Genomic DNA, 259637 nt, shown 5'->3' with positions numbered 1-259637 from the left:
TCACCATACACTCCCCTCACACCCTTCTTTCGACTTCACTGCTTCCATTTGTCACCTTTGCTTGCACAAGCATACTGCTTCTGCACCTGTGTCGTAAATACACATGATTTTATATATCTAAGTGAACCCTAGGAATCATATATGCGTGAGAACACAAGATATTTGTCTTTTTGTGTCTGGGTTAATGGATTTGATACCATTGTCTCTAGTCACACCCATTTCCCTATGAGTGACATCACATACCTCATACTTTTCTATAGATGAAAAGAATTCCATGGCATATTTATACCACAGTGTTTGTATCTATTTGTCTGTTGTTGGTTAACAAATTTGTAGATATTTACCATATATATATATGCTTCACACAAATCTAAAGTGTAATTGTTTCAATTCATTCAAGATCAATTTTTGCTGTATGTAATCTGCCAGGTAGAGAAAAATCCAAGAAAATTAATATATATTTATAGATAGACAGATAGATGATAGATTTTTAAGTAAATGTTTACGTACATATATTTCATTCATTCCCTAAATGTGTTCTTCTGATTAAATTATAACTTTACATCATGTAGAAGATGTAGAAGAATTTTGCATGTATTTTGGAGACAGAATTTATAGCTCAAGTGTTTGTTAACATAGATTAGTAAAGAATATGAGTTTTAGTCAATATAAAGGGCAGAAAGCTGAAGGTGTGAAAGTCCATACATTAGTCATTTGATATGCTTTACCCTTTAATTTTGTATTCCTTCTTCATAAACATCTAATTGTACTTTTAGAAAACGTTAAATTGGGCAATAAAAATGAATTATTCTTTTTTTCCCCCCAGTTCATGGTTTAAAACATAAATACCTGGGAACTGGGACACTACCAATAATTACATTCTTTAACAGGAGATGGTAGATGAATCTCTCTTAATTCCATTAGTGTACTTTATGGGTAATCTGTCAACTGGGCATCTTAGTATAGGTGACATTATGTACTTCTTAGACATCTCAGCACATGAGAATGTAAGTGCATCAATACTGCTACTTCAAGATTTATTTGTTGTTAGTTATTAAACAAAATGACGTTCTACCCTTGGCCTATTGCTTTGAAGAGTTCAGATTTTTTATATCCCCTACATCCAAAAAATATGAGAAAAATGCTTTGTAATCACAGCTAGGTTTTCTTTGGTCATGTTCACCTTCCAATATCGATTTCAAAGGGATTACTTAGCATCCACATTAAAGACAATGCAGATTTTTATGGTAATTCAGCCAATGGGGTCCAGACAATGGGTCCTAAGAACATCTCCCCACCATAGGCAGAGTTAGAAAACCATAAGCATTTGAGAACAAGAGAGTTTGGGATTCTAAAAATAATGTTGATAACTGATCAGGAAAACCTTGCAATAAGTAGGGCACCCATGTCCTGAGATGAAGGAGGCTGGGAATCCACTCATCTTACAGGGCAGCTTCTACAACTGTCTCAAAATCTGCACCAACAGGAATTTAGGATCACAGGACATATGTGGGATAAAATAAGAAATAGCAAAGGAACCTATTGATAAATAATATCCTGTATAAACAATATGCACATCCTATAAAAGATACTATAGAAGTCAAAGATTAGAAAGCATAGGAAGCATATGGAAAGAGACTGGCACAAAGGGGGGGGGGAGGAGAGAGAGGGGAAGGATTTAATATAAAAATGCCAGAACGGATATGTCATAGTGATTTATTGCCCCATTTTGGAAGTGCTAAAAGTGACTTTGCATACAGACAGACCCGTACTGTGATCATATTCCATGCAGAGCTGTTAGCTCTCTGATTCCCTGGAGCTGACTCATACTAGGCCATGGAGGCAGAGATGATTTAGAAACAGCTCCTTTTTGCCTCACCTGGCCTGAAGTGTAGACAGAAAAAAAAACCTTTTTTTTCCTTTTCCTTTTGCTTTGTTGTTGTTGTTGTTGTTGTTTGTTTTTTGTTTTATTTTCGATTCAGAGTGCAACTTGAGGGCAATTCAACGGAGACATCTCCAGGTTATTCATAAACACAGTGTCCAACTATTGATTTTTTTTCTCTCCGTGAATTAAGAGCTACAATGGCTTACATAGTAATTATTGAAAGGAACCAGCTCTCATCATTAACCTTCCAAGTAAAATTTACCTTTAAAATATTTTTCTTTAATTCTTTGAGACCTGCATACGTCTACTTACCTGATCATATATACTCACCTTTCCTTTCCTCCAGCCCCTGCCAAGGCCACTTTTTTCTGTTCTTTGTTTGTATTGTTTTATAGCTCACTGAATCCAGAGTTTGTGCTGCTCTGATGCTCATGGATGTGAAGCCAGTGGTCATGAGTAAACTATTCTCCCTTCCTTAGCAGTCATCAGACACCATACTTTCTCAGGCCAGGGATTAGGCTCCATGAGCACCTCTTGTACCCATGTTGTAGTGGTCATTGGCTTCATGTTGTGAATACGGCTGCTGTGAATTTATGCGTGGTGCAGCATGGTGGTATTGAGACACCGTTTTTTGCATAGTTCTCCTTAGCTTCCAGCTCTTAAAATCTTTCTGCCCCCTATCCTGCAATATTCCATGAGCCCTGGAGGCAGTGTGGATGTCTCAGTTAGGGCTGATCTCTCTATCCTGGGTTGAGTTACTATTGTGTCAGTAACTCCTCGCACAGCTGGCTGTATTACACAAATGTTTCTTGCAGATCATCAGCAAAAGCCATTAAAAAACTGAACTAGAAAACAACTGAAAACCAAAGATTAGTGCTGTTGATTGTTGAACAGAAGAAATCTAAGCTTTTGGTGGTTGTGGATGCATCAACGTCCACCTGAGAACAAGGACACTGTCTTGACTCAAGGAAGCCGATGTGCACAGCACAGATACTTGTAACAAATTAGATTTGAAAGCCTGATGCAATTTTTTTGTCAGCCCAAAACAGAATAAAAGTGTTAGGCAGGGCAGCATTTAGCAGATAGGTGTTGCAGTGGTATTTGGTACAGAAATTAGGAAAATTACTTAGCAGTATCTATTCAAATGATAGAGAAGCATTTGTGTGGTCTTGAGTGCCACTGTAGCTCTTCCTCACAGTTTTCACTTATCAAAAACAAGTAAAAACATCTTCATAACAACTCTTACCATCTGTTGTAGGCAGCACACATTGTGAGGTGTTAGGAAATAATCAATTATTCAGATGAGTCTGGTACCCCTCTCCTGTGTCTTGTATGATCCAACTTGAACAAAGAGAACATGGCAGTGCAGATAATGTGGAAGACAGTGAAAACGTCCCTTGGAAAGTGGTATTCAAATTGATATATTAGTAGAAAGAAGGGTGAGTTCTATGTAGATAACTTGAGAATACAGTTGTCTCCAGTGTTCTAAGGCTGGGCTCAAGCTTAGGGCATATAAGGGACTCACATGGAAGCTTACAGATGGGCAAGGACACACAGATATGGCCAGAGGATGGAAACAGCAGACCTAGCACAGATCCTTGCAAAGCCCATATTTATCATTTTTTTCTACTTTTGTGAACATCCATTGGGGGATTAAATGGTGACATGCTAGGATCAGGTTCACACAGACTTAAAATGTCTCAAATTCTTCAAGAAAACATGGAATGTGGAGTTCAAGGGATGGAAGATAGGGGATATGGAAGAATCTGGATTATGATGGAAGAGCTATCAACTACGATTCATCATGGGCAAACTAAAGGGGCAAAGGGCAAGAAAAAATAACAGCAAAGATAACCGTGATCACATTTGACCATGTCCCCTGGAGGGGGAGATCTGGTGGCACTCAGAGGAAGGACAGCAGGTTACCAAGAAAGACTTGATACCCTATGAGCATATACAGGGGGCGGTAATCCCCCTCAGGAACAGTCATAGGGGAGGGGAATAAGGGGAAAATGGGAGGGAGGGAAGAATAGGAGGATAAAAGGGATGGGATAACCATTGAGATGTAACAAGAATAAATTAATAAAAAAATAATAATTAAAAAAAAATATAACCGTGATCATGATTACACACAAGTGTAGACTTCAAAGCTGCCAAACTTCCTCATATCCAAAGTGGCCCAAGTGGATTTTGTTTCTGTCTTCCTTCTGGGGACCTGATTTCATTCTCCTTCTCATTGTTTTCTGAGTAGGTCTGGTCTTTTCTGTCTAAAATCACACCAAAACTCCATCCTGTCTTAGAGACTCTTTGAGGGTGCTTTTTTTCCAACAAAATGTCCTATGACATGAGATGTTCTCATTGCTGCTCCCCTCAACAGTCATGTAACAGCTCAAGTGCCCCACTCTCCGTAGGTCTTCCTCAACAACATTGCAGAAGCCTCTACTTGTGACCTAACATGTCACAATAAACACACAGAGAATAACCTTTGTTCCTTTCTCTTTGTTGTCACAGAGAAGATGGCCTCATATGCATTCTTCTACCCTCTGATGAACTACTTGAACACATGGTCTTTGAACAGAGCGAGCTAACAAATTAACAGCGAATCCATGACCAGAACTATAACAAGAATTATAATGAGTGTGTGATGGAGAGTGGAGGGAAAGACCCTGGGAAAGTATATGAAGGACAGAGAAAACTTTCCATGCAGAATGCTGCTCATACTAGAATTTAAGTGATAGGAAGGGATACTAGGTCTTAGCCTATTCTAAGGGATTTAGTTACAACTATCCAGTTACTCTAAGACAGAGTGAAGCACTTTGTCCTTCCTCTTTACCAGTCCAGTGGAAAATACTGCTTGCTAGTGAGGATCAAGTTAAGTATCGAGCTGCCTACTTTGTGACGTATGGCTCTGACCTGGACTAATTAACCAGGGATTGTGTAGACACAGGAGCCTTTTCCATGGACACTGGTTTATTCTGCTAGTAAAGTGACTGTCATAGGTGTTGAGTGTTCTACAGGGTGGAGAAAGTCAGACCTGTTAGTGCAGGATGGAGCTGGAGAGGAGTTCGCCGGAGGGAGACACAGGTGTTGGAAGTAGTTAGTTAAACTCTGGGGACAGGAGTGTCTGGAATTGGCACCTGTTTGTTCTGTGTTTTTTATCTCAGTGATATAGAGCAAGACTCTCAGTCTCAGAAGATTTGTATTTTCTGTGCGTGGTTAAGATGCTGAAGCCTACTCTCAGGGGCTGCTGAGAACCTTAAATGCTGAATCATGCATGCATGCACGTGGTTTCTCTCAGCTTCTGAAATGTGGTGGAAATGGATTACTTGTAGGTTCATCTCTCTCTTCATGGGGCAAACTCCTCCTTTCCCCCTGCAGTTCCTGAATGGCCCAGTTTGCTGATCGCTCACATCCAAGAAGATCCTGGGATGCAGGCTTTCCTTATTCATGTGAGCCCACAGTTATGCCTCAGAGTGAGCAAGAGCCTTGTTGTCACCATCACATAGCTGCCATTAATACAGGTATGTTATTACTGAGCATCTGTGAGTCCCTCTGCACCAGGGTTAGTGGGTTCTATGCAGTCTATGTGATCCTCAGTTGGAGATGAGTGTCTGCCCTCTTAAGAATGAGCACAGGCCTGGCCCTATGCCTTGAGAGAAATTCTAAGCCCAGAGAGAGGTATTTGAGTCCCACTGTCTTGGGGGACAGGCTGGCGCCAGGCCCCCTCCTCTGACACAAGCTATGCAGCTTTGACCTGGCCAGAGGGGGTTCGACTAACGCTTGGGTATCATCTGTGGCACAAGTGGATGGAACTAGAGGACTTTATATGAAGTGAAGTAAATCAGACCAGAAAGACAAGTGTTGGGTGTTTACTGTCATATGTGAGAGCTAAAAATGCTTGACGTGACTCTGAAGCAGTGAATACTAGAGGTAGTAAGGAATACAGGGAGTGTGGATAAATAAATGTTGGACTTGATTAATGTAAATTTCATGCATGTGTTAAAATGTACATGAACCCAATTATATGCACAATCATTACCTATCAATCAAAATTAAAACAAATCCTGACCCAGCTTGCCGGGGTTCGACTAACGCTCGGCAGGAGAATTCTCCTGTATAGGGAAAGAACACAAGACACGAAGAAGAGCAAGTCTTTGATCAAGCTCTCAAATTTTATTGTTCAGGTAGAAGGTTTTATAAGGTGGGGGCAGGGAAGCATATTGCTATGACAACCCAGCTGCAGGCTATCTCAAGACTCAGGAATTCCAAGCAGGTCACAACGTTCTGCCACACCGAATATTTTGCTATCTTTATCTAATCTAACTGCTAAACTACAACAGGGTTGCTCCATCTAAATCTTATCTTTAGTCTAACTGCTGAACCACGACAGGGTTCATGACAGACTGCTGGAGAGATAGAAACCTAGGCTCTGACAAGATGGCTGAACATTGGCCATATGGCTTACTGTCTCCAACACAGTTTGTTCTTCATAAAGTTGCACCTAGGTCTGGTTTCTAAGAACATTTTACCCATCAAGCCGTCACCATGATCTCAGCTCTACACAGCAGCTCCTGATGGAATACTCTTGGCTTTCTTTTTGTTCCTTGTTATCTTTCAATAGTTTCCAGTCAGGAGAAGTGGCAGTTTGCAGACTAAGTTTTAGATGCTTCAAACAGGGTTTCGGGGCATGAGATGCACTCTCACACTTCGTAGAATCCTCTGGTTTTTAAACCTTTGTGGATTAGCACCACCATCACATGAATCCCATAATACTGAAAACTTCTGGACTTGAGTGTCTATCACAACCACCAATTAACAGCACATTGAGGCGCTGCTCAGAAGTTGTAAATTTTGAGTCTCTGTAGACTCAACAAGCATAAGGCATTTCTCCCTTTGACTTTTTTTCTTAAAAAAAAAAATCATACATGAGAACTGTATTTACACCATTATTTCCCGTTTCTTTCACCCTCCTCTGTTCTCTCCAACTCCTTTCAAATTTATGGCCTTTTTACCTTTAATTATTATTCTCATATACAAATAAATGCAACCTACTGAGCCCCTTTAGTGCTGCTCAGATGTGTATGTTTTCAAGACTGACCATTTGGTGTCATTAACCAATTGGGGGAGGGGCTCATGAATTAGGGAGTGGCCATTGATTGCCTGTAGTTCTTCATTTAGGACTTGTGTCTCATGAAATTCCTCTCCTCCACCTTAGCATGTGAACTGATATGGTCATTTTGCAGATCTTGTTTGGATAGCTATTTCTTGGCGAGACCATGAGTATAGCTTTCCCTGTCATATACAGAAAGACACACTCTTCGCAACTTAAATCCTGGTTTTCTGGCTCTTATAATATTTTCATTCCATTTTCCATTTTGTTCCCCAAGTCTTAGTTTTAGGGTTTGCATTGTAGATGCATCAATTGAAGCTGCGCACCTGGTGAGTTGTTCTCTGCATTTTGACTAGTTACAGCTTTCTGTAATGGGATCTATTGGCTGCAAAAAGAAGGTGGTTTGAAGACTAAGCCCTGCACTTACCTGTGGGCAGAGGATACACATTTAGAATGCAGTCAGGGATTATAGTGCTCCATGGCCTCAGTGTTCACAGTAGTTGGCTAGGTTTACAGTACGAGGTACACATTTCATTCTATTGAGTGAGTCATAAGTCCAATAAGACAGCTTTAGGTTACTGATAAGACACAAGTCCCACTACTGTGCATTTAGAGATATCTTGCTCACAGTGGAGTGTCCCTGAATAGCAAGTAGGACTATTGATTGCTTTTTTTTCTTTCTTTCCTTGAGAGCGTGCACAGCATGTTCTGTTACTATGAGAGGTAGCCTCATAGAAGAGGCTTCCAAATCAGTTCCTGCACAATTCCTCCAAGTCCTTCATGAGGTCTTCAGCAACAGGGACTCACCTTCCAATTGTGGGTGGCAACTGAGAGCAAAAGCTAAAACCTATATTGTTTGGGATGTTCCTTGGACTAATCTGACCAACAACTCAAAAGCACCAGCATGCTTGGTACTGGAGTTTTTAAAAACAGTCTCTTGGTCTTTGGGGAAGAATTATCACTGCCGAGTGGCAAAACTTTGGATAAACTACACGTATCCACACACGTGCACACACATGCTCACACACAGACTTAACTAATTCATATGTAATTTTAAATAAACATAAAATAATGACTCCCATCGGCTTTTCCCAAACATCCTTGGTGTTATTATCCCTCTTCCCACCATTTCCCGCTGTCCTCCGCTCCCTCTGTCCCCCATCATTAGTTTCCTCATTTCCTCCTTCATAGTACATGCCATTGTCTTTTTCTTTCTGTTTCTAAGTTTTCCGCTGATGGACGCTCAGGCTGAAGTTGCTGAGGAGGCAGCTCCCTGGCTTCCCTTGGAGTCTAGAGAGGATCCATGCCCTCCTGCCAGGAGGCTCTGGGGGAGGTGAGGACTCCTCCGGGCTGTGAAACAGATGCTCCCTGTCAGAGAATGACGGAAGTGAAAGCGGGTGATGAATTAGAGAGAGGAACTCATGCTTCACAGCACTCTGATTTTAATGATCTGTACAGAACCACCACGGCATATGCAGTGTTTCCAAATTAAGCAAAAGGAAACTCCCTCATACACAGATGCAACTCTTTCTCCAGACTGTCTGAGTAAGGTCCAGGAGACATGAGCGCATCACTGGGGCTGGGGAGAGGGAGGGGTGGGGGTGATGCACCTTGGAGGCTCCTCTGTGTGCTTTCCTCTCCTCCTGCCTGAGTCACGACCCTAGACAGCCGAGGAGATTGTGGTGGCTTCACTGTTTCTTATAAGTGGACATATTTTATTTCTATTGCTTCCCAAACTAGATTGTTATAACAGAAAAGAGTGGCAATGATAGGTAATAAAAAATTTTAACTGTATTTCTTTCAAAAGTTCTAGCTGCAAAGATAATCCTTTTATGGAAAAATAGAAGATAATTGTGAGAGAAGCACCCGTAGAATGGATAAGAAGGGGATTTTGGAACCTCTCCAAAGCAACACTGTCAAGGTGACTTCAGAACAACATTGATCACATATTTAAGGTCAATAATTTTCTTTGCCTTCACAGCACTCGACTCTCACACAGATTGCTCACAGAGGAATAAAGAGCCCCACACTGAACCACTTTGCGAAGACATTTCCTGACATAATATTTACAACCACCTCACACCACTCTGTTCCAGTGATAACTTTTCTTTACTCAGATCCATCCAAGGAACTCGGTGTGACCCAAACAGAAGGCGGGAGAGTTCTAATCCTGTTTACTCTTCAAAAGCAAACTCCAGCTAACTCCCTGGTCCCCTAGTTGTCCACCCCTTGCTGCCTCACCCCCTATATCATGCCTCCAGCGAAGCAAGCCCAGGAGATAGTGAGTCAAACTCTCCATTGATTCTTCCTTCTTAAGCTTACACTTGGCACAGCCTTAGCACCTACCAGTGCTCTCACTGTATATCCCCTAGAAAGAAACCTAGAAATATGGGTCCTCAGTATTTGCATCAGGCAGGAACATTCACAGAACCGAAGAGGATGAGCAATTCCTTTCTTCACATAAGGAGCTACAGTGGTGGATGTAGACTTTGGTTCTGTAATAGAACACAGTCCTTCCCTTCTCTTTAAACTACACATTCACAACCTTCCTTCATACCACTCTCCCATCTCAGAAACCTACCCAGTCTTTCTTTTCCAATTTCATCTCACAGGAAGGACGCACATCCTTCCAGCCCAGCATCTTCAAGTGTTTCTCCCAATCGCTGCTCCCCCAGTTCCCCAGCACTGTGCTTAAACAGTCATTTCTCCCAGTTTCCCCAATACTAGCAGCTCCACGCTATAATAACTGTTCTAGCCTACCTCCTCAGCTCAGCTCCTCCTGGCTCAGCTGTCACCAGCTGTCTTTTCTTCTCACTCTGCTAGCCCAATTCACTTTCACCTCTCTCCTAATTCCACTGTGTTCAGTCTCTTTTCTTCTCTTCTCCGGCCCTACTCAATCTTGCTTCTTCCTACACCAACTGTCTTCTCTGGGCCTACTCTCGGACCCCACTCTTCTGCCACTGGACCCTTCAACTATTCTCTCAGCCTCTGCTGGCTTTTTATATCCTCTCCTGTCTAGGAGTCCAAGAGGCAATCAACACTGAAGGTCAATTGGGGACCCTTTAAAGGCCCAGCACACAAAACACATCACACACTACCGGAATTATTTGGGACATGTGTGTGATACGATTAGCAGGACGCCCTGGAAGTGGGAGAAATATTATAGTTAAGCGTCACTGGTTGGTTACAGCAGTTACGGAGTTTGATCCACCTTTCTGGATATATCTTAGTTTCAAGCATTGCCTAGAGTTGTGAAACCACCACTGAAATTGGTACTTGTACCCTCCCCCAAAGCAATTGTGAACTACAGGGTATATGCTCTTTGGCTTCTCTTCTCTCAACTTGAATATTTTAGTTTTTGTTTTGTTTTGTTTTGTTTTGTTTTTAAAGAAGGGAAACAAACTTGCTTGGGATGGTTTTTAAGAATGGTGAGCTAGGAGGAAGACGGGTATATTCCTGAGCCTTGAAGAGACCCTGTGACACTTGTGGCAAGTGCCGTATTTTCACATGAAATGAGCAAAGCAAATTAAATGCTCCAGATTCCCAGTTGGACCTCATCTCTGAGCAGAGTAAAGCACCGCTTCACAGAATGGGAGAAAGGCATGCTTGTGCAGGCATGAGAATGTATCTAGAACTTACAAAGAATGGCCAACCACATAAACAAGCTGATAGTCCACAGTGAACTAATGAAACAATACAGTCCACTGAACACATTTGCTACATTAATCCATTTAGAAGAAAGTAACGGTTAGGTTTTTGTTCAAAGAGAGTAGTTTTATAGCCCAATCCACGCCTCCTTTTCTTCCTATTAAAACTATAGCCAATCATTCCATTATAGTGTTATTTAATATGTATATATACTGCATTGCTATGAATAATTTTTTTTTATTCTTCAGAATTAGTAACTATAAGGTGGCCCTTTGCAGATCATTTGTCCAGTGACAACTGTGCTGAGATGCTGCATGGAGATTAATTTTAATTCAGCATTAGCCAATGCACTGGTAATGAAAATGTCCCAGGGCTGTGAAGTTTGCCTCCTTTTGGACTTGTCCAACCACTCCAGGGCTGTCTTTGAAATAATCTGTTGGCATTGATATGTGCTTAGCTGAATCTACCAGCTTTTTAAAAAATGCTGCTCTGTTTCCAGTTCATTTAACTGTTTCTTATTAAACATCTCAAGTATGTGTTGTTCACGTGCCATCAGGAGCCGTAAGGAAGGCCAGGTGGTGATGCCCACAGGTGCTGCAGAGCTGGCAGAGAAGAGAAACCTCAATTGAGGAGTCCAGGTCTTTCGTACTTGTCAGGAAGCACGCCTGGAGGGGAATACCACCTGTTTTGTGCTGGGGCAGAGCCACAGTCCAGCAACTTCTTTCAAAGGCGTGTGTGAGGTCTGCATTTCTAAGTGTGTCATGAAGAACAAACTCGGTCGCTCCCTCTGTCCCCAAGACTTGCAGAAACCTCGGGAATCTTGTGGAGTTTTGTCTTCTGTGAGCGGTTTAATTCTGACGCTGAAATGGTTTCTCATTAGGCAGCATATCAATTATGTTAACAGCCTCCGGCAGCTTGTTCTATGGTACATTCTCTCTGCCTTCTGTTCACACCAGTGAACACTGAGAATAAAAATGTGAAATATTTTCTGTGCATTAAAAGTGTAAAGATTGATATTTTCTCATGTGTAGGTAAATTTCATTCTTGAATGTTAATATTAACCTGAGAAACTAAAGAGAATAGATAACCCAAAACCTATTATGATACCCCATACACACACACACCAAGTAACCAAACAGGTTATTTTTACCACCAAATTTGGAGAACAAAGCATCTCCTAGGCAAATGCTGTGTAAAATTTCCCAAACTTGAGGAATAAGGTGCTTAAAAAGTTAAAGTAGCCAGGGGAAGAGATCTCGATTTTCAAAAGACTAAATTATGAACCTAGAGCCTTGTTCTACGAAAATGTATTTCCTGAACACTACTCATTTACAAAAGAAGACTTTCCTTAATATATAAAATGAACTAACACCCTCAGTGAGATCAAAACACATCATAAGTGTATGATAGAATTCCTGCACCTGAGGTGGTGCCTTGCACCCCAGACACTCGCCATACCACACTTCAGAAGTCTAGGGGGGGAATCATGAGGTTTTAAGTGTGATGTGAAATAGCCTGCCAATCAAAGTTAGTTTGTGAAAACGTTAGTAAACACCGGCAGTTTGGTGTGAAGTGTGATAGAAGGGAAGCTGGCAAATCCCATCTCTGTGTCCTTGGCTGCATCCAGTGGCACTCACGGCTCCAGGGTTACCATTCCTGTTTGCACATGACCAAATAGGATTTGACTTTTTAAAGAAATTCCATTTAGAAAGAAAGGAAAGAAGAAGAAAGAGAAGGAGAGAAGGTGGGAGAGAGGAAGGAATGGAGGGAGAGAGAGGGAGGGAGGGAATGAGGAAGGAAGGAAGGAAGGAAGGAAGGAAGGAAGGAAGGAAGGAAGGAAGGACCAAAGCATTAACTGCAGAGCCACCTTCAGCTTTCTCCCTCAGATTCTCTTATTGGTGAGGGATTAAAACCTTTAGAATTTCAAAGCTGTCAATCCCATGGTAGGAAATAGCTCACACATATGCAAATCATGAATCACCTGTTTTGTTTTCAGACAGGTTCATTTCATTTCCTGAGTTTTCACTTCACAGCATCAACTAGCAGAGAGGGTCAGCGCTGTTTTTCACAGACTGCCAATGAGAAGTTGCCAAATTCCACACAGCCAGAGCAGGCAGAGCTGTGTCCCAAAGCAGAGCCTTCCTTAAGGGTCTTGAGTGCCATGAACTCCCCACGTGACTGCAGAAGACCACCTTTAGTCTCTGTTCGCTGAGCTCACAGGTGTGAAGCTGATTTCGATCCCTTGAATCTGGGAAATGAGGGTTAATTCCAGCCATGGACAGGTTGTCATGGTGCCCAGAGTCACGTGGTATTTGGTTCTCTGTCTCCAACTGCTTCACTTTGGGCAAAACGACAGCTCACTTACTGATGGACACCTGGAGATTTTGTCATAACTCCACACCTTACCTGAGAACTCTGCACAACACAGGCAAGGTAGTATCTACTTTCACTCTTCAAATGACTCACTCTGGAGGGTTGCCAGGGTGACTTCAGGACCCTGTGGCTCATGCTATTACATGTTATTGTTCATTGAGACCCTTTGAACCCATAGTGTAGTGGAGATGTAAATTGTCCTCTCTGGAACACTAAATTCTCCCCCAAGGGTTATCTTAGCAATTCAGGAATCGGAGTATAGAGAAAAAGAAAGAGAAAAGAAAAGGAATCCCGTAGGGACGAAATTAATGCCATATCCTATATGTAATTTATATTCTGCAATTAATGATAATCTGTATGAGAGCTTGTCCTCTAGGTGCCCTTTCCCCTGCATTCTGGGAATGACACCTGCCAACACTCTCCAGAAAATGCACCGGAACAATGAAATACAATTAACACTCAGTGATCCCTGGAGATGCAGCCTCCACCCAACCTGCTTGAAGGTCTGCATTCCTGAGACTCACAACTTTCCCTGGAGATCCAACCTCCTGCACCCGGCCTGCCTGAAGGACTACATTCCTGAGACTCACAACCCCTCTTGCTTCCCTGTGACCCCCACCCCGAATTACAGTTTTTCCTTATAAACCCATTACCCTTGAAGCTCCGCTATCTCTCTCCTAACCTGCCTGCATCAGGAAGGATGATGATGTGAAGCTCTAAGCCCGTAATACAGGACCCTGTGTTTGTTGCATTGGTATCAAGTCCTGGTGATCTTTTTGGGGGGTCTCGAGATCTGGGTAATCTTGGCATAAGAATCCGATTTCATTCTGTATTTCTGTCTGCAGAATCCACCTCGCCAAGTATCTGCTGTGTGGTTGGCTCTAACAGAAAGAAGTCTGTAAGCACTAAGGATTCTCCAAGCATGCCAAGCATGCTAGGCAGAGAGATTAGTGTGTGAACAAATAGTTTTTTCAAAGATTATTCCGGGAAAGAAAACAACGTCATAATTTCCTCACATTAAACAACACATTTTACTTGATTTATGTTCATCACTAAGCAATAATACTATTTAAAGGAAAGGAAATTTTTTGAAACAGATTTTGTTTGTTTCTCAAGGTAACTAATAACTCAGAAACATGAGTGGCTGAATAAACGGCTGTCTTGGACCCAAGAGTTCAGAGGCCAACACCCTCCCCACAGCCCCAAGTGTCCCCTCACTCAGTCCTTGATAATTTATTTCACACAGTGAGACTCAAAGCGTCTGACTGGTTGTCTCTTAAGAGACGGAGATGTGCTGGCTACAGGGAGATGGCTACAGCACTCCCTCCACAGGCTTTTCAGAGGTGAAACTCAGGTTCTTATTTGGGTATAGATGTGCTGTGAGTTTACCCAAATTGTTGTGACCCTAATCCTGCCAGGTCAAGTTAAACCTGGTTCTCAGCCTGTCCTCTTGAAGAGACTTAAAGACAATAGGCTGGCATTGCCAGGAACATGGCCAGTAGTCGCACTGTGACACAGACTTGTCTTGACATGTAGTTAATTTGACACAATCAGTTTGAAGATCATCTATCTTTATGGAAATAGGGAGTTATCATTTTGAATTTATAAAACTAATTCATAAAACATTATTAATATTATTGTAAACTTTCTGATGGGAAGAGGGAGAAGGAAGCAGGGACAGGTTTACTCTGAAGGAATTAGTTCCCCAGTGCAACTTAACAACTATGTTCACCATGAGTGTTCCTAACTTCCCAGGTGCAAATGGGTTGATGCTCCATGTTCCTACTGCTTGCTTGCTAATCTGTGTTTTAATGTAGGATTATCTTTACACAAAATAAGATGGTGGTTGCTTCTCCTGGCAGAAGACACCTAAGTGTTGTTGAGTGAGTGAGCTATGGTAGCCAATTCCACTCAGTCCAGGGCACACACTAAGCCCTGGTACTCTTCTTAAAATACCCACAAACTTGCATGTTGTTACCAGTTACTCCAGTGAACCAGTCCTTTGTACCCTAGTCTAGGATGTACTACCTTCTGGACAGCAGGAAACACAAAATCCAAGTGCGTTAGCCCTGGAACATTCCACTGGTGGTGTAAGGACGGCTATTGTGTCTGTCCGTGGCCTCTCCTCTCCCACACATCTTCACGCTCTTACTCTGAAATGGGCCTGGTCTTCCAAGCCCTTTCACTTTCGCCTGTAGGGAGATTTTGATCTGTGTCAGAAGAGTGTCAGGTCACTGAATGACAAAGTGCAGACTAGGCTGTGGGGCCAAAGAGCCATGGTCACCTTCTATGAAGCTTGTAAACAGTCTTGGTCCATAGAAACCTGACCACCATGCTTAGCCAATCATCTGTGGGTCACTTTTGACTAGAGACTCCTTAGCTACTTTATAGCATCCAGAGGTCGAAAAACAACTTTCTCCAACAAAATCCTAGAATTGGGGGATGTAGCAAGAGTGCACTTGTCAGGCTAGACCAGGCTCGTGATCCCTTCTTGGTTGGGCAAAGCCTTGGCTAGTCTTTCCTCCTATGGATGGTGGGATTGTGTGTGCATATGCATATCTATGCTTTCTTTTCAAATGCTAAATGACTTCTGTTTCAAATATAGAAGCTAGGAGGAAAATATTCACATCCTCAGCTCACTTTCTGTTTTATAAATCCACCCTACAAAGATAGGCAGTGCTTATGATGTCAGGTAGAAAGTCTGAATTTGACCATGCTCTGCCTGGGGAGTTGCATCAAAATTCCATAGAATAGGCTGTTGGCTCAGTTTATTAACAATTAAACTTTATTATACAACCCAACTAGCATATACAAGAAGGAAAAAAAGGTTAAAGGGACAGAAGATTAAAACCTCCTGGAATCCGTTCGGCAGGATGGGTCCTTAGGTGTCTGGTCCGGTCCTTTTCTCTCTCTCCGTGCCTTCTTCCTCTTCCCTTCTACCTCTTCCCAGTCATATGCAAAGGGAGGTCCCTTCTCCCTTCGAGGGTCACTTAGGAAAACAATAGCCACGGTGGGGTTCCTAGGTAGGCTTCCTGAATTCCAAGCCCAGGAAGGCTCCAAACAGTCTCTCACAAGGTATTCATGGTGTGCCCCAAGGGTAAAGCCCGTCAAGACTGCTTCCACCTGCGACAAAGCTTAATCTATCCTACAATAGGCAGCCTGCACATGTGTTAATTTTCATAGTGTTAGATGTCACTGCAAAGTCAAGATGGCAGTAGATCGTGTGTGTTGCAGGTTTTGGTGAAATTTTTTTTAAAAATATGTTTTATTAATTTATTCATATTACATCTCAATTGTTATCCCATCCCTTGTATTCTCCCATTCCTCCCTCACTCCCATTTTCCCTTTATTCCCCTTCCCTATAACTGTGTATGAGGGGGACCTCTTCCCCCCTTTATATGCTCATAGGGTATCAAGTCTCTTCTTGGTAGCCTGCTATCCTTCTTCTGAGTGCCACCAGGTCTCCCCATCCAGGGGACGTGGTCAAATATGGGGCACCAGAATTCATGTGAAAGTCAGTCCCCACTCTCCACTCAACTGTGAAGAATGTCCTGTCCATTGGCTAGATCTGGGTAGGTGAACTTTTATGTGTCCCAAGAATGCATAGGTCAAATGTTGATGTTTCTCTCTTTTAAAGAGTTCCCAATCCCACTGCACTCACCATCCACATTCTCTAGTCCTAAGGACTCCACTTCCACATACCATCACCTTTGGGTCAACGGTTGAAAACATGGACTTGCAGGTAGTTTTCAGTATGTATGAGTAGGAGGCATCAATGTTTAATTCATGTCAGACATAAAGGCTTCCCAGAGTCAATCCCCAAGCTCCAGTTTGAAATGAAAACCATGGAAGGCTTCTAACCTGTCTTGGCTCATATAAAAGGAAAATTTATCTAGGGTGTTTGTTTTCAACACTTCATAATACTGAACTTCTACTTCTAATAAGCATAACATACTGTCCTTGGACATGAATCCCACCTTTAGGTTCTTCAGGACAAACACCTATGCACCTGCATCCCTCAGATGGGTAGAAAAATAATCTAAATTCCAGGCTTTACTAAAACTCTACAATAGAAACATGTTAAATGTGAGGTGGCAGATGCATAAAATTATGGGCTGCCTTTGGGGACTCCAAGAGTCCCACAGCTTCATGTCTTCTTTGGACCAAGGAATTCCTTTTATTATAATGCCACCAACTTCTGAAAAGCAAATGTCACCCAACACCAAGTAGAATGTCACATTTATGACACACTAGAAAAGGCTAACTCCTAAAATCATGTATAGTTTAAAAACACCAATTTGAACTTCAGAATTCCATGGGACATACTAAAGAATTCTTACAGTGAAAGTTTACACCTTAACAATTAACTTAAATTGCATTGACTTGCAAGACCCTTGGGTATGATCAGTTGGAGAGAGTGATACATAAGTAAGGCGAGAGCAGCCTGGGCATATGAAAAAAAAAAGCACAATATCTATACAGTGTATGTGTAACATGTATATTATGTATAAATGCCACAATTAGAACCACTCTTTGTGATAACTAAAAATATTAAAAAATAAAACTACCATACTATTTAATATGTCTTACCTGGGGAATAACTAGTAACATTTTATACATTATTTCACAACATTGAAATCTATATAAAAAAAATAGATATGCTATTAGATGTCACTGGAGTTTACAAGTTATAGACTGTAGAGTAGTGAGTTGTTACTACTGCATATAATTTGATGAATATTCAAAGAAGTTCTCACAAGTAGTAATTAATACTCTTTATTATGTCAGGATCCAAGAAACCCTAGACCACCTAGTGAGGATGGTGTGGAGTCAAAACAAAGGGAAGTTCATATTTAAAGAACTCACCTACATGTTTGTTGGTAGTTCTGGATTCTTCAGGAAGACCTGCTATAGCTATAGAGAGACATGTAGGAAGGTGTGCCGGTTTGAATGAGAACACCCCAAAGGAGCATCTAATTGAATGCTTGATCCCCAGCCAGTGAAAGTCTTATGGGGAAAGATTAGAAGGTTTCACCTTGGAGTAGGTGTGGCCCTGTTGCATGAGGTGGTCACTAGAGGTGGGATGTGGGATTTCAATAGCTCATTCCAGGACCAATATCTATCTGCCTCTAATTTGCCATTCAGACGTGAGCTTTCAGCTACTCCCAAATGCAGTACCTGTCTGCTTACTACTGTGTTCTCCAACATGATGTTCATGAACTCACCCTCTGAAACTGTAAGCAAGCCCCCAATTAAAGGCTTCCTTTTATAAGTTGTCTTCATCATGGTGTTTCATCACAGCAATAAAATAGTAACTGTGACACAGGAGTTTGTTTTATTTTTTTATTGATAGGCAATGATTGTGCATATAATTGGGTTCATGTACATTTTAACACATGCATGAAATGTACATTAATTAAATGCAACCTTTATTTATCCACACTCCCTGTATTCCTTACCACCTCCAGTATTCACTGTTTCAGAGTCACGTCCAGCATTTTTAGCTCTCACATATGAGGGTAAACACCCAGCACTTGTCTTTCTGGTCTGATTTAGTTCTTTTCATATAATGTCCTATAGTTCCATCCACTTGTGCCACAGATGACAAGATTCCATTCTTCCTGGCAGCTAAGTATTCTATTGTAACTACCTTGTTCCTTGGGACAAGTTTGATCATCATTGTCTGGATGTCTCCAACCAACAACCAGCAAACCAGCAAATAGAAACCACCAACAGCAGCAGGAGCAAACAGCAAACAACAAGAGGAGCAGCAGGGGGAACAACAGCTGCAGACTCCTTTGGGGCTCTGACATTTATATACCCTCTGAGGAGTTCCCAGAATTCCAAACATAAACTATGTTCAGCTGGCAAAATCATGCCCTTGCCAGAGCCAAAGGCAAATCATAATTAGCTACTGTGGACAATCTGAAACAGCCTCATATCCCACACCTGGGATTAAAACAAAAACATATCCATATAACAACGGATTCATATAAAATTCATATAAGTTCTAAAGAAACCAAAATTGTCACTACAAAGAAGTATTTTTCAGTTGTTTGAAGAATTTCCATACTATATACTGTTCTCCAGAAGAAGTATATTAGAACGTTTTTAGCATGTGCCACAATTCCCACTCTCCTCTCTTGCCCTTCCTCCCCTCTCCCCCTTCTGCTCCTCCATCTTTTTCCTTTTATTTCTTCTCCTCCTTCTTCGATTTTCTCTACTTTCTCAGCTTATTTGTCTACATACAGTGCACATGTGTGCGTGTGTGCATGCACACACACACACACACACACACACACACACACACACACACACACTATATCGTCATCCTCAGATATATCCATGGTGTTTCTGGCCACCAAGCAAGCTGCCTTGCAGGACCAGCTTCTTCCCTGTGACCCTCTTTCAGGTCACTTAGTTAAAACTGTACATGTTCCTTCTTGATCTGAACTATCAATTAATAAAGAGTTCCAAGTTCTGTAGTTTGAATATAGCTTTTAATATTTGATATGCACTCCCAGGGCTTCGATATGGGATCATAATCATACATAAATGTATATGGGTGAATCAAAAGCACCTGGGTTTGTAAATGATGAATATATCAAGTGGTAGATCTCTTAACTAGCCCAACTTTAAAACCTCACATTATAGAAACAATTATCAAAAGACTGTATTAGGCCTTGCAAATATATAATTACTGTCAATGAAAATAAATTAAAAAAATGTATGAAGTACAAAAATCAGTAAAGTAAATATAAAATCATGCTGGCATCTTTCCACTTCTGAAGGTCTCCACAGCATGAATTTTATCTTTCTGAGCTATGTTTTACTCTTCCCCTAAAATTTTTCTTCTCCAGCTTGCATCCTTTCCAGTCATTTGTAAATGATTTTCTTTTTCCATAGACCATTAGCAACTTCAGAGAGTTGTGTGAAATATACCTGAATATCCATCAAGGAGTTTCTCTTTCTCATCAGTTGTCTTTCAGACAGCTTGTACAGGGTATCTCCAAAGACTTCAACAGTCAGCCTTGTCAATTTCATTTTCACCACCTGTCGTCAAGGCCCTCATCTTATTGAATGTGGCAACCCACTGGTGAAATTCCTTCTCTCATTATCTAGGGGTGCTCCTGATTCTTAGTACAAGTTTCTCTTCATGCTTTCCACATAAACACACTAAATACTACTACAGTTCTCCCTCTGAGTAAACCATGTGCCATTGTAGCATTTCTAACAGGGATTGATTTTTTTTTTCTACATATTTCTCACTTACAAATAATACCCATCTACACTAGAGCATGCCTCGGTTCTCCCAGTTCACACTGTGGGTGTTGGTTTTTAGTAACTGTTCCTGAGGTCTGGAACATGCACCCTCATATATGACCACGTCTACATTCATTCCCATGGAAACAACTGCCCCTGGGAGAGTCTCCACTCAGCCTGCCCACCCTTCATTCCCATGAACTTTGTTTGTTCGTTTATTTGTTTGTTTGATATCACAGTAGAAATGTTGGGCCAAATATGGTAAATGCAGCTGGAATATTCAGGGTGGTCATGCACGATCTTTTGGCAGACTGTTTTGACAGAGAGACAACACTTGGCAGTGTAAGAACACCAAGGCAAAGCCAAGACAGGCACACATTACACCAACTCACAGCGTACAAGTACTAAACCTTCAGATCTCAGAAAAGCTGTTCTCCGTAGCTCTGTATTGTACACAGGAAAGGCAGTAGCTATGCGTTGTCACAGCATATGTGTGGTCAGAGAACAACTTGCTGGTGTTGGTTTTCTCCTCCCACCTAGAGACTGAACTCAGCTCATTAGGCCTTGTGGCAAGCATTTTTGCTCACTAAGGCATCTCACCAGCCCAAGACGATCTATTCAACAGCACTGTCGGCTGCTCTTCTTGCCCAGGTAGGGAAGGCACTAGCTTCAAGCCCTTCACTCCCACCTTGCTCTGAGTGAGCTATTCTTTAGCTTGTTAGGCTCTCTGAGGGATAACCCAGAGCAACTTCTGTCCTCTAGGAGTCTCCTTCCTCTTGTAAAACAGAAAAGCTATATATCTCAGCAACGGCTGTGAGAATTTAATGAGACCAAATACCAACTGGAATGCTAGATAGGGAATAAGAAACTCAGAACTTGTAGCTTTCTGCTCAGTTTCTTTGTCTGGTCATCACTCTGATCACCTGAGAAGCAGGGACAAGAATGGAAATGCAAATATTCTGCAGTGATAAAGTTAGGAACCTAAGTGACCTGTGGAAGAAACGGGAGAACTTCTGTGGCCATTCATGTTGGCCGCAGAGTTAGGCTCTAGAGTGAGAGATACACGCGATGGAGTTGAGTCCAGCTGCAGAGGTAACAGGGTGCAGTGGGGCCCAGAACAACAGTGGATAAGCAGCAATTCCAACAGGCCGGATTAACAACAGGGACAAACCCAAGATGAAGCCTCTGGATCAGCTGAGAGCTCCCTGACTGTCAGTCCTTGATGTATAAACTGGCAGTTGGATGGCCAGTAGAGGGGCAATCACCACCGTGGTACTCAGTGCCGTCCACTCTATGTCGCCTAGGAGAGAGAGCTGCATCCTCACCTTGGTCTGATGTGTTCATAAGTTATTGGGCCTGGTTTCCTTGACACAATATACTCATGTATTGCTAAGGTCTCAATTTACCTGGATAAATTTATAGCTGCTTTCTGCTCCCAGAAACAAACCATTTATCAATCTCTGCTGCACAGGTAGACAGATGTTGCCCATCACCTGTCTAGCAAGGTGAATAATCATCAACCCTCCTCAGAGAGAGGCTGAATGCTGCTTGTAAAACAGTCTCTCCTGGCAAGGCACATTCTGAAAATCCTCTTACGACACACACTAGCTTAGAGTGTGGCACAGGCAGAGAGCAACAGGAATATCGACTGAGATTTTGGTGCATTTTTACTTCTAATGCATGAATAGAATATTCCCAACTAAAGTTAGTGCATGCAATCGCTCTAATCTTTAAGTCTTCTTGTAGCTTTTATGTAAGGTAATATTCTGTCTCAGGATCATTCATCACTGTCCTGGTGTTTCAGTAGGCTGGGTACCTTCTCAGTACCTGTGTTTCTTATGACCTTGATGGTTTTGTGGAGTGCTGATTCAGTCATTTGGAAAGCACTGTGCAGTTTGGCTTTGACTGACACTTACCTCAAGGTTAGATGGGAGATATAAATTCTTGGGGTGAAGACTGTAGTGGTTAAATGACTTTGTCAGCATGCCTCATCTAGGGTAAAGGATACCACATGACTTAGCAATGCTCTTTTTCCTAGGGAGCTGGCTGAGATGGGGCTTGTCACTTTTCATCACTGTGAACTGGATCCTTCATCTTCCTTTTTTTTTTTCAATTTTGCACTATTCTGTAAGCAAGTTACTATGTGAGGCCCATACCCAAGACACAAGAGTTATGTTCATTCCATGCTCTACTTCCATGAGGACAAAGCTACAGCATAAATTATTTGACCATTTTCTGCCTGAGTACATCCTGGTCTGTGCTTATTTAATAATTTATTGACATTACTGTGTGTTCTTGGATATTTATTTGCATTTTTATTTATAAGCCAGTTGCCTTAGTCAGGGTTTCTATTGCTGTGATGAAACACCATGACCAAAGCAAGTCAGGGACATAAGGGTTTATTTGGCTTACACTTCCACAACACAATTCATCACTGAAGGAAGTTAGGGCAAGAACTCAAACAGAGCAGGAACCTGGAGGCAGAAGCTGATGTAGAGGCCATAGCTACCCACAGTGGGCTAGGCCTTTCCCCTTCAATCACAATGAAGAAAATTCCCTACCGGATTGCCTACAGACTGATGTCATAGAGGCATTTTCTCAGCTGAGGCTTCCTCCTCTCTGATGATGCTAGCTTGTGTCAAGTTGATATAAACTCGCCAGCACATGGATGGTGTGTTTTGGTAGTCTCATCATTTCAGCACATGTTGTTGGGGCCCTATTGGCCCCTCTGCTCTTTTGGCTTTTATGGTACTATTGCTGTTAACTGATATGCTTTGAGAATGGATTTTTTTTTCCCCTGGCTGCAGATGCGCTCTGATCTATGTCCTACTCGTATAGATGAGCTCTTCCTTCCTTACTTCTTGTACTTTTGGTTTAGTCCTATTGTTCCCAGCCAGCACAAGCACCATAAAACACTGAATTTTCTCTAATGTAGGAGGCACTCCTTGACATCAAGAAATAATACTCAGGGGTGGGAGATAAAGAAATTTACAAGGGTTAGCACAGTTTTGTGTGTTCGGAACGGTCCATTGGCCAGCCACTCTTGAGACTTTCCATCATGGAACTGTTAAATATATTATTTCTGTCTTGTCACTTCAGAGCCTTGATTTCCCTCAAATAAAAATTATTTGACATCACTACTATTTACATATGCATAGGATCATGTACAGAAAAAGAAAACTATTAGTTTTTTAAAATCTCTACTAGAAACTTAAAAAGAGAAACATTGCTTTGGGGGAATATTTTCCTCTTCATTAACTTCATTACATATTATAATGTTAAAATGTTACAAGGTCACAGGAAAATATCTGAAGTCTGTGACATTCTACATGAAGGTTGTTTTTGGATGGAACTATGAATACATATTCACTTCTCTGCCCATATTAGAACTTACCATACAGCACTTTTACTACATACAGTGATAGTAACACCAGAAAAAAGGAGAACCTGGAGAGTCTATTAAAAGTTCTGACATCCTGTCTGTGAGCTAAACATGTAGCAAAATGCAAAACTGAGGATTGCCGCATGAGATGGAGATGTGATTAGATGTGTGTGTGTGTGTGTGTGTGTGTGTGTGTGTGTGTGTGTGTGCATTGTGTGTATGTATGCATGTGTGTGCATGGTATGTATGTGTGTGTGCACCAGAGCAGTGTAGAATATCTGGTTACTAATGTTACTACTAATCACATTAGTTATTGCAGAAGTTATTTGGTTATTAATGTTTTACTAGTAATCACATTTAATTTTTGTGGCAGTTATTTTTTAACCCGCTACCATATCACCAAAAGACACGAACACCTGATAGATTTTTAATATGCCTTAAACCTGAGGCTGGGCAGAAACTAACCCCCAAGCTATCTTCTTTTTCCTCCCAGCTCCACATCACATGTCAATTGCTCTAATGATTCATAACTGGCACACTTCCCATCCAATAGCCCATAAATACACATGTTTCTCATCTGAGCTGCTTTCCTCCATCATGGATCCTCAGAGCAAGCTCCTCCCAGCTACTTGGTGTTTGTTCATGCTAATCCAAGGTGGCTCTGCCTTTTCTTCTCCTCTTCCCTCCCTCCCTCCCTCCCTCCCTCCCTCCCTCTCTCCCTCCCTCCCTCCCTCCCTCTATTCTTCCCTGTCTGCTATCTGTCTGTCTGTCTGTCTGTCTGTCTGTCTCTCTCTCTCTCTCTCTCTCTCTCTCTCTCTCTCCCTGCCTCCCCTACTTCTGCCCTGCCCAGGCCAGGTATAGGTATATATTCAGCCAATCAATGATAATTTGCAAGCAAGTTTACATAGTATCATTCTGGGTAAGTGACAAGTCTGCTCTTAAAAGACAGGAAGAAGACTTCTGGAAGCAAAATAATTAACAGTCAAATACCAAACACCAGACCATGCTGTTACACCAGGGTTTACCACATGTCTTCAATTTTGTGTAAAATGTTATAAACATAAAATTTCTCACGCTGTTAAATTTTTTGTTTTATTCCAATAAATTTTAAGTATATTCAAACTCTGACTCATACCCTGTACTTGTTAACTTTCTGTGTGTATTTCATATGCTTCTGATACTAAGCAATTGAGAATTAGGCTAATAACATTATTAAAGCTAATAGTCAAAAGGAAGTGTGAATAAAAATCTTTATACGAGAGGGAAAAAACTTCTTTGACTCTCCTTGCTTCTCACTAAACGAAGTATTTCTTTTCCTCTGTTTCACCTGTTTTTACCTTCTCCAGATTCAACAAGCGGTGCTTTGGCTTTGAAGGTCCTATGAGCTGAAGAAAAGCCAGGTGTCCCTGGCAGGTTCTGATCCGGCTCCACCCCTTCCCACCCAGCATTCTGTAGAGAATATGAGCTTTCAGTATTCCTGCCAACTGATGGCTAGGCTCCCTTTATTAAATTAAGCACTCAGTCTCTTTTTGAGTCAGTTCCAGGGCATTATTTCTTTCACAGGTTCCTGCTCATTCAGGTTGAAAGATTGATTTCCTTACGGCCAACCCAGGAGCATATCATTTCCAGAGCCACAGTACGAGAACTGCTGGCGTGGGAGCAGCATCAAAAGTCAGAGCTGGCAGAGAGACGAGGAGATGGACAGACAGAGAGACGGGGATGGTGAGACTTGTTTCAGACAGATGGGCAGCTCAGCAGAGAGACTGCTTGCCTGTGCTGTGAGTGTTTCCAGAATAAAACCCTGGGCCCTGGAGGCCCCAGTATACAAGGCTCCTTTTCTAAGCTATTTAAAGACAAGCACAGTAAAACGCAGAAGAGCAATTAATTAGGGTGGATATAAGAGGATCAAACAATGTTCTAGTGCCCCATGTCCACTTCTGAGGTAAGAACACCAGGCTTAGATTTAGAAGGCAAAAGTAATGTCATTTGCAATTGACTCAAATATTGGAATGAATCTAACCAAGGAAATCAAAGACATGTAGAAGAAAACCTTTCAGACACTGGAAACAGAAACTGAAGAAGATACCAGGATGGAAAGAGCACCCATGCTCATGGATTGGCAGGATTAATACATGGAAAATGACTACTTTACCAAAGCAATCTACAGATTCAGTGCAATCCCCATTAAAATTCCAATACAATTACCCACAGACATCTTTAGTTTCCTATGGGAATATAAAAGGCACAGTATAACTAATTATACCATACAACAATATAGCAACAACAAATAGCTATGGATTTCACCAACCTGAATCACATTTGACAGTGCTGAGTTATAGTCACACAACAGCATCGGATCAGCATAAAATCAGTCTCATTGATCAATGTGAGGAAATTGAGGGCACATGTATAAGTTTGTAGTCCTACTGCCACCTGATTTTTAACAAAGAAACCAACAAAAGACATTGGAGAAAAGACAGCATCTTTAACAGATGGTGCTGGCCTAACTGTATAGCTGTATGTAGGGAAATGAACCGTGATCCTTACCACCCACCCTGTACCACGCTGAACAGATACCCAAACGACTCCACATCCTATCTGTTCATCCATGAGCATCACCATTTTATTCACAGTCACCAGTAAGTAGAAACAGCCTACTTGTCTAGTTAATAAAAATGTGGTATATTTACATAGTAGAATATGGTTTGGTTATTAAGAAAAATGAAATTATGAAATTTGCAAGTAAATGTATTGAGCTGAAAAAAAATCATTTTGAGTGAAGTATACCAAGGCCAGAAATACAATGCCATGTTTTCTCTTTCATATGTAGATATTCGCTTTGAATCTTTGGATATATATTTCATTTAGAGTACCCGAAGAGCTCAGGAAATTAGTTAGTAGCCTCAGCGGGGAGGGGAGGATTCAAGAGAGGGAAGTTAGAACATACTGATATAAAGGATTAAAAAGGAATAATGGAAAAGGATGTGTTAAATTGGAGTGAGAAGGAGAGAGAAGGGAAAGGTAGAGAGGGAATATAGGAGAGATAATTAGCATTAACTATTTTAAAAATAAGTCACATGGACACAGACTAATGGAAGGGGAGCTAAGATGAGACAGAATGGAGTTCATCTACAATGTAGCGATCCCCCACTAAACAATACAGGATGACAAACAAAAAGCCCAGTGCCAGGATTAGGTCACTTTTGCAATTTTTTAGTTGGTGAGATCTCATAGACCTACAAATATCACACACCACTACCGGTGCTCTTGGTTACCCTCCAAAACTTGATGGTGAGGCTCTTTCTTATTGCTGAAGACACCATATACTTGAGTCATAGAACATAGATAAATCGAGCCTGTATTGATCTGGGAGCTTTATCTCTATTGGCTAGCCTTCATAGTTTTGTAGGATGCTACGTACACTACTAAAGAAGCAAAGTAATCATCACTCACACCCAGCTGTGAGCTATGAAAACTACAATGCTGATCTGGCAAGGCATTAGTGCTAGAGTGACATAAACATCAGGGGAGTAACACACCACTTTCTGATTGGACTTAAGTCCTGATCCATAATCAGGGCCCAAGTGGCTATGGATTCTTATATAACCACACCCACTCTTTCCAAGTCTCAGGGATCCCTGTGAAAGAGGAGTGGAAGAGTGAAAGACTTAGAGTTGACACAAGATAGTGTCTACACACATGCAAAGTACCTGTGAGAGCACACAGAAGACCTATGCAAGCCCAAGCCAGACCAGTTCCAGCATGGATGGGAGAGCTGGACACAAAGTCCCAAGCATGTGGCAAAAATGAAGAAAAACTACTGATTAATTTTCACACTTTTAAAATAAATTTTACTCAAGACACTAAGGAACTTTTAGGAGCCTTTGCATGCACTGGTGTTATAAAATTATTCCTGCAATAAAATTGCATTACAGAAAGCCATCTACATCAATGCCAGGCAACTTTTCAAACAACGAGGCTAATGTTAATGATTGAATACTTGAGTTTCTTGCTCTCCCAATATCCCATGCAGTTGTCACTATGAGGCTTTTCTAATTTAAACACTTGTGTAGCTAAAATAATGATGGCTTATTTTGAGCTGTTTCATACAGATATCATAGCTGAAATTTTGTCTTCTCTTGGGTGTCTATCCTTCCAAATACTCCACTAGCAAATAGCTGGTGTTGGTACCTGGGGTGCAAAATTGAGAGCACAGGTTGTGAGGGTGATCTGGCTGATGACATCTATCACCCCATTGATCGCCAGGGTTGATTCAGCTGACCTGGCTGGCTAGGTGGTGTTCCCTTCCTCCCTCACCGCTCCATGTGCATCCCTCCCAAAGCTGCATGTAATCCAAAGAAGGCGACCTTCCCCGAATAGAGGAGAACTAGTCTTCTGTCAAGGGTATATGAGTGGCTGCACTCCGCTGTTAGAACCTCCAAACAAGTGCAAAATTGAGAACATAAACAGTAACAAAGAAAGACCCCCCCACTACAGGCATCAAAACAACCTATAATTTGTATATGCTTCTTCACACCATTTTTATGAGCACCCATAGACGTTAATATAGAGTATTTCTTTCCTGTTTCTTTTGGTGCTTGATGTTGTTGGTTTTTAAATTTTTTATTTAAGTAATGCATTCAGATTACATCTAAATTGTTATCCCTCAGTTGTATCTACCCGTTCCTCCCTCCCACCCTCTTTCACCCAATTCCCCTCCCCCACACTTTCTCCAGCAGAGTCAAGGATCCCTGATGGATTGAAAACTGTAGTTCTTCACTTGTCTCTATTTCCTGTGCTTTGTAATGCACATTTTCATGGCCTCTCTCAGAGTTTAGAGTCCACTTCTCCACTTCATAAAGTTTGCCTGCTCTGTGACCCAAGCTAATGAAAAGGCAAGGGAGGCAAGTCCATTTTAGATCCAAGTTGTAAGAGCTTCCTGATTATACACAGACTTCCACTTCCAGATAGCCAGTCACGTCTGCACATTGGATGCAAACAACATCACCTTACTGCTCTTCCTGATGATCAAACCACTAAAAATTACATAAAACACATCTCATGGACCAGCCAATGCTACTCCCCTCTCCATCTGAGCATAGATGTGTCAATCAGTCCAGAAAAGATCAACAAAATACAAGACAACCAAGCCTGTTCCACCCACAAAAACAAGAGCCCCATCAACAGTTTTTAAAGTAGTTTGTCACCCAGTAGAAATCAACTGAGCACAGCTAAACTTTGACACAAGACACAAGATTAAAGTTTTTTTCCTCATATAAATAACAAATAAAATCATTTTGCTTCTACCATAAGCATTCTTTTTATAGTTGTAGAGGGTCAAAGACTCTGGATATACACTATTTTGTATATATCATAACACTGAATGAATAATTTAAGTATGATAATGTTATTAAAGGCTAGTTTTCTAGAAGGGAGAGTTTCAAGGTTGAGGAAATACTAAGATTAGAGTAGAAAAGGCTGGATAAAACTTCAACCAGACTGTGAAAATTCATAACAACAGATCTAGCCCATATGGAAAAGAACAAATTAAATCAGGATGTGAAAATACATCATAGAGACTGAAATAGAGAAAAAGTTTCAAAATACTTAGTCAATATTTATAAAGCAAGCAAGAAATCATTGCATTATGAAGAACGGAATGAAACTAACAGAGATGAAAAGGCAACAAATATTATTAAAATAGACATATATTAGAAAGAATAAGGAGCTAAAAAGTATCATTGGGCCAGATGAATTAGAATATGGAAGGCAGGTTAGGTCGAGACATAATATATGTTCTGAGTTTTACACAATATGTATTTACATTTTATCCATGCATATATGAAAACATTTTGTTTTAATGTACACATTTAAGCAGTTTGAGGGCAAGTTCTGTCATCAAAATAATAAGCCATGCTATGCAAAAGAATGAAATGGACCAGGAATGACCGACTGGGAAAAAGTGAGGAAACATGAAAGCTTTAATGGAATATTCCTCATGGCTACTCATGAGTATTTTAGCTATTTGTTAAATTTCTGACTAAAATTTTAATGAAATTTTTATAGAAATAGTATTTTATAGAAATAGTGTATAATCACATTGAGCAAGTTAGAAATGTTCTCATTCAAATAAAAATCAGCTGAGTCTTAACTGGGTGTCTTTAGTTTCTCAGAAACACTTTATATTCTTTTCGCTTCTCTTTATTCTGTGGCAGCTTTGCAAGTTGCCACATTGGACATGTTTCCAATGGGTCTGAATAACAACACTATTGCTGGGTTTTGTACCATCTTATTTTTCAACTAGTTCAAAAATATTTTCTGATATAACTATACGAGTACCTGGGTCATCAAAGAATTATGTAAAGATGGGATGATTAAGGAAGAAAAAAATGTACTATGTACAAGATAGTTATTTGTCACAGATTTTACCTGACAGCCTGGTTTAGGGAAAAATTATCACTCAAGACATTAAGGTTTTTTTTTTTTTTTAGAATTTGTGGGAAGTTTTTATTTTAATATAATAGGCACATTGAAATTGAAGCAAAAATCATGACTGTCAGAGGAATATTAAATGTTGCAATTTAAAAGTTTGAAGGAATGGTGCTTTGATGAATGGCTCCATCAACACTTTGTGCTCCATTGCCCTGTGGGATGTGTGCTTGGAGAGAGCAGTTGTGAGAATGTTCCTGAAGCCCTGCAGACATATTTAAAGCAGCAGAGCCTACACAGCCTGAGGTTTCAACAACGATAGGAGATCTTGGCAGAAGATGAGTGTGAAGTCATTGTAAGTGACTCCTCTGGCTTCTCCACTGAGTTGCAGAGTGAGTACAGTCTGAGAATTCTTTAGTATTCAGGGACCACAAGTTTTTACTAAGCTTCAAATGCTTCTATCCCACACAGATACTAAGAATTATGAAAAAGATTCCCTTTTCTATCTATATTTTAACACTGTAAATGTAATAAATTCCTTCTGATTTACATATTGCTAGGCTACGGGGAAAGATTGTGAAATTATGAAATAGAAGAAAGAATGTTTAACAGGGAAATTCGTGTGCCAAGTCATGTGAGTTGTTGCAAGTACTTAGCTGTGTTGCCCAGTTAAGACCTTTCTAGGTCTTGGACTCACCAGTATCATCTTCTCACCAACAGGAGATGAACCTATTAAAAAAGTCTACTTGGCACTGACCAAGTAGAGAAAAGTCATCCATTCTGGTTTAGACTGGGGACCACATAGATGTTACTAACTTCACAGCTTCCAAACAGCCCACCATTATTAAAAACTCACTGGGAACAGCAGCAAGGAAAGGAAGAAGAACAGGCAGAGAGTATTTTAAAGCTCATAAATACTATTCGTGACTTCTGGAAGAAAAGTGATGAAAGACACAGAGAACAGGCTTATCTCTTCTCAAAGCCAAACTGTGTGAGTGGAGCTTCAAGCTCTCTGTAGCATTATTCTCTGATAGATTCCATAGCAGTGAATTTATAGTGATTTCAACACAATGCTTAGAACCCATCAAGGAGAAGCCATTGGTCCATCTTGTCTTGTTAAGTTAAAAAGGATTCTCTGACAGTACATTTTCTCTGTTATTTACAGGAGAATTTTATTGTAAACACAACCACTCCTGCCGTTTTGTTCATCTTTATTTATTGCTCATGCTGATACAATGGACAATCCCTTTAGTGGTATAAATTCATTCTACTATGCAGTTTGGTAAGAAAGAACATTTATTAAATCTCTGTAAAGGATGGTTTAAGGGTATTTATCAAAAGATTTATTAGTGTTAAGACTGTTTACCTGCAGATTACTCTTGCAGGTTTTGCTGTGAAAGGAATAATTAGGAGAAAATGATACATTCTCCCCGTTGAGCTAAGTTACGAGAGGTGAGCTCTGCTTGGCTGCATGCCTCCTCTAAGAATCTGGTAACTTCACAGGGCAGACTTACGAGCCCTTGATATTAAGCTCGATATTAAGTTGTGATTTGGAGGCCTTCCCCTGTGGAGGTACAGAAATAAGAACTGAGAGCCTGAAGGCCTCCAAAGTCTGAGTAGACCATGAGCTTTAAGTTAGAAAGCTAAGACGAGGCTACTAAGGATAAAGGAGTTCAGAGAGGTTTCAAAGTCTCAACTCAAATTAGATCATTTCAAACCAAAGCCAGAATACACTGAGGTACATCACTATAGTTGTCTACCATATGACATGGTGAGCTTTTCTTGAAATAGCACAGTATTAGGAACTGCAAGACAATGGCATTGCCGGAGGCCGGCCTTAAACATACTAGAAATTTCATAAGACAGATGAGAAAGAAATCTCAGTTTCCAAAGACTGATAAGAAAATCTACTCCCAGACTCAAGACACTTATCAAATGTGAGAAGCATACATACAAATTAAGCCAAACCTAGACAAATCTCAATCTATTATAAATGACTGGCAAAGGGCACATCAAAAGGCAGCCAGGAAGAGCAATGCACAAACAGGAGCCAGAGTGACATGGACAGCTGGTATTGTTGGTAGCTGTAATGAAAGTCAAATGTCAAGAAATGATATTAAGTGGTTGAAGAACACTTTAAAGTTAGAATTAGACAATAAATAAAAATCTTCCAAATGTGAATATAAAATAACAAAGAATAAAACAAATGAAGTAAATTTATCACCCATGGACATGAACAACAAAAAAGTATTTTGTAGCAGTATCTTGTTCATCTTTGGACCATGCATGCTATAATACTAACCTGTCAAGTTAGAAGTGATTACTAATGCAATATTGCAATAGTAGCACAAGTCATTGGAGGATATCAAAATGATTCTGATTGGATCCCTGCTCCAAAGCAGGGAATTCATGCCCACTACTGTGTCAAAGGCCAGGATTCCAGAGGTTATAGGCAGTAAGGGTCAACCTGTTTTGTTAATGGACATGTTACCAAACTGCTCTAAATATTTATGTTTATATTCATGAACTAATGCTGTCTCCAATCTTGGTAAAAGAAGTTTCTCTTCACATGGAACAGTAATTAATTTATAGATAGTCACAATGCTGAGAACAAGGGCCTCTTTAGTGTTCAACTGTAAAGAAACTTATATCAACACCTGGATGGAACATCATGGAAGAGGGGACGGGAAGAATGTAAGCTCCAACCAATAGGGAAGAAGGCCATGAAACACTGTCATGGTGACATAATATACCCATGGCACTCATGAACTTTCAGTGGCTGTGGCCATCTGTATGGAGCCTGAACAACACTAACCCCAGTAAACATTCCATCATTGAAAAAGAGGCTATTGTACTCCCCTCTACCTAGGTGAGGTAATGGCGCTCAGGACTACTGTAGGAGAAGTCATTGTGTTCTACAATATAACCCCTGATGAGTTACCTCATCTCCATAGATAGCTTCAAGTCTCTCCACATACAACTGGTCCTAGTTGAACCCAATGGGTCACAAAGCAATAATATAAAAAAAATAAGACTTTAGGTGGAATTGGGACTTGATAAAAAGAGTGGATGTGTTGTCAGCATTGGGATGAGGATAAGCGAGAGAATAGTTATCAGTGTGATAAAAAATATGTACAAGTCTGAGTGTCAAAGACTAAACTAATAATAAAATGAAAGTTAAATTAGAATGAAATAAAAATTAACAGAAAAATAATTCCACTGCTAAGCTATTCTAGTTTCATTTCTGTTACAGTGATGAAATGCCTTGACAAAAGATAACTTTATGGAAGAATAGAGATTATTTCATGTTACAACTCCAGTTTACTCCACTGTGTAGAAGTCAAGGCAGGAACTTCAACAGCCATTCTCAGCACAACCACAGTCAAGAATGGAACAAAATGCATGTATACAGGCTTTTTCACTTGCTTGCTATGCTCAGCTCAATTTCACCACTCTCAGATAGCTCAGGGCACTCTGCCTAAAGAATGGTGCTGCCCATAGTGGCCTGAGTCTTCCACACTAATTAACTTAATTGAGACGACCCCATAGACATGCCCATGGGACAACCAGATCTAGACAACCCCTTATGAGACTATCTTCTTGGGTGATTCTAGGCTATGTCAAGTAGATAATTAAAACTATCACATAAATGTAGACTGAAAAGTAATCTTAGACAATAATACCATGTAGTTTACAAAATATAAGTAAAATAAAAATTGACAATAACATTTAAAAAGGTGTGAATGAAAGCACAAATCAAACACCCTCAAAATTGAAAACACTCAGAAATACACGAATGTTATTTTAGTTAAAAATAACACGCAGAGTATATAGAAAGCACCAACATAACTTCTACATGTATGCTTTAAGAATGTACAAACAGGGCAAAGGAAGACAGAAGAGAACATACCACACTGTCAAAAAGCAGGGTTACATAAGCAAGAGAGATGCAGAGAACATTTGTTTTGGGAGGTATATGACAAAAGCACCTGCTTCTGCAGCAAAGAAGAAAGGCAACCCTAGAAATCAGGACACAGAGGACAGCAGAGTCCACCTCAGGAATTGGCCTCACCAGAGAATCGTTTTGCTCCCTGCACAGAGTAAATATGACTTCAGAGAGTTAGCACCATGCATCAATACCAGAAGAGACTCTAAGAAATGTATAGTATACATTCAACATAAACTGTTTGAGAAAGAGATACAAAATCTGTGAGGCAGCTGTCAGCTGTGTTGAGAAAGGGAAGTGAGGCAGCCTAAGGAGAGAAAACAGGCTATACAACACAACATTGAATATATCATAAAGGAAAGTTTCAGACTAACCAGAGAGGAATCTCAAGATCCTACAGAAATTCCCTGAATGTAAGGAAAGAGATGGGCAGCCAGACACAGGAAACATTCAGAATGGGACATTTCTAAATGAAGTTTGGCTGATTCAAACTACATTTTCATTTCTCTAGCATAGCAAATGTGACGAGTAGTTGCTATGTTTGGTTAAATATGAATTAAGAAATGCTAGAGAACCAAAGACTGTTTTGGGGCCAAGTCTGTGTGCAGTAGGTGGTGGTGGGGTTCAGGAGAGTGGTCAACCTTATCCTAGGGATACTTGAGATGTCACAAAAAAGAGAGAGTTCTAGATTCTCAGGGATGATGTCATTATAATTCCTCAGTAGTGGAGGATAATCTTGGTAGAGAATGTCATCCGAAGGCACCTTTCTGACATGAATGACTCCCCAAATACCACAGACACGGCCATCCAATGCTTGCTAGTGTACAAACTAAATATGATGTACATCAAACCAACCCTACTTGAAATTATAACACTGGACATATAAGAAGGACATGCCAAGGTAGGATTCATCTGGGCTGAACATTTAAATGTTAGATATATTACCAAAATCCAAAATATCAAATTCAAAGAGAACAGAAAATCTTGTGTTTATTCATCAGTGTTATTTAATTGAAAAGAAATATGGATACCAACTATCCCATGGCAGCCATAGACCATCAAAAGCTTCCAATAATCTGAGGCGTGCCAAGTAATATGCAGATTTAATATCATAGTGTCTTTTAGCATAAGCAATAGAAATTAGCATGAACATTGGTTCTATGAGTTTTAGAGTGTTAACTTTAGGTTTTCCCCTTGGCACAAAGCACAAATGGGATGAGGAACTTGGATGAATATAGCATTTGGGTGTTTGACTTGCTCCATTTTAACAACACAGTTAGTACACTAGCAATGTGCTGTGGCAGGAACCCTTGGGGAGAAGCATGCTAGCAAATCACTAGTAATCTCCAATGCTGTTACACAGCTTGTTATCCCTCCCCAACCAGAACATTCGTTTTCAGTGCTTCATATTTCACTCAGATCATGAACTGCATCATGAGTCATTTAGTGAGAAGTCGCTGGCCATTAGAGAGCACTCATTTCTCGGTTGCAAAAATTTATAACCACTTACTGCTTCAATTATTATAACCTTTCTGCCTTGCATATAAATAAGCATGTATATTGTAACAAATCTTATAAATAGGCACGTAGCTTTAGGTATAAATCAGCTTACTAGGGTTGTGTTAACTTATTAATGTTATATATAAATTATAAATTGTCATTAAGTACTTACACCACACTAGATTGTCAATAAATTGATAACAGAAAGGCATACAAATAAAACTCATTGACATTGACTGACTGTCAGCTGTGCTTACCTTATTAACTTATTTTGTAATGTGGACAAATAAATCTTGTATTTGTAAACACTTAAAATTTTCCAATAAAATGGTTTAATTGTTAAACTATGGTTTTATATGTCCATGTTTGTAAACTCAATATCTGAAAACTTTTCCACATTCAACAAAATAATTGCATTGGGGGGGGAGAATATAATTAGTCTTCTTAATGAAACTTGTGAACAAAATCCGTGTTTTAACACTACACTCATTTCCACTATGAAAAGGCTGTTTTCATCTTATTAATTTCAGTGTCCCATGAAGGAATACATACTCCCTATGTTAGTTAATTAATTAATATTATTATTAAATTTGTAAGTTATAAATTTAATAATATTATTAATTAATTAATTTGTGTGTGCATATGTATGCATGCTTATGCAAGAGCATGCCATAGCATACCAGTGGAGGTCAGGGCATAATTAGAATAAATTGGTTCTCCCCTTCTGCTATATGGATAAAAAGGGATGGAACTCAGGTCATCATCATGCTTGCTGGCAAGTGCCTTTAACCACCAAGCCAGCTTTCTGGCCCATGAAGGAATTTATTGATTTTTTAGCACTCTTTCTGTAAGGAATATTGATACTGCAGACACAAAGTTGCCTTCTAGTTGACTTCCTTACCCATATGCTGTCCCTGTGGTCAGATACTTCATGTTAAAGGCAGCAACAGTGTGTGTAATGGGTGCCAGTACATAGCAGCTTTTTCTTCATTTATTTTTTTATTAATTTTTTCACATATTTTGATCACATTCTTTCCTCTGCCAATTCTTCTCATATACTTTCCACCCCTCCACCCACCCAACTTCATAATCCCCTCTCTTTTCTCTAAAAACAAGCAAGCAAAAAGGAAAAATCAAAAGTGTTCTGACTAGTGTTATATCAACTTAACACAAGGTAGAGTTATCTGAAAGGAGGGAAACTCAGTTGAGAAAATTCCTCCGTAAGATTCAGCTGTAGGGAATTTTCTTATTTAGTAATTGATGGGGAGGGCTCAGCCCACTGTAGGTGGTGCCATCCCTTGACTGGTGTACCGCATTCTATAAGAAAGCAGACCGAGCAAGACACAAAGGAGCAGGCCAGTGATCAGCACTCCTCCATGGCCTCTACAGCAGCTTAGGCCTCCAAGTTTCTGCCCTGTTTTAGTTCCTGTCCTGACTTCCTCCAATGGTGAACTATGACCTGGAAGTATAACCTGAAAAAAACCCTTTCCTTCCCAACTTGATTTTGGTCATGGTGTTTCACTGCAGCGAGCGAAGCCCTAGCTATGACAAAACCAAAACCCAATAAGAAAAAAAAACACCAACAATATTTTGTTTTTGCCAGCTGCTACTTGGCCTGGGGCTTGCCCTGGAGTGTTTCTGATATATCAATGACAATCCATTGGAGAATAGAATGGGTACCTTTTCTCAACAGGTATCAGCTGCAAATAGCTTTTTGGATAACAGTGATAATTCATGCCAATTTCTCATCTTGGTGCTGTCATGGTCTCTGTTAGTTTATTTGTCTATCAGTCCTCATCTCACTTAACAATCTGTACCCCTGTCTAACGTCTAGATCCCTGAGACTTGAGAGGAGGGGTTTGATGTAGACGTCCCATTTAGGTCCCCGTGATCTGACAGCCATCTTAACTCTACAGCTGCTGCAAAGTCTTAGCAGTAAGTGCCCATGCCTCCATGCTAAAGAAAAATCAATCCTTATGAAAATAGACATGTGCAGTCAGAGTGTTGTTGCAGAGACATGAAGGTTAAGTTTTAACTGATAAAGGTCATGCTGTACACAATAATTCATATGGAATGTGATCTCACTTGATGCAAATGTGTGTGTGTGTGTGTGTGTGTGTGTGTGTGTGTGTGTGAACAATTAGTGAAGAAAGACACCATGAATTTTGAAGAACAAGGAAAGGTAAATGGGAGAGATTCGAGGAAGAAAAGGGAAGGGGGAAAATGTAATGATACTTTAATCCTCCCAAATAATGAAATAACTAAAAAATAAAATACAATATTGAAAAAACTTCGACTTGAAAATAAAAATAGTGCAAGCTAATCAATCACACAAGACTATAAATCACTAGGATAATGGCACCATAGTACATTGACACTAGGCACCATAGTACACTGGCATTAACCAGCTAAACTGTCCTTGATGAACATGGAATGTCAGACAAGGGACCTTGAAGAAGTATTCATTTGCACACCAAATGAGCTCTGCCATCTCAATAGTATTAATTAGTACTTGGTGGTATTTAAAAACTGGTTTTACTCTTCTTCACTGGGTTTCCCAAGTAAACTACTTGTTGGGACTTGTTGGGACAACTAAGTTTACAAATTTTAACCTAAAAAGAAATATTGAAAAGAGCTAGAATGCAAAGTGTACACAAGACATGTGGAACATAAGAAAGCAAATAGAAAAATCTGGACTCACCATTGTATTTCAGGTTCAATCTAACCATCATTATGGTGGTCTGGAAATACGTTTACTTTGCTGCTATGGGGGAAGATTAATTTTTAAAAAGGAAAATTTTAGGAATAATTAACTTTTAGGAATTTGGAAAATATTATGGAATAAAAATCCATTTAGACAATACAGTTTGAAATAAATTCAAACACCTTCAAAAGAGGAAAGTATTGAACTTCCTTTACAGAAACTGTACATTCCACTGAGCTGGAATAGTCACTCAATTAAGCAGTACCTGAAAAAAAGCTAACTTACCCTTGAGAAACGTTATAATTTCATACAAGTATTATAAGGGAATTTGCTGCTCTCAGTTATCTAAAACAATATTCAAGAAAACAGTGTCCCATTAGCATTCAGCAGCTGTTTCTAAGGACTCTCTGACATCACTCTGATGTGAGTGGAGTACAAATATCTCACAGAGCTTTATCATTTTTGTTCTCAAAGCATCTTACAAAAATCTGTCACACACACACACACACACACACACACACACACACACACACACACACACACACAACATGCCTGCGCCTATGTCTGCTTCCCATTCCTTGTTTGTTTGGTTGCTTTGTTTTGTTTCATTTTTGGGACAAGTTCTCACTATTTCACCCTGGGCTTGCCTGGACTTCTCTCTGTAGACCATGTTGGCCTGAAACTTATAGAGATAGATTCAGCTACCTGACTTCCCTGTGCTGAGATTAAGTTGTGCAGCACCATAGTTGTCATAGAGCCTTGTATTTCAATTAGTGTGTTATTTGCCATGATGATTTCTTCTCTTGCACACTTTTAGGTCACACATTTAATGTTTTTGTTTGTTTGTTTTTTGTTAACCTCGGGCTCTAGGGGGATGAGGCATAAATATAGTCAAGCTGACAAAATCTCACGATCTCTGTGTTTGATTCAAGGATGGTCTGATTAGCGTGAACTCCAAATTGTCTTAAAGCTCCTAAGAAAACAGTCCTTTTCACTCAAGGCCTGAAAAAATGTGCCCTGAAGCTGCCAATGCTCTTTCCTGAGACTTGAGTCTCAACAGAGGATCCAGAAGAAAGACAACACTGACACTGTGGCAACAGGAGCTGAACCGAGGCTCATGTATAGCATCCCTATCAAATGAATTCTCCTGAAGCAAGGCTCATGTGCAGACATCCCTATCAAATGAATTCTCCTCCTCCTCTGATCTAAACAGGACATTTACAGTTTTCTTTTCGGGACAGGGTCTCTCCACATAGCCCTGGCCATCCTCAACTCACTATACAGACCAGGCTGGCCTGGAAATCACAGAGACCTGCCTGCCTCTGCCTCCTGAGTTCTGGGGTTAAATGTGTGCCAGCCTGTTGAGCCTAAACAGTGAGTTTTGAATGAGTTGTTATCTGACTAGTAAATCCCACATGGATCTTTCTTCCTGAATGTTTCCATTTCATGCCAGCACTATCGTAGGAGGCCTGGCCATTTCTACCTCTCCTGCTACATATTGGTGATTCTCAGAATCACAGTTCTGATCCACTTTCATTCTCTTTCTGTGTCTTGTTTGTGAAGTCATACTCATATTAATAATTTGATCTGTGTTCACTGATCACTCTCAAACTGATAATCGTATCCTACCACCACCACTTTGAGCTCCATAGTCATCTACTCTGTTTTCTGTAGGAGATAGTCACTGAATGTTTCATAAGTAGCTCAAACTCAATACAGAAAACAATACCTGTATCTAAGCCCTGTTTCCACTATCCAAATTAGGTTTCTGAAATCATCCAATTTGTTCATTCATAAAAATAAAAAGTTACATTATTAACACTGGATTTAATACGTTCTGAATCAATGATAAATACATTACAGTATCTTACTAAGAGGGACCTGTAAAGAAATATCCCTAAACAGAGAGACCACAAACTTCTGATCTCTTTCTAATGTCTTCACGGGGGTATTAACAAACTGCAAAGGTGAGTGGGTTCAGCAGATTAACTTCTATATAGAGGGGAGTTGAGTTTCATGTCACACTTTATAGGTTCTGTCAGTAGGTCCATAGCCAAATCCAGAGGAGAGAAAAGAAGAGTAATTTGCATGAGAGTGACTATTGCAGAAGGTCATTCCAGATCTGGGTCCTGACTAGACAGAAGTTATCAATCCTTTTCCATTCTTTTTTTTCCTCCTTTATTAATTTATTCTTGTTACATCTCAATGGTTATCCCCTCCCTTGTATCCTCCCATTCTTCCCTCCCTCCCAATTTCCCCTTATTCCCCTCCCCTATGACTGTTCCTGAGGGGGATTACCTCCCCCTCTATATGCTCATAGGGTATCAAGTCTCTTCTTGGTAACCTGCTGTCCTTCCTCTGATTGCCACCAGGTCTCCCCATCCAGGGGACATGGTCAAAGGTGAGGCACCAGAGTATGTGAGAAAGTAATATCCCACTTTCCACTCTACTGTGGAGAGTGTTCTGTCCATTGGCTAGATCTGGGTAGGGGCTTAAGGTTTACCACCTGTATTGTCCTTGGCTGGTGCCTTAGTTTGAGCGGGACCCATGTGCCCAAATCTGCCTATCATAATGGGGAGAGAGGAACACTCCTTTTCCATTCTTACAAGGCTCAAAATGACAAAATTTAAAATCCTGTGGCTTAGAGGAAGACAAAGCTTCAACAAGCACAAAGGATCCAGCTGTATGAACCACACTCTCAGTGAGTCCTGATGCTGCTGCTAGTGTGCAATGGACCATGAGGCCATAATCATACATTCCAGAAATAAAAGATACTGGATGAAAGAATGGGGAAATGGGAATTCACAAAGAAGGTATAAAGATGTAATGGTTGAAATGATAAATGAAGTAGATATCATCAGAACAAATAAGACTAATGGAAGTTAAATCGTTGATGTGGATGCTAAGGGAATTTAAGGTAATCAGAGCTATGCTACCGAGTAATGGAAATGTATGAGGTATATTTGAAATTTTTCTATGGCATTAAAATACGTGTTTACATATTATTTAATTTTGAAGGTAAAGAATGAGTGACAAGAGAAAAATATCATGATTAAAACTACCAACTTAAACTCAAAGGTTCTTAAAACTCCACCACCAACAAACACAACAAAGACAGCATGTAGAAACATCGACATAAGACTGTCCAACGATAGTAACCAGAGAACCAGAGATGTGTATTCCTCAAGGATACACAGCATGGAAAGAACCTTTTCTGCAGAAGGTATGGAAGACTGATGCAACAGACAGATGAGGCTGAAATGTGTTAAAAGTGTCCCCACCACAGAGCCGTGCTTGGGTCCACTGAGAGCTTGGGAGGCTGCGGGAGGGTGTGGGGAACTCACTCCCACAGTCCCTCGCTAAGCTTCCATGAGAATTAGCCATGTTCAGTAAAGCATCCATCACAGAGAGTATGTGCCATCGTAGTGATCACATAAATGATTACAATCCAATTTAAGGTCTCACGCACATTCACCTGACTTTCACTCCGCTGTCTTCTGGCTTGTGTTATCTTATGCTCTACCTCTTCCTCCCTACACCCTTTCTTCAGAAGCCACCCGCATCCTTGTTCCTGGCAAGGCAACTGACAAACCTGTGACAAACCTTCCACTGGGCTCCAGGAATCACATTCTGATGAGTGGAGCCCCTTCCGGGGTACGTCGTGAGGCATATATGCAATGGTTTGCTTGATAGACTCACACATAGAAGGGGTTTTGCAGAAATTAAATTACATCACTCTGATTATTTGATTATAGAGAGTTATGCTCTTTATTAGCATGTGGTTTTGTTCAACTTTAGGGCCACCTTTCCTAAAAATGGAGCTAACTCATTGGCTATGTGATTTCTTTTGTGTTTTTTCTTATATTTAAACAAGAAAATGGTTTGGAAATTTTTATGTAAACTATTTTTTCTCTCTCTGTCTCTGTCTCTGTCTCTGTCTCTCTGTCTCTCTTCCCCTCTCCCCCCTCTCTCTTGTGTATGTGTGAGTGTGTGTGTGTGTGTGTGTGTGTGTGTGTGTGTGTGTGTGTGTAAAACAATAACTAAAGAAGAAGTCATGAGCTTGAGAGGGAGTAAGAGGGATATAGGAGGAGCTGAAGAGAGAGAGAGAACACAGGAGGACATGGAGGAAGTTTTAAAATGGGCCAGAGAATATAAATAGATTTTGATTAATACTTTTTAAATTATTTAGAAAAAAAATCAATCAGGAGTGGGGAGGTGCTTTGAGCAAGCACTGGGCCTGAGTGTGAATCCCCATATAAAAACCAGGCATGTCAATGAGTGCCTATAACCCCACTGTTGAGAGGCCGGAACACAGATGCCTGGAGTGTGCTGACCAGCCAGCCTAGTCAAAATGGAGAGCCCTGCATCCAATGAAAGATGATGTACCCAGAGAACACAGCACAGACAGTGGAAAACACACCCACAGGCCTCTCCATGCAAATGCATGGGTGTGTACACTACATACACATGTCCAAGCACACATACATCCTCCATACACCAACACACTTCTCTCTATGTATAGAGATATAGATATCTTTGTCAAAACTATAACTACTTTTACAAAATATAACCCAGTTCAAAGTCCATGTGGGTTCCTTCTTTATTAGTGAAAGAGTTAAATTGAGGTACATAAATATGACAGTTAATCACCAAAATGTCTATTTTAAATTAGCTGTACAATAGTACTGAATGCCTGGCAGAATTGAGTCTGTGGCTTCTCCATATTCAATGTGCTGAAATGTGCTGATGCTGGCAGGGTTCTGAGGGAGTCTGACAGTCAACTCTGTCCATGAACAGGAATGGATTATTTCAGAATTATACTAAGGAACGGATCTAGCCAATGGACAGCACATTCTCCACAGTTGTGTGGAGAGCGGGGACTGACTCTGACATGAGCTCTGGTGCTCCATATTTGACTACTTCTCCTTGGTGGGGAGGCCTGGTGGTACTCAGAGGAAGGATAAACAGGTTACCAGGATGAGACTTGATAGGCTGTGACCGTATGGTGGGGAAGGAGGTCCCTCTCAGTCACAGACCTGGGGAAGGGGAATAGAGTGAAAGAGAGAGGGAGGGAGCAGGGAACAGGAGGATACAAGTGAGGGGATAGCAATTGAGAAGTAATGTGAATAAATCAGTTAAATAAAAAAAAATTTAAAAAGAATTCATAAAAATAAAATGGACACACAAGGAGAGGAGGGAGATAGGATTCAGCTTTTCATATGGCTTCTGCCTCCACAGAAGACACCTCGTTAAGTCCCACAGCTCAGTTAAATCTGAACTGTGCGTCTCTCTAGGACATTTGTAGACTCCCAATCATTTGAATCGATTTGGATGAAGTCAGCAGCTCCACTCCTGAGTGCGATGTGGGGGAGGGAGGGTGCATGCATGCATGCACATGCACAGTAGGAAATGGAAAACCACAATCAATGCTGTTATTTCATCAATCCAAAAATGTGTCGATGAACAGAAAGCTGGCATGCTGCTTTACCATGATGACAGAGCAGAGACTACATGGATATTTTAAGTAGCATCAAATGTAAGTAAAATGTTTGCCAATAATTCAAATTATAAAACCATCAGATTTCCCTCAGTTGTAAGGATAATACTAGTGTTTCAAGGTTTTACAAAGTTATATAAACCTAAACGACATCATTGCGAACTAAAATCTTAATTATCAGGTATGGTGATGCTGTAACATCCTCTCAATCACAGTGTATTTTCTTTATCAGTATGTAATTTAGTTTTCTAAACTTAACATTTTTTAAAACATGATAGGACTTAGGAGCTGGGGAAATGGCTTAGCAGTTCAAGAAGGCATACAGCTCTTGCAGAGGACCTAAGTTTCGTCCCTAGCTCACAACCTCATGAAACCTCAGCTCCAGGTATCCGATGCCCTTTTCTGGCCTCTATGGGCCATACAATAACATGAACATAGTCACAAAACATAATTTATATATTAATTTTTTTGAAAGACAAAAATGGCAAGACTTAATTATTAATCTATATCTTTCAAAAATAATTTATGCACTATTAATTAGGAAGAAAATTAAGTATTTCACTAACAGAATTTTACTCTTTTATATCTTTATATAGGTCCTTAATACCAAAGAAAAGTGTGTACCGATGACAGAAAATGCTGTAGTTTATGTTAAGATAACAATAGTGTTCTAAGTCAGTTATGATTTTACATACTTAATGTGTCTTACTCATTTTAATATTCATAATTTGCTTAAAGGCTACTGCTACCACAGGGCCATTGATGCATTGGTACCACCAGGGATGCATTGATACCAGAGGCAGCACTGCCAGAAATGAGAGCATGGCTCAGGGGAAGCTGCCTCTGTGGCTTTTGTTAATGATGAAAACTGTGCTAGTATCTTTGTGTTATTGCTACAAACTACCCAAGGGGGCACCTAAAAAGAGAAAGTGTTTATTTCAGTTTCAGGGTTTCAGGTGTCTCCATCCATGCTCACTTCACTGTCTTGCGTCTGAGCCCAAGCTGGGGCAGAGTATCAACAGGACTCAGGCATAGTTAAGCATAGTTCCTTACCTAAGAGTGGCCAAGAAACAGACTGGGAGTGGAGAACCAAAAACAAGAGTCTTTAGAGGGACAACGGAGGGCACGGTCCTAAGTGTCCACTTCTTCGATTGAGGTCTCCTCTTCCATGGTTTCCACAACCCCGAGTGTCCTCACAGCTTTGTGACCCTATGGATATATTGTTCCATCAGTTAGGTCAAAGCCCTTATTATCCAATTACCTATGTACACTGCAGCTTCAGTAGCCATGGCTACAGTACAGAACCTTTGATGGGACATTTTATATTCAAAGCATGGTGCTATGTATATGAGGGAATACACTCTTCCTGTGAGTGATGCTGCAGGACGCGTTTGTGCTCAGGATCTGTTCCAATCTCCAGACCCACATATATGCACACATTCTCTGTAAGATAGGGCCCACTTAATTTGTATTACTGCCTTTCCTTCCAGGTTTCCCCTCACAAGAAAAAAAATGGATAAGCACAGAGTACTTCCTATTTTCCCATAAATCACAAATTTCCCCAATGTAACCGATCACAAATTCTGCATGGGTCTTCCGTTTGGCTTGCGCGCTGTTTTAAAGCTATGCATGCTTAACAGATGCATGTATGAAAAGGTGCCTTATGAAAATTAAAGTATAACACCACTCTAAATCTTAGATTATGTGGATCTGTGTTTTATATTATCCCACCATTTATTTGACTTTGAAACCTACCTCACCTACATTTTGGATAATGCACCTACAAGGTGAGACCTTTTGTGCTAAGCTTGTTTTAGAGCAGGGAAATAGTTTGCAAATAAATGATTCCAAAACAGCTTTGTCAGGGCTAAAATTACTGCCCAGGACTAGGTAGCATTCTTCTTAGTGTCCCTTAGACATTAAACAAATCAGAGATAAGCCCTGAACACCATAATTCAGGCAACTGTTAATGGTTAAATCAATTTAGGTCATAATATAAATGACCTGGAGATATGCAATGAAACTCTTTTTTCATTAAAACAGTGATGTTTCTTTGGGGAAATACAGTTCATTTATCTATGTAACTTCATGTAGTCTGTGATGAGAAATGAATGCAATACTGAAACTAAGCATAGGGTAGGTAACTGGGTGTTAGCGTGTGAATGTCCTTAGACTTTGAGCAGCATTTGCTGGAGTGCAAAGAAATGTGTCGGTGTGTGAGACCAGGGAAATCTTGGTGCCTTAGTGTTTTTTTGTTTGTTTGTTTGTTTGTTTTTAGAGTCTCATTTTTTAAAAATTTTTATTATTAATTTATTCTTGTTATATCTCAATGGTTATCCCATCCCTTGTATCCTCCCATTCTTCCCTCCCTCCCATTTTCCCCTTATTCTCCTCCCCTATGACTGTGCCTGAGGGGGATTACCTCCCCCTGTATATGCTCATAGGGTGAGTGGAGAGTGGAATATGACTTTTTCACGTACTCTGGTGCCTCACATTTGACCATGTCCCCTGGAGGGGGAGACCTGGTGGCACTCAGAGGAAGGACAGCAGGTTACCGAGATGAGTCTTAGTGTTTTATTGCTGTGAAGAGATACCATGGCCATGGCTACTCTTCTAAAGGCTAACATTTAACTAGGGTGTGCTTACAGTTTCAGAGGTTTAGTCCATTATCAGCATGGTGGACAGCATGGCAGCATGCAAGCAGACATGGTGCTGGAGAAGGGACTGAGAATTCTGCATCCAGATCTGCCAGCAGCAGGAAGAGAGAGTCACTGGACAAGGCTTGGGTTTGGAATCCTCAAAGCCCAGCCAAGGGACACACCTCTTTCAACAAGACCCTAACCTTTTCAAACAGTATTAACCACTCCCTCAGCATTTAAATATATGTACCTATGGGGCCATTCCTAGTCAAACTACAGCACTTTGCATTTTCAAATGAGAAATCAGGGTCTGATCAAGTGTGTTTAACACTAACTTAGGCTTTTGTTCATTGACAAAAGTTAAAATGATAGACACTGATGTTTTGAGATCTGGGTGTAGAAACAAAGAAGTGAGTGCTTGACATAGTCAATTACCCCATTCATTCATTCATTCATTCATTCATTCATCCATTCATTCATTCAGTACAGCAGACACAGCGAGACTTGGTTAGGTGAAAATTGTCAGGCAGCATGTTCTCAATTTAAGAAAGTCCACCAAATCTCCTTCCAAACTGAATGTGGTGGATGTTCAGGAGACATATATTTATTTTCCTTTTGTACACTGAATGTTCCCAGTGAATGTTCAGGCGGCCTGCATAGTTTTTCACAATTAGTGAATAATAATAATAATCATAATAATTTCTTTTTTACATTTTTAAGATTTATTTATTTTACCATTTACATGCAAGAGTGATTTCCCTGTATATATATAAAAGTCTATGAGAATAAATATCATTCAAAATCAAGGAATAAACTGACAAGATTATTTTCTACATAACACAATGTTATCAACTACAGATATGTTTTAAACTCCAAATAAGTGTAGTATATGCTATTGAGCAACATTTAAAATGGTCTTTTCTGGATTTTTATTTAAATAAGGTGTTTTCCCAACAAGGCTCAGAACCTCTTCTGACAAGTTTTAGTGGTGGATGCTCTGCAATACAGGTCATGTGACAATTCCTTTAGTGCAAGAACATTCCAGTTATCCGCAGTTAAAACACTGCTTCAGCACTGAGAAACAGTGAAATCAGAGATTATCATAGCACTTGCATTCAGACTGTAGGATGTCAGACCCCTTCAAAGCATCGAAAATGAACACTGAAACCTCCTTAAAGGAAGCAACCCCAGAAGCTAACAGCATGATGTATGTCAGCAAGATATGCCATAGAGCATACTTGGCTGATTATTTTTTATTCAAAACTTATGATTTCTTATTCATTAGAGCACTTTCACAGGCATAATACTTTCTGCTTCCACCATTTGATATGGTCACTAGAAGTAGACTCCTGTAGTTGCTGTGGTGTCTACGTCAGGATAGGTTCTGTGGAGGTTTCTATCACTGAAGAGAGAAGACAGCCTCTTACAGCCTCCCCTTCCCCAACACCAAAGGAGGACATAGAATTGCTGATTCTCTCCATCTCTACAGTGGAAAATTCCACACCATCAATACCAAGAACACTGAGTCCACGGCCCATCCCCCACTCCATTTTATAGCATCTTACGTATCACTGAGGCAAAGAACACCTTCTTCATGTTTCCAGGCTAGACTTCAACAAAGAGAGCCTGGGAAGATGGTAGAGGATTCCCTCATCCTCAGAGCTGGGTCCTTGAGGACTCCAAGGCAGGCTGACTGCCCAGTGGACTCCAGAGAAAGCCCCTCCTCAGCCATCATGGCTGCTGATGACCATGGCCTACAGAGGCTTGTCAGCTTCCTAAGAACTGGGCTTCCTGTGAGCATGAGAGGCAGGCCTTGTGCGAATGCGTGGGACAAGTAGCCATTTCTTGCTGTGCAGGAAGCTCATAGCTGCCCTGCAGCTGTCACTGATGCTTCTCGCTGAGTTCACCATACCCCAGATGTCCCTGTGGCCTCAGTGTACACAACTATCCTGGCAAAGCATGGTTAAGTCTTTAGAGGAGAGCCTTCTGAAATTCTGGCTACAGTTAGAATCAACTACTTAGGATACCACAACACTTTCAAACTCCCAAGGGAGAACCTCGGAGCAAGTGAAGACTGCCCATCCTGGAAGTATTAATACCACATTTCCCTGATGCCTATGCCCACACTCTATTTTAGGCATTGGATGATTTACATTTCACTTTGAATATTTCTGTGAGCCATGTATTTAAACATAGTCTACTAATGGAAAAAGATTTGTGCTAAGCTCAGAGTCTTTAACATATGCACATGTAATTAAATTCTTAGCACATATAGCCTCTCACAAAGCTTATGTTCTGAACATTTTTGAATATTAATAAGAGAACAGTATGCTAAATCTTAATATGTATGCAAAATCTATCTTGGGCAATGTAGATTAAGAGAAATTGTTTTATACATTTTGTGAATTTTTTAAATTAAACTTTTAATTTTTTTTACATATAAATTTATATTATTTCATCTGTATAAAATAAACTACATACAGCAAGAAGAACCACAGAACATTCAGGAATTACATGCATGTTATAGTCACAGTGTTTTGCTGTTTGTATTTGGCAACCTTGAAGGAAACGTTTTCTTATCTCAGTGAGTCTAAAATTCTGAATGTAACTCAATATCTATCATATCTCATTATTATCAACATAAAACGTCTCTCTAGACCTAAAAATATCTTAACCCCTAAATAACTAGGCTTGATTGTGAAACTCAACTATTTGGTTTTCAACTCCATCAGAGACTTGAGAAGGAGTAAAATTAATTACTTGAGTAAACAGAAAGTGATGGTTAGCAGCTTCCAAATTTAATTAAAAAAAAAAAACCGACAGAGATAGTTTGCTACCTAAACAGTCACCCATAGCTCTCTAAAATGTTAGAACATCATCTTCAGCATTCTGGCCCAGTATATCTAACAGACATATTTGTGAGGGGGGAACTATTGAGGACTTGCTTACCCTGTCTTAGCAGAGTTTGGCCATCGACTCTGCTTGCATCCAAGCTTGCCAAGTTTCAGGCAGAATTCTGTCAATGGTTGAAATGAGTTGGATATTCTACTGGAGTGGTATGGGTACAATAGCTCATATTAGAGTACAAATATTTATAATGTGTGTGAAAAATAATCTTAAAATTTAATTCTAAACCAATGTATCGAAGTCAAACTTATTTTTCATGAATATATAAATTTCTATACCAATGAATTAAAAATAATCTCGTGAGTACAGTTAAGGCCTTAAGTTGAGCTGTCAACTCCACAATCCACTTTTTCTTGTATCTTCCCCAGATACCTTCACATTCCCCCTTCTCTCTTTTCAGCCCATCCCCAAATCCAAGAAAGAATGATGAAGGAAAAGAGAGTCATCCCTGAGTCCAACCTCGTTTTCTCTCTGAGTAAGACCAATAGCAACTTATAACCAACTGCCACTGAAAATAAACACCTAAATCCCAAGAAAGCAACCAAAAACCTACCCAACCCTCCTTAAGGGAAATGGAATGTCATTCTCTTAGGGTTTCTTCTGGTTGATTTGGGGTGAATAATACCTCTGTAGGGGCCCACATAAAATTGGGAAAAAATGGTTAAACAAGGTAGGAATATTACTGACCAGTCCGGCTGGTCAGTTATTGGAGGGCCGAGGAGGGTCGCAACCTGTGAATAAAGAATAGGTGAGAGAAAGGCAGGGCTCAGGGAAACCGTAGCTTGTCAAGAGCTGTTTATTGAAGGTGAGGGCAGGCTTTTTAAAACCTGCTTTAGGGAGGGCGGGGGTAGGCGAGGAGGGTAATGGAAAAGTACAGAATCTTCTGGGGTTGAGCCCCGGGAACATCTGCAGGGGGAGGGGTTTTCCTAGTTGGGGCAAAGCAGGATGTCTCTGTGGTTATCTCAGGATCGGATTGCTCTCTTCTCAGGGCTAATCCGGATGCCTTGCGTGCCTAGTGAGCGGCCAAGCAGAATGTTTGCTGCAGGTGCTGAATGTGTGGGGGTCGGCCTCGGGCCGTTTGGTTCCTGGCATATTACTTGTGGTCCAGTTCCTAAATGTTGAGAACTTCCAGGATTAATGAAAGTCCTGTGTGTGACAGTTTGAAATGCTGGACCAAATGGGTACAGAAGCTTTCTTTGAAGCCATCTTGGGAGCTATCCTGTTCTGATGGAGAACAGCAACTGAAGCACTTGGTGCTGGAACATGAAGGATGTAGGATGTCAACATCCAGCATGCTGAGAGGAATGAATTCTGTCAGGTCTGATGCAGCTTCAAAGTCTGGTTCTTTTGTTCTGAAAACATATAGTTTCTCCCAAGCATTATACCATCCTAAAATTATGCATGTATGAGGCGTGTATAGTGCACATATCAATTAAGGCTAGTTCTCTGCTCTTTGCATGAGTAGAAGAAAGACATCTGTAAATCATCATTCATGCCATAACAAAGAACGGCATCTAGTCCTAAGTTGCATGTATTCTGTAACCAATAAGAAGCATTTACTATGCATAGACATTCATGTCTCAGCCTGTCTGAGAGCTATTACCAAGTAGCAGGATTAGGAATATAAGCTACCTGTTTGTTCTGCAGTTTTAATTTTTTTTTACATCCTGATTGTAGTCTCCTCCCTTATCACCTCCTGATCCCACTCTCCCTCTCCCTCATCCCCTCTCCCTCCCTCCCCTAGCCCTCCACAAGAGAGCCCTCCTCCCCTAGTATCTGATTTCAGCTCCTCAAGTCTCATCTGTACTACCTGTATTCTCTTCCTCTGTGGTCTGGCAAGTCCACCCAGACAGGAAGAAGTGATCCACATTGGGGGACCAGAGTCCAAGTCAGAAGTAGTCCCTACGACCCATATTGTGGGACCCACAAGGAGACTGCACTGCCTATGTACTACTACTGAGCAGAGTGTCTAGGTCCTTGCCGTGCATGGTCCTTGGTTGGTGCATCAATTTCTGCAGCAACCTCCATCCAGACTTTCAAGTGTATATTTTACTTATTATAATTTATTCACTTTACCTCCTGATTGTGATCCCCTCCCTCTTGTCTTCCCTTTGCCACCCTCCCTTCCTCTTCTGCTTATTCTCCTCCACTAGCCCTCTGGGAATAGCCTATCATCAGGGTAGTCTGCATCCCTTTCCACTGTGTTCCCACTAGGCCATCTTGCCAAGGAGCGGTGATCAAGTATTGGGCCCCTGAGTGCATGTCAGGGGTTCAGCAGAAGTCTTCCCCTTCCCCCATGCAGAGAACCTGCAGTTCATTGGCTACATCTGAGAAAGAGGTCTTGGTTCTCTGCATGCGTTGTTATTGATGGAGCATCAGTGTGCACAAACTGCCCCCCTCCCTGCCCGGGCCTCAATCCACAGGCCTTGATGTCTCCAGTGGAACTCCTACTCCCTCCTGGACCTCCATCCCTCCGCTCTTACCTGTAACTCGCAGCACACTGTCCAGCTTCAAGTCTCAGTAACTGTCCCTAACCCCTGTTGTGTGGGGACTCTCAGAGGACATCTATATTGTGCTAAAATCCACTTATAAATGAGTAAATACCATGCATGTTTTTTTTTTTTTGGGTCTGGATTATCTCACTTAGCCTGATCATTTCTAATTCCCTCCATTTGCTTGCAAATTTTAAGATTTCCTTGTTTTTAATAGCTGAGTAGTACTCCATTGTGTAAATGTACGACAGTTTCTTTATCTGTTCTTTGCTTGAGGAATCTGATTGATAGCCAGAATCTGGCTATTATGAATATAATTGAACAAATGTCCTTGATGTATGATGGAGCATCTTTTGGGTATATGCCCATGAGTAGTATAGCTGGGTCTTGAGGAAGCCCTATTCCCAGTTTTCTGAGAAAGTGCCGGATTGATTTCCAAATTGGTTGTACAAGTTTGCACTCTACCAGCAATGAAAGAGTGTTCCCCTTTCTCCACATCCTTGCCAGCATGTGCTGTCACTTGAGTTATTGATCTTCATTATTCTGATAGGTGTAAGATGGACTCTCAAAGCCATTTTGATTTGCATTTCCCTGATGACTAGGGATGTCTACTTTGTGACTCTTTAAAAGTAAAGAGCCACCGCAGAAGAGAAAGTCCCTTGGTTTTCTTAGACTAACGGTTCTCAACATCCCTAATGCTCTAATGCAACACTGTAATATAGTTCCTCATGTTGCAGTGATCTCATCCATAAAATTATTCCATTGCTCCTTCACAACTGTAATTTTTCTGCCATTATAAATTATCATCTAAATATTTGATGTGCAGGATATCTGACATGTGACCCCTAAGGGGGTAGAGACCTACAGGTTGAGAACCTCTGTCTCAGAGGCAGAGCAGCCATTGCTCCTTTGTTACATGAAGTTTTTGGATCTGACACAATCCTACCTATCTCTTGAGTAGTCTTTCCCATGATTTGTAAATTTCAACAAATCATCAATTATTGCAAAAATCCGTTTCTTTGGTGCTTTAAGCTCTTTTTTCAAAAATCAGTTGCCTTGTACACGTGGCTTTATTTCTTTTACTTTCTCCAGCTACCTAGTTCTATATATCTGGTTTTTCGCAGTGCTATCCTGATTTAGGTAGTATGATTTTGTAGTATATTTTAAAGCCTGATGATCTAATAGCACTTGATTTTTTTCATAATCCATTCCATTCAAAAACTAATAAAGGTTTATAAAATAGGAATAAACGTCAAAAAGATGTACAAAATGGATAGAAACAAAAAGTGATTCTAAGGAATATCTGTAAATTTTAAGTAATAAAAATTTTTATATCACAAAAGTTTTATATTATAGAAGTCACTTCATAATACTGGTTCAGTAGAGCTGATGGGCAATCAGTAACATTACAAAGAATTGTCTAAATGTACAGTGTACAGAATCCACTTTCAAATAAAAAGTTATTAAATAACATGTTTTCAAAGCTTAAGACTGGGCCTGGGAAGATGAGGACATGAATTTGACCTCTAAAATCACGTTATTTTTTAAACTTTCATATATGTATACTGTATTCACATCATTTCTCACCATCCTTTATATGTCTATAATTCCTCCCACATCCTCTTCAACCCCTTTCAAATTCATAGCTTTTTCCTTTATTATTATTTTACACACACACACACACACACACACACAGACACACAGACACACACACCACACCACACCACACACCTAAAGAGAGAGAGATGCTAGATGATATATATATATATATATATATATATATATATATATATATATGATAGATAGAGAGATAGATATAGATAGATAAATAGATGATAGGTAGATAGAATAAATATAGAAAAGCAATCTGCTGTGTCCACCAAGCATTGCTCATTTGTAGGTGTTAGAGCTGACCACTTGGTATTATGTAAGCAATTGGAGAGTTTATCACTTCAGAAGACTGATTCTCTCCCCCCCTCTCTTGTTCTTTCTCTCCCTTCCCCTCCATTCCTCACTCCCTCCTTTCCTCCTTCGCTTCATCCCTATATCTACTAACAGCAGCTAGTCCAGAAGGAAAGAGTGTAGCAGCTCCTCTGTCAGTGGCTGACTACTGAGGAGCACTCTCATGCTAGCCCAGCACTGGCATCTACAGCTGCTGTGGCTTTGAGTCTCAACATCTGTATCTTACACAGATGACATTCCCAGTCATATTCACTTCTGCCCCTACATCATTTCTACTGTCTCTTCTGCAATGTTCCCCTAGCCTCTAGGAGAAGGCATGCATATAGCCCACCTTCTTTTCCCATCAATCTATTGATGCATGCCTAGGCTAATTCTATCCTTGCCATTGTGAGTAGTGCTGCAGTAAGTGTTATGTGCAAATGTCTCTATCACACCTTTTAAAGATAGACACAGCTGTTTAAAGAGCATAGTCAAAATTAAACACCTAGATAAATCTGTATAAATAGCAAACAAAGTGCCAACATTGTTAACATTTACTCATTCTCTCCTTTAAAGAGCAAACATACTCAGAGAAAGGAATGTACACCTTCAGACTCCAACATGGTGTCTCTGTGATGTCAGACTCCAACATGACCACAAAGGTGAGAGGCATGCTTGAGATAAGGCTAACAACTGTGGCTATCTTAGGCAAGATTGTCAGATCAAGCACAGTTGATTATTCCTAGCCAGAAACAACATTTAAAAACTGTTTTGAAGTAAAGAATTGTCTGGAAGGTAGGACCAAGCATTCAAAAATGTTTTCAGAGTAGCCTATGTAAATTGTGCTTGGACACGTGGGCATCCTAAGCAAGAGGGCTTGGTGGAACCCTTGCCTCCGCCTTCCCCAGACCTTCAGAAGCATCACACCATTGTCTCAGATGTTGGAACGACTTCGCTTCACCAAGATTTACAGAAGTATCCAGGTTACCAATTACTTCTTCCGACTGTGCATTTCTTCCCATTTCCTATCTACCAGCATTGCATCTAAAAACTACAAAGGGTTTCCTGAACTCAGTTATTAAGTTTAAGGAGGCTTTGTGATTCTTTGACAATATGGGAAATGAACTTTGATTACTTAAGTCGTTGTTTAAATAACAAGAACAATAGATGTTAATAAATGAAAATACATTGGATTTTCAGAAAAGTGGTGCGACATCCTATGCTAGTGAGAAATGTGAAGCTCAAGGCACTGGTACCCCATCTGGAAGAGCCTCAGGTTCACGCATAAACTGCACAGGTGAAGACAAACGGGAAGGCTCTAACTGTAGATTTTAAACTCTAGGTAGTAATAGCATAATGCGCTAAGATGGCATAACTCAATTTAACTGCAAATGTAAAAATTACAAAAGTCATTAGTTATAAAACTTATCCATATAGATTTTTACATGTATAATATTAACAACTACATTAGCATAACAGTATGCCATCCTTTATCCAACTGTAATAATTATACTGCTAATGCTAACTAATCATAATTTCATGGGCTCATAACAACTGAGGGCTATCTGAGAAATGTATTATAGAACAAATCACTTGATTCTTTATAGAGTTAATGTTGAAAAAAAGTTGGCACCGCATATTGAACCCAGGCACTTGCCCACACTCTGCAGGTGCCCTATGGAAGTATCTGTGTACAAAAGCTTGGTGAACTATTTCCATCAGTTACAATGACTTTTATCATTCATGTCAATTTAACTTTTGAAAGTGTTTTATTTCTCATGTCTAGTAAATCTTTTGTGGGGTTATTTTTATTATTATTTTTCCTTTTTACATATATATGTATATTATTATACATATATACAATAAACTACCTACAGCAAGAAGAACAATGAAATAATCAGGAATTATATAAATATTACATTTATAGTTTTTTGCCTATTTGCATTTGGCAACTTTAAGGAAAACATCTTTTCTATCTTGGTACATCTAAAATTATGAATGTAAATCAGTATTTATCATATCTCATCACAATCAACTTAAAACATCTATCTAGACCTAAAAGCATCTTAACCCCAAAATAACTAAGCTTAATCATAAAACTAAACTATCTGGTCTTCAACCCCATCAGAGACTTGAAAAGGAATAAAATTAATTATCTGAGAAGACAGGAAGTGCAGGTTAGCAGCTTCCAAAATGAGAATATGACAGAGACAGTTTGCTCCTAAACAGTCACCTTGAATTCTCTATAATGTTGGAGCATCATCTTCAGCCTTCTAGGCCAATATACCTGACAGACATATGTGTAAGGCAGGAACTATTGAGGACTTGCTTACTCTGTCTTGGCAGAGTTTGGCCATCGACTCTGCCTGTACCCAAGCTTGCTCACTTTTAGGCAGAATTAATAAATCTTTAGGTCTTATTTCAAAAGCTTATACTCTACAAAACTGGAAAATCTAAATGAAATGGATGATTTTCTTGATATATTCCATCTACCAAAGTTAGATCAAGATGGAGTTAAAAATCTAAATAGTTCTATAAGCCCTAAGAAAATAGAAGCAGTCATTAAAAGTCTCCCAACCAAAAACTCTCCCAGGGCCAGATGGTGTTAGCACAGAATTCTCCAAGACTTTCAAAGAAGAGCTAATATTAATATTCCTCAAAATATTCTACAAAATAGAAACTGAAGGATCATTGCCAAACCCATTCTCTAAAGCTATAGTCACCCTGATACCTAACCGACTCAAGGACTCAACCAAGAAAGAGAATTTCAGACCAATATAACTCATAAACCCTGATGCATAAACACTGATACATCAGTGTAATCTACTATATAAACACAATGAAAGAGAAAAAACACATGATTATCTCATTAGATGCTGAAAAAGCCTTTGAAAAAATACAAAGCTCCTTCATGATGAAAGTCTTGGAGAGAGCAAAGATACAAGGCCCATACCTAAACACAATAAATGCAATATACGACAAGCTGATAGCCAAAATAAAATTAAATGGAGTGAAACTTTATGCAATTCCACTAAAATCAAGGACAAGACAAGACTGTCCACTCTCTCTATATCTAGTCAACATATTCCTTGAAGTTCTAGCTAGAACAATAAACAACTAAAGGAGATCAGAGATATAAACTGAAAAGGAAGAAGTCAAAGGATCTCTATTTGCAGATGATATGATTGTGACTCCCAAAATTCTACCAGAGAGAAGCTGATAAAGACCTTCAGCAAAGTCAGTGGATACAAAATTAACTTAAAAAATCAGTAGCCCTCCTTTATACAAATAATACATGGGCTGAGAAAAAATTAGGAAAACAACACTCTTCACAATAGCTATAAATAATATGTAATATCTTGGTGTAACTCTAACCAAGCAATTGAAAGACCTATGTTACAAGAACTTTAATTCTCTGAAGAAAGCAATTGAAGAAGAGGACAGGCTGCTCTTCCAGAGCTCTTGAGTTCAATTCCCAGCAGCCACATGGTGGCTCACAACAGTCTGTAAGGGTATCTGATTCCCTTTTCTGGTGTGCATGAAAACAGAGTACCCATATACATAAAATAAATTAATTTATTAAAAAACAGACAAATACCCTTCTTGCAAAAGGCAATCTACAGATTCAATGCAATTCCTATCAAAGTTCCAACACAATTCTTTACAGACCTTGAAAGAGCAATTCTCAACCTCATATGGAAAAATAAAAATCCCAGGATAGAGAAAACAATCATACAAAATAAAAGAACTTCTGTAAAGGAATAGGTAATAATAGCCACATAGCATTGGCATAAAAACAGACAGATTGGTCAATGGAATCAAATGGAAGACTAGAAACAAAACCACACACCTATGGACCCTTGATTATTGACAAAGAAGCCAAAGCCACACAATGGAAGAAAAGGAAGGATCTTCAGCCAATGGTGCTGATCTAACTAGATGTTTACATGTAGAAAAATGCTAATAGATCCATATTTATCACCCTGCACAAAACTTAAGTCCAAGTGGATCAAAGATCTTAACAAAAAACTAGATACACTAAATCTAGTAAGAAATAAACTGGGGGAATAGCCTTGAAGTCAGCTTCCTAAGCAGAACACCAGTGGCTCAGGCTATAAAAATCAATAATTAATAAATGGGACCTCATGAAACTGAAAAGCTTCTGTAAGGCAAAGGACACTGTCAATAGAATTAAATGGCAGCCTAGAGATTGGGAGAAGATCTTCATCAACCCTACATCTGTCAAAGGGGTAATATCAAATATATGTATAAAGAACAAGAGAAATTTAACACCAGCAAGCCAAATAATTCAATTTAAAAATGGGGTACTGAGCTAATCCAAGAATTCTCAACATAGGAATCCTTAATGGCCTAGAAGCACTTAAGGAAATATTCAATGATATTAGACATCAGGAAAATGCAAATAAAAATTACTCTGAGAGTCCATCTTCCACCATTCAGAATGGCTAAGATCAAAAATTCAAGTGACAGCACATGCTTGCCAGAATGTGGAGAAAGGAGAACACTACTCCTTTGCTGGTGGGAGTGCCAACTTGTCCAACTACTCTACTACAGAAATCAATCTGGCACTTTCTCTGAAAATTTGAAATAGTTCTACCTCAAGGCCAAGGGATATCATTCCTCAGCATATACCCAAAAGAGGCTTCACCATACCATCATACCACAAAGGCATTTGCTCAACTATGTTCATAGCATCTTTATTCATAATAGCCAGAAACTGGGAACAACCCAAATGTCCCTCCGCCAAAGAATGGATAAAGAAAATGTGCACATTCACACAATGGAATACAGCTATCAAAAACAAGGAAATCATGAAATTTGCAGGGAAATGGATGGTACTAGAAAATATTATAATGAGGCAACTCAGATCCAAAGACATACATGGTATGTATTCACTTATAAGTGGATATTAGCCATATAATACAGGATAAGCATACTACAAAGCACAGACCCAGAGATGATAAGTTAAGATAAGGAAGGTAAGATAAGGAAGGCCCCAAGGAGGATACTTGAATCTCACTCAGAAGGGGAAATGAAATAGGCATCAAAAGTGGATGGAGAGGGAACTGAGTAGAAGAGTGAGGGAGGGAGGTGACGGAGCTGGGTGAGAGAAAGGAAATTTATGTAGGAGGGGATCTTTGGAACAAGCTGGAGGTCTGCAATGGGATAGGCTTCTGGGAGGACATAACAGAAAGTCTACCCGAGACTCCTAGCAGCAGGGAATATGTAGACAGAAGTGGCTACCTCCTATAGCCAGGCAGGACTTCCAGTGAAGGGAGGGGACACCAACCTACCCACAAAACCTTCTATCTAAAATTTACCCTGCCTGTAAGATGCACAGAGATAACGATGGAGCAGAGACTCAGGGAATGGGCAGCCAATGACTGGTCCCACTTAAAACTCACACCACGGAAGAGAGCCAACTCCTGACCCTATTAATGATACTCTGCTATGCTTGCAGGCAGAAGATAGTATAACTGTCCTCTGAGAGGCTCCACCCAGAAATGGATGGAAACTTGCTGAGACCCACGGCCAAGCATTAAACAGAGCTCAGGGAGTCTTGTGGGAGAGTTGGGGTAAGACTATAAAGACCCAGCGGGGACAAGAACTCCACAAGAAGACCAACAGAGTCAACTATCCTAAGCCCACTGGGCCTCATAGAGACTGAACCACGAATCAAGCAGCACATGTAGAGTGGACTTAGGTCCCCTACACATATGTAGCTGATAGGCTTGGTCTTCATGTGGGTCCCCTAGCAACTTGAGCAGGGGCTGCCTCTGACGTGGACACAGTTGCCTGCTTTTGGATCACTTTCTCCTGTGGGCTGCCTTGTCTGGCCTCAGTGGAAGAGAACGTGCTCAGTCCCGATGCTGCTTGATATGTTGGAATAGGTTGGTAGGTGTGGAGGGGTCCCCTTTTCTGGGCAGAAGGGGAGAAGGAGTGCAGGAAGATGGTGGGAGGCTGAGACTGTGAGGAGAGAAAGGAGGGGGCTGCAATCAAGATATAAAGTGAATTAATACATAAAAAAATGAGAAAAGAAAGAAAGCAGAAGACCTTCCTGCTATACAATTTTTACGGCTGTTCTAACTTCAGAGAAAGCATATACCTTATCCTGTTTAGCGACCTATTTAAGTATCAAACTGAAAATGGATGATTGTGCCTGGGCAGCAATGAATGCAAGAGAAATGCAGAAATTAAAGGGAAGTTTGCTCTCAAAACAAGAATCTTTATCCAACATACAGAGAATAACTGTGTAAGTTTTACTGGGCCATCATCCTAAAGTTGATGATGCAGACAGCTCTGTAGGTATGTCTTCTGAAAGAGAATCCCAACCATCCCTTGACTTGATTTCAGTGACACCCAGTGTATTGCCATGTGGGTAAAATGGAGGAAACATTGAAAAACAGCTTATGGACCTGGAAGTTTACTAAAAAGGTCTTCATTGTTGTCTTTTCTAACAATTACTTCGGTACTACGTCCTGGTTACTGTTTATGTGGTTGTGATGACACAGGAATAAAGAGAGACTTAAGGGGAGAGTTTGCTCCCTCTCATAATTAGAAGGGATACAGCCTGCCATGGTGAGGAATGTATGGAGACAGAAGTGTGAGGTGACTGGACACATCACACCCACAGTCAGGAACCAAAGTGAGGACAAGAAATGTGCCTAAATAAAACCACAGGACTCACCTCAGCAATCCACTTCCTTCAGGGAGCCCTACCTCAAAACCTGGCCGCAGCAGGGGTCTGAGTCTTCAGACACATAAGCATGTAGGGGGCACGTAATATACTTCGTAGATAAGTCACGTAAAATGTGTTATATTTTTGATAATTTGATCAAATAAGATTATGATAGGTTCTTATAAGAGCCATTTACTATAATATTCAGGTTTATAATTATACAGAAAAAGGAAGTTATATTTCCATTATTTTAAAGACCATAAAAGTTCCAGAATTGTCTCAAATAGTCCCAAAGTCCATTCCATCAACTTCCCCACCAGTTTAGAATACACACTACCTTACCTTGCTAAAGGATGGTCATGTGCCCTTCATTCTTGTGGCCCTGGGAACGTTTTAATGTAAAGACATTTTGTTGACATGGTAAAGAGTTAGCAAGGAGCCTTTGGCTAATAAGAATTATTTTGCTTTTAGAAGCTATATGTGCCCATATATTTCAGAGTTTCAAATGTCTTTAGTTCCTTTGTGGCCTCTCTTAGCAACTACCTGACAGTATTACTGGGATAAGTACATTTTGTAAATACTGGCAGACAGTTTTGGAACTTGGAAACATTTCTTTATTTTTGGTTTATTCCTAAAGACTTATTTCCACTAAATTTCCAGGAATGAAATAAGACAAGATACGATTCTAGCAAAGAGGAAAAACAGTGTTATGGCAGGTGCCATAATTCATAGCTCCATATAACTAGATATGATTGAGTGCAGTTAAAAAAAGCATGCATGTCTAGTGAGCTGCCAATCACAGTGTGTTTATAATGTCTCAGAAACTTTCCCAAAAGTTCATTTGGATGGATTCTTAACTAAGTCTTGTTCCATTTTCTATACAACTTTCACTTATAAAACCCAGATCACTTTTGATCCTACCAGACATTTTTCTTGAGGAGAAATGCTAGCCATGTTTTGTCTATGCCATGGACATCCCCTGAGGCAAGAAAGTTGGGGATGGCATTCATTCTGTCACATAAACTTCACAAACTTTGGCTTCCCCAGGCTATCTATGAACAGAAAGAACTCAGACCCGTGACTTGATAAAAGAGGAACACTTGGAAGACAAAGTCATGCGCTGAGATATGACTTCAGTGTCCCCTGTAGATACTTAGTCCCTTATGTAAAAGAGTGTAGTACTTGTGTATAGTCTGTCAACGCCTTCCTATATGCTTTTTAATAATCTCTAGATTACTTATATTCACCATAAAGTCAGTGCCTCTGAAACAGTTGTTAACTGTTGTGGCAATTACAGTCAGGGTCTGCACATGTTCAGGACAGATGCAATTCTTTTAAAATATTTTTTCCATGGTTGGTTTAATCAAAAGATAATCTCTTTTTGTGAAGAATCAACTTTATAAAAGAAGGAGCCACTATCTCATGACAGTAGGAACTGAAATGTCCAGGAAAGTCTTAGAAAAGGGAGTACACATGCACTTGCCTATCATCCCAGCACTTGGGGGACAAGCATCCAAGTCAGTGTGGATGGCATAGCATGACTCAGTCTAAAAACAAAAAATAAAAATAAATCATTAAAAAGGGGTAGCACAGCACTGTGTAAACATGAAGGATGAAGTTAAAGAGCACTTAGGTGACAGCACAGTTGAGACTAGCGAAGGGCAAGAACTCAGCAATGCACAAAGAGAGGAAATAGAATCTAGTGCTTTGCACACTTGCCCACATCTCTGCTGCATATGGAGGCAAATACTGTCTCCCCAGGGCTAAGGAGGAGTTAGCAATATGTTCACCACTCTGGCTTGATCTTTATACAAGGTGCATATCTACCAAGTTTTCTAAGTATAGACCATGATTCCATAGCCCAGACACAGAAAGACACACTTTGTATATACTCACTTATAAGTGGATATTAGCCTAACATAGATATCTTCTGAAAGACTCTACCCAGCGGGGAATCGGGACAGATACTGGAACTCACAGCCATACTCTAGGCTAAGAGCTGTGAGTTGTATGGAAGAGTTGGGGAATGGAAGTGTGTGTGTGTGTGTGTGTGTGTGTGTGTGTGTGTGTGTGTGTGTGTAGATCCACAAGGAGACTATCAAGGCTGGCAGGTCGGGACCCAGGCGGGCCTGCACAAACTCATGCACCAACCAAGGACATTGCAAGCAGAGAACCTAGACCCTGTTCAGATGTAGCTGATGGACAGCTCATTCTCCACATGGAGAACAGGGAGGGGAGAGCAGGAACTCTGACAGAAACTCTGGTGCCCAAGATATGATCACTGCCCCTTGATAGAAAGATCCTGTGGGAACACTGAGAAAGGGTTTGCAGGCTATCCAGGTGAGACCTGATAGGCTGTGGTCAGACAGTAGAGGAAGAGTACACCACCTGTCAGAGGTCTAGGGTATGGGAATAGGGCTGAAGAGGGAGGGATGGTGGGAACAGGAAGATAAGAGTGAGGGTATTACAATTGGGAAGTAATGTGAATAAATTAATATAATATAATATAATAAAAGCTTAAAGGACAGGGTTAGATGGCCACATTTTCCTGATACCACGTGTTTTGTAACTGAGCCAGATGCTAATTCTGTAGGAAGAGTGGCCATCTTCACAGCAATGTTCTCTACCATGCCAAGGTGAGCGAAGCCATAGGGTAACAGTAAGAAGGACAATGTCAGAGGGCACAGTCAGAGGAGCCCAGAGTGACAGACTTGTGACATAGCTCCATGAAGGCAGGAAAACAAAAGAAAAATGACCACGATCTGTGACAGCTGTGGGCATCCCACCTCAGTTTAATGAACTGTCTACTTTGCTGCCACCCGTTCCCTGCTGTCCTAGGACGTAACACTCCACTTGCATACACAGTGAGAACTCGGCAGCACACGGGACAATGTCATCTCAGGAAGACAGGAGTAAGATATAAGGGAAGTCAGTAGAGGAACACAGGGCCTGGCTGAGCAATCGCGGGTCAGTGATGAGGGAACACTGGGACAATAATACACTTGGTTAAGAGCTGTCCCTTGGCTCATACAGCAGATTGATCATCACTGCCATGAGCCAAGGATCCCATTAACTTTGTTTTGTATTAGAGAATTCCTCTTACATCTGGGATACAGAATCACCAGTGAGTGGTATCTCTAACCATTATTCTGCATTTGTGCTTTATTTATTTACCCCAGATGACTCTGCCTTGAGCTAAAACTCCAAGTTAGCAATGCATTTTAAGCAAAAAATTTTTTAGCAAAGTCGAAAGTATAGAAAAGATTTTAACACAAGTTTTATTTGGACTCATCACTCTTAGGTGGTTTTTTTTTTTTCAGATAATCATTCTAAATTTACATGATTTGATTCTCCCCAGTTAACGCATGTGCTTCCAGTATTTAAAAATACTTGTATTTATATATACCAAAATGTTCATATACAGCATCAGATTTATAGACTTAAAAATAAATGTATCTTTTTTGCTGTGCATGGCCTTGTATTTAGGTCTTATGTGTGCTAAACAAACATTTTCCTACTAAGATCCATTGCTAGTTGTCAAGAAAAATTAATTCACAAGTTCTTCTGAATTGGTTATAGATCTCTGATGTTAACACTCAGCATGTGATTAGTGATATGATTATTAATCTCATGTGCCTAAAAAAGTAAATCTTATACAACACTAATGGACATGCTAGTATGGAAGAGGAAAATATTGCAGCGTCCATATCATACAAAGAATTATGGACATTTAGCAACTGCTGAAGCAGGGAGAGTTGGTCTTCTTCAAGAATGAGCCCCCAAGTAGATATCAAATAGAAAGTGGTCAACCCTGAAATCATACACATACAAATAATACTAAAAGGGCATGTGTGTGTGCATTTGTTAAAAATAATAACTAAAGGAAAAGAGAATATGAATTTGAGAGGGAGTAAGAGGAAGAAGAGGAGTTGAAAGGAAAGGTCATGAGAAAGGTTGGAAGAATGAAAGAGAAATTAACTAATTATACTTTAATTAAAACAAGAATTAGGAAAAAATAAGTAAAAATGTAAATACCACAAAGGGTTTTATCATATAATTGAACTGTTACATTTAACACCACCAAGGGTTAAAAGGGACACTATAAAAATCACAGAACTACCAGCTTTGGGACAGTAGATTGTTTTCATTGTAATTAATAAATAATGTTTTTTTCTATTATTATAGTGATAAACATTCACCACTAATTTCTCCAGACTGATGTCCAAGTGTTTCACTATAAGAACTCAGCCCTAACCCCAAAGCTGTCCCTAAACTTAATTCCAACCCTAACCCAACCCAAACCTAACCCTAACCCCAACACTAACCCTAACCCAACTCTAACCCTAACCCAACCTTAACCTAACTCTAATCCCAATACTACCCCTAACCCTAACCCTAACCCTAACCCTAACCCTAACCCTAACCCTAACCCTAACCCTAACCCTAACCCTAATCCTAACCCAACCCTAACCCTAACCCTCCTGGTGGTAGCTAGGTTATGCTGGCTCTTTCTCTTCTGCTTCATGGCCATCAACCCAAACACAGAGGAACTTCAACTTTGCTTATGCATGATAGCCGAATTCTCACTAGGCTAAGAAATACTTGATGAACAAGCAAACCTTCCATTGGAATAACTTTCATTTCCCCAGTTCCTAGTCAGTTTTAGAAGTTCTTACAGAGCAGGAAGTGTTACACTATTTTTTATTACATCATTTATTTTTTGAGATTATAATATAATTACATCACTTATCCCTTTTCTTTGCTCCCTCAAACCTTATCATATACCCTCCTTGCTCTCTTTCAAATTCCAGGCCTCTTTTTTCATTAATTGTTGCTATGCTGTATTTTGCACAAGGCTGCAGAGCTAATCTTCTCAAGCATATAATTGATAACAGGATGTCATAAGTTATCAGCCATATTTCATTCAGTCCTGTAGTCTTGCCCTAAAAAGTAGACTGAAGTCAGAAGTCAAACAGAATTATTCCTTCCTCTATACACTATCTATAGATTATATTGAAGCATAGCGACAGAGTTGAGCGCTTCCAAGAAATGTATCATGTGTCCTCAACCCTTAAATGTTTGCTGTCCAGGCCTTTTGATACTTCAGACTAAAGTTATGCTATAACAATGGTGTGAATTATTGCCACCACCACATCAAGGTGAGGGACAGTCAAAGACACACATTCTTTTTATTTCATCATCTACAATATAAGTTTCATATTTGGAGGTCAGTAATTATTTTTTCTGATTTATTACCATACACATGTGCAGAGGATCTTAAATTACCTGATTTCCAAGGGAAAGAATTGATCTGTAAGCTTGCTAGATTCATAGGACATATGTGTAAACCACAAGATAAGACTAAATGAACACATCAGTAACAGAAGGTGAGTCAAAGATTAAATATAGAAACTCTGAACGTACTGGTATTTTAAAGTCATTGATTAGCCTAAGCTAACTGTTTCAAGAGCAGCAGACCCTTGGAGACATGAGCTGATTTCCCCACATATTTACAGCAATGATTTGAGTCAATGACAGAAAAATAATTTCTGATTATAATTAATGATCACTATAAAGTCATACATCTGTACGTGTTATAGTCATATTCATTGCCTAATTTTTATATTCACAAAATATTTTAAATTTATGTGTAGCTTTAAAAAAACTTTATGTGGTTTCCATTGTATAGAATTGACTTGAATTTGATGGTTCTGAACTAACAACAGTATTCAAAAGCAGTTAATTTTGTAAAACATACAGAAGAGAAAAGATTATAAGAAATATCTTCTTGCCATAAAAACAAAAAAAAAATGATCTTGTAGAAACCTTAAAAGATACTATAATTTTTTTCAGTAGCCATCCTGTATACAAAACACAAACAGGCTAAGAAAGAAATTAGGTAAACAACACCCTTCACAATAGCCACAAAACATAAAGTATCTTGGTGTAACTCTAACTTAAAAAGTGAAAGTTTTATATGAGAAAAGCCTTAAATTCTCTGAAGAAAAAAACTGAAGAAGATACTAGACGATTCAAATATTTCCCATGCTCATAGATCAGTAGAATTAACATGGTAAAAATGGCCATCTTACCAAAAGAAATCTACAGGTTCACTGTTATTCCTATCAAAATGCCAACATATTTTTTTACAGACCTTGAAAGAACAATTCTCAACTTAATATGGAAAGACAAAAGAACCCCAAATAGCTAAGACAATCCTGTACAATAAAAGATCTTCTAGAGGTATCTTCATCCCTGATCTTAATCTGTATTATAGAACAAAAACAATAAAAACAGCATGGTACTGGCATTGCAATAGGCTGGTAGATCAATGGGATCAAATCATAGATCCAGAAAAATACCCACACACTCATGGACACTTGGTTTTTGACAATGAAGCTAAAACTGTACACCAGAAAAAAGATAGCATCTTCAACAAATAGTGTTGGTCTAACTGGATTTCCACATGTAGAAAAATGAAAATAGATTCATGTTTATCATCCTGCACAAAACTCAAGTCCAAGTGGATCAAGGACCTTAACATAAAACCAGAAACATTAAATCTATTAGAAGAGAAAGTGTGGAAGAGCCTTGAACTCATTGGCACAGGAGACAACTTCCTGAACAGAAAGAACATCAACAGCTAAGGCTCTAAGTTCAACAATTAATAAACGGTACCTCATGAAATTTAAAAGCTTCTATAAAGCAAAGGACACTGTCATTAAAACAAAATAACATGCTATAGAATGGGAAAAGATCTTCTCCAACCCTACATCCAACAGAGGGCTATTATCCAATATATATAAAGAACTCAAGAAAGTAACCACCAACAAACCCATTAATATATGGGTTACAGAGCTAAACAAAGAGTTCTCAACAGAAGAATATCAAATGACTGAGAAGCACCTAAAGAAATGTTCAATGTTGGTCTACACAATGGACTACTATTCAGCTATCAAAAACAAGCAAGGCAAATGGGTGGAGCTGGAAAATATCACTGTGAGTGAAGTAACCCAGACCCAGAAAAACATGCATGGTATGTACTCACTTATAAGTGGATATTAGCCATATAGTACAGGAAAACCATATTACAGGCTACAGGCCTAAATAAGCTAAGTAACAAGGAAGACCCTAGGGAGGGTGCTTAATTCTCATTCAAAAGAGCAAATAGAATAGACACTGGAAATGGTTGAAGAGAGGGAACAGGACATGAGCCTACCATAGAGGTTCTCTGAAAGACTCTACCCAGCAAGGAAATCAAAGCAGAAGCTGAGTCTCATAGGCCAACCTTTGGGTAGAAGGCAGGGAGTCTTATGAAATAGTGGGGGGATAGAAGGACCCAGAGGGGACAATAGCTCCACAAGAAGACCAAAAGATCCAGCAAATCTGGGAAAGTTGAGTTTTAGTTGATAACAGATATAGTCAAATTGACAACTAAGTTTATCCATCACATATAGAAGGTGAGTTCCTAGGTAGACAGATGTCTCAGTGGTTAAGACCACTGGTTGCCCTTGTAGAAGACTAGAGTTTTGTTCCCTGAACCCATCTCAGGCAGCTCACAACTATCTATAACCCTAGATCCAAGGACTATGACACCCTTTCTTGTCTTCTCAAAGCACCTGCACACACCTTATATGTCTATGTATGTGTATAAATTAAAAATACTAATAAAAAGAAGGAAAGTTCTTCCCCAATTACATTTCTGTCAAGTTTATCCACATCTCACCCATTTATCATGGTTTCATTGTTAAATTCTCAAACTCTCATTGGTTCAAAGCCACTAAATGACCACTGTAATTTATTACACACTCATGGCCATCTCTTGTACTACCTTTAGGAAAATAGCTCATTATCTGTATCCTCAACAGAATACAAGACATTGTGAGGAAAAAAGTAAGCTTTGATGACTTGGTAAGTATGAAACTCTCCTATTGGCTGTCTTAATTCTACAGTGGAAAGAAAGATGAGGTAAATACAGACCCAAACAAGTCACTTGTATACATTTTGCATTTATTTGTTAAACTTTCTTACTTCCAAGAGCTTGAAATAAGGACAAGTTTTCAGAAGGTATTAACTATCCTATGGCTAGTCTAACTCTACATATTTCTTTTACTGTTGCATTCTGTACTATTAAATTTTCTTTTTATATAGGTAAATAACACATTCCATCTTATTGTCTCTTAACAAAACAAACTTTTGGATTAGAAGATCTACTAGTAACTTAAAACTTTTCCCAATTTCATTTCTAAAAATGCCCAATCCTTTTGAGTTATGTACATAGTCAGGTGTTTGCTTATATGCCTCCTGTCTTTAAACTCATTTAAACAGATAAAATGAGTCAGTTTACACTGAAGTTCCCTTAAAATTATGTCAAAGTAGTTCAATAAGTCCCAGTGAGTGCTGTTTATATTTGAGAGCAATTATGATGGTTCCAAACTCCTGAAGGTTCCATCCACAGAAAAGATAATACCAGTTGCTTGTGGGACATGATGGATCTGAGCTGTGCTTTAAAAGGAAAGAGGTAACGGACCAGTGCTCTTTCCAAGACACTGGTCTTGCTACCTATAGTCTGAAAGTTAACTGCCTCCCAGGCTCCATAGTCTAGCCCCTCAGACTCCCAATAAAAGCTATAGATGCCCACCTAGTTTTGGTGAGCTTGAGATGTTTGCCTGGCATTTCCTGATAGTGCAATGGAGTATGGATTGCAGGTACTTCTGCTGTGTCATGTAATTAGCATGGAGTGGGGGTGTGAGGAAGAGGAAGCTGTTTCAGTGCAACTTTGCAGACATAGAATTGCAGAAGTGTGGCCTGTCCACATGAAGAGAGACTCTTGGTCATGAACCTGTGTGTACTTCTTGAGATAGAGCATGGTGGTTACAATGGCGCCTTCTGGAAGTTTTATCAGGAAACCTCAGATGATGCAAAACCCAGGAGTTGTCTCTTCTAGACAAAGCTTCAGTTATTTCTGTCATCATTCTGTCATAGCCATGCATTCTCTGTGCCAATGCTGTACTCCTAAATATTATTTGAGGATGTAAAAGTGTGGTCTTCAGTCACCTCTTCTGAGCCTTATGAGACATCTTCTGGGCAAGTATGAAGACTTTGAGAGTGCTTTTGACTTCCTTAGTCAGTAATGAAAACTTTTCTACCTCGAATCCTTTGCCCTCTTCACTCTCTTCTACTTCAGAGTCTATAAAACTCTTGGAGTCTTTCGTTGGAATCTTTTACATGTGAAGTGAGTCTAATGTCTGCACTAGCACATGTAACTTATCATCCCTGGAGGGATGTACCTGGCTTTGAGGGAAAATGGAAAATGAAAGACATCTTCTTGATTTAGATTCCAGTTTGGATACCAGAAAAACAAGGAGGAACTCACTGCTTTGCTAGCCCATCCCTGCACCTGACAGCATGGCTCTCTCAAGTCAACAGAGCTGCACCCGTGTTGTACTCTGTTCTCCTCTCATGTCAGTATATCCTCTTCTTGTTTTATGGGCAAAACTCACCAAGTACCCCATGAGTTCCATGTAGTTTCACTTAAACAGAGAACCTTCCACTCCATTGACCCTGAGGGAGCCTGAATGTTGTCCTTAGAAGCTACTATCAAGGAATTTTCTCACAAATGCAGAGAAATTTTTTAAAAAATAAAAAGAAGAGACAGGAATATCAGGTAGCATCCACTCCCTTCAAAAATTAGAGGTGTGGCTATTTGACTTTCAAGTTGTAAAATTCTAATGAAGTTTCATGAGCAAATACCAGTGGAAGAGAAGACATTCAAAGGCAGAGAGGCATGTGAGCACTCCTAACACATCACTGTTAAACCATGGTGCTTGTGGAGGTTTTAGGACACCAGGTGCATCTCAGGTTTGGCAAGGGTGTCTCAGAGGTAGTACAAAGAATGATCCATGAGGAACACTGATTAGTTGGACTTTCTCAAACTGGGAGAAAATATTTCTAAATACATATCTGATAAAGAACTCATAGCCCTCAAATACTAAGCAGTGTGGCACCTCAATAATGCAAAAGGAAATTAAAAGCCCACCTCCTAGTGGCACACTCCTCCAACAAAGCTGTAGCTACTTCTACCTGGCCACACTTTCTAATAGTGCCAATCCCTGTGGACCTATGGGAAGCATTTCTATTTAACCCACCATACTTATATATTTTTATACAATGCTCTATGTAATTCTATATACTGAATCTCATTCATGGTCCATCTGAATTACATTTGTGGATTATTTTGTCTTCTATGAAAAATAAAATGCAGCAGATGTTGAAAAAAAATCTAAGAAGACATTTCACTATGGGTATGAGAATAACAGTAAGCTTAATGAAAGCACTGTGAGTCATTAGGAAATACACATTATATCTGCAACAAGGCACCACCACAAGTTTACCCCTTACAATACCATCATTAGTAATAAGAAGAAAATAAACTACCAAAAGTTAGCAATATTTCATAAAAGCTACATTTATGGTAGGTTTTTTTTTATCTTCATGGGGTCTAATATAGAAACATTTGAAATCCAAATAAAACTTTTTATATGCAGAAATGCACACTTCACTCCAAACTCTATTTTGTACCAGATGTATTTCCCTTTTCAGGCTTGCTGTTGCCAGTACAGAACAATACTTTGGAAAAGTTGAGCAGATTCTCAGAGTAGTAACATCTGAATATATATATATATATATATATATATATATATATATATATATATATAAATGTCTACAGCTCCTTTGTGATGCTCCAAGTTCAAATCCTCAGTACCACTGTAGAGGAATTTTAATGCAGCAACATGGCTGCTCTGATTACATCCAAAGATCTTCTAGGTCTGTGTGATCCAGATGGAAAGCAGACACATTCTTAGTACACACCTTTAATCCCAAACAATGAAGGTAAAGTTAGTTTGTGGAAGAAGCACTCATGTTTGAATGTGATGTCTAATTGAGAGGCAGGCAAAGTGACTATTCAGAGAAAGATTTGACAGATCAGGATATGCTCAACTCTCAAGAGGAGAGAGAGGAAAGAGGCAGCTTAAAGGAGCAGAGAGAGGGGCTAGGGGGAGGGAGAGGGAGATAGAGAGGGAGGGAGAAAGGGGGAGAGAGGAGGCAGTTTTACTGAGACAATTGTACAGAGGCACATTGCAGACAAAGAACAAGCTAGACACAGGTGAAGAAAGAACAAGCCAGAAAATAAGAAGGAGCCAGAAGATTAGAACAGATTGCCAGAGTCAGTTTGAGACCAAGCAGAGAAATTCAGCTAGAAGTTGAGAGAAGCCAGTTTGAATCAGTCAGCTTAAAGAGCAGTTTGAACCAGAACAGCTGACTTGAATCAGCCAGAGTTCAGAAAGAAATAGAAATGGTGAGCTAATTCAGCAGTAACTCTCAGAGGCTGAAAACATTCTGGGCCTGGATTAGGTTATACAGAAGCTGGAAGTTGCCAGGACTAGGCCTAACTTAGCAGACTGAGGCAGTAAGCATCCAAGACAACAATTACTTCTGGCAAATAAAATATATATTTTAAATACCACAGAAGCCAAAATAAAAACCAATATAAAGAACAGAGAAGCCAGAACGGTGTGGTCATTTGGATTGTCTTTGCAGTACAGATTGGTTCAGTCTGTTTGGTTCTCATGCATTGGGTCTCACTGTCGCTCGTACTTTCTGAGAGAATTAATGCAGGGACTGTTTCCCTGTGCTCACATAGAGTACAAACTGAGCTCCACATACCTGAGCATTTGGGTCCTTCCTTACAACCTAAAGGCAAACTTTATTTTATTAAAAGCCTGGTGTTCTTATTTATTTATTTATTTATTTATTTATTTATTTATTTATTTATTTATTATGAATACAGTGCTCTGTTTGCATGCACGCCTGCAGGTCTATGAGGGCACCAGACCTCATTACAGATGGTTGTGAGCCACCATATGGTTGCTGGGAATTGAACTCAGGACCTTTGGAAAAACAGCCAGTGCTCTTAACCTCTGAGCCATCTCTCCAGCCCAAGTGTGGTGTTCTTATATGAGCTCTGTCATGAAGATGCAGTCTTATAAATTAGAATATTTTTGATGTTATTAAGAATAATGGTAACTCACTCATTTGAATGTGATGTTCAGTGGGAATGAGTTGATTGAACATGCTTGCCTTTTCTTATGAATGCTCCATAAGATGCTTGCTCAGGGCTGAAGAGATGGATCTGGGTTTAAGAGATCCAAGATGTTGTTGCATCATACCTGTATTTGGTTCTTTGCACCCAAATAGTGGCTTTACAACCATCTGCAACTCCAATTCTAGGGGTTTGGACACCAGATGCTCTCTTTGGACCTCTGTGGGCACTAGGCTCACAAGTGGTGCACATGAATACACCAAGAAAAATACTCATACTTGTAAAATACATTATAAAAATTAATTTAGAATGTAGGTTACTGTTACAAAGCTCATCTTTCTCTTAGAATTACAAACCATGTCCTTATCTGCCTTTTGCTGATATTTAATAGTGATTCAAAGCTTTGTGCTGGATTCTCATGCATTTTATTTGCTTTAAGAGAACTCAAAAATCAATGAATTGTTTTTTACTGTATTTTATGATTCATAAACTTATTTATGGAGATCATTAAAATAAACATGCCAAGACATTGCATATGACACAGTTGGTATGAAAAGGATATAAATAGCTTCATTTAATAAGAAAATATTCTCACAATATATGCAAATGTTTGTGGACATTACGGTGCACACAGTAGCTTGTTTTGGTGTTTGTTTGTTTGGCATTTTTGTTGTTGTTTTGTTTTTTTGAGGCAGGGTTTGTCTGTGTACCCCTGGCTGTCTTGGACACACTTTGTAGACTAAGCTGGCTTCAAACTCACAGAGATCTGCCTGCCCCTGCTTCCCTGAGTGCTGGGATTACAGGTACAGACCTGGCTTGTTTGAGTATTTTTATGTGTGCATAATCTCGCAATATACTTCTGAAGAGGTACTATCAGCCTATCTTCCAGATGAAGAATCAATGCAGCCAAGTGAGGCCGGACTGAATATTGTGCCATCAGCACTCTCCGAAATCAACTTTTCCCATGATCATCTGACCTGCTTTTCAAATTCATTGTCATTTTAAACTCAGGAAGCTCACACTCCAGACCTCCAGTTTTGCAACTTCCTAACGGTTCCTTAGAAGAGCTAACAGTGTCATATGTTTTCGTCCGGTACCTGAGGTCACTTCATGCAATCGCCACTGCTTTCCACTTGGCCACGCCCAGAGCTGATGGATAGCTCTGAGACCGTGTAGCTCAGTGAATGCTGGCATGAGCTCTCAGAAACTGCCCATCTGTTCCTTAAATACAACCATTAAAGTACACTACACAGCACACTTTGTAGAAGGTATTCTTTAAATGACTAGTTCTCGTTTTAACTTTCTTCAAACATTTTTGAGCTGGTTCTTTACATGGAAGCAAATAAGAGTGATTACAGATGATTCTGTTGTCACTTATGTGATGGAGTGTTAGAGTCGGGGCCTATGGAAAGTTGTAAACAAGGCTCAAACCACTTGATCACAGGCTCTATAGCTGGTCTCATCCATCCTCTCAAAGTATCTTGCAGCTCATTTTAAGCGTATGTGGAAATTCTGTGTAAACCTACATGCGAGAACTCTCAGATCATGATCACACAGCAGCAGATGCTGCTGGCAATGGGCTAGCACAAGACGGTGCCTGTCAACAATGAATCATGGAGTATAAAGGACCCATGTAGCCTTACTGCTCACTGCTGAACTGTGAGCTACTGATGGATGCTCGGGGCACAGACACTGTCTTCAGTTGTCTACCCACTGATGAAGCCATCATGCTCCAATGTACTAAAATGTGCTACTGGAAACCCATAGTCACACTGATGGACCTGCTTAAACTCAGTAGGTCAGGAAACAAAAAGACACGAATGTGGGAAAGGGTCTTGGAGGGCAGTTAAAGAAACAAGAGAAGGCAAGGGTGGCAGTTTTCAGAACGTACTGACTACGGATAGAAGAACTTATCCAAAGAACTAATTTGATAAAGGAAAGCACCATGCCCTGAACAACCACTGACAACCCCCGCAGAGCTCCTAGCAGCACATCTCTCTGAGTCACGTCTCACATGAGTCAGGCAGCAGTACCTGGTGCCAGAGTTCTTCCCACTACATCCCTCTGGGAAAGCTGAGCCCAGTGACCTTACTAATGATCTTTTCCTTTTTTTGATTCTTTGTCTTCTATCAGAAAATAACATAAATCCTCGAGCTTCGAATTCCACAGTCTGGCAAAGCCCAAGAGTTTCCAAATGCCCTCAAATTCTGCAACAGCTATTTCAGCAATCAAAACCATGAGTTCTAGTGTTAATCCTGCCTCTGAGCCTCTAGACTCAAATTTCTTTCAAAATCTCAAAACTTCTCTGAATTGTACTTAAACAAAAAACATAGGTATAAAATCAGACTTAAAGAAATATCATAGGTCATTTATAGGAAAGAATCCTACTATCAGCCCCACTAAAAGAATGCAGCCTATGTTAAACAGATATTTCAGTTCTGCAAGGCAGGACTTCAGCCACCTGGATCCTGAGCATTTTCTTTCTAAAAGGAACCTTCCTCGTCCCCATCAGTAGGCCCACACTCCAATCTTCCTGCCAGGTTTCCTCCAGAATTTAATTAAGTTGCTTTTCTGTATTTCAAGCTCTCAGGCACCAATTTGTAGATACAAATCATCAAGATCTTGGGCCAATATAATAATGTTTTTATATTCAATTCTATTATGGGTGCATTGTAGTAACCAACTTTTCTGACTATCCTTGGATGTCAAATCCTTAAGACATTTCAACAATTTAATTACAGAGCTTTAAAAAGAAAAGAGAGAAAAAAATTTACAATCGCAGTCAGAGAACTCAACATTTTCCTCCCAATATTTAATGGGGCAGCTATACAGAAAGTCAGCAAAGAAAGAAAAGTTCTAAGTGAATCAAAAGCTATCAGGATTTTGATCCATTTGACATTTCCAGAATATTCCATGAATAACATATTACACAGACTCAGTGAACATACAAGGCTGACCAGTATAGGATATGCTACAAACCCATTATCAAGCCTCAGTAAATTTATAAGGATTTTTATATGAAAAAATATGACTTATCAGTCAAGGAGGTTAAATTGAAAATACTAATAGAAAGACGTCTTTAAAACATGTCTCAAATATTTGGATGATAAGTAATACATTGCTAATCTACTAAGTCAGAATATAAAATGACCTTGTGGATCCCTGTTCCATCTATACTGAACTTTTGGCTAGCCTGATCTTGTTCAGATAACCATAGGTACTGTTAATTGGGGTGAGAGGACAGCCAGATTGCTTCCAGAAAGTCACCATGTTGCATATCTCCTCACTGTCCAGCAGCCCATACACGCTTTTCACCTCTCTTCTTCAAAGTTCCCTGAGAACTGGGTTGTTAGAGATTGATATATATGAGGTTTGACTCATCCACAACTGAGTACTCAGTGTTTCACCACAACTGTTCAGCGTTTCGACCAGCTCTGAGTGTCTGATTTATGCACTACCCACATTCTTTTTTTTTTACTAATTCATTCATATCACATCTCAATTGTTATCCCATTCCTCCCTTCCTCTCATGTTCACCCTATTCTCCTCTCCTAAGACTGTGACTGAGGGAGACCTTCTCCCCCCTGTATATGATCATAGGGTATCAAGTCTCTTCTTGGTAGTCTGCTGTCCTTCCTCTGAGTGCCACCAGGCCTCCCCATCCAGGGGACGTGGTCAAATATGGGGCACCAGAGTTCGTGTGAAAGTCAGTCCCCACTCTCCACTCAATGGTGGAGAATGTCCTGTCCATTGGCTGGATCTGGGTAGGAATTCGATATTTACTGCATGTACTATCCCTGGTTGGTTCCAGTGTTTGAGCAGAATCCCTGGGTCCAGATCCATCCATCATAATGTTCTTCTTGTAGGTTTCTAGGACCCTCTGGATCTTTCTATTTCCCCATTCTCCCATGCTTCTCTCGCCTAGAATCTCAATAGCATGTCCTCACATCTATCCAACTTTCCTGGTAGGTGAAGACTTTCAAGGGACATGTCCCTTGGGCTAGTGTGCAGATATAAGTGAGTATATACCATTTGAGTCTTTCTGTTCTGGGTTAACTCACTAATTGTGATAATTTCTAGTTCAATCCATTTGTCCACAAATTTCGGGAATTCCTTGTTTTTAATAGCGGAGTGGTATTCCATAGTGTAAATGTACCACGGTTTCTTTATCCATTCTTCTACTGAGGGGCCTTTAGGCTGTTTCCAGGTTCTGGCTATTACAAATAAGGCCACTATGAACATGGCTGAGCATATGTCATTGTTGTGTGCTGGAGCATCTTCTGGGTATAGTCCAAGGAGTGGAATAGCTGGGTCTTGAGAAAGCTCTATTCCTAGTTTTCTGAGATAGCACCAGATAGATTTCCAAAGTGTACAAGTTTGCATTCCCACCAGCAATGAAGGAGTGTTCCTCTATCTCCACATCCTTGCCAGCATATGGTGTTGCTTGAATTTTTGACCTTAGCAATTATGATGGGTGTAAGACGAAATCTCAGAGCTGTTTTGATTACATTTCTCTAATGGCTAAGAACGTTGAGCATTTCTTTAAGTGTTTCTCAGTCATTCAATATTCCTCTGTTGAGAATTCTCTGTTTAGTTCTGAGTCACATTTCTTAATTGGGTTATTTGGTTTGGTGGTGTTTAATTTCTTGAGTTTTTTATATATTTTGGATATTTGACCTTTGTCAGATGTAGAGTTGGTGAAGATCTTTTCCCAGTCTGTAGGTTGTCACTTTGTTCTGTTGACAGTGTCTCCTGCCTTACAGAAGCTTCTCAGTCTCATGAGGTCCCATTTATTAATTGTTGACCTTAAGGCCTGGGCTGTTGGTGTTCTGTTCAGGAAGTTGTCTCCTGTGCCAATGTGTTCCAGGCTCTTCCTCACTTTTTCTTCTAACTGATTTAGTGTCTCTAGTTTTTTTTAATTAATTTATTTTTTTAATATATTTTTTCTTTTTTTTCTCCTTTATTAATTTATTCTTGTTACATCTCAATGGTTCAATGGTTATCCCATCCCTTGTATCCTCCCATTCTTCCCTCCCTCCCAATTTCCCCTTATTCCCCTCCCCTATGACTGTTCCTGAAGGGGATTACCTCCCCCTGTATATGTTCATAGGGTATCAAGTCTCTTCTTGGTAACCTGCTGTCCTTCCTCTGAGTGCCACCAGGTCTCCTCCTCCAGGGGACATGGTCAAAGGTGAGGCACCAGAGTATGTGAGAAAGTAATATCCCACTCTCCACTCTACTGTGGAGAGTGTTCTGTCCATTGGCTAGATCTGGGTAGGGGTTTAAGGTTTACCGCCGGTATTGTCCTTGGCTGGTGCCTTAGTTTGAGCGGGACCCCTGGGCCCAAATCTGCCTATCATAATGTTCTACTTGTAGGCTTCTAGGACCCTCTGTATCCTTCTACTTTGCCATTCTCCCATGCTTCTCTCATCTAGAGTCCCACTAGAATGTCCTCCCCTCTGTCTCAGTTTCCTGGTAAGTGAAGACTAAACAGAGAATTCTCAACAGAGGAATATCAAATGGCTGAGAAACACTTAAAGAAATGCTCAACCTCCTTAATCATCAGGGAAATGCAAATCAAAACAACTCTGAGATTCCATCTTATACCCATCAGAATGGCTAAGATCAAAAATTCAAGCGACACCACATGCTGGCGAGGATGTGGGGAGAGAGGAACACTCCTTCATTGCTGGTGGGAATGCAAACTAGTACAACCACTTTGGAAATCTATCTGGTGCTATCTCAGAAAAATGGGAATAGGGCTTCCTCAAGACCCGGCTATTCCACTCCTTGGAATATACCCAGAAGATGCTCCAGCACACAGCAAGAAAATTTGCTCAACCATGTTCATAGCAGCCTTATTCATAATAGCCAGAACATGGAAACAGCCTAAGTGTCCCTCAATAGAAGAATGGTTAAAGAAACTGTGGTACATATACACTATGGAATACTATTCAGCTATTAAAAACAAGGAATTCCCGAAATTTGTGGATAAATGGATTGAGCTAGAAATGATCATAATGAGTGAGTTAACCCAGAAGCAGTGTCTCTAGTTTTATGTTGAGGTCTTTAATCCACTTGTACTTGAGTTTTGTGCATGGTGACAAATATGGGTCCAATTACATTTTTCAGATGTAGACATCCAGTTAGACCAGCACCATTTGTTTAGGAGGCTTTCCTTTTTCCATTGAATAGATTTGGCTTCTTTGTCAAAAATCAAGTGACCATATGTGTGTGTGGATTCATCTCTGGATCTTCAATTCAATTCCATTGATCCACCAGCCTATTGCTATGCCAGTACCATGCTGATTTAATTACTCTTGCTCCATAGTATAGCTTGAGATTCGGTATGGAGATTCCTCCGGAGGATCTTTTATTGTATAGGACTGTTTTTGCTATTCTGGGTTTCTTGTTTCTCTATATGAAGTCCAGGCTCTTCTGGCTTTTACGGTCTCTGCTGAGAAATCAGGTATAATTCTGATAGGTTTGCCATTAAATGTCACTTAGCCCCTTTCTCTCACCACTTTAAAATTGTTTTCTTTGTTCTGTGTATTTTGTGTTTTGATTATTATGTGATGGGAGGTTTTTCTTCTCTGGTCTATTCTATTTGGTGTTCTGTAGACCTCTTGTATGTTTATAGACATCTCATTCTTTAAATTTGGGGAATTTTCTTCTTTGATTTTGGTGAAAATATTTTCTGGGTCTTGGAGTCAGGTGTCTACTCTTTCCTCAATGCCTGTTATCCTCAGGTTTCATCTTTTCATGGTGTTTTTGATTTCTTGGATGTTTTGTGTCAGGAATTTTTCAGATTTAGCATTTTCTTTGATGGTTGCTTCAAGACTTATGATTGTATCTTCTAGACCCAAGATTCGCTCCTCCATCTCTTGGATTCTATTAGAGAAACTTACTTCTGTGTTGTTTGCTTTCTTCTCTAAGCATTCTCTTTCCCATTTTTCTTCTTTCCAGGTCTTTACCATCGTTTCCATTTTCATCATCAGATCTTGAACTGTTTTATTGATTTCCTTCATCTGATTGGTCCAATTTCCCTGGATCCCTTCCAGTGACTCTCCAGAGGCCTCTTTTATGTCTTCTACCTATTTGGATGCCTCTTCGTTCATTTGTTTAAGGATTTTATTCTTTTTCTCCATTATCATATTCATTCCTAGAGATTTGAAGTTTTTTTTCTTGTCTTTCAATTGTGCTTGAGTTCTCCAGGTTGTTTTCTTTAGAATAGTTGGGATCTGGAGATGCCATATTGTTTTGGGTTTTGTTGTTCATGTTTCTATGCTGGCCTTTTGTATCTTGATGTGTCTGATGTTGGGAGGTATCTTCTGGGGTCCTTCACTGGTCATTGAGAGCAGTTTGTTGGTGAGTAATTTTAGGTCGAGATCTGAGAGAGGCAGACACCCTGGTTTTGGTGTCTGAAGACTTAACGTCACACCCTCGGTTCCCCACTAGGTCAGCTGAGGTAGGTGCTGGTGCTCTGCAGCTCCAGTATCAGTTTGAGGTAGAGGATGTAGAACCAGTTTTCCTATATTTGGCTGGGCTTTGAATATCCTGCCCTTGGGCCGTGGGGCTTTGGGTCCTAGGCTCAGGTCACCCTAGAGTGCCTAAACCCCTGTTGGCTTCTAGAAATTGTTTCGGCTTCTGCCTGTTCCCACCAGACACTACCCACTTTCAAAAAAAAAGCTTTTCTGATGAAAATTGCAAGCTTCATAAATATATGGAAATAAACATAAATATTTAGAATATAGTTTTGGAGCAAAGAAATAATAGAGTCTCCACCAGGGCTTATGATCTCTCTCATCTTGGACATTTACATTATGAGTTGTAAAAAGGAAAGATTCTGTGGAGAAGACCTCATGACTTCAGTCCAGAGTAGTTGGTTCTCTCCACAGCCTTCATCCCACTGTTGTACACCTTGCCAGCATGGCACCATTGTATCAGCAGTGGGTTACCCCATCAATGCTTTTCTCTCCCAGACATTATGAAAGTTACACAGCAGGGAAAGTTACTCTGAGGGTTCATGGTTCATTTCTCTATTTTCTGCATTCAAAGTGAGTAATTATTTTCAGTAATCAGTTTTTAGTGTCTAGTTATGGTGGACAACCAAGAACAGTGGCAATATGTGTGCTGGTTTGTATGCCTTGGGAGACTTCCCTGCCCAATAACTAGTAGGAAACTGTCCATTCCTGGATAGTTTATTTAACAGCCCTGGGTTTCTGTGAGCAGCATTGCATTCCCAGGGAAGGCACTTCTGCCAAGCTTTTTTCTTTAGATTCATATGCATCAATTTAGGATAGAAATTTTCAGATTCAATTAACGCACATCAGCTATATATTTTTTTCTGAATATTCACCAAGTTACATTTTATTTAGTGAGATATTTTACTCTAATGGAAAGCAAAGCTTAGGCCTTTGTTAAATGTCAGAAAAATGTGTTTTCACTTCACTCACAGAATTTTATCCACAGATGCTAAAAGCCTAATTAAGGGGATTTCACTTATTTCCAGTACAAACTATTTGATGATTAGAGAAGTGGATGAAATGTGAAAGGTGTCACAAACTACGTATTTGTTAGAGATGTATTTTAGCAGAGTTAAAGCCTTTCAGTTTAATCTCCTGAGATTCCCATTGACAAATGAAGCTCTTGTGTTATCAACTAAGGGGATTCAGTAAGCGCCTGCTTCATGTGATAGAAAAATGCCACTAGCCAGATTATTAGACAGTTACAATATATGGAAATTTCCTAATTAGCTTGTCAATCTTTTTTATAAGACTTGTCTAAGACAGACTCATTACTTCTTCTATGGTGCTTCAGGAAACTTCCCTTCAGCATATTTTATTTACACACTGAAATAAAAGAGTATGATTCCAATACTCTTATAAATTCTTCTAAATACAAGGGTCTGATTATGTAAGTCCACAGCCTCTGACTGCCACAAAGATAGACATCTCAACCCCATTCTTCTCACAGGAAAGGTGGTTGTTATATATATAACTGAGTAACCAGTAACTTACCTTCAGCTCTTAAGATTCTTTGGGTGTATTCATGTGTGTTTGAATGTGGGGGACCAAACTAAATTCATTTCCCAAGCTTGATACTTGACATTTTGTCACCTTTTATCCTTATTGTTGCTACAAAGCAAATCCCTCCAGTAGATGAAGGGAGAAAAGGACCCCAGGCCCAGCTTCTGGTAAGAAAATTCAGTTACAAAATATATGCACTCTAGGAAATAATGCATTCAACACAGCACAAGTTCCTTCCCAGCCTGCAGCCAAAGTTAGCTTATATTCGGGACAAAGTATGGCCTCCATGGGACAAGGTGAAAAGACCCTTGACCTCTTTCATGAAGGAGAAACAACTGGTGGTGCAGATCCACTGTAACATCAATTTTTTAGTCCTGGGGGGTGAAAATGATCTAATTGTAATGAAATATTTAAATGCTTGCAGCAGGAAAGTAAGAAAAAAAAAACTACAGAGCAGCACAGTAATAAGAATAAGAAGGGTGCTATAGTTTGAGCAGGACAATATGTGCAGTAAACTTTGAACCTCTACTCAGATCTAGCCAATGGATAGGACATTATCCACAGTTGAGTAGAGAGTGGGGTCTGACTTTCACACGAACTCTGGTGCCCTATATTTGACCACGTCTCCTGGATGGGGAGACCTGGTGGCACTCAGAGGAAGGATAGCAGGTTACCAAGAAGAGACTTGATACCCTATGAGCATATACAGGGGGAGGAGGTCCCCCTCAGCCACAGTCATAGGGGAGGGGAGTAGGGGGAAAGCGGGAGGGAGGGAGGAATGGGAGGATACAAGGGATAGGATAATAATTGAGATGTAATATGAATAAATTAATAAAATATATTTTTAAAAAAGACTAAGAAGGGTGTGTTGAAAGGCAGGAGGCAGAGCAACAGCCTGTGGAAAGATGACCTGGGAGGTTCTGCATGTGGATTGTATGTGTGCAAGAGGCGACATGTTACAGTGCACATGTGGAGGTCATAGGACAACTTTTAGGGAGTCTGTTTTCTCCTCCACTGTGGGTCTGAATTCAGGTTATCAGGACTGGAGGCACACCATGTCAGCCACTGAGCCGTCTCACTGTCCCTTGGTTTGTTTTAACATTACTGAAGGGAGTTGTATGCCTACAAAGTGCTCCCAATTACTTATGCAGTTCATTCATTTTCAGTACCTTTTCAGATTTGTGCAGCTTTACAGCAGCTTAGTTTTAGAAACTAAAACCCTTAGTTTGGGAAAGGTGCACATTCCTTGTTCACAGACAACTCCCATCTTTTTAGCTTTACAGCTTCTGTACAGATTTCACAATGTGCACACTCGAGTAAAGCATGTTTGCAGATAAAATATGATGTAGTGCATAGATGCATTGTGAACATATTAGCTCTCCAATAAATTAATCCCAACATGTATTAAAAATAGAGTCTAATTCACGTTCAGAGCAGTGGGGTGAAAAGCCCAAACAGGAGGGCAAATCAGCATACTTGGTAGTGCTCTGATCGTCATTTCACATTGAGTTTGATGAACTGAAGGTGCTGAAATCAGTAGATTTTTACATAAAAATTGTACTTTTATAAAATAAAATTTACTCTTATTTCATACATTCAGTTTATTGTGTGAAAGGAAAATAATGAACTCAATGGACATTTTATTTGTTATAAGAAATATCTAGTCATAACATATATGAAACATGATTTTTAGATATGGGATTTAGTTGTTTTATTGTATATTCCAAATGACCACTAATAGACAAGGTTTAAAGAAATTAGATGTGTCCAAAATCTCTTCTTATAGGATATTGATTACCTCATCATAGTTTATTCATGAAAGGACAAATCAAGTCTTCAATCTAAGAAAGGAGTTGAACTGTCTTCTTGAAATAGTGATTCCTCTAACATATTATAGCATGACTTGGTTTATATAATATTGTAGTGTTAATGATCAATTTTCTGGAACATAAATGTAAAGTCTCCTTACATACTAAATCTCAAGACATGCTTAAGTTCAGCACTAGCTAAGCTACTAAAAGATAATAAATTAAAGCTAATTCCACTGGGCATAGAAATCAGAGTCCCCTCTAAGAAATGAGATGCACATGTCATAAAACTGTTGGTTTTTTAAAAAGTGATTAATTAAACCATTGTTGAAAGAATGATTTGCATTCTAACAGAGTCTGATTTTAAAACAGTAATTCTAGAAATAGCAGTGGATCCCATGATTTCTCTGACAATGAGAGGAAGGCTGTACATCCAAGCATACTACAATAATTTTCTGTTTATCAGCAAAGCACACCTTGTGTAATCCGTCCTCTCTGTTAGTATCCCTGTAATGTCACTCTAATTCCCTGTAAAATATTAGTGGCAGTGCACAATAAATTTATACATACATAAACTTACACCTCACACTTCGTAGTTCCTGCTAGTAATTTCTCATTTGAAATCCCAGAGAAAGAGTTCGGTGCATACCACGGTGCAGATGGCTGGTATCCCATGACCGGTGATGTGAGAAGCACGAGTCCCTGCACCTAACACCAGAGTCCGTGTATTAAATGCCCCATAAAAGGCTCCTCTGAAGCCCTTCTGAAGCTTCTCCAAATGGATCTAAAATGTCAACACTACTGAAAAGCTCACTGGCCCATCTTATCTCTCTTTATACATCGATCTCAAAGGAGAATTTGCAGTTTTCAGGCTGAGGAGATGACTTGCATTTGAGAAGCAAACATGAGGACTTTCAGGCCAGGTACGACTGTCACCAAATGCTCTGGGTGGTGGAGGCAAGAGCATCCCCAGGGCTTGTTAACCAGCAAGACTAGCAGAACAGTTAATAAGGTAGAGTGAGGTAGAGCGTGACACCTGATGTCCTCCTTTGGTCTCCATGGTGTACAGCTATGTGTACATCCACATAAACCACAGAACACACACACACACACACACACACACACACACACACACACACACACACACACCCACAGCACAGCTAGGGAGAATTTGCAGTTTTCTAATGTGGTAGAACTTACCCTTTCTTAGTTACTTTAAAAATTAACTTCAATGGGCCATAGTGAAACACTATTGTAGAAAAAGGGCCAAACTTTACCTGTGAACTATGTGCTGGGATTAATGACACCACTAATATAAATTTATCTAGTATCTTGTCCCTCAGGAGGGAATTGATGCACTTTCTTGGGCTTGAGGAAATCATAGACTGAAGAAAGAAGAGGCCCTCAATTCCACTGTAAATGGTAACCACCTAGCACTCTTGACAACAGGGAAAAGGACACAATCCCAGTCACCACCACCACCAGAAGATGGGGGAAGGGCGGGCAGGTGGCTTACCAGTAGGTTTCCTTGCTCCATCACTGGGCAAAGAGCAGAACCTGGTTAATGGCCCTTATTTTCAGTACTGAGGTCCTGGAGTGTGGGGAGTAAACTGCTCCAGTACAAATGAGAGTCAGCCAAGGGCAGGCATCACCTCCACACACTGTACAGGAAAGCATGGCGAGGACATTAAAGAAAAAAACATCTACAAGAGGAGAACTTTCTAGCAATATTGTAATTAGTTAATATTTGGAAAACCATTGTATCAATGAGTCAAGCAGAAAAAAAAAGTCAGCTTTCTACAATATTCAAAAGGACAAATTCCATTTGTATAAAAGTTTAAATGTAAAATATAGCTTTACATCTGCCAGAATGAAGCATAGACACAGTATTAAACCCAATGTTCCTTATGGTTTACAATTTAAACATAATATATATATATATATATATATATATATATATATATATATACACACACATATATACATATGACTAAAAATCTTTTATGAGCAAATAAGCATGAAAAATCAGATTGAGAAAAAATTTACAATTTATGCAAGGAATTAGCACTGTGATGTCTGTGATCCACAAAATGACAAAATAACACTGCAAGATTTCCATCAGGGTAAACTAATCATGGCTCGGTAATAAGCAACAGCTGTCTGATTAGACTTAAGGTCCCGCAGCAGGAGGTAAATCCCGCCTGGTGATGGAAGCATACCAAACTTCCTAGGGGGAGAGAGGTCATGGGTCAGGGAGGAGAACCTCATCCTGCCACTTTACTAGCCTAGCATAATCCCTAACTGCACTCAAATACTGAAAGCCTGAATACTGAAAATATTATGACTGCATAACCAAGACCCAGATAAACACACTAATATGGAAGGGGAAGTCCCACAGGGTCCCGCCCCTAAACAAAGAGAGGAGCTGCAGGCAGGTAAGAAAGGCTGAGAAACTGAGAAGCAATCTTCTCTACAAATAAGACCCTAATTGGTTATCCGATACCAACCACTCAGCCCTGAAATCATACAAGTAATGCCTAAATGAACTCAGCAAACTGTATTCATGTATTTTTGCCTACAGATAACAATTGCAGTAGAAAAGGAAACCATGGATTGAGGGGCAGCAAAGTGGGGGAAGGAAGACTCCAGAGGGTCTGGAGGGAGGAAAGAGACAGGGAGAAAGTATGTAATTATGTATATGTATGTTTATTTTCATTCATTCATTTAAATATTTGGATATATTCGACTTATATATTTTTTACATACATTAAATTTACATTAACACTTGGTTAAATATTTCTCATAATTTAAGATTAGTGATATTAACCTATATGTGATACACCATTTAGATTTTTAAAATTTTCTATACCCACCCACACACACACACACACAAATGTATCATGCCTTTAGGCCAAAAGAACTGTCTGCTTGTCATCTGTTTTTTCTGGCATCACGTATGTTTCCATAAGACACATGTTTGAGCCGGGTGTGGTGGCCCACACCTTCAGTCCCAGCACTCAGGGAGAATGAGGAAGCGTTTGCAGACTGTGTGTCTGATAAGGAATTAGTATTCAAAGTAAGGATCAAATTTACACAGCTGAGCAACAAAACGGCAACCTGTGAAGGCGGGGCAGCAGAACTGATGGGAAACGGCAGCCTGCTTCTGCACAAGCATCACTTTATTACTCTGGGTCCACCTACGGCTTTACCATCTCTAATAAGTGACAATTCAGTGCTCTTTCTCTTGTTACGCCTTAAGTAGGAATACCCAAGTCCTGTTTTAATGTTATATAGTAATCAAAGGAATATTTGCTAGTTGTAATGAACATAATTTAGAAAATGTTTTCTGAAAATTGATAACTGCATTCAGAGCTATAAGATTTGAATATAAATTCTTAGTTGGCAAAGTATTTCCTTTTAGTAAATACAGAGCATACAACACTATTTCCATATATTTTATATGTATTAAATATTTTATTTTAAAGCCCTAAGCAGTTAACTAAGGGATGGAATAAAGGATGCAGTCACTCTCAGCAGAAACACTATCTTGTGATCACCACACATTTATGGTGGTGTGGGCATCAAGAAAGTGATTTTTTCCAGCAGTTTGTTAACACTTTTTGAATAAATTGTTTTCTGATAAAACATTGGATCATAATGCGGATACAAGATAATATTGTGAAAGCTCCCTGCACTTGCCCCATTCAACCTTAGTATGTTAAAAAGCATTATCAGTCCATCTGCAGGATGTATAGAAGTGATGTTGCTCACATAGACTAAATCTAGTCTTCACCACCCACTCACCCAGTTTTCTTTTGCAGAAAGATGGCTGAACAAGTTTCAGCCTTTTATTGAACTTACTTAACAACATTCAAACGCCTCCAATTCCATTATTACTCCATTCTTCAGATCTATATGGCTAAAATGCCCCTTTTTCATTTCTGGTATAGTTTATGGACTAGCTCAAAATTATACTTTGATGCTTTTTAAATTTTAAAAATGTTATTTTGCTTTATGAAATGTGCATGAGAGCACACAGTGAAAATGTCAGGATTACTCAGGCCCCTGTGTTTTGACTCTGGAGTAACATATTGTAGATCCTTCCAAATCAAAGACAGAAATGAATTATTACAGATGTTTTGGCATCTGTTTCTGAACAATGGAATGTGATATTAAAAACATCATCAGCTAAATAAAATATGAATCACTTACCTTTCCTATTTATTTAGCTGCTGAAAAGTATGAAAATTGACTCTCTCTCTCTCTCTCTCTCTCTCTCTCTCTTTCTCTCTCTCTCTCTCTCTCTCTCCAGTGTATGTACATCAAAAAGAAATAAAAACAAAAACTGTCTATGCTACAATGCACATATTTTATTTCACAGGTTAATTTTATTTTGAATTTATGCTTGAGATGGCTACCTTGGTCCCTCTTTCCTAGGTACTAGTATATCTATAGAAGGAACAGAGCACGCATAGACAGCAGGACACTCGCAGTTAGGCAGGCATAGAGGGCCCTCAATGAACATGATCTGGGGGAATATGATATCCTCAGAAAGGAATGACTGTTTCCATACACAAATGCATGAAACTAGAACACGCATATACACCCTTGCTGTATAATGGCAGGATCCAGTGCTATATGCTGGATATACAAAGACACCAATGATAGTCTGTTGTTCCTGTGGAGAATGAGCAAGCAAAAAGGCCTCATGGAGAATGAAACTCGAACTGAGTGTTGAAAATCCAATTGCTGCTGTATGGTAAGTCTACTCCTGCCATAGGGTCCATTGTCCCCAGTGACTCAAAACACTAAAACTTTTGGGTGTGTGAAGAGAGAATAATGAGCACGTGGATGTGGTTGTTTTCTACAAATACTGACATATTTGTATATCATAAAAATGACATCAAGGTCAGTAAGAAATAAGGCTGGAGGGACGGATCCTCCTGTGACATATCAGGGGACATCACCATGAGAAATTGTTGACTGTAAGTGGTAGAAGCCCTATTCATATTTGTGTCCTACAAGGATAACATTAAAAACAATTATGAATCAACAAACAAAAGTTGTGTTTGACAAGTCCATAGTTTTGTTTGTTGACTCCATAGTGAACTAATATAATGTGTGCTAATTTAAATTTTAACATAATTATTTAAGCAACTACAAAGAAAATACTGTGAAGTATGGACTGGATTCAAGACTGGAGCCAGGTGGTTGCAGGTAGATATTCATATAATGATCCAGGTGAGACAATTTGAGGGCAAGCTGAAAACAAATGGAATGAAATGATGGAGAAACAAGTGAACTATACATTAGAAACAAAAAATATGTGGAGCAAAAAAAAAAAAAACATATGTGGAGCTGTTTTGAAAATGGAAATCTAATCAGGAAAACGTTGTCTATGGCTTTAGTTCTAATGTGAGACTTAAAATAAAGATACAGGATAGAAATATAGAATGAGTCAGACAAAATGTCAGAGTGAGTACGAATGTAGTCTTCCAGGGGATACCCAACTCATTAATTCTCTGGAAAATTCCTGGAGCTCAGCATGGAATTAGATGTAGCCACCAGAAAGATCTAGAATAATCAGAGGAATCAACGAAAAAAAAATCAACAAAAGAAGAAGGCTGGAGCTTTCAAGCTCCCAAGTTGAGAATGCCAATAGGACATGCTCAGCTCTTTCAGTAATGAGCCGGGAAGGCAGTGTGTGAAGAGCTTTGTCTCCCCAAGGGGTCATCAGAACTCAATGGCACAGTCTCCCCTAAAGCTTGTCATGTAGACCGACCTTCTAGCACAGACTCCACTCACAGAAGACTATTCAGTGTTCAGTTCATGGTTGGATCTGAAAAACACTGTTCCCTAAATTTGTATGTTGAAAGCTTGCTGCCCAGTGCGATAGCATTCCCCACGACCGTGACTGAATCAAGAAAGGCCCACCCAGCCTCGTCAGCGGGTTTATCTCCTCATGGAATCCTAACTCAATTCGCCATTAGAAGGTGGAGACTTAGGAGGCAAGGCATGACTGAAGTAGTTGAAGAAAATAAATCTTTTAGAGCTTGCCTTTAAACTCCTTCCCCCCCTCTCTCAGTCTCTGTCTGTCTGTCTCTCTCTCTCTCAATCTGTCTCTGTCTCTGTCTGTCTGCCTGTCTCTCTCTCTCTCTCTCTCTCTCTCTCTCTCTCTCTCTCTCTCTCTCTCTCTCTCTCTGTCTCTGTCTCTCCCTCTCTCTGTCTCTCTGTCTCTGTCTGTCTGTCTGCCTCTCTCTGTCTCTGTCTCTGTCTCTGTCTCTCTCTCTCTCCCTCTCTCTCTGTCTCTCTCTCTCTCTCTCTCTCTCTCTCTCTCTCTCTCTCTCTCTCTCTCTCTCTCTCTCTCTGTCTGTCTTAAAAGAATCATGATGAATCCTCAGCCTGGAATGAAAGACTGTAAAAGTTGCCACTGGGAACAGGATATAGGCAGAGGGTGGGATTAGAGGCTGACCATGGTCCTGAATGTAGTGATTCAGGGCAAGCAGGCACGTCTGGGTGCTAATTTGCACACTGAGGCATGAGAAGTGCCTATGCATGGGTTTGAGGAAGACCACCACAGAGGGAGCTGAGCAAATCCTTGCCTTCATGAAAGAAGCAGTTCCTCACAATTTTAATTAAATACAACGATGATGATTGCTCACTTATTTCATGATTTATCCAGAAAATACTTTGCATATTTATGGCCATGGTACAGGCTAAGAGGCTACAATCAGGAGCACACTTGTGCATCATATTTGTTCAGGTCCTTTTTATATATAAAGGAAGAGAATAAGCACTCTAGAATCCACAGAATAAAAAAGACATTTGAGTTTTTCATTCACCATTGAATTAGAATTATAAATCAAACAAGAAAGTTATTATAAGTGTATTACTATGTAAGACAGAAAGCAGAAAGTGTCTTATTCTTCCTTGGCATAATCAAAGCTCTTACTGGGAGTAAAAATCTGTTGTTTCAGAACAGATGTAACTCAAGGTTCATGGTAACTACAGCAAATACAGCTGAAGAAGCACCTTTCCCTGAGACAACCCAGCATCGGCCACTTCCCTCTCCCACCTGCTTTGTCTGTTGCAAGCCTACCTCAGGTCAGCTGATGATCTCCCTTAGTGCATTCTAGAGACCACAGTCATCACAGTGTGGTCAGCAGCGTCTCCATAGTCCAGTCTGTGTGACTGCTTTTCCAAGCCTGACTACTGCAGGCATAGAAAAGAGGAAGAGATGGCAGATTTGTGCCCCCAGAGGATGTCTGTGAGAAGCTACACCAGGAATTGTGTTCACCGTGGAGCCTCAGAGAGAATTCAGGTATTTTTTTTATAACTACATTCTTTATAATTTCTGCCTCCTTTTTTAGGGTTGGGGAAGGTGACATTGAGGACAAAGTTATACAAGTAGCATTGTATCCATGGTCCATATGCTTTCTGAGCCTACATATTTGAGAACTGCTAAGTATCAGGCTCTCTGTCTTCCCTCTCATGACAGAGCAACAGTTACATGTCGAGGAGACATTATAAAGTAGGATGCTCTCGGATCGTTAGGTCATAGCAGCCTTCAGTGTTGCTTGACCCATGGCTATCCTTAACTGTGTAAAACGTTGAGATTCATGTAAGTTTCTATAGCAAAACATGGACAGACATGACCCAAATATTTGTTTCTCTTTAGAGACTGTAGTCCTTCAATAGCCTTTCCAATGGGTCCTGTGAGGTGTTTCTTGGGTCTATGAGAGTATTAAGTTCCCATAAAGTCTCAGAAGGTATCAATAAAAAATGTGAAGGGTATCACTTTGAACTTAACAGACATTGAGACTGATGTTGAAAAAATGCATCTAGATAGAAGAGAAAGCTGATGGACAGAAAAGGAAGAGTGAGTGCATCTTCCAATAAAGGACATTTAAAAGAACAAGATACTTCTGAGAAGCCTGGCCAGAATGCATTAGAAGGCTGTCAGACATCATATCCCTTTGTGAAATAGTTTAAAACAACCAGGGTATCTACGTCTACTCTAAGTGCTAGATGCATAAATAATTATGTTCTTTAAAATGTCAAAAACCTCTAGTGTGAGGAATCAAATATTTCATATTTAACAGTCTGGGGAGATAAAATCTTGCAATTCTTTGCTAATTAGAAACAGTGGTTACGAGGAATTGAGCCATGAAATGAGTGAACAGTAAGTGCTTGGAGAGAAGCAGACTTACTGAAATGAAAAACGTTTATAATAGTTACGGTGACATTCCTCTATGTTGAGGAGGAGAAGTATAAAATTATAGAAATGTTGAAAAGAAAAAAAATCCACATTCAAATGACAATGACCCTCAGAATTAAACAACACTAAAGTCATCACCTCACCACTTACTCACAATTAGCTTTCCCAAACATGATTGTCTCTCACTGACTTCCTTCTTCAACTTGACAATTTAATGGACTAAAAAGGAGGACATGAAAAGAAAATGCCCTAGTTTCTGCAAAATAAAAGTAATTACCAGTTCACACGATGCCTCTGAAGGCTTGTAAGGGACACTTGGGTTCTACCATTCCAATGTGCATAAACTAGGGTGTTCCCTAAGAGTCTTTGAAATGAACTGAAGTTTTGCATCTCAAGAGCAGTCAATGAACTCATGTGGGTTAAGCATTGGGCTTTCCAACTTGTAGTCCATGGCGAACAGTTTGGACATCCTGCAGGGCCTCAGGTGTGAGGAAAAAGTGATCACTGAGTAGGTGGCTGCGTTTGTTCTTGCCTCCTCCTTGTGGCTGGGAGATGCCAGCCACACAGGTCAGATGGACAGAAAAGCTCTTCCGGTCTTGCTGGAAATTATGCTGCCAGTGGTTTTTGGCATAAATACGCACATCCAGGGCCTGCACCCCATCCTGCACCAGAAAAACCAGCCCTGCCATTTGCTGAGTCAACCACTCATTGTTATAGCACAATACTGACTGGCCAGAGGCTGGCCTCTCATGATGTGCTCACTGATAATAGATATTCCTAACCTTCTCACCTTGAAGAAAATACCTACTTCTAAAGAAAAGACAGAAAATATAACTCCAGTATACTTCAGTTATCCCCTATAGAGATAGGAATATCCTACACATGGCTGTGTGGAAAGTTAGCAGATGGGAAGACTGGGCAAATGCACATTTAAGGATAATTTATTAGTTAAGTAAGCACTAGGACTTAACTCCGTTATCACTTTTGGCCTTTTGTTTGCTTGTTTCTATTCTATATCTCTTTAAGAACCAGGTCAGCAAACCCCATGACTTTCTTCATTGGGTACTGCTCCTATATCAGTGTTTTGTATCAGTGTTTTGTGTGGAATGTATATTTGTTAAGCATTCCAAGCAGGACTCATTGACCTGAGATTAGAAGCATAGTGAGAATGACAGTATTTAAAACTAATTTACGGGAATTTATTTGCATTACAGAATTGCAGACTACTCTAAACAGTGATGTTTTTAAAATCTGGTTAAAAAAAAAAAAACAGAATATAGGATACTCCTGGATCCTGCCAGGATCCATGTGATGCAGCATACCCAGGTGAATCCCATTGGTTCCACATGGCAGCTCCATCACAAAGCTGACCAGCTGTGCCAGTACTAATGACAGTGAGACACCCTGGCATGAGCCTGACCAAAATGCAGATTATCTACACAGTCAGTAATTTATTAGACTCAAGCTGGAGACCAGAACAGGAACCCAGAGTAGATGAAATAAACTAGAATTTGTTTTCTCACAGTTCTAGGAGCTAGAACTCCTAGATCAAAGTGCTATGATTGGACTTCGGTGAGAAGTCTGTCTGTTTCTAACATGTAGGTGGCTTCTTTTTCATTGTGTTGTCAGCTGAGGCCAGGGAGAAAGGGGAGAATCCTCTCTCTAGTGTCTTCCTATAAGGACCCCAATGCCAACATGGGAGCCTCACCCTCATGATTTTGGCTAAACTATTTCACAAAGGTCTGGCTTCCAATTGCTATCCCCTTAGAGGTTAATGCTACACAAAGGTTGAGGGGACCCAATGTAGGTCATGTCAGAAATTTAGAATAATATTAAAACTAGTAATAACATACATTCAACAAAAACTGGCAAACTAACTTAATAAAATGTAAAAGCATTGTGAATGCTGTGTGTAATATGGGAATCTCAGTTTATTGATCTGGAGAAGTGACTTAGTAACAAAGAACACTCGCTGCTCTTTTAGAAGACCAGAGTTCAGTTCCCAGCACCCACACTGGGCAGATCACAGCCATATATAACTCCAGCCCCTCTTATGGCCTCCACAGGCACCACATGTGGCATGCCTATGTGCATGCACACACACACACACACACACACACACACACACACACGTGCACACACATGCTCACGCACATGCACACATGCATGTACATGCACACAATTTCTTTAAAATAGCAGAAAGCTGAATCTATCAATGAAACATGCCCCAGAAGTTTGTTAACATAAAGACTCTGATAAACTGGGATGTATTAATTATTTACATATTTCTATGTGATTCAAGGGATTTAAAATAAATCCCACACTTGAAGCTTCCTTACTCATAATTCTTCCAACTTAGGCTACTGCCTACCTTGCCATGGATGGTGGAGTCACCTAGTCTCCAGAATCTAGGACTACTGCTAAATTTGGTTTCCATCTCACTCTGACTTACTTGGGATGAGATCGATGTTCTCCTCAATATACATTGTCGCTACTTGACTTTCTTGTACCGTGAGCGTTGAAATTTTATAAGCCACCGAACAGGTAAATTGAAAGTGGAAGGAGGACCTGTAGGGAGAGTGATAAAGTAGTCATTGCAGTAGAGAACATATGAGATTTCAAGGTGGGGCCTGAAAATGTTTTCCCTGAACATTTTTTCTGTATCAGTTTATGTCTTTTGACTTAAGCTAGCTGAAGTGAAAGGAAAACGTATGGAAATCCAGGGTGGCCCTCTCACTCTAATGAATGGTATGTGCAGGCTTCTACAGGAAGATAATTGCTCCAACTTTGATTGCTTAATCTTCTAAAGCTACTGTGGCATTCTGTATCATTTTATCTCCTTGACTCTGCCACTGTCATCTTGCCCATCTCCTCAACCAAACCTCAAGCCCTCTATAGCTCCAGTCTCTGCTTCTGTATTTTCCACACTGTTCTCTTGCCATTATTATGTGGGTCTGTTCCTCTCCCCGGTGGAATTTTCTTCTAATTAAAGTCATCCATGTGTTAAGATGGCCTGTGGACACAGTCCGTTTGAAACAGTGACATCATTCTTCTCACTTTTTTTTCTCTCAGATCCAGTGTCACCTTCCTTCTCTGATCCGCAGTTACCACTCTACCTTGCCATCTTTGGTGTTTCTTCACCAATAAATGTCAACATCTTTTTTAATTTTTATTTTATTAATTTATTCATATTCATCTCAATGGTTATCCCCTCCCTTGTATCCTCCCATTCTTCCCTCCCTCCCATTTTCCCCTTACTCCCCTCCCCTATGACTGTTCCTGAGGGGGACTTCCTCCCCCTTTATATGCTCATAGGGTATCAAGTCTCTTCTTGGTAGCCTGCTATCCTTCCTCTGAGTGCCATCAGGTTTCCCCCTCCGGGGGACCTGGTCAAATATGAGGCACCAGATTTGGAATTGCCATCTTTTCTCAACTCCTGCATACTTGACTGTCGTAATCACACCTCTTTAACTATCCCTTGAACTTGAAGTGTCCCAAAACCTGCATTGTCATGACAACACCAAGTACCAGAAACATTTTCACTTCTCCCTTTCTTATTTCTACTTGAATTCAAGTTATTTTTTACTCATTTTTCCTAGCCACAGCTACCAAACCTTAGCAATCATGATCTCTGATTTTGCTTCTGTGTGTCAATAAATAGAATATATTTTCCCATTTTCTCAGGGTACAACCATTCTTTGATAGCAGGGCTATGGTATTCCATGATATTGCACAGCATCCTTAAGAGATTTTCTTGTAGGTGTCATAGCAATAGCACCATCAAGTTGGTCAGTGAACATCTTACACAGCTTTGTAGATTGTCAGCATCCTCTTCCTCCATTATCATGAGCATTCAGATGACCACCCAATACACTTAGTCTTGCCTATGGAATTCGTTTCCTGCACATACTCGTTTCCTCAGCCCATTCATGGCGGAGTCCATTATTATCCTTACATTAGACAAGAATCCATTCAGTTTTGTTTTTATTCTTTTTTCTCTAAGTCTAGGCTCCAGGCTGTCTAGTCAGTGTGATGCTTATAAAGATAGCCCAACTGCTAAAAAATCTGTGGTGGGCTCATGCTGTAGGTGAGGAACACAATACCTGCTTCCAAATCCTCAGATCTCTCCCCGTGGAACAACGATTTGCTGACTTTCTTCCTCTGCCCCACCTCCCTTCCTGCACCCAGGATAGTCTTGCTCCACCCTCATTCCTCACCCGTGGTCAAACCAGTGCTCCGTGGTATGTGTTCCCCCACTGTGACAGGAGTGAGCTGCACGGTGATTGTGGATTGCACTGGTTTGGATCTTGGAAGTCTTCTTAGTGCCCATGTGTTCAGCGCCTCATCACTGTTGGCAGGTGGCGACACTTGGGTCATGCAAAGCACTGTAGAAAGAAGTTAGGGCACTGGAAAGTTAGCCCTTGAAGGGAATGCTGGACCTCAGGCCTTCTAGTCTTTCTCTCTTTTATTGGCTCTGTGAGGGAGAGTGCCCTTCTGCTCTTCATTCTCACAGGGGTGTGCCAGGCCCAAAGCAACAGAGCCAGGGGAGCCTTGATGGGGAGGATGGAGCCTTGATGAACCAAGACAAACCTTTCTTCTTATGAGTCATTTCAAGGCCTTTGTCCAGTAGCGGAAAGCTAACAAACAGGAGCTGCTTCTTCAGAATCAAGAAATATCTTGTTCACTAGTCTATCCCAAGTAGCCGGAACAAAATTTAACACACAATAGATATTTTATAAACCACCACTGTTGATTATGCTGTGCCCTTTCTTTAGAATCCCAGACAAGCACTTCTGAATTAAACAGAGACAAAACTGTTAATGAGGTTATTTAAAAGTTGCAATTGTAATATAGTATTTATATGACTCAAAGAGCCTTCTCCTAAGGAAAAATGAATTGCCGAATATCTTTATAAATTAAAATGTATGTGTGTTGTACATGAGTCCCCATGTGTTTGTGTGCATGTCTATGTGGGCATGTGTGCCTCTCTGTGTGTGCAAGCCTTTGTGTGTATATATGTGTGTTTTGTTGGGTTTGTTTCAACATTTGAAACAGGCTTTCATGTAGGTTTGGCTGACTTCAAACTTACTATGAAACTGAGGATTGTCATCTTGAACTCCTAACACTTTGTCCGCTACCTCCCAGGTGCTGGAAGTACAGGCAATATCCCACCATGCCTCACTTTAGCCTACATTGCTGAAGTCAGTGCTTACAAACTCTTACATCAAATTCACAATTACTTGTTATTTTGCTCCTGCAGAGAATTGTTTGACAGCATTTCTGAAGAAGATAAAGTGATATTGTTTGTATTTCAAAATGTGTTTTCTTATTGAAATCTATGTGATTAAGTCTCCCTGAGGGAGGAATATCGAGATTGATCAGACTCACCATTTACAAATGCAGTGGATTTTAATATATGTCTATTGTAAACAGGGACACCTACCGTTACGATGGTGAAGAACCCAGGCTTCTTTGTTTTTTTCCCTGCCCTAGGAGAACTGTTTGCACACATTGATACTTCCTCCTTTTCACATCTCTCATAATCTATGCCTGTCATCTACAAATGACCAAATATAAAATTACAACTTTATCCAATAACCAAATTTAAACAAAGAAATAATGTTTCTAATTTCAAATGTAATAAAAACACTTGTGAACTCTAAATGCTTTCTTTATTCAGAGCCTTTGGATAATTGTTTTAGAACTGCTGGTTTGTAAAACAAAACTGGATCTTCTAATATGCTATATAAGAATGTATATTGTCATGTTTTTGTTTGACTTCTGACAGTATTTTATGTAATGAATCTAATGACTATCCATTGGGCATCTGAGCTTGCAATCACTCTGACTGTTGTGGTGTGCAGTGAAGACAAATCAGTACACAGTCTGCAACTCTGTGTTCAGGGATGCAGGTGACCTAGGGGCAGTTGTGACTATCCTTCACAACTCAGAGGAGTCACAGACTTCCATAGAAATAGTAGCTCCCAAAATATACCATGTAACCTGGCACTCAGTTACACTGGGATAACCACAAAGTTAACTAGAAATTTACAGAAGGTTGAGATGATAGGAGCAGCCATAAAAAGGAAAATTTTGATGCAATTCTCCAAGAACAATTAAAATGTCTGTTTCAGGCCACTATGTGGGGGCTATGATAGCAGCCGGAGCAAAAGCCAGGGATTCAAAGAATCATGAGAGGGAGTTGGGATACTAAAGAAGTAGTCTTCAGCCATAAAGGAATTGAAAACCTGCAGCTTGCAATAACATGGATGAACCTGAGATCATTACAGTAAGTGAAATTAGCCAGACACGTATGTAGACCCTGAAAACAATGACCTCATAATAGTGGATGGTGGCATTCTGGGATGGCTGCAAAGACAGAAGCACAACACAGCAGGGCTATCTTAGACCCGCCAGTGGTATAAATGGCGCCACAGAGGTTTATTTATGTGTTAAAGCTTAGGCCGTATCCATCCTAGCCTGGCACTACATTCCATCATGCGACCAGCTCTACCTCTCTGCTCCTATTCACAACCACCCACCTCTGTGTTCCACTAGCATATCCCCCCACTTCTGAATCTTCTCCCAGATTCCTTCTCTCTGACTGGAAGATCCATCTTGTACTTCTTGACCAATCATTGGTCATCATATCTTTATTGAGGTCAATCAGTCTAGACTGTCTTTGGCAGGTGAAGAAGGAACAAATATTTACAAAACATTGACTGGTCATGGGCCATAGTTCTCTGTCAGTACAAAATTAATAATTGAGTATGAGACACACTTCATACAGTACACCCTAGGAACACAATTATAATTAGAGATGAAAAGTGCATTTCAAGAAATCTATTTCATAAGAGCTAAACTCATTTTACATACATTTTATTTTCTTAAAACCCTAGGCTTCTGTTCACACACATTACAGATGTATATGCCATATGTCAGATATGACTTTTTTAACAAAAATTTGATTTTGAGATAAATGTACTTTGACATGTAGATAATTGTGCTGCCTTGGGCTACCTGCAATGCTTTATTGGTCTAATTTTTTCATTATTTATGTACAGTGATAAAATGAGCTTGGAAAACTGCCTCCTTGAACATGAATTATGTTTTAAATATCTAGGGTAGGGTGGAGCATATCTGGTTCCTGCCTATTAAAGATTGAATATTAATTTTAGCTCTCCTTATCTGTATACCATGCAGAAAAATTATTTACTCATCCATCTTCCTTTGGATATTTGGCCTGGTTGTAAAAGTAGCTATATATTTTGAAAATTAACTGTGAATAAGAAATATCTTCTCTTTTTAGAGCTGATATATGAAATATAAAAATTATCATATTAATGAGGTATGATATGACATGTGATACAATCATATATCATGAAATGCTTGTTTAGGTTAAACATAGATATTTATTCACACATTCATTATTGCTGATATTTTTACATTTTTTTATGTATTTAGTTTGGGAGTGGGTGGGTATGCACATGCCACAGCACATGTGCAGAGGTCAGAGGAAAACTTAGAAGAGTTGGTTCTTTTCTTCCACTATGTGGATCCTGTCAATTGTTGACAAAAAAAAAAAAAAGGACATTACTCTTATATAAAAGGGAACAACACAGTTTATTTTGAAGCCATTTCAAGTGCACACAACCTGGGAATACATATTTAGCTTACCCCAGATTCCATGCTCCATCACAGAAGCAGCTACATGACATTTTCATAATTTTTATAGAACAGGAAAGATCATTAATCAAGGTGGTGGGTAGACCAGACAGGTGGTTACAGCCAGACAGGAGAGCTTTTCTACAGGCCCAAGATGCTATCTGCTGATGCTCTTAGCTCTGGGTTTGGTGGGAGCTACTGCTCTGCTAAATTAATAGATCCCAAAGGGTTTTTATAAAATCTGTCAATGACAAGATGTTAGTTCTGACACAGAGTTGTCCAAGGAAGAGCTGTTGCAGAGGGCTAGAACTAGCTTGAGACAAGGTAATTAGCCTCTTGACCTGCAATAGTGCATTCTCTTCACACTACCCAAATTCTGATCAATCAATCAAACTCTGCAGACATAGCTTCTTTTCAGGAATCACAGAATCAAACTCAGGTCTTCAGGCTTAGCAGCAAGCCCCACTGTTAGTGAACCATCTCATCGGCCATTGTGTATTGTTTCTTTATACTGACAATCACTTCATCTTATAGTCACTACAGGGTCTTAGTGTAATTATGGTGAAGATATTTAGGAGCATAGCCACTGAGATTTGTTATGTATATGTGTCAATTTATTAGTTTCTCTTCAAAATTAATTTTGATTATTTCTTTAAAATTACTACCAAGACTCCTATTAAAGCTTTCTACTCCCACATTTTATCTATCAGTTTAAAATGTTAACAACTGGGAAATTGAAGGAGAATTTTTTTTTAAATCCAAGGCCCTCCCCTTATGTACAAGCATTTGCAATTACAGTTAAAGGTATTAGGCGGGGCTCTGAGTGTGGGCTGCCTTTTCAGATTACGGCCAATGATCCTACAGCATTGTGATCCTTATTTATTTTTATCATAATAGTTATTAATATTTTGACAAGAGCTATTGGGTGGTTAAATTTTTAAAAAGTTATTCTGGGATAAGCACTTTTCTTTTGGTATTCTTTTACCTTGTAATATATCTGAGTCTATGACGATTTCTGTTTGGGTATTTTTGTTAGTATACCTGCAAAATTAATTAAATTGAACAAAAATTGAGAGGTAAACATAGCGATACAATTTTCTGAAGAGAATGTTTAAATATACAAATAACACCTAGAAGAGTCAGCAGAAAGACAAACAAACAGACCATTGTTGGAGCTCGGTCTGGTCTGTCCAAATGAGCAGACTCACCTTCCCCAAAATGTTTATAACCTTGCCTAAGAGCTTATTCCTGTTTGACCAATAAAAAGCCATCACACCTGGGCAGGGTAGATGGGATAGGCGTGGCTAAGGTTTGTGTGGTTTTGGAAAAGAGACTGGAAAAGGAGTGCAAACTGGAGGAGGAGAAGAGCAGGAGGAAGGAGGCTTGTGTCATAGGTTAAGAGTACCTGGCTGGCATGGATGGAGACATGGCCCAGAGGATGATAATCAGCAAGTATTTGGGATTATGGATGGGAGGTAGTTCAATAGAAATTATTAGAAGCAGATGGCAGGAGATTGGGGCAGAGTTTGGGATACTTGCCTCACTGTGGGACGTAGTTTAGGGGATTAATATCTGCCCTGCCCTAGGTGAACCAAGAAATAGGGGAGGGGAATAGGGGGAAAACGGGAGGGAGGGGAGGAATGGGAGGATACAAGGGATGGGCTAACAATTGAGATGTAATATGAATAAATTAATAAAATATTTAAAAATGTAAATGGTATATATATTTATATAAAACAGGTGTCTGTGTCTTCACTGATTGCTATTGTATTAGGAAATGCCACAATTATAGGGCTGATTACTAGGCCACACTTACAAAATAAATACAACAGACCATGAGTACATTGTGGCTATAAAGATCAAAAATCAGAAGTCAAAGTAGAAGATGTATTAAGATGTAATCTATGCAAACATTTGCTGATCACACAGGCAGGAATTATCCCAGGTATTTCTGCTAATCAGAGCATTTTATAAATTTTGTTTTTATTTTAGCTTACTTTTAATTAGCATACAGAGTAATAGGTTTCATTATAAAATTTTCATGCATAATTGACTTTTGAGAGCATAATTTTAAATGTCAATGGAGGGAAGCAAAAGATTAAATACATGGTGCACCACTTCAGCTCGGCTATTAGATCCACCCTTTCTAAAGTGAAATATTTACTACACTTCAACAGACTGCAGAAACACTTTAGAGAATTAGAAAACTTACAAAATCTATATGATGGCATAAATGACATAGTTATAGGCTAACTATAAAAAAAAATCAAGGATTATTCTGTCATTTAAATATACTTTAAAAGTCAAAGGCCAGATAGAGAGAATGGGCCAAGAGCTTGTAACCAGCCTGGTAGACTCTTCCTAGACATTCCACGGTGAAAGAATGTAAGGGCAGCAGTCAGAAAGGGAACTTATCTCCCAGAAAGAGAATTCCAAACTGTTTTATCAGCCTGTCAGACCATCCTACAGCATGAGACTGAATTCCAGACAAAGATGGGTCAGTGGTGGGGCCAGGACCACATTGTGACAGTGACTATGCAGATGTGTATATCCTTGGTCATCTATTTAAACCATAGTCTCACTTCAGGGCTTTGTCTGTCTTTCCCAACATGGTTTCATTGCATAAATCTCTTTTTTCAGGCAGACATGGTAGCATTCACCTTTAGTGCCAGCACTTGGAAGGCAGAGACAGGCAGAGCTCTGTAAGTTCAAGGCCAGCCTGTTCTACAGAGTGAGTCTTTTGACAGCCAGGGTTACACAGGGAACCCCTATCTCAAAAAACAAATAAACAAACAAACAATCACACAACCTCCCTTTTCAGTTTTCCACTGATAATTTGAACCCTTAAATTTTTCTTATATTTATTTATTTTATTTTATGTGTGTTTGTCTATACAATGTCTGTGTACCACATTCATGCATGGTGCCTCATAGTACCTGTGGAGGCCAGAGAGGGCCTTGGATCCCCTAACATTAGAGTTAGAGATAGTTAGGAGCCACCACGTGTGTGCTGGGAACAGAACCCAGGTCCTCTCAAGTGTTCTTAACCACTGAGCCTAATTTGACCCTTTTAATTGATTGTAAAGGATAAATGACTGAGCCTGGTTTAGGGCACAGGCTGGTGACTTCCAAGTTTGGTATCAAGCTTATATTGCAAACCACTGTTCTCTAGTAACTAGACCCCCAAGAAATTTATACCACAGTTTGGCAAAACTCACTATACACCCAAAGTAAAATTGGGTCAGTGTCTCCATCTTAACTTGAAAGAAAAATCTATAGCTAGATTCTGCCGCATGATGTAAAAAGTTAAACTGTGAGACATTGTGCAATGTGTAGGATAACATCTTTAAAATCTTCCCACCCTGAAGTTGCAAGCAGCTTACAAGCCTCAGAACATATTACCTGTTGGGTATAAAAGTGGGCATTCATTGTGTCGCCAAGAGTATCATGTCAGAGGTATCTCATATCCTATTTTAGATTTCAAAACTTTAGCCTATTTCTATAGAATAATCTAAGATCAAAGCAAACCACTTTGGCATCTTTGCCCCTGCTGTGGAGTGACTGCTGATGCTGCCCTGCATCTCCCTGAGCATCCCAGCACTGCCCACATCACCTGTACTTTGAAGCTCCCTCTGTTGTTCTAATGTGATACTGTTTCTCACCAGGATCTTGTTTCCCACAAGACACTGAGCATACTTAGTGCGACTGCCATAAGTTAGAGACTCTAAGGACACTCATTAGAGGGGACCAGTCATGTTTCCAGACTATCTCCACTGTCACTATATTTTTTCATTTTAATTTATGTTTTGAATTTCATACATCAGTATTTTATTAAATTTTCACTCCTCCTCTCCACCATTCAACTCTTTTTTTTTTCAAAACAGAGTTTCTCTGTGTAGCCTTGGCTGTCCTGGACTTTCTTTGTAGGCCAGGCTGGCCTCGAACTCACAGAGATCTGCCTCCCTCTGCTTCCCTGAATACTGGGATCACAGATGTGCACCACTACCACTCCAGGCTCCCATATAATTCTTATTACCCCCTGTTATTGAGTTCTTGACATTTTATATAATCACACATATATGTATATATAGGCACACAGACATACTATATATATATACTATTTACTGAGTCCATTTAGTGTTTCTTATGTGTGCTTGTGTTTATAGATGCCCATTTAGGATTGAATAACTTTTCAGGGACTCATCCATGAGACAAGCTGATTCTCCACTTTTCAGCAGCCGTTAATTGTAAGTAACTCTTGTCATTATAATTATTGGGCCTACAATATCAATAATGTGGCAGGTCCAAGATCCCATTGTGGGCAGATTGTAACTTTAAAATTTTATCTCTAGTAGCAAGTGTAGGAGCCAAGACATAGTCATGACCTAGGAATAGTTGATTGAAGAAATAACCCACTCCATTAATTTATTACTGCCAATGGAAAATAACAATTGCTTCACGATCTTCTTACGTGCCCTATACAACCAGCTAATGTGATTACTTAAACAAACCTCAGCCTAGGATGGGCTGCATTCACTTCTACCACACATTTACCACTTTCTTTGAGTCCATTAATATCACCAGTCTAATAGATAACAAATCATGTTAAAGTGAAAGTAATTTGAGAATGTGACTTTAAGATAACTGTCTTAAAACCAAATAATACCAACACATCGTGCAGAGTAAAAACAAAAACCTATGCGAAAAATTAATCTGAGTTCCAGATATACCCCTAAAGAAAAGTAATCCAGCTATTGTATAGGTTTGCTTTCTTTACAATGATGTATAAATACTCTACAAGAAATTCTTTATTAAAATGTATTCTCATAACCTCACCTATGCTAAGTATCAAGTATACAAAGGCAAGTATTAAACTACCTTTACAGCGTGGATAGTGTATGCAAGTTAAAACTATATCACCATGTCTTGTCTCCCAAGTACATTTCAGAACTCTGAAATGTAGCCAATAGGGCAGCTCAGAATTGAGATCTGCCTGTCCTGCAATCGAAGTGTGTGTGGTCTTCAACAATAGTCTCTTCCCGCTGCTTAGTAACAGTGGGAACCCAGAACAATGGCTATCTCCTGTGGTGATTTGGGGGCCTCTCCAACCTCCTTAACCAATAAATTGTAGGTATGTGCCTTGTGCCTGGGAATGAGATTTTCACCTAATAACCCATGTCTTTGGGAGCAACACTGTTTACCTATGTGGGGTACCTCTGCCCAATCTCCTTTTTAAAAAATATGCTTTAATTAGCATATCAACTAATGAGGTTTCCTAAGGCTTCTTCAGTATCCTTACTTCTGGCTAGCCTATTTTCTGTCTCATTTCCCCACCTTCTGTCCCCATCCCTACCTAACCCCTTAGCTCCCAGCACTCTCATCACCACCGTTCTTTAATATCACATGTATTCTATCCCTTTTTTTGTATATTTTTTACTTGGGCCGTCAGGTCATGTGTTCACACATAATTTCTTCATGCCACGCTTCATTTTAGTGAACATTTGCCCTGCCCGGTCATTTTCCCGATCCCCACCATTCAGTACCTGCTTGGACCTTTCTGCCCCAGTATGTCTGCTCCCCATTTTCATCGCACCTCTCAGATATTATTCTCCCTCCCTTCAGGCAGCTCCCACCCGCGGGCTCTTTGCTAGTGTTTTGGTTTCCACATGTCCTCCAGCGTAAACATAGACACACGATCTGAAGCTAAAACACATATGTATGAGAGGGAATATAAAGCATTGTGATGATCCACAATGTTTCTGAAAACATACCTTGCCTTCAACAATGATGAACTTTCAACGAATCTTGCAACCACGAATAGTATGGCTGGAAACCGAGACTATCTACTCAATCTGCCGTCCCACTGTGCGCTCAGCCAGTTGAAGTTTAACTTGCCTTTCATAATGTAACCATCCTTACCATGCCTTGGATTTCCCACGTGATAAGCCTTTACATCCTAGACAAAATGCATAGCTTTAATCCTAATTAAGTATTCTTCCATACCCCAGAGCCAGAATAATGTATGTGTATATGTTGTGGTAATCATTTTCTGAAGGCACCCACCAGGTTGAAAGCACCCTAAACAAAACATACATCTCCAAAATGTTTGAGCAATGTGTGGGTATAGGTTGATAACATCTTTCTGTGGTCTTGGGGATTATTAAATGTCAACTGGGAGCAGTGATGCATCCTCTTCCCTTGTAAGTCTCTGTGGAAGACCTCCGTAAAGAATTCCTCATTTCTTTTCCATATCATGTTTTCTGTTCCATTAATGCAGAGCAAGGCCTTTTCATGGGATCTGCATAAGGGACAGGCACACTTTCTCTCTCTCTCTCTCTCTCTCTCTCACACACACACACACACACACACACAAACACACACACACACACAAACACACACACACAAACACAAACACACACACACACACACACACACACACACACACACACACCACAGACCAAAGACAAATGGAGGACATGGGGAGAGAAGCAGAGAATTCAAACTTGGGATTGCTTTTGGTCACACTAATCCAAGAAGAAGTGTCTGCATTCATTCCTTCCTCCGAGCTACATCCACATGCTTTGGTGCTGTTCTGAGGTTTCCTTTGTGTGTTAACTGGTGCATGGTATTTGTCTTTTTGTGTCTGGGTGGCATCACTAAGTATAATTTCTTTTAGTTCCATCCATTTCTTTCAAGTTTTATGATTTACTTTTTCTTTAGAGATTAGTAATCGTCCCTTGTGTCTCTCTACAAGGTTTGTGTTATTGGGATCCCAGGAACTGCAGGGCTGCTCTCCCAGCCGTCACTGTGCCCCTTTTACAAATGTGAGCTCTTTTGAGCAGCTGATGCTCTTGCTTGTGTCTTACTTGCAGCGCTGAAATGAGAAACACAACCAAGAACCCGATTTTTTTTTTTTTAGAGACTGCCTTCCTACAGACACCTGTGTTCATGCTTAGCTTCAGTGACCCTTACGAATTCTGTTAGATTCCCCCAGGATAACCTTCAGAGGACCAGTTAGCTGAACTACAAGGTCAGGATGGCAAGTTTGGTTGATGGAGATGTTGCCTGACAACTTGTGATGGACAGTTTGGCTGCAGCACAGACATAAAGTTGGCTCTGGGTACACAAGGGGGAAGCCTCACAGAGCAAGCTTTCAAGGGGAAGGTAGACTCCGCAGAGAGAGAAAAAAAATTCTCAAGGTGTACAGTTGGAGAACACTGCTGAGTCCACAGACACAAAAACATTTGCAAATACAAGGAAGTGTAAAATGCTGCCTCTCACCTGAGGATTGACCTGGACTTGGTACCAGCTGGTGTCAATGGTGAGGCATTTGGACCTGATGGGAACCTGCTGGAAGCCGAGGGCTCCTCTCATTGGCTTACAATTTCATATATAGAGACAAATAAAGAAGTTCAGAGGATATCCAAATATCTGTGTCTCCAGCTTCTGAGGAAGGCAGTGTTGAGGGTCCTTTGAGGCCCTAGTGCTGAGATTCCATAGGCCACATCCCTCTAAGAGGTGCAGAGAAGAGAAAGGCAGTTACCATAGGGACAAAAAGCTCTAGGTGTTAAACAAAATAGTTCTAGAAGTCTCAGAAGAGCAAGGGCATTGGAAGATACAAGTTGAGCAAGAGTGGGCCTCACTGCCTTCAGGAAGTGGCTTTGGAGAAGAGTGCCTTCAGGCCTGTGACCTGTGACTGCACTGAGGTGGTGCCTGATGCAGAGGTCAAGGTGGAGGATCATGGGCAGGCAGCCAGTGACATAAGGCTGGATCATGGTCAGGCAGCCACTGACATGAGGCTTAGGTGGAGCATAGATGTCCCATCTCTTCCACTGAGGGGCCTGTGAAGGTCTCTGTTTTGACTCTGCCCCCTCCAAGCTGAGCTCCTTGTTAAAGACTGGATTTTATTTTTTTTTAATTTTTTTTCTTTATTAATTTATTCTTGCTACATCTCAGTGGTTATCCCATCCCTTGTATCCTCCCATTCTTCCCTCCCTCCTCTTTTCCCCTTATTCCCCTCCCCTATGACTGTTCCTGAGGGGGATTACCTCCCCCTGTATATGCTCATAGGGTATCAAGTCTCTTTTTGGTAACCTGCTGGGAGACCTGGTGCCACTCAGAGGAAGGACAGCAGGTTACCAAGAAAAGACTGGATTTTAAATGCTTGGGGTGACACTAGACTACGCTTCTAGCAACTCTCAAATTTCTGCGTGCATTGAAACCACAAAGGCCTTACAGAGTTGAGTTGAGTCACTGACGGGAGCTTTCAAAGTCTTCTTTCTGCAGGTTACCACACAAATCCAAGCTTTATACACATACAACAATAAATACTGTGCACTCAAACTCAGAAAGAAAAAAATAACAGGTGTACCAAAAAAAAAAAAAAAGAAATTCAGACTTCACCAGAAGTCTGCAGCATCGCAGTAAATCAACTGTGCATGAAAATGAAGCCTAGCATCATGGGGCTAACCCATCCTCCACTTGGAACCTACACTTCCCAAAGGGCATGTAATTTCTCTCCTCAGAGAACATCAAACCACTAGATGACATCTTGCATAAAAGATGTGATTCTTTCAACTTCAGCTTGAACAGTGAGGAGAGGAAGAGGGTTGACTTCCTCCCCATCACACTCACCTGCACGAGTCCCAGAATCAGTCTGTTGATGGAGAAATCCAGACATAGCTCAAAAAAACTGACCCTGATTACAAAGCATATGAGCTTACTGGGGTCAGGAAGCTTCAAACATAACAGCATCGTGTTCACATCAAGCCAAACAATTTTTTAATTCCCCAAGGTATATACACATCTCCTTGTTGAAGTATCCCAAGTGGCTGTCAAGAATAAAATTTGCTAAAATTGTGTATATTTTGCTTTCTACTTAGCTCAGAATTAGAAGCATATGTTTACCACCTCCACATGTGACTAGTTCGGCATGAACTGTTTTTCTCACTTTATTCAGACAATCTCTGTCAAAACAACATTTCAAAGTTGACCTGCCAAAAAATAAGACATGCATGACTTATTTTACTAATTGTGCTTCTTCACAAACTAGCAAATGGGCTCACTTAACTGAAGCATGGCCGTGCATCTTAATGACAAGCTAATGAGACCTTAAGGAAGACACTAAAGGCATCGCTGAACTTCTGAAGGCAACAGGAAGGGAACACCAGAGCCAGCAAGTACCAGAGTTTATAACGGAAATGGGGACTTGTAATGGGGTCTGGAACAGTTCATCTCTAGGGTTCTGTCTTTAATGGGGCCATGGCTATCATCAGGTATAATTACCTTCTGATGACAGCATCTAGGTTTGCCTGTGGAAATGTGGATGATATAAAAATCAGCCTTGTGTCAGCCAGCAGGTGTTAGGTACCAGGTTGTGGTGGGTATGGTGCCAGGTATTTCTCTGCAGGGGTGAGAGGCTGGGAGCAGTGAAAGCTGTCAGAAAACTCAGAGCTATTTAGGGGTATTCAAGAAGACAGATGCCAAAGTCTGGTCTGAAATTGATGCTGCTTCTTTGCAGTAGGTCAAAGAAAGTGTTATTCAGAGGGCCACAATGATAAGCAGTACATTCCCCCTGCCCATGAGCAAAGAAGAGAAAAAATGAATTAGCATAGACTAAGTGTTGTGATGGGTCAACACAGGGCAGAAGGTCCTCCATTTTGTCTTCTTGCTGAGGTCATTCCAGGTTTAACTAGAATCTGATCTCTTTGATGGAGAATCCCATGGAAAACCACCCAACTCTAATTTGAATCAGAGGTCAAGATTTCCTAATTAATGTATTGTAACTTCTGTTGAAACTACCTGTTGGTTCAGTGCATACAAACACAAGCTAATCACTTACCTTAGCTTCTGTTAAAACTGCTTACTTCGGCTGAGTGAGTTGCCAGAATGTGGTTTTCGCCTTTAAAAACTCTGCATTATGCATACCTGAGACTACACCTGTTCCTTGAATACTTATGTATGGTCCTAGCCAGCTGTAATAAAGATTTTCACTTGGCTATAAACTATATGTGAGTGATATCTCTGTTGAGCTATATGCATCAACAGTGTTCTCTCTCTCTCTCTCTCTCTCTCTCTCTCTCTCTCTCTCTCTCTCTCTCTGTGTGTGTGTGTGTGTGTGTGTGTGTGTGTGTGTGTGTGTGTGTGATATGCTTATATATAATTTCTGAAACACCTATACAAGCTCTCTTTTTAATTGTTCTTCATATCATAATTTCAGATATAAATTGAGTTGTAGACAAAAAAATAGTATTTTCACATGAGCTTATGAATTGCCAGAGAAGTCAGTATTTAAAAGAAAGCAAACCAAAAAACGTCAGACAGGTAAGAAAGGTACGCTGACCATAGATCAGCACTAAAATAGAGAACAAGATTTCTGGTGCTATTAATTGAAAAGTCTTCATTAAAAAATCTGCGTTCTTACACCATGGCAGTGTGCCTCATCAGGAGTGTTGCTTTCTCTAGTTCTTCTTCAGCCACAGATATTGGATAGTTTCATTAACTTAGCACAAACCTAACCATATCTGGGAAATGAAAATCTTAGTTAAGGGATGCCCTCCATTTAATTGTCCTGTGGGCATGTCTGTAGTGTATTTTCTTTTTTTATTTAATATTTTTATTATGTTTCTTTTTTAACATATACATTTATATTATTACACATGAATAAAATAAGCTACATACAGCAGGAAGAACCACGAGACAATCAGGAATTATATAAATGTTACATTCATAGTGATTTGGCTATTTGTGTTTGGCAACCTTGAAGTAAACATGTTTCCTATCTTGTTGCATCTAAATTTCTGAATGGAGATTAATATCTATCATATCTCATCTCTGTTAACTTAAAACATCTATCTTGATCTAAAAACATCTTACCCCCTAACCTACTAAGCTTAATTGAAAGACTAAACTATCTGGTCTTCAAACCCATCAGAGACTTGAGAAGGGATACAATTTAAGTACTTGAGTGAACCGGGAGTGCAGGTTAGCAGCTTCCAAAATGAAAAAATGACTGAGACAGTTTACTGCCTGAACAGTCACCCAACACTCTGTATAACATTGGAGCATCATCTTCAGCTTTCTGGCCCAATATGTCTGGCAGACATATTTGCAAGGCAGGAGCTATTGAGGACTTCCTTACCCTGTCTTGAGAGTTTGGCCATCAACTTTGCCTGCATCTAAACTTGTCCATTTTTGTGCAGAATTCTTTCTGTGGCAGAAATAAGGACATTTTGCCCAGTGGCTTGTTTGCTACATTTGAGGGAGGTTCTTGGATGTTCGTCGTCTTCTTTGAGGCAGGCTGAGTGCTGCCAGGAGTTAACTTGTCTTGTCAAAGAATCTTTAAAATAAAAAAAAAATCTTAAAATGCCATATTCTGTAGTTCTCTGAGGTTTTTGAAGACCTTATTTAACCATTTTACCTCATATATCTATAAAATCATATCTATCTATTAGATCTAGAATATATATTCTTGTGATAAAATTAGACTAGTTTTGGACATGAGCATGATTTGCATCAACATACAAAATTCAATACCATTGAGTTAAAAAGGAACCTTATTTGTGAGTAACAATCAGGGCCATGAGATGAGGAGTAGATTCAATAATCTACCTTTTGTTCTATCCTCCCTCTATATCTCTATATCCCCCTCTTTCTTTCTTTTCAGCTGCTATCTCCTTACCTACAAAAGAAAGATAAAAGAAAAGAGATATGTCCCCGAGTAAAACCTCATTTCCTCTCTGTAAAAGACCAATAATACTTATAACCATCTCCCAATGAAAATAAGCATCTGTAGACCAAGAGAGTAAACAGAAACCTATCCAATGCCACTTAGAGGAAATGGGATGTCGTTCTCTTAATGTTTCTTCAGGCTGATTTAGGACAAATAATTCCTTTGAAGGCCACCCCTCAAAAGAAATTGTATAGTGTATTTTCTTTATTGATGATTGACATGGGTGGAAAGCCTAGCTCATGATAGCTAGTACTAGGCTCAGGCTGGTTGTCCTGTGGTGTATAAACAAGACACAAGTCAAACAAGCCATAGGAAGAAATCCAGCAAGCAAGAGAGGTTTCTGCTTCACTTTCTGTCTCTGAGTTTTTGCCATGCTTGAGTTCCTACCCTGAATTCTCTCATTGATGAACTGTTACTATCATGACATCTACACCAAATGAACTCTTTCCTATACACATTGCTTTTGGCCATGGTGTTTGTCCCAGCAATAGAAGGCAAATCAGGACACTACACACTTTAATGAAGGAGTCTTAGGGGCTTCTACAAAGATCAAATATCTGCATTAATTTACCACTGCTCGACTTGTACTGTGTCTACAGAAGCAGAATCAAGAAAGCAAGATGGACTTCAAATGTTTCTGACACATACTTTTGTTAGTACTTTTGTGACAGTGAGAATCACATGAAAGAAACAGCTTAAGCCAGACTATTTGGGCTCCTGGGTTTGTAGGTGTCAGTCCATGTTCAGCTCGCTCTGCTGTTAATAGATGTACAGTGAGCTGGAACATGAAGAACAGAATGGCTGAGTCTAGAGCACAGTTGCTTAGATCAAACAGCCAAGAAACAGAGAGAAATAGTGTTCTGGGGAGAACTATAACACCCAATAACACATTGCGACACTACAGGGTGCTAAGCAATTTGTCCAGTAAAGCCTCATCTACAAAATTTCCCCACACTTCTAATAATGCCATCAAATTATTAATCAATTAATATATTAAGCCACTCATTAAATTAGAACCTGAATGACACACTTATTTTTCAATGACTTCATAGACAGCTCTGGGCAAATGTTCAACACATGAACATTTGAGTGATATTTATGGCTCAATTCATGATGACATGCTGTCTTTGCTCATGAGGTGACCTTTCCTGGGCGCCTTCCTTGTGAATCACACAGAGTGCTGGCAACACAATGAAAGCCTTTCCATGTCCTCACATCCACTGATGTCTTCATTAAAACTCTTCTGCACAACTATCCCAGGAGCTACTTTTGATTAGACAGATAAAACCCAGCAGTTTCTAGTATGCTCAAGACTTGCACCCTGTTGGCTCTGGACCTGGGGCATTAACTGTAATGTTAATAATTGTAATCTTAATTTGCAATGCTTTCTCTTCATGTATCAAGACTCAAAAATAAACTTACTGCAGTACAGTGAACAAGAAGTGGGTATTTAGTTAAAGTGTCTAATGCAAATGCAGAGCAAAGCTAAACAACATAGGGACTGTGGATGGCTTACCTAAGGTTCAGCTCCTTACATGGACCCTTGGCAAGACAGTGAAGTGACCACACCACAAAGACTTACAACAAAGATCAGATTAGCTCTTTCTGTAAGTGCTTAAAACATTATCTAGCATACTATGCATAGAGAGAATTGGTTTTCAGTCCAGGTGATCAGAGACTCTGGCTTCTGACCAAAACTGTTTTAGATTAGAATGTTCAGATTCTCTAGGAAGTATGCAAGAGCCTACAAGGTCAAAAAAATCAAAATGATATGTATGGATTTTTCCATTATGGTGTTATGGTTACCTAAGGAAATCTCTGCCTAGAAATTATGGGATTATGTAGAAGTAGAATGAATTGGTTTTATTCAGATGTGCTGACTTCTGCCCATTTCTTAAAACCCTTTCCTCTTACCTTACAAACTCAAACTCTAGCAAGAAATCACCCTATGAAAAGATTACCATAGCTCTCTGGCCAAAGATCATACTGTAGACTGTGTCTGCAAAGAAAGGAATCATTTTATGGCTACTTCAAATGCATCAGCAAAACATCTACCTGCAAATATTTGTTCTGGCAATTTATAGTCTCACAAACATGGCTAACTATGAAGAGAATGCCTTTTGGTGGACAAAGGACTCAGAGCCTACCCTAAGGTGGCCACACTATTAGTTGAACTATAAGAGCTGTAAGAAATTGTAGGAGAATGGGGCATGGGTAATTCCAGGCATGTGGCTCAGGCAGTGCAGGACGTGGGACCTCTTAGGCATTACTCTGAGCAGGTATAAAGAAGTTCTTCCATATTTCTGAACACATGACTGAGTCTTTGCTGGTTGTAATATCTATGACAAAACAATCATCCCAAATTGAAGAAAGACCATGGTGTCTTCATGAAGTAAGTCTCGGGGGTGGGGGGAGGCGATAAGAAATGGATTTCATGATGCAGGTCAAGTTAGCCAGTCAGGCTGAAAGACATTAGTGATTCAAAAAACAAAAAAACAACAACAACAAAAAAACAAAAAACAAAAAAACAAGAAATGTTTCTTTCTCAAAGTAAAACCACAGTTAGGGTATAAGAACCTCTCCCAAGAAACACACACATTCAGAATTCAAGTGTCATAATTAAAATATTTTACAAAACAAAGCATAACAGACGTTTACCAATTATTACAAACTAAACACTGTTAACACCTTCCTATTTTAGGAGCCATATTGAAAGCTACTACTGTAGAAGATGAATATGTGTATGTATACGATATACATATATATATATATGTACATATAAAAGAAATATAAAGAGAGTCACTAAATAATGGGGGAGATGATACCCCAACTAGATATCTTTCACCACCAAGTGAAATCCCCAGCTTCAGGAATAGGCCACATGGAATCATTAGCCCAAAGGACCCCCATGGAAACATTCAAAGAACTCAAGTTATTGCCAAGGCTATAATTGCTCTCCGCAAACTAATAATAATGTTTTATGGCTGAAGAAAAGCATTTATATATCTCATTGAACATGGAGAAATTCAGCCAAGCTGGTGCTTAGTTAGAGCCTTTATATATACTAGCAAGTGTACATGGTACTGGAAGGTACTCTACCTGCTGCTGGAATAGAAAGATGATCACCAAAACAGCTACAAACCCTGTGCTCTATGACCAGGTCCTGTCTGCATTATATGCTGGTGCAATAGTGGCACACACATTGTGGGATCAACCAACCATTCTCTGATTAGACTAACATCCACTCCATAAGGCAGAACCCAGGCTTGACACTGTTCAGGTTGTTGGGAACCTGAGACTAGATAAACTATTGGCCTAGAGAAAAATCAAATACTATTGTTCTGCTAAAGAAACACAGCAATTAAATGAGATGACTCCTGGCAACATTCTGCCATATCCATAGTCCAGTGCCTCACTCATCCATCATCTGAGAAGCTTCCTCTTCTAGTAGATAGGAACGAACACAGAGACTTGCAAGTAGACAATGTTCAGGAAGTGAGAGTCAGTTTGGGTCAGTCCTAAATGGGACATCTTCATTACTGCCTTCCCACTTAAGGCACAGGGAATGTAGGCAGAAAGATTGTAAGATCCAGAGGGGATAAATGACACCAAGGAATCTGCCTTCAAGACACGACAGGACTCGAGCACATGTGAGCTCAGGTAGACTGTGACAGTGAGTAAAGATTCTGCACAGGTCAACTCAGACAGGGTTCTGGTGCTGAGAGGGAGAAGTGGACACAAGCTCCCGTCCTGCATCAAGAATCTATTTCTGAGTGACATCCACTCTCAAACAAAACATCAGTTCTCTGCAATGGAGTCTCACTAGGGATATTAACCACACTTAGGGGCATTTTCACAGACTTTTGTCTCACGTTGTCTTGCTTGGACATTTTTATTGCCTCGCTGGTATTTTATTTATATGTTAAATTATTTCTGATTTTGTGTTTTAACAGGTTTGTATATGTGCATGTGTGTGCAGTGTGTGTGTGTGTGTGTGTGTGTGTGTGTGTGTGTGTGTCTAGACATGAAGTTGGGTAATTGGAGGATGATGAGGATCTAGCAGGTGTTGAATAAGGAGAAACCATGATCAAAATATATTATATGAAAAAATATTTTAATAAAAAATGTTAAAGCCCTCAGGTAAGGTTTAAGATATTAGAAATTTAAAAAATCAGTGAAAAAAATTCCGTCCACCTAATGACTGTGGTTGACATTCTTCTTCAGGTATTAGTGATGATGTCAGATCTAGACAGGTCCCTAATAGGCAGCCGATACAGAAAAGAGACCACAAATAGATAAGTGAATATGCCAAGCTGACTTCCAGCTTCTTCCCCCACCCTATTGGCCTGAAGTGAAAGGCCACGGGCTAGTTCTCCCACCAGTATGGACCCTTTTTGAGGCTAACTGGTTCAGGCTGATCAAGTAGTTTCAAGGCCAGACCTGGATATGTTTACTCAAAGCTGTGGGCCTATCAGTATCTCTTTTTTTTTCTAAACTGTCCAATCTTCTTAGGGGAAAGGGACCCATCCCTGGCCACCAAAAATACTTAAAACTACTAGCACTCCAAGAGAGAATAGACTACAGCTTCTAAAGTCTCACCTACTTCCCTTCTGCTTTGCAAGTTTTTTTTCTCTGTGTGCCTCATGCGCACGTGCGCGTGTGTGTTTGCTTTTAATAATGGTCTTTTTGTTGTAATCTTTTACAACTGCCTTCTATACAGATTTCCCACACTGCCACCTGCTGTGCTTAAAATTTGTCCAGCTTTTTAATTCTTTAATTGGCAGATAAACTGAAGAAGATTCAGATTTCTTCACAAAAAAAAAAATTAGGATTAAACATACAGGAAAAATTGAAGACTCATTTATGGTATTAGCAACATTTACATTTTAGAGCTCTTTTTTATTGTACTGTCTATTTAGCATACAAAACAATATTTTCTTATAGAATTTTCTTATGCCACATCACCGCACTTCACTCATAACCACCTCTACTACCTGTTCTTACTGCTTTTCATGATGGTTCATTCCTCCCCCCTAAAGAGATTTCCTTTTGCATTATTCCAATTAACATGGGAAAGCATCCAATATACTGATCCATCTGCAAAATGCAAACCAACTATCTTGAGATGCTACCAATCAGAATGAATTTCAAAAAGAAAGTGAAATAAATGCACAGTGACAGACACCTAAATATAGCATAAAAGAAATGCTGAAAAGCTGGGAAAACTCATAGTATAACTGTAATTCTTGTCGGATTTGAGATGCTGCGTATGGCAGATAAAATGAGCAATCTTTAATTTGGGGAATATCTAGCAAATGGCTCAGGGAAACCAAAACTGAAACAACAAAACCATAAATTTCGAAGAAGGAGAGGAGAGGAGCGAGCTGAAGTTGGTTGTGGAGAATGACCGTGCACTGAAGCAGTCTGTCCACTGCAGACGACACATCTTTGTAAAGAGAAGTGACAGCAAAAAGAATAATGTAGTTCATGTGGACAACTCCCTGGATGAAACTAGGGAATTATGCTGCAGACAAGGAAAGTTTGTCACCAAAATCTATGCACTGGATGATTCCACTTCTCCAACATTCAGTAAAGAATAAAACTGGCAATAAAATAGAAAATAAGCCTGAAAACAGAGAGAGGTGGGAGGGCCGTGGGTGAGGCTATGTATGGGGCACCTTGGCAGGAACACTCACCAAAATATTATTCTGTGATAATGACAATATTGTTACTTTATTGAGTCACCAAAACTCAAAATAAGTGTGCCAGAAAAAATCACATCTTGGCATCTTGGAAAAACAGAGAGATGTAAATGAAGTTATCACTCCCAGTTCATATCATGTTTTGTTTTTGTCATCAAGGTTTACCAGCTGGCTCAACAAAAATAAATTTATTAAACTGTATATATTGTCCTATCCTTTCTGTTGGCTCCAGGTATATATAGAAAATCTTCATGAAAGTAACTTTATTAGCTCTTTGCAGAGATAAAACGAAGTGTCCAACAAAATCCTTACTAACTGATGACATACAAGCGTGAGCATCCTGTGATGGTAGTTTCTACTGCCTTCATACAGGGTGAGTTAGCTAATTAAGCCAGAGTCCCCAAACATCAAGGTCTTTTCCTCATTACCTGTTGTTTGTTCTCCCTGTTCACTTCTGTCACTGAAAGGACTTGAAACCTAAACCAGCTGCTGATCATTTCCAACCTTTACACTTTATGGTTCTGACTGTGAGGCCTCATTAATGCAGATCTTATTAAACTCACTCAGAATGAACAAAATTACAGAACAAAGATTCCCTGAATAGAGTTACGGATGAATAAATAACAGCTCTGCAAAAAAAAAAATGACTGTCAAAGGGCCAATATTGGAATAACTAGTAATGATGACATCTAATAAAGTTTAGTGTTACATAACAGGAAAGTGGCTTGACAAACAAGCATATGCAATATCAGGTAGGCAGAGCACAGTGTGTCACCCTGCAGAAAACACTAAAAGGTAAACTATAAGGTAGTGCTAATGTCATGAAAATCATGGCTGGAAAGAAAGGCTATAACTAAGTCCTCTTCTTGAATGTGAATAAGATTCAAAACAAAATATTAAACCAAATCAGGGAGCAAAAACAAAAGCAAATAAATTAAAATACACACTACCAGCTCCCCTTTTCCCTAGGAATTCAAGTTCAGCCTAGCAATTAATTTTCCCCAATACTAACACATATATATTCCTACACACAGTGTACATATGCATACAAGGTATTCATTTACAAGTATACACAAATGCACACATGTGCAGAAACACATAGCTGCACAGTGCATGCTCAAATGGCATTCCCAGGAATTTAATATAAATACATAGAAATAAATATATTTTATGAAAATGTCTCCCAAACCAATTCAAGATTCAAGACGGTGGCACCAATCGCACACTGCATCTGATTAGCAGGAAAACCAGGACTGCACGGCGACCTAAACACCAAATGGGGAGCTACAAAACACCTGTGCTGCTGATTCCTAGGTAAGAGGGATCCACATTGTGTGGAGCATGGGTGAGTCTGACCCCTGGCCACCCAGCTAACCCACAGAAAAATCTCTAGGGACAGCACACATTAGCCACCATCTTGGGAAGAACTGTGGGATATCCATGCAGCTCTAGGCTCTTGTTGGCTATGTAATATTTGCTGGATTGGATCCAGGATGGGAAGTGCACAGATAGAGCTGAATCCAGGCACCAGCCACAATCTGCATTATCCACCATCCTGTGAGCAACTTCAGGCCTGGGTCAATCACTGCCCACCCACCTGAAGCCTACTGCTCTGATACAGCTAAGACTCAAAGCAAACAGGCTAAGCAGAGATGTGCTGGGGCCACGATGTCATTAGCTGCTATCCTACTAGCAGCTTCTGGCTGTGATCTCATCCTGCCCACCTACAGCCTATTGGCCTGATCCACCTAGGTCACAGAGCAGAGACCTGTGTGGGCCACACCTCACATTAACTGCTGTTTTGTGAGCAGCTTTAAGGTCTAATCTCACTCTGCCTGACCAGAAAATTACTAGCCTAGCCCAACCAGGGCACAGAGAAGATAAGCAGAATTTCTGTCATATCAAGAAGGCCTGTACAACACACTAGCAGCTTTGAGCTCTAGTCCCCCTCAGCCCACCAGCTGTATAGCAGCCTGGCCCATCTGGGATACAGAGCAGATAGACAGAGCTGAGTAAAAAAAAAACACAGGCTGACAAAATGAATGAGAAAACAGGATCCATCATTCTGCTGTGTACAAGAAATACATCTCAGCACTAAAGATAAACATTATATCAGAGTAAATGGTTGGAAAACTGAATTCCAAGCAAATGGACCCAAGAAGCAAGCTGGAGTAGCCAGTATGCCAAAATGATGTCTCAATTCTGAACATCTATGCTCCAAATGCAGTAGCTCCCACATTCATAAAAGAAATATTACTAAAGCTTAAACCACACACTGAACCCCACACATTAATAGAGAGAGACTTCAACACCCTCTCTCCCCAATAGACAAATCATCAAGACAGAAACTAAATGGAGAAACAAGGAAATTAATAGACATCATGAAACAATTGGGCCTAACTGATATCTACAGAACATTTCATCCAAACACAAAAGATTACACCCTTTTTTCAGCACCTCACAGAACCCTCTCCAAAATTGACCACATACTTGGTCACAAGGCAAACCTCAACAGATACAAGAAAATCAAAATAATCCCTTACATCTTATAAAACCACCATGGATTAAAGCTGTAGCTCAACAACAAAAGAAACAACCAAAAGCTTACACTATCATGGAAACTGAACAACTCCCTACTCAATGACATCTGGGTAAGGGACAAAACAAAAAGAGAAATTAAAAATTCCTAGAATTCAATGAAACTAATGGCACAACACCCCAAACACAATGAAAGCAGGGCTAAGAGGAAAGTTCATAGCACTAGTTCCTTTATAAAGAAACTGGAGAGATCCCATACTAGCAAGTTAACAGTACACTTGAATTCTAGAACAAATTCTAGAACAAAAAGAAGCAGACATACCCAAGAGGAGTAGACCTCTGGAAATCATCAAACTCATGGCTGGAATCAATACAATTCAAAGAATCAATGAAACCAGGAGCTGGTTCTTTGAGAAAATCACCATGATTGGCAAACATTCAGCCAAACTAACTAAGAGGCAGAGGGAGAATATTCAAATCAAAAAAATTAGAAATGAAAAGGGAGACATAATGACAGACACTGAGGAAGTCCAAAGAATCATCAGGTCTTACTTCAAAAGCCTATATGCCACAAAATTTGAAAACCTAAATAAAATGAACAATTTTCTTGATAGCTACCAACTACCAAAATTGAACTAAGATCAGGTAAACAAACTGAATAGTCCTATCACACCTATGGAAATAGATGCAGTCATCAAAAGTCTCACAACAACAACAACAACAACAACAACAACAACAACAACAACAAAAAAGGACCAGATGGATTCAGTGCAGAATTCTACCAGACCTTTCAATATCAATTCTCTTCAAACTATTTCAAAAAATAGAAACAGAAGGAACATTACCAAATTTATTCTATGAGGCCACAGTCACATTGATACCTAAACATCACAAAGACGCAACAAAGAAAGAGAATTTCAGATCAATTTCTCTTATGAACATTGATGTCAAAATACTCAAAATACTCGCAAACCAAATTCAAGAACACATCAAAACTATCATTCACCATGACCAAGTAGTCATGCAGGGGTGGTTCAATATATAGAAATCTATCAGTGTAATTCATCATATAAACAAACTGAAAGAAAAAACCCCACAAGATCATCTCCTTAGATGCCAAAAAAGCATTTGACAATATCCAACACCAATTTGTGTTAAAAGTCCTGGAGAGCAGAGATATAAGGCACATACCTAAACATAATAAAGTCAATATGCAGCAAGCCTATAGCCAACATCAAACTAAATGGAGAAAAACTTAAATCAATTCTACTGAAATCAAGGACAAGACAAAGCTGTCCACTCTCTCTGTATCTCTTCAATATAGTACTTGAAGTCCTATCTAGAGCAATAAGAGCACTAAAAGAGATTAAGGGGATTCAAATTAGAAAAGGAGTCAAACTATCACTATTCACAGATGGTATGATAATATATATAAGTAACCCTCAAAATTCTATCAAGGAACTCCTACAGCCATAACCACCCTCAGCAAAGTGGCTGGATACAAAATCAACTCAAAAAAAAATTAGTAGCCCTCGTGTATACAAGTGACAAACAGGCTGAGAAAGAAGTTAGGGAAACTATACCCTTCACAATAGCCACAAATAATATAAATTATGTTGGTGTAACTCTAGCCAAGAAAGTGAAAGATTTTTTTATTTTTATTTTTATTTAATTAATTTATTCAGATTACAACTCAACTGTTATCCTATCACTTGTATCATCCCATTCCTCCTTCTCTCCCTCTTTCACCCTATTCCCCTCCCCTAGGTCTATGACCAAGAGGGACCTCCTTCTCCACTATATGGTCATAGGCTATTAAGTCTCATCTTGGTAGCCTGCTTATTCTTTCTTTGAGTGCCACGAGGCCTCCCCTCCAAGGGGAGGTGGTCAAATATGGGGCACCAGAGTTCATGTCAGAGTCAGTACCTGCTCTCCACATAACTGTGGAGAGTGTCCTGTCCATTGGCTAGATCAGAGTAGGATTCAATGTTTATTACTTTTATTGTCCTTGGTTAGTGTATTAGTCCCTCCTTGGCCCTAATCCAACTGTCACAATGTTCTTCTTGTAGGTTTCTAGGACCCTCTGGATCCTTCTATTTCCCCATCTACTATATTTCTCTCACCTAGAATCCCAGAGGGATGTCCTCACATCTATCCCAGTCCCCTGGTAAGTGAAGACTTTCATGGGACATGTCTTTTGGGCTAGTGCCCAATTATAAGTGAGTATATACCATGTGAGTCTTTCTGCTTCTGGGTTAACTCACTCAGTATGATCATTTCTAGTCCCATCCATTTGTCCACAAATCTCAGGATTTCCTTGTTTTTAATAGCTGAGTAGTATTCCATAGTGTAAATGTACCACAGTTTCTTTATCTATTCTTCAATCGAGGGACATTTAGGCTGTTTCCAGGTTCTGGCTATTATGACTAAGGCTGCTATGAACATGGTTAAGCATATGTCCTAACTGTGTGGTGGAGCATTTTTTGGGCATATTCCAAGGAGTGGAATACTTGTGTCTTACGGAAGCCCTATTCCCAGTTTTCTGAGAAAGTACCAGATAGATTTCCAAAGTGGTTATACAAGTTTGCATTCCCACCAGCAATGAAGGAGTGTTCCTCTTTCTCTGCATCCTTGTCTCATGAGGCTTAGAATCTTCTGTAAGGTAGGAGACACTGTCGCCAGAATAAAGCAACAGCCTAAAAGCTGGGAAAAGATCTTCACCAACCCTACATCTGACAAAAGGCTAATATCCAAAATATATAAAGAACTCAAGAAATTAACACCACCAAACCAAATAACCCAATTAAGAAATGGGACTCAGAACTAAACAGAGAATTCTCAACAAAGGAATATTGAATGGCTGAGAAACACTTAAAGAAATGCTCAATGTCTTTAGTCATCAGAGAAATGCAGATCAAAATGACTCTGAGAGTCCATCTTACACCTATCCGAATGGCTAAGATAAAAAAACTCAGGTGACAGTGCATGCTGGGAAGGATGTGGAGAAAAGGGAACACTCCTCCACTGCTGGTGGGAGTGCAAACTTGTACAACCACTTTGAAAATCTATCTGGTGATTTCTCGGGAAATTGAGAATAACTCTACCTCAGGACCCAGCCATACCACTCCTGGGGATATACCTGAAAGATGCTCTACCATACAGCAAGGACACTTGCTCAGCTATGTTCATAGCAGCTTTATTTGTAATAGCCAGAATCTGGAAACAACCTAGATGTCCCCCAGTAGAAGAATGGATAAAGAAAATGTGGTACATTTATACAATGGAATTCTACTCAGCTATTAAAAGCAAGGAAATCTTTAAATTTTCAGGCAAATGGATGGAACTAGAAATGATAATCCTGAGTGAGGGAACCCATACCCAGAAAGACACACATAGTATGTACTCACTCATAAGCAGATATTAACCACATAATACAGGATAACTACACTACAACACAGAGACTGGGACATCAACCAAGGGCCACATATAATATGGGCCTAGACTCACTGCTCATGTGTACCAGCACAATCTTCTTGTGGGTCCCACATGTGGAGAGTAGCAGGGACTACTCTGGACATGCACTCTGGCCACTGAACTTATATTACTTGCCCCTGGCAAGAAGCCCTTTCCAGGCTACAGAGGAAGAGGTTACAGACAGTACAGATGAGACTTGATAGTCTGATGTCAGATGTTAGGGGAAGAGGACTCCCTTTTCTGAGTACTAAGAGAGGGAGAGGGGGATGAGGGAGGGAAGGTGATGAGGGAGGGGGACTCAATTGGCATATGAAGAATCTAAACTGCAGAGCAATCAGGTAACTTACATTGCTAATCCCACTATATGGGAATAGCTCAGAGACTGGATGAGACATGAATGTCTAGACATAGACAATGCTTCTTGTTGGCTAAAGAATCCCAATGAATTATTATTAGTTGCCTTTCTTCGTATGACATAAATGAATATTTACAGATTTTTTTTCCTGCTCATACAAAGAGTAGCAAACCAATCTTAATTGTTCTGTGCATCATGCACACCTTATACACTTATAATTTTAGGATTTTATACTGCTTGTAAGAAATTATATGCTTTTAAAGTAAAAGAATTGGACATGGACATTGGATCGGACCTGACAGGATGCATTCCTCTCAGCATGTTGGACATTGGCATCTTGTATCCTTCATGTTCCAGCACCAAGTACTTCAACTGCTGTTCCTCATCAGAACAAGACAACTCCCAGAGTTGTCTTCAAAGAAAAGCTTCCAATCCTAATTGGTCCAGCATTTCAGACTCTCCCACACAGGAAATTGGACCACAAATGCTATTTCTAGCTGTTTAACCATTTCCCCAATTTTATTTGCCCCTACAGAGGTATTATTCATCCCAAATCAGCGAGAAAAAATTTTACACCCCATTTCTTTTAAGAGGGGTCAGGTAAGTTTTTGATTGCTTTCTTGAGCAATAGAAGGTTATTATCAACAGGAGTTGGTTACAAGTTATTATTGGTCTTATTTAGAGAGAAAACAAGATTAGACACAGAAAAAATATATTTATTTAGCAAAACACCTCACATTTACTTTTTAAAAAAGCATGAGCAATTGTTTTATTCACACATAAATTTGCATATATACTTATGTATATATCTGTTTATATGTATATAGGTGTGTGCATAATTTATGTATATAAAGACACTTGTACTTGCATGCTATTTTCATATTAATCAAAGAATACTTCCTTCAGGATTCTGGAAAGGCACACATCACGCTGGAGGACAGGGTGAGGACTTTCCAGTGTGATACGATGACAGGCTTATGCCACCTTTCTCGTAGATGATCAACAAGTTATTTTCCTGCTATGATTTAAATTTAAGTGCCAAGGTATAATAGAACATTTTGTGTCTTATTTTATCTGCATGTGTGTATATCTCAAGATTTGATAGTGAGACATGGAAAGCAGAGCCAAAAAGACCATCTCATCATCATGTCAGTAAATACTAAGAAGCAACCCGGCCAACCTCTCTGCCAGAGAATGACAGCCCCAATCCTGCATAGTGCCAATAAAATCAGCTGTGTTCTTCTTGTGTTTACAACTTCACAAATCTTCCCAGGGAGACGCCTGGCACTGTTGAGATATGTTTCCTACTCATCTGCCTTTTGTGGGAGGAATTGTGCCCAGTTTGTGTTTTTATTCAGGTCCTTTGTGTCTCAGCTGCCTATCCTTGCTACTCTGGCCCAGTAAATTCCTATGGTTTCTGTCATGTATTTATACTTTCATATATTTTAAAGAGTAGTAAGTTAGAGCAGAGAGAGAGGGAATGGCCAATCAATGCTTGGCCCAATCTGAGACCCACCCCATGGGAGAGGACCAACCCCTGACACTAGTAACAATCCTCTGTTATCCTCACAGACAGGCCCCTAGCATAGCTGTCCTCTGAGAGGCTACACCAGCAACAGACTGAAACAGATGCTGAGGTTCACAGCTAACCATCAGGTAAATCTAGGGGATCTTGAGGAGAAGGTGGAGGAAGGATAGGAGAACCTGGAGCTGACAGCAGCTCCACAAGAAGGCCAACAGAACCAACCAACCAGAGGCCAGAGGGGCCTGTGGAGTCTAAAGTACCAACCAAGAACCATCATGAACTGTACCTAGTCCCCCTTCACAGACATAGCACATGGGCAGCCCAGGCTTCATGTGGGTCCCCACAGGGGGACTCTGTCTCTGACTTGGACTCTGTTGCCTGATTTTCAATCACTTCCCCCATGATGAGACTGTCTTGCCAGGCCACAGGGGAGAAGGATGTGCTCACTCTGGTGCAACTTGAGGAGCTGGGGTGGGTTGTGGTAGGGAGAGGCTCCCCTTTTCTGATGAATAGTGGAGGTAGGATGTGGGAAGATGGAGAGAGGGTGGGACTGGGAGGGGGGAGTGTGCTAAAATTGGAACGTAACGTGAATAAACAGGTTAATTAACTAAAAATAAGTTATATGTAAACATGCTGGCAACTTAAAAGCTTTCAGTTATAGGTTAATTTTATAGTGACTTTTGCCACACTCAAGCATATTTTGTTTTGTCCCATTTGCCCTTGATTCCCTTATTATTTTCTTAGTAAAAGGAAAAAAAATTCTCATTTGTGATTTAACTACAAATGTCTTTTCTAGACCCATGTTAAAATTAACATTTTCTTTGTATTTTTAACATAGTTTTAAGATGTGATTATTTTAATTAAGGTAGAATTGTATCACCTCTTCCTTTCTTCCCCCTGACCCCTTCCATTTATCTTCCATTGAACCCCTCCTGCACCTCTCAACTCTCAAGTTGATAGCTCCTCGTTATTATTGTTACACACACACACACACACACACACACACACACACACACACACACACACACACGCATGCATGTGGTTCTCCTCTTCCCTGGGGGCTGATGGCCACCAGCCCACTGAGGCAAGAGAAGCAGAAGATGAGACACAGGGCTTGGAAGGCTGTAAGCAGGACAGAGATCAAACACTCCAGGAACCGCACTAGGAATTAGTTCAACTTTACTCAGGGAGAACAAAGGCTGTATAGCCCTCGGAGATTGGGTTCAGGGCTTCTAGGGTAGGTGTACATAATTGGTTGAAACCAGGCACTTTAATGATGCTTGATTTGCATTTGACAGCATGCTCCTATCGTATGAATGGGAACACAGTACCTAATTATCCTATAGGCACAGGAAGGGAGATCTATCAGGGAGCTGTGTCAAAGGCCATATAGCAAGTGTGGTTAGGGACATCTATGTCTAAAGACACTCCAGATGGAATGAGGCAGAGAGCCAGGGGCCATGCTTATAAAAGGGAGTCCTACACCTAACATAGAGCTTAGAATAGCTATCTCGACAGGGAAGATTGCAACCTCAAACAGCAGGGTCCTTCCAACATGTGTCTCTGTGTGTGTGTGTGTGTGTGTGTGTGTGTGTGTGTGTGTGTGTGTATGTGTGTGTGTATGTGTGTGTATTTTTTGTGTATGTATATGTATATGCCTGTGTATATATGTGGATGCTCAAATATATATAAATAAGACCTGCTGAGTCCATTTTTGCTAGTGGTATGTTTATGGCTTCAGGGCTGATCAGTCTACATGGAGCAACCAATATTTTATTTTAAAATAACATATTGTTATACTTCTTTATATTTGTAGCCCAGCTTTGTTTTATCTATGAATTTCAAGAACATATTTTTGTGATTCCTTTACTCATTACTGACTCAAAATAATGCCTTTATTATTTATTCAATTTCATGATAAAAATGATTTCCAAATTCTCTTTTTTTAAATATCTCTTATTTAAGTGGCTGGCAGTTCTCTGTATATCCACAACATAGCATTTTAATCAATCTTATCTTATAAATATGCCTTACTAGATATAGGAAAATTTAAGTCATATTTTGCATTTTATATGGATCATTACTCTTGTAGCTATTTTTGGAAATTTTTATAATTAAGTTATCAGGATAAATACAAGATGTTTTTAGAAAACCCACTGATTTTCATAATTATAACACATTTGTTCTTTTTACCACTGAGTCCACACACATGAGAAATTCTGGGTCATCTCTGTTTAAAATACAGAGAACATTTATATAGTTTAGGATTTTTAGCAAGAAGAAATATTCAACATTCTGTTATGGAGGTTCTTTTAGAGAATTTTTTTAGGAGTTTGGTCAGGTATTTTATATATAGGAACATTTTCCCTTATATCTGGATGGCTAGTGACTTATGAAACACGCATTTCGACTCATGAAGGTCTACCAGAGAAAGTTTCCGTCGGGATGCGGGGAACTTAGCAAACACACTGCTGTGAGCCACAGGGCCTGACTACAGGAGCTGCTGAGACCTTGTGGAAGGTCCCTATTCATGAGCCCCATACAGGAGGAGTCTGAATACAGATTTCCCATAGGCTAACGCTGGAAAAGCAGATGCATTATCTGACTAGCAGAAGCAGTTCATGTCTGCCAAGACCAAACTTCAAACTCTTTTGTGCTGTTTGAAGGTACATGTGTGTGCGCTGCAAAAGAGTATGATGTGCGTTTGCTGCAAGATGTCTGACTCCAGCGCAGTGTGGTCTCGTGCTGCGTGAAGTCTTCCTGTATGGGTTTGTACACTTATCTACAGTGTGGTCACAGCATGCAGTTCACACCACTCTCCGCAGCTGCGATGTGGTCTCAGCACCTAGCTCACACCATTCTGCACAGCTGTAGTGCAGTCCTCTTCACGATTATTTAATTGTGTGCACTCTGCCATCCTGCATCCTTGCACTCTTGCTCTCAGGAAGCATCACCTGAACATTTGAGGAAACACTGCAGTAGACATGAGCTTATTTGTTGCTTTATTAGTTTGCTTACCTGCGTCTGAGGTCCTTTTGAGAGAGAAGAGTGGTGGGAATCGGCCTTCATGAAAGTGATCAGAGGATGACAGAGGAGGGACCTTGGCAGTGGGATAAAGTTTCAAACAGCGACTCTCACTCTGCATGGGTGTCCTCTTCTGGCTGAGCAGCCACATATGTCTCACTCAGGTGGCCTTTCCTACCTTTTCCCAGTCTTCATTCGTGCATTTTGTTAGAGCCTCCAAACTATTTACCTAGCAACTCAGTCTCTGAAACAGTGGTACCCAGGCACACGCCCAGTTAGAGATGAAGGAGGTCACCTTCTCACAGTACCATGTACTTTACTGCTGGCAGGCGGAAGGCTGGCCATGTTTTCCAGCAGACACGCAACACCGATAGCATCTCCTGCTGAAACTTGCCAACTCTTACCTTAATTGTGGTTTGCCACACTGTCTGACACATAAAATGCCTCAAGCCCCATCACATGCTAACACTTAATGAGTGGCACAGTGACAGTTGGTGTCTTTGTTATTTCCACTGACACAGACATTAATCCACACGGCGCTGTGATGTCTTTGTCAGTCTATGTCACCTGCAGGCACAGTCCACTCAGACTGATAAATGAAGATCATTCTGTGCCCTCTTGACTGCAGCAATAAACCTCAGAAGGGTTATTGGGTGGGAGGGGCAGGGAGGGGGGAGCTCCAGACTGATGGGCTTAGGTTGTTAGAATAAGGGCTGCAATGTGCAGTAGGGATGCCCCGATGACTGTCCAGTGGAAGCAAACTTACACACTCTCCATCATACTTAAACCTGTTCCGAAATTAAGGATTCTCTTGCACTCTTCCTGTGCCATCGTGTCAGCAATGTAGCACTTTCCTGTCAACAGGAGGAGGCAGTGGGTGGAGACTCCTCTGGAACAACAAAGAGATGCTCTCGCAGAGAGGAGATTGCTAGAGTTAACTTCCCTCAGACCTCCTGGATGCTCAGCCGGCGGCCATCAGCTGTGTCTTAATGATTAGCCTTATCCTTCTTTGATCTGTCCATGACCAGACCCCCACTGCTCTGACACATTTCTCAATAAGAAAAAAAAAAACTTTGCTAAGGTAAAGGTCAGCCCTGTGCACATATCCAGAAGAGACACACAGAGCTAAGAAAGGAAAATTAATATTTAAGAGAGGCAATCCATCCTATGAATGCTGTTTTGCATTCTTTGGGAAAGCAGAAATTAACCTCTCCAGAGGAAACCCAGAGGAGGACTGACCTAAACACAGCAGACACTGCTATTTTTGACAGATGACTGTTAAGCTTGGACCAGCGCACAAGGTCTCTTGAAAAGGAACGACCGCCTCATGAAGCCAGCTTCCAGCTGACCATGCGGATCTGATTGCATACCCCACAGAGAAAGGCAGACCAGAATCAGCAAACAGCACTGTCCTCGGGACATCCAGACTTGACTCAGACAAATTTTCAAACACCAGGGTGGGATGAGATGGCCAGGATCTCACCTGGTGCTGGGGGGGCATGGCTGCCACAGGGCTGGCCTGTCTCTTCTGCTTCACATGACTTGTTAATGTGAAGCCTGAACACTTCACACTTCCCGCTGAAGCAGATAGCCCCGCGGCCAGCGGGCAGAGCACATACAGGTGGCCATAGCACACAAAGCCCCCAGCAAAACGCCAGAACCCCACTGAAGTCTGCCAAACAGCAAGGCATTTATCTGGTTATATCAGAGATATTTCATGTCTGTGATACAGGTAAAATTGAACCAAATTAGCTTAGTGGTTGGTAACCCCCACGCAATCGTCAACAATTGAATAGTTCTTTTAGTTCAACTTGCATATTTAAATTATTTTTACTTTATGTGTATCAGTGCTTGTGTGTGTGTGTGTGTGTGTGTGTGTGTGTGTGTGTGTGTGTGTGTGTGTACCACATGCATGCCTGATGTCTGTAGAGATCAGAAGAGGGTACTAGATCCATGTGAGTGGTGAGAATCAAACCTGTGTCCTGGAAAAGAGCAACAAATGCTCTTAAACACAGAGCCATTTCTCCAGACCCTAAATAAGATATTATAGAACTTCAGAAAAAGCATTATGTATATGTTCCAAATAGTTTATCCAGTGAATAAAGAGAATACAAGATACAATTTTCACTAAAAATTCAAGAAAAGTAATTTTAAAAACAGTTAATGAATTTTAAAATAAAGTCATACACAAACACTATATATATGTGTGTGTGTGCATATATATGGCTATTTCACTGAGTGTGTGTGTGTGTGTGTGTGTGTGTGTGTGTGTGTGTAAATATCTACTTCACTTAGGGAATTAGCTTTACATTTATGGTTACTTTTTGCCAGTGTTGACTCATTTTCTCCAAAGCACTTAGTCCACGGTAACAGCAACCTTTACTATAAAACCAAGAGGAGCTATGGGGATAGTCAAAAAACACAGCTACTGGACAAAACGGGGGCATATGGCAGCCTTCGTGGAGTAGAAGTCACAGGACCATCATAATGGGAGACAAGGTCTGCTCATTTGGCTGCCTGGCCCCCGGATTACTGCTCTTCCTAGGAACCATCCATCCTATCCATCCTTGGATGATGTGTGACAGCTAAGCGAGTCTCAGGATGGGAGCTGTTATACACTGAACAGCCATGTCATTGTCTTCTTCACTTCTAAGTAGGCATTGACTGCAAAGTAGTTGGGGAGAAGAGACTGTGACTCAGAGGTCATTGAGTTTGAAGAGTCAATAGCACATGTGCTTCGGCTTCCCTTCTCAGCCTGTGAGCAAATGTGCAATCTGCAGTTTACCTGCCCTCAGTGTGTCCTGCCGCCAGTCACTGTGTCCTGTCCTTAGTGTGTCCTGCCCACAGTCAGTGTATCCTGCCCTCAGTAGGTGTGTCCTGTTTCGGTGTGTCCTGTCCCCAGTCAGTGTGTCTCATCCTCAGTAGGTGTGTCCTGGCCCAGTCAGTGTGTCTTGCCCCAGTCAGTGTGTCCTGGCCCAGTCAGTGTGTCTTGCCCCAGTCAGTGTGTCCTGCCTCAGTCTGTGTGTCCTACCTCATTCAGTGTGTCCTGCCCTAATCAGTGTGTCCTGCACTCAGTCAGTGTGTCCTGCCCCAGTCAGTGTGTCCTGCCCTCAGTGTGTCCCGTCCTCAATCAGTGTGTCATTTTGGAACGTTTTCAGGTTATATTGCTTACAAATCAATACTCCATTTTATTTTTTGTTTTGTTTATCTGATTAATAATTAGTTATTACAGAATGTTACCTGCATGAAAAACCTTCCCAAATATGCTAAATTATATTTATGACACTATTGTTACCCAGGTTTAATAGCAAATGAATAAGTAAAAAGTTATCTCTGCTGATCATCCCACCCAGAGACAGAAAAGTCTTTCCAAAGGACTGACACCCCTGCTTCAGCCACTTTCCAGTGTCTTTTTATTTTAAACACTATTTTAATTTCCCACTGATACTGTTCTGTGTTATTGTTGTTTGGTGACTGATACAAACTTTCTAAATATAGACGATGTAGAAAAAAACAATCAGTATGATCATTCTTATCACCCATGTTTCTTTCCATTGAATGCAAACACACATTAAAAGCTAGTATATAGTCGATGTTGTGTGCTGGAGCATCTTAGTTGAGTGGAGAGTGGGATCTGATTTTTACATGAACTCTGGTGCCCCATATTTGACCATGTCCCCTGGATGGGGAGACCTGGTGGCACTCAGAGGAAGGATAGCAGGTTACCAAGAAGAGACTTGATACCCTATGAGTATATACAGGAGGAGGAAGTCCTCCTCAGTCACAGTCATAGGGGAGGGGAGTAAGGGGAAAATGGGAAGGAGGGAGGAATGGGAGGATACAATGGATGGGATAACAACTGAGATGTAATATGAATAAATTTTTAAAAATATATTTTTAAAAAACTAGTATGTAATGATGACAAAAGCACCCTCAGAAACTGTTATTCCCAGCATGTCCTCCTTCAATATTTATGAAATACAAGTAGAACAAAAAAAAAAGTGAGCTTGCAACCTAGAAAATACAGAACAGACAAAATTAGGAAGTTATAATTCAAGAATTAAAAGAACAAATTAGGAAAATAAATTCATTTTAAAATATGTAAATGTTTAAGGTTTTTAGTTCTGGATTAGTTCTGAATGCGTTGAAGCACTCAAAATCCTGAGATGGTCTTGTGTGACAAGACATAACATGAAAGTTATAATATCACTGTCGGCACCATCTGGGGATTGATGACCAGACCGTCTGAAGGTGGAGATGGTCTCAGGTCCCTGTGTTCTCTGAGGCAGTTCATGGATGCCTGCAGGAACAGGTTTCAGGACACACAGCTGCAGTGCCATCCACACATGTGGGATCCCTGTGTGTTACTTGGAGGTTTTTGCTCACATCTCCATAGACCACACCCTCCTTCTGTCTGCTCCCACAGGCTGTGGACTCTTTCGTGTGGAGCAGTAGTACCAGCTGGCTCTAGGACAAGATGGTGGTTTGCTGATGGTGGCCACCATTCCTGTGTCTTCAGCTTTTTCACTGGATTCCATCATAGGACTCTGCTGTAACAAGTCACGGCAAACTTGGGAACTTAAAACAATGTAAATGTATTTTCTTTCTCTTCTGGAGGGACAGGAAGTAACATAAATAAACAAATGAGGGGGTTTTCTGAATGTTTTTTTGTCAACTTGGTAGAAAGGGAGACATACGGTATAAGACATTCAGCTAAGAAACCCATGAAGAAAGAGCCAGTCCCCAGCACTCCCTCATGGTCTTTGCTTCAGTCCTGAACTCCCAGTTCCTGCATGAGTTCATGTTCTGACTCCTCCAGTATGGACTGAAAACTGTAAGATGAAAACCTTTCCTCCATAAGTTGCTTTTGGTCGTGGTCTTTATCACAACAATAAAAATAAATAAATAGATAAATAAATAAACCAAATAAGACATATATTTTCTGAAGCATTAAATACTTTACAAGTAATTAGTTGGATGTTAAATGTCAGCATCTGTGTCATATAATATTAAGAGAACAAAGCTATGGGAACTCTTATTCCTAATGCTCAGAGCTTATTTATAATAATATGTAAACTAGAGAATAATTGTGGGGTTCTGGGAATGTCTTTTTTCCTAAATGAATTAAACTGTCAAATGTAAATTTTAAATCTTTCTTTCAACCTAAAGACCTTCTAAATTTCTTTCTTTCTTTCTTTCTTTCTTTTTTTTTTGGTTATTTTATTTTATTTTTATTTTATTTTTAATTTTTTTATTTTTTAATTTTATTAATTTATTCATATTACATCTCAATGGTTATCCCCTCCCTTGTTTCCTCCCATTCTTCCCTCCCTCCCATTTTCCCCTCCCCTATGACTATGACTGAGGGGGACCTCCTCCCCCTGTATATGCTCATAGGGCCTCAAGTCTCTTCTCGGTAGCCTGCTATCCTTCCTCTGAGTGCCACCAGGTCTCCCCATTCAGGGCACTTGGTCAGATATGAGGCACCAGAGTACGTGTGAAAGTCAGACCCCACTCTCCACTCAACTGTGGAGAATGTCCTGTCCATTGGCTAGATCTGGGTAGGGGTTTGAAATTTACGGCCTGTATTGTCTTTGGCTGGTGCCATAGTTTGAGCCATGTTCATAGCAGCCTTATTCATAATAGCCAGAACCTGGAAACAGCCTAAGTGTCCCTCAGTAGAAGAATGGATAAAGAAACTGTGGTACATTTACACTATGGAATACTACTCAGCTATTAAAAAACAAGGAATTCCCGAAATTTGTGGACAAATGGATTGAGCTAGAAATGATCATAATGAGTGAGTTAACCCAGAAGCAGAAAGACTCAAATGGTATATACTCATTTATATCTGCATATAGCCCAAGGTGCATGTCCCATGAAAGCCTTCACTAACCAGGAAACTGGGACAGAGGGGAGGACATCCTATTGAGACTCTAGATGAGAGAAGCATGGGAGAATGGCAAAGTTGAAGGATCCAGAGGATCCTAGAAATCTACAAATATTTTTTCAATTTTTGGGTATACCTTTATTTGATTATCCATTCTCCTGTTTTTAAATATATTTTATTAATTTATTCATATTACATCTCAATTGTCATCCCATTCCTTGTATCCTCCCATTCCTCCCTCCCTCCTGCTTTCCCCCTACTCCCCGGACCTTCTAAATTTAATCTCCTTTCTCAGAGGGTGGATGGCTTAAGTAGGGAAAGTAAACCCTTCAACTGTCTCCTGTCTGTGTTTCTTTTTCACCAGGATTACCATTGGCCTATACTCTATTTACTAAACAATAGAATTCATTACTGTGACCCTGCCTCACAGGGCTGCATTCGTAAGTGGATCCACGGATGCTCACTATCTTCAACTCCCACAGTGCCTAGAGGTATACCATTCATTTATGTATTTTTAATATTTCTATTTATTCTTTGGTAATTTCACATATACATACAACTTCTATTGATAATATCCACTGCCTCTCTAACTCTCCCCAACTCTTAGCATCTGCCACTTCCACCTTTGTATCCTTCATGATTTTTTATTTATAACTATTGCTGTGAAGAGACAACATGACCAGGGCTATTTATAAAAATTTTTTTAAAAAGCATTTAATTGGCTTGCTTATAGCTTCAGAGTGTGAACCCATGAATATGTTGGTAGAAAGCATGGCAGCTGGCAGGCAGGCCCAGCGCTGGAACAGTAGCTGAGAGCTTACAACAGATCTGCAAGTTGGAGCACAGAGAGAGAGAGAGAGAGAGAGAGAGAGAGAGAGAGAGAGAGAGAGAGACTGGGATGGAACAACTAGGGACCAAGCATTCAAACATAGGAGCTCCTGGGGACCATTCTCACTTGGGCCACCACACCTGCTGAGCTGAGTTAGCATCAGTGACCTACCAGTGGCCAGGCCCCCAGAGGAAAGTGGCTCTCCTTCCCCTAGCAGCCATCAGTTGCAGTTAAGGATGGAGCCTCTTTCTCCTAGCAGCCATCTGCTGGCTGGATCTCAGGCAGGTCCTGAGCATCTATCTACACCTGCTCTGACTTTATGACTGCAACGACAGCGTCCAGTATCTCAGAACTCCTCCCCATCTGCCTGCTCTTACAGTCTTTCTGTCCCCTCTTTCACCATGTCCCCTGCCCTCTGCGGAGGTTGAAGTAGACGTCACATTTACTGTGGAATGCCCAGAACTCAGAAGCTCCTCTGATCCAAGTTGAGAGCAGCACTGATTTAAAAGGCAGTTGGACACTGAGTGTGTTTAGGGAGGTAACATTAGTACGTTCCCCTGGTCCCTGGGCTTGTAGCCTCTCCAGCCATGAGTTTCTGAACAGGCTTAAAGTCCCATCATGGATTTCCTTGAGTTAAGGAGGCCTCACATCCAATCATGAAACAGTTGGTGGCTTCCATCAATGTCCAGCTGCTATTCTGCCAATGGCTGTGTCTTGCCTGGCAGGTCCATTTGGCAGTATACGATATCCACTAGTATGTAAGTTGATTGATGCGTTTTCTCCCCCAGGACTTGCATAGCACCTTTGACACCAGGGAAGCTAGCCAGCAGAGGAGAATCTTCCAGATCATTTCCAGCTTGATTTTCCTATGCCCTGTGCACAGGCTTAGAGAAGTTTCACCATATTCTCTTGTGATCCACCTGGATGAAGCAAGCAAATACAAGCCATTGGTGAGCACGGTCAAGACTCACAACCCAGTGTGCGATCCAAACAGCTCACCATGAGCTGCAGAGTGCCAGGGACAAAGCACACTGTTGTGACAATGCCCAAGAGGAGAAGTGAACTATTTCTCTAGGCAGCGAAGAAGTGACTGTTATCTATAACAGGATCAGGAACTTCATGATGTGAGGAAGTATAAATCTGAACCTGACAAATCAATTTCACTTCTTTCGTTGTTGTTACGCTAGCAATGGGACAAGTCAGCTCCTCATTGACAAAAAGCAGATTTTTTTTTTCTGAGTGAAAGCCTTCTACTGCAGTCATCATGGTTTCAAAGGGAAGAGGAAGTATTTGTCGGCTGTGAGATGCTGTCTGTTAAGTTTTGACTTACTCAGTGAGAGGGGTAGTAAATGAGTTCTTGCCATTCCTGATTTTTCAGGACTCATAATTTACTACATTTTCCTCAAAATTAGGGAAGAAGCGCTGACAAGCTACTGTTTAGCTGATACTGCCACCAGGGAGACTGTTTAGGTTATAGGCCCCTGGGGCAGGTGTTAGCAGGACATATGGAGAACACGTGACAGGAAGACTGATTCGTTCTGATTTTCCTGTCACAACTCACTACGACGAAAAAAAAATGAATCCTTGCATGTTATTTAAACCAGTACTCACAATGGTGCCAGGAGCTCTACCACCTCGCTCTGGTCAGCTGCTTTTGAAATTATCTTTGTGATGATGGCTAGAAAAATAAACAAAGGCATTGGTTGGAGGCCAGTGCCCTTGCCGTTAGGGCAACTTTTAATACAGATGCCCCAGAATCGCTAATGCTTTCCTGAGATCAAACATACCATGTATTTGAAATGCATCTTATTTTCCACAAAGCTGTTATGCAAAACTCAAGCATGATTATCATCAAAATATACGGATTTTAAACTGTGCAGCAATTGGAAACCGCAGAAGCTACGGGAGATGGCAAAGCTGCACAAACACAAGTGGTTTATAGTTCCCAGGCTCTGCTGCCTGTAGAAATGCTGCCATAATAAATGCAGAAGCTGAAAACTGCGGTTTGCATAACTGCCGCTTGTCAGGTTTTTTGGTTCTAACTCTACCTCTTTTTAAACACCCTGCATCCCTGGAAAGAAACCTATAATTCAAACGTTATTTTAAAGTGTGCTACAAAACTGCAGGGAACCAGGCTGTCTTTTCAGCACTCCTCTTACTTTCAAGGCCAGCTCTGCCAAACCATCAAAATCCTGCACAGTGTCCCTCATCTCCGGGGAAGCAGTCACATTGCATTTGCAATGCATCCCTGGAAATAACGCGGTGTCTAGCAGGGAGCACAGTGGTGCTCAGTGAACCTCAGTGTGATGGTTGTGCTGGAAGAAAAGCTGCATTCATTTCCCATGTATCTGTCCTAACAGAGTGCCTCAAATTGAAAACCTGAAGACAGCAGGAGTTTATTGCCTTGCACTCTGGAGGTTTTAAGTCCAAAATCAAGGTGTCAGCAAGCCCATGCTCCCTCAGAAATCTGTAGGCAGGATTCTCTTTCTTGTTTCTTTCCTTACGTGGTATGGCTGCTGTCAGCTTTGGTATGCACCAAGTAGCAACTTTACAATTTCTGCCTCTATCATCACAAGTGTTCTCTCTCTCTCTCTGTCTCTCTCTCTCTCTCTCTCTCTCTCTCTCTCTCTCTCTCTCTCTCTCTCTCTGTGTGTGTGTGTGTGTGTCTGTCTGTCTGTCTGTCTGTCTGTCTGTGTGTCTGTCTGTCTGTCTCTCCCTCATCTCTCTATTTCCCTCTCTATCTATCTGTCGTGTCTCTGTCTCTGTCTGTGTCTCTCTGTCTCTGTGTCTCTTTCTACCTCCCCCTTCCCCCTCCCACCTCTTTCCCCCTATTCCTCTCCTCTCGCCACCGCCCCCCCAGGTGCTAATGTTCCTTCTCTTATAATGATGCTTATTTATGCTAGCCTTCATGCTCTCTCTAAGGACCTCAATGAAACTTGAATGCATTTTCAAAGACTCTGTTTCTAAACACAGTGTTTGATTTTTCACTATTTCTTTTTTTTTTTTAAATACAATTCAACCTATAACACCAGGCACTCTGTCTCATTATTTTTATAATTCCCTTTGCACCTAAGAATGTGCTCAGCATCTACTGTATACGGGAAATGTGATGACTAAATGCTGGATCCATAAATTATTTAAAGTTATAAATCTTTGATAACTAAAATGCAAAGGAAATTGTAGTCTGTGTTGTCCAAATTCCAGATTGCGTCATCCACATCCCAGTTGCACTAGGGTACCAGAGCAGGTCACTGAGAGATGCAACAAAGCATGAGGGGGCAGTGTGTGCAATATAACGTGTGGTGGAAACTTCTAAAGGGAGAGGCTAGCAGGGAGAACAAACTGAATCACAAGGGCAAATTCCAATGCCAGCTAGACAAGACAGGCAGCATCTTTCTCATAGAAAAACTGGGTCGGTAGGACTCCTCTCTCATGGTGTCTTTCTAGAACACTATAGGCAGTCGCCCCACACCCTCTCCCCTACGCCTCTCCCTACTCCTCTCCTCTTCTTCTCTCACAGTGAACTGGGCCATCCCACATCAATCAGGAACTAAGAAAATGGCAACGGCCAGGCTGGGGTGAAAACTGCTAGGTCAGAGAGGCAGAGAAAGCACCCAGCTGTCCTTCCAAATCAGTCTACATCCCAGAAAGAAAAAGGCCAAAGCCCCTTCATCTTCTCCATGCTATCTTATATATCCTTCAACTCAAAGTCCCTCCTTTCTGTTTAATTCCTGTCAGTTGGTTTCTTGCTCCATTTCTTAACGTAGGGTTAACTTTATTTAATCCTGTATTCAGAAAGTTCTTCGGTTAAAGGTGTATGCTAGGGCTGAGCCACACCAAAAAAGAAACAGGTTTTACAGTTCACAATCTCAGGGTTCACAATGAGATCAAATGTCCTGCAACAGTAGGCCGTTAAGCATTAGTAACTTACACACTTTAATCCTGGTAAGCCACACTTGAAGATTACCGATGGCCTGTCACCAAGAGAATGAGACAGTAATAAAAGTCTCAGGAGTGATAACTACTTCTCACGTTTTCACAGAATCTCCTTCCTCTGGATCCTGGAGATGGTAGAGTATGGTTTTCAGGTGAGGGGAAACAGGGTATGGCCATGAAACATATAGGACATCTGATCTCAAAGGGAACTGAGGCCATGATCTGGGCTAGTGATTGCCGCATTTCAGGGCTTCATACTGTGGAGTCTTTTGTGTCTACAGCTTTTGGTCAGGAAAATTCTGATAGTCAATCTGGACTGCCTCTCTGATTGGATTGAGAGGCACACAGATTAGAAAACCGTATAGTGCATGTGTCCATGAGACATGCTTCCAGAGACAGTCAGACCCTGAGGGCTATGACCCAAGTAATGCTGTTTGTTCATTTGGTTTGGTTTCGTTTTTGTTTAGGGCCATGTGTACCTTGTATACTGTGTGTGTGTGTGTGTGTGTGTGTGTGTGTGAGAGAGAGAGAGAGAGAGAGAGAGAGAGAGAGAGAGAGAGAGTGAGTGAGAGAGAGAGAAAGAGAGAGAGAGAGAGAGAGAGAGAGAGAAAGAGAGAGAGAGACTACATGTGCATACATGTATGTGTGTGTTTGTGTGTATGTTCACATATTTATACAGGAATTAGATCACTCTTGACATATCTTTGGGTTCATACCTTGCCCTGACACCTTCCTGTTCCCAGCTGCCGTAACATGACTTGTTCTGTCCACTATGCCCTCTCTGCCACGGTGGGCTGAAGTTTCTGAAATCATTTCCTTCCAGAAGTTGCTTCTGACAGGGGGTTGGCTACAGTGAAGAAAATCTGAATAACATAAATACCCAACCTGACTTTGTAAAGCCTGAATGTATGACAGTATGTTGCTGATAATGTGAGAAATATGCTTAGGGTTCTCAAAATCCATGCTTCTTCATGGAAATTGGCTTACAACCAGGGATGAGAGGTATAAGGAAAGACTGTCAAAACAGATTATTAGACATTGATGATGCTCCTAGGTAATTAAATAATACAGTTCTCTTAAGAGAAGCACAGGGCCCCTGAACAAAGATGGAAAACCAAGCCTACAGGTTGGACCTCCCATCTCTTTGTTCTTCCCACACTAATGTCCTAGTCAGTAGAATAAAGAAAACCATATGCAAGGATTGGAACAAATGATACTGATATCGAGATGGCCATTGCATTCAAAGGTTTTGTTTTTTGAACTGGGACTCACACACTATGCCTCCATGGCAGCTGAACGTTAGAGGACTTGAGGAAAACAAAAGCAAAGCATACATATATCAGTCAAGAATAAGGAAATAATTTTTCTAAGAAAGGAACCTTCTCCACATTCCCAGAGAGTACTAAAGAAGTTACTGAGACTGCAGTATTTAATTTCAGAGAGGCTGAACTCCCCATTCATAAACTAAATTTGTATACATTGATGCCTGAGATTGAGAAGTATCACTGAAGGAAGGGCTGGGATCTGAGCTCTGCCTGCATCTCTCTGTCTCAAGCCTTATCTGACAAATATAGATTCATACATTCCCAAGCCATGGATGCCACTTCTAGCAAACAACAGACTCTGTGGTTTCATTGGCTCTAGGCAGAGCACACAGTGTTTATTCAACTCAGCTTCATGGATGAGCTCATGTCCAGGGCTATTTTTAGAATGAATAATATCTTGATGTCATGCTAGGGACAATATTGTTTAGGAAATAGGAAGATTCCACTCAGTGGACAAGCCAGAACCTACACGAGAGCTGCCCTCAGACATCTGGGCTGGCTGTAGAAAAGGGCTGTGGCTATTTTAACCTCAGGGTGATCCTGAGGCTCCAAACCCAAGAGACAAGTTTCTAAGTGGAACTGTCTCAGTGGCAAAGCCTGTCATAGCAACTCCCCCAAATGTCCTTGGTGACGAGCAGGGAAATGTGTCCTGCTTTCAGCCATGTGGTACATAGACATTGCTCTGTTTTTTCACCAGCATCATGGTTTGTGTCTGCATCTTTCTCTTCCTTTTCCTAGTGACTGGGTCCATGATGTCCATGACCACTGGAGAAGACACTGTGGAAAGACACCAAGCACCTTCAGCAAAGTGTCAGCATTTGTTGAGCAACTGTGGTAGACACACAGTATTACTTGCTTTATTCTCTGATTGTACTTTTTCTATGTCTAGAAATAAGCCCTTTTAAGAACATTAATAGCCACTCGAAACAAAGATTACACTGGGAAAACTTAAGCAGCCAAGGAAGACGTTACCCATGCCTACTGTAGTAACAACCAACTGGAGTATGAAGATAAGTTCACTGAAACAAAATCAGCCTCATTTTTAGCAGCTGGGGTAAAGCATAGCATAGGCCATCCATGTTTTTCTAATTGGTTATCTTCAACAGAAAAGTAGCCTTTCCTGTGCAATGGTAACAATATATTATACTATCAATGTATCCATGAATGCATGCATCTACCTGTCATCATATCTCTTACCACCATCAATACATGAATTAAACAGGTAAGTATTAGAATAAGAATAAGCCAGGCATCTAGTGTTGGTCCTGTTTCCGCTTGCTCCTAATATGCTCCCTAAAAAGGCCAAAGAAGATGGTAGAAAAATCAGTATTTATTACTTCTAAGTTTTTCCTAATTGAATATGGCTATTTTCCTTGACTTTCTTTAAGCTTCTAGAGAGATTTAAAGTACTGCCTTAATGATAATATCTGGACATACATCAATGGCTCAGCAATTATAAAATGATACAAGATGACCACTGCTTATATGTGTGGATGATAATAAAAACTAAGAGATATCAAACAGCTAAGAGCCTACATGCATGAAAATTTTGCAAGGTCAAATGGAGAAAGTGGTGCCATGAATTTGTTGTACATAAGTATTCTGAAAGACTCACAAATATACTTCAAATGCATAGACTACTGAAATTTCTTGGATTGAGATAAAACATGGCCCTTTACTAATTCATCTTACAGGAAATTCTTAGCAACTGGGTCTTGTGTTCCAAGTTTTTGTAGTTTTCTTTAAGCATAAAATTTGCCCATATTTTGTATCCAATCACTTTGCTGAAGGTGTTTATCAGCTGTAGGAGATCTCTTCTGAAATTTTGGGGGTCAATTATGTACACTATCATATCATCTGCAAATGGGGATAATTTGACTTCCTTCTTTCTGGTGTGGATCCCCTTGATCTCCTTTTGTTGTCTTATTGGTCTAGCTAGAACTTCAAGAACTATATTGAAGAGATATGGAGACCGTGGGCAGCCTTGTCTAGTCCCTGCTTTTAGTGGAATTTCTTTGAGTTTCTGTCAATTTAATTTAATGTTGGCTATTGGCTTGCTGTATATAGCCTTTATTATGTTTAGGTATGTGCCTTGTATCCTTGATCTCTCCAAGACTTTAAACATGAATGGCTGTTGGATTTTGTCAAATGCTTTTTTGGCATCTAAGAAGCTGATCATGTAGTTTTTTTTCTTTCAGTTTGTTTATATGGTGGATTACATTGATAGATTCCCATATATTAAACCATCCCTGCATGCCTGGGGTGAGGCCTCCTTGGTCATGGTGAATAATAGCTTTGATGTGTTCTTATTTTCAGTTTAGGAATATTTTATTGAGTATTTGTGCATCAATGTTCATAAGAGAATTTTTTCTGAAATTCTCTTTCTTTGTTGGGTCTTTGCAAGGTTTAGGTATCAAGATTACTGTGGCCTCATAGAATGAGTTTGGTAATGTTTCATCTATTTCTATTTTTGTAGAGTACTTTGAAGAGTATCGATATTAGCTCTTCTTTGAAGGTCTGGTAGAATTCTGAGCTGAAACCATCTGGCCCTAGGCTTTTTTTTTTTTTTTTTTTTTTTTTTTTTTTTTTGGTTGGGAGACTATTGAGGACTGCTTTTTATTTCTGTAGAAGAAATGTGACCATTTAATTTGTTTATCTGATCTTGATTCAACTTTGGCAAGTGGAATCCATGGAAATTGTCCATTTCCTTTAGATTTTCAAAGTTTGTGGTGTATAGGTTTTTTAAGTAAGACCTAATGATTATTTGTATTTCTTTAGTGTCTGTGGTTATGTCACCTTTTTCATTTCTGACCTTGTTGATTTTGATGGTGTCTCTCTGTCTTTTAGTTAGTTTGGAAAGACACACATGGTTTTTATACTCACTTATAATTAGATACTAGCCCAACATGGATGTCCTCTGAGAGTTTTCATTCAGTGGGGAATCAGGACCAATGCTGGGACTTGCTATTGGGACTCCAGGTGAGAATGATATAGAAGAATGAGGAGATGGAAGGACCCAGAGGGTCCAGGAACCCTACAAGAAGACCATCAAGGCTGGAGGATCTGGACCCAGGGGATGCTGTACAAACTGTTGCACCAAGGGCAATGCATGCAATAAACCTAGACCGCTATTCAGATCTAGCCAATGGATAGCACATTCTCCACAATTGTGTGGAGAGTGGGGTCTGACTCTGAAATGAACTTTGGTGCCCCCTATTTGACCACTTCCCCTTGGTAGAGAAGCGTGGTAGCACTCAAAGGAGGGGGAAGTAGGCTATCCAAATGACATCTGATAGTCTGTGATCATATGGTAGGGGAGGAGGTCCTCTTATATCGCAGGTCTAGGGAAGGGAAATAGGGTGAAAGAGGGAGGGAGGGGGAACAGGAAGATTCAAGTGAGGTGATAACAATCAGGGTGTAACTTGAATAAATTATTTAAAAAATAAAAATGAAAAAATTGCCCATATTTGTGTTGATCCCTTATTCCAGATCCTTGAACTATTAGGTACAGAGACTCGGTAGGCTTTATGCCCACCTCTTCGGGGCATCAATCAAAGCTATAACCACTTGTATATAAAACACAAGGGACAATCCATTACATCGTTTTCAAATTTTGTCCCATAGGACATTCCATGCTCATTCTTAATTTCACAGGTCTATGAGAATGACTCAGACAGTTCCATGTGAAACTTAGAGCAGAGAGGGAAGGGCACCTGCATTCAGTCCAGGCTCTGCCCTGGGAGCTTAGACAGATGGTTTTCTACCTTGGGGCATGAGGTTCCCCCTTCTAAAAAATGAGAACGGCAACAGATATTGGACGTGGCTTAAATGAACATTTAGTTGTGTTATCAACAAATAGTTGTACTGGGATTTTTTGTTTCACATTTAGAAACTTGGACTAATAGGATTGAAATATTTTCAGGAAGCTTTGGGAGTAGAAGGAAATTACCTGGATCCAAATCTACCTATAGATGCCTTCTTCGTTACACTGATGCATCTGCACTCCAGTAGTTATGGACATGAGTACATTCAGTTACTTACAAATACCTCCAGGCCTCCCGTGTATGTGGCTGTGGAATTCTAAGTTGGCCTTCAAAATGATTGCCCCTCCTCCACCCTGCAGCCAAAGAGTGGGCATACTAGGTAGAAGCTGGGGAGGTCTCCTTAGCAGCGGACAGGGAAACTGGGAAGGTTCACTGACTTGATTTTCAGGGCCAGTCAGTGCACTTCAGCAGATCATGGAGGAGAACGGAGCCACAGTGAGGACAGTTTTCATCCTAGAAATCTTCAAAGCATGGCCTCAGTACCGTTTGGATCATCTTTGTGGTAACTTCAGAGTAACCTTCAGCTCAGCTGAAAATGTCCCCCTAGTCATGCCCCTGAATTCACCACCCAACACAAAGAGCAAATGTTACATCTGATGTCTGCACCACCCCCTCACTGATGTGCAGAAATTAGGAGGGTGAAACTGACTCATGGTATATTTTGAAACATAAGGCGGAGCAGTCACACAGAAGGAAAAAAATCTACACACCAGGTCCTGGACTGTGGGAAGCCGCGCCCACATTCGCCATTACAAGATGGCGCTGACACCGTGTCCCATGCTGACAAACAACTAATCTGCGCATGTGCGAAGGGATTTTCCACTCGTGCTCTGCCTCTCCCGTGGCGTCATCTCACCCAATGAGCAACAGCCAATCAGGGACTGACACATCCTAAGCGGAGGACAGTTTCCTATATAAGGGATGGGTTTCTGCTGTTTGGTCTCTCTGTCTCCGTTTTTCGTGTTGTAAGCTTATGCTCTTCCTCTCAAGAGGCAGTAAAGCTTTACTGCAGAAGGATCCTGTTTGTGTGTGCAGCGTCGTTCTTGCTGACGAGACGGTAACGCTAGCCACACTGGACTTTGCTAGAAACTCTGTGTCTTGATTAACTAAAGTGAGTGATGTGAACCCAGCATGAGTGCTGTGCAGCACCTCACACTGGGAGCGCTGCTGACCGTGATAGAAGGAGCAGGAGGGTTCTGTCATGCTTGGGTTTTTAAACAGTGCCTTGATGACCCTGGAAATCAAACTGCTTTACCTGAACATTAGAGTGGAACAAAAGCCCAAAATAAGATGAGGCGTGGAGCGCATTCCACAAGCCAGACACTGAGAAAATGATGGGTAAGAGCAGCCACCTGTTAGGGGTTTTCATCAAACAGTACTGCAGGTGGAGCTGGAAGAAATACACGCCAGCTCTAACTCCCAGACCTTCACCCTGTGAAGTGCTGCCTCAAGAGTATCCCACAGCATCATGAATGAAATTCTGTGTTTTCAAATCCAGTTAAGAACTGAAAGTGCCACTTGGAATAATTATTCTAATACCACTTAGCTTTTTATGCCTTAAATGGTAGAAATTTCTATGTGGCTTTTATAGAAAATGCACACAAAGAGCAAGTACAGTCTTCTGAGAAACAACTGGTTTCATCTAGTAGTAGAGAAAAAGCAATTTAATTGTATGAAATGAGTGATGCACAATATAGGAGAAAGCCTGTTGAAGACTGTAAGTACCATAATGACTGTTCAGACAATATATCTGGTCCTTCTCCTCAAAACCAAGTTTGGAACTAATGATACAGACACAAGAAACATTAGCTTTAAATCTAAGAACATTTGAAGGCAAAGCTTTGGGCAAGTCTCTCCATTTTGTACAGAAATATATGATGAGACATAATTAGAGGCATGCAGACACAAGTGTACAGTATATTATACCATACTATCTAAGCAGTGTAATATGCTATAGTTACTATGCTTACAACTTTAAACACACCATATACTTACACATGACATTTTTATCAACTCATATCCATAACTTATTTATCACTATCTGTCAATAATCTGTCTGCCATGTAGCTATAAATTATTTACCTACCATCTACCATCTGTCATTTAATAATCTGTTACCTGTCACCTTTTTATTTATCATCTACCTGTTGTCTCTCACCTGATATTCATCATCGGTCTACCACGCTATCATCTCATCTAACTAACTATCATCTATCTATATCTATATCTATATAGATATAGATAGGTAGATAAATAGATAGATATAACTTACCAATCTACCTCTCACCTGTATTTTTCTGTCTATCCTACCTATCAACAATCCATCTGTCTGTTTATCTAACCATCCATCTAAGAGTCTCTCTCTCTCTCTCTCCAATATAATTCAGGAAGTTTAACATCCAATCCATATTTAAATATCTTAATCTACTTGATATCTGTGAAGAATCGTTGCCATGAGCTACATGAGTTTCTTATGAACTTAAAAAAAATCTCTAGTGAGTTTTACAGACCTTTTAAATTACAGCCTACAAAAAAACTCAAATAATTCTCCCATTTAAAAAAAACCTAATGTCTTCATGCAGTAGATCCTGTTAATGTATTAAGTTCTAAGGGCTGTCATAATATAGTACCACAACTTAGGGTTTTAAACAATTCCATTCACTGCCCCTCAGTTATGGAGTTTGAAAGTCTGATACTGCCTGTGGGCAGGTTGACTTCAACAAAGAACTTTGAGGTGGGACTCTCACAGGCTTCCAACTGGGCTTACATTTAAGATAACGTATCTATACAGCAATGCAGCATCTCCTGTGTCTTTTAGTATCTTCTCTGCTTGTGTCTGGGCCTAAATTTCCACTTCCTGTAAGTTGGTCTTACTGTACATTCTAATGGATCCATTCTAACGACTTCACCTTAATTGGGTTCTTAGAAGACTCTCTCTCTAAACGAGGCTGCATTTCACTGCTTCGCCAGTCTCAGCCCTGTTTCTCATGGCCATGTTTAGTTACTCTGCTCACATTCCTTTAACATTACCAAATGTTACTTATGTCTAGTGTGGTCATGTGAATGAAAATTGTTCCTACAAGCTTATATAGCTGAAAACTTGCCCTCCAGTTGGTAGAGCTGTCAGGGAAGGATTTGGAGGTATGGCCTTGGCCTTGTTAGAGGAGGCACACCAGAGGGAAGGCTGTGAAGTTTCAAAAGCTCATGTCATTCCCAGGTGTGTGTGTGTGTGTGTGTGTGTGTGTGTGTGTGTGTGTGTGTGTCTGTGTGTGTCTGTGTGTGTCTGTGTGTGTCTGTGTGTCTGTCTGTCTGTCTGTCTGTCTGTCTCTCTCTCTCTCTCTCTCTCTCTCTCTCTCTCTCTCTTGCTTTTGGGTTGAAATGAGAGCCCTCAGCTATTGTTTAAGCATCATGCCTGCCTGCCTATTGCCATTCTCCCTGCCATGATGGTCATGGACTCTAATCCTCTGAAACTTTGAGCTGCTACCAAGCCCTTTCTTCTACTTTGGTCATGGTGTCTTATCACACCAACAGAAGAGTAACGAAGACAACTTGTCTTGTATGTTATCAGCAACTTTGCCTATTTCCCACAACCTGGCTTTCCTCAGAGACCAAAAACTGTAGCCAGTTAGCCAGTTTCATTGTCTGCCCACCAGCTGCTTTGTCATATGGAGCCCTTAGAACTCTTTGCCCTAACAGCTCAGCTGTGCAGAAATTGACTGAGTCCATCTTCAGTCCATTCACTTTATCTTTGATGGCTCAAAGCCCAGAGCAGTTGCTACTTCAGCCATGGCAACTCTTTCCATATGATCCAGCCAAAGCATTTCCACACAGCTACTAGGAATCATCCTGGTGCCCTTGATGGTAACACTCGAGTCTTCTCTACTGCACCAGCCGGTGGTGGCACATGCGTTTAATCCCAGCACTCGGGAGGCAGAGGCAGGCAGATTGCTGTGAGTTTGAGGCCAGCCTGGTCTACAAAGTGAGTCCAGGACAGCCAAAGCTACACATAGAAACCCTGTCTCAAAAATCCTAAATAAATAAATATATAACTACTGCTTCCTTCTCTCAATGCTCTCACATGTCATTCTTCCATATCTACACCTGAGGATAGGGGCAAAGCATCATGGTCTTCACTGAAATACAACAGAATTAGGTGACTTCTGTAGAAAGAAATATAAGTAAAAAGGTGAGGAAGTTGCAATGGGAAAGTGTGTCAATTTATTATTCAAGAACTCTAGGATCACTGCATCAAGGTCTTCAAAAAAGTAATGTTTGGTACTTAGCTCTTCCCCTCAGTACTGAATATTTACTTGATTCCAATGAACTAATCACGAGGAAAGACTGTTGCACCCAGGTACCTGCCTTCAGCAACTAGCGGCGTAGTTCAGAGCACATTCACCATAAAGGGCGTGTTCTCAACTCCTCTTCGTTTAATTCTGTAGGGGCATACTAGCATCGGGACAGAGTAGAATCATATAGACCACGGGAACAATTGTTCTTAAAGTAGACACACTTCCATTTCTCAAATTAATGAAAGTGTTAATATGGCAAAAGTATGATATACTTTGATAGAAGAGCTCCACTTGATGAGGAAGATTAGTTTCTGTATATTTAATGTAGTCTTACATTCTCTGAAAATGAACTTAAAATATGCATTAGACCAGGCTGAGAAAGGAAATCTACTTGGCTTTCAGTTATGTACATTCTTGGTATTTGCCAGACAGATTCTTGGGGACAAATGATAATACATTCAGGCAGGCGAAATCACATTAAATAATTCTACCAAATAATTGCAATGAATTTATAGCAGATTAGAACCAAAAATCACATTAGCCAAAACATTAAATTATGATGCAGGCTCCATTTTACTTAATACTTATTTGAACAGAAAAAGAATTCAGTTACTAGGATCTCAAAATAACATCAGCTTGTCTGGTTTGGAGATGCATAGAAATAATGAATGTGCCTGTTTTTATTCTTTCCACTTAAGTGTGTATTAGATTAAATTTCCATTTGACCCATTCCATCAGTAAATGCACAAATCCAGACATACTTCCCATGGACAACCATTAAGCTGGATTCCTTAATGCAAAATGCTGAGCAAGATAAGGAAAAAAGAAAGAAAAGAGGATATATATGATTCTCCCTCAAATGGGTCACAAAATGGAGAAAAGCTGGAATTTCCTAGGGGAAGACAGGGCCTAGTTGAGTGTCTACTCCACAGTCCAGAGCAGACTCAGGGGACACAGGATGTCCAACCAATATCCGTTTCACAGTGTTAATGATAGGATACTTAGGCTATGCCAGTCTTAATTTTGATCTATATTATTAATCTATATCTTACTTATAAGATCGTAATGTTTGTGTGCATGTGTTTACCTGTATATGTGCCAAAATAAATATGAGTGAATTTAATTCTAGGAGAGAGAGAGAGAGAGAGAGAGAGAGAGAGAGAGAGAGAGAGGAGACAGAGACAGAGAGAGACAGAGTCAGAGACAGAGACAGAGAGAGACAGAGATACTATAATGTATACATAGAATTATACACAGAATCCATGGCTGTGTGCATGGCCATGTGACCCTCAGAGTCTTAGTTAGGGTTTCTATTGCTGTCATTAAACCCCATAACCAAAAACCAAGTTGCAGAGTAAAGAGTTTACTTGCCTTACACTTCCAGATCCTAGTCCATCATTGGAGGAAGTCAATATAGGAGCTCAAGCAGGCCCGGAGCCTGGAGGCAGGAGCTAATGCAGAGGCCATGGAGAGGTGCTGCTTACTTCACATAGGTGCTTAGCCTGCTTTATTTATAGAACCCAGGACCATCAGCCCAGAGTTGGCACCACACACCATGGGCTAAGCCATTTCTCATTTATCACTAACTGAGAAAATGCCTTACAGCTGGATCTCATGAAGGCATTTCCTCAACTGAGGCTCCTTCAACCTTGTTGACTCTAACTTGTGTCAAGTTGACACACAAAGCAGCCAGGACACTCAGTATCTGGAAACCTAACATTTTTAAATGTATGCACTGGTAAACTTTTATTTTTACCTTTAAACTACCCTTCCAAAATCCTTTGTTTTAAACCTTTGGAATGGAAAACAAGTGAGAGTCAATGACTGGGGCTCTCAGGCAGCCCTTAGTTGATCTCTATCCACTTATAAATTATAGTAGTTAATTGATTATAAACATATTTTTTGAGTGTTATTTAAAATTATAATAGGTCCAATTCACTTTTCAATAGCAATTTAGTTTCAAATATTCCATTCGTTACTCTGATGGACACAGATATAAAGGCTTCTGGGGACCGGTGGTGTGAAGCCTTCCTACCCTGGGAGCAATTTAAAATATTCTCATTAATGTCAGTACAGTCATTTCTCACTCTGTACTAGAAATGTTGAAACAGTTATTATTCATGAAAAAAGTAGTCAATGTCATGCAACCAATCACCGTTACAAAACAGGACTCCTTGATTACAGTTTTGCTTATGGAAAATTTTTTTAAAAATCATTTGCTTGTAGAAACCAATATGAAAGTAACCAAGTCAAGACATCAAGGTACACTTTACTTAGATCACCAAGTCCCTTTTCGCCTCAGAACTTGCTGCTGATTTCAGAGATGTACTGAGGTGCTACAATGTAATTGTTCTCCCACAGTATTGCTCTTGCTGGAGCAGTTTGGTTCTTACTGTCGTAGAGATGCCATGGTTTGTGGTGGCCTAAGAATGTCTTAGGCCTTTGATTAGTTCCCAGAACAAACTGTCTTTTTTCTTTCTGTCTCCCCTTGATTCTCTATAGAATATGGAAAGCATTAATGAGGGTCTATGATATCCAGACATAGAGTGAGGTGTGCATATTGAAAGGAATCAAAGGCGAGTAAAACTGGGTTTGTGCCCTCCAGGAGACAACTAAAGCAGATAGACAAAGGGGCTGTCAACATAACTGGGACCAGATGATCACATCTGTGTCGTGGGTACTACTTGGTAATTGAGTGTGACCCCATCTCAAAATCACGAGATCCAGCTATGGCGTTGAACCTTTGAAAATGAGCAGTTGCCCACTTGACCAGAAAACAATAAGAATAGCTCTTGTTAGAAGAAACAGAAGGTGTTGCTAATCCTAGAAGCTAGTGACCCACACCTCTCTCTTCCGTCCCTCACTTATTCTATGCAGGAACCAAGAGAAATCTATCAACATGGAAATGTAGTGACCAGAAAAACATTCTCAGAGCTGTGTTGGCAAACTATCCCTTTAAGAAACGGCACTAATCAAAACTCATTTGTAGGTTTGCCACTTTCTGTTGTGTAAACTCTTTATGAATGATTTCAGTAGCCACTGGTTTATTAACTAATTATTAATATTGAAGAATTTCAACTCTTGTTAAATTGAAATTCACGTTGAGTATGCTCTGGCCAAGCCTGCCTCATCGCCACCCTAGGAGGGCAACCTCATAGTCATAGAGATAACAGCCCTCACCTCCAGTGTTAATGCTTTCCTCCAAAGCTTCTTCTAGTGGTCGAGAATCGGCTACTTTACAGCATCAGGATTTCTAGATGAGAACAGTGTAGTCTCCTGGGAAACTGAGTGGCATGGTGACAGCAAAGGGTTCGCAGCTCTGGCGTTAGATTCATAGAGAACAAAACCCCTTTTCCTGCTTTGATGAGTTCAGTGACATGTTGATTGGAATAATAAAGGGCAAGCTCACTCAAAAGAAGAGATTATTAGAGGAAGAGAAAAAGAAAGTGCACAGAGTGGACGGCAGAGGCCACCCTCTGCAGGTAGGACAGGAGGATGCAGGCAGAAAGGAAATCTTTCCCAGAGAAGACAAGCCTAGGAATCTGGCAGTGCAAACATTAAACAGCTTCCAAAAACCTGCTGCAGAGAAGCCAGAGAGGCTATTTGAGTAATTAATCCCTGAGAACATAATTACTCTAAATGTTATCCCTGAGAACAGGGTACCTGGACTGAGATTTGCATCTGCAAAGAAATCAATGCTAAGCCTGGAGCTTCTCAGATAATTAGGGACCAAAACTTAGTGCTGGTTTCATACCTCCACCCTAGGTACTCGCTCTCTTACCACAGAAGCCAACTGTGCATGAGATTTAAAGGGAGAGGAAATTATCTATCTTTAATCACAGTAGAATTAGGTCTATCACAGGGTTAAAGTGCTATTAGACCGAGAGGTATGGAAGTAACTTTTCTGTGTGCTTTTCTTGGAGGAACTAAGGTGAAGCATCAGAGATCTGATCTGTCAACACCGAGGACAAGCTGGACATACAGATTGGGAGAGATAAACAGAGCATGTGTGGGAAATCATGTACAGCAAAGCACATACCTGACTGGCTTAAAGCCAGCCCAACCTAGTAGCTCAATACAGCAGCAGGGCAGACTGTGTTCCCAGAAGTCAGGCAAGTGGGAATACAAAGAACTCATTCCAGGTAGGGGAAGAGGAGAGGAAGCAAAGAAGTAGAAGACACAGAGACGAGCAACAGTCAGGAGGAGGAGGAGGAGGCTTGGAGGAGGCAGGCTACTGGCAGGAGAAGCAGCTGAGCAGGCGAAAGGACATGTGGTCCATGGAGAAATGCGCTTCCTGGCCTCAGAGAGAAATAGGTGCCAAGTATATATTAAAGAAGACGGAGGGAAAAAAAGAGATAAAGAAAAGATGGAAGATAGATAATTGATGCATAGAAAACAGATACATAGATGATAGATAAATGCACACAATGCTCCCTGTATTTGAAAAGCTGACGTGTCATTTTTGAAGTCCTGGGGAGGCCAACTGGGGACCCAGGTATAAATCACAGTTGGATTACAGAAGCATCTAAAAACAGTCCCCTTGCTCGAGGAAAGTGAGTCTTTGCTCCATTGGTGCTTTTGCCTATTAGGATAAAGCCCACCCACATAACTCAAATACAACAAAACTCACATGTTAATCTCATCATGAATAAATGGATAGATAGATAAGTAAATAAATACAGTAACATGACTAAAAGTCCGGTAACACCCAAGCTGACGTGGGACATTAGTTATAATGGTGGTCCCTCACAGAACTTTAAGCATCAGAATGCAAAGGACAGAGACAGTTTGGGACTTAGTAAATATGAGAGAAGAAAGGAAAGGAAGCTATGTCATATCAAGGAAAAAGCAACGTATGGAAGCTGTAAGCAAATATATGAAAGAGTTTCAAAAAGACATTATTCTGCATATAGCACTATAGGAAATTATAGAACGTAAATTAAGAATGAGTACACAAGTGAATAGGAATAGATTTTATAAATTTTCAGGGTGAGATGACAAAGATCTTTAATCAATGTGTAAGTTTACTTGTATATTAAAGACCTATGAACACTGAGAAGGTTCAGTAAAGGGATTAGTCTGAGGTGGGCAGCTTTGGGAAACTTTCAGAAGGCCAATGGGTGCATTTTTCTTCCCCGTCTCAGCTTGAAATTGATGCTTTCCTTGTTTCTATCCTTCCTATTTATCATATATGCCCATCGTAATCTCCTTAGTAGTTCACAGAGAAAGAAATGTCAAATCACAGTCACAGCACAGCGATGGTAAACAAGTGCCCACCCGTGAGAAGCCAAACACACTAGGCAAAAGCTTCGAAAGATGGAGAATCTACAGGGACATGAAGATAAGAGAGGCAAATCAAGAATGTAGAGTCTGATGCTGAGAAAGTCTCATTCTTGGGAAGGAGTATGAGAGGGCCTGAAAAAAGCTGTAGAATGGCCCATCAACATTTCCCCTCTTAAGGGAAAAATAGTCCAGGCAAATTTCTGTGATGTTTCTTCCTACCATGCCCTTGAAAATTGGACAATGGGCCTGTGTGAGTGGTCCAAGCTGATCCCAACAGAACACAGGCAACAGAGCTTACTACGCCAAAGGCACCCTGAAACAGGCTCTAGAGGAAGACCTGAATTGATGGAGTAGCTCACAATAGAGAAAGCTGTATACACACACACAGGTCACGCCATATCCTCTTGGGATGCTAGTACTTTGTCCTTATAAGATACTGGTCCAAATAGTCCTTTGCCTTTTTAACAAGCACTACAGAAGCAATTTGACCACACCCTATATTGTTTTCACAGGAAATTCAGAGCAAATAATTATATTTCCCTTGTGCCTGGTTATTCAGACCACCTTTCTGTCTGATTCAGGTATCTTTCGTAGATTAGTATCCATGGAAACATGAAGTTTTACATTTGCAAACTGTCTCTTTAAGCAGCTAAAGTCAGAAAAGATAGTTGGAGCCTGTCTGATCCACTAATCATAAATACTTACAACTTGGTCATTGTGTTTGCTTTTTGAATATATGTGAGTTTAATTGCTCTTGGACTAAAACCAAATGTTACAGATTTTATCTAAAAAGATAAGGGTAGAGAAAGAAAAAAATAAAACTGGAACAAGAAATAAGAATGTAACTATAGCAGGTTTTAAAGTTAAGGTGTCAGTCATCCTGAAAATAACTGGTTTATTGCATTGCCTCTTTTGTACTTGCCCAGCTTCCTCATTGTGGGAGCTCAATAGAAAACTAATAGAGTGGTTTGGCTGACTTACTCAAGGCCCTTCCACACACAACCGTCAGCTTGCACACATGCAGATGCTGTCTCTCTACCTGCCTCCTGGATCACAGCACCTGTTGCAGAACACCCACATCTGGACTCCACCTGCACTATCTCAGTAGGCAATTCCAGATCAAAACCCACTTCCTATCCATCGTTATCCTAGGTAGATGGAGTCTCAGCTCTGCAAATCTGCCTTTTGCTGATACAGAATAAAACTACCAAGTGCCTCACTCTCCTGTGGCTGCGACTGCATGGGGGTGTGCACACTACATCATTTTCACAACCACCCGAGAAGTGTTACCAATCTCACGTTAGGGAATAGAAGTTCGCATAGAATTCCACAATTCTAGGAAACGGGGATTTTTTTTTTCTTCAGAAAACATTCTGTCTGATTTGGGGCTCTTTTTTACATCATGACTCCCCTTCAGTACACTCATTTCCATCAATCCTCGGGCACCTTATCGGACCTCCCTTCTCCCAGATCTCCTGCAAGATTCATCAATGTTCTTTGTCAGTTCTAATGCAAGGTACATGCACAGTTTCTCCCCTAGGGGGCGCTAGCCTCTGGCCAAGGTTCAGGGCTCTCCATTGCAAAAACCCTCAGGGTTGTCCTCTCTGTCTCCTTTGCAATAGCCACCTTCCTACTTGCCTTTGGCATATCAAGGCTTCAGAGAGACTCAGGCACAGTTGGCAGCCTTCTGACTTCTCATCGTCTTTCCTTAGCTTGGGCTGGGGATGTCTCCCCAGGTGCAAAGACTAAATCCTTGAAGATGTATTTTCTTTATCTTGACAGCAGTAGATTCTCCTGTGTTCCACAGCCCTTAGAAGTTAACCTGGCATCTTTTCTGGGATCCACCGCTCTCGAGTGGGGCATTCCGCCTCACCAGATGTCTTGAAGTGTGGTTCAACACAGGCTCCAACAGTTGGCAGCTGGCACGAGGCTTTGAACTTACCTAGTCAACACATAAACACCTTTTCCTATGAACTGATATTTTGTCTTTTGTTCTCTGAGATACATATTATTTAATCTCTTTCCCGGGGGTTCTCACTTGGTTCTGCCAACACTGAACGGCAGAGCAAGAAGAAACGAAAAGCCAGGACACGTCAGGTGTCCTCTCAAGTGGCCTTCTTTTCGCGCCTCCAGCTTCCCCCATTCAAGATTCTTTATTTTCAGCAATCGCTTTTCTACGCCAGGTTCTGAGCTTCAGAAATCCTTCGCCTGGTTCCTTCCACACTGCTGCTTCCTAAAATATCTACTACACACAACAACCACGTCTCTGCTTTTCAGTGCTGAGATTGTTCGTCTTCCTGTGGTTAGATTTTATTGATCTTGACTACAGTCTTGGAAACTCGAGGCCGGAAAGTAGAGAGGCCAATGGGAGAACAGTAGGGCCAGGGGGAAAGTGGCAGGGTCTTGATGGGTCCAGTCAGCCAACATAACAACATAACTTCCTGTGCTTAGGACAACGCGACCGAAGTTGTTTCCGCCCCTGCGGTTATTGAACGCCCACCTGTGATGAGAAACCACCCCTGCAGTTTAGTAGGGGCCACTTCTTCTGTCCCTCCTGTCTTTGGCAGAAAACCCTTCAGAGTTCAATTCACAGTACCTTTTCTCCAGACAACTCTGGCAAGGGCCTGGTCAGGAAAAACAAACAAACACAAACAAATAAACAAAAACACCATCCTTGCCTCTGTCCTCAAGATTTGTCTCTAGATCCTGCTAGGATTTGCTAAACGTGAGCACAGAGGCATTGAGAGTTTCTAATACAGAAACAAATAATTCCAGCTGGAGCTGCCTCTATCCCTCCCCCCATTTCCACTCTGTTTCTGAAAGCACTCCTCCTCCTCAGACCCTGGGTCACCCCAGGCTTCTGTGTTATACTGGCCCCAATGTGTCATGTCAGAAGCCTAACTGCCCATCAAAATGTTAGACAAGAAATAAGCCAAACCTAAGACAGAGTAGGCTATTTTACTTTAGGGAGCCTATGTAGTTGTCAATCAAAGTCATAAAATTAAATAAATGTCACTCAGCATACCATTGGGGTGCAGAAATCATGCTCTCCGTGGGCCTAGCATATTCCGTCATTGCTTGTGGATTGACATGCTTGACATGGCCACATGATGGGTTACTCAGTTGTGCACATTCCTGCCTTTGGAATTCAAGCCAGAACCCAACGTTTCATCCCTCTGAATGCTTAGTCACTTAGGAAGAGGAAAAATATTTTTGACCATGTAGCTTCAGACACTGATGTCTCTCTAGGGCCATCCATTCCAGCTTCCCTCCTGACCAGAGTTCAGGTCCACCAAGGAGGAAAGTAGAACTTCCGCCCTCTTCACCTCTGCCCCTCCCCAGTGGGAGAACGGCCATCTCCAACTTGCACTGCACTAACCTCTAACGGATTTACTGTTCTGAGTGTTCAGGGTGCTGAACACTTAAATAGAAGGTGCTTCTGTTTAGAGGGAGGATGAGCGATCCAAGCTTTGTTTTCTGCAATATTTCTAAGGGGAAGTTACGCAGGAATTTGGCAAAGCCTCTCTGAGAACGACACCTCACTGAGATACTGTCGCCTGCCTACACAGTTTGTAGATTGGGAGGAGAGAGGAGACACGAAGAGGAAAGAGGCCATGAAGGAAACCAGAAGACCAACAGTCAAGTTGCAAGTGAGTTTAAGAAACACTTTCGGTGATCCATGCATCCGGCAAGAAAAAACAAAAAAAGACACTAAATAAAGACAGGATGCAGACATTCTAAATGTGGAAATGGCAAGTGCAGAAAATAGTAAGTTAAAAGTGACTCCAAACCAAGGCCCAGTCGTGTGTGAAATCCAGTCCCCGGTGGAAGATACACTTGACTGAGAGCCCAGAGGTCAATGGAGATGCTGGCTTTAGCCTTAAACAGTGACCATGTGGGAAGGAAAAGGGGCCGTGGGTGATGGGGCTTGCAAGACTTCTGTTGGCAATAGGCTGGCACAAGTCGTGTTACAGTCATGAGCATCTTGTCTTCTGCCTACCATGAACATGTGCATCTCAAATGTTCAATAGTTGGAGTCAAATGATTGCATGAGTAAAATTATTTCTATGTTCAGAGAGTTTTTTTTTAACATATACATGTGTGGTGTGTGTGTGCATGTGGCATGTGTGTGTGCATGTGTGAGGATGTGTGTGTGAGTGTATACATGTTCCCATGTATGTGGGCACATTTTTGTATGCAGGTCCACATGCATATATGAGCACATGATTTGAAGGCTCAAGACTGCTATCAAGTGTCTTCTTCAATGCTTTTTCATGTAATATATTGAGGCAGGGACTCTCACTGAACCTATTGCTTGCAGTAACGCTGGTCTGGCTAGCCAGCTTGCTCTGGAGATTAACTATCTCTGCCTCCCATGTGCTAGGATTCCAGGTGGGTGGCAACACCCGCATAACTTTTGTATGCATTCTGAATATCTGAACTCTGCTCTTTCGTACTTACACATACATGCTTTACTTTTCTTATGTATGTCTAAGTAGACCCACACTTTTTGGTACTATCGAGGTTTTTCCATAAACATAGATATAAGAAACATGTTGCAAGTGCTCATGTTATTTATAATTTCTTGCACATGAATTTTCTCTGTGATGTAAAACAAATGTATGTAGTCACTACTCCTGTGCTAGTCAACCCAGAAGCTGAGAGAGTAAGGAGAGGGGTAGTTCTCTGGTCCCCAGAGCATGAGATGGAGAGCTCTTCCCCACAGTGCAGCTGACTTTCAATAGCACCATGTACTTAGAATTTTTCATATCCATGCAAGAAAACTTTTTCAAAAGAGAAAAGGAAGAAAACAACTACAAAGTCATTTTTTTAAAAAAAATTCTCTCATGCAAACTCAGTGCCATGATGGAATTTGACAGCTGAACTTTATAAATAAGAATGGGCTAACTTTACCTGGTGAAGTTATTGCCTGTAAAGGTTGATTCAGCTAAAAATCCTTTATCAAAATGGCAGTTGGTAAGGTTGCAATATCAAAATAGATTAAGAAATAATCTCTGTTCTTTAAAGGAAATGACTGAAACAGAGTCTAAGCCCGGCCCCCGCATGTGATTATTCCTCATGGGGAAGAGCTAGGCCTTTCCCCCATATTGCATTGCAACCTGAGGAGGCCCCTTCTTGCTGAAGTGATCATTCCATGCTGGTGGGGTAAGAGTGGCTGTCCATCTGAGGGCAATTCAGGGCCGAGTAGTCTCTCAAGGCACCAGAACAGAAGCTGAGAAGGAGCAGCCACTGCCTACAGAAATAGTCACACCCTGTCTAAACACTTCCCACAGCTCTCTCCACTCAGTTAAAAAAAAAGCATAAAAAAGCACAGGAGGCATTATTTCCATGTCCCAAGGCATCAGAGAAACACTATCCATTTTCCAGTTCTGAGCACTTCTTCATGAGGCAGGAACACATGTAGCTACAACAGATAGAAAACCCCAGCCTGTGCCCAGGTCGCTAGGGACCTGCTGAGTTTTACATCTTTACTGTAGACTCTTCCAGTGAGTACATACGTATTGCTGAATACATGACACACACTGGCTACAAGACAATGGCCAATCAAGTCGGTACCGACCAGGAAGTCCCCTCCCTCCTAACTAGCTCTCATAGGTCTTCTATGTTAAAATCATCAACAGTCTTAAAAGCTGTGAACACTGTGGACTGCAACAGTGACAAGAGTGGTTAGATGTGTTCATACGTACAACACTGGCATGACTGTTGTGGGGGCAGCAAACTGCTGTTTCGTTTATTGGATTTAAGGGCCATTCCACAGAGCAAAACACATGTCTCCTGCTGCAGTTCTAGCCAAGAACCCATAGCTGGGGAGTTCACAGAAACCGGGCATAAATTTACTACTATGATTTTGCTAATCAGACATAGTTTGACACTACGAGTTCTAAGTTAGGAACTCCTTACTCATAAATTAGTGCAGCTCTCCGACTTCATCAGACAGGTTTCTTGGTGTAGCAAGTGGTGCAGAGAGTTCACAACTAGTTAAAGTGTGGAGAATGGTGACCGTGGAGTGCTCAGCCACAAATGGGAAATCTATCTGACACCTCTTTCTAAGGCTCAGAGACACGGTGGGAGAGGGACGGAAGGATTGTAAGAGTCAGAGCATGACCAACATCTGCACTTGTGAGCCCACAGCAGCTGTGCTTGTCTTCACAAGCTCAAGCCAGTCAATTCCAGCACAGAGAGGAGATTGCCGTATGCGCAACCACCACTAACTGAGGGGCTCTTGACAATTGACAGTGTCTGGAAGAGAGACACTTACTATTGTGTAGGTTGGCCATGCTCCAACGGAGAACTTCATAGCCAGAAATATGTGGACAGCACAAATTTGAATAGATGAGATTTTAAAAAAAAAATAGAAAATAAGATGTTGGGCCGAGTGGGGAGATGGTCGTGAATCTGAGAAGGGTTAAGGGAAGATCAAAACACATGGTATGAATTATTTAAAGAATAAATATTTATTTATAAAAATGGCCCTTGGAGAAAGTTGGTAATGTGAGATACTTATTCTCAGTGTATCACGCCCTTTACAATGAATTTTAAAGTATTGAAACTTCTTAAAAACAAAAATGCCATTTTCTCTAAAATTTTTCTTCTCGTTTTACTTTAAAATATAGATTCCACCCAAAATAAAGGTATAAACCATGGCTATAGCAATCTCTATTACAATGGTTTGTATGTATATATACATGGGCTGGAAAAGTGGTTCTGCCATTAGGCACACTAGCTGCTCCTCTGGAGGACCTGGGTTTTATTCCCAGCATCTACACTGTGGGTCACAACTGTCTGTAACTCCAGTTCCATGATATCAGATACCCTCTTCTGGCCTCCATGGGTACCAAGAATGCATGTGGTATATAGATATACATGCAGGCAAATATCATGTATATATATAAATAAAAATAAGTGAATGCATAACATTGAATTTATCGATATTTTATCAGTTAATAGCTTTTAATTACTATTCATATGTGTACCATATTTTCTTCTGGTGCTATTTTAGGAACTATTCTTCTACCACAAGCTCTGTCTGCTCTTAGACTTGCATGTGCTCACCATGTACTGTTAGTCACTTTCAAGTGCTTAGGGTGCACAAAGGCCATTCCTTAAAGGCCATGGTGCTTATAATTTGGGGAAATGCATTAGAGACATGACAGGTGCAACAACATATCTAACTAGCAGGGGAACTGAGAACATGTTCAATGGATCCTAAGATCAAAAACTCGAATTGTTGAGTAACACTCTGCTCTGGAACATCTAAATTTGCTAAAGAAAATCCACAGATGTTGTAAGAGAAGTCACATCGCTCACTCTCAGAAGCACAGATTGCAACCTCAGGGTTAACGAAGATAGCAAATAATTTCTTTACAATATGATAACTTAACAAATTTCTTACCCTCTGGGCTACTCCGGCCCTCCTCTCAGTGTTCCTCACTGCAGTGTTCCTGCTGTGATGTGGGTCTCACATGACAGGGGCCTTTTTTCAGTAGTAGCATATATCAGCTTTCAAAAATATACCATTCCTTTTAGCATGGAGAATAAGGAGTCTAGACTGAACCCATCCAATTATCAGCACAGTATGCTCAAATCTCTCAAAGGAAAAAAATAACTAAATGATTTCTCTGCCCTGGTACCCTTGATGGATTTAAGAAACCACCTGCTCTAAATTAAATCCTGTGGCAACAGAGCAAATATTGCCTCATATTGAAGTGGAACTGATAACCAAAACAGCTTTAGAATCCCTACATAGGAAAGTTTAAGAAGATAAATTACATACTCACAAAATCCCTAAATGATTGAAAAACCAAGAATCTGGGCTAAAAGATGAACTTTACAACTTACCGGTGCCCAGAGGTTATAATGAGTCTTTAAAAGAATTATTCCACAATTCTGGACAGTAGTAGAATTTGGCACTTCCCTAGATGAAAATCTACTAAACCCATCTCATATTTCCTTTTTTGATTAGTGGCATTTAGCACAGACTATAATTATCATTTGTTTTCTGATCTTTCCACTATAACTTATCTTAACATCAGTTCTGAAAAACAATAATTAACATCTGCTCTGCAGATTTACTCAGGAAGAATTTATTGGGTATTGGAGTTAACGGCATCAGATGGCATGAGGTTTGAACAAGAAGGCCATTTTCCAATCACTTCTAATTCCAAGTTAATGAAAAGAAGGATAACCTTCAATTCCTGCGATCCAAGGCTCTGTGTGCAAATGTTGGAGTCTCCGTCAGTGATGCTCTGTGCTGTCAGTGAAGAGATATGCTGGGAACATGTGCACCTATGAGCAACATACAGTGATGTGTGTGCATGAAAAACCGTAATGAACACTGTTATATAATATACAATCTAAAATAGTAATAAAGAATCAATACCCTTTCCATTATAAATAAGAAGGAAGAAAGCAGGAGAGATAGAGAGATAGGGTGGGAAACAGGGAGAGGGAAATGGGAGAATTGAAAAAAGGAAGACAGACAGATAGACAGGCAGAGAGAGGGGGGAGGGAGAGAGGGAGGGAGGGAGAGAGAGAGAGAGAGAGAGAGAGAGAGAGAGAGAGAGAGAGAGAGAGAGAGAGAGAGAGAGAGAGAGAGACTGCTCTATCAGCATTGTCTGCAGGGTAAAGTTCACTGACTAAGAGTTTCAGCACATTTCTGGATCAGATAAGAATACTGATTTTTGACTGATTTATGAACACTTTTTACCTATTTTTCTTCATTAAGCTTTAGGAACACCCATATCTGGCTTTAAAATAAAACATTAACTGTGAAGAAGGCAAACCATGCACTGAGCCTTCATGCATATATTCCTTCTGTCTCTTTACTATCTCTGCTTCTCTGGCAAAGTCTCAATCTGAAGGCTTAGTAGTTCCACAGCATGAGATCTCATCAAGTGGGGAAACATGGCTCAGTGAAGTCTGTGAAGTGTTGGTGCCCACCCCAGCCTTGTAAGTAGCCCTTGAGATGGCTTTGCTTGCTTTACTGTTTTGGAACTCACATTGTCAAAGTAATGGGAGATTCGTGGCATCAATAAACAGGAAAGACTTTGAGGAAGGACAAGATATTCTCCTCAGGACCTTGGAATGACACCAAGGAGGCAGGTCCTGGACACCTGGGTATGTCATTCCTCAGAAGCCAGGCTCCGACTATGAGGCCATCGTGAGCTTTTCCATAAAGTAATTTTGAGAACATGGTGTCTCCATTCTCATTAGGTAGGGTGGGTGCTTTTGTTGGGTTACCAATGCTCATTTTTGCCTAAGGGAGTTAGCCATAAATTAATAAAAATTTAATTTAGGGATTTCTTTCTTCTATCTTTCTCTCTTGTCTTTCTATCCCATCTAATATTAAGGAAAAGGGGGAAGGAGGGGAAGATACACGTTTATAGAATAAAAGGTAGATTATTGAATCCACTAGCCTCAAATATCTTACATTGGTATCATAGATTGATGAAAATTTAAGACTGTTTTGATTGATGGAAATTTAAGACTATTTTATTCAACTTTTGCTTCACATTGATAAAAACTTAAATTGCATATTGTTATTCAACTTTTGCCTTATGTATTGTATGTTATATGTTGATAAAATCTTATATATTGTATGTTAGTAGAAAATTAAGATCATTTTGTTCAACATTTATTTAATATATTATTCATGTACCACTCATTCAAAAAGGTACTGTCTTATGAAAACTAACTACTAATAATCTGTTCAGGAAGATAGGAGATAAAAGTTGGTATTTAGTTACCTATAAATCTTACTATATACTAATTTACTTGGTCATAGAATGGTTTGTTTAGTTTCTTGTGTATGTCTTCAAAGGAATAGATTGATAACTGTAGGAATAGATAGTTAGTTGGTCTTCAAACTCTTCAGAGATCCACAGAACATGGCATTTAATGATGAAGGGCTTTCCTGACAGGGAGAGATGTCCACTCCTGGCTGCATCTCCATATACATCATTGAAGATGAGGTCAGCAAGAGATGAGGGTGACAGAATGGTCACTAGACTGAGGAACTGCTCTTATCTCTACTGCTGATGACCGACTGACTGTCTACTGTGATCGGCAGTGATGCGGGGAAGTTGACTATCCAGCTTTGCAGAGACTAGGTGGATCAGACCATTGGAATTCCTGCTTCACAGTTTGTTGTATGTTTTGGGCTGATAAGGCTGAAGACTGATTGCCCCAATGATGGAGAGAATCCAGTGACTGTCCAAGTGGTCAGCTCTCTGTGTCCTATCCATACATGGAAGTTGCCCGGCAACACTTCCTTTACATTAGATAGAATTTCCTTCTTGAGTCTCTGATGGGATTGAAGACTAGATAGCCACAGTGTTACTAAAAGCTTTAGTTTAAGAATTAAAAACACATTTATAGATTGATAATTGCAATTTTTAATGAAGAGACTTTAGAAGACTTTAGACAATAGGAAAAGACTCTCTTTGATAGAATAGTGGAATACTTTCTCCAGGGTTATCAAATACAAAAGGACTGGGTTATGTAATTGATACCTGATGCTTCTGTATATATGTATGTTTGTGTATATAGCTCTTAATTATTTTTTAAAAAGAAAAGGGGGATGTGTGGAAGGATTGTAGCATTATCCCAGGTGAAGGTAGTCTTCGCAGGTCTTGCCTCGGGCTCCGCTGCTTAGAAACACCACCGATACCTCACTGAGATGGACATTGTTGAAGACTGGGAGGAACCATCCTGGGTCCAGAATTCAGGAAATGGATGGAGACTCCAGCCAGACTAATGTGTTGCTAATCGAACATCAGTGGGAGGAGGGATCTGGGAACAAGACCGGCCATTGTGCCCACCTGAGGAGGAGGAGGAGGAGGAGGAGGAGGAGGAGGAGGAGGAGGAGGAGGAGGAGAAGGAGAGGGGGGGGTGGAGGGGAGAGGAGAAGGCTGTAGGTTCAGAGCACCTGGATGAGGAAAGGACCAGCGTGCAAGCCAGACCAGCATGCAGGCCAGAGACACCTAGAGATCTGTCCCATGGAACAGATACCGGAAGGTTTATTCTTGTTTCCGTTTAGGATAGTTGGGTTGTATAATAAAGTCTAATTGTTTAAAAAAAAAAAACAGAGCCGACAGGGTAGATTCTATGTGACTGTTCAGAGTGGATCACAAGCTATGGTTCTGCCTAGGAGAAGGGTGCGTACATGGCAACATCAGTCCTTTAATTCTGCAAAATGCCTCTCTGTATTTAGAGGAAAGAGAGGAAGAGAATGAAGACTATGATGTATTGAAATTCATGAATTTAAATCTCTAAAATTGCAACTTCTTGCTTTCACTGAGCAGAGTAGCTCCAGGTTTTTGTAAAAACCACACTTTAGTCCCTCAAGAGAATAATGATGTTTGTTTAGTTCCGTGATAAATTCCCCACTTGAGAAAGACTATAGTTAATTTTAACTGCAATTCATAAATTCTTTGGAATGTATATTCAAGCACACAATGAGGGATGTTTGAAGTGCTATAAATTTTATGTGCATTGTTCTCCCCTCTGGTGAGAAATAGCTTACATTATAAAAAGACAACCACAAGATATAACGGCATGCAAGTGTACAGTGTATCTTGTGATAGTTAATGGTATAGTGAAAGTCACCCACACACTCAGGAAACCAGAACTTGGGAAAGTGATGACCTGTACGTGGGAGTAGGATTCCCTGAGGCAAGAGAAAGCCCAAGCGATGGACGGCACACACTTTTATATATGGTGTGAAATGTAGAATTTTAAACATGTTTTTTAGCGAGAGGTTGTTCTTCACAGGGGTGCAATTTCTCACCAGCATGTATTTGTATATTTTGACATTTTAAAATGTCTCTAAGCCATGTAAGGTCAATTCTCATTGACGTTTTCTTTAGTTTAATTGCCTAAGAATTTATGATGACCGAGGTCAGACAATTGCCTAGATTTTCTATTAATTTCCCATTTATGATGTCCTGACTCAGTGACTATTCTTTCCATATTGTGAAAGCCCTGGTTTTTTGTTTTGTTTTTTGGTTTTTGGGGTTTTTTTGTGAAAATTATATCTGTTCAAGATAAAATGTGTTTTTCCCACAAATTACCTAATGCTCCAAAAATCTTACTTAGAAGCAGGACAGTTTGCTCTCTTGCAAAAGTCAGTGAATTCTAAACAGAAGGCTTTTAGCCTACAATGCTCAAATGCTTTGTACCCATCCTTTCTTTAAGGACCAAGCACTGCATCAGACACAGCAACAACTAGTAGCATGGCTGGCAAGCTTGTTGCTACCCTCCATCTTTAATGTGAGACAGGGGCCACCATCCTGGATCTCTGGCCTGAAACAACCCATGTTTCCTTTGTCCTCCCTTCACCTGGGAACCTCTTCTTCCCTGTGTAGAACGATTTTAATGATCTACCTTCTGCTCTCTCATTTGAATAACTTCCTGCTGGTGACTTCGGTAAAGCTTTCCTGGTGAACATTAATTAAGGTTATCTCTGCTCTCACCGGGGCCTGCTACCTTCAGAGACAGTAGCACTGTGCACATCTTCCACCGTCCAGACTCGAAACGGAACAGAAAGAAGAGCTGAGGAAGAAGTATGGCTTCTATTCTTACAACAAACCACACTTTGCTTACAGAAGGAAGTAGCTGAATCTAAAAGAAGGACCTGAAGATTGCATGATGCAAGGACAGATGATGACCCTACCTGCTCCTGAGTGTCTTCACCCAACTTGTTCCACAAAGACCAGTTCTCTGTCATGTGCCACGAAGCGAGGGACCCATTGAATATCAAGAGCAGCCAACATCAAGTCTGACTCATAATGCATCCCTAGTCTGACTTAGTTAATCAGTTTCCTGTGAGTCTGGGATTGAAAGGGATGTGGAAATGTGTATTAATGTTCTAATAAAGCAGCTATCTCTAGAATTGCTATAGACAGTCCTAAGCAAATGAATTTATACAATGAATCTTTCAGGAAGGATGTACGGCAGAGGCTGCACACAGGGGAGATATTACTGCACTCAGCACAGAGGGCTTGCCAGACGAGCTCCTCTTTTAACAGCATTTGCTCCATGAGAACTAGAAGAAGTGGTCACTTGTCCTTGGCTCTCCATTATAATATTCTGTGTCTCATCTTTGCTCAAGTTTTTGAGACTGTGGAATATTTGACCTATGTCTTGAGTCTGTTTAACAACATACTAGTGACTTTCTAATGGCCAATGAATTGGCAATGAACTAAACTGAGTGAATCCCCAACACATGGGCATCACATATTTTCTACCTTGACAGAGTAGGTTGTTCATTCATTACCACCCTATCATAGCCAAGTGTATAATTTGCATTGTGTGTACATTAGTAGTACATGCAAACACAACAGGCAGAAACGACGGAAAGCAAGTTGCAAGCCAGCCTGAGGAACAGAAGGAAACCCAAATGCACACAAATAAACAACAGCAAAAACAAAGATAACTTGAAAAACTCAAACACTGTGAAAGTCAAGTACTCTTGAAGAACGTTCCCAGATGTGGAAAATACTATATATTGCACAGGACTCTCTGGCTCATGGGCCGTATCTTGGAAAGGTGTGGTACTCTTTCCTACTAATCGCAAGTGTTTGTAGTTTTAAAATTCAGATTTTTCTCACAATCCCTTAATCAGTGTGGGAATTCACATGAAATCACAAAGCCCTACCCTGGTATTGGTGGACTGCAGGCTCCTTTCTCACTGGTTATTATCTGTGGTAGGAAAAGTATGATGGAGGAATGCCTCCAACCAGTTCACCTTGGGCTTGGCCATTTAAGTTACGTTATTCAGAGAAATTAGTGACCCAGATGATGCCGAGGCTCGGGATGTGCTTGTGGAGACTGCTGCCACTCTCGGGCAACTGCTCTCTGCTATAAGCCAAGGCAAGCCTCGGGTCACCCTGCAAGCCCACCTGTGCTCCAGCAAGGAGACATGGGGAGAAGTAACTGAGACTCCTGATGTCTCAGCTTCCTGATCCAGTCAGACATACAAGCTATACCCGAGTAACACAGATAACTTGTGGGCCCAGAATACTTGAAGAGAGACTTGATTCCTTTTTAAATTTTATTTCAAATAGAACATAACAATGTCAAAAATCAACGCCAGAGGAAAAAGCTCAGAGATTAAGAAAATGCACTACTCTTTCAGAGGAGTGGAGTCTGTTTCACAGAACCAAAACCAGGCGGTTCACAACCACCTATAACACCAGGAGATCTGGCGTCTCCTTCTGACCTCCATACACCTACCCTCTTCTGCACAAGCCTATATATACACACAAGCATGTGCCCGTGATTACATAAATAAACTTAAAATTGCACATATTAGTGTGGTAGACTGTGATATCTTGGTATTTTTATATAATGTATAAAGTTTAAATAAGGCTAAAATATCTATATCATCAAATATCCTGTTTTTATGGTAAAAAATTAATTCCCTTCTTCTAATGCTTTGAAATAAATAGAAAATATTGTTTTACACACACACACACACAACTGATACAAAAGCTAACTTAGTTTTGAGCATCTGTAAAAAAATTATTTTTTTATTTTATAAAATATTTATATATTCATTTTATATCCCTATCATAACCCCTCACTGCTTTCCTCATGGTCCCTCCCTCCTACCCTCTTCCCCCTAACCTTCCCCTCCCCACCCCCCCACCCCCCCCACCCCCGTCCTCAGAAAAGTGGAGACACCAACACCAACAACCCACCCCAGCACATCAAGTCTTATCAGGCGTGAGCTCCTCCTCATCCACTGAGTCCAGGCAAGGCAGCCTGGTCAAGGTGAAATGATCGAAAGCAGACAAGAGTCCGTGTCAGAGACAGCATCCACTCAATTTACTACTCTATCTTTGTCTCTGCACATCTTGTAGGCAGGATAAATTTGGGTTCAAAGGTTTTGCAAGTAGATTGGTGTTCCCTCCCACCACTATAGATCCTGCATGGCCAGAAGGTGGCCTCCTCAGTCTCATGAACCCCACTGCTAGGAGGCTCAGCTGGAGACATCCCCATATCCTTCCTGTAGCCTACCCTATTTCAGGTCTTCAGCTCGTCTCAGTGATGACCCCGCCTTTGGCTCCCCTGATCACTCCAGGCCCTCAAATTTCCACTCTCCTTTCTCCCCATATCTAATCGTCCCCCACCCCAAGCATTCTATAAAATCTAATACATCAATGGTTAGGAGAGACATCGTGAGATTTTTGGTCATGGATTCCTGCTAGGGGTTTGGAATTGTGCTATTCTGAAAGCATAATCAGGTCCCACATCTGTCCTTCATGGGGAAAGCACATTGTTCTGCATGGGGTAAAGTGACTGTAAAATGAGCCTTAACTAGTGAGCCATCTTTTCAGCCCTGGAATCTTACACCCTCTGGAAGCTGGAAGTAGATGACTTCCACTCCAAGAACTATCTGACTCCAACACAACAGTGTAAGAGGCTGAACTTCTCAGTAGACAAATATGAAAGCCACCAAGGATTCAGTTGATCTGTGAATGTGATGTGGATGGAGAATTTATGGGCTATGTCGGGAACCTAGAAGGTAGAAGTGCTTTCTTCTTACTCATGAAAGACCTGTATACAACAATGACCTTCAGGCCTGTATTCCCAGGAACCAGGTACTCATTCATCATGACCCACAGTAACTCCTTGTCATTCTTAGATTAGGTTAACTTATAGTAAGACTTTGTTGAAGAAATAAGTAACTCTAATTTTTGTGCAAGTGCTCTAATGTTGTAAAAAACTGCAAGAATACATCTATTCCATATATACATTAAATTTCCCAGCAGAATTAGATCCAAGTATAAACATGAATATATGTTTTAATTGAAACTTACTTGCTTGAAAAAACCTCTCTCTCTCTCTCTCTCTCTCTCTCTCTCTCTCTCTCTCTCTCTCTCTCTGTGTGTGTGTGTGTGTGTGTGTGTGTGTAATACAATTGGGTTTTTTTTCTTGTAACAATGATCCTCCACCATAGTATTGTCTATAAAAATAGTTGTATACATGAGACAATACAACATTAGATGGCACAGCTTGTCTTTCTCAATCTACTCAACAGTGAGTGGACGTGCAGAGTAGAACAAGCTTTAAGGAACCCAGAGACCCAGACAGATTATCATGATACTCTATGTGTGTTGTATTTTTAATAATTCTTTAAAACCCTGTGAAATGTATTTTGACCATATTTACCCCCAACTACCACTACCACCTTAATTCCTTCCAGATCTACTACCCCTCCTCACTACCTCCAAACTATGTGTCCTCTTTTTCTTAAATAACCAACTAAGTTCAATTTGTGCTGCTCAAATACTCATGGATGTAAACCCTGAGGTGGAGTTAAAGCAACCTGTGTGGGGTCACACCATTAAAGACAATTTTCTCTTTGTCCTCCAGAAACCATCGACTGTCCTTTGCTCTCCAGCTAAGGATGGAGCTCATGAGCTTCTCCCTCCATGATGGAATGTTGATGAGTTTGATCTTGTGTAGACCTTGTGCAGGAAGCCACAGCTGCTGTAAGTTCACGAGCACATCGGTCCTATCGTATCCAGAAGACACTGATTTATTCATCCATCCTGACCTCTTAATCTTACAATCTTTCTACTCCCTCTCCCACAATGGAACCTGAGCCCTCTCTCTGTGTTTACGTGACAGAGGTATCATGTTTGCAGCCGAGCTCTTCACCATTTATTCTCTGTACTTAAACTACATATGAGTTTCGGCCTTAAGTGCCCTCTGGTGTGCAAAGAAACTTCTCTGATGAGAGCAGACCAATTACCTTGAGCAAGGATTGTTTCTTCTTGTCTTTGGTTTGTTTGGGGAAGTCACAGCAACAGATTGATGTTCCCCTGTATGTGCAACATCCCAGTGAAAACTAGCAAAACACCTGAGTATGTGGTTCAGTTCCGAATGAAAGCAAGCCTGTTATCCTCTGCTTAATGTCAGCTAGGAAACAGTTGACTCACAGAGCCATATTGAAGAGGACATCCAAATTACATAGCAGGAAGCAGTCTTGTGATAAATGTAGCATTAACATGAGATGATGACAATAATGTTTAATAGAGTTTGAATCTCATGCAATTTCCATCAATAATTAATATGCTGTTGGGTCAATAGAAACGTTGGATTGTGATCAATATTACATCATAAAAAAGTAATTACTTAGCATTTCAATACCATCCTTTGAAATTTAAAACAGATTATAATATTTTATTTCCTTAAGAAGCCAAGTCAGCATTCTCCTAAAGGGGTGGGGTTGTTAATGGAAATAATACTTTGCTAGGGACAAAAATTGAAGTTAATAGCAAAAGTGGGAATATAGTCCCAAGATTCATGTATTTTATCTATAGACCTATGGTCACTCTTTTAGATTCAGCTATTTCCTTCTGTAAGCAAGGTGATTTTTGTTGTAAAAATAGAAGCTACATTTCCAGCTGGAGGGCAAGAGGTAAGGTTCAAAAGATCAGGGATAGTATTGGACCTTCAGAAAATAGAAGAGATATGCTATGTACCTGGGGGTACTGAGAAAGTGGCAGAGTAGAGCCAAAAGATGAAGCAATAGATGGAGCCACTAACAGAACAAAAGATCATGATCTTGGGTTTGATTTTCTGAAAAAAGCCATTTATCAGAAATAATAGTGAAACCGAACAGTCATCTACTGACTGATCATGCTTTTTAGTGTTATTTTCATATTTTGTGCGAAATTTACCTTGGAGGAAACCATGAAGACAAGATGACCATGTAAGAGAAGATAACATGAATCCATGTGAAAGCCAAGGATAATTTGGACCTTGGAGACACTGGTAATTAAAGAGGAGTTCACACAGTGGGAAAAGGCTCAGAGTAAAATCAGTAGGGATTCTGGGGTAGCAATAAGGTGTCTTAAAGGCCATAGGGATGTTCTCATCATTTAACTTACTTCATTGAGGTTCTGAAATAGAATGGGATTTATTCAAATAGTTACAGTCAGCCCACCATGTGTTTAAAAGCATCACCGTTAGAAAGAACATGCCATGTGTGTCTTTCTGAGTTTGGGTTACCTTGCTCAGGGTGATCTTTTCTAGTTCCATCCATGCATGATGTCATTGTTTTTAACAGCTAAGGTATGTACTCATTTCTAAGTGGACATTATCTGTTAAGTAAAGGACAATTATGATACAACCCACAGACCCCGAGAGGCTAAGTAGCAAGAAGACCTTGAGGAGGGAATCCATGAGCCTCCCTTAAAAGGGGAAAAATAAAATAGATTTTAAGGGCAGACTTAGGGTGAGAGGGGAGAACAGAAGGGATCAGATGGAGAGTGGGAGAAACAACTATAATTGGGGGATGCATTTAAGGTGCAGTGTAGAAACAGTGAAGCGGAAACACCTTGAAATCTGTAAAATTAACCCTAGAGAAGTCTTCTAGTAATGTGGAACACAGAGCCCAAGCTGGCCATATTCTACAACCAGGCAACCTCCTAGCAGTGGGACTGGGACAACAACCCAGCCACAAGACCTTTGACCTACAGTCAGCCATTCTTGTAAGATGTGCTGGGGGAAATATTGACATAAAACTTATATGAGCGGCTAACCAATGACTGGTCCAACTTGAGGACCATGCCACAAGAAGGATCCCAAGCCTGAGACTGCCTAGATGGCCAGGAACCAGAGGCAGGACAGACCAGAGACCCAGCATAGAAACAAATATGACTGGCAAAAAAAGTTAATGAAATGATCCTTAATGGTATTCTGTTATATTCATAGATCAAGGCAAATCTCAATTGTCATCATAAAGGCATCATCCAGTGACTGATGGGAGCAGATGCAGAGACTAACAGACAAACAGTAGTCAGAGATAGGAGAACCCTACAGAAGGCGGAATGGAAAAATTATATGAGCCAGAGGAATTGAGAACACCACTATACATGGCCCACATAGTCAACTAAGCAGAGCTGCAGGGGTTCACAGAGGCTGAGGCAGATAAATATGGACCCTGTATCGGTCTGAGCTAGGGCCTCTGCATATATGCACCAAGTCTGTATAATTTGGTGTTCTTTTGGGACTCCCAACATTGGGAGTAGGGACTCTTACTCTCTTGCCTGTGCTTGGGACCCTTTTTCTTTTACTGGATTGTTTGGCCCAGTCTTTGTATGGCTTTTCATGTGCCCCATCTTATTGTTCAGCCATGTTCAGAGGGTAGCCCCAGAAGGCCTGCTCTTATTTTGATGGGAAACAGAGGAGGAGGAGTACATCTGGGGGAGAGGGGACATGGAGGAAGGGATTAGGAGGAGAGGACAGAGTGGAAACTGTATTTAGGATGTACTGTATTAAAGAAGAATAAAAGTTAAAAAATAAAAATAAAATAAATAAAAGCATGTATCATACATTTTAAGAATTGCCGTTATCATCTTCTTCCCTTCATTCTAGTGATTAGATAAAGTTATTCACAAGATGTGGGATGTAAAGCAATGTGTCAGTCTCACCTTTATTGTGATAAAAAATATCTCTACCTTAAAGAAATATTGATATTTTGAATTTTTATAGTGAGCTTCTGAGAAAGAACAAGATGTGACTAACTTCTCCATCTTCCCCCCCACCCCCAGTAATCAAGGATAGATGGCTCATAAGGAAGGGAAGGGGGGAAAGTACAACATGAAATCAACATAATATTTATACTGAACACTCATCTGGCTTTATGTATAACCACAAATGGTTAAAAATAATATAATCTATTCAAATATTTTTTAAAGATCCTCATCATCTTGAACTTTAAAAAATAAATATTTTTATTGTTTGGCAACATCAGACATGTATGAAACAAATATTAGCAGTTTTCACTCTCCATTCCCCACTCTCATGCCCTTTGCTCTTACATTGAAACTTTTCTCCCAAACAAATACTCTTCCTATTTTCTTCCCTTTTGTGTGTGTGGCCCACTGAGTTTAAATTGGGTTACTTCCATGACTGTGAATAGGAGGCTATTTGCTGGGACACAGACAACTTCCCACAGCCACACCAACAAAGAAAATAATATCCCTCCCCTAGCAAATACTAACAGTCATTGGTTCAAAAGGAGGGATGGGGCCTCTTAAGTTCCCTCCCCACCTATGAGGAAATGTTGATGGACTCAACCTTGTGTAGGCCTAGTGCAGACAACCACAGCTACAGTCAGTTCATCAGAGCAACAGCAACACCGTATCCAGAAGACTTCATTTGCTGCACATCCTTTCATCCTCAGCCCTTACACTCTTTGTGATCCCTTGTCTGAGATATTCCCCAAGCCTTCAAGAGGATGACATAGTTGTACCATTTGAGCAGAGGATCCACTAGCACATTGGCCAGTTATGTGAGTCTGCCTTAAATTCTTCACAATGCAGCGAGAGACTTCTCTAATAAAGGTTGGAAGCAGCACTAATCTATGAGTATTTAGAAGACAGTTTGACTGCATGCCATAAAAAAAGAACAATAGTAGGAGGTCCTTACACAAGGCCAATGATATCCTTAGCCAAAGGCTCTTTACAAGATATAGAAATGAGTACCAGTTCCTTCCTGTGGAGTGGGCCTAAAATTCGATTAGGAAACAGTGGGTTATTCCCTTTAGGGCAAATAATACTCAGGTTGTTATTAGGGTTTATGGGACTCACATACAGATAAGATTGTTGATGTGTTGATGACTTTTCCCACCCCCCAAAAAATGAATATCACCATCTGGCACTATGAAAGCTAACCAGTAGGGTAGAAGCTTTCAGTTCAATTCCAACTTGATTTCTCTGTGTCTTGTGACAAAAGTATGCGCTCTCTTCAGAAATAGAGTCTTACATCAAGTTCTGATGGACAACTGAGAACTACAACAAAACCCTGTGCTGTCTGGGGGAGGGATTCTGTAGCCTTTCTGGGCAAGAACACACATAAGGTAGCACCACCCATGTAGAACCTGGATTTCATTTAATACCCCATGTAACAATCCCTTCTTAAACTGCTTTCTTCTTTTAAACTCAAAATGATGATAGACACAAAAAGGGAGCCATAGTGCCTCTTGCCACATTCCTGACATCAGCAGACTGATCCATCCTCCCTTAAATACCTAGCATCCATCTTCCAATACCTCGTGACACACCACATTTTGTAGTGAAAATTATTTGGTTGTCAATGCATGCAGTAAACCTAGGACCCCTATCCAGATCTAGCCAATAGACAGCATATTCTCCACAATAGTGTGGAAAGCAGGGACTGACTTAGACATGAACTCTGGTGACCCTTATTTGATCACTTTTCCTTAGCGGGGAGGCCTGGTGACACTCGAAGAAAGAGTAAGCAGGCTACCAGGAAGAGACCTGATAGGCGGTGATCTCACAGTGGGGGGCAAGGTCCCCTTCTGTCACAGACCTAGGGGAGGGGAATAGGATGAAAGAGGGAGGAGGAGGAATGGGAAGATACAAGTGAGAGGAAAACAATCGAGATGTAATGTGAATAAATTATTTAAATAAACAAAAAAGAAAAAATAACGTTAGAGAGACAACAAATATAAATTAATACTCCATTAAACGTTTTCAACTGGTTTCTAACAAAAAGAAGCATAATTTTTCTTTGCAATGATTTACACTTTACAATCTCACTTGTTTATTAACAAAATATTTATTATTCCTATTTTGCACATCAATTCACTTACATGATTAGTCCAAATGAAGAAACGTGTAACACAGACTGACTCAAGCATCTCAACTTGGTTCATACAGTTTTTGAGACATAATTCACTTGTTCCAAAGTGACTTTAAACTTGTTGACCATACTTCTTCAAAAGAAAATACAACAGCTAGTAATTTTAAAAAGTGTCAATTAATGCAATAGAATGGAGGTATCTAAGGTCCACATTGCAAATGAAAAGACTATCAATGTGAACAGAACCCATGATTTGTGACTCCACTTCTGGAAAGGCTAAAGCCATGGGATGGTGAACAGACTGGGCTTCCTGGGATATTAGCCTGGATATGGATGAGAAGATGAAGCCCAGGACTTCCTTGCCAGTCACCTGCCTCCTTTCCCAGTGCTAAGGATCAATCTATGGCCTAATGTATGCTGCGGAAGCATTTTATGATAGATCTAGTCTTTAATCCTATATATTTTATTTTTCTAAATATTGTTCTTACTTTTCTTTTATTGAAAATACACTTTTCATACAATACCTTCAGATTATGGTTTCCCATGCCCCAATTCCTCTGAGATTCTCCCCACTTCCTTTCCCACCCAAATCCACAACATTTCTATCTCTCCTCAGGAATAAAACTGGTACTTAATATCAAATTAAGAGAAAACAAAACAAACACAGAATTGGACAAAAAAACCCAGAAAAATAGCCAAAGGAACACACACACACACACACACACACACACACACGCACATGCGTGCACATACACACACACATACACAAATATAGACTCCGAGACTTACTTGTTCTTACATACATCCCAGAAAAACACAAAACTGGAAGCCATGATATATATTCAGAGGACCTGTAAAGGTTTTTTTTTAATCTCTAATGTCTCAAACAATGTTCCTCTCATTGGTTGGTAATATCATTTAGATAACCTTAATACATGTATATATTTTAGGAAACTTCTTTTTTTTTTTAAGAAAAATTTTATTTAAAATGGCATCAAAGGCATACACAGCAACCCACACTGAGGAATGGACTTAACCAAGGAGGCGAGAACCACTGAGATGCTATTCTCCCTAGGGGCTTTAACTGTTCTGTTAAATGCTTCAGGATAACATTATCTGCATTTATCTGTTGGGACAAATCAATCAGAGGTCTCTTCTTCATCTCTGTTTTCTTATGGATTTTTCTGTCTTGTTGTTCTCTTTTTTTGTTTTTGAGATTTCTTTTTTTATTTTTTTTATTAACTTATTCTTGTTACATCTCAATGGTTATCCCATCCCTTGTATCCTCCCATTCTTCCCTCTTCTACTGCATTAGGTTTCCATATGAACTCTCAAATGGCCCTTCATTTTAGCTGTCACTCTCCATATCCTTTCCCTCAGTCTTTCTTCCCTCCCATTCCTGACCCACACCACCCATCCATAATGATTCTATTTGCCCTTTCCCAGGGAAATCCAACCCTCCCACATATCTTGTACCACATACTTAACCACTGTAGTCTTATGAATTGTAGCTTACTTATCAAAGTCTCAATAGCTAACATCCACATATAAGAAAACACAGACCACAGGCCCCATAAATTTTAAGTGCTGTGTTTTGTATTATAATTTAACCATAGATGTGTGACATTATGCATGGATCAAAAATAGTAGTACTATAGACTGTGAGCTCTATCAGGCTCCTGAGACAGAAAGCAAAACCTAAATTCAGATGACTAGTTACAGGTATACAGCATTTCAATGCTTACACTGTTTAGAGATTATACTAAAGTTGTATCAAACACACTCTACCGTGATTGGTCCCTTGAGATTAGCATTCCAGAAGAAAATATAGACGATGTTTTGTGAGTACTAGGAAAATAGGACATGAAATGGCCATAAATTCCAGAGGGAGGCATCCTATACACAGCAGTAACATGAAAATGTGGTTGAGTCTCCACATGCGACAGTTCTATGGCATGGCCAAACAGGAGGCTGCTCCTTCATGGCAGGAGCCAGCAGGTGTCACTCCTGTTCTTAAAGGGACAGAGGAAAGTATCACACCTCCCTGAACACTGTAGTTCTAAAGAGATGGACTCAGACACTTCCTGCCTCTCTGCTATGTGCCTACATTAACGACAGCAGAAAAATCGTTCTTGGTAGGAGATAATTCCATGCAAAAGGCTTATTTCAAGAGACTGTTATCATAAGAAAAGAATGTGGGTTCTGGGTCGACAGAACAGCAAAACCTTGGTGAGCCTATTCCTATGGGAGGGTGGTACTGCAGAAAGGGAAATGATGAGAAAGATCATCTAGTGACCCAAGGTAGCACCACCCAATGAATGCATCATGTGTATTTCTGGTGAATCACTCGCTCCCTCAACTGACCAAGGATGGAGAAACAATGTGAAACTAGCCACATTTCAAGATGGAGAGAAATCAGAATGGCAATTTGGTTATTTGCAACATAGTTGGCATTCCTGTAATTGTTTCCTCACAACACTTTGCGATGACAAGTTTTATCCAGGAGACTGAGATATCAATTACAACTTCACTTGATAAGCAGAGGGAGCAAGAATGGAAGAACAAAGTGTTGTCCTTAATGGAATTTCTCATTAGTCCAGGGAAGTGGAATAATGTCCTAGAGAGGCTGGTGAACTAAGATGCTTTCCACCAAACCTGATGACCTAGATCCAGTTCCTGGAATCGACATAATGGGAAAATGCTGACTCCTGAAGATTGTCCTCTGACCTATGGCATGTACAATTCCATGCACAATACACACACACACACACACACACACACACACACACACACACATACACACACACACACACACACACACACACACACGTACACACACACATTAAATAAGTAAAAAGTTCCTAGAATCAAAGACCCATTTATCCGTAGTAAAGCTGATAAAAACCAATAGTTGTAAGACCTTTTTAAAACAATCTATTCAATTTGCCACATAAAGTCACAGCACATACCATCTTAGTCAGGGTTACTATTACTATAATGAAACAACATGACCAAAAGCAAGTTGAGGAGGAAAGGGTTCATTTGGCTTACATGTTCACATCACTGCTCACCACTGAAGGAAGTCCAGATAGGGACTCAAAGAGGGCTGGAACCTGGAGGAAGGAGCTGATCCAGAGGTGATGGAGAGGTTCTGCCTACTGGCTTGCTCTCCATGGCTTGCTCAGCCTGTTTTCTTATAGAACCCAGGACCATGTGCCAAGGGATGGCCCCACCCACAATGGGCTAGGCCTTTTCCCAATAATCACTAATTAAGAAAGTGTTCCACAAACTTGCCCTGCAGCCATATCTTAAGAAAGCATTTCTTAATTGAGATTCCTTCCTTCGAGATGCCTTTAGCTTGCATCAAGTTGACATAAAACTATCCAGTACAGCAGACCAAACAGTGTTGTACCCATTACCTGAGGTTGCCTTCTAGAATCCACACTCTGGCTATGTCCCTGGGTGTGGTAGAATCATTAGAAGACATCTTAGATTGGCTGGCTCATGTTTGATTAGGTTGCATTCATTTGGCTAAATGGGTAGATTTTTCTCCTCTCATTAAGTTACATTAGAAAATAAAAGGGACAGATTTTACAAGTGCCTCGCTTCTAATTGAGCTGAGGTTCTGAGTTAAACAAAATAGAGATTATCTTGCATAGGCTTCACAAAGTCAGGTAAAGGCTTTGGAAAGGAAAGTGGAGCCTTTTTAAGGAAATGGAAGTTTTCCTGCTGGCCAGGAACAGTCATGTGAGAAATTTCCAAGAGACCTTTATGACCCCAAGATGGACCCCAGCCAACAACCAACAGGAAGCAAATGTCCTCAGCCATCTAGTCCAAGGAGATAAAGTTATGCATTCTCAATGAGAGTCACAGGAGTTCTTCCCTAGCAAGACCTCCAGGTGAGAGTGAACTCCCATTGGCATCACAGTTATACTTCAGAGAGACGCTGGTCGGAGAATCTACCCATAAATCCTTTGCAGTAAGTGACTGTGTCAATAGAAATCTAAATCAAGAATACCATAGCTTAAACGCACGCACACGTGCACACATACACACACACACACACACACACACACACACACACACACACACACACACAACATCCCTTATAATCCTGATTGAATTAGAATAGTGACCTTTTGGCAAAATCACTTCTACCACTGGCTCAAAAATGAGATAGTGAGAAATGAATACGGAGCTGCCATCCACCACAGTAGTGGAAAAAAATCACACAAACAACATGTCAAGCAAGGACATCTAACCCAAGAGTCCGTGTCTTCAAGTTTGCCTGTGACGATAGATTCTCCTTTGATATGTGTGTAGATTTCTGTCTGTCTGGGTTTCAGAGGTGAGTAGTACCTCTTCGGGAAAGCCCAAATCCAGGCACACCTTCTGAGCGACACACCTACGCAAAACATAGTGCTAAAGAATTATTTGAGTTCAGCTAATGTGGGTCCACTGTGGTCTCAGGGCGAAAACAAAGAATCAGGTGACAACAGGATCCTAGCGTTGCTGCCAAGACTGCCATTCAGCCTTCAGAAGCTTATCTCATGGACCATCCTTTCCTACTGTTTCTGATTTCCCTTCTTCTTTCGTAAAGATTTATTTAGCTATTACATATACAGTGTTCTGCCTGCATGTACACCTGCACACCAGAAGAGGATACCCGATCTCAGTATAGATGTTTGAGAGCAACCATGAGGTTTCTGGAAATTGAACTCAGGACCTTTGGGAGAACAGGCAGTGTTCTTAACCTCTGAGCCATCTCTCCAGCTCCTCTCTCCTTTTAATTTCAAGAAGTTATGTTACATTTAGATAAGGTTTGAGTTGATTCTGAGAATTCAGGGATGAACAACATGCAGTAATGATCATCTCAATGTAGCAGGACCGTTCCCTGCAGGGATGGTGTCTGGCTCACCACATCACACTTGACCCTAACACTTATCAGTCAATGGTAGCAGGTTTTTCTATGTTTTCTATATTCATTCTAGACTCCACATGGGCATGATGGCATAAAGCAAGACTTCTGGGATACATAAATTTTCATGATTGAACCGTATATAATATTCAGTGCCTCATGCTCCACTACTAAGAAACCTTAAGAACATCCGAGGGAGCTTCTTATGATGTTCGTAGATTGTATTTCTTATACAAGTAGTCTTAGGGGAAAACTCAAGGCAATTAGAAGTCAAATTATCCTGGACCCAACAATTTGGGGATTCAACTGACTATACAGGACAAAACCATAAATGTGCACAGTCCTGCCCGCACCAAACAAACATTGCTTATGTTTGCTCATCCTCCACAAGCCCAAACAGCATGAAAAACATAGAAATGGGCTTAATACCAAAAGATAAGCAACAGCATGGGAGTGGGAGTCTTCAAAAGGCAGACTAGGCTAAGGAATGGTCACACCACCCAAATCAGACAGCAATGACAAGTCACCAGTGTACTGCCATCTGCAACAGTAATGAAGGAACCACACAAACATGTTGTGCCAAACACCCATTCCCAAGAGTTCTTATCATAGGAGTCAATTTCTTCACGTTTCTCTGTGCTGATAGGTTCTAGAACATTCATCAGTCATAGACAAGAAAGGGCAGGTATTCAGAAGAGGATGACCTGGGGAGCTAGACATTTCCACTCTGGGACTTACAACTCACTACAAGGAATACAGTAGAATTTGTTTTGTCAAGAGAGCCTTTAAAAATGTATAATCATTGCCTGTGCTCCCTTAAGAAGAAAGAAAGATGAGGGTCAAATTTTACCCTTTCACCAGTAGGGCCTAAATTAGAAGCCAGAACATATGGGAGGGCACTCTGAATTCCAACCCTGACCAATTTTCTCTCTAGTCATCACTGGACTGCGGTTAAGCAGGGAGCATGAATAGTAAGAATTTCAGCTTGAAGAAGTCCAGGAAGCAATGACCTAAGCATAGTCTTGGGATGGCCTGGGGCAAGGCAGACACATATATTCTGTCCAAAATGACCAATCAGGGCGTTGGTCACTCTTTTTTTTTTTTTTTTTTTTTGAGGTTTTTTTTTTTCAATTTAGTTTATTTGGATGATGAGATTTTCCCCATTTATATTCTTTTTTAAATTAATTTATTCTTGTTACATCTCAATGGTTATCCCATCCCTTGTATCCTCCCATTCTTCCCTCCCTCTCATTTTCCCCTTATTCCCCTCCCCTATGACTGTTCCTGAGGGGGATTACCTCCCCCTGTATATGCTCATAGGGTATCAAGTCTCTTCTTGGTAACCTGCTGTCCTTCCTCTGAGTGCCACCAGGTCTCTCCCTCCAGGGGACATGGTCAAATGGCTGCTCACTCTCTTATTCCAAGAAGAATGATTAAAAACTGAAGCACTTTAACAATCTCAAAACTTAAACATAGTATCAGGTGGAGAGGCTCCAAAGTAATTTAGAAGGCTGGGCAAGAGGTATTGGCTTATGTTTTATCTAGTAAGCCAAGATAAGGTAGGTTATAAGCCATGTGGCAAGATATTTATTAAAACTAAATATGATAAGTACAATAAGCAGCCAAAGGAAAACACTAGCACTTAATAGCTAAAGTCTGGGGTTAATCCTCCAATGCAGACCAGCAGTTGTATTTGCAGAACTAAGAAAATGCAACCAGACTGCCAGGTCATGTCAGGGAGGAACAAAGTTAGAGTGTACAACCACAGCGTGGCCATACTGAAAGCCCTTCCCTGCTGATCTTGCACTGTGAGTGGTCTCCCTCTGATGCACCTGGCCCCAGAGCCATCCACATCACAATGCCAAAACATGGATTCTCCAAGCCACACCAGTCCTGTTTCACAGGAAAGGTTCTAGAAACTTGTTTCAGAGGGCTGAAGGGAAGGAAGCAGTGCAGGTGCAAGGTGATACAAATGATATTCATCTGAGAACAGCTTTGCTGGATCGCCTGTCTGATCTGGCAGGATTACTTGGCATGCTATGGTTTGGGGGTGAACATGAAATAATGGGAAGATTTAAGCCCAGCCCCTAAGCCTTTCCTCCTCCAAAATTACAGCTTAGAATCAAAGATCACCCAACAACCCAGTCTACACATGCCAGATGCCCATCACTCTGCTCTTCGGAAAGAGCAATAGCAATCAGTCAGAATTTGTATTAACTCACACTGGGCAGTGGGTTGTGGAATCTTTGCCATAATATTTTCACTGTGTCTCCTAGAATGAGTATGGTGGCACCTGCCTGTAGAAAATTGCCTTGTAGTTTGGAAGGACAATAGGACTGAGATTTTAGGACCTCAGTGTCCCAGTGTGGCGCAAGCATGTGCATAACTGGTTTCTACTATGAAACAGGGCCTACCAGTACCCAATGGGAACTGAAGAAAGCTCTCCACAGCATCTACGCCCTATAGCCTCAGAAGCAAGCTCATTTTAAGTACCCAGGAACCAAGCCTGGGAATATCCCTAAAGAGCCAATACTAGTCTCAGCAGGTCATATTGATGTTGGGAATTAGGCAGCATATATGCCTGAGGTGATGAATGTAAACTCCTGTATTCAGTGAGAGGGATCCAAGGTCTCCAAGTGAATGAATGCATTCTGTGGTGAGGCTGCAGTTAGACTGTGGGTAAAGTTTACAAATCATTAGGCTTGTTTATCCTGCAAGTTAGTGCAATTCATTCAGTGTAATTAATCTGAAAGAGACCATTAGCTACAACACACTGATAATATTGAGGTATCCAAGCACTTAAAAATACCACTGAAAGGAATATATTCCCACAGGCTCACACACACATGCATGAGCACACACACACACACACACACACACACACACACACACACACGAGCACACACACACACAGATGCACACTCACATTTTCTTTTTTTTTTTCACACTCACATTTTCAACTCTTTGCTCAGTCAGGTGGCCATCTCCCTCCTCTTCCATTTCCAGGCAGTCTGCAGAGTGGAGGTTATTTCTATATGCCTTCTATTCAGGTGTCTTCAGAGTGACTGTTGGTTCCCAGTCTCTCAGAGCAGAAGTCAGTGCTCTCTGGATTAACCAGAAAGGTCATCTTGTCTACGATACCATAGTCATCAGGAGTAATGAAGTAGTCTGTTTGTCCACCTCCCACACTGTCCACTTGCTGAGGCCAGCTCATCCATAGGTAGCACAGAGACCTGGGAGGAGGTTAAAGGTAAACAAGCACACAAGGCTCTGGCTTCACTTGAAGAAGAAACAATTTTAACATGCCCACTTCTGTTTCTACAATGTCTGGCTCCCACAGAGAGCATGGCAAGCTGACCTCGAGCCAAACAGTATCTTAAACACCCCATCTGAATTCTTCCTTCTGCACTTCCCTGTGCTTGTGGCCTTGATTTGCTCTGGAGGACATTCCTTCTAGGCTTTCTCTAATTCCTGCAATTTTCTGCCATTGCAGGCCACGTCTGGGTGAGGGTTTGTACTTGAGAGAAGAACTGCAGGCCACCTGGACCCCAGCATCCACTGAGTACAGAGCATAGCTAACCCTGATGCTACCATCTGAGCCTAAGTATTCTCACATTGCCTTCCTCTGCCTTAGTGGCTGAGTCCCGCCTTTTCAGGACTGGCAGGTGTGTGATCCACACCCCTGTATTCCGTGTTCTGGCCATATACTTGCAACCACGTCTTAAGCAAGTGATGCTCTGTCCCTCTATGTGTTTCATATGAGTACCATGCATTAACCAACTGCATGGATAGATCCCCTCCACAATGTGTTTACATGATAGTCCTACAATATTCTAACACTCCAAAAGACCCAGACTGAATCGTAAGATGGTAGGATCTCTCTTAAGCCTTTTTGTCTCTCAAGGCATCTGCAAATATCTCAGGTCCTGGATGAAGTCTTCATATATCCCAGTTTCAAATGGTCTATGAGCTCTGTAATGTTTTTCAAGAAACAGAAACATCTCATATTTTACCCCAAAGTTGTTCTTCTTTCGATGGATGTTAGCATAAATTCTGTTCTCTTTTGTATATCTTTACGTAATATATCTCCTGATATATTATTTTTGTTTCCATAGTTTAGTAACAGCTTTTTACTCTCCATTTTCTTTTTTTCTTTTTCTTTTTTCTTTTTTTTAAAGACAGGTAAGCTGATTCCACCTATTGGCTATGGTGAATAAGGCCACAGTCAAACAGAATTCTTTTTAGAGCCTTCCAGATGTATTCTCAGGGATGATATAGCTGGAACATATATGGTAATTCTAATTTCCTTTTTATTTAAATAATTTATTCAGATTACATCTCAGTTGTTATCCCCTCATTTGTATCTTCCCATCCCCCCCTCCCCCCGCTTTTACCCTTTCCCCTCCCCTAGGCCTGTGACAGAAGGGGACCTCCTCCCCCACTATATGATCACAGCCTATATCACAGGTCTCATCTGAGTAGTCTGTTTCCCCTTCCTCTGGAGTCCCAATAATGAGTCCCAGCATTTGTCCCAATCCCCCACTGAGTGAAGACTCTTAGAAGACATCCATCTTGGCCTAGTATCCAATTATAAGTGAGTATATACCATGCATATCTTTCTGGGTCTGGGTTAACTCAGGATGATCATTTCTAGTGCCATCCATTTGCCTGAAATTTTCAAGATTTCCTTGTTTTTAATAGCTGAGTAGTATTCCATAGTGTAAATATAACACAGTTTCTTTATCCATTCTTTGACTGAGGTATATCTAGGCTGTTTCCAGATTCTGGCTATCATGAATAGGGCTGCTATGAACATAGTTGAGCAAATGTCCTTGTTGAGTAGTAGAGCATGTTTCACATATATTCCAATGAATGCAATATCTGGGTGTTGAGGAAGCCCTATTCTCAATTTTCTGAGAAAGCACCAGATTGATTTCCAAACTGGTTGTACAAGTTTCCACTCCCACCAGCAATGAAGTAGTGTTCCCCTTTCTCCACATCCTTGCCAGCATCTGCTGTCACTTGAGTTTTTTTATCTTAGCCATTCTGATGGTGTAAGACAGAATCGCAGAGTCGTTTTGATTGAATTTCTCTGATGACTAAGGATGTTGAGCATTTCTTTAAGTGTTTCTCAGCCATTTGATATTCCTTTGTTTAGAATTGTTTTGCTCTGAACCCGTTTCTTCATTCCGTTATTTGGCTTGGTGGTGTTCTTTATATATTTTGGATATTAGCCTTTTGACATATGTAGGATTGGTGAAGATCTTTTCCCAGTCTGTAGTCTGTAGCTTTGTTCTGTTGACAGTGAGTGTCTTCTACCTTACAGAAGCTTCTCAGCCTCATTAGGTCCCGGGTATACAGGAAGGATATTGACTTTTTTGAGTTGATTTTGTATCTAGACACTTTGCAAAAGTGTTTATCAGCTGTAGAAGTTCTCTGGTAGAATTTTGGGGATTACTTATGTATACTATCATATCATCTATGAATAAGGATAGTTTGACTTTCTCCTTCCTGATGTGGATCCCCTTCATCTCCTTTTGTTCTCTTATTGCTCTAGGTAGAATTTCAAGTAATGTATTGAAGAGAGTGGGCAGCCTTGTCTAGTCCCTGATTTTAGTGAAATTTCCTTGAGTTTCTCTCCATTTAATTTGATGTTGGCTATTGGCTTGCTGTCTCTTGCCTTTATTGTGTTTAAGTATGTGCCTTTAATCCTAATCTCTCTAAGACTTTAAACATGAATGGCTGTTGGATTTTGTCAAATGTTTTTTGGCATCTAATGAAATAATCATGTGGATTTTTTCCTTTCAGTTTGTTTATATGATGGATTACACTGATAGATTCCTGTATATTGAATCATCCCTGCATGCCTGGGATGAAGCCTCTTGGTCATGGTGAATGATATCTTTGATGTGTTTTTGAATTCAGTCTGGGAGTATTTTCTTGAGTATTTTTGCATCAATGTTCATAAGAGAAATTTGTCTGAAATTTTATTTCTTTGTTGGGTCTTTGTAAGGTTTAGGTTTAGGTTGTAGCCTCATAGAATGAGTTTTGTAATGTTGCATCCAATTCTATTTTGTGGAGTACTTTGAAGAGTATCGATATTAGCTCTTCTTTGAAGTTCTGATTAAATTCTTCACTGAAGCCATCTGGTCTTGGTTTTTGTTGTTGTTGTTGTTGTTGTTGTTGTTGTTGTGAGACTTTTGGTGTCTGCTTCTATTTCTGTAGGAGAAATAGGAGTATTTAATTTGTTTACTTGATCTTGATTCAACTTTAGCAAGTAGAATCCATCAAGAAAATTGTCCATTTCCTTTAGAATTGCAAAGTTTGTGGTGTATAGGTTTTTGAAGTAAGACTTAATGGTTCTTTGTATTTCTTCAGTGTCTGTTGTTGTGTCTCCCTTTTCAGTTCTGACTTTGTTGCTTTGGATGGTGTCTCTCTGCCTTTTAGTTAGTCTGGCAGCACTCTTCCATATTCTCTGCTACAGTTCCCATCTCCATGTTCCTGCCCTAACTTCTCTTCATGACTGTGATGTGTAACCCAAATAAGCCCCTTTCTTCCTAAGTTGCTTTGGGTCATGGCATTAACCACAGCAAAAGAAACCTAACTAGGACAAAGATACGTGCCACAGAATCACAGAGTATTGCTGTGAGCATGCTGTTTAGGAACACTGTGGAAGGAGCTCGAAGACGAAATAAACCCTTTCCTCCCCCACGTCACTTTTGGTCATAGTATTTAGCACTGCCACAGAAGCCTAAGTAAATGCTGGAGACATGAATCAGGAAAGGGAAATTATTATTGGTCTCAGGCAAAGGTGAGTGGAAAATGGGTGGCACAAAAAAGTTCAAGGATGAGAAGGACCCACAACACAGAATAAAAATGATAGCCACTGACACATAGTTAAGGTCAAACTAAGGCTTTCAGATGTGTGTCTTTTATTTTGGATGAAATTGGCTGAACAGAGCAACAGGAATGTTTGTGGAGCAGACAGCTGGGGAAAGTTCATTTGGGAGGACACCTGTGTAGAACTAGGGACTGTGTTTCTATATCTTGGCTTAGCTATTTTCCCTGAAATATTGTCTCCCAGTGGACAGAAGTCACAAGGGAATCAGTTCACTACAAACTCCCCCTGGCCCGATTACATAAATGGTTCTCCATACAGCACCTCTATATCTATATCCAGGTGTCAGACAAAAAAATCTCCTCCAGTTATTCCAACTGTAGATAGTTTTGACACAGAGATTTGCTGTTCAGATGACTAATAAATGAAAAGGCACACAGGTCAGCTTTAGCTGCACGGAGGAGCTACTATGCTAACAATGAGGACAGTCAGGGGCATCTAGACAGGGCTAGAATTACTATGGGCTCAGCATAGGAAAAGCTGGAGCCCTGAATCTCAGGGGCTCCCCTGCATAGGAATAAGGTGCTGCTACTACTGGAAATATCCCAAAGACAGAAAGAGGGAGATGTCTCCTTCCCTTCTGTACCAGGTGTGATGCCAGCACCTCCTTTTGATCACACTGAAGAGGGTGGACAGGAAAACAAAGTCAACTATGTTCATCCCACCTCTAACAGAGCAAAGGAATACGGAGAAAGAGGTCTGAGAGCAGCACAGCATGCAATCAGGAAAGTCTCTCAAGACCATGCTTGTGTAGCCAGGGAGCATGATAGTCTTATGTTCAGGCAACAAGGTTGTGGTTAGAAAAGTGGTTGTCTGTCGCAATATACAAGTACACAAACATATTCCCTACAAGTCATATTTTGTGTTTGGGTGTGTAAGTGAGTGTGAATGTGCGGGTTCAGACACACATAATACATGTGTGCACATGCATGTGGAAGCCACACATCAAGTACATTGGTCATAGCTATCTACACTGTTTTTGAGAGAGAGAGGTTCTCCTTGGAATCCTGGGTCTCCCAGATTAGCCTGTATTGACCATCCAGCAATCTCTGGGAATCTATTTGCCTCTACTTCCCCAGCACAGGGATTTGAAACAAAAGCCACAATGTCCTGAGTTTGAGGATTTTTTTATGTGGGTGCTGATGGAACTCAGGTCTGCATACGTATGTCACTAACTTAGCAATGTCCCCAGTCCATTGTTATAGTTTATTAAAGTGACACATTCTTGTTACAATGATTCACAGTATTTCTTGGAAAATCACTCTTGTAGGCTAAAAGTTTTCATACTACAATCCTAATCCTCAAGATCACTATACTCAGACTGTAACTAGTTAAGCTATTCACATAATAATTAAGTTAGAATGAGACTTTCAAGATGTTGAACTTGGACGTGGGCATAATCAGAGCAGAGCAAATGTTATATCTGTAGATGGAGGGAAATGATGTTCATGCATAAAGCCAGGGAGTTTCACAATAAAACAACCCCACAACATAGCTTTCCTTGGATTTCTAGCATCCACAGACACACCTGATCTCCTCATATCACTGTGGGTATTGCTGTATCCACAGACACACCTGATCCTTCCTGAATCATTGTGGGTATTGCTGCATCCACAGACACTCCTGATCCTCTCTGTATCACTGTGGGTATTGCTGCATCCACTGACAGACCTGGTTCTTCCTGTATCACTGCGGGCATTGTTGTATCCACAGACACACCTGATCTTCCTTCTATCACTGTGAGTATTGTTGCATCCACAAACACACCTGATCCTTCCTGTATCACTGTAAACGTTGTGGTACCCATAGACAAACCTGATTAGCAAATGCTATCTTACACAGAAGACCCTCCCCTAAGATCACAAAAGCCTTTCTTCTCAGTGCCAATGTACATTCCATTCTGTCAAAGTACCCAGAACTTCCAAGCTTCAGGTGTCTCAGTGCCTGTGTTGGAATCCAGCAAGGTGACACCAGAGACGGGAGCCTAGTTTATTTATTTATAGGCACTTCATTGAGGAAATTAAAGAGATATCAAATTCCGGAGTCCTTTTTGCACTGTTAGTTTACCCTGTTTTCTGTTTTTTCTGCCAACAGGTATCTTCTTGGCCTGAACTATTCTACAAATCAACTTCAAAAAGTCCTCCATGAATTCTATATTTTATCCAGTTTTATGACACCTTTTCTCAACTTGATTCCCAGGGCCTGAGTATTATGTGCTGTCTTGGGGGGAAAGGGTGACTAAAGATAGATAAAAATGATACAACTTCCTTAGCTGAGTAATTTGATCCTTGGTGGCACTCGCATCAGTGACATTGCTAATGTGTACATCCAACTCTGCCCCAATAATAATGCTTACAAATATAAGCCAGTCAATAACAAAACCTTCTCAAACATTTCAGTTTCCATCTGAAGACTGGGCATTAGAATAAGAGGCCATGGCTTTACTGTCTCAGAGCACTAAAGTGAAATAGAAAGCATTCTTAATACAAAAAAATAAACCACAACTCTCAAAAGTCTTATTAATAAGGCACACCAAATCCAAGAAATTTCTATGTTGTATTTAAATAATAAAATGAAATTTATGTAAAAAAATAGTAAATATTAATTTTTCAAGATTTTACAGTGAAAATTTTTGTGTATCTTCCACTAACAGCACCCCCAAAATTTATCAAAGCTGGGAATCATTAGTCAGATTCTGTTTCCATTTTTTTTTTCTTTCAAAAAGAGATCCATTTTGCCTGGTGTAATTTCCTGTAAGTGAACTGGAACCATATATTGTCAAGTGTCTGTGTCTTTTTTTTCCTCCACATATTTCTATGATCAATTTATGTTCTTGTATACATCAAATACTTATTATTTTCATTGTGATATTATACTAAAGTTCATATATTCATTCCCTATTGATGAAGACCTGGAGTGATGTCCAGTATGTATTAAATTAGTTCTTTGAGAATTGCATTCAAAGTGTTTTGATCATATTCACTCACCTCTTCCTACTCCTTTCAGATCCCAACTAATCTCCTGGGCCCTCCTTACTTTGTGTCCTATTGTTTACTTTACCCATCAAGTCTAGTTTGTGCTGCTTATATCTGTGGCTGTGTGGTGTCCCGCTGGAACAGGGTAAACCTTTTAAAGTGGCCACATTTTTAAAGGAAACTGACCTTTCCTCTTCCAACAGCTACCAGTTGCCTGTAGCTCCTTAGCTAAGGATGGAACACTGTATCTACCTCTCCTCTCCACACTGGGGCTTGTTTTTTAATTAATTCAAGTGAAGCTGCTCAAGTTGTGAACACTATTAGAAGGCACTTTGCTGGACATGTTTTTATCTTTTAATAAATAACTAAAAGCAGAATTAGTAAAACACAGAAAAGTTAGATATTTGGCTTCAGAAGATACCATCAAAATAAGTTGTGGAGTAGATGGATGGATGGATGTGCGTGTGGATGGCTGTCACATCACTTGTAAAGAGCTACACTATTTGGTGCCTCTGCCCTTCAATACTGATGTGATGTTAACTATTATTGGCTTATATAGATAGTTTATAAAGGTTAGGATGTTTTCTCTCACTTTTTGGTTGTTGGGATTTTTTTCACTAATGGATCAAATAATTTTTCTCTGCTGACTGATATGATACTGTAGGTGTATGTTTATGCCATTAATGTGGAAAATTACATCCTGTAAACTCTTTATACCCTTTCACTTGTTGGCAGTAACCAACACAAAGACTTGCTAATTAGTGGCTAATACTTGTTGCAGGGGTTACTCTTGATGGTGAACTTGTTTGGATTAGCCATTCACTAAGAAAGAAGCTTCCCAGTGGGTCTGTGAGCAAAATTCTATGAAGTGTAACTGAGGGGAGAGGCCCCTTGGCATAGTGTGTATCCCAGACACAAAGGTCCACAGAGAGAGTGGAGCTCCTTGATCTCCTGTCTTTGCTCCTTGCTCTTGCCTGCTTCTGCTATGCCATCTTTTTTTTTCAATTTTTTATTTTTATCTTTTAAATAATTTATTGAGATTGCATCCTGATTGTTATCTCCTTGTTTGTATCTTCCTGTTCCTCTCTCCCTCCCTCCCTCTTTCATCCTAGTCCCCTAGCCTAGACCTGTGACAAAAGAGCACCTCCTCCCCCACCATATGATCACAGCCTATCAGAGAAGTAGTTAAGTAGGGGGCACCAGAGTTCATGTCAGAGACAGTCCCTGCTCTCCACACAACTTTGCAGAATGTCCTGTCAGGCTAGATCTGGATAAGTGGTCTAGGTTTACTGCCTGCATTGTCCTTGGCTGGTATAACAGTTTGTGAAGGCCCCCCTGTGTCCAGATCCACCAGCCTTGATGGTCTTCTTGCAGGGTTCCTGGACCCTCTGGGTCCTTCTATCTCCCCATTCTTCCATACCACTCTAACCTGGAGTCCCAATAGCAAGTCCCAGCATCTGTCCTGATTCCTCACTGACTGAAGACTCTCAGAGGACCTCTATGTTGGGCTAATATCCAATTATAAGTGAGTATATATTGTGTTTTTCTTTCTGGGTCTGGGCTAACTCACTCTGGATGATCATTTCTAGTTCCACTCATTTGCTTGCAAACTTCAAGGTTTCCTTGTTTTTAATAGCTGAGTAGTAGTCGATTGGGTAAGTATCCCGCAGTTTCTTTATCCATTCTTAGATTGAGGAATATCTAGGTTGTTTCCAGAGTCTGGCTATCATGAATAGGGCTGCTATGAACATAACTGAGCGAATGCCCTTGTTGTGTGGTGGAACATGTTTCAGGTATATTCCTGGGAGTAAAATAGCTGGGTCTTGAGGTAGCCCTGTTCCTAATTTTCAGAGAAAGGGCCAGATTGATTTCCACAGTGGTTGTACTCTTGCTGATATGAGAACCCAACTCTGTCAGCCTTTCATTGTGGACAGAGACTGGAGACTCCTAGAATCCTCGAAGCCTTCAGCATATTAGGATTAACTAAGGCATCCAGCGTCCTAGGAGCTACCTTGTCCCCAGCCTCTGTGGTGTGTAGGAGCCCACTGATGGACTACCCAGCCCTATGCTGTAAGCCAATGCAACAAATTCTTTTTTGCAGTATATATGAATATTCTATCAGTTCTGTCCCTCTGGAGAACTCTAATTTATCTTGTTTGCCTTTGTCCAGGATACCTCTGAGCATGTTTCTAGGAATAATGGTTTGTGAAGGAGAGATAAACACATTTTTGTTTAAATTCCTGGTGTGGGATGAGGAACAGACTTGTGAGAGAGCAGGTGATGTTTATCCTCTTAGAAGTTGAACCACTTTGTAGAGGAGCTTGGATGTTGCCAGCTGAAAACATCCTAGTAGAGACTCTGAAAGGAGATAGATATAAACCCAGAACAAGAAGTGTGAGAGAGGACTTGGGATTGTTTTGGCTGTTCATCACTACACTTCGCGAGATGCTCCTAGGGAGAACTGCTCCAGGGAAAGCTTCAAGGCTTTGGGCTCTGGCTGAGGCTCTAGGCCTCAGCTGCTGTTCCAGGTTCCAGCAGCAACCTTGATTGAATTGCAGGTTTACTGAGGTCCTGCTGATCAGAACTGATATCCGTAAGGTTTCATTATTGTGTTCTTTAATCGTTTTTTCCTTTGGCTTAGGTTAGTCCGCTTGTAAGGGTGGTACACTCGTTTAATAAGTTCATAATAAAGTATAATTGTTAAGAAAATTGGGCCAACAGGCTTGTAATCTCCTGCTTTCTTAGTAAGGTCACTGTTGGATTTGGATGCTGAGAAGTCCTGAACTCTGAATTTATTCCGTGTTGCTTGTATTTCAGGATGTAATACTATAGAGTTGATTTCTTCTCTGGTGAAATCACTTAGCTGATTTATTTGTTTCTTTTGTTTTAACTGATTCAGGGTTATTTAGCTCCTGCTTTTCTTCTAGAAAATTACATTATTGGTTTAGTGCCTCTTTTCATTTTTAAGTAGTATATTTTTTACTATTTTAGTACAATTTACGTATATTTTACATACTTAGATAAATTGTACTTTCATTTTCGTTCATTGATATATTTCTCATTATTTTCTTTGCATCTTCTTTGACCAAAATACTACTAAATATATGTTGTCTAATTTCCTAATATTTGTTTTTGTTTTTTCATTTTTAAAATCTATGTCTAAATAAATTTCATTTGGGCTAAAGAATATATACTTTGAAATTCTTAATATTTTCAGCATATTTAAGCTTCTTTTATGACTTGGTACATCTTTTCAGTGAATAGATTTACACATTTAGAAACAATGTATTCTTTAATTTCTGATGGGATGGTCTATGAGACCCATTTATTTGTACTATTCTGAACTTCGGTGCACTTTCTCCCTGGTTTTTATAGTATCTGCAGAAGGGATTTCTTAATGTGCTCAACTATAATTCGGATGTACCCATTTGAACATTCATTCCTGTTTCCTTCTTGTTTAAATTTAATTTGGTTTGACAAATTATAATCATATATAATTAGGTACATGGTGATACAGATATGTGTACCTGTGACTAAACCTGCCAACTGCCATCAACACTTATGCTATACCTTCTATACAGTTACAATAACTGCCTCTTTGACTAACATCTTCCATTCCACCAGTCCCTCAGCCTCTGATGACCACCCTCATGTTTGCTGTTTCTATGAGACTGAACACTTAGGTATATAGTATCATAGACATGTTCATGTATTTTGAATCTCTGCTATGTCTTCCTGGGAGATAGTAACATTTTAAAGGAATAATAATAAAACAAGGTAAATAAAAACAAATAAATCAGCGTGACAGGACAAACAAACAAGAAGAAGAGCCAAGAATAAAGAGACACACATGGTCACACACAGGAATCCCATAAAAACACAAAACTGGAAGCCATAATATATTCACAATGGACCCCTAAGGTAAAAATAATAAAAATTTTTTCAAAGACCTGACTTTTCTTTTTATATTAGTCTTTAAGTTTCTGACAGCCCTACAGCTCTGTACAGTGTATTGTGACTATCCGTCCCCTGTTTCCTTCTCTTATCTCCCTCCCACACCTGCTGATCCCGTTCCACTTCCCAAGAGGTCCCCCACCACTTCCGTGCACACCGCAATGCAGGCCTTGGCCTTGCGCAGGTGCTCATATCTGTTTCATGTTCCTGACTGCACGAGCCATCTTCTACCCAGCAAGCAGCATTTTATGGTCCCACCTTTCTACCCTCTGGCTCTTGCAAGCATCACACGCCCTCTCTCTTGATGTTCATTAGTGCTATTTTCTGTTCCCCTGGAATATTTTTCCAAACTACAGTTATTATCACATTAACACATTTTCTTAAGTTATGTTTGCTGCATCCATAGCATATCTGTGTTGACTCTTTCTCTTGTGTGTGTCTCTATATTGAGAAAGAGTTTCGGGGCTGAGGTTTTAGGCTCACCTGGAGGTTTTTACCCAGAATGTATAAAGTCCTGGGTTTTAGCTTCTGCACTGAAAAACAGCTTATTTTAAGTGGCATGATTTACTAAGATCTTTAATTTATTCTGGCAACTTAAATGTTTAGACTATTTGCATTCAATACAATTACTGGTGCACCAGCATTGTGTCTGTCCTCTTACCATTGATACTTTGTGTGTGCGTTGATGAGGATTGATCTCAGGGCCTCATGCATCCTAGGCTTGAATCACTAGCTTCTAAAGTCAAGATTTGTCAATCAGTCCAGAAGATATATTAATTAAATTTAAATATCTTAAAACATCAAAGAAATATATCCCTTTTGTAATCTTATAATACAGAGTTTGGAAATGGAATTTTATATAATGAATACAGTTTGAATAAAAACAGGAATGCTAATAATAAGTATAGAATTTCTTTTGGAGTAACAAAAACATTTATTTACATTTGTGATAATCAAACATTTCTGTACACATACTAAAATCAACATGTGTCCTTTGAATGAACAAACTAGATAAGAAATTAGTTATATCTCAAGAGTATTATAAAAATTCAAAAGTGAAAAGGAACAAAAATTTGTGAATCAATTTGGTGATCATTTATTTAACCACTTCTATTATCTAAGATTTCAGTGAAGAATAAGCTTTGATCCTGAACCTGGGAACAGAAAAATAACAACTTTGATATAATGGCTATTTCATATACAATTTTCCCAAATTAATATCTTCACATTAGCTCAAGGAAGTATGCAGCATTTATGATGTCATCAACAATGAGTCTATAAATTTTTATATTTTATTAGCATTCCAACTTGAATCTTTTGAGCAAAGAGCACTGGATCATATAGAGAAATGTGAATGTAAAAAATACACAAACTACCATTGAGCTGAACTGCTTTGGACTCTTGACCTGAAATAATTCACACATCTCTTAGGCTGAACATACCTATGACAGCATGCAGAAAAAAAAAAAACAAGAACAAATTCTAGAATTATGTTTTCTTTTTGCTGGTGACTCTATCTCTTATACCTAAACAATGGAATATAATTTGATTTTAAAATTATTTCTGGAATGATTTTCTCCCTTGTTGGGATTGTTAATTCTGATTTTCAACTTGATTAAGGTGAGAAATGTCTGTCAGTATGTCACATTTCTGAGTGTGTTTGTGAAGTCATTCTGTACATAGTAAGATTACAAGAGCTCATTACTTTAATCTCTTTGGATAAGCAATATCTTTAATGAACAGATTAGGCCCTTGCTTGATTTGTTGTAGCTGGCTACAAGTTGAGGCCATGGTTTCTGGGCATAAATAGGTTACTGCGCATGCATCCTTGAGGTTGTACCTTTTCCTACTCTCTCCCAGAATCCTTTTCTTTTTGATTTCCATCTTCCAAGGAGTGAAGAGCGGCCTTAACCATGGTGTTCTGCCCAAGCTCACAGGGCCAAGCAATCATAGACTCAAATCTCTTCAAGTGTGAGCCAATACAAATTGTTTCTCTACTAAGTTCCTTTGGTTGGGTATTAGGTCAAAGTGATGAAAAAGTAAACTCTTATCCTTGTCAAAGCCTGAGCTCATGACAACTTCTCTTAACCCCCAACTACATGCTCTGCATGTGCGCTGGGCTCTTTGAAACATCTTATCCCCTGCTCCCTGAGATTCCTCACATTGGTCATCTTATACTTTCAGGCTCTGAGGAAATCCCTCGGTCAGTTACATTTTCTACTATCAGTTCCTGAATCTTCTCCTACCACAACACTTACCAGCTTATAGTCTTCTCTTCATACAAAGTGAATTTTATCTAGCTGGGCCTGTTAGCTAAACTTTACTTTAAACCATTGGCATGCTGTTAGGTTCAATTATCGACTGAACACAACCAGACTCACCTGGAATGGGGGAAGCATTTGAGGAATTGTCCATATCAAATGGGCCACAAGAAATTGGCTTGTGAGAGATCATGTCTGTGACAGACTCTCTTGACTGGTGATTGGTGTGGGAGAGCCCAATCTATCACGGACAGAGCCGTCCCCGGTGTGGTCCTGAGATTACAAAACAGCCAGCTAAGCATGAAGGTAGAGCAGAGCCAGAGAGTGAGCTGGCAAGCAGCGTTACTCCAATGGGTTCTGCTTCATGTTCCTGTCTTGAATTCCTCTCCTGACTCCCCTCAGTATTTGTTACCTGAAATAGGAAGTACGCTCTTTTTTGGTGGTTTGAATGACAAATGAATTTGAAAACTTGGACCCCAGTCAGTGATGCTGTTTGGAGAGCTGACAGGGAGGTCTGGCCATGCTGGAAGATGCATATCACTGAAAGAGGGCTCTGAGAGTTTTAAAGCCTTGTCTCACTTCCCATCCTCTCTCTGTTTTATACTTGCAGTGTAGATGTCACCTCTCTGGAGAGGAGTGGAAAATCTATAAAATATTAATACTTATTCACTGAGGATTATATGTAATATTTCTTCTCTGTTTTTAATATAGAAACTACTTAATATTTTTTTTGCTTAAAAGTTTTGAAAATGAATCTACTTTACTGAGACACATTAGCAATGTTCCATAAACAATGAAGACATGGCCAGCATGATTAATATGTCAGAGTAAATCAGTGTTTATGGCTCGTTTGCCATTTTAATTTTAAAAAAGACTTCGCATTGAAAATAATGGAGTAGGATGGAAGTTATAAATAAATTTATTTAAATGTATCCGTCTCTCAAGTTCAACCATTTAATTTTTAATTGTGAAATCCCATTTATGCATCAGCCATATTTCTTGTGCAGTTTTAATTTTTGCCTTATCTTTACATTTTGAGGCATGCATTTTTTCACATCTGGATTTAATTTAGTTTAGAATTCATAGAGAAACCTTAAACAGCCACTTCACAGAAGAGGAATCTTTGGTATATAAGTGAGATATGGAAGTATTTTCTACTTTCATTTGCAAATTCATCCAAGAAACAATTTCTCGTTCATGATTTTGGCAAAGGTTAAAGGGTCTGACCGGATGAAGCATCAGTGGGAATGTAGATTACTTTAGGAGGGTAACTGGCACTAGACTTAAGACAAATTAGTTCCAATGTCTACTGATCTGTAAATGGTCATTTTTTTCCTGCCTTAGCCTATCTGTTCAGTGTATGAATTATGCACATGTGTACAAAAGGGCAAACATAGAAACAGTCATTAAGGCATTGTTTAGAAAAAAACACAAAGAATCAATGCCTATTATTTTACTATTACATTGGCTTATTTTTACAGTGTAGTCCTTCAGTGTAGTTATACAAAACCAAACATTTGTAAAGGTGTGACAGCAGATGGCAAAACTAGAATAAAATGGATAATAGATTCTCTGAGATGGCTGAATGAATAGAGGAAACGGGAGAAACTGACGGTGAAACAATTTAATGCTGCTTGGATGAGGACAAGTTTCTAGGTTGCATATTTCAAGACCACTGATTCCCAGCACAACTGGTCAATCCTAAGCCATGCAAGGAACAAGTTCCTGATTATTTCTTCTGTAGCAAAGAGAAAGTTCAAAACTATTCCAAACAGGAAAGCAGGGTTGAGGAAAAAAATATTTCCAACATAGAATTCTGTAGCAAGTCAAATTATAACTCAAATTCAAATGTAGAAAAATACTTAAAAATAGATAAATTGCCAAAACTATACATTTTCCTGTTGCAGGAAGTTACAATAAAACATGCTTAATAGAACTGGAAGTGGGAGGGGAACAGACTGAAGAAAAGACTGGAGGACAAGAAAGTTCCAAAAATGGGACTTCTGCTAGCAAAAGGGGGTGAGAGAATTCCCAGGAGGACATGAGGATGTGGTTACAAGGTCTGCACAGGACAGCAGGCTCAGAAAGAAAGCAGCTCAGGGCTACAGAGATGGTCAGAGACTGGGAGATGTGTGGGAGAGCATGTCAGAAAACACTGAGGAAAAAAACAGCACCACGGGAGGAGAGATTTGGTTTCAGCCATGACAATGAAAAAACAAATCTCATGCCAGAAGAGAAACCAATTGTGGAGTTATGCATAGGCACAGCGATACAATGTGTGTATGGTGACAATGACGTACACAGGAAATAGCAGGCTAAGAAGGGGTAACAGGATGATGAACATAGAAAAAAGGAAGGTGGAGAAAAGAAAGACCACAGCAAAAGGATAGACACAGGAATGCTAAGACCACAAAAGGCCAACACATCCTTCACTACAAGGCTGAAAAAACCCAAGAACCACAAGAGAGTCTGGGCCACAGAGGCAGCTCTGCATATAGAGGCAATTGTGTATAGGCCTGACGACTTCAGTTGGTCCCAGATCCCACAAGGTGGCAGGAGAGAACCAACTCCTGAGAGCTGTTCTCTGCCCTCCACCTGCACGATGGTTGCATGCACATGCACGTGCACACATGCATGCACACCCACACACATATACACATGTAAACACAGATACAAACATACATACCCACATATATATACACGCATATACACACATATATACACATACAAACACTGTACAAATACATACATATAGACACATATACACATACACACACTTAAAAACACACTCATGAACATATATACACACACATACACATATACACACACCATGCACTACACACACACACACACACACACACACACACACATGCATACATATTTTTTTAAATAAGCAACAATGTGAGTTAATTTTTTGTTACATGGAAATGAACACAAATCATTTTAAAAATCTGAGTTCCTTTGTCTTTGGGGAGAAAATAATGAGAAAAGAGTGGTGGGGCTCTCACAGCTTCTGTAAAAAAAAAATGATTCAGAAATGTTTTGGCAATCTCCAGTATAAACTTAGATACTCAAGCTAATTTTAATACCCATAAAGAATAAACATTAAAATACATTAAGTGAACAAAAACAAAAGTACAATCTTTATGTGTGAACTTTAATTTTGAAAATAAGCACTTGGCTTGAGGGGTAAAAGGGCAGTGGCAGCCTCAAGACCAGCCTCTCATCCCAGAGCTCACCAAAGGCTGTGAAGTCTCCAGCACGCTGCAGGTCTCTTTCCTTCCACGTTGCATTGGCCCACTCACCTTCCCATCTCTGATGCCATCTCTACAGGATGCTTTGAGTCCTGGCCATGAAAAGCTCAGCGGTCCTGATGCAAACGTACAGCATCCCTCTTAGTAGCAATGTCCTTGTCTATTCTGTCAGCCTTTCATCCTCAAGGCACAGGTAGGACCCATGTGATGCCTACCTCCCATTTGCTCCTGCCCCTGAGATTTACAAACAAAATTCTCTGCTCTTCCTTTTCTGAAAGCAGCAGATTCACCTAGACTATGCAGATCCACAATTCATTCGTGGGTGTCTGTGCACAAGCCTCATTACTTTTTAAACTTGAAATGTACTATGTACAGCCAAAATAGCAAAGTAACATGTTCAAGTGTCTCCATTTCCGCTTAGTGAAATGTTACGGTCTTCTCAAGGACCACACATCCCAGGCCTATTGCAGAACACCATCCAGTCACCCACAGGTGCATCATAGGGATGTGAATAATGATGCTTACACTTGGATTCCTTAACATTACCATACTTGCAGGAACTAGTATGCATAAGAACACATCCTTCCCTTGTTGCAGTTCTTACTTTATTCACTATGGATGTTGGCATGACTTACCATGGTTAAATCATTCTACTCACAAATATATGATAAAATCTCTCAGAGGCAAAACATGAGAAGAAACTTAAACTACATGCTTTTCCACATTCTCCAACAAACAGTTTAATCAGGAAAAGCCAACATATCCCTATGATAGCATATGGATCTGCTTGCATTGTTACACTGCTGAAAGGTGTGAAAACTGGCTCTTTCCTTCCCTCTTATCATCAGAAAAAGTCTATGAGAAAGGTCATCCCCGACTTCCTGGCCATTACTAGTGGGTCCACCCTGCACAAGCCTTAGCCTCCAACCTGCCCTGCCACTTGCTTTCTCCCACTCTTTTATAGCCACCTCACTTATAATGAGGGGAGTTGATCTCACTTGTGCAAACAACACCGTTTCTTTCACCTAATGAGGTAAAATAAAAGAGCCTTGAGAAGAAAACATTTTCTGGGAAGGCCACAGAAAAAGTTTTAAATGCCCTTGGATAATTGAGCTGGGCAAATAAAGAGGTTTTTCTCCCAGATGCCCTATTGCCCTACATCTAGCAGAGCAGGTAGCTGAAAGTGTGAACAGTGCTCCCCACTGTGCAGAGCACCAGAAGGGCTGTGTCCTGATAAGTCTCCTCTTCACCTGGCTGGGTGAGGACGGCCCTGGGATGGTCATCACTTTAAAGCCAGCTGAAAGGAGTCTCACAGAACCATTTAACCCAGGTGTAATGGAGCATATGAACACCGTAAGACTTTAGACAGTGACTTTCTACCAAAGTAAGGCCATCTGGATTTCCTAACTTAGTGACAGTTGATGTTCTACGAAGCCTGCAACCTGTACTGTGTCAAACTGATGATATAATCATCCTTCTACCAACTTCCTGAGTCAACTAGAAACCTTCATTTCTGCTACTTTTCTTTGTCTTAAGGTACAAGTGCAACTTAATATTGATGCCTTGCTGTATCCTTGCAATCTACATATAGAATTCTTTTTAGAGGTTCCAATTCCCTTAGTATTTTATGAGCTCACTGAATCTCTAGTCCAAATCAAAGAAACAAGAGAGGCATTCATGACAAGCAACTAACATCAACTTGTGTGTTATTAAATATGCATAAATGAATACCAAATGTAAAATGTCATAAACTAAAAGGCTACTCCTTACATACACATATTATAATCCTAAACACAAATGTAAAAAATTTGAAGAGACCCATTATCTAGGGTAATCACATTATTTGTTCATAAATATATTGTCAAATCAAACTGTTGGAGGTTGGTCTGATATATTTTGATGCCAGGAGCAAAATTACGGTTATGAAGTAGCAACAAAAATAATTTTATGGTTGCAGGTCACCACACATGAGGAACTGTACTAAAGGTTTGCAGAGTTAGGAAGGTTGAGAACCACTGCTTTAGAGGAGTCGTCTAAGGAAAAGCAATAAACAGCATAGCAATGAGGAGACAGAACTGCGTCTCAGGTCTAGAATTATATAGTAGTTATGGGTAAAAGATATTGTGAATATAGTGACATCTACTGAATTGTATCTTCTAAAAGAAAAATTAGCTCAGTTTAAACATCGATTACTTTAAATTACACTAAACAAATGAAATAAAAAATTTTTATGTCTCTCTCTCTCTCTCTCTCTCTCTCTCTCTCTCTCTCTCTCTCTCTGTGTGTGTGTGTGTGTGTGTGTGTGTGTGTGTGTCTGTCTGTCTGTCTGTCTGTCTGTCTGTCTGTCTCTTTGTGGTCATGTGAAGGTCAGAAGACAACTTACAAAAGTTGGTTCTCTCCTTTCACTACATGTGTCCTGAGAACTGAACTCACATCATTAGGCTTAATGGCAATAACTTTTACCCTCTGAATCCTCACACCAGGTGATGAAATATGAAATATACTCTAACACTATTTAGAAGACATGGAAAGAGAGAAAGGGTTGCAGAAATTCTAAGATATGAACACAAAGGGAAAAAACCACTGAAAGTCACAAATAGACTATTTGTGACTATGGACATCACCACAGTCATCAGCCTGTCAGCTAGTAGGACACAATCCCTCTTGGAGCTATATTCTTTACTTTGTGTTGGATGAAAGTAATATCAAGCTTTTCTACTTCTCTATGGAGAAAATGAGCCTGAATGACAAGGAGAAAGAAAATAATCAATCTGGTAAATAAAGGTTAGCATCATGTTTCTCTCCTTGGAGTGTTTATCCTTAAGTCTGGGCTGCTGTACAGATCTACAAAGACTACAAAGCCCTGAAGATGAGCCTGCCCTTTGCTCGCAGATCGGTTTCTGCCTTTTGTGCTGACTGGGAAGAAGATATCATTAAATGATGCCCTGTCCTTTCTGTATCACAGCTATTGCATCCCTAGTCTTCCTGAGTCCTCTAACCCACCATATGGCACTTCATTGTTCTCACCCTCACAGCATTACTAGAAAAAGGAAATTTTTTCCTCAGATTTCCTTCCTTTTTATTTCTATTATTGTAACCATCTGATATTCTGATATTGTGCTATCTCCACCAAAGAAGGGTTTGGTCTATCTCAAATCTTCTTATTGTACCATTTAGACTCTCTGAGGGTGGATGATGTGGCAATGTTTCCTATATATAGATCTGCCTTCCAATTTCTTTATCTGGTTTCATTTGCTCAAAGTTTCTCTGTCCAGCTCACCAGGCCATTTCAATAGCCAAAAGGGATTCTTTATGTGGGGCTCAATACATAGCCTGGGATGCTCTCAAAGTCAGCTGCAGACATGAAAGCCTTTCAATTTTCCCAGGCATCCCTGGAGCCTTTTATTGGTGCTCAGAAAGATAAGCACACCTTATAGTCAGTGTACAGTTTCGTATTGACCACGGATTACTGCCTGGCACCATGACTCACTTCTGTTTATATCAGAGCATGGCAGTTGCAATGTAATGAAAACTCCTTGGGAAATGTAGACAATTGTGGGATCAATCAGGTCCTAAGACCTGAGCATTATGGACAGGCTCAGATGGAAACAAGACTGATGCCCACTCTGCTGAGGTAGCCTAGACTAGCCCACCATGCTATGTTCATACTTATATGAAATAAACATCAAAACTATCTGAGTAATTAGATATAAATTACTGTATTCATGAAATAACTGAATATAAAAATTATAGATATACCAGTAGATATTCTGTGTATGTATATATGTATATGCATATATGTATATATGTATATATATCTACAAATAGAAATAAAAAACATGAGTATTACAGACCACAATAACAACAAGGTATCAAATGCCTACAAGAAAATATAATCAGGAATGCGCAGACACACAGGGAAAGTTGCTGTATTCCACAGAATACAATGAAGTGCCCAGAGATGAAAAATGCCACATAGGCACCATCTTCTCTTTTGGGAATGTATAATTTTTCCATTATACATTCAAAAAGACATTAATGAAGTAGTATTTACTACAGAAATTGATTTGGAATTAAATGTAATTAATCCAGGACTATCCTGTTTGGTTTTCTATCACTGTGGAAAATACATGAGATCTCAGGAGGAAACATTTGCTTGCTTACAGTTTCGTTGGTTTCAATTCATGGTTTCTTGGTTTCATAATTTGGCCCTGGTAAGGAATTCAGGGTTGGGCCATGTCACGAGAGAGAGAGAGAGAGAGAGAGAGAGAGAGAGAGAGAGAGAGAGAGAGAGAGAGACAGAGACACAGAGAGAGACAGAGAGAGAGCGAGAGACAGAGAGAGAGAGAGAGACAGAGACAGAGAGAGAGAGAGAGAGACAGACAGAGAGAGAGAGAGAGAGAGAGAGAGAGAGAGAGAGATTAGAAATGAAGGAGTCTGGGTCTCAAGGTCCTCTTAGGAGTGTATGCCCAGTGTCTCTCTGCCTTCAGCTAGATTCCACCTTCTAGTCTCTACCACTGCCCAGCACAACAGCTCTTACATAAATCCTTGGGAGATATTTAAAACCAAACCTTAACAAAAAGTTAAACTGATACATACATATGTATATATGGAAGATTTCCTGGCAAAGGAAGAGTAGCCCGGATATTAAAAAGGTCACTTGTATATGCTAAGTAGGAAATTTCTAAATTAGTGGGTAAGTTACTGATTAGTTAAAGTTAGTTCTATAACAATTAGCTACTCAGTGAGAGAAATTGAAAGTATGTCTCAATAATATTAATCCAGGGTTATGCTTAATCTTGATTGTCAATTAGATGGAGTTCAGAATCTTAATGGAAAGAAATCTCTAGCGTGGGCACTGCAGTGTGGGCTGGGTGAGCTGGGAAGACCTAAGTGAGCACTACTCAGTATTCCATGGGCTAGGGTCCCAGACTGAATCAAAAGGAGAAACCAAGAAGCCAGGCGTGGTGGCGTGTGCCTTTAACCTTAGCACGCAAGCAGCGGAGGCAAAGGCAGGTATATCTCTGCTAATTCAAGTCCATACTTATCTATAGGATGAGTACCAGGCCAGCTACAGTTGTGTGGTGAGGTCCTATATCCAAAAAAAAGAAGAAAGAAAGAAAGAAAAGAAAACACAAAAAAATCAAACAAACAAAAATAAATAAATAAATAAATAAATAAATAAATAAACAAAGAAAAAAATAAAGGAGAAAAAGAGGAAGATGCAGCTGTTGGCAAACTGTTCTTGTGGACCATGTACAACTTACCTTTGTTCGTTCAAATGTTGATTTCTCCATCCCACTCTCTGGGGGATGCAATCCTGTCATTGCATTGTGATGTTTATTCTAAGTATTTCCTGCTTCAAGTTTGCATAAACATGTCACCATTTGTTCTCTGTGTTGCTGATAAAAACCAACTAGCCAATGCTAAGCAATGACAGAGCATAGTGTGAGACATCCTGTTGAGTGTAGGGAGGAAGAAGAAGAGGAAGGAGAAGCTGGAAACGGGAGGAGAAGACTGGGAAACACTAAGAGGAATAAACTCAATCTGGAATATAAGTAAAAAGCAAGTATAAAGCAAGAAATCAGAATGGGAGAAAACTATCGAAGCACGGAGGTATAGAATGGAGTAATTATTGTGCAGCATTGTGCTATAGGCTAATAAAATTGATCCTAGTCTCCCTGCATGGGTATTTGGATATAAAGCTGGTTAAGGAGTAAGTGCTGGTTTCACTAAAATAGTAATTCAATATTAAATATTAACAATCATTTAACAGGCTGGTAGCCAGCTGCATAGATACCATTGTCTCCAATTTCAATCATAGGCCAACTTAAACAGATCAGTGACATTGGCCAAGTCCTACCCATGGCCAGAAAAAAAGGGCAGAAAATGAATTCTAACTCAAGGATTTCAGCTAAGTCGACTCTATCCTGGCTCCTGGAGGCTAGGTACTTTTATAGCATAGTAAGTGTTTTTAAAAGACTCAAGGCTGGTGACACAAGAACTGGCTGCTCTTTCAGCCAACCTGATTAGATTTCCAAAACCTGGTCTGACTACGATGAACTGCTATCACACTGCAGCTTTGATTTGCACTTCAGTAGTTGTTAATCATATTGTTCATCTTCTTGTGCTATTTTTCATTATTTGTTTTATTTATTTACTGAGTCAGGGTTGCTCCGTGTATCTCTGACTGTCATGGAACTCCTCGTGTAAACCAGGCTGGCCTTAAACTTGAAAAATTATACCTGCGTCTGTCTACTGAATGCTGGGATTAAAGAAATGCACCACCACACCCAGCTCCATCTTTTCACTTTCTTGCATACCTTCTTGAAGAAATGGCTGAAGAACTCCCTCATCCATTTTTTTAAAATTATGTGAAGTAAGTGTTTAATTTAGGAGCTCTTTTATATATTCTATATATTAACTGCTAACCAGAGATATAATTTGCACATATTTTCTTCAATTATATAGTTTGCATTTTCATTATTATAGTGCCATTTTGCCATTTTGTGCATTGGGGTTTGGAATTACGATGTTGTATACCTTATGCTTTTCATATAGTGAGAGGCAGTCTTGCAATGCAATCAAAGCTGGCCTCAAACTCACTAGCCTTCTGCCACAGCCTAGGTGCTAGGAGTTAAGGCCTGTGTCACGACACGAGAAAATCTATCTAATATGAGACTCTTGCTTGGCTGCAAAAGCAACTCAGGAGGAAGCAAAGCCTTTCAGACAGTGCTAAGGCAGCTGGACATCTGCAAGCCCAAGGCAAAGCCACAGTGCAATTGCCAACTTCCCACAGAATTTAATTCAAAATGGGTCATGGTAATTAATGTAAAATGTATACTTACAAATTATAGGGGAAAAGGAGAAAATATTCAGGATTCAGAGCTTAGTGATGAATTATTAAATTTATACCTAAATCGCAATTCCTAGGTGTCTGATTAAATTGGACTTCATCACTCCTAAACTTGTCTTGTTCAGTGTGTTTTCAAGACAATGGGAAGGTAAGCTGGCTATAACCACAAGAAAATCCTCTATACAGCACAGAAGTAATGCCCAACATTATTAACTGTGGGAAGCCGCGCTCACATTCGCCATTACAAGATGGCGCTGACATCCTGTGTCCCATGCTGACAAACAACTAATCTGCGCATGTGCGAAGGGATTTTCCACTTGTTGTGCTCTGCCTCTCCCGTGGCGTCATCTCGCCCGATGAGCAACAGCCAATCAGGGACTGACACATCCTAAGCAGAGGACAGTTTCCTATATAAGGGATGGGTTTCTGCTGTTTGGTCTCTCTGTCTCCATTTTACTTGTTGTAAGCTTATGCTCTCCCTCTCAAGATGCATTAAAGCTTTACTGCAGAAGGATCCTGTTTGTGTGTGCAGCATCGTTCTTGCTGGCGAGACGGTAATGCTAGCCACAATTAACTAATGCGGAAATACAATAAAATCACAAAAGCTATCAAAATCCACAGTTTTAGAATGGATAAAGTATAATACAATAGGAAGAACATAAAATGTCAGAAGGAATTCAGAAAAGGGGGCTCATAGGAATGCTTATTGATGCAGCCTTCTTTGACAACTGAATTTGAGTCACAACCACCCATCAGCTACATTCTAGGATAATTTGCCCTTGAAAATTTAAATAAAATTCGTATGCACATATACATAAAGCCACAATCTTCCAATCATTCACGATAGACTTATTTGTAATAGCCAAAAATGGGCTTGGTTCATTTAAACAGGTTAATGACTCATGAGACAAATAATAGAATGTTATTCAGTGAAGTTAAGTAAAAGTTACTATTGTGAATTTCCCTTATGGAAAGAGGAGTCACTACATATTTAGAAAGAAGTCAAAAAAAAAATAGAAAGAAGACAAGGTAAATAGAATATATTAAACATCATTCCTCGTTTTCCCGCGGAATTGTACATACAAGTGATTAGTTTCAGAGAAGCCAAATTTATAACTTCCTGTGTGAAGTCAAAGGTTTTTCATCCTTGTATGTTCTCAGTGTAACCACTAATAATATGAATCCCTCCCATGGATCCTTCAACTACCTCATTTATTACAGAGAAAACAGCCATCTGCTAGACAGACAGGAAATACTCGATACAATATACTGACACCGCCATGAGTACAACCAATCACATTCTTAGCACCATCATCCACATCAAAAGGAAACTAAATCTGATTGGACTTGAGGTCTACTACACAAGACCCCTAGTAGTGAAACCTGGTCAAGAGCCTGGCTGAGGAAGAACTAGTAGTGCTTTGTTAAGTGGGTGTGAGCTCAAACTTCCTTCTAAGCACTCAATATTTATATCTGTAGGTTAAATCTGCTCTCAAATTGCATTTGAGAAACCTCTTTCTGCAGGAGACAGAAGTTATGAAAACACTCACTACTCATAAGTGATTATGGAGTGCTCGCCCCTTAAAAAAAAAAAAGACAATTTTTAAAAGATTTATTTATTTATTTATTATGTATATAATGCACATTAGGTCGCATTATAGATGGTTGTGAACCACCATGTGGTTACTGGGAATTGAACTCAGGACCTCTGGAAAAGCAGTCAGTGCTCTTAAACCACTGAGCCATCTCTCCAGCCCGAAAAAGACATTTATAACACATCTCCTCCAAGGCACTGAGGACATCACCACAGTGTGAACAGAGAGAATGTAACATCCAAAGGATGGGGAGATGTACATAACACAATTTTTTCCCTGGATATGAGCTGTGATTAAATGTACAAGACCATAACAAGATCAGACCCTTCAACATGCCATCATAGGAGAAGAATGAGAGCTGTCATCTTCCTCAGTGATGTGGCCACTGATAAGTTGCACATGCTCCAGTAAATAAGTTCCCAACTGTGCTCATGTAAGCAGCCCTAAGTAAACAAAATGACTTACACACAGAAAAAGATGTGAAAGTGGAAAGCAGGCTTGTTGAGAATGAAGCTCTCAGTGGGAGAGGCGGTGGATGGAAAAGGTAAGTGGGACATGGTGAAAGGACTAAAATTCATCATGTCCATGTATGAAAGTGTGTGCCTGTTGCTGTGGTAAAAACACCATGTCCAAGCAAAGCTTTAGAAAGTTTGTTTTGGCTTATGGTTCCAGAGGGTTAGAGTGCATCATGGCACAGAGGCTATGAACTCTCAAAGCCCACCTCCAGTGACAATCCCTCCAGCAAAACCACACCTCCTAAGCCTCCCCAAAGAGCAACACCAACTGGGGATCAGGTGTTTCAAAAGCCTGCGTTGACTTAAACCATGACAAACTGTCAAGAAAGCCCATAACCAGCACTCTCTTTTTATTATTATTATTATTATTATTATTATTATTATTATTATTATTATTAATTTATTCTTGTTACATCTCAATGGTTATCCCCTCCCTTGTATCCTCCCATTCTTCCCTCCCTCCCATTTTCCCCTTACTCCCCTCCCCTATGACTGTTCCTGAGGGGGATTACCTCCCCCTCCATATGTTCATAGGGTATCAACAGTGTCAACCACAGCTGCCAGTAGCAGCCTCCTACCAACAGCAGCAGCTGATCGTAATAATGTTGCCATGGCCATCTTCACTGGGAGCTAGGCTGGAAATAATCAATATCTACAACTTTGCTGGTTATAAGAAGCAGAGATCTGCCTAGCCTGGTTGTCATCAGAGAGGCTTCCTTTGGCAGCTGTTGGAGCAGACACGGAGATCCACAGCCAAACATGAGGCGGAGCTAGGGGAACCCTGTAAAAGAGGGGGAGGAAGGATTGTAGGAGCCAGAGGGTTAAGGACACCAGGAAAACTTGACCCACAGAATCAACTATGTGGGGCCCGCAAGCGTCACAGAGATTGACACAGCAATAACAGAGCCTGCATGGATCTGCGCCAGGTCTTCTGCAAATATGTGTGGTGATTTAACTTGGGGTGTTTATGGGATGTCTAACAGTGGGAGTGGGGACTGTCTCTGATTATTTTGCCTACCCTTGGGACCCTTTTCCTCCTACTGGGTTGCCTTATCCAGCCTTAATGTTTCTAATCTTACTACATCCTGTTATGCTGTTTTCCTTTGACATCCCGGGAGGCCAGGTCATTTCTAAAGGGAAACAGAGGAGCCCTGGACCTGCAGGAAAGGAGAGGTGGGAGAACCTGGGGGGGGGGGAGGAATGAGGGGGGGCTTCAGTCTGGGTGTATTATATCACTGAAGAAGAAAAAAAAGTACTTCAGATATTTTCCACAATTTATCTATTGATGCCTTTAAAAAAAAAAAAAAGAACAACCGACAATAGTTATTGTAAAGGTTTTCACGCATGTATCTGGGTAACATAAAGTTTGCCACTCACATTGGGTGTTCAGTCTCACCGTGAAAGCCGCACGTGCTCTGCAGCTACCTTTCTTCTTGGCTGTCCGCCTCACTCTTCAGAAAGTACCAGATGCCAAGCTCTTGAGTCATGTGGCATTTATCTGGTTAAAGTTATTCCGCTCGTTATGTTTCAATTGTTTCAAACCTACAGAAGAAATGATACGGCTGTGCTCCTGAACACCAGGTCCAACAGCAACACGATTTCACAAAACTCTCTCCTGTCTGCGCTTTTTATCAAACCAATTTATTGCTGGGAAGGAGAAAGGTCAGAGGTCCTCGAGGGTGAGAAACTTTCAATTTGGGGACTGTTGAAGCAGGAGTAAGAAACAACCTTGGGGAAAACTTAAAGCGGGCAGGTTCACAAAGCTCTTCCTCCAATATTATTCCTACATTTAGCAAATGAAGCGCCTTCATAAGTCCTGGAGCAGCTTAACCCAGCAAGAACGGCCTGGGGCAGCAGAACAGATAAGAGACTAATTAAAACACCTGCTGAGAACGAGACTGGGTTGTTCAAGGAAGTCTTGAGGGACACAGACCTGTGATAAGAACCAATGAGACAGCCTGGGAGGTGACCTCGTGCAAGGTGATTCTTGTTTTCTATGTGTCACAGGTGTATAAAAAGCAGTTGTAATTAACAGTGTTATTCTACAGAATAATACACATGGGATAATATAAATCTTCGTACTGTCGCTTTAAATTCCCTCATTTTCCATGTTTTGCATGACAGGAGATGCTTGCCAGCCATGGTTCTTTTCATCTCCTGACCCATGATGAGCTCCAGATGTTAAGTCATGGGGGGTGGCCTGTTAAGTATGCACAAACCAGACTCACTCCGAAATTTTTAATTGTGTGTTGAAGTAAGTAAGGCTAAGCAGTATTCCAGGCTCTCCCAGTATAAGAACAGACCAGAGGCACTCTGAATGCAGGCTCGGGGGTAGAGAGGTCCACACCGGAGCTTGTTGAACATTTTAATGGATGTCAAAATACAAAGCACAAGGAAGTGGCTCTCTCGTGTTAATTTACAACCTTAAGCAGATATAGCTTCCTGTTCACTGCATTTCCAAATGCGTTTCATATCATCTCATTTGATCTGCATGTACTTTGGGTGATTGATGCAAGGTTGCTGTCATGGGAAAATGAGTATTTCACACTTCCAAGGTCATTTAATAAGGGTGGAAAGTAGTCGTGAAAAGAGCTACAAAAGAACAGCGACGACGCCTACCTACCAGGTGCCAATGTGAGCTAGAGTACCACCTAGCTAGGGCGCACTTACCACACACTCACAACATCTCAGTCAGCATACGTTATTCACCTCTTGTTTTACTCTTCTCCTAGATTAGAGAAAATGCACACACAGAGAATGATTATCTGTCTCAATAGTAAAGAGCACGGCACAAACGTAAACTCCAAATATACGCAAGTAAATCTGTCCAGGGACGTAAACTAAGGACTGAGTCAACTTAAACATCACAGTCATGAAAACAACCCTACTGAATCAGGCATTTGCCCAATGCACCTATACTATTTCCCCCTGCATTACAAACCTGAACTAGAGTATGTCTGGGCTTTTTTTTTTTGCATACAAAATAAAAATTACAATTAATAAGTTTCATCTGTCCACTGCCCTAAATATACAAGACAATGGAACACATGCATAGCTAGTCTTTGCTACTTTGTGGCTTCTTCTTTTTCCCACATTTATCCCCTCCCATCCCCACACCCCTGGTTTTACCCTCCTCACTACATAGGAAAGAAAAAAAGGATAAAGGGGAGAGAGACAGAGACAGAGAGACAGAAAAACCCGAATCTAATTTCCTTCTTGTTTCTTCTTTAAGAATGACTACCAACACGCTACACCAACTCCCCTGAATGACCAACAACCACCCATGCTTTTAAATACAAAATATAAGCCACACAACAGATATAATATGGAGAAATTTATTATAGTGGTAGGGGTACCCCAGAGAGAGAGAGAGAGAGAGAGAGAGAGAGAGAGAGAGAGAGAGAGAGAGGTAAGAGAGAACAAGAGGAGCAAGAGCAAGAAGGAGAGAGAGGTGTGTTTGTCCTTTTTATAATCCTGGGTAGGGCCACGCCTAGTGGCAGGTAGGCAATGATGTCATAGGTTGCTAGGCGGACTGGTGCAGTATGTTAACATTCCTCCCTTTACCTAGATTTTTTTTTAAAGAGTGAGGACTTTGGATTGCTTCTCATGTAACGTAGATTAAAGTATATAAATGTAAGTTCATTGGAAGCAGCTTTTGGCTGCTATTCAAGGGGAATGAGAGAGAGAGAGAGAGAGAGAGAGAGAGAGAGAGAGAGAGAGAGAGAGAGAGAGAGAGAGAATAAAAGCAACAGCAACAAAATGTCCAGATTATATGGTGAAGGGGAAGGAAAATCTCTGCCCTGGAAAGTTCAGTGTAGAGGACAGGTTATGCCAGCCATGTCCTGCAGCAGATAGGGACCAAGGAGTGCTGGGGGAACCTGGAGATATTTGTCCCTGGTTTGAAGCACATTATTTCAGCCTTTTTGTAAATGGATAAGGGATGAAGCTATCAGTGTCTTTGACTGATTCCTGCTGACAGTGGGCTGGCAACGGGGTTGAAAGGCTGACATGTTGGCCAGGTCCTGTTGTATTTGCTGTCCATGGTCTGAGAACATCTGCGGCTAGGAGGGACAATGCACGTCAGCTGACCTGATCTGTGAGGTTGGACTGGAGCCCCTGTGGGTAGCTGCTCTGGTGCTGTCCTGGATATAGGAAGTCTGGCGGGATACTGGAACAGATATATGGGAGGAAGACAAAGTTAGTAGGACAGGGAAAAATTCCCTTTAGGTGTGCATTTGAAACTCTTGAAAGAGTTAGCAGAGACGGAACTTTTGGAGTGAGAAAGAGAAAAACTTTGGGAGAGCAAAGAAGAGAAAAGTCTTCAAAATAAGAAGCATCTTTCCATTTTACCTTAGAAAAGGCTTGAACATGGGGAAGTTCCCTCCATTTTACCCAGTTGTTGTTGGTAATTAAAACGGTCTCATTTGGATCTGCCCAAGTTTGGTTGCAGAGGCATATAAGCGGCATATAAACTTAGCCACCCTTAGTGTGGGTATAGGGATTTGAGATTCTCCAGAAGGCATCCCAGAGAGCCTGGAGAGGCGGCAAATGGACTGGTTCTCATGGGGAGGTGGAGTCGGTAATCCACTAGAGCATCCCGGAAATGGATTGTGACTCAAAAAAGGCAGGTGCAGACTGTCCCAGACTGAGAGAGCACAAACCGTATTGGCAACCACTTCTAAATATGAAATATAAACCACACAATAGATATAATATGGAGAAATTTATTATAGTGGCAGGAGTACTCCAGAGAGAGACAGACGGACAGACAGAGACACAGAGACATACACAGAGAAAGACAGACAGAGACACAGAGACACACAGAGAGATCGGAAAAGAGAGAGAGCAAGACAGAGAGAGTTAAGAAAGAAAAACAAGAGGAGCAAGAGGGAGAGAGAAGTGGGTTTGTCCTTTTTATAATTTTAGGTAGGGCCACGCCTAGTGACAGGTAGATACTGATGTCATAAGTTGCTAGGCAGACTCGGGCAGTATGCTAACACACCTCACCTATCATGGTTCTCAATTAACCACTGAATTTGGTGCTGTCTGCTGACATACCCACTAAAATTAATTTTTATTTCTCTAGGCTGCACTTGTGACCTCATTTAATATTAATGTTCCATTCCATCTGAAGAAAAAGAAGTGTAACAAAATCTTGGCAGGGTTAAACACAAACTCTTTTTTTTTTTTTCAGAATTAAAAGTAAGAAAAAATAAGTGCACATTCTGCATAAAAGATAAATCACCCTCTGCTGTGCTTACTTTCATCTTTTAAACGTGTCAATGATTCTGACAACAACGCATGGATGGAAGATTGGGGTAACCAAGGACACTGGGCCATTAGGAAGTGGGTCAAATTAGGCTCAGAAATCTTAAAGATCAGTGAAGACGTAATTCCAAGTGCTGGTTCAGTTTCGTACTTCCTTTCAGTTTTTTGTGGAATTCAAAGAAAATGCCAAAATAAAAACAAACGTCCTACAGATTTGAAGAGCTCGAGTCAACCAGTTTGCTGTTGTAGATTTTAAAAGAGTGAAAGTATAACCATTACTGGAACTATCACTGCATGTACTGGAACGTTTTTACTCATGGCATCTGTTTCTTGTATACTGATGTTGCCTCTGGTGCGTTCAGTGAAAGTCGTGAGAATCACTGTGATTTGAATATCAGAAGTTTCTGGACGATCTCTCTACTACCCTCTTTAATGTTACCAAAGGAATGTGTTTAAATCATTCCCTCTCTTGCAAATGTCTTTACTATTATTAAATATTCAATGAAATAAAATCTTAGTACACTTGTGTTAGAGAAATTTTAAAGCACTATTGGAAGCAATGCATTTAAGTAGGTTTGCACAATAGGATTTCACTCCAGTGAAACAACCCTACAAGTCATGTGGTATTGAAGACCTTAGAGGCTTTTTTTTTTAACTTGACTACATTCCTGAAAAGCTTTCAATTAAATTATATTCTCAGTCCTAATTTAATTTCTGTTGCTACAATGAAAGACCATGACCAAAAAGCAAATTGGAGAAGAAAGGGTTTATTTGCCTTACACTGCCATATTGCTGTTCATCACTGAAGGAAGTCAGGACAGGAACTCAAACTGGGTTTGAACCTGAGGGCACAAGCTGTTCAAGAGGACACGGAGAGGTGCTGCTTACTGGCTTGCTCCTCATGGCTTGCTCAACATGCTTTTTTATAGAATCCAGAACCACCAGCCCACAGGAGGGTCCCACCCACCATGGACTGAGCCCTCCCCTGTCAATCACTAATTAAGAAAATGCCCTACAGCTGGATCTTACAGAGGCATTTTCTCAAGTAAGTTTCCCTCCTCTCAGGTAACTCTAGCTTGTATCAAGTTAATTGGCATGAAACTAGTCAGCATAACTAATTACAGTTATTCTTTTTTGTTCAAAATTTTTTGAATTTCTATTTTAATTACCACTAGTTACTTTTAAATGTTAGTATCAGAGGCACAAATGTAGATAGAGTCAAATATTTGAGCCAGCCGTTAAAAGGGCGGACAGACCTCCAATTAAAGCCAGGACAATGTTTCAAAAGCCAGAAATGGAATTGACATTTTCAAGCAAAAGCACGATGGTTTTTTTTTTCCTAGTTCTTAAAATGTAGCAAATGAGATCTCTTCTGTAGGCATACAAAAGGCATTACCACGGTATAGGTTAGTACTGGGAAGGGAAGACCATTCCAGATTTGTCTAGTTTATCAAAACCTTGCTGAAATAACAATTTTCACTTCATAAGATCCATTTATCTAATGGCATGATGGCACATGATTATAATCCAAGCACTCAGAAAGCGAAGGCAGAAGAGGCAGGAGGTCAAGGCAAGCCTCTGCTACAGAGTGACTTTGAAAAATCGGTCTCCACTACTCAAGACCCTGTCTCAAAATAAAAAAGCTCTTAAAAAACACTCATCTTAAATAATCAAGTTTAGTACATTTGTTGAACTATACAATGAACATGGTTAAATTTTTTTAGTAAAACTCCCTTTGCCCACTTAAAGCAAACCCACATTTCCACATTCAGCCTGAGACAACTACTGTTCTTTAAGTACCTATAGTTTATCTTTTCTAGACATCTTATATAAATATAATAAGCAATATATGTCTCCTGTATCTAGATTTTCCAGTGTTTTCAAGATTCACCCATGTAGTATAGATCAGTACTCACTGGTAGTCATATGATTTTACCATGCTTAGATTACATAGTCATTATTTTACCACACTTAGCTCACACATTATGACAAGCATCTTGGTAACTTCCTTTCTGTGGTGTGACACACTTGGGATCTATACAGCTGTGCTTATAATTGTGCATCTAAGTAAAGTGGCAATACAGGATTGTGTAGGCAGCCCATTGTGTAATGTAGACACAGACCTTTTCTGAGGCTACCGTGAAAGCACTGAGTCTGCTCACCAACATGTCATAGCTTGAAGATTTAATTATACAACTAATCTGTAAGGATGGGTCTAGGTCATTATGAAAACTCTATCTGTACTGGTAACTCTCAGCATATTTATTTTGATCTACTCAAAATATTCAACTCAGAGGGTGCTTAGGTTTAAAAACTGTCAGAGTCAGTAGTTGGGGAGCCCTAACTATATCACCGATAAAGCCAGAAATCCCATCCTTAACTGGTAAGTGGGATTGGGCATTTTACATAGTGAGGCTGTGAATTAATATACCCTTACCTGTGACTACTTGAATCTGGAAGCAGAGGGAAAAGGTGCTGGGGACTTTCATGCTAGCTTTCCCTCACTCTCTATGACTGAAATTTCTAGGCATCTTCAGTACCCAGTCCCCATTCCTTCTCTCCACAGTAATGAAAATTTTAGCAGGAGCCATGTCCCACAGTGTGCACTACATTTCCCAGCCATTCAGTGAGGTCAAATAATATCAATATAGTCTGGGCAACTGAAGATAAATAAGGAAGATGACCTATGAAGTCTTCCTCAAAGCACACAAACGGCAAAAACACAGGCCTCTAGCTCCTGTGCCCTACAAGTGGGAAAACAATGCAATTACTGCCTCCAATGGCTGCTTTAGGCAGTGCAATGCAAGCCAAACCCTTGAGACCTGAGCATAGTGGAGGAAAACTGAAATTGTAATTGGCTGATGTATAAGAACATCTCTACTTCTATGAACGCAGTGTTGTACCTTGTTTACTTAAGCCATTTGGGGTTTCAATTTTAGATGCAGATAACTAAGACTAATCCTTTTTTACATATATATTTATATTATTACACACACAGAGATATAATAAACTACATACAGCAAAAAGAACCATGGAACAATCAAGAAATATATAAATGTTACATTCATAGTGTTTTGGCTATTTGTATTTGGCAACCTTGGAGAAAACATTTTCCTATCTTGGTAAGTCTAAAATTCTGAATGTAAATCAATATCTATCATATCTCATCTCTATCAACTTAAAACATCTATCTAGACCTAAAAACATCTTAGCCCCTAAACAACTAAGCTTCATTGTAAAACTAAACTCTCTGGGCTTCAACCTTATCTGACTTGAGAAGGAATAAAATTAATTACCTGAGTAAACACAAAATACAGGTTAACAGCTATCAAAGTCAAAAAAAAGTGAGAAAGACAGTTTGCTAAGACAGTTTGCTGCCTAAATAGTCACCCAAAACTCTCTATAATGATGGAGCATCATCTTCGGCCTTCTAGCCCAGTATATCTGATAGACATATTTGTGAGGCAGGAACTATTGAGGACTTGCCTGTTTTGGGAGAGTTTGACCATTGACTCTGCTGCCTGCCTCCAGTCTTGTCCATTTTTAGGCAGAATTCTATCTGTGGCAGAAACAAGGACATTTTCCCCCAGTGGCTTGTTTGCCGCATTTGAAGCCATCTCCATAAGGAGGTTCTTTGAAGATTCATCATCTTCTTTGAGGTAGGTTGGGTGTTGCCAGGAGTTAACCTGTCTCATTGTCAATGAATCTTTAAAATAATAAAAACATCATTGAATGCCATATTCTGTAGGTCTCTGAGGCTTTTGAAGACCTTATCTAACTAACTTATCTTTCTATAGAATCATATCTATCTGTTAAACCTAGGATGTATTCTTGTGATAAAAATAGACTGGTAATTGACATGAGCATGATTTGATCAACCAGCAAATAACTTGTATAACTTACTTATTGTAAATAGCCTGAGATAGACCTTTCAAATTATTGCATTGCATGGCTACTATACCTCATATTAGAGTAGAAATATATAATGTGTATAAAGAATAATCTTAAATTTGAATTCTATACCAATGTATCAAAATTAAAATTGTTTTGCAACAAAATACAAAATTAAAAATAATCTTCTGAGTAACAATTAAGGCCATAAGTTGAGGAGTAGATTCAATAGTCTACTTTTTATGCTATCATCTATATAAATTTATATACTCCCCCTTCTTTCTTTTAAACCCCTATCCCCAAACCAAAGAAAGAACGAAAAAACAAAGAGAGATATCTCTGAGTCCAACCTCATTTTCTCTCTGAATAAGACCAATAATAATTTATAACCAATTCTCAATGAAAATAACCCTCTATAGTCCAAGGAAACAACCAAAAACCTACCCAACCCCCTTAAGGGATATAAGGTGTCATTCTATTAAGGTTTCTTCTGGCTGATTTGGGATGAATAATTCCTTTGTAGGGACCCAAATAAAATTGGAGAAAATAGTTAAACAAGCTAGGAATATCATTTATGGTCCAACTCTAAACATTGAGCGATTTCAAGACTTCAGGCGAAGTCCAAGTGGATTAAAGACCTCAACATAAAACCAGACTTACTAAATCTGTTTGAAGAAAAAGTGGGAAAGAGCTTAGAACTCATTGGCACAGGAGACATCTTCCTGAACAGAACACCAATAGCTCAGGCTCTAGGATCAACAAGTAATAAATGGGACCTCATGATACTGAAAAGCTTCTGTAAGACAAAGGACACTGTCAACAGAAGAAAAAAACAGCCTACAGATTGGGAAAAGGTCTTCACCAACCATACATCTGAAAAAGAGCTAATATCCAAAATATATAAAGAACTCAAGAAATTAAATACCACTAAACCAAATAATCCAATTTATAAATGGGGTATAGAGCTAAACAGAGATTTCTCAGCAGAAGAGTATTGAACAGCCAAGAAACACTTAAAGAAATGCTCAATATCCCTCATCATCAGGGAAATGCAAATCCAAATGATGCTGAGATTCCATCTTCCACAATTCAGAATAGCTAAGATCAAAAGCTCAAATGACAACATGTGCTGATGAGGATGTGGAGAAAGGGGAACAGGAACACTCCTCCATTGCTGGTGGAAGTACAAACGTTTACATCCACTTTTGAAATCAATCTGTTGCTTTCTCAGGAAACTGGGAATAATTCTACCTCAAGACTCAGCCATACCACTCCTAAGCAAATACCTGAAAGATGCTCCACCATACAACAAGGACATTTGTTCGTAATAGCCAGAATTTGGAAACAACCTAGATATCCCTCAATGGAAGAATGGATAAAGAAACTGTGATATGTTTATACAATGGAATACTACTCAGATATTAAAAACAAAGAAACCTTGAAAATTTCAGGCAAATGGATGGAACTAGAAAAGATTATCTTGAGTGAAGTAACCCAGACCCAGAAAGATACATATAGTATGTACTCATTCATAAGCAGATATTAGCCATATAATGTAGGATATCACACTACAATACACAGACTGATGCACCAACCAAGGACCAGAATGATGTGGACCTAGACCCTCTGTTCAGATGTAGTAGATAGCAGCACAGTCTCCTTATGGGTCCCACAATCTAGGGAATAGGGATTACTTCTGACATGGACTTTGACCCCACCCCAATGTTGATCACTTGCCCCTGGCAGGGTGGCCTTGCCAGACCACAGGGGAAGAGGATACAGGTAATACAGATGAGACTTGATATGTTGAGGTCAGATGTTAGGGGAGGAGGGCTCCCATTTCTGAGAACTAGGGGAGAGAGGGAGAGGAGATGAGGGAGGGTGGATTCTGGGTGCAATGAGGAAAGAGGCTACCATTGGTATGTAAAGAATTTAAACTGCAGAACAAGCAGGTAATTTATACTGCTAATCCCACTACATGAGAATAGCTCTGAGACTGGCTGAGACATGAATGTCTATGCATAGATAATGCTTTTTGTTGGTTTCAGAATTACGGGGACTTATTATTAGATGCCATTCTTTCTATGGCATTAATAATGATTTACAGATGTCTTACTTCTGCTCATCCAAAAAGCAGAGAACCAGCCTTAATTGTTCTGTGCATCCTGCAATCTCATACATGTATAATTTTAGAACCGTATAATGCTTGTGGGAAATTATTTGTTTTCAGAACAACAACAAAAATAAAACCCAGACATTGGTGCTGTATCGGACCTGACAGGATCCATTCCTTTCAGCACACTGGATGCTGACATCCTGCATCCTTCATGTTTCAGCACCAAGTGCTTCAGTTCCTGTTCTTCATCAGAACAAGACAGCTCCCAGGACAGCATTGAAGAAAGCTTCTGATCCAAATTGGCCCAACACTTCAGACTGAGCCTAAACCTTAATGTGCAAACAAAGAAAAGACAATGAGTATCTTGTTTCTTGACATTTCACATAGTTCATGAGGCCATGTTGCCAAGAGATGTAGGCAGTGATATTTCTGCCCTTCAGTGCCAAACTCTTGATAGATGGAAATATGCTCACTGATATAAATGAATAGGACACAGCACACTAAGCAGAAGAAACAGTGGACTGATAGGTCTGAGATACCCCGAAGTCATATGTTTAAGTCTTAGAAACAGCACGCCTTTAAGTGTTTAAAGTCAATAGTGTCTGTGAAGTGCTGTCTCTCTTCCTGTGCTAATGGAAGGAGAGTCTTCATTGTCAGCCCTTCTCACAGTCAGCCAGAGCCTCTGAACTGGATCACTGTGTCTCCTCCGCTGCCTATAAATGGTGATAACCTCATGGAATCTCTACTTCATGTGGTTTAGACAGCAGAGCCTCTGTTGAGATGATAGAACCTCCATCATAATGAAGATGCCCTCATGGAATATATTCTGTGTCAACCATATATTAGAGATGGTAAGATTCTAATATATGCATGTATATATTTTTTTAAAAACATATGGCTGTTGAGAAAAATACCACACCTGCTAAATGGTTACAGTTTTAAATGGTTCAGAAAGCTACAACTAATAATCTTTCCAAGTTTATTCAATCTTTATCAAAGTAATCAATATCATATTCTCAACATTTCCTTCCAGGAGGGTATTTTATGGAAATGACAACCTGGATATATTGCTTTATGAACTGATCATGCATCTTGGCTCCACTGTTTTATTTCACTCTTTAAGGAAAACACATTGCCTAGACAACGTGTAGCTAACTCAGTGGCTATGGGCATTTTAAAGCAGAGTAGAAGCCATCAGTGTCCCAGTAAAAGAGGACTAAGTATTCTGCTCATTGCTCTCTTAAGCATCCCCACTGTGACAATGAATTCTACATACTAAGAACCAAACAAAGGGGCTTCTGGCAGGAACCTAGCACTAAAAAGAATTTCTCTACAGGATTTAAATAAATTATTTTACTGAGCACCTGGCAAATGCTTAAATGGGTTCTTACATTAATCTCTAACATTAAAAATTAATCATGATAAAGGAAAGTCTCATTACTGGACTGTAGGTGGACCATTTCATCAGAAAGTGGAAAATTTGAGGCCATAATTAAACAGACATGAAGGAAAGCCATGGGATTTGTTTGTTATAGGCTTTTCCTACCTTATGTTTAAATTTAAAAACAGGGCCAGTGTATTTTCACTTCAGAATTGTAATTGCAGCTTGTAAAATGTTTACTGTCTGCTAAAAAATTCACAATGAATTACTGACTTGCTTACAACAAGATGATTTCAGGATACAAGGACAAATGAATCTTACTATAAGATGCCTAAGGAATTCTGTGAAGAGAATGTAACCTTGCCTTAGACTGAGCCCAAGATGAAAACAGTCTTGGGATGCTTGAATGTAATCTTGCCTTAGTCTTGGCCCAAGGTGAAAACAGGCTTGGGATGCTTGACCCCACTGAGACCTTGTCTCTACAAACTGATAGACAGGGAAGAGGAAGTATCAGCCCAAGACAAAAGACAGGGGCCAGCGACTCCAAAAATGGCCATCAATGGGGAGGAGGGAACTAGAGAGAGAGAGATCAGAGGTCCCTGCCCACGGTGCTGGAGAGTTTCTGGCGGTCTCAGGAAATAGCTCCAAGTTCAGTCCATGGAAGGTGCAGCTTCTTCTGTTGGATAGATGATCCTATAGACTCCTGAGAATTACGCCAGGAGAATTGCCCCATGGAACTGATACCAGGAAGGTCTCCTTCTTGTTCTCCTCAGTCTGCTTTCCCACCTATTTAGGCTAGTCGGGTTGTAAGGGAGCTACATGCCTTTAATAAATCCCTAATAAAGTAGAATCATTAAGGAATCAGAGCCAACAAAATTATACACAAGTGGAGAAAACTATTTTAATCCTTCAGAGGATGTTTAAAACAATACACAATACTTGGACAAACATGTTATTTACAAAGGAAAGGAACCAAGCTTATCACTGCAGATAGAGTTACATAATTTAGTCATTCTGACATCTCCCAAGACAACCTTGTAACACATGTGCTGGGATCTACAGTTCCATTCTCTATAAATTGCCAGGATTGATTTGTAAGTCATTTGTTTCATAGAACCTAGAAAAATTAAGGCAAGAGAAGCAACTCAGTCAGTTTCATAGCCTTGAGTGTAAAGGGAAAGTCTTCATTGTGTTTTGGCATTGTTCATTCATTTGCTCTTACAAATCACTGTTTTTCTAATACAAGGAAAAGATGGTGGGCACACACATACTTGCTCCATCGGATCTGTAAGTGTTGGTGAGCAAGAATACATCTGAAGCCTGAATAAATAGCACTTAGTTTTCCATTCTCAACTTAACCTTGCTTGTTGTCAGAGACAGATATGCAACTGGTTTTCAGAAATGGCTCTCTTGCTGCTCTGCCAGAGGTTCATAGAGTGGGACCAGAAAATAGAAGGAAATGAAGTAAAAAAGAGTATGTTGTCTGCTAACCAGTCAACCTTCTGCCCTTTTGGATCCTGGAAAAGATGACCCTCGTACTTCCCATGGTCAAGTCTCTGGCTATGTTTGAATTTGGAAATTACTGGCATGGTTGGTTCCCACTAGATGCCTTTCCATCTGAAGCCAAAATGGGATGTTCCCGCTACTCTCTTGAGCAAGAATTGCCTAGTGGAAACTGATGTGTGCTTATCTGGAACATCAATGGACTCTGCTACCCACTTTCAAGTGAGCAACATCTCAGGAGATGACTGACTTGCAGATAGCACAGCACGAACCACTGTGGAGAAACTGATTTGAACAGCAAACAGAGAAGGCGAATGTGAAACCAACATGCAATGTGCCACAGGCAGAAGGCTGACGTGAAAACAAATGCACAACAGACCGTTCACCTTCCCATGTTGTATGCCAGTGGTTCTCAACCTTTCTAGTGCTGCAAACCTTTAGTGCAGTTCTTCATACTCTGGTGACCTCCAGCATAAAATTATTTTGTTGCTACTTCCAAACTGTAATTTTGCTACTGTTATGAATTATAATGCAAATATATGATAGGCAAGATATCTGATGTGAGATGCCTCTGGGGTGAAGACCCACAGGTTGAAAACAGCTGTTGTAGGGCAAGACATCAGGCCACTGAAGGCAGTAATGAACAGTGCATGGAATCAGGAAGCGAGAATAAGCCACAGGGCCAAAAACAAGGCCATTGTGACTGACCAGTGGTGTGCATTCCTATAAGTCACACTCTTCTCAGCAGAAATGTCATACTGTTCTTTTGCCTGCTTGTTTTCATTTTCATTTTTGTGAATTTGTAGGGTCTTTTGTTTCTTGCTTTATTTTTCTATTGCTGTATTCTTTTTTTCAGAGAGGGAGGAGAAAGAACATATAGTTGGGTGGGTAAGACAGTGCGGAAGATCTTAGAAGAGTTGGAGGAGGGAGATACAATCATCAAAATATATTGTATAAAAAAACAACATATTCATTCTTAAGCAAAAGAGATTGAGCTCCAGTGACATCCCAAGACTCTTTCCTCTCATATACTGGAATGCACTTGTGAGGATGCTGGGCTGATAGAAGAACGCAGTAAGCAAAGGTGCTTGCTACAAAGCCTGATGATCAGAAATGATCCCTGACATCTATACAGTAGAAGAGGAGAACCCACTCTGTTCTTTGACCTACACATGTATGTATGCCATTTTGTAAGCATGTACATGCACACACAAATAGATGTAAATTTTTCATAAAGAAAGAAAATGTCATGCACTCTCTGCCTAGTCAGAAGATAGATAAGGGAACGTGTGGTTCTATGTCATTACAAGTGTGAGAAATGCCTTGTGTTTGTTTCATGGTACAGCGGTTACTAACAACCTCCCTCCTCAACACTGTGTCTTCAGTATCCAGGACACACAGGGGTTAGGTTTGGCACCACACAGAAGAAAGCACATTAAGTCAGGAAGTGACAGGGCATATAGTTTTACGGACCCTCTATAAATTGCCCTGACTTATACTTACTTGGAAGGGCTATCATGAGAGAAAAGATATGCAAAATGCCCCGGTGATGTCTAAATGTGGCCCACAGCAGGTGAACACAAAGGATACTGCTTTTTATGCCTTTGTTTCATCTCCCAGTGTCAGGCAACCTTACCAGCCCTACTTTGGCTTATAAAGAAGAGAGGAAGAGATGACAGGAAAGGATCAAGCACAGGACACATTTACCTTTAGGTGACCAGTGAGTACCAGAGCAGAAAAGAGAGCTATTGCTTTAGGAAGAAAATGAGTCTGGAGTGTGGACAGTGAGAGCGGCTTATTTCCTGCTTATCAAAATTTTCGAGCAAATGGGCATTTGTACCATACGATTTTGCACGAAGGGTGTCACAGACTCAGGACTAGAGAATCTTTAAGAATGATTTCAGTATCAGGGTGTGCCATACAAACTTTGAAGCTCCCAGGATTTCCTGCTGAGAAGAATCCGCTCCTACAAATGCTGCCAGCAGCAGGCACCACTCATGAATCTGAATGACAGTTTTATTAAAATTGTCCCCAGCCTTCTTGCTGGGAAAAAAAACTGTGCCCAAGGAAGCATAGTTTTATACTTCTCGTGAGCTCACAGAGAAGGCAAAGGAGAATATATGGTGCACAAATCAAAAACTAATGAGAAAATATCTAGAACTTTTCCCAGACAATATGTGGAAAAGTACAGAGGTAAGACTCAGGGGGTAACAAATATATTTTATTTTCTATTAGTGTGGTCCGATTTCTTTCCTCGTCTCCTTCTTAACATGAGCATAGTTACCTATACATTTGTGAAAGCTTACAAACACATTTTAATACTGCTTTGGGCTTTAGTTTTATAACTGCAGAACTTTCCAAGATGTTAAAAGCATATGCATAAGAACCAGTCATCTCTAGAGACAGCCGTGAAAGCAACTATGACTCTCAGACTGTCATCTTCGACACACAAGTACACACACTCCTCAGTTTTATTTTGAATACATTATGTAATTACAACAATGCCTGTTGATAACCACATCACTTGTGTTGCATTATCAATGTGCATGCAGAGTTCACAGGTACCCTGAAAGCAGACAGACAGACAGACAGACACAGTGCTGTATCATTTACTAATCAGCAAGTCTTTCCAAAGTAAGCAGTTGTTAGTAGTCACCTGCAAAGTTCTAGAAGTCCTGGTGTTCAGGACTCTAGCCTCTAAGCAACCCTGGAAGGAACTCTGGATCTCATAAAGCCAGGGTTGCACCATCTCAACCTCTGACATAATGTCTAATTCACCCATTGGAGACTGAGCACTGACCCACAGTGCTTTGCATGTGTTCCCAAGAGCTGGCTTTAAAAACTAGGTAGCTGGACAAAGAAGTTTCTTATCTCACAGTTTTGAGTGTTAATCCTATCTTTTGTATACTGAATTTCCATTATTAAACTATTATAGTTTTAAATATGTGAACATTTTGCCTCATTTTTATACTAAAGCTAAAGCACTTAATGCACTATTCCTATAAAATTGGAATGTTATGCATGTGACTATATTTTTATCTTTAAAATAAGTTTAAGTTTTCATGTTGGGAGTTTTTAATTTCCATGTGAAGAACTCCATTTAGCATCCTTTCTTTGTCAGATCAAGTGATGATGAGCTCCTTATGCTTAGCTTGTTTTGTTTTGTTTTAGAGGCAGGGGTTGGGGGAGAACAGTGGTTCTAGAACAGTGTTTATTGCCTTTTCATTGAGGGCTAGATTTTTCTGGACTGTGCTTTTTCTTCGTATTTTCTTCATGGCCATAATGTGGATGCCATTCCATGCTCTTCTGCTCAATCTGGTTTGTACGAAGAAATGTGTTGAAGGTCTGAGGAAGACCTCCTGGGAAATGGTCGATCATGTTTTCTTGCTGTTTTCATTTTTTTTCTCTCTCTCTCTTTGTGTTTAACTTTTGAGAAATTGAGATAATATGCGTTGGGGGTATTGTGTTTAGTTGAAGCTCATTGGGCTTCATGTGTCTGGACCTTTCTAAATGGCTAAAGAAAAGCTCTTGTTTAGGTTTTAGTTATTTAGATGCAAGTGATCAAAGTCTTCCTCCTAGGGCAGGGAAGAGGTGCTGCCAGTGCCTAGACTTCTGCCCGTTGTCCCACACTTTACTCCTTTTCTCCTATGACTGTCCTTCCTATTCTCTAAATGAGAGACTCTAGACAGGAAGGCTCCTTCAGGGAAAGCTCTGATGAGGCTTTCCTTTCACCAGCCTCTGTCTCCTGGTGTTCCGGGATGAGTAAAATATTATTACCGGGGCTGCAGAGATGGCTCAGAGGTTAAGAGCACTGTCTGTTCTTCCAAAGGTCCTGAGTTCAATTTCCAGCAACCACATGGTGGCTCACAAACATCTACAATGAGATCTGGTGCCCTCTTCTGGCCTGCTGGCTCACATGCAGGCAGAATATATATAAATAATAATTAAATCTTTTAAGAAATATTATTACCAATGTAATAAAATGAGGGCAGAATGGCTTCTCTGGCTAAAATATTTATTACTAAACTCTCCTACCATGCCATTTTATAGGAATTGACAAGCAACAATTAAATCTACAAAAAAAAGTGAGAACAAACAAACAAACAAACACACATTTTTATATACTGTCTTAGCAGTGCTCACATGACTGGTGTCAGTCCAGTTCTGGAAGCTTTCAGCTCTAAAAAGTTGAGTTGAACATAGTGCATGTGACTGTAAACTCCACTTCACAGTCTTATAAACCAGCAGTTACCTGCTAAGCTCTTCTTAAAATCCTTAAAGAGAGACACACTTTTTAATTAGCTTGGAAAGAAAAATTTTCACAGCTAGTGACTTCTGTAAATGGAAACAGACAACTATGTGCGTGAGGAAGGAAAAGAGGATGTGACTGATAGAATAGGTTTCTACAGAAGCTATAACACATTTCTCTGTCACCTTCTATTTTTTATAAACTTTGAACCCTGACTGCAGGTATTCTGACACACTAAGACTACAGTTTTCTACATGAATTTTACCATTTCAATGTGAAGACCAGAAATCACTCTTTTGTGATAACCACAGCATATTTTTCTTAGACGTTCACACACACACACACACACAGAGAGAGAGAGAGAGAGAGAGAGAGAGAGAGAGAGAGAGAGAGAGAGAGAACCTGTCAGGTAGGGGCTCAGAACAACTCAGTAATGAAATCCAGTAGTTGAGTTTGTATCTTTTTGTTGTTGTTGACACAATAGGATAATGGAAGAAAATGGTGAATTTAAGGAAAAAAATAAGCACATACTATCACAGATTTATATGTGTGATGCTGAGGGCTGATGCTCCTTTTCAATGTCCCAGATATGAATGGAGGAGAAAATCCTACCATTTATTTCTTGAAAAAAAAAACAGAGTTTATTCATATTCCCATGTGCCTTTGTTGATACAAAAGCACAGCTCTCATCTCAAAGGGGATAAGAGTTTATTCCTGAGTGTCCATGGCCTAGGAACACAGATTTATGATAACCCCAGTTTTAACGTCACTGTTTGATAAAGTTTGTATAGTCACAGAACAAGGAAAGTGATAAATTAAGGCACTTTGTAAAAACATTAAGTAGGTTGGTTAAGCAAAGGTGGGAGGGTGAATAGCCTCAGATGTTGTCTGCTGGCATTCCTGGCCTTCTGGGCTGTGAAGATTATGGTTTTGTTACCTTAATAATGCAAACGTTTTTATCTATTAATCACAGGATGTTAGATCAGACACCTTGGTAGGCAAGGTTGGCTGTTTAGGGGCTAAACATAGCATAAAATAAGGTGTAATTAGGCTGTATACCTGGGCATCCCTGCCTCTGCCCATAATCCTTGTTCTAGTCAGCTAAATCAGTCTCACAGGATTTAGAGGAAGGTGTCCTTTCTTCCTGGAAACTTCCATTCATACAGGTTACAACAAAGTGGGGGAAACTCTGCTATGGCCTCAGATGCCATTTGTCAGTATTCTTAGCCTCGTAGTGGCAACGGGAGGTCTGCTTGTGTATTCCAGAAGATTTCCACAATGGTCACTGACATAGTGAGCCAGGTCCAGAGGAAGCAACAAAGGCTGTAAAAGACACCAAGGCTATGCCCCAAGATAATTAGGTTCTGGACCTGGAATATTCCAACCCCTCCCCTTGACTGAAATCCTAATTAATCAGTCAGCCTTGCAGAGTGGTCAGTGAAACCTTGGCCTCTTTTCTGGAACCTTCCTTCACACCTTGTAAAACTTGCCCTTTCTTCCTAAAAGTCATTTGGGTGGCAGCAAAGAAGCCCATCTCTCATGATGGACATTTGAGTGTAACTACACCGTACAACAGGAGTGAAGGTATCGTAGACACATTTCCCCTTGGCTTCTGTTTAGACCTTACCTTCAGGTGTTGACACTGAAGGAGGACTTGAGTGATCACTGGATCTTTCTTCCTCTTCCCAATGTGGCCACATTCAATGTTTGCTTTTGTTTCTTTTCACTATTAACCTGTAGTGTTCAGTTGGCTTATCAAGGACCAATGGCCAAATCTGGCTTTTGGGGACACAAGCTATGACTCCCAATGCCAGAAACATGAGAGACTCTGAGTCTAATTGCAGATGTTCAGTTATCTATGCAAAGCAGTTAACAGTTCTTCCTTGATGACCACATTTCAAAAGGATGGCGCCCAGGTCCTAGACAAACACTTCTGGTCTGACAGCAAGCAAAAGACCCATTTCTCTCAGAAAGGATTTATATATAGCTCAAAGAGATGGAGATTTGAAGCCTAAGAACTGTAAGGTTTTTTAAGTAGATCCTCCAAGAAATGGGAATGCTAGACATTTCTTTCCTTTAAATTCAATGGGGAGAATTAAGTCTCTAATTCTTATTCTGTGTCTGCCTTCGCATTCAGAATGTGTTATAGAAAATATCAAGTTCAATTTCAATTTATTTTAAGATGGTTAGAGCTAAACTGGAACTAAATCTCTTCTGCAGCTGATGTTTTTAAGACCAACCATTTATTCATAAAGCGATTCCAAACAATCAGTTGCTAACCAGTGTTTGAAACAATCATGATGGGAGACAAGAGGACAACAGAATGCCAAGAGGCTTGTGATACCTGTTTGATCAATCCTAGGAATGAGCTAACCTTAATATTTGATCAATAAAGTGTTTTTGCTACTTTTAAAAACATGTTAAAACACCTAAATCCACTCTGCCACTGAGCAGATGCACAGGGCAGTGACAACTCAAATTCAAAACCATGAAACGAGATCCGGGCTAAGCCTCCAACCTCGTGTGATGAAGTAATGAGTTGGAATAGCAGAGAACTCAGAGTCCAGTCCCAGCTTTTCCGTTACTGTTGTGTGCACTGATTCCCTCCTGGTCTTTTGAAGTGAGTAGCTAGAAAGTTATGATTAATTATGCAAAAGATCCAAAATGTCCTTTGCTGAAATCATTAATAAATGCAAATTACACAGAATCAGAAAAATATGGTGAAGACTGAAAAGAAAGCCAAGAACAATGGTTTTTCCACTTTTTAATAGAAGTGCACCAGAAGTGAGAGGACAGGGTGAGGGTTTTCTCCTTTAAAATTCAACTTTTTCAGTGCTGAAGCCCTTATGGAACATGCTCGTTTTTCTTTTCTTTTCTTCTTTATTTGAAAGAGTAATTTCTTTATCAATAGTACTCAGATGAAAGCAGCTTTGAGCTTTCAAAAGAGAAGGGAACAGTTTCAAAGCTGGGCTGGTGCTGAGAATACACTATTATCACTTTGCCATGCGAGGCCCCAGCTGAGCAGGGCATTAGCCAAGGTCAAAACATAAGGATGAACACTCATTAGGATTTCCTACTAAAAAAACCTGTTTTAAATCCTTCTCATAAAAATCTCATCTAAAATGTAAATTGAGATGACGTATTCTTCAAGAACTCTATTATGATCTGGTTTCCATTATTTTGTCTGGCTTTGAACAAAACGTCAATCTTTTCATTCTATCAGAGAGAAAGGATAGCTTCGAAACTCTACATCTTGAGGCTACAGAGGAATTCATCTGCTCTTGCCATTTCATTTTCTTGGGAGTTTTATTGTTTGCCATCACTGACTTCAATCTAAATACAGGCAGTTAGAAAACTGTCATGTACTATACTTTTGTACAATCTATATTTGTATAAACATGTGTTTAACTTTGTTTAGTACTAATATTATTTCAGGAGTCAAGCCATGCCTTTAAATGATGTTTTAATATATACTACTTTATGAATATCAGTAACAATGAACAAACCTTAATTTTAAAAAATGTTCCCCCAATACATACGTTTCACTATACATGTTGATTAATCTGTTAATTATACTAAACAGTTATTTAAATGCTACATTGTTCTACTTCTCCATTGGAAGGCCCCTGCTGTTTGAGGTTGTGGTCCTCCCATTCCAGATAGCCATTGTGAGCTCCATTAGGTGCAGGACTCCCTCTCCCTAACAAGGCTCTCTGCCTGACTTCATCTGGAGAGTGTCTTTAGACATAGATGCCCCTAACCACCTTTGATATATGGCCCTTGACATAGTCCCCTGCTAGTTCTCCCCTCCCTATGCCTATAGGATAATTAGGTACTGTATTCCCTCTCATATGATAGAAGCATAGTGCCAAATGCAAATCAAGCATCATTAAAGCTCCTAGTTTCAACCAATTATGTACACCTATCCTGGAAATGTACCACCCACTCCCCAAAAGACTACATAGCCTTTGTTCTCCTGAGTAAAGTTGAACTAGCTCCCTGAAGTGGTTCCCTGCGTATTTGATTTCAGTCATGCTCACAGCCTTCTGAGCTCTGTTCCTCACCTTCTGCTCTTCCTGCCTTTGTGGGCTGGTGAACAACACTCCTCCAAGGAGGAGGAGAGCCACACTACTCTATTTTATTGAATAAGTCATCCTTGTTAGTTAAAAATACACAAAATATTCTAAATGTGTTTTTTCTAGGCTGTAAAAACCTTAGAGTGATCATTTTGAGAGGATGTAAACAAAAAAACAAATCAGTCATGTATATCTGTGTGGTATCTGTGTGGTATCTGTTTGTGGCTATGTGCACATAAGTTCCAGTGCCCATAAAGCCTGGTCAGAGGTATCTGATGTCATGGAAATGGAGTCACGGGTGGTTGTGAGTCCCCAATATGGGTTCTAGGAATTGATCTCCAGTATTCTGCAAGAGCAGTATGAGTAACTAACCATTGAACAATCTCTCCAAGCTCTGAAATGGCTTTTTAAAGAAGTGGACATAATGTCTTTCATTTCCTGCCTCAAATCCCTGAAAAAAAATGAAAGAATTTTTCTCAAGAGTAATAATGGATTTACCCTATATGGATGGAAACTGATTCTTTATGAAGTTTCCCATTATCAACCTAAAAGCCAAGTGCCAAGTTTGGAATATTGCCCTTTGATGAGGAGTCCCACAGACAAACAAACAATGACAAAAACCCAGGCTATGACCATTGCTCTCTGATGCCCACTACAACTAGATGGTAAGACACTATTACTGAACACAACTCATACTTGGATCATAAGACACAGAGAAATCAAGTGGTTACTGGCTTGAGAAGTTCCTTCCTACTCTTTACCTTTCTTGGTGCCTAAAGTTGCTATACAAGTGGCTGAGAAAGAGTACCCATCAATACTCTTACCCAGCTGTGAGCCCTGCTAGCTACATAAGGATTAACATAGCTGGATATACCCCCATTCATGCAATGGTGGCATGAATGTTATGGAGGTTAACCGATCGCTTTCTGGCTGGCCTTAAGACATGCTCTACAAGTCAATATCCATGCCTTGTACTCAAACTCAGCCAACAGCCCTTGGCTAGGGTGGTCATAGACCTAGGCTAGAGCACACTACGATTACTCTGTTAAACAGATTTAATATCTGGCTCAATACTTCTCTCTAGACTCTAGACTCATACATTGGTACAGATCTCAACCCTCATCAGAAAAGCTTTTTGCAGTGACGAACAGTGCATACACACTCACAGCTTCTCTGAATGCAGAGAACAAGGGAGTGTGGAGTACTCAGACCTAACCTGGGCATCTGTATCACACACCCACACATGGCTCAGGAGACAGTGCAGAGAGGAAATGGAAAGATTATGTACGAGCCAGATGCCTTGGAGGATGCTTATAAAATAGCGTCTTCTAGACCCAACAGAGTCTTGTCCTCATGAACTCACAGGATTGAATGAACAAGACCTGTACAAGATCAAGCCAGTGAAATTCCACCATAGCTGAGGAACATGAGCAGCTGAAGTCCAGGGGCCCAGAACTCCAGTTCTCTTTGGGGAATTGGCCCTTGGTAGATTGCCCATGCTGCAGTGGATAGCCCTACATTTATACACTTATGAACAGGGCTGATTGAACTCACTGGTTTTGAAGATGTAATGTTATGGGGGTGATGTAGTAAGGACCTAGAAGGGGGGAATAAATAATTAATATGATCAAACACATTTGATACGTTTGAATGTGATGTTCCCCATAGTCTTAGGCATTAGATTACTAGGTCTTCAGTTGGTCATAGTATTTGAGTGTGGTTAAGTGGTATGCCCTACTATAGGAAGAAAGTCACTGAGGTGAGCTCTGAGAGTGTATTAAACTGCCAGAGAATTTAAAGGGGCAATTAAAAAGAGAGACATACTTCCTGTTCCTATTTAGAGCCAGTGTCATTTTTTGTAAAAAGTACTACATGATGCTAGATGATAAAACCCAAAAAATAAGGAACATAAAGAATGGAAAACAAGAAATACAACACATATTTATAGACTTCTTTCTGTAAAACATCAGAATTTATGAGCATTATGTAGCAAGTTTACTTAGATACACAAGAGTAATACAGAAAAAACAGTTTATGTACACCAGGAACTTATGACTTAGAACATGTAACTTCTTGAAATATACAATTTAAAATCAATGGGAGATATTTTACATCTAGGAATAAAATTAACCAAACATACAGAAATCTCCATTAAAATGTAAAAGTTTATTGAACAATATTAAAAACCTATATAAATGGAGAGCAATAAGTTGCTCGTGGACAGAAAGTTGTAAAATGATCAGGATTTTAATTCCATGAAAATTGATTTATTGATTCCATATACCAATCAAACTTCCAAAATTATTCTCCACAAAAGCTGAGGATCTAATACTAAAGTGGATACTAAATTGTATATTGAAGAACAAAGAACCAAGAACAGCCAAAATATTTCTGAAACAAAAAAAATTGTTTTTATCATAATACCAAAAAAATTTCTAAATGTATCCATGAAGAAGGCACTTGCTAATTAAGCCCATAATTAGATGTTTTAGTACCTAGGCATTAAAAACAAATAATCTGATACTGGCAAGATTTTTAGTAACTGGAGGAATTAATGGAGACTTTTATACAGAATTGACTAGATTCTAAGTTGGAAGAGGTACTTTTGAAAATAGATAATGCTCTCTTATAAGTGTACACATTAGAGTTACTAATATCTCAGCAACTCCTCTGTGAGGAACTCACTATAGAATTGCACACACATACACACACACACACACACACACACACAGAAGAATGCATATGTACATACATATATTTACAAATGCCAGAAGACTTTACACAAACACACACATGAAGTGGGAGGAAACAATCCTGACATTCATATTCAAAAGAAAAATAATTAAATTTGCATGTACTTATACTTCTGAATGACTGCATCATTAACATAAATTAAATAACTATTACACACACCAGTCTGGAAGATTCTCAAGTGCAGCATGAAATTGAAGAGTCCAGAGTGGGTTAATTTATGAACATCCAAGTCCTCTGTAGGATCAGGCTTAAGGACCATGTCCATGAGAAGAAACAGCCTGTCTTCCTGTCTTCATACGTCTAGGTGGGCTGGAAAACATCTGTAAAAAGAAGAGACTAAACGTAGACGGAGTGTCCAGAATTAAGTACATTCAGGTCAGCATCCATGTGAAAGGTCTCCTGGTATGTATACCCCAGTATAAGAAGAATTTGAAACATCATTTTGAGCCAAAAATAAATAGAACAAAGGATGAAATAAGGGTGCTTACATGTTAAAAAAGATAAAAGCTTCAGCGTGAATGGTCTTTCCCTGGCCAAATCTGAAACAATTTAAACATTAAAATAATCAGTGAGAGACTCTATATAATTGATGAAGCAAAGGGAGCTATCAGTGTCCATATTAATGTAGTTAACAAAGTTTCCTGGGAAATATTCTGGATACAGAATTTTGGAGGTCTTCCATGTGAAATAACATTCATTGCAAAGGAGAAGAAATAACTGTACAGCAGACTCCTGGGAGGTATCACTTTAATCATGTGATCAAAATAAATGCGGCCAGGACTAGAGGCACTGAAGTCCAATATAACAGAACGCAGTATAAACACAGAGGTCATTTGGTGTTATATCTGCCAAAGTTGTGAGAAAACAAACTCGAACTGAGAACACTTAGATAAAACCCCAAGCTAAAACGTCATCATGTCCCTACCCAGATCTAGCCAATGGACAGAACGTTCTCCACAATTGAGTGGAGAGTGGGGGTATGACTTTCACACGAACTTTGGTGTCCCATATTTGACCATGTGCCCTGGAGGGAGAGACGTGGTGGCACTCAGAGGAAGGATAGCAGGTTACCAAGAAGAGACTTGATACCCTATGAGCATATATAGGGGGAGGAAGTCCCCCTCAGGAACAGTCATAGGGGAGGGAAATAAGGGGAAAATGGGAGGGAGGGAAGAATGGGAGGATACAAGGGATGGGATACCCATTGAGATGTAACAAGAATAAATTAATAAAAATATAATTCACACACAAAAAACAAACAAACAAACAAAAAATCATCATGAAAGCTAAGATAACACTGAGGATCAATGGAAGACAAAAGGGACAGCCTACATACACTGTAGCATTTGAGCCCAACACTTTCACTTTAGGACATCATTACAATAATGTGTAAGGAAGAATGAAAATCAACTACTAGATGGGAGCAGTGGACAGCTACAGTTTCATGATTTGGGTGACTCACACTCTGCTTCTGCTAAATATATACTAATGCACTCGGGGATGATGCGGCATTAAGTTCACAAACTGCTCTCCTGTGTCCAGTCTCATGTGTACCAAACCTGTGCTTTGCCCTGCAAATCTGAGATCCCTTCTAAACTATGTCAGGAAATGAAGGAAGGATGTGACAAGCATAATACTGCTTTCTCTTGGTGTTGGAGTACAAGGAAAGAAACATACCACAGCTAACATGCCTCCTCAGCGTTACATCGGAAAGCAAATTCACAGGTGTACTTGGTGTTGTGATTTGCATGTGTTGCTATTTTGCAAACATAAATACTGTAATTCTAATAAAATCATTGTTCATAGACCACTGACTGAGAAAAAAATAAACCTGACTTGATGTTCAGCTGCATCACTTATTATCCAAACTTGGGAAAGATGCATGAGCCTTCAGAACTTGAGTTTCCTCATAAGGAAAATGAAAACAATGGTGCTTACATCTGACCATTAAGTAGCCAGCAACCACATCAATGTCATTTATCCAAAGCCTGCAGGAACACTCCTGTGGTTTAAAAGGTCCAACTTACTACTTCTTGCAATGAGGCTGCCAAACACACACAAGGAACCACAGACTGCCTCAGCAAATGGATGCTACAGAGAACCTCTTATATGATTTGGGCCTTGGGAAGATAATTAAAAAAAAAATAGTGTGCTCTAGATTCAGAACATTGAATCTAAATGAATTCTATAACCAGAGCTCACACTAAATTGTTGTATATAGGGAAGATACCAGTAGGGTAAAGGCTGTAATAGATAAAGCCAACACACTTTCTTACTGTCAGCAATGTCTGCCACTCTGTGCTGCAGAATGGTTTGTCTCGTTTTACTATTGTCTCAGACCTACCATGTGTTGTGTGTTGTGTGAGATTATTCATGTCCCAGGGCAGAGCCAAGGGTTTGATGTGAACACCAGACTACCTTTTTTCTAATACTGAAGAGCCACTGTTTCTGTCAGGCTTGTTCTGGACATCAGGGATATATTTTCAGTACAGCATTTGACACGGAGCTTAACACTCCTAGCTTCCTTCACAAGGAGCCCTGCTGTGGGCAGAAAGAGAATTACAAGTAGCTTTTCTACCTCACAGCTTCTGAATTTGGGCTAAGAGATCATACACACAAACACTAAATAATATATGCCAAAAAAGGTGAGTCAGACTCATCCACATTTACACTCTCTCTTTAATAAAATATTTTAATAATAGACTATTCCCTAATGTAAGATATATCATAATATTTACCCATGAAAATCTAAGGGATATTAAAGACTGTATTTTTTGTCAAGATATGAGTGCCACCAGTGCATGCTTAGGGTTGTTTTTTTCCTGTTGGTCATTGTTGTGGCTCGTGGGTATCACAGCTGGTGGTCAATTGCTTCCTTTGGATGCCCAGACTATATATGTATATTTATGCACTGACTTACATGTATTATGTTTTTATTTTGTTTATTACAAGACAGAGTCTCTTTATGTAGCACTGGCTGCCATGAATGTTCTACATTAGACCAGCCTGGTTTTGAGCTCACAGAGATCCATCTGTCTCTGCTTCCCAAGTGTTCAAATTAAAGGTATGTATGCATCACTACACCTGGCCCATTATTTGTATTTTTAGATAGATAGTTAATAATTGATTCCTTGTGGCTTTTTCGAACACTGTATCTTATTACCCTTCTATTATATTTTCCCACTGCCTAATTAGAGACTTACCCCATTTTTCTCATTTCCTGAATCAGGTTACATGTACCCTAATATTCTCTTATCTATTATTACACTACCTCTCCTCAGCAATGATCCTTTTTACTTTCCTGGTTATTCCAGGGTGTTTACTCACATCTGAAGATTTGGAGCCAAGAGTTTCAGGCGAGAAAGAACACGTGACATTTGTCTTTCTGGGCCTGGATTACCTTACTCGGTATCATCTTTCCAAGTTATAGCCATTTTCCTGTAAATTTCATGATTTCATTTTTCTTTACAGCTAAACAGTATTCCATAGTCTATATGTACCACATTTTTGTTATCCATTTGTCAGTTGAAGGACATTTAAATGTGACAGGACAAAACAGTGCAGAGGTTCCTCCATCTTATGTTATTGGTTAGACCATTTCAGGCTTAGTTAAATTTTACGTCCTTGATAGAGAATCTCATGGAAAACTACCCAACTCTACTCTAGGAACCCAAGGTGAAGATGCTCCCATTAACCTATCTTACTTCTGGAAACCACCTGCTTGTGCAAACCTCTTCCTCCAGCTAACTAATTAACTTAGTTTCTGTGAAATTATTTACTTATGCTAGGTTCCTGCCGCCTCCCCTCTCTCCAGCAGTTGACAAGCAAAACACCAGGACATGGTTTCTGCCTTCAAAATTCCTGTTGCTCTAGACTGGTGCTACATTTAGGTACAATATATGAATACAATCCCAGCCAGCTAGAATAAAGTGTTTCAGTTGGCTATAGACTGTATCTTACTGGTTATCTCTGGTAGGTTCCTCATAATGCAGGTTGTTTGCATTTCCTAGCTATTTTAAATAGAGCAGCAATGAGCATAGCTGGAGACCCACTCATGAAGAGGGAAATCATGCTTGAACCAGAACCCAGCCGACTTTCCAGGCCTAGTGACATCATGGATCTTGGAGAAACTACAACCTCCACTTTACTAAACCAGCCCAGTCCCTAAATACATACTAAATATTTGCCCTTACACTAACACATTAGTGTAGTCCTCTCCTCTCATCAAGGAAATTTCTCTTTGCAACAGTTGAAGACTGTTAACAAAACCATAAACAATTAAAATGAAGAGTTATGAAACCAGTCCCAAGGGACTCATCTAGAATCATTCCCATACCTAGGTCTCAGAGAACACTGGGTAATAAGGGGCAGAATGAGTGTGAGAGCCAAAGAATCAGGGAGGTTGCTGTGAGATGGCATCTTCTTCCAGAAGTTACAGCTATAAAGTGTCACCAACACAACTGTCTAAGAAGAGCTGAACAAGGACAGAAAGGCATAGATTCTAACTTGGACAGGGGTTGGGAGCCTAGAAGGCCACAACCCTAAATTTAAAATTATGAGCAACCTATGAATGCTGAGTAATAGTGCTCCCATGGAAGAGCACAGCAGTTGGTTATCCAGTACCAAATGGTCAGCCTTAAAAATAAATATGCTTATCAAGTAATATTATACAGATTGTACTCTTATGTATATGAGAATATGCATATACACATAAAAACGTGTGAATATATATAACATTCTGTGTGTGTGTGTGTGTGTAACAACAACAACAAAAAAGGCCATGAATTTGAAAAAGAGCAAGGGGAGATTTAAGGGACAGCTAAGTGGGAAGAAAGAAAGAAGCCAGGCATGGTGGTACACGCCTGTAATCCCAGACAGAGGCAGGCGAATCTCTGTTGAGTTCAAGGACAGCATAATCTACAAAGTTACTCCAGGACAGCCAAAGCAACACAAAGAAACTCTGTCTCCAAAATCAAATCAAATCAAATAAATAAATAAATAAATAAAATATTTTTAAAATGTTTGGTTTTCATTGCCTTTGGCTATCAAATACTTTTCCATGAGAAATGTTAGCAAGATGGCTTGATGTCGTATATAGGAAGAGTTTCATAAGCACGTCAGTTACTACTCCTACATAGGTGGGCAGGTTTAATCATACTGACTAATGTATTTTAAACACACAAATCATATTTTACGGTTTTCATATATTAAATCACTCTCATATATATGTGCTCTGAGAACAAGTGGATCAACTAAAGGTCTTACAGACTTATAGATGAATATATAGAACTCAGAACATAAGGGAATTATAAATGTCTGGTCCTGGGTGCCTGGGAGAGACAGAGAAGCCAGCAGATGCCTGAGGGTATTGAAACTATCATCAGCTCAGGATGTCAGGGGACAGAGTTTATATCACTCATAGCTATGAGTGCTCCCTTAATGCCTGTGGACCTAAAATAGAGGATTTTCTAATATCTCCCATTAAAACAATGAGTAAGATGTCATATTAACGACGCTAATTTCATTTGGTCTAAATTTTAATTGGAGGTAAAATATGAAAAAGCAATTAAAAAGCATGTAACGAGTTGTTAGTGTTCAATAATGTATGCACTGGAGAGAGTTTTCCACATAGGAATTCTTCCAGTACGTCTCCACAAGTTCACACAGCAGCCTTGGTGGGTACAGACGTCATCCTTTATAGATGTGAAAACCAGGGCACCTGCCAAATCCCAGCTGCCGAATTGTGTGTCAGGGAGTATTTCTGTGGTCTGCTTCCTGGATCTCATACAAGCTTCCCATCTGTAGCTGAAAGGCCTGCATCCTGGCTCCACCCCCTTACATCACGGATGCAGGCATGCATGCTAGGAGCCAATACATCTTATTTAGCACTGCACAATTATTTTAGATTTAAAACAATTACTGTTATCCAGACGCTTATCTCTTTTTGACAGTGATGTTTATGTTTACTTTCTTAGCACTGTTTTATGGGTCATTTCACAGAACATAAACTTTCACTTATTAACTTTAAATTTTCTGTTGTCACCAACTAATTTTTTTCCTTAATATTTCTGTCTTCCTACTTGTATCTGTTACTTGTCTTGTAGCTTTCACAAAATACCTGGCAAAAGCAACTTAAGGAAGGGTGGGTCGTTCTGCTTTATAGGTTCCAGAGGACAAAGACCAGGAGAGTGTGGCCAGTGTGGATAACCAACCAGAAAACAAAGGGTCACAACAAACCCACAGTCAGGAAGCATGTTTGTGTCTGCCCTAAGCATCTTCCTTTTTATTCAGTCCAGCATCCATGGAACAATGCTGTGCACATTCACAATGGCTCTTCCCACCTCAACCAGCCTAACTGCATACTCTCCTACAGACAGATGCAGAGACTAACAATCTAGAGAAGGTCTCACAGGCATGCCCAGAGGTGTATGCCTTGGGTGAGTCAGACCCTGTTAGAGCTGTCAAGATTGACGATCATACCATTTAACTCATTGTTCCATTACCTAGTTCTCTAATTCATGCAGATTACTGCAGATAATCTATTTGCAATATATTTTGAACTCAAAATAGGATAATCTATTTACTGCACACTCACGATGATGGCTCCATTCTTTCTCTGTGCCCTTCTTACCATTCCAACAAACCTACTCCTCTGTCACCATGGACAGCAGGCATCCTGTACATTTCTCTCATATATTTCTAATCCTATCAGAAGTAAAGACGTCACCTGCCCCTTGAATCCATTATGTGTTATGACTCAAGTATGTGCTGGCTTTTAGCAATAGAGCCTTACCATCAAGTTCTGGAGCATAAACAAAAGCAATAGCAATAACCTGTAATGGTTGAGAGATCCATGAGTCCTCATTGTCCAACTACTCCAAATGAATTAATCCATTCCTGGCCATGAAGTTTTTTATCGGTTAGACTCTGAGTGTCTAGAAATGGCATTATTACCCTGTTCTAGGGCCTCTCTCTCTCTCTCTCTCTCTCTCTCTCCCTCCCTCCCTCTCTCTCTCTCTCTCTCTCTCTCTCTCTCTCTCTCTCTCTCTCTCTCTCTCTCTTTCTCTCTCTCTCTCTCGTGTGTGTGTGTGTGTGTGTGTGTGTGTGTGTGTGTGTGTGTAAGCTTCTTCCATACTAGTTCCCATATGTCTTGAAATATTATTTTGTTTCCCAGTAGGTGCCATATTCAATTTTCCAACAGGCCATTTATCTTAACCTAACTTATCCCTTCTCCATTTTGGTATCATTTCCACAGGAAAGTTCCTATAGGGCAAGAGTAAAAGGATTATGAATGACCTCTGAATGTCAACATCAGTTGTGCATAGCAAATTTATTGGCCTCACTTGAAAGAGGATAGAGAGAAGAAGGTAGATCATGGTCATCCCAAACAAATCCAGTGTTTAGGTACTCCTCCTGACACAGGCTAGGCTAAGCAGAGACAAAGTAACTGAAGGATTATGAAGATACTTGGAGATGATGTTTGTCTCTTTTTTTTAGCTGTTGGATTTGTTTGTCTGCTATTTTTTCTAGTGAGCCATATCAAACCTATATTTAGCCTTTCTAAATATCAAAATTCTTTCTAATTCACTATTTCCATAGCTACTCTTAATGCTCTGATTGTTTGTATGAGTTTCACATGCTGTCACCTCCTTAATGCTATGTCTTCAATAACTGATCATGATTGGTTAAAGCCATAGTTCAAAGACTAACAAACTTGTTCTTCATAAAACACTAAGTCACATCTTCAGAAACTTCATCCACTATTTTATTCATATATTAATAGTATATTTGTGTATTTAAATCTCAGAATTATAAATGATACAAAGCCTCTGGTTATTAATTCAAGTATTTAAAATACAACTGATATAGAACCACAAAACTAAAGATTCATTAAAAATTAAAGTTTACATAAATATTACTTTTGCAAGCTTGATTAAAAGCTCCATATGCTTTTCATTTTTCTGTCTTTTAGGAATAAATGAAACACTGTTTAATAGGATCTACACTTAGGTGGCACAGTCTATTAGCTAAGTTCTTCTCATAGCAGAAGAAGCGGTCAGAATCCACGTTAGTCCACTATCTGCTGTTGTGGTTATATCTCAGCACTTAAACAAGGGAAGTGATTTTTTGCCAGCTCTAATTCCTTGACTATGTTATAAACATAAAACACATCCACTGACAATTCTGAGAAATCCATTTACTATCAAATATGTTTATGTATTTCTCAGGCTATTTCACACTTGCCCAGAAGTATATTTTTCCCATTCTTTTTTTTTTATTTATTTAACTAACTTATTCAGATTACAGCTCAATTGTTTTCCCCTCACTTGTATCCTCCCGTTCCTCCCTCCCTCCTACTTTCACACTATTCCCCTCCCCTAGGTCTGTGACCAAGAGGGACCTCCTCCCCCACCATATGCTCATAGGCTTTCAAGTCTCTTTTTGGTAGCCTGTTTATCCTTTCTCTGAGTGCCATTGGGCCTCCCCACCAAGGGGAAGTGGCCAAATATGGGGCACCAGAGTCAGAGTTAGTCCCTGCTCTCCACACAACTGTGGAGAATGTCCAGTCCATTAACTAGATCTGAGTAGGGGTTCAATGTTTACTGCATGTATTGTCCTTGGTTGGTGCAGTAGTTTGAGCAGACCCTACTGGGTCCAGATCGACACATTATGATGTTCTTCTTCTAGGTTTCTAGGACCCTCTGGATCCTTCTGTTTACCCACTCTCCCATACTTCTCTCACTTAGAGTCCCAATAAGAAGTCCTTGCATCTATCCCAATCTCCTGGTAAGTGAAGACTTTCATTGGACATCCCTTTGGGCTAGTGTCCAATTATAAGTGAGTATACACCATGTGAGTCTTTCTGCATCTGGGTTAACTCACTATGTATGATCATTTCTAGTTCCATCCATTTGTCTGCAAATTTCGGGATTTCCTTCTTTTTAGTAGCTGAGTAGTATTCCATAGTGTAAATGTACCACAGTTTCTTTATCCATTCTTCAACTGAGGGACATTTAGGTTGTTTCCAGGTTCTGGCTATTATGAATAAGGCTGCTATGAACATGGTTAGACAGATGTCCTTGTTGTATAGTAGAGCATCTTCTGGGTATATTCCAAGGAGTGAAATAGCTGGGTCTTGGGGTAGCCCTATTACCAGTTTTCTGAGAAAGCATCAGATAGATTTCCAAAGTGGTTGTACAAGTTTGCATTTCTACCAACAAAGAAGGAGTGTTTCCCTTTCTCGACATCCTTGCCAGCATGTGATCTCAAGCGGTACTATAGAGCAACAGTAATTAAAACAGCATGGTACTAGAATAGCAATAGTCTGGTTGATCAATGGAATTGAATTCACACACATATGGACACTTGGCTTTTGACAAAGAAGCCAAATCTTTTCAATGGAAAAAGGATAGCATCTTCAACAGATGGTGGTGGTTTAACTAGATGTCTACATGTAAAAAAAATGCATGTAGACCCATATTTATCACCATGTACAAAACTCAAGTCCAAGTGAATTAAAGACCTCAACATAAAACCAGAAACACTAAATCAGTTAGAAGAAAAAGTGAGGAAGAACACAGGAGACCACTTCTTGAACAGAGCTCCAATAGCCCAGGCCTCAAGGTCAACAATTAATAAATGGAACCTCATGAGGCTGAGAAGCTTCTGTAAGGCAGAAGACACTGTCAACAGAACAAAGCAACAGCCTACAGACTAGGAAAAGGTCTTCACCAACCCTACATCTGACAAAGGTCTAATATCTAAAATATATAAAGAGCTCAAGAAACTAAACACCACCAAACCAAATAACCCAATTAAGAAATGGGGCTCAGTGAGGGGGTTAAACTTTGCACAGGTTCACAGCTTTGTCTGATGTTTACTGAGCCACACCAAGTGTCTCCACAGCCTGAGGGCTGGTTTCTAATGTCTGTGGTGGGGTTCAGAAGCATTGGAAAACTTTCCAAGACTTCATACTCCTGGTCGAGCTTAATAAAATAATTGTGTGAAATTAAAAAAAAAAAGAAATGGGGCTCAGAATTAAACAGACAATTCTCAACGGAAGAATATCAAATGGCTGAGAAACACTTAAAGAAATGCTCAATGTCCTTAGTCATCAAAGAAATGCAAATCAAAACAACTCTGAAAAAAAAAACAACTCTGAAATTCCATCTTACACCCATCAGAATGACTAAGATAAAAAGTGTGGTTTTTTTTTAAATCAGGCTCATTCCATCAACCAAACTGTCATCAGTAATATTAACAAATAAAAGTTCAAAATGTACATTTCTAGCTTCAAAAACATAAACTTCATAATACCTCTTTATCAAAAAAGTCTTTGATGGTCACCAGTAGAGAATTTTATTAATTATCTAACTGTGTATGTTCTGTGTAACATTTAACAAAGTAATCTAAACTGCAGTATATTATGAGGAATATCCCTGGGAATTGCAGTTACTTTACATCACTAAAACATTTTATGGCAGCTTTAGTTCATGTTTTTTGGTCAACCTTTGTATTTATGTTTGCATGAGAATGACTTTGTAAAGACAGATGTTGATGTGCATTCCTTGTGAGCTAGTGTTAAATGCCTCCAGTTTTTCAAGAAGTAAAATCCACAGATGATGCTAATGCCCTGAGGCTGCTTCTCAGCAGAGGGACTCTCAGTCTACAGTGCACTTCAGTGGGTAACTAAAAGAGGAAAACATTTAATGTCGAGTTAGAGGGTCCAAAGAAGAGGTTCTTTTTGTTTAGGATTTTTGAAACTCCTCCATACAAATATATCCTGAAGATGGTGTGTGTGCACATGAGTGTGAATGCACAGACCTTAGAAAAAATGTGTTTCTGGTGTACTCCTTTAATTCCAGCATTCAGGAGGCAGAGGTAGGCAGATCACTGTGAGTTCAAGGCCAGCCTGATCTACAAAGTGAGTCCAGGACAGCCAAAACTACACAGAGAAAACTTGTCTTGAAAAACAAAAACAAAAACAAAAGAAGAAGAAGAAGAAGAAGAAGAAGAAGAAGAAGAAGAAGAAGAAGAAGAAGAAGAAGAAGAAGGTTCTTTTTGTCCTTCTGGTAGTGTGACCAAGTGTCCTCAAAGACTTGTCTTTTTTGTCATGTAAAATAATTTCATTACTTTGTCTACTATTTTCACCATGTACTGTTCTATATTCCTTGGCTGCTTAGCATCTACCAAAGAGAACAATGATTGGTCCTCTTACCAAGCTCTCCTTAGTTCCCTCTCCCATGCTGTGTCTCTACTTGTGCTGCCTCCATAAAGACCCCTTCAGTCCTTTCCAGTCTGTTTTTAGAAAACAGCTTCCTAACTACTTTCTCCATCCTCCCTCCTTACTTGCTCTGAGGTCTAGAGCCATTAAGAACTCTACATTGGAAACCTAATTGTTTCCTCTTCCCCCTTAATGTCATTGCAAAAAAAAATCTTCCTACTGCCTGAGGATAAAACCTGAGCTCTAAGAGCTCTCTCTACCTGAGCCGCCAGCTCAGCCGCTCATTTCCACTGTCATTCAGTTTCTCTTCCCCGAGCACACAGGCAGACTTGGTCACCAATACCAAGCTTCCTTAAACCTCTCCAATCTTTCCTTCAGCTTGGAATTCTCTCCCAAGTTCAACATTTCACAAGGCTTTAGCTCTCACATACAGGCAAAGGCATACAAGCAATGCAAACACACCCCCCACACACACACATTGGAAAATAGATTAAAATGTAATAAAGGAAAAGGCACTGGTAGGCATTGAGTTACAAAGATATGACTACATTAACATAAATTGTGTTTTTGTCACTTCAGAGCTATCTGATTTTTGTTACTTGACAGTCCACACCTCTGCTCATAATTCTTACATTGAAATGCTTATTCTGCAAAATAAACTCTTAGTCTGCAAAATGAAATATATAATTATTGTTATTAGAAGACACTTATTGAAGATTTGCCATGTACCTATTCCCCTTCTGAGGAACTGAAAAGTCTGGGATTAATAATCACAAGAAAGGATGAAGGATTCTTCCTGTGTGTGCAAGTTCCCATGACATAATATTTACTGTCTGATACAGTTATTTCTCATTGGAAGTAAGGCCCTACAGCATGTGTTTACCAATGTACATCCCTTAGCAATTTAAGAGTACCTGGCGTTTAATGCACACTAACTATATAGATTTGATTTATCTTGGCAATACTTTGAAAATATTACTTATATATTTTTATTTCATATACTACTATATCCTAACCACCACAGTTTTTCCCCCTCCTGTCCTCCCAACCCCTACTGAGAAAGAGAGAGAGGGAGAGAGAGAGAGAGAGAGAGAGAGAGAGAGAGAGAGAGAGAGAGAGAGAGAGAGGGAGGGAGAACTCCTTTCTCACCTAGATCCACTCTTCTTCCTTTTCCCATCAGAAAAGAGCAGATTACGCAGGGATGTCAACCAAACATCACATAACAAGTGACATTAATACTAGGCACATACCTCATATAAATGCTTGATGAGACAACCCAGAAGATTGTGTACCTTGTAACCCTTCTGAAAGAGATTCTGTCCTCTTAGGGTCACTGTTGATTTTAAGTTGACAAGTACAACATTGTGATAGCATTGTGCCTATTTGACTATAGAGCTTTTTTTTTCCTTTATTAATTTATTCTTGTTATATCTCAATGGTTATCCTTTGTATCTTTGTATCCTCCCATTCTTCCCTCCCTCCTCTTTTCCCCTTATTCCCCTTCCCTATGACTGTGCCTGAGGGGGATTACCTCCCCCTGTATATGGTCATAGGGTATCAAGTCTCTTCTTGGTAACCTGCTGTCCTTCCTCTGAGTGCCACCAGGTCTCCCCCTCCAGGGGACATGGTCAAAGGTGAGGCACCAGAGTATGTGAGAAAGTAATATCCCACTCTCCACTCTACTGTGGAGAGTGTTCTGTCCATTGGCTAGATCTGGGTAGGGGTTTAAGGTTTACCGCCTGTATTGTCCTTGGCTGGTGCCTTAGTTTGAGCGGGACCCCTGGGCCCAAATCTGAGCTTTTTATACCCCTCTTCCCTTAGCTTTGAACTGTTCATGCTACTGGCAAGGGCAAGTTTTTAAGTACAGTGGTTGATATTTTTGTGGTTCACAGGTCATCATGTGATCTCAAAGCCCCTCTATCTACTGTAGCCTTAGTTGTCTGAAACAGTCAGATTAACTTGATGTAGAAGATAAAGCTTCTCTGTGTTCTATATTCTCTGTTAACTTTTGCAGCATTAGATTGGTGCATGGTATAGGAATTCAATGAACATCACAAAAGTGTGTCCACATCTTTCAACCCCCAACCTTTTCTTCTTCTCAGCTTCATTCTATAAAATCTTTTGGCAGTAAAGTAGCAATTTATAAGCAAATTTCCACCCTGCTCCAATTATTTATAATAGGCCAACAGCTTAATACTTAAAGCCAATGCTTCTCTTCCTGGTGTTTGAACCACACCATTTGGATTCCCTTGGTTTTCTCAAAGGAATTCAACCATACAGTTTTGTGATGGCTAGTATTATGTCAGAGTGCCTTGCCATAAAACTCAGCTTTTCATCAAACACCAGCCTAGATGCCAATCAATAGAGATTTTAGATTATACTAATGTTTAAATCAGTAGGCTTAATAATTTATATTATTGATCTACATAGGCCTCATCCAATCACTGATATTCACCAGGAATGAAAGAATTCCACCTACAGACTACAGTCACACTTGAGAATGCAACTTCAGTACCTCTGTGTGTATTCATCTGATTTACCTTGAAGAGTCATGCTATTCATTTACCCAAACTACCTGATGCAATTCTTAAACATAAAATTGTATATATATATATTTTCACATATGTATGGCCAACATAAAGTATAAGCCAATAATTAAGACAGTAACACATTTCAAAACTATGCTGTTAAATGTTTAATTGTCAATTAAAATCATGATTGAATAACTATTTTATACTTTATGAAAAAAGACTATAATTTTATTTTTAGAATAATGGTGATATGAATAATGAAGGTTAAAACTTGATCTCCATGTTCATTTTATTATCAATTTTTAAATTATTTACCAAAGAATATTTTGTTACTTTTAATAACAAAATACCAAAATACAGAGGAAGCAAATACCTCTCAATTGAAGGTTAACAGTGGAAAAGATACTATGAAGAACAAATTTTGTATGGAATAGACATACTAGAAAAAAATATAGGTAGTGAGATTATTAAAGGAAGAATATAATTGTACAGACTCACAGCTGGGTAAAACCATATCACATAAATTCATATGCTAAGGAGGAGAAATAGCTCAGTGGTTAAGAAAACGTGTTGAGTTCTCAAGACCCAAGCAAGGCAACTCACAGCTGCCTGTAACTCCATCCTCTTCTAGACTTCATAAGCATCTATGCTCACATGGATAACCCCTCACACACAAATATATATTTAATTACAAATAAAAATCTTGAGCCTGGAGTAGTGGCTTATGCCTGTAATCCCAGTACTTTGGGAGTCAGAGGCAGGCAGATCTCTGTGAGTTCGAGGCCAGCCTGGTCTACAAACCAAGCCCAGGACAGCCAAGGCTACACAGAGAAGCCCTGTCTTGAAAAAACCCAACCAATCAAACAAACAAACAATGACAGAGAAAAGTCATTTGGAAATTCTTTTTTAAGATTTTTACAAAGTAGATCCATAAACAATGTACCTCACAACATGATATATTTGGAGATTTTGTTTTCATAAAGGAAAATGACACAATATAGAGACTATCAAAGATGAAAGGAAAGATCAGATGTTGCTTTAATAAAATCATGCTATATCATGAATGGCAACAGACCAAGAGCTAGAAAAAGCTTGAAACAGATTTGCTGTCACATCCTCCAGTGGATACAACCCTGCAGACAACTTGACTTTGGATTCCTAAGATGATGAGCTATAACATAATTCATTTCCATAGTTTAAACCTGTAGTATTTTATCATGGCAGTCCTAGCAAAGTAATTCAATAGTACTAATTGATTTTTCTTTAACAAAAATAATGAAGAAATATTATAGAATTACTGCTTACTAACTAATCTTATAACCATTATTTAATAACTACTGTTTTCTGTTCATTATTTCTGAATTATTACTTGGTTATTGGAAATAATGATGGTGGTGGTACACAATGCTGGGAGAGCATTTATAACTTCCCAGGCACTTCTTTAAGTGCTCTCTGTTCTAACTGGGAGATAATACAGCACCGGCTCCAGTTTACAGAACAAACCCCAGGCCAGAGAAAAGCAAGTTGTGTGCATACACGTACAGTAAATAGCTTGCCCAAGGCATAAACAAGTATTTTTATTCTGAAGTCAGTGGCTATAATGGTAGAAAATTTGAAACTATTGGTTACGTAACTAATAAAGGTTTTGTTTCCCTCATCCCAAAGACTTCTCAGGCCCTTGAGGGGATACATCTTGGAACCTGTGTTTACAACAGATGCCTATATGACACCTAGGTGTTAGCAGGAAAACTAACATAGTCATCAAATATTTGGGTCACTTAGTTCTGTTAATTCATATTCTTTCATGTTATATACAATTGGGAGCATTTACCTTATTTGAGATGTATTTTAAATGAAGGAAACACAATAATTCATTGTTTTATCCTTTGTTTTTTATTAATATTTAAACCGTTTAATGAAAGAGAAAGACAAAAATATATGTTTGGTTATTTGTAAGTAATTTCTATATATGGCAGTCAAGTGCTTCAAATGGCATTGGTGATGATATGTAAGCCATTTGTATATGCCATGACATGGAGCTTACTAACTCCAAAAAGATATGAGCGTACACACATGTGCATGTGCACAGAGGCTAATGGACTATCCATGATTACAAGCAATTGTTTTCAACAAAATCCATTGCAAGGACATTGAAAATTGTCAGTTAGGAGAGTGGTAGGTTTACTCTGCTCAGCATCGCTGCAGGAGGTGATCTGAGCATTCACATCTAACTGAACTCTAGCTTGAAATCCTAACCTCCACAGTGACGAAACTGAGAGCTGAGACCTGTGATGGGTGATTAGTTCATGAAAGGGAATCAATGCCTTCTAAGAGAGGGGCTAGAAACGCTTCTCTCTCTCTCTCTCTCTCTCTCTCTCTCTCTCTCTCTCTCTCTCTCTCTCTCTCTCTCTCTCTCCTACAACTGAAAACCAAACCTCTGTTGCCTTGAGATCTTTATCTTTGGTATTGTCTTATAGATGCCCAAGCAGAGCAGAGTACGTGAGTTTTCTTTGAGGGACAAATTTGTAGTCTTTCATCATGTCTCACAATGGGATAACTTGGCTAAGATCCCTGCCCCAATTCCAAAGCTCTTAGTGAAAGGCATGTCCACTCCAAAGGCTGGATTTGCAGGTCCGTAATCTTACCATTTCCCCAAATCTGGGCACCTTACTTCCTGCCTCTCCTGCACAAGCAAATTTTGCAACCCTAAGAAAACTTTCATTCCTGTAATTTAATTATCTCTTATATTTTGTCACCACAATAGAAAACTAATACAGTATGACCTGACAATTGCTTTATTGTACCAGAGGTTCAGAATGACATCTCATTCCTTTGTATACCTGTTATATAATTAAATCAGTAAGTGGACTCCAGACTTAATTTTAGGATGAGAAGTTATTTTGAGAAATATGTAAAGTGTGTGGCTATAGAAGAGGCAGTGGTGGTGCACACCTGTAATCCCAGCACTTGAGGAGGCAGCAGATCTCTGTGAGCTCGAGGCCAGCTTGGTCTATATAGTGAGCCCAGGACAGCCAACACTGCAGAGAAATCCTGTCTCAAAACAACAAGAAGAAAAAGAGGAGGAGGGGGAGGAATAAAGCTCTGTCACTTATACCCAAAAGGAAATAATACATTAGTACATTTTTTTAAATTAATGGTGGAAAATTTTGTCAAATTTTATTTTCACACTCATCATAGCCCCTGTTTTCACCTTCATGCAATCGCTTGCTGATTCAGGGCAATGGACTGTCCGCCACTCCTCTAGCAGAAGCACAAATTCAAAATCAGATATTCAGTCAGAATCTGTGACTCAAAATCACACACACACACACACACACACACATATGAACTTCTGATAGGAGCAAATGCAGGGGCTTTGGTGTGTACCTGCACTGTTCTATGCTACAGTTTTTTAATCAGTTGATAATCATCTGTAAACTTCTGTGAGGATAACTGAGAAGCATTCACTGACCTAAGATGGAGATGTGCAATCTGCTTTGAGTACATGGTACTTGAGAAATCAGGAGTGCTATTTCCAAGGTAGAATGGGAAGGTGAGCATCTAAGTTCAGAATGAGAACAGTGAAGAAAAATTAGAATTTATAAAAAATGATTTCTCAAGTCTTTAACAACAAGAACACAGGATTTTCTATATTAAACTATTCTGTTTTCTATTTGCAAAAAAAAAATTATTGGCCTGTTCAAAATTGCCAAAGCGAACTCTGCTATCTCTCTTCTGTAAATACTGTTCTCATATTTAGATGATCTTGTTCACTTACTTATCACCTATTTAAACTATTTCTATTTCAATGCAATCAAGTTATGAGTTATACCATGTTTTAATAAGGGAGACTTAAGCCTTCTTAGGTCCTCCTGGTTTGAAATGCTTTGAAGATTTGTGCTAAGTGTGAAGTAGACTCTTCCTGCAGTTCAAACATAATGGCCCTTAACTTTCAAGTGCTTAAAGGTAATTTACTTAAAAGGAAATAACTGTGCGTGCTTGGCTCCAGCTGAAATCAGTTCTGCTGGTGGTGATGATGTGCTCTGTGGAGCCCAGCTCCCCCAAGAGCAGAGCGGCCTGTAATCAGCCCCATCACAGCCAGGCTGTGTGATGCTGGTGGGACACTGAGAGCACCTCTCATACCCCACATACTAAGTGTCCCAGAGCTGTAAAGAATATGTTCTTGGTATTCTCTTGTCCAGTGACATTTGCTAATGAAGACGTTTATAAATGGCCATGGAGGTGATAGAACAAGCAAACAGGTAGGGATTGGGAGTGAAATACGTGGAGCCAGAAAAAAACCTAGAACTTAAACACAAAGATGAGAAGTGGCTACTACTAGGTACAAACAGTGATCAAGAACTGGTGCACCAAGTTGAGCTTCTGGGGCGAAGATCACGGAGAAGCGGGGGCCCCTGGTTTAGGTCTCATCAAGTTCGGTGGATACTCCACCCTGGTCCTCAGCATGGCCTACCTATGGTGCCAAATGCTACAGTTACCTAAAACCTGGCGCAGAGGAGGGGCGGGAGTAGCAGCAGAGGAAAAGAAGAGGCTAGCTGAGCTCAAACGTACTGCAAGAGAACTGGGCAGAAGGTCAAGATGTCCGCATTCTCAAATGAGGCGCCAGTGAGCTTGACTGCAGTCCCTGAAGATGAATCAAGCTTTCCTGTGTGAAAACAAACAAACAAAAGTCATAGGGAAGGGGGATGGGGTGAAAGAGGGAGGAAGGGGGGAATGGGAGGATGCACGGGATGGGATAGCAATTGAGATGTAATATGAATGATTTTATTTTTCAATAAAAAATTTAATAAATAAATAAAAAGAACCAACTGACCATGCTTCCAAATGTGTCACTACACTCACTAGAACAAACACAGGATTTTTTTTTTATTAATCAATGTATTTATTCACTTTATGTCCTGGTCGTAGACTCCTCCCTCTTCTCCTCCCAGTCCCGCCCCTCCCTCCTTACTTCCCCCTCCTCTATTCCTCAGAAAAGGGGAGCTCCCCTACCTACCAACCTCAGCTCATCAAGTCGCATCAGCACTTAATTTGTCCTCTTCCTGGCCAAGCAGTCCCATCAAGGGGAAGTGATAGAAAAGCAGGCAACGGAGTCCATGTCAGGAACAGCCTCCGCTTCTCTTGCTAGCGGACCCACATGCATCCTGAGCGGCCCATCAGCTACCTCTATGTAGAAGACGTAGGTCCAATGCATGCATGGTCCTTGGCTGGTGTTTCAGACTCCAGAGGCCCTTACTCTGCCTACAAGATGTGAAGGGACAAAGATAAAACAGGTGGAGCAGAGATTGAGAGAATGTCCACCAACGCCTGGCCAAACCCAAGATCCACCCAATGGAAGAGAGTCAACCCCTGACATTATTAACAATAGTCTGCTATGCTTGCAGACAGGAGCCTATCAGAGTTGCTCTGAGGTTCAACCCAGCAGCAGTTCGAAACACATATTGAGACTCATAGTCAAACGCTGGGCTAAACATAAGGACCCTAGTGGAAAAGTGGCAGGAAGAATAAAAGGACCTAGAGGTGACAAGTGCGCCACAAAAACACCAACAGAGCAAACAAGCACAGGATTTAATACATTTCTAACTCACAAAGTTTGATCAGACCGGTGGGTCACGATGTCAATTTTGATGTGATGTGATAAAAATGAACAATTCCTTCCAAACTTTTAGGCCTGACTCGATCTTCCCTGAGGCCATGGGGCAGATTATGTCAAGTTAGTGTGTGGCCTGTTCAGAGACTTCCTGTCACTGTCCCAGAAGGTGTTTTGTGCCAAGCATTCAGGAGCCTGCCACACCCCCACGCCCCCACGCCCCCACGCCCCCACGCCCCCACGCCCTCACACCCCCACACCCCCACGCCCCACCTTCTCCAAGGCAGATAGTTTAGTCTTCATTTACAGGTGACCACAAACTGAAACTCAGGAAGGATAAACACTTGCAAGGCCGCACAGGGGGCTGTTCTCATAAAACTTACTTGGAAATGGAGCAAACTCCAGCTCCCAACATCACAATCTCGTTTAGTCTCTCCAGCATCCGTTATGTAAAACAGGGTGTTTTACCACTACATGATAATTCATGATGGATTTCACCAAAAGGAGGGAATGGGGCATAGAGAATGTTCACAAAGACCTTCGTGGCTGTTAGATTTGTGCAAAAGATGAACGAATGTGTTGAGATTACTAAGCCCCAAGTGCCAGAATAAATGTTTCAATACATCTCATCAAGAGATGAAAGCTCTTACTTGTAAATCAATTAATTAAACCTCTTACTTGTAAATAGATTAATTAAAAAATATGCCTTGGGCTGGAGAGATGGCTCAACGGATAAGAGTACACTGTCTGCTCTTCCAAAGGTCCTGAGTTCAATGCCCAGCTACCACATGGTGGCTCACAAAACCATCTATAATGAGATCTGATGCCCTCTTCTGGCATACATGTGTACATGCAGATGGAGCACTCATACATAAAATAAATAAATAAAATGTTTTTAAAAAGATAAAAATAAAAAATAAAAAATATGCCTTGTTTGGGGAAGTTTCTGGAATGGAACTATGGGGGTTGATATGTACTGTCTAGCTATGTAGCCCCCTTCTCTGTTTGTAAATCACTTAAAAACATGTAAGTTTGAGCTTTACATTTCAAATAGAATGACTTAATGAGCGCTTCTTTTACAATTGTCTCTTCCTTCAAAATGGCATCCCAAAGGATCCATAGTGTTAAGCACAGAGTTGACACAAATAAGGCATAGGCCACATTCTGCAGATTTTCACTGTGCAGTATAGAAATGTGTCAGCATTGCTGTATCAACTCAAGGGAAGGGTGAAATGCCAATTTCTGAAGATCAATTCTAAGAATAAATCCTGATTTGCACTTTTAATTTTCCTGGCACAATTACAGCATTCTGTAAGTTAAATTGTCAGTTACATTGTCAAGCTATTAATAAAATGATTGAGTCTGTGTTTCCAAAACTTTGTTTCAATTTTCTTCAGGTTTTTTTTTTCTTCAGCAAATGTCATGCCACAGGCAATCATTTAACACTCCGGTTTGGGAAATTACCTCTGCGTGCTTCACCTTCTCTCTACCCAAGATCCATGTCAAATATCTCGGCTCTGAACTATTTCTTTCCCCCAAAGAGATGAGACTTGAAATCCAAGCACAGACCGGGGAGTTTCAGCTTAATGCTGAAAAGAGCATTTGGTAGGACACACTGCTATGTGCTGTTGCATTCTTCCACTTAAGCCTTAGTTTTCAAACAACTTAGATCTTTAACTAAAATAATTACAGTGTCTTTGGATTCTAGCTAATCTATTCAAAAAAATTTAAAACAAAACAAAACACATGGTCTTACTCTGTAACCCAGGCTGCCCTAGAACTCATAACAATCTTATTGCTCTCAAGTGCTGGGGAAAATTAATCTTTCATTCAAATGTTGTTCTATACTCTTAAACATTACTTATGTTTCAAGTTAACTCATTAAGCATTCATTTCTAATTTGAAAATCAAAATGAGTAACCATGAGTCATACTAAGTACTTTTGTAAACCACTCTTAAGAGCATACTAAGAGCACCCACCCTCAAGACAGCAAATTGCACTAGTTTCTTCACTCTTTTTTCTCTGATTTCTCAATGTTAAGTGTTTCTATCAATTTTGGATTCATTTTTGTTAAGAATCTCAGATATTTTATTTTATATCACTCTTTTGAAAGCAATGTTGCAAAACAAAAATATATTTCTTTTTTATGTATGAGTTTTAATCAAAAATATAATTCCATACATGTATGCAGGTACACACATTCGTGGCATTATCATGCAGGCAGATCTGTTCATGCCTACTTTTAGCTTTTTTTGGTCAACACATCTACTGTCCCTCTCCAACCTTAAGAATTACATACAATATTGCCCACACATCTCTCCTCTATTCCCTTTTGTTAGAGATTCAGAGATAATGTCTGTTTTATGATTTCTTTGAGTCAGAAATGGCACTAATCAAATTCACAGCAAATTGCATTTTAGGAAGAAGCATGTTTTAAACTTATGCATTACATTTTTAAACAAAAGAGAAAACGTCAAAAAAAAAAAAGAGAGAGAGAATGTCATCTTCAACTTCTTCCTCCTGTGAGATGCAAGCTTTGCTCTGCTCTACTGTACCTGTAAGTGTAGACCTGAGGTTGCTGATCACTGGCTCAAGTAGAGATATAGACAGTGTCTCTGCTTCCTGCTGCCCTTGAAAAAGAAATAAGATGATGCTGTCATAGTTCCTAGAGCCTCCTGACTCACAATGGCTACACAATCACAGGTGGAAACTATTACGAAGGCTATGTGCAGGGTAGCCATGTTCTCAAGTGTCATTCTTCTCTTTGTATTCTTTGAACATGCCTCCATCCGACCACCCCTTCTTAGCTTAAACACCTACTTTCTGGACCAACCAGAGATCTGTAAACAGCCTTTCACTGTTTCACATACACTGTTAAAATTCTAAAATCAGATCTTCGCTATGGCATCTTGTGTTGGAGATCAGCACTAAGAAACCAAGATCCTCAGCCTCATGAGGTCCCATTTATTAGGGCAGCACATTCTCCCCAGTTGTGTGGAAAACAAGAGACTGACTCTGACATAAACTCTGGTGCCCTTTGTGTGACCACTTCCTCTTGGTGGGGAGGCCTAGTGGCACCACAGATGATCTTGTCAATACTGTGACGAGAATAATAGTTAAAGAGAGTGGGGACAGTGAGAGAGACAAAGGTGGAGAGAGGATGGCTGTCAATGTTGTACTTAGATGGGAGGAATTAGTTATGCTTGGTTGGTTTGTTTGTTCCACACAGGATGGCTCTTAACTCCTTTGTCAGCCAATGAGAAATCAAGAAGTATTCCTATAGTAATTTTCATCCCTGTGTAACGCTAACATGCATCGAGACTAATCTCAGAGTTGTTGAAGCTTACTCCTGAGAAAAATATGAATTCACCAAGAAGCCCATGTTTGTCTCGCTCCTTTTGTGTTTATTTTTGCAAAACCCATACAAACCATTGTTTTCCAATGATCTGCCTGCCCTCCTTCACTATAAAACTACACCAGGAAACCATAGCACAGCTCATTCATTTCTCACAATCTGTAGCAAGTGTTTATTCCTCACCCTCATTGAGTTGTGGGGTTTACGTTGAAATCCACACCTCGTGTTAGGCACTATCCTTTGCAAAGATAGAAAGTCATGGATCCCCGCCCCCACCGCCCAATAAGAAAAGGTCCCATTAAGCTGAGAGTTTCTGTCCATCTTCCCCCTCCCCCACTCAAACTCTGGGGAGCGTGGGCCTGTTTCTTATTCCCCTACAGTTCATCATCTTCCACGAGGAAACATAAAAGAGTTAATAGATTTGCTGCCTTTAGAGATCACTTTGATTTAGAAAATTGCATTTAAAAGTCATAGGGTCACATGCAAGTAGTTTTTTCTGTTCCTTTCACATGCTAAAAGCCATTCAAAGTTTCCACAAGTTTAGAATTTTAGGCAATTATTACAAAGCTACTATAAAATCCCAGTATATTGTGACAACTTAAGGCAGTGGTTTCCAACCTTCCTAATGCTACGACCCTTTAATGCAGTTCCTTAAGTTGTGGTGACCCCCCACAAACACAAATGTTTTTCATTACTACTTCATATTTGTGATTTTGCTACTGTTATCCATCGTAATGTCAGTATCTGATGTGCAGGGTTTCTGATCTGCAACTCCTGTGAAAGGGTCATTCAACACCAAAAGTAGTCATGACCTACAGGTTAAGAACCACTGGCCTAAGGTTTCAATACACTTCAGTACATAACTCAGATTAGAACTGCAGGAAATAACAACGTAGTTCATGTCTAGCAATAGTGCCAAGCAATATTTCAAATTAGTTATGGGATTTTGTATTTACATTCCATAAATAGGAGCTCTTGATCCATATCATCTCTCTCTCTCTCTCTCTCTCTCTCTCTCTCTCTCTCTCTCTCTCTCTCTCTCTCTCTCTCTCTCTCTCTCTCTCTCTCTCTCTCTCTCTCTCTCTCTCTCTCTCTCTCTCACACACACACACACACACAACACAACACACACACACCATAATCATATAATCATTCTGGGACAACTTTTATAAAATATATTTCATTACTTCAAATAAAAATTACTTTGATTAATATGTGATATTTCATTGATATGTACATTCCAGTCCTTTGTTCTGATTCATGTATACATTAAGCAGACACCAACTCAGAGAATTCAACATATTCATTGCCTTTAAAATTGTACAATGTCTTAATGAAAAGTATTTTCAAATCCCTGTCTGTCCTGAAGCATTTAATATACGTTAGTAGTTATATTCGTGGTAATGCTATGTAAGATGAAAGCATACTTAATCAATCACAGTTGACTCTCCCTTGCCCTCCTAACCACTATTCTCCCCAGTCTCTGGTGATTACTATGTTTCTATCAACTTCTACAAGATCTAGTGTGTTGTTTGCATGTAAATTGCTGTGCCCTGCCTTCTGGTACTCAGGCAGAAGGGTGTCTACAACTCTGAGGGCTGGGAGAGTATTCCATCCCTGAGGTAGAACAGTGTCCCAAGGATATCCTGAGGCACAGGAGCCCAGGAACCTGACAGTTCAGAGAGAAGTCCTCCTCAACAGAGGCAACGCAGCTCACATGGGAGGATTGCCCTAAACACCTGAGGAGCTGAAGTGCCTTGGAGCCTGAGTTACACTCCTTCTCCAGGTGATGCAACTCCCACGGAAGTGTTGCCCCTAAACCCTGAGGTGCTGAGGAGCCTGGGACCTGCTCTTTGCTCTTTTCTCCAGCAGATGCAGCTCCCAGGAAAGGGTTGCCCCTAAACACCTGAGGATCTGAAGAACCCTGGAGCCGGAGCTCCACTCTTTCTTCATTTCTTCTTCATCTCCTCCTCCCCCTCCTTCTGACAAGAGAGTCACAGCAGGCAGTCAATCTCTTAATTATAAATTATAAGGGGTATAAATCTCTCTTATTGGAGGGACGAATCCAGGAGTAGTTGCCTTTGCTCTCTGGAGAACACAGCAGAGAAGTGGGCATACACAGCCTTTATATAGTATTTCTTAGGGGCCAGAGAATTCTGGGGCATGGATTTCCAGAGTGTGGATAGGTGGGGTTTCAATCCTGAGCTGAGAGAAGCCCAGGGATTGGTAGGGTTTTGTGGTTTTTTTGGTTCAGACTTCTCATCCCAAATTAACATAATCTGGCATAAGCCCTACGGAGGGGCTGGAGATGACAGTTACAGAGGTCTGGGAGTGGGGCTGAGCTACACTGCTGGAGCTTTCTCAGGCAGAGGTCTGTCTACTATTCTGCCCTGAGGGATAATAAAGTTTACAATGTGTCCAAAATTTACAGAGTCCATTGTGAAGGCAGTAGGCTGAAGCAGAAAAGGTTGTCCTCATCATGGCAGAGGCTTTCTGAGACAAGAAAGGTGTCCAGTTTTCATAGAACAGTCACCTGAAGCAGAAATAGTCACCATGGACAGCTCCCACTCAGTAACTGACAGTGCAACAGCTCTGTGCTATCTCCAGTGGGGAGGCAGTGAAATCCCTACATTCCTCCCCTCTTTGTGTAATAAAATTGAGGGCTCTAAGGGGGCTGGAAAGTGGGCATCATTATCACCACACTGCTTTCTGCTGATCTTGGGTGTTGAGATCCTTGGGTGAATCCAATAGGGGAAACCATCAACCTTGGCAGCCATTGGGGTAGTAAGGATGACCCTGAAGGGGCCTGTCCATTTAGGAGAAAGAGGATGGGGAGTTTGACCTGGAGGAGAAAGAGGACTATTTCACCAATATTGATTGAAAATGGGAAGAGGATCAGTCTGAGGCTGAATAAAGTTCCAAATGAGAGTATGAAGGTAGCATAATAAGGTCTTAAGAAGGTGATCAGGGATGGTTGAGATGTGAGGTCAGGAGGCAGAATTGGTTGTCCATACATGAACTAAAAGGAGGAGATTAGGAGGGGTTTCTTTGGTAGGGCTCTTAATCTCAAGAGTACTAACAGCAGGTCCTGTTGCCCAATGTGTATGAAGTTCTTGGGAAAGTTTAATAAGATCGTTTTTGAGAGAGCAACTGGTTTGTTCAACCTCGCCTGAGGAAAGGGTGTGATAAGGGCTATGGAAATGTCAGGAGATGTTAAGGGCTTTAGCCAACATTTGAGAAATTTGAGAGGTAAATTCAGAGTCATTATCTGATTGAAGGGAAGTTGGAACTCCAAAACAGGGGATGATTTCTCCAGAAGGGATCATAGACTGTCTGTGATCTTTTATTAGTGATAGGGAATTCCTCTACTCATCCTGAGAATGTGTCTACCAGGACCAAGAGGTATTTGAAACATCTAACTGTGGGCATGTGGGTGAAATGGAGCTGCCAGTCTGACCCTGGGAGGGATCTCCTGGCTTGATGATCCCAGAGGTATAATTAGAAGTTTGGCAAATCTTACAACAGGCAGTGACTGTTTTTAAGAAGGATAGATTTTTCAGCTGTGGCTTGTAGATAAGTTTTAATAAAGTAAGACAAAACCTGGCTATTAGGGTGAAAGATCTGATGCAAATAGGATAAAATTTGTTGAGTATCTGGAGATGTTGACATGGAGTGTAGAAGATTTTCTTCTTAAAAGATCAGAGATAAGGGGCTTAAGTCTCCTGAGCCTTTGGGGAGAGAGTGGGTATTGAGCACAGGCAATATATTTGGTGAGATTTTATAATTGAATGATGAGTGGAGGATGGCACTTGACTATGGAGGGGGTTCGGGTGTCCCATA

The 259637-nt window shown here is 40.2% G+C and overlaps 1 long non-coding RNA gene across 8 annotated transcripts; it reads left to right on the top strand.

The window, feature by feature from the left end:
• The first annotated feature begins 34770 nt into the window (after positions 1-34770).
• Positions 34771-150260, top strand: LOC311598073. 8 transcript variants are annotated; one of them, XR_014779463.1, is made up of 10 exons: positions 34771-34937; positions 41259-41463; positions 41791-41894; positions 54293-54378; positions 90339-90677; positions 103405-103485; positions 108291-108417; positions 132014-132176; positions 133842-133968; positions 150186-150260. It is a non-coding gene; the product is annotated as an uncharacterized lncRNA (long non-coding RNA). The 8 variants fall into 8 exon arrangements; XR_014779464.1 differs by lacking the exon at positions 150186-150260 and adding an exon at positions 140306-141036; XR_014779469.1 differs by lacking the exon at positions 150186-150260 and adding an exon at positions 135095-136887.
• The last annotated feature ends 109377 nt before the right edge of the window (positions 150261-259637 follow it).

The sequence above is a fragment of the Acomys minous genome, assembly GCF_964271855.1.
Source record: "Acomys minous genome assembly, chromosome: 5".
NCBI lineage: Eukaryota > Metazoa > Chordata > Mammalia > Rodentia > Muridae > Acomys > Acomys minous.
The sequence above is the reverse complement of the archived record's forward strand: the minus strand, read 5'-3'. Positions and strand labels throughout refer to the sequence as shown.